Here is a 288,358-nt window from a genome sequence, read left to right as displayed (position 1 = left end):
GCTACTCCTCAGCCACTTATTTATTTCACATCCAGCGAGAATCTCCCACAAACCCTGTTTCCCTGTGTCTGCTGGGAGACTCAGGCACACTCTTGCTGTCGATCTTATAAGTCACAGCAATCTTATAAGTCTTATATGTCTCAAGCCTGCAACCATCACACAATCTCGCCTCCTAGCCTCACTGTCTGAACTTGGCCCCATTTTCTCACCTGTTTATTTGGTATCTGTTCTTCTGTAAGCTGCCTAATATGCTTCTTGGAACATGTCAGAAGAATGAGTGGGTTGATAAATGGACAGATGGACAGGTGAGAGATGGGCAGACAAACAGAGAGACTCCAAGAAAAGGGGAAAGAAAATTTCCTGTGCAAAACCCTCTTCTAGTCAGGGAAGAAAACCGCCACGTAGAAGTGTGGAGAGGCAGGTGGCTTAGGACTGTTTCCTGGATTCCATGAAAAGTCACACCAAGAGATGAGAGCGTAGAACTATAAATAATAAAAGAAAAAAGCACACATGCTTGAAAAATATATCTACAATATGTACTCTCTAAAGAATAGATTCAAATCAGCAAGGCCCAATAACACAATTTTTGGTTATTTAGAGAAGTGAGAATCCCATCTCCAAACCACAAGACATCCCTTTGGCGCACTGAGAGTCTACACGGGACGGTCATAAAGCTGTCTCCGCAAATCCATTCTATCCTGCACTTACGAGGAACAAACAGCTGTGCTCGGGCTGCCCACTTGCGTCGTTTACACCCCACAGCACCTTTACGGGGGAGGGACGCCTAGCGAGCCCCGTCTCTGCAGGACAGGAAACAAGTATGGGAGAGGCTAAGCCGACCTACCATTTCTCCATCTCACAGGACTGGTCACTCCAGAGCAGGACTCGATCTCAAACTCATGTTTGTAACCACAGTACTACCATGCTTTATGTGCTTTTTGTGTGTATAATACATTTGTTTCTGGCATGAAAGTATATTTAATAAATTTTCGGTTGTCTTGTCTATCTCATTAGCTCACAATCAATCTTTATACTGTTGAACTGTACTATTTCAAAAAGAGTACAACGGAAAGAACAGGGGTCAGAATAAGTGTGGCTGCATTTTTTATCTGGTACCTCATCTCATCCAAGTCCCCAACCAGGGAGAAGGAGCAAATGTTTTCATCTTTTAAAGAGAGGGCTCCACTGATGGTGACTTACTCAACTCCAAAACCAAGGCTGGGGGAAGGGCACAGGCAGCAACCAGAGCAGTATCACATGTAGGAAGGAGAAAAGAGCTCACAGGAGGGCTCAGGGGGTCAGCCTGATTTAATTTCAATCGATAAAAGAATACCACAGTCTGAAAATACTACCATGCAATGGATTTGCTATTTCTTGACATCTAGCAAGTTTCCACAGCCCACATGTAACATTACCATGTACCAGTGAAAGGAATAGTGTACAGACAGGGAAAATCAATGCCACAGGCCGGCTGAAAACCAGACTGGATGAAAGGAAGACAAAGGGCATAGTTAAGAGGAGGGGAAAGGCTGGGAAAAAGACATCATCAGAAGGACTCTCAAGCATCATCCAACAATCATATAATCATTCATTCAAGAGAGGGTTACTGAGGTCCTATTTTGTGCAAGATTTTACACAGGGCAAAGAAAGAGCACAGCGTACATGGTGGCAGCAAGTGGCGGGGCTCAAATACACTTCTGATCCCGGTAACTTGCACACTTTTACTCAGTATAAAGGCAAAGAAAAAAAGTAAAATAATACTCTGTAAACACAATGCATTGTTGAAAAAAATTAAAAAAGTCCTAAATACCTGGACAGACACACCACGCACATTCCTGGATCAGAAGACAGCGCTCTTGGAATGGCAGTGCTCCCCAGAGCGATCCATACATACAACGTGGTTTCGATTACAATCCCAGCAGTCTCCTCTGCAAAAACTGACTAGCTGCTACTACAATTTATATGGGATTTCGAGGGTCTCAGTAACCAAAACGTACTTGAAAAAGAAGAACAACATGAGAGGACTTGTAATTCTCAATTTCAAACCTTACAACTGTATCTCCAAGTGATATTAGAGGCCATTTTTAAGTTATTATTGTGTTTATCCTTATTTTCCAAATTCTCTAAAATGAATATATCTTTTACAATAAGAAAAATAAAAAGTAATGTATCTTTTAAAACATGCACACCGATTCATTCATTGGGAAAAAAATATTTTAACTGTAAAGAGGTAAACAAATATCTAGTGAAAAAGGACTACTTAAAAACAAGAGTGCATTTACATTTTTCATAAATTGAAATCTGAAAAGCACAAACACATCAAGATTCTAAGGAGACCGATGCAACATATTAATATTTATTTCCAAAATTCTAATTTAACAATGAAAACCCAAGAAAGGTAAAATTTAGGTATGAGACCTAAAATAAACCTACACTGACCTCTGCAAGGAAAATGAGGAGATGAGGTCCCCAAAGAGAAAACAAACTAACAAGAAATCAAAAAAGGAAACACTTTTTCATTAACGATTCCAGGAAGGAGTGGAGCATGTTTGGTGAAAAGCACAGATGTTGGAGACAAACATGAGGGTCTGAACTCCCACAGCACTGGGTAGCTGTGACACTGATATGTCAGTGAAATTTTCTGCATCTCAGTCTCCTGTCCATAGACTGGGGACAACAACAGCACCCGTCTCCTAGAACGGTCCTAAATTAAGTTATTTTATATATAAAAGTTTAAACAAAATACCTCAGATTTTAAATATTACCCCAAAAGCACAAGGAACAAAGAAAACAGAGATAAATTGGAGTTCATCAAAAGTGAAAACTTTGCTTTAAAGGACACAATCCAGAAAGTGATAAAACAACACACAGGAGAAAATTTTTTCAAATCATTTATCTGATTAGGAATTTGTATCTCAAAAAAAAAAAAAAAAAAAAAACCTCCTACAACTAAACAATACAAAGGCAACTCAATTAAAAATTGAATAATGGATCTGAAAAGGTATTTTTCAAGGAAAATATACAAATGGCCAATAAGCACAAAGAAACGATGTTCAATATCATTAGCTGTAATTGAAATCAAGTCAAAACCACTAGGAGAAACTGCTTCACACTCACTACAATAGGATATACTCAAAAAGAGAGTAACAAACAGTAATGAGGTCACAGAGGAAGTGGAGATCCCAGCCCTTGCTGGTGAGGACTTAACACAGTGAGGCCACTGTGGAAAACAGCCTGGCAGGTCCTCAGAGAGTTAAACATTTGGTTTATGAATGACCCAGCCTTTCTGCTCTCTGGGCACACACGTAAGAGAACTGAAAACAAGTGTCCACATAAAAACTCCTACAGGAATGTTCACGGCGCCATTATTCATCACAGACAAAAAGCAGAAACAAACAAAATGCCTATCACCTGATGAATGGGTAAACAGTGGGGCCCAGTCATACAGTGGAATATTATTCAGCAATTGCAAAGCATAGAGTACTGACCCAGGCCACAACTTTGACAAACATTGAAAACGTTACTCAGTGTGAAAGAAGTCAGTCATAATAGACGGTTTCATTTACATGAAATGACTCGATTTACATGAAAATGTCCAGCACAGGCAAATCCTCATAGAGAGAAGAGTGACTCCTTGGGGCTGGGGGAGGATGGGGAAGATGTGAATAACTGCTTATGTATACGGGGCTTCCTGTTGGGGGATGAAAATGTTCTAAGATTGACTGGAATGCACAATTCTGGGCATAGAGTAAAAACCGCTGTACATTTTAATGGGTGAATTGTATTAAAACTGTTAAGAACAAAAGCACCTCGGGCCAGTACCTTCCCATAGTAAATGCAAATTGCTAACTTTTATTACAGGAATAAGAAACTGCCCTCAGCATTAAAGCAGGAGATCATCAAATGTGGGTAAACTGAAATTGGACAAGAGCATTTCACTTGAAACAGTTGCTGCGTGTACAAGAAATATTCAGAAATAGGAAAATCAGTTTGACATCACGAAGAAGCATTCTGCTTCAAATGAAGATCAAGGATTCGGCAAGCCCAGCTGCTAAAATTGACCAGAGAAGAAACCTGGTTCTTAAAACAAGCACCAGAGCCAACAAGGAAATGGTGGTGAGGAAAGCAGGAGGCCGAAAATCTGGAAAAGTTAGCTACAAATAATTTCTCCACTGAAAATTCAAATATAAAATGAAAGTAATGCAATGCTGTATTGACCTCACTTGAATGGGCTTCCTCCGGTGCACGACAGTTCTGTAACCCCGAATGAGAGACTCAGGAGAATCAGCATGGGTCCTGGGAGCCCCAAGTGACTGCCCACCAGCACACCGACCACCATCACATCTGCCAGGGTTCAATTGCAGAGAAGAGACCAACTTCTGAAAGGCACAGGAAATGTTGACCAGGGAAGAAAAGGCTGCAGTCAGTCCTGGGACAGAGGCCCTGTGAGAAGAGGCCAGAAGACTGCAGGTGAACTGGAGTTGCCCTGGGGCAGGAAGGGACCACAAGGAAGCAGATCTCAATTCTCTACTCTCTCTCCCTCGGGTAGGAGAGATAAACCTGCATCCTTCTCACCTGGAACTGTGGGTTCTGGCTGGCAGAAATCTTACAGACACGGAATGATTATTCAAGACTGGAAAAAGTCCAGCAATCGATAGGGAGTAGGGAGCCAACTCCACAAGCCTATCAAATGCTCCCATATTTATTGTGTATAATCAAAGGAAATAGTCATTAACAGTTGTGTGATAGTAAGCAGGAACTTGGGGAAAGTGGATGAGACAGAGATTATAGAATCCACCATGAGTACAAAGTCTTAGTGTATCCTTAGGGAAGTCATGGGGTGAGGGGAACAAAATACATTCTTTAGATATGTGAATTACAAAGCAGACCACCAGATCTGCCAGGTCCTAGTTTTGGGGATAACAGACTATCTAACAGCACACAAGCCCAGCTTTTATAACTGAGGTCCTGGGTCCTTGCTTTGCAATGAGCAGAGTGCTATCTAAAACCTCAAATACGCAAGCAAAGCATTGTCTCTGCTTTTTAAGGCAAGGAGACAGGAGTGAGGATGCACAGGCGCTTGCTTGCAAAGCAGTTACTAAGCATAGTTTTTCTTCTTAAAGTTGACAGGCGGCCTGGGTCTGCTACAATTTGTTAACCCAATCAAGGGCTCCCACATGGAACCATTATGGAGAATACCCTGGGATGACAAATCCTGGTTTTGGGTCTTTTCCTGCCAGCTTCAGCCACTCTAGAAGGGTCCATGCACATTCCTGTATAACGATCCCACAGAACCACCCACACTCATAACTCCTGGTGCTTGAAACTTACTTTTAGCTCTACACAACTTAACTTAGAAAAGTTTCAGAAATAAAAGATATTATATACTTTTTACAGCTCATCATAGGACTGATTTTTCTGATTGCTCTAAGCTGCTTCTACTTGGTAAAGCACCTAACTCTGCCGGTGAATTCAATACTTTCCATTGGGCATAACTAGCCAGTTTGAGCTCGCTAACTTCAATTGGTCAAATACCGATACACTTAATTGATTTTATTGTTCATTAATTTCAGCCGGGAGGAGAGGGAGTGTCACTCTGTTCCTCAGTCCACCCTCAACTGTTTTCTCATCAGCAACTCAGGCCTCCTGAAAAAAAAAAAAAAAAGCATTTGTTTCCCTTCTTCTACACATTCCACAAACCCAACAGGAAACATCAACCTGAAGAAAGAATTCAACACAAATATTAAAACAAAAATCTATAAACCTGAAGTATCTCCATCTCCGAATCACGATACACAATGACATGAGAGTAAGTGTGTCAGGCACAAAGCATGAGTCAGCCTAACCACCTGATTTATATTCTTCAAAGGAAGGAATGTTTTCGTATTTTTTTTTATCACTCTTTGTCATTGTTTCTGATTAAGACAAAAAATAGTTTATGAAATTATTTAGCACTGCAATAACAGATTTTTGTTGTATCAATTACAGAAGGCATTCAGAGGGGATAGGAAAACCCACCTCTGTAAAAAATTCAAAATATCTTCCCCTGTTAAGAACACGTATACAAAATGCAACAGGGAGTTAAAATTCTTGTGGAGAGGAGCAAAAGCCACAGAAAAAAAGCAAAGTAATACTATGAGTCAATTCAAAATTCACTGGACAAACATGCTCAATGCATTCAATGAATTTTAAAGGCACACTGCAAGACATTCACTTAATTATATGCAGGCTAGAGGAAGAATTTCCCTCTTTAACACACAGCAGAAATCAATAGGGTGCTCCATCAAACAACGACCAAAGAACAATCAAGTTTTTAACAGTTCTGATAAGTCAGCATGTTCTAAAGATGAAAATCCAAAAATTTTAAACATTCATTCACACCACAATGAAACAAGCACTTAAAAAAACCAAAAAACCCCAAAGAAACTAAGCACATAGATCATGTACATAGATCAATGAGAATTTCTTGTGCCGCTGGAAGAAAGAACAGGCTGTAGCCTTTTCCTTGAAAAATAAAACTACTTTTAAAGATAAATGTTAAAACACATTTCATCATTCATGTTGCCTTGAAAAATCTGAGGCACTTGTATCTGATCAGAAAAGCAATTCTGAGTAATAGTAGGTTACAATTCAGCGCCAGTTTGCTTTAGAAGAAAAGAGAAAAGAAAAGCTACTGTTCCTCAAATCCTGCACAGAGTGTGAAGTGCCTCCCGGCCTCTTTCTCCTCCCGTTTTCTAAGCTCATGCTCCCCAACCCTTCTGAAACATGTATGAGAACGACTTATTCCCACCAATATGCCAAATGACAAAAGAATATCAATTTATTTGTGTAAATATATGCCTACAGCTTAAACTAGAGGAGAAATATATCAGAAGTCTATATGGAACTTCTTTCTACATTCCTGAAATCACACACACAATCGTTCACAGAGACAGACATATTCCCCCTGGATTACTGGGCACTTCACAAGCTTAGGACTTCCAACTTCTAGAAGATAAATTTGTAGTTAGTTTAACATACAAAACTGTCAGCTTTTGAAAGCCTTGATCATCTGCTAAACCATCCAATTATCAAAGAGACCCAATTAGACTTCTCTGTAAAATGTAATTTCCCACGATGACAAAACAGACCCTAAGAAGTACTGGATCCAAGTCTCGTGTTTATCACTAGCTATGATCATTTTTAAGCACATTAACAGATTCAGAAAGGTTTGTCCCAACAACATTTATTCTTCTTGATATAGTATACGTGTTCAAATGCCTATACAGAGACTATGTCCCATGATGGTGTTTAAGAGCTCTTTTGTGTATTACAATATTTATTTTTAAGTGCAGACAAGGAGGGTGGGTGTTACTCAGTTGTAGGCCACCTGCTTAGCATGCAAAATATCCTGGCTTCAGTCCCCAGTACCTCCAAAAAATAAATAAATAAAAACAAGTGCATATTTAAAAATGAGTAAAGATATAAAAAAATGCAGACTAAAAACCACTGCAATCTAGGAGCCACAATTGGAATAAAAAAACAAGTGTTTCTATCAAATATTGACTATATGCCAATCACAGAGACAACCACAAATCACACCTGATAACCATCACGTGTGATTCTCAGCAACCCTATTAAGTAGACACGGATGAGAAACCCAGCACCGCGGATGAGGAGACTGAGCTCAGAGGAGCCAGGGACGCTGACCATCCTGCTCCCCGTGACACCGCGTCTGCCCAGGGCAACCGCTGACGGAGCTGCACTGAGGGGACACCCAGCTGCATGGAACCTTGGGGCACTGGGGAGTCCCAGAAAACACAAAAATTGTTTAGTGAAAAACCAGCTCAAATATATTACACTGTGCCACATCCTTTAAACAGGGAACATGACTGAGACCTTTTTGATGCCTCTGTGTCCTTTCTGCCATCATCAATATTTGCCCTCTCAGCGTGACCAGTGATGAACTGGACCCCATATGAAGTGCACTCAGATGGAAGATCATTTGAAGCTGTTTTATGAAGTTTGTAGGACTCTGTCTATGCCTAACACAGGCGGTCATCCACCACTTCTCCCCGGTGTGGATGTACCACCTGAAATCACTCCTTTCTGCTTTTTAAAGTCCCTTCATCTACTCCAGACTTTTCAACACCAAAGAAGCAGCTCAACCACAGACAGTGGACAGCTTCTCACCAAAGGGACTTGAACAGCCCATCGGACTACCTGGAAGCCCTTTTCTTCTATTAAACCCACTTTGAGGTAGTTCATCATTTTCTGATTGGTGGACTTGGCCTCTGACTGGCCTTCTCAGAAAGCTTCCAGCCTCACATCCGGGGATGGGATAGGACCCTGATATTGGGGTAAAAAAGTGCGGAAGGTGGACATCATCCAGTCAGGTCTACACGGGTAGAAGTGCCACAACGTGCTCAAAAATTATGCAGTCAGCACCCCTGGGCTCCCATGGACTGATTTCACATTAACCAAATGCATGAGACACTGATGCAAGAAAACCAGAAACAACTTATTAATGTAACCGAAGACGTGAAACTATGAACCAGACTGAAATATCAGAGTTCAACCATGAGTACATTTTCTCCTCAATGGCCCAATCACGGGCAGGCAGTCACATGGCAAGCATGGACAGAAGTAGAGCAGGAAGGGTTTCTAGATTAACTCAATGGACTAAATTTCTGTTATACCAACAGATCTACTGCCTGGAAAACAACGCAAATCACGGTGCACTCTTCGTGGACAGTGGCCGAGACACGACTGTGTGCATCTGTGTGACTCTCCTTTCCCTGTCCTTTCTGGGCTAACGGATGCACAGACGTACAGAGATCAAGGCATGCAGATACATCTAAACACCCAAAGCCCATCTCTGGGAGCCTCAAAACCAGACAGCCAGGGTTTAAATACCAGCTCTGCCACTTACTATTTCTGTGACCTTGGCCAACTTACCCTCTGTGTGCCTCAACTTCCACAGTGTAAAGCTGGGATAAAAATCAAACCTTCCTTACTCGCTTGTTGAGAAGATTGAAGGATACATTTCTGTAAAACTCTCAGAAAAGAATGTAGCATATTTTTGGTGCTCAACAAATGTCAACTTAATATTACAGTGGTTTACAAGTCTCCCTTCTAATCATCTTCTGTGTTTCCTGGCTCGTCTAAGTCCCAAAGAAAATCCTTATTTCTCCTTTTATAAACTCTTGGGGTGCACCCTTCTGTTCCATCCCACCACGTCTTTAAACTGAGGGAGGGGATGCCTCCTCCCCACTCCTCTGGGCCATGGAGAGTGCATCTCCCTTCACACCCCTGACACCTTGCCCACAGCTAGCCCTCCTCACCCTAACAGAGTGAGGTGTGATTCCAGGGAGACAAGCAGGGCATGTGAAACCCTTCCTTTCCCTCCAGGGTTGGCGACCCTTAGGAAGCACCCGGGATGCTCAGCTCCATGGCAGGACATCCCTGTGCATGATGGGGCAGATCCTATCAAGGGAAGGCTTGCTGTGGCACAGAGATACCTGGGACAGGGTAAGTCTCTACTTCTGGGACACAGTATCACGACACTCATTTACCCACAGCCCTGAAGTTCATGGAGAACGTGGCTTCATCAGTAACAAAGAAGACATTTAAAGCCTGCCTACTCTTTTGTGCAATCTCTCAGTTGGCTGCTGGAGACAACATGTGTATAAGTATTGGATCCCTTTAAGCCCCAACATATATGAAGTAACAAAAAATTCTGAGGCTTAACATTGTTTCAGGGCCACTGTGTAACAGTTCTGACTCTGCTGATGCTAAGTTATGGGTATAGGAAATATGGAACCTCCTCAAATATCTTTCATCATAAAACCAGCTTTTCTTATTTTCCTGCTTCTTAGTAGTTGCCAAAGACCGTCAAATGATGGCTTCACACAAAACAGCAGCAAAAGTTTAAGAGCCCTCTTGACATACCAACTGTGGTAAACACTTTACATAACTTCTAATTCTCACAATTCTACAAAGCAGATACAAGCGTCCCCATCTCACAGATGAGGGAAAGACTCAGAATGAACTGACTCAGGCTCACGTGGCTCAGTGGCAGCACGTACAGACAAACCCAAGTCAAAACACTACACCCCTTCTTATATGTACCAAATCATCTACCACCAATAAGCACACAGCGGCGGGGTCAATACTCAGGGAACTCAATATACTTTTCACCTTTAAGGTGTTCCAGAGGCCGCTTAGAGCTGTTTTATAAAATTCATGCTCACTGGTTTCTAACACTGGAAGAAAAGTCCGATTTTGCCATTGTTTGCACAGCAAGTCTGAAAAGTTCACAGTGAGATGACAGAATAAAACTAAGATATAAGCAGAATAATTTTTCCAGGCAGACAGACACAATGGACATTGTGGTATTCTGAAGCACTAAGCAAAGAAATCAAAATAAAATCACGTTGTTTAAGCCTTCTTTTAAAAACAGGAAAATTAAGACTGTAAGAAGGTGCAACAGTGCCACCTATGGCTAAAAAGACCTTCCAGGTTGCCGGGAAACATGCAACACAAAAATTCCCTTTAGGATGAGAAACGAGAATCAGGTAACTAAAAGCTTGTGTACCACATACTGCACTTTGCTTCAGGGGAAGGGAGGGGTATTCAGTATTTAATCTGATATTGCTAATAGTCCTGAATATAAACAAAAGACATAGGCTCATGGAAACTCATCTTAGAGGAGGGAAGAATACAGTCCAGCCATTTCATTTTACAGGAGGGGAGACTGAGACCTGGGATCTGTCCTCCTGTCAATCCGGAGCAAAGTTCCCCTAGGCCTCATGTCTTGAACTGCAGCAAAAGCCAACGGATCTGTACTAGGGCTATATTCATAAAAGTCACGTCTGTATTTATCCAAAAGCAGATAATCTAAGTATCTTGCAAAATACTTCTCAAAGAGCCAGAAATCTTATGTTTGTTGAAATACAAAAACATTTATTTACCTAGTAAAACAGCATGAGCTTTATTCTCTCTATTAAAAGGTGACACGTCAAATCAATGTTTTGATATTTTAAACCTGTTAAGAGTGCAGGAAAAAAAATCAAAATTTTCTTTAATCACAAATGTGAGAAGCTTACTCCCTGAAAGTGATCAATGTGGATTTTTCTAAATTTAATGGATCTGTTCAGAATCAGATGAATTTAAATGTCTGAGGGGATGGTTACATGGCAACATGAATTCTGAGATGTAACAATACATATTCTGAGTAAATAATCTTCAAGGTCGTCTGCTTAAGGCAATTTAACTAGTCCCTGTCTCATTAGAATGATACAGATTTCATTAAAACTTCATACTGCACACACAAAAAAAGAATCCTTGTTACTTTAAACCATATTCATATATATCATATATAAACATATTGAATATGCATCAGAAATAAGCCACCTTCTTTAGTATTCAGAGTTGATCCTTCTAAACTATCTGGCGTTGTGACAGCATATTTTTATTAAGCACATCTTGGGTGCTTTGTATACAAGGCGTCTAACTCTCACAGTCAGACAACTTAAACCATATTACTCAAATTTCACAAGTGAGGAAATGTACTTAAGTCATGAAAACAAATTACATATTCATCATCAGGAAAGAAAAGAGTAAAGATTTTAGTTACAATATTCACTGACAATCTTTTCTTCAATACTAAGACTACATAAAACCAATTCAGTCTTTGTAAGTATATCTGTCAATAAGGGCCACTAGAGGAAAACATGTAACATCATAAGCAATGGTTGGACTTTCAAAGCCCACTTCTCTTTTGCACAATAATTATTTTAAATGTTTTGTTTTAATGCTTACAGAACACTAAAATACAAAAATACTAAATTTTTAAGTAATTACCTGAGAATAAAACATTTCTGAAAATGTGCAATTTTAATTTATGCCACTCTGTCTCACATTCTCACTGGTGTCTCTCCTTTCAAGGCCTCATCAGGCTGAGATCACTAAAATCGGCCATTTATGGACTTAGAGGTGTTCGGGAAACCACTCAATGGGAGGCTGATTAGAGGAGCAATTAAAAATGCATCCTGTGCAGCCAGGGTTCCAGAACAGAGGTAGCCACCACCAGCTGCGTATGATTTGGGACAAGCTGCTCCATCTGAAAATCCCTCAGCTGCAAAAAAGGAGACACTGATACCTACGCTCAATCACCTGCTATGAAATAAAACATGAGGAAAGCATTTTAGCCTTAGGTAGGTGTCGACTCACAGCGAGTTTGGTCATTATGATGATGAGGATGGCTGTTAATAAATTAAGCTAGACCAAAAAGTAGAAATCACCATAAAGGAGAAACATTTTAAGTCAATGAACATTTCCTTTTGGATGGATTGCAGAATATTCTATTGATTTTTTTAATACACCAAGTTTTGTCTATTAATTATAGATTTACAGGTTCATGGATAAGTCTCCAGAAAAAGAATTAGAGGCCTCTAAACTCTGAATATTAAGAAAGTAAAGTTTAAAAAAAACAGGGGGGAGATTGTACCTCATTTGGGAGACTATGTGCTTAGCATGCATGAGGCCCTCAGTTCAGTCCCCAGTAACTTCATTTAAAAATTTTTTTAAGAAATGAAGAATTAAAGCAAAATGATGGAGGAATACAGAATTTTTTTAGAAACACAACTCAGATTTAAGATGGGGAAAAAAACATCCATTTCTCAGAGGAAATGTTGAGAACTATGTAAACTGGATCTGAGATGTCTAGTCTTTTAACATTACTCAAGAATTCATATTACCAAGTCTTAAAACTACCTGAAAACCCACAGTGGTGATAGTGATCATAACAGCTGCCAACACGGATCGAGTTCCGGCTAGGACTGCTCTGTTCTGACATCTCTGCCCCTGAGGCCTCACCAGGCTGAGAGCACTAAATTCGGTCATTCATGAGCATCACGTGTAAGTCCTATATTTGTGCTTCTCACTCCCCCCTCCCCAGCCCCTCTGAGGGAAGCAATGTTATCATCTTCCCCACCCGCAGATAAGGCCACTGATGCACTTAGACTAAACCCCTTCCAGGTCACATCGGCATTAAAGGACGTCTGTATTTCTGCTATTTTCCTTTTGACAAAGTAATCTGAGATATCAATTCAAGAGAGACTGTTAAATAATCAAGTCTGTCTGGTCTTCACCTCAAAGAGCAGATACTATAAATTCCTGATGTAGGATGAGGCTGCCGCCACAAACTGACTCAGCTTGAAATTAATATCCAAGATGAAGCAGCGGATACACGTAAATATTCACGAGTGTCAACTCCGCTCACGGTTCTGGGCCCTTCACTGCCTGAACGGGGGTGAAATCCCCACCCGTGTCTGGGAGGGAAGCGCGGATCTTCCAGGTCTCACCCAGGCTTCACGGGTTATTTCCCCCCACAGACTGTCCTCAACGATTAAAAAGCTCTCAAGATTTTTACACCATGCAAAACTGAAAGACATTTCTGCAGATGGAGCAATTTCTCAGGCTTAAACCTTTTTTGCCTACACTTAGCAAAAGGGAAAAACGAAACATGACTCTGCAAAGTCTCTGAGCCTCACCACTCACAGGAGTAGAACGGCCACAGCAGAAGATGACTCTTCACATTGCAGGATGAGGCCAAAATAAAGCCGCCCCAACCACAGGCACTCCCAGAGACAGCGCTAAGCAGTCTTCTGCATACTCACGGCTGTGCAGCCCTCACCACCATCTATCTCCAGAACACTCCATCGTCCCAAAAGAAACCGCCTGTGCACTAGTAGTCACAACCCATCCCCCCTCCACCCAGCCCCTTGCAACCATCACCTGCTCTCTGCCTCTGCATGTGCCTATTCTGGGCATTTCAGATCACTGAAATCAACAATATGTGGCCGTTTGTGTCTGGTTCCTTTCACTTAACATGCTGTTATCAAGGCTCGTAGATGTTGAAGTGGTATCAGCATCTCTCTCTGTTTTTGTTTTTGTTTTTTTTTTTTTGAAAACGTTAAAGTTTATTAGAAGGTGGTAAGTACTATCAAAAAGAGTAGAGTGGAGCATAAGGTATTGTGTTTCAAAGGGAAAAGGGCAGGTTGAGCTGTCAGGGTGGACTTCCCAGAACAGGTGGACTTTTTCATCTTCCCCTTTATTTTTTTTTTTTTTATTCACTCTTAAGTCTGAATAATGTTCCACTACATGGAGATACTACATTCTGGTCATCCATTCAGCAGCTATGTATGGACGAGGTCCAGAAGAATGAGTGTAAGAGGTGACTAGCAGGGATGGCATTAAACAAAGGGCAAGATGTGCTTTAAAAAAAAAGCCAACCAATGGAGGCACAAGGAAATTCACTGCGTTTCTGAGCAAAGTGCATGCTTGGTTTGGCAGCATTACCGTGCAGGGCTGGGGCGGATATTGGCAGGAATCAAGGGGAGGGAGTCACATGAGAATACGCCCCACTGCAAGTAGCTCAGCCAGTTCTCCTCCCTCATCCTGTATTGTTAGAGCCATGTTTCTTGGTTTCTCTTATTTCAAGTAATGGCACTTTAACTACACATCTGATCATCTGCATCAGACTAACTTACCTCCAAGCCACAGAAAATCATTCACTGACCGGAGCAGCTCCAGGACATAATGGTGATGGATCAGGGAGTACTGCAGCATCCCTGCCTGCAGGCACAAACCCCACATGTGCCCTGGTGATGTCCAGAAAATAAAATGCATGGAAATATCTCACTGCTGGTACACGACATCTAACCCTAAATTTCCCCAAAATCATGCTGGCAAAGCATTACTCAACCGTCTCACTACAAAAAACAAACAAACAAACAAACAAACAAACAAAAAACGGCTAAGAAGGCAAATTTAGGCTCTTCCATTGAAAACCAGCAACCATCAATGTCAGTATCTGAGCTGGAATGCTCCTGACTTCAAAAACCTCTGCGCAGTTACTTTTGAATCGTGAAAGGCCCATATGTATTCCACGTAGATTATATTACAGTAGGATTTTTCATTTCAAAATTTCCAGTTGCAACATTAGCACAAGAAAGTTTATGTTTCAGATTTCAAAAAAATCAATTATCTTCCACATTCTTAATATTGATCCTATTATTAATTTATAAAGGGAGCTATGCTGCATATTATAAACCAAGTGTTTGGTTTCTGCAAACAAGACCTTTATGACCTCACTATTTCAGAGCAAACTTTAATGATGCTTTGAGAGTTGGGGCCTGGGACGCTCCCTAACAGCTCTTTAAATACTGACAAGGATGTGCTATTAAGTAATGCAAAGGCTATAAGTCCACATTAACTCAGAAACCAAAGAAACTACACCAAAGCCTTACTTTATCATTTTTATATATTCCTATTCTTTTGAATATTAATGTTCTTAAAAGATATGATTTTTTTAAGAAACATAACAGCTGTATTAAATTTCCTCTCACCAAGAATGCAATTTTTATCAAGAATAAAACCCCTATGGAAATCCAAAAGATGGGATATTTCTACCGAAGTGTACATGCAGATCTGAACACAAACCTAAATCCTATCAGATCTCATGCGAACGAGCTCAACAAAGTCCTGGGCTACCCTGGAACTTAACTCTTCTGTTCCAAATGTTGGCTGAGCTAAGATCATCAGGCAAGGCAGGGAAGGAGAGAAGAGGAAAGTACACCTGGCGGCCTCCATCTGTTTTCTTCCAGCCAAAAGGCGCCGCTAGGGCGGCCCCGCTAACAAGCCCTCCCCATAAGAAAATCCATCATCCACACTGCCCCTGCCGTCCCCAAGCAGCCCCGACGCCCCTCTCCCACGGGTCACCTCCCAGCCTGTGAATGGTCTTCTAATGACCCCCCCAGTAGGTGGCACCCTCCCCCTCTTCCCCGCTACAAACACACACACACACTCAGAGCAAGGGCAGCCTTCCCAAAGCACAAATTTGATTACATCACCCCCACTTCAAACCCTTCAGAGGCTCCCTGGTGGAGTTCTAGCCCCACCCCCGACACTGCTCACCCAGCCTCACCACAGTTCCCAGGTCCCCAGTGACCTCAGGGGCCCCCTGAACTGCTCCTACTTCCCACTTGCCTCCAGGCTCATTTTGACTGTTTCTCAAGGAAGCCTTCCCTCCCCCCAACCTCCGCACTTTGTTCCTCTGTTCCTAGAACATTCTAGGCTAAGTCAACTTCTGACACTGCTAAGCTCCCAAGAAGCAAATACATTTTGCTTACTAATGTGGGTCCACTCTCTCTCCCCTGGCCACTCAGAAGTGCTCGTGTTATGAATAAATGAATGACGGGGTGGGACTCAAACGGACAGACATACCTGCTCTCGCCCATCCTGACCCTTCTTTCTGTAGAATATCAGAAGCAAAACCAGAAGTACTTTATCTGAGGGTCACTTCCTGCTGACACCCTTCATTGCCTCCTGTGTCAGTTCTAGTAAAACCCAAACTCATCCAAAGCCCTCCACCCAAGGCCATCTCCAGTGTCCACCCCAGCAGGGCACCCTCCACCCAGGACCACACAAGGCACACTCCACGAGTTTCCACCCCACAAGCCTCCAGGCTTCTGCCGGGGCTGCTCCTGCCATGTGAGCCATCTTCTTGATGCCTTCTCCTGGCTGACACTTACTATGTCCTCACAACTGAATGTAGAGCCCATTTCTTCCAGGAAGTCCTCTCTGATAATGTCCTTTAGGTCTTGACTGGGCTCCCTCTACATCAGCACTGCATGGTGACCAACTGGGTGTTTGCCTGCTCCTTTGAGACCACGACCTCTTGGGGGCCACGTGTGAAGGAGTGAGAGATTACAAGAGGGGTGGGAGAAGCAAAAAGCAAAAGTCACAGCCCAAGTCCCAAATTCAAGGTTTCTTTCTCAGAAAAAAAGAATAAAATATTTCACACGTACGCAATATGGTTACTATTTTTGTGGCTTGTGGACAGCAAGAGCTTGGTGTTCTAGTCCAAAACCCAGGTTACATGCAATGAAATGTATATATTCATATCCAAAGGAAACCAGAGCTGCTCAACAAGTTTGCAGTTAGACTTGAAATGAACTTTGATAAAGGCAATCTCTCTCTCTCTCTTTTTTCTTTTCTAGCATCATATAATTTTAGAAGTATTTGAGTGACTAAGAGATGGCTACAGCCCGTGATTCTGCACTGGAGTGTTTGGGGCTGAGGAAGCCCAGATTACATGCACTGTGTAAATGCAATCACACCAACACAAAGACAGCGCCCTGGTGGTGGAGCTGATGTTACAAAGCAGGCAGCCTTATGCTGTAAGAGAACTCTAAATAGAAAGGAAGAAATGCAATGTTCTGTACTCAATTTCATTTGCTATAAGGGCCATGAACTGATAGTATATCTTGTCTAATGAATCCCAAATATAAATTGTCAACGTCGATTTTCTTCATCTGACCGTTTTATGCTAACTTTATATATGAAACCCTCACTCCATACAGAAAGCTCAGGCCTACGCTGCAGCACAGTCACATCCCGTGGAAGAAAGCCTATCAAGGGAGAACTAGAGAGTTTCCCTTCAGAAGCTGTTAAGTCTGGTTTTGCACCTGTACGTCATTTGCAACCACGTCATCGTCAAAGGAGTAAGACCTTACCTCTGTGGGGCGAAAAGCACTGCGGTGCTTCCGAACCATGAAAGAACACTGAGATTTGTGAAACAGTCCTGAGGCACATAAGTTGCACTTTTTCTGAAAGGCTCCAAAACTGACCCACTTCACCATTCCACGTACAACAGGGAGGTACCGGAATTAGTAGAGAAAACATGCCCTTGAAATCTGACAAGGCCCTGCTTGAATCTTGCTACAGCATTTACTAGCCGCAAAACAGACCAATTCCTTAACCCCTCTGAGAAGGCTTCCCAATCTGCAAAAGGGGGCTGCCACCACCCACCTGGGAGGCATGGATGTGAATGCAACACGCAAGTAGGGCGGCCGACTGGTACCTGACACGGGGCCTGGCTAGTTTCCCTCCGCTGCCCTCCTCCCCCTTCAAACTTGCTCTGTTCACACCGGTAAGGGTCAAGCCCCCGGAACAGACTGCCTGATTTTTCTGTGTGTCCCCGGATACATGAATTACCCTTAGGAGGCCAGAAAAACAACTGTCTCCTCCCCAGTCACCATCAATATTCTTAAGAGTCTGAGAATTTTTAACTCTATTTTGCAGGGAGACTATTCCAGAACTGTCCAAGCACCATTCTCCAGGTTGGCTCCTCACCCAGCGCCCATCCCTTCTCACCTCAGATCCTCTGTCTGATTGCCTTCTGTTCATAGGAAAGCAAGTCCAGTAGGGTGGGGACTTCCAAGGCCTCCCTCTCTCCCTCACAGATGGGTGTGATTACCTTCTCCCCACTCCAACTCTAGCTTCTGAGGAGACTCCAATCCCGGACCCTGGACACTGCAGCCTCTGCATTGTCCCAAGACGAGCACACGTAGCCACAACCTTCCCTTCAGATTTCTTCCTGGGTGGCCCTCCCCATCCCCCCGCCCCTTAAGGATAAATGGTATTGCTCTGAAAATCGCAAACGCTGCTGCTGACTGACACACCAAACCTGCATTGTCTGGGCTTTCCTCCAACCGAGGCACAGCCCTGCCCCCCCCTCAGCCTCAGTCTGCACCTCTCGAGATTAGCTCATCCACCTACACGGCTGTGAACACCAGCTAAGAATGACAACTCCCAATGTGTATCTCTAGTCCGGCTCCTTCACCTCAGACCCAGGCTCATAGACCAGAGTGCCTCTTTGAAGTCCTAACTTGGATGACAAATGGCATCTTAAAAATGCCTCATGTCCACCATTTACTCTGGAATTCGATTCCTGGCAGGTACCTCCCAGACTCCCCATTTTAGTAACAGCCCCAGCACCCACCTATGTGTTTGAGGTCACATTAAATTTCCCCTGTTCCCTCCCCCTAGCCCTGCCCTGGAATCTGTCTTGTCATTTCCATCGCTAAGCCCATCTCAAGTCTGGTTCTGCAGGGACCACGGCCGGAACCCCACAAGCTCATAGCATGGTGCAGTGAGTCACAATCTTCTGAAGGGTGCTCCCTGGATGGGGAGGCATCTCCTGGCATGGGTCACCTCAGTAGGCACTGGATTCTCACAAAGGAGGCCCAGGAGAAGGGACTCAAGGTTCTCCCATGGTCTGAACTTTGAAGGGCCCGAGGTCTGTGGAAGCTCCTAATTAGCAGACACACTTGCCAGTGAGCAGATGAGGATGGAGGAACCCAGGCAAGGCTGTTCTCACTCCGACCCCTGGGCTCTCAGAGCCACGGGAAAGGCCTGTGTCCAGGGCACAGCCCAGCCATCACAGATCCAAGCCTGCATTTGCCAACCCGGACAGCCTAGACTCCTTCTACTTGTGACACTTACATTTCTTCTCTTCCCCCCGAGAATGTGATGGACTCTTTCAGAAAGCCTGGCCTGTCTCAAGTGAGACCAAGTCAGTGAAGGGTGAAGTGTCGATATTTGGACCAGAGCATGAAAGGAGAAACAAGGCCTCATGGTCAGCATGATGGTGGTGGCCAAACACTTCCCCCAGCTGAGATGAACCAGAGTGGGAGTGAGAATCCAAGGTCCTAGGTCGGTCAAAGCTTCTTCCTACACGGCTGACTTAGGTGTTGGAGACGCACTCGGCAAACTAACGACACGGCCGTCAGTGGTGGACGTCAGCTGCAACAGACACAGAGTCAGCTACTTACTGACAACCTGTATTAAAAGTAAAGTCCTGTGCAGGGAGGACTGCATGGCTGCTGAGCCAAACCACAGACCTGGCTCTGCATGCCCACTGGCTGAAGCAGAGAGGAAGCCACGGTCCCCTTTAGCGGACCCTGTGTCCACCAGATCCAGGTGAGCCAGCTACTTAGGAGAAGGCCATGTTGTCCTGATACTCAGAAAAAACAGCCTTATAAAGGGAACAAAAGAGTGACATGGATTTTAGACCCGCTTCTGCCCCTTTATGAAGGCAAAGTAAAGTAAATGGCACTGGGAAGTTGAATGCAAAAAAAAAAAAAAAAATGGTGACTGCTTCCTCCAACAGCTGCTCACCCACGAGCCAGCCACTTCCTCACCAGTGACCTCCGGCCAGGCAGCACCATCACGCACGTCACAGAGATACAGCCAGGAACCGCATGCCAAGCACGTTTGTGGAAAAGCAGGAATTGGGCAAGATGCTGCAGACTTTGACTTTACAAGTTTAAATACTCCATGAAAATAATCCCTCAGCAACCGCCTAAATCAATTCGTATCTCACTTCTTCAAAACAATCAAACAAATTTAATAAGGGCGCATTTGTCACCAAATATAAGGAGGTCCAAACAGGTTCCTCAAAGCAAGGATTTTAACAGGTATCAAACAACAGTGGGTGATGTGATAACAAAGCAAACATTCCAAAAATTAGAAAATAAAAAGATGACTAGGATAATACATGGATCAAGGCAGCTGTTAAGTTTTTGCCTTTTAAAGCGATGGAGACAGCACGGAGGGTGATCCAGCTATTTCCAGTGCAGGGTGTGCACAGCCCACCTTTTCAGACGCAACAACATACTCAAAGGCCAGTACAAGAGAAAAAGGGAAAAAGAAAAAGGAAAAGAGGAACAAGCGAAAATTAGAAACACACAAGAACAAAAATAAATTTGACAGCCTGTACAAGAATTTACGTGAGCGTGTGAGGCCAGGGACGCAGGGACAGTGAGACCCATCCTCACCTCCTGCTCCAGGGAAGGCAGGGGCCTGTGTGGAGCGGCGCTGCCGGGGGACACCAATGTGGTCATAGCCCCAAACCAAAACTCCACCTACATGCGTCTAGATAGCTTTTGAGCTACAAATTATGGTCACACTTCAGGCTGGACAGTTTTACTCACTCCCACCAAGAGTAGCAGGAGAGGATTAGGCTCTGCTCCTGCACCAAAGCATTGTTTTATAAATTAATGACTGTAGAATAGTAAAAGGAACAATGGAGTGAATGTGACTGGAGAAGAACGTGCTTGACCCGAGCTCACTGGCTGCATTATCTCACTGACGTTCAGATGCTGGCTGGGTGCTTTTTGTACCAAAACAGACAGACCCACCAGGAGGGAGGTTTAATGTGCTGCTGTATTTTGATGCCGAGAACCATGCCTGGTATATGAGGTTCTGGGTAAACAATGGTGACAGTGTCAAACACTATGGGCTAAGCACACATCCAACTACTCTGCGAAATCCCAAGGACAGATTTGAAAAGGCAAAAACAAGCTGGCATTCTCTGGTGGGTCTACAGACTCAGAGCCAAGCAGTTGCTGAGCAAAAATGTCACCAGTGCCTCCTATGACAATAGAGGAGGCACTGGCCACGGGGCTGGGGCAGGGCTCCAGGCTTCCACTGCTCATGCAGCAGTCTGTCCAGGGGGAGAAGTTGGTCCCTGCTTACATTGCACTGATGAACCTACCTGGACTAACGCCTGGGGCTCAGCAGGTGGTGACAGGTGAAGTGAACGGAGCCAGTCTGGGAGAAGCCCGGTGCTGGCAGCTGTGCCTTCAGCAGTGCCCAGGCTCCTAAACCTGACACCTCATCTCCAAGGAGCAGAAGGGGAGTGCGGACATGTAGATCACAGGGCCCTGTGAGGACAAGTACAGATCATGGCCATGACATTACTTGCCCCTTCCTTAAGCCATAGAAGAATGTCTGGGGAGGAACTGAAAATTCATCCAGAGTTCGCCAGGCAACTCACGCAGGTGGGACTCGGGTCCCCTGTGCCTCTCACTCACAGGGCTGGTTTGGACTTTCTTTTTATCAATTCTCTGGCACCTTCTCCTCCAACTGACCAACAACCAGAAATTAGGATCTGATCTTAGGTAAGTTCAAGAATCACAGATCACCGCCTCCACAGCGGACCCAGCTGCACGTTCTAGGAGCTCCGACCTTCACCTGTGAGACCGCCATGAGCGCTCTCCAGACACAAGGCCCAAGGCCGTAGGCCGGGGAGACACAGATTCCCTCACTTTCCGCAGCAAAGGGGGACCACCTCTCTGCAAAGGCATCTCAACCTCTCCTGCCCAAGGGACAGCATGATGGACACACGGGGAAACAGAGCAGAAGGCGGGGAGTAGGAAGCCCAGAAGAGCTCATCTGCACTTTCGAGGCAAAGTGAGGCCTTTGACATAATCACAGGGACAAAGTGAATATGAACCTTTCCCTGCTCTGTCCCAAACTCCGTGACAAGCCTTTTCCTGCAAAAGGAGTTCTTTTGGAAGTCCCTGGCTGTGTTTCTGATGTCTTAACCTGGCATGGTGACTGTCAGGCATGAAAAGAGGGCCTGAGCCGTGCAGGTGCTGCACCTAGGGGTCAGGAGACACCGGCTCCACCCCCACCTCAACCGGAGCCTCATTCTGCATCTTGGTATTCAGCATCTCATCTATAAGCAAAGGGATAAGACTATCCCAGGACAGGCTGCCCATCAGTAATGAAATGAGATCCATGTAAAGAAAGTTTCCCAGTTGACACATTTAAAAAGTAAACAAAGAACTAAACAAACAAACAAAAACAAATACTAGAAACTGATTTTAAGAACAGATCTTACTTATTCTACTGTATGTAAAATACTATCATTTTGACATGTAATCAATATAGAAAGTAACAAGATAGTTTACATTCTTTTTCCTAGACAAGTCTCAGCATCTGATATGCATTTGACCTACAGCACCTCTTAGCTCAGACCAGCCTCCTCCCCAGAGCTCCTAGCATCAGTGGCTGTGGCTAATCTATTGGACAGCAGCTCCAAGGGTCCCACCAGGGTTCCTGTCTGAAAAGTGGGAGGCAGTGTCCACACTAACCCTAAAAGGATCTCTCTGAAACAAAGGCGGATTCACTTTTAAATGTCTGTAAACCGGCGGGCTGCACCTCCCTCCACCCTTGGCTACTAGACAGCCCTCTTCCTTGCTGATCCCTTTCTGGATGTAGGGAAGCAACCTGGCACAGAACCAGGGCGGACGGGCCGCCAGGTAAATTACCTTCAGTCTATGTCCAGTCCCATGAAGTCCTCCTTCTCAAACAGGATGCAGAGGAGCGGGATCTTGTCCCCAGAATTATCGGGGGCCCCATCCAGCCACTTGGACTTGAGCAAGATGAAGAGTAACTCAGTGAAGCCCTCGATCCTCTTCACCACACTGCAGTCCTTGTAGATTGAACGCCACGTCGGTGCGTGTCTGCTCGGCTACCTCCCCATGCAGCACAAAGAGAAAGAGCTGAGAGTCATTAAGCATGGTGGTGCCATACAGCTCCTCTGCACGTGGAGCTTATCAAAGGCCTTGGCCAAGAGGCAGTCCGCAATGGTGACAAGGCACACGACCTTGTGGTTGTTCTGGAGTACGCTCCACCCATTCTCGGGCGCATAGTGGTGCCTGTAGTAGATACAGAGTGCCCACTGGGAGCCGCAGGGGATGATCCAGCTCACCAAGGAGATTTGCTTATAAATGCAAAAGAAATTCTCCTCTGAGATGATCCCAACGGCTTGGACCACCATGGGGAGAGTCTTGTAGTCCTCAGCACTCTGAAAGTAGTCAGGGATGCTCATGTTGCAGGCCCTGCAGAGAGGGGAGAGGAGATCGAGGTACATACTGTGCTGCGGGCTGCAGGCCCCTCTGGGTTGCGGTGACCTGGTGTGTACCAGCCAGAAGGCAAGGGAAGTCCAAGCAAAGCCGGGGGTACAGTTTGTCCTCAGAGTCTGCACATGGCTACCGTAGCTTGGATCACATTACGCAGCTTTTGGTCTAGGCTTCTGGGCCCTGCAAAGAAGGATCATTTATTGTTTACTGTACCAAGCACATAGCCAGACCCTTATGCATAGTCAGTCCTCAAAACTGCTGAATAAAGAAATGAACAAAGGAACTGCTTTCCCGAACCCGCTTCAGCAGAATATAAACAAAAGAACCACAGTGGGATCAAAACATCTGGATTTCAACTCCAATTTATTTGAACTCCTAAGCTGCAGAATAATGGATAAGAAAACTTGCCTTGGGTAGGAGGGTACAGTTCAGTGGTAAGCACGTGCTTAGCAAGTACAAGGTCCTGGGTTCAATCCCCAGTACCTCATTTTAAAAAATGAAACAAATAAATAAATCTAATTACTCTCCTCAAAAAATATTTTTTAATTCAAAATTCAAAAAACACCTTGCAATTGACACAACATTGTAAACTTGAGTATACTTCAATTAAAAAAGAAATCCTTGCCTTACAAGAATATATCTGGATTATGGATATGTAAAATGTAAAATGCCTAGGGTACCACCTGCATAAAAAACGGGAACTGTACAAATTTACTATCCCTCCTTTATGAGCTATACTTCCTTTGGGGGGTTTATAACTTAGCAGAGCTAATTTTCTCAGATTAAAAAAGAAAATATTACCTGATTATCAGTACTGCTGAAGAATCAGATAACCCTATGAAAGCATCTGACCCACTGAGGTTAGTCAATAAAAGTTTGTTGAATGAATGAATAAACAAGCAAAGTGAATGCTGCTGCCTGCCACAGACCATCATAATGGTACTGCCTGGAAATTCCAAGCCCACATTCCACCCGACTCTACATTAACCATGTGGGTGACCTGGGCATGCCTGTGTGCTTCTCTAAGACCCAGGTTAATCATGAATAGAAATGAGGGCAATAACACAAACCTCAAAGGGTTAGTGAGTCAGTAATGAATTCTATCCCAACTTTGCAAGGTGGAACCATTAAGGAAAATTGGGCAAAAGACCATAGGCCCTCTCCATATAATCTCTTAGGACTACATGGGAATCTACATTACATCTTAAAATAAAAAGTAATTTTTTAAAGAGGCTACTGAGGTTAAATGAGCTCACTGTCTCAAATAAGGAACACACAGTACAAATAGAACAATGCCCAGCCCATGAGATACACTCAGTTAAATTTCCCACTGAACCCACTTGTCCCTCCAACTTAAGAGCACGAGGATGGGTCCTCGTGGCCAGAGGACACTGCACCTGAAACTAACAAAGCTAATGTTCCCCACTTCCAACAGCCCCTGTCACCACCCTAGGTCTAATTTTGTATTCGTAATTTTTTTTCTTTTTATTAAATAGAAACCCCCAATTGCATAGCCTTCAGGTCACCAAAAACTGACCACAGAGATCATGATGGCAGCCTTTCTTGGTGAAACAATAAAATGAAAAGCCATTTCCACAAGGCCTCTGTGTAAATATACTAGGGAATTTCATCCTGGACTGAGAGGAAGAGGACTGGTGAGGAGGGGGCAATCTTAGGCACACAGACCCATGGGCCACCTGTCCCATGATGGACTTTAGACTCAACCCTCACTTCCTAGAAACTTCAAAATACACACAGACAGATTGCTATGGACAAATTTTTTTTTTTTCCGAAGAAATCCCTGACTCCTTAGCAGGTCTTGTTTCTACCGAGACACAAATGGTTTATGTGAATAATGTTTAACAAAAGCCTTAAAATATTATCACCCCAACTTGACACATTAGGAAACTGAGGGAGAGAGGTTTATCACATTGTGCAAGATTAGAGAGAGGCCACGTCAGTCACCGTATTTAAACCCAAGCCCCTACTCCAGTTCTCACACTAGAAAGTGTGACATACTGTCCCTTTCCTGCTTTCTTCTTGCAAAAAATCACTGAAGAGTCTTTTCTATGACACCTGGAATCACAGTCACATCAATTTTCCACAAAGAGCTATGTCACTCCTTGGAGAACTTATCAAAATCTAAAGTGTTGGGATGGGAGGAGAGATTTGCATTTTCTGTTTCTCAAAGGAAACATGGCTTAAAAAGAAACTGAAAAGGACTTATCTAGTCTAAACCCTCATTGTGCAGAGAAGGAAATGGAGGCTCAGAAGAGACGAGGAAAGGGTCTTATTAACAGATATTGCCTCAGCATAGCACCAAACCTTCCCTCGGCACTTCTGGGGGAGGATCTGGGAGGCCCAGGAGAATATGTGTTAGAAAAAGGAAAGAGAAGAAGCATACAAGTCCCTGTATCTACAACACCATACCATGAAGTTCCACCAAATTACCCAGTATGGGTGCAACCAATATTAAGGTGGGCTAAACAGATTATAGAAACCTGGAATTCTCAACCATAGTGGAAATTCCAACATTTAATATGCTTTTTTTTCCCAGTTCAAGCATCAGCTCAGTGGGCGCTCCATACCAGGGACGACACTAGGCCTGGAGTTCTCCCAAATACAGATCTCTATTACCACATGTGCAAAACACATAGAGGCCCACCAGAAGAAATATGCCCACAGATAAGATGGAATTACTGAAACTGAAAGCAGCCAACCAGCATATATTACTAGGAAAAACGGTGCTGCCAGAAATGGATTCATGGACATAGAAAGCAAACTGTGTTTAGCAGGCAGGAAAGGGGGGATTAACAGATACACTTTAATAAATATAAAATAAATGACAAGAAGCTACTATATAGCACAGGGAACTATATTCAATTTCTTGTAATGAGTTGTGCTAAAAACAATCTAAAACATATTTATATACATATGAATATGTTTATAACTGAATCTCTGTTGTACACCTGAAACTAACATTGAAAATTGACTACACTTCAATGAAAATAATTTAAAAAATAAGTAAAAATAAAAGCAACGCCATTAAGAAAAAAATAGAAGAAAACTGTAATCCCCTTAGCTGTAGGTGGTGGAGAATTCTGGTTGCAAGCACCAAGTCCACTGGATCACTCCAGCACTGACTGAAATCTTTCTCACCATCAGAGAGTTACTTGGCTTCACTGAGGTTAATTTTCTCTCCTGTGAAAGGCAACAGTTGCAAGTAACTATGTATAGAATCTCATCATTCACAAGCCCAACAATTAGTGAGGACTTCCCATGGGCCAGGCTCTGGACAGATGAAAAGATAGGGTCCCAGATTTATTCATGCGTAGAAGTTTAAGCCATAAAGACATTAATTCTTCCTGTTTTGATAGACAGATTCAATGCAATTCTGATTAGAATACCAACCAGATATTTCATGGAATGTAACAAGTTAATTTAGGGTCAGGAACAGCCAAGAAACTTCTTTAGAACCACCACTGGGGAGGGGTAGTTAGGTCATTCATTTCCACTGTTCTTTCTGAAGTGATGAAAACGTTCTGGAATAATAATGGTTGCACCAATGTGAATATGATAAATGCTACTGAATTGTACCATTTAAATGGATGGACTTCACAGTGTGTGAAGAATATCACAATAAAGCTGTTATATGAAAAAATATTCCTTGACAATTATTTTTCAGTCTATACAACTAGTCTGCCCCACAATTTAAGAAAAAGGAAAAACCAAAACAAACCAAACTGTGCCAGGAGCTCTTTAGGACTGCAATGTCCCTAGGTCTTCAACGCCTCTGGTGGTGCTGTTCCTGTTAACACATACTAGCTGGGCTGGACTACTTAGGGACTGCAACTGTATTCCTAAAATCAGCGGTCACATGTTTCACTCTGGGAGAGGGAAGGAAGGAGGATGTCGCAGCCTCATGCCTTCAGTTCATTTCTAACTTAACAAAGCCCTGCTTTCAACACTGTAATCCCTCTCACTATAAAAACACGTGACATCAACAAGCACAGCCATCATAACAACTGAAAGTTTTCAAGGTACTTACCTGGGGCAGAAACACTGAGGGAGGAGAAGGAAGCTCGCTCAGCACTGGCGCTCCCTTTTCCTGACTCCACCAGGAGAAGCTGGACTTTAAAGCTGGAGACTCTCAGCACAGGGAGCAGCACCCACGCTGCTGAGCTTGTCCTCAGGGAGCGGGAAAGGGAAAATGGCAGTGTGTGGACGTGGGCTGCAGCCCTGCTCGGAGGCCAGACCCAGCCCCAGCTGCTCAGTCCCGTCCGGGTCCACAGACCCTGCCGGCCCGGGACACAGCCCTCCCAGGGGCAGGGACGGGCTGGCGGCCAAGGAGAGGAAGCCCGGGAGGAGAGGACTCGCGAGCGGGAGAGGGGAAGGGGACGCCAGCCGTGGACTGAGGGGATCCCGGCTGGGGCGAGAGGCGGTAGGTGCACACCTGGCCCTGGGCAGCTATGGCCAGGGCGCTGGGGCAGGTGGCGCGGTCAGAGGGGCCTGGTCCAAGGAATTCAGCTGAACACACGCTGACTCGTGCCCTCGCCTGCTGTGACACGCATACCGCCCTCCCGCTGCCGCCTGACCCATTTCCCTGGAGACCCCAACTTGCACTTCCACAGCCAGAGGCCCAGGCTTCTGGAAGGAGCCAAAGCCTACAGGGAGACAGAGTTGAGAAGCCTTTGGGGCTGATCCCCAGCTTGGAGCTGGGGCTTCCAACCCGGCGGTCCAGCGGGCACCGACTGCGCATGCGTAGGAGGGCCAGGGATCTTCTTGGTTCTGCGAGAAAAGCTGGGGCAACAATGGAGAGAGAAGATGGGAGAAGGAGGGGAGGAGGGGAAAAGTGGAGTGAGACAGATGGACAGGAGGTGCAGAGAGAAGGGAGGGATCTGGAGAGGGGAGGGGAGTAGCGGAGATGCGGAGAAAAAGCTTTACCTCTGGGGGCACCACAAAGGAGGAGGCAGTCCTGCCTCTGTACCCTTCTCTAACACTTCAAGTCCCGCAGCTCAAGTTTTATCTCCCTGGTCCAGCCCTCCAGCCAAGGCCTCTGCAGAACCCCTACGGGGATCACACCCATTGCCCCCACGCAGAGCTGGGTTTCCTGTTGCTCTGGGAACCAAGCACCCTAAGGTGTTGTCGCTCAGAACTACCTTAGGAAGAGTACATATTCAGCTTTTACACGCTGGGAAACAGGCAGGCACGATCTCTGCCTTGGCTCCACTGTCCCAGGTGTTGGGCTGGTGGGGAGCGGTAGGTAGATCAGAGCACCAGACAGAGCAGACTGCCTCAGTGTTGGTGCATAGTCCCTATCCCTCCTGGGTAAACCACACCCCACCCTGGTGGAACCATCAAGGGCTCACAGCAGTTCCCTGGGTGTGGGAAAGCTGTCTTCAGTTCCAGTGCCCAGCTTGCTAGGTAGATAGGAGTGTTACCGAGTCCAAATTCATTCTTCTCAGTTTAGGACAGGCCAATAAGTTCGGAGACCAGGTGTTGGGGCATGGAATAGCAAGTTTCTGTAGACCTAGATGGCAAACTAATGTCCTGGAAAACCATCTCCCCAAGTCAGAATTCAGGCTCCTTTCCTACGTGCTTGGTTGTAGCAAACTTCTTGGTGTAGGAATTCTTTGTTTTTAGAATCCTTTGTTCTTGCAGCTATCTGCCTGGGTCAAATCTCTGTAAACTTCCAGCAAAACAAACGTTATTTTCTATTCTGCAACTTGTAATCTTTTTATGAATGAAAAAGTGTTAAATATCCTTAAAGGGCAGAGCCTTCAGAATAGGCTCCCCTGTATAGTTTAGGCTCTAGGCAACATTTTTATAAAAGCAAGATAAAGCCTAGGAGGCAGAGCACAGGGTTAAAATCAAAGGAATAGATCTAATATGGAGACAGATTTGTTCTTTTCTATTACCGGGGAAGAAGCCACTTCAGTATTTACATCACTTTAAGTTAAATATAACTAAAACTTTAAAGGAATTTACATACATAGGTGGGAATGTGCATAGCATATCTGGAAAATCACACAAAGATTAGTAAACAGTAGCATCTCCAGGGAGGGCTGAAAGAACAGAGGATGAGGGAAAAATTCTTTCACTTGTGTATTTTTGTGCTCTGAATTTTTTTAACCACATGCATGAATTTCTTTTTCAGTAAAAAAAATTGTAATGGAGCAAAGGAGTAACTAGCACAGCAAATACAGCAGCCATGGAATCACTGAACCATCACTTTTGATTTAAGCCAGGAACCATTTATTGACTCTCTCCTATGTGCCCAGTGCTGTTTTAAGTATTCCTTTATTATTATTATTATTATTATTATTATTATTATTATTATTATTATTATTATTATTATTATTATTATTATTATTATTATTATTATTATTTTATAAAATTATAACATGATATCCCTCACCCCTGCCCTTGGTTGGTGGAAAACCCACTGAGTTTTTATTGAGTTGTTTTCCAAGGTGTAGGGATGAGTTATAAACAGAACACATTTTCAGGGCAAAAGAGTCGGAGTGATTTCCAGCAAGCCAGATATCTATGAAGAGTTTGTAATAGAGGCGCCCAGAGGCTGAGAGAGAAAGCCTCCAGGACCCTATAAAAAGCTGCCCAAAGTGCCTTCTCCATGGTACTACTGAAGTAGGAAAGAACAAATCTGACTCCATATTAGATCTGTTCCTTTGACTTTAACAAAACCAAGTTAATACGCTCCAGTCTTTTCATGGGTTATGATGTCACAGAGGAGAAGGACAGGTCAACAAGGAACCACTCTGCCGTGATCACGGAGCCAGGGAACGGGAAGGGCGGCAAGACGTATGATGCATCCTCAGCTGTGCCCGCGCTTCTAGGCAGGTACCCAAAGTCACCTCGACAAGGTGTCAAATGCTTGTGCCCACGACCTCATCACCTGACATGAATTAAAGAGAAATGGAAACCTATAAAAGTCCAATACACTTGGTGGTTACACCGTCCAAAGAAAAAAGTCACAGTTTGACAAATGGCCATCACAGTTCCCTGGGATTCTTTCTTGGAGAACCTTAAAAACCACTCCTCTGTCCTCAAGGAGTGCTTCATATTTGTCCTATTTTTGGCTCAGGGATGGAGCTCATTCAAGTGAACTTCAATGTCTGCACAGATTTGACTGTCTTTGTCCAGGTTCACTTGTCCATTCTGAAGAGGCCTGAGCTAAGTCCATCCTCTGTAAGATCTATTCCCTCCAGTGAAAACTCATCGAGCCTGCAATTAAAAGCCAACTGAACAAGACTCTCCTCAGCTAAAAAGTTCACCCACTCTTCACTGATTTCTTAATCTCCTTTCCTAGCTAATTGCAACAGACTAACAACTCCCTCCACCAAGCTCCCCAACTATGTCAGTTTGTCTCCCCAAACAGAAAGTGAGGTCCATAAAAAGGTGACTCCATTGTCACCTCTGAATTCCTAGCATATAGTAATGTCAATAAATAGAACTATGATTATGGCTTCTTTCCTTCAAAACCTTTCTGGTTATTTGAATGAGACCTTGGAAGATAGGTGTTTGCGGTCCAGTATCTTGATCCACAAGACTCTGGAGGCCTTTTTCGGAATGGCTGTTCACTGATCCATTCAAAACACAACTTCTCATTCCAGGAGTAGCTGTGTTTTTCTGCCAGGAGTTTGTGGTCACTCTCATGCCAGAACAGCTTTAAATTATATCCCTACTTTGGATTTGTTATTTTTCCCCTCTTCCAACAAAATTGACTTTCCTTACTTTCTTGCCTTGAGGAATTTTTTTCTCTTAGTTCACCCTTTAGTAAACCAGGCTTCTCGGGATCTGCTTGGCCTTACATAAGATCAGCCACTCAACTCCCATTGTGAGAGGCTTGGGGCTCAACTCCTGCCCTCCTGTCAGTGCATTTGAAACCCAGCTCAGGAGCCAAACGCCCCCCCAAGCTCTTCTAAGGCTCACTTACTTCCCAGAATCCCTTTCTTGTTTGTCTTGAATTCTGAGTATTTCCCCTCACTTTCTTGGCAATTAGCTGTGCAGCTTGAAAGATGAGGAAGGAAGGTTTTATTTCTAATCAGCATTTTAAGGAACTTATGTAATGAAGGTTTTAACGAGTTTCTATATCACTCCAATGCCGAGACAGGAAACAAACTAGATATTTTCTAAATTTAGGTATCATGTGCATTGTTTCTTTGCTTTTCTTTTCTTAACTAACAGATACTGTTTAATTAAAAAAAAATAAGGCCCCAAACAGGATAGAAACTTGAAATGGCATACAAAATTAAATGGCAAAGACAGAAAAATGAGAAATACTCTACAAAGTTAATAAAATACATACATTATGGATCAGAGCAGAAATTCTTAGTAACAGCTAATTGAAACATGATCATGAGGTAAAACTTCTCTCCTGTCAGGAGATGGCCAACAGAAAATAGAATTAAATCAACAAACTGAAATTCTACGTCTGGCGAGGTACAGAAGGCTACCAGCTAAATGTGTCTTCTTCTGGAAAAGAGGGAGGCTCACCAGCTCTTTAATGTGGAGCCAGAGCCCAGGGGAGGGCGGTGAAGAACCGCCCTGTAAGTACCCAATTAGGAAAGTGGGTGATGAATAAAGAGACGTGAGCTTTCATGACAGAGATGATACTACTATTCACTTGTCCTGTAAAGTATGCCTTCACGTTCAGTGATCAATACCTCGGCATCCTCAGGGATTGAGATTATAGGAAAATGCACAGCCTGAGCCCAGACCTCCTCTTTGAGCTCGTGACATTGCACTTAGATGTCTCATGGGCACCTCCAACTCCACCTGCAAAGAGCTGAATTCACGGATCTCCTCCAATAGCCGTCCTGCCCAGGGCCCCTGGTTGGGGGGCAAGGTCTCTCTGCCTCTCCCAGCTCGGGCTCATCACTCACAGATGTGACTGGACCCATCCTTCAGAGCCCAGATTTCCTCAGTCACCGAGCCCCACCACCCACACCTGTCCAACCAGGAACTCACTGGCACTCACTCAGCACTGACTTTGTGCTGGGGTCCATGCTGCACACTGTGAACACATTATATCACTGGATCTCCACAGCAGTCCTGGGAAGTCGGTACGTCACTGCTTTAATTGATTAGATAAATTGTTTCACTTCCTTGAGTGCGTCATCCAAAGTGACATGGCTACTGAGCCACAAACATGGGACTGAAAACCACTTGAAAATTGAACACTGCTACACCTCGCAGCCACCCTACTCTGACTCATCACATCACCTCCTGCCAAGCCTTCTAAATGTTTCCAAGCATTCTAAAATACAAAATGATCTATGAGAGCACCCTAGTCCCCTACTTAAAATCTGTCAATGACGGTCCACTGCCCTTAAGAGAAAGCCCAACCGGGCCTGAGAACAGCCCAATGGCCTGGCATCCTCATTCCCTGCGCAGACACGCCGCCTCACCCACAACGCAGCTCTACACTGGCCGTGTCCAGGACAAGGATGCTGACTCCTTACAACCTGGGGCTCACTCACTCGAACAATGAACACCTTCTTCAGTGGTCACCCTCTTCATTGCTGACTCTCAAAAAAATGTTTTTTCAGGATGAATCAATATCTTTTTCCTCACAACTTCCAGTCATTGATAATGTGCTCCCCCCAAAAGACAGAAGACCTAATTCTCAGTCTCCTTATCTGTAAAGTGAGAATAACAAGGAAATATGTGAGGTTTTAAGAGAAATAATATTCATGTGAGGCTGAGGGACAATTCCATCATACAGTAAGCGCTCAATATGTGCTTACTTAATATTAATAAGAATATATTCCATTCCAGCAAACTTAAATCAATGTTTTATGGCTTTGTCCAACAGACTACAGACAAACTGTTGGACGAAACCCTTTGAGCAGATCAGCACAAGCGTACAGGGAGAGGTAAGCGCTGACTCCATTTACAGCTGCAGCCAACCAGCACTATGGGGCGGGGGCAGTTTGCTCAAACTCTTACATGTTGCTTGAGCATTTAGTTGTCATTATTGAATAAAGACATGTGTTCTTTAGTCAAAGCTCCTGAAACATAAATCTTCAAAGATTGATCCAAATTGGGTTTCAAGTACTACACTCTCACTAGAAATTATTTGAAAATGATAATCTTAGTTCCTCTGCACATCAAAAGGGCATGTTCTTAATGTATCTGACTAAATACACTGAAAGGGTTGTTTAAAAGAAATTAAGATAAAGCCATCCTGAATAAGCTGTCAGTATCATCTACACAAAGCCCCACCCAAGGGTCTCATTTCTCACTTCCACATAGGTGTTCAGGTAGCCTAATTTGGGTCTTGGTTTCTTATAACATGGGGGTGGGAAGAGATGTGGATAGATTTATGTAGCAAATTTAAACCTAGAGTATTTGCTGTGTACGAATCCTAGAAATAAACAAATTGATATATAGTCCCAGCCTTAAGAAGCTTAGCCTTTCCATTTACAACAGCATTAAAAATAAAATGAGAGATACATTTAACAAAAATTTACAAGATTTGTACATTGAACATTTTGAAGTATCACCGAAGAAAACTTTAAAAGATTTACATATATGGAAGGCATCCCATGTTCATGGAATGGTAGACAATATTGTTAAAAATGTTAAGACTCCCCAAAGTGATCTACAAATTCAGTGGAATCGCTATCAAAATTCCAGCTGACTTCTTTTCAAAAATTGAAAAACTGATACCAAAATTCATATGGAAGTGCAAGGGGCCCAGGACAGACAAAACAATCTTGAAAAAGAAGAACAAAGTTGGAGGACTCACTTTAAAGTTTACTAAAAAGCTATAGTACTCAAGTCAGTATAGTGCTGGCATAAGTTTGGATAAATAAATCAATGAGACACAATAAAACCCAGAGGGGAAAAACTTACATTTACAGTCAGTTTTCCACAAGAGTGCCAACAACACTCCATTGAAAGAATAGTCTATTCAACAAATGGTGCTGGGACCGCTGGGTATCTGTAGGCAAAAGAATGAATCTGGAATCTGGACCCCCATATTGTATATAACAAATAAAAATTAATTCAAAATGGATCACAGACAGAAACATAATAACTAAACCTATAAACTTTCCAAAAGAAGACACAGTATAAATCTTTGAGTTCCTAGGATAGGTTTTGGTTTCCTAGATACAATACCAAGAGCAGAAGTGACAGAAGATAAAGGCAGATAAACTGGACTTCATCAAATTTAAAACCTTTTTCTTGCAAAGGACATCATCAAGAAAGTGAAATTACAGGGGAAGGTTGTTTCTAAGGGATAGAGTGCGTGCTTAGCAAGAAAAATAAAATAAATCAATACATCTAATTACCTCCCCTATAAAGAAATTGTTTTAATGTTTAAGAAAACTAAAGTGAAATGACAATCTGCAGAATAGGAGAAAAATTTTGCAAAGCATATATCTAATAAGAGACTAGTATCCAGGATATATAACAAATGCTTATAACTGAACAAGACAAAGAAAATCGACCCAATTTTTAAATTTGCCAAGGATTTAAATAGATACACAAACGTCCAATAAGCATATGAAAAGATGCTCAGCATCACTATCCAAATCAGTATCAAAATGCGATCTCATTTTACACCCAATAGGATGGTTTTAATCAAACATGGACAATAACAAGTGTCGTTCAGGAGGAAGAGATACCTTATATGTGGCCATTGGAAAGGGACAATGGTGCAGCTTCTTTCCAGAAGTCTGGTGTTTCCTCAAAAGGTTAGAGTTATATGGCTCAGCAATTCCCCTCCTACATATTGAGCCATCCCTCAGTATCCTCGGGGGGTTGATTTCTGGAACCCCCACCCTGGATACCATAATCCAAGGATGTTCGAGTCTCTTTACAATCAGCCATCTGGATCCATGAAGTGGAAACTACACATAAGGTGGGCCAACTCTACAGCCAAAAGAATGAAAAAATATTCTCACAAAAACTTGTACATCAATATTCAGAGTAGCCAAAAGTTACAAACAATATCCATCCATCAATGAATGTATAAACAAAATTACCAAGCATAGTCCCACAAAGTTTTGGTCTTTGAATCTTTGACAAAGGAGGTGAGAACATACAATAGAATAAAGATAGCCTCTTCAGCAAATGGTGTATGGAAAACTGGACAGCTGCATGTAAATCAATGAAGTTAGACTACTCCCTCACAGCATACACAAAAATAAATTCAAAATGGCTTAAAGACTTAAATATGTAGACAAGACGCTATAAACCTCTTAGACGAAAAGATAGGCAAGTCATCTGACATACATCTCAGCAATGTTCTCCTAGATCAGTCTACTCAAGCAATAGAAATACAAGCAAATATATATAAGTGGGATCTAATTAAACTTACAAGCTTTTGAACAGCAAAGGAAACAGTAAGCAAAACAAAAAGACAACCTATGGAATGGAAGAAAATATTTGCAATGAATGAAACGGACAAGGGCCTAATTCCCAGAATATGTAAACAGCTTTTACACTTGATAAGAAAGAAAAACAAACAATTCAATCCAGAAATGGGCAGAAGACCTAAACAAACATTTCTCCAATGAAAACATACAAATGGCCAATAGGCACATGAAAAAATGCTTAATATCATTATCAGAGAAATGCAAATCAAAACTGCAATCAAGTATCACCTCTCACCAGTCAGAATAGCCATCATTCAGAAGTTCACAAACAATAAATTCTGGAGAGGCTGTGGAGAATAGGGAACGCTCCTACAGTGTGGTGAGAATGCAGTTTGGTGGAGCCATTGTGGAAAACACTATAGATGTTCCTCAAAAGACAAAAAATTGACCTCCCATATGACCCAGAAATCCCACTCCTGGGCTTATATCCAGAAGTAACCCTAATTCAAAAAGACACCTGCACCCCAATATTCAGAGCAGCACTATTTACAATAGCAAGACATGGAAATAACCTAAATGTCCACTGACAGATGACTGGATAAAGAGGTTGTAGTATATTTGTACATTAGACTACTATTCATCCATAAAAAAATAATAAATTAATGCCATTTGCAGCAGCATGAATGGACTTGGAGAATGACATTCTAAGTGAAGTAAGCCAGAAAGAGAAAGAAAAATACCATATGAGATCGCTCACATGTGGAATCTAAAAAAAAATAAAACAACCAACAAACAAAAAGATAAACTTATCTACAGAACAGAAACAGACACAGAGACATAGAAACCAAACTATGGTTACCAGAGGGGAGAGGGTATGGGAAGGAATAAATTGGGAGTTCAAGATTTGCAGATACCGACTATTTATAGAATAAACAGCAAATTTATACTGTATAGCACAGGAAAATATATTTAGTATCTTATAGTAACTTATGTTTAAAAAGAATGTGAAAATGAATACAGGTATGTTCCTATATATCTGAAGTGTTGTGTTGTACACAAGAAACTGATGCAGCATTATAAACTGACTAGACTTCAATTAAAATATGTTTAAATAGACCAAAAATAAACAAAAAGAAAAAGGATATTATCAAACCAAAAGAATAAAGTACTGATTCAGGCTACAACATGGATGAACCTTCAAACTTTATGCTAAAATAAGCCAGACACAAAAGGGCTAATTGTGCCCTTTTAGGTGAACTGTATCTAAGCATTTATTGTACTATTCCTGTAAATTTTCCGGAGGTTTGAATTCTATCAAAATCAAAATAAAATGTATTATTCATTAAAAACATAAAACAATTCCTCACAGGAGGGCTTTAATTATTAAATGCAGGAATGCATGTAAAGCTCCTGGAACAACAATTTGCATGTCCACAGACAGTCACTGCTGTCACTCCCACTCAGGCGGTGGTGCCAGCGCTGATGAGACCTGCCTCCACTCGCTGCCCTGCAGGCAGGAGTGAGGGCCTGGGCTCTGACAGGCAGGGTGAGCGTGAACCTGGGTCAGATACAGCCACGACCCAGACTCTGCGATAACCAGCTTTCTTATACAAACTGCACCATGTAACATAAACACACTACAGTGATGTATCTTACAACACAGGGAATATAGCCAATGTTTTACAAAAACAATAAAAGGAGCATAACATTAAAAATTGTGCATCTATTTAACACCCTGAAACTTATATCATATTGTAAATCAGCTATACCTTTATAAAAAATTAAAAAAGTGATTTTAAAATGTTATCCCTTTAATATTCCATTCGGTTTTTAAGTAACTCCTAAACAGCTTAGAATGTATAAAAGCATTTAAGTGTGATAAATTTGTTTACATATATATTTACTTTCAGCCTCCTGCTAAAAGAGAATTTAAACAATTTTTTAAACACAGCTTAACAACCATAACAACAAAAAGACAAAAGTGAGAGTGAAGGGAAAATGGAGATTCAATACTTAAATGAAACCAGGGGGAGGTAAAGTCATAAAAATGGATGCCATGAAGTCAGGGTAAGTGTTAAAGGCCAACTAGAAATTCAGCTGTAAGATTCTTGGCAGCTAAAGCAAAAAGAAAAAGATGATGAGGTGGTGGTAGAGCTCAGTGGTAGAGCGAGTTCTTAGCATGCACGGGGTTCTGGGTTCAAGCCCCAGGGCCTCCACTAACAGATAAATACACCTAATTGCCTAACCCCCAAATAGAGCCCCAAAGAAAAGGAAAAGAGAAATTTCTTTATGAAAGAAATCTGATATTAAATTTCTATTAAATACTTAAAAAAAAATAGAAAAAGATGAGTGACACAAGCGATAATGAACGTGAGATAAATCTGCGGTGGCTGCTGGCAGGTCCCCATGTCCCACGTGGGAAAATCTGAAACATCCTTCTCACCACTCAGAGTCATCCTCAGCCCACACCACCCCTCCCCCTGTTAAATGCAGGAGCACAGGCAGGGCCTGGCCTTTGCTCTCTCTGTGTCATCACAGTGAGACAGGATGGAAGGGAGCAGAGCACAGCCATTCAAGGAAGGCCACAGTAATTAACATCAAAATGGTGAAGCATTCAACCCCCAATAGGCCTTGAGGCTCAGGATGAAGAGATTTAACTTCTAGCAGAACTTGAGCATCATTATACACCCACTGTAATAGTAACATGGTGAATAACACAACCCCAGGCATCATGGCAGTCCCAAGGCTAGCTAAAAAAGGTCAAATGGTGGGAAATGGCCAACTCCCTGGGAATTCCAACCCCTTGCCCTTAGGCAGGTCCTTCTACTTATTAGCATATGAAACCACCAAGCCCATGAAAACCAGCAACACAGCGCCACCTCGCGGGCACCCCTCCCTCTCCCTCTTTGGAGAAGGCCCACACTCTGTCTGTGGAGTGTGTATCTACTTTTTTTTTAGTTAGCATTAAAGATTTGTATTTCAAGTTACAGACGTTTTCTAAGCATTACAGCCAACAGATGACACTTAAAATTCAGCAACTCTTTGTTTACACTTTAGCCCTAGTTCTAACAGATTTCATGCTCAAAAAAAAAAAGAGAGAGAGAGAAAGAAGAAATTGAAAAAAATAAAAAACCCTGCCATATTTGAAAGAATTAAGATCAACTATAGTCAAATTTCAAGTAAAAATGCATTTCACACAAAATAGAGAAAATGCTCAGAAAGGGTTTTATATCTGGAACCATTCCTTGAAAACTTCCTCACATTCTTTTTTTTTTTTTTACATTTTTTATTGATTTATAATCATTTCACAATGTTTGTCAAATTCCAGTATTCAGCAAAATTTTTCAGTCATACATGCACATATTAACACTAATTGTCACACTTTTTTCTCTGTTAGTTACCATAATGCTTTGTGTAAATTTCCCTGTGCTCTACAGTATAATCTTGTTTATCTATTCTACAATTTTGATATCCCAGTACCTACTTTAAATCTGAGCATCAAACCCCAAAACCTCGTGGTGTTTCTCTTGCCTTTCAATGTATCCATCTGAATAAATCTACCTTTACTCAACAGTGGCTTGCTTTTGAATACTTTCCTGCATGAAACCAAGGACCCACATCTGGCGGGGCACATTCCAGGGGCTCAACCAAAGCCTGGGGCACAGCCCTTCTCATGCCCCATGTTTTTTTTGTATCAACAGGACTGGATTTTGAAGGGAGCTCTGAGACCCCAGCTAAGGGTAAGAAGCAGCCCCCTGGGCTTGAATTGATGGGCAGCCCCTCCCCCAGCAGGGGCCTGGGGTCTGCTCAGTTCTCTGTTGTTCTCTGTTGTGCTGACTCCCCAGCCAGAGAGAGTTCTCCCTAGGCCTGTCCCCACAAAACCCTTCTCTCCAAAATACAAGCACATCATGTCACAGTCCTCTGGTTCAACCAGGAAATGTTCAGCCCACATTTTCCTTCCCCAGTAAAAACCTAACTGTCCTCCCTCCGACCCCACCACTTCTTTCTTTGTGAGAACTCTGCACTCCCCACACACCATCGTGAACGCAGGTGCCTTTCTGGCTGGGACCGGGATGTTTCAGTCTCACACAGCCTGGGTCCTTTCACTTTACCCTTGCTACCTTAAAAAAGTCTTTCCTGAGTCTCCCACCCCTCTGATTCTGAACTTCACAAAGTGCTGAGTTTACAGTCACTATGTGCATAATCCCTGCTTTTGGCTAGGTTTCCTTCTCAAGATCTTCATTAAGGAGCTGCATCAAGACGTTTAAAGAGGCTAGTCTTACATCTCAGCAGATGAGCCTGCATAAAATTTAAATGGCTTTGAAGAGAGAGTTAAGCAGGGACAGAGAGGTCGCAGGTCTTAGTCAACAGTGTCATGAGGCAAAATGTTCTTCAAAGGCTCAGAGTGGCTTCTGAACATGGAGTCAGAAGGGAGGAGGTGCCAGGCAGTGAGTGGGGTGAGTGACACAGGGTACGCTCCACCAGCTGAGGAAGAATTGGGTTTTTTTCTATTTTTCCAAAAAATTTCTTACTATCTTTTTCTCTTATTGTCACATACCATTTCCTATGAATTAAGAAAATCAACGTCAGTCATTTGGGCCACTTGGGAGAAGCTACATGATGCCATTCACAGGGCTGGGGCATGACAGCCACACCAGTCTAAGTTGAAAGACAAGCGGGGTTATTTCCATGGTGATCACGGGCATGCAGCAAACTTCCCAGCTTCAAGTACCTAATCTCAAAGGTGGGGCCAATAAAACTACCTAGCAAAATGCATGATGATTATGGCCAACATCTGTTTACTAGGTAAGTGACCGTGACAGCTGCCACTTAATGGGGAAAGAGAATGATCAATGAGGCCCAGTCTACCTGGTCACACGCGCCCTGCCTTCCTGCCTTGGTGCAGCAGCAGAGCTTGTTTAGCTGAGATGAACGCCCCCAGAGCAGCCTCAACGAGAAAGATCCCAGCGCTGCACGGCGAGGCCTATTCCTTTCCTTCTCAGAGCTGATCACAATTTGCAGTCATCTGTTTTTACGTTTATCACTTGTAACTGCCTCCCCTCCGGAGTTTTGCTCAAGCAGCACAGGGCCAGGTGTGTCTTGCTGCCTGCTGGATATTCTGTGCCGGGTGACAGTCAACCCCACATCTGGCTCTGGTGCTTAACGAAGAGGGCAGAAGGCCCAGGGGCCCATGCCAAATCGAGGCCCCTGCACCCAAAATTATGGTCTGACTTTGGGTAAATTACACAGTCTTCTTTACCCTGAGATTCCTCATCTGTCCATGAAAATAACTGCCCATGGCACACAGAGTTACAAGGATTAATAGAAATCACCAAATTCACAACGTATTCAAGGGGCCACCAGTGCACCCTCAACAGACACATGCTGCCTTTACGGCTCTGACACACGCGAAGCGGGGCGGATGCGCACAGTGAACACTGCTAAGTGCCAGTGTGTTAAGTGCTTCATGTGTGCTCTAATACTCTTTACAACTTACAACAATCCCAGGAACAAACGAATATTATCATGCGCATTTCACAGAATCACCAACAGGTTAAGAGAGGTTACATTCTATTCCAAGGCCCTATGGTGAGGAAATGGCGATTTAAACCTGAATCTGGGCCCAGACTTGGGCTCCATCTCTCTCCCATCCACCTGACCACTTGCCTATGAAATCCACCTGTCCAATACACAATTTCCAGCTGGCCAGCTCTTAAATGCATTGTGTTCCAACTTTTGTCAATGTTGGTTAATTACCATAAATTGTTCTCAGAAACCACTACAGAAAAGAAAGGTGGAATCACGTCCCTGCCTACAAAGGAGAGGAATTCTGCCTTGCATTCTCCTGTAATGTGCAGAAAGCCTTCCCTACACCATCAAATCCTTTTGTATCCTTCCTCCATGTTTATGTTTGCACACTGCTTTTTAAAGTAGAAGGTACCTGCAGTAATTCCATCTCGGTTGCTTTCCAAGGTTGCAGATTATTCATAGTCAGTCTGTGAAAGAAATTATTACAATGTGAATGAAAATACTGCAACCATGTCAGTAAACAAAGAATGCTGAAACCAAGTCATCAGCGGCTGCCAACACACCCCAGCAAGGACAGGCCTGCAGCCCAGCCTCTGCAGCCACTCACAACGGTGACCTCTGAGCAGACTCAGAATAAGAAAGGACAGGATACTGGCCCTAGATAGCTAGGTGGTTGTCTAAAGAAGGAATTCAGTGAGTCAAAATGTTTGCTTCCTCCCATACATAGAAAAGCACTAAATTCTTGAACTTGACATACCTGGCTTTCTTTAGATAACAAGCAATCTTTTATTGTTCCAACTTCCCGGTCTTTGTTGTAAAGCTCCTATATATCCTAGCTCCTCCTCAACCTCTTCTGAGCAGTCCCTCAGAGCGATCTGAGAGGCTGTCATCCCAGCTCAAGTCCTCCTGCCAAATAAATCATAACTCTTAACTTTTAGGCTGCACATGTATTTCAGTCAACAGTTTTGGAAACCATGAAAGGACCCAGAGCAGACTTCTTTCCAGCTGAACTCTCCGAGGAACCGGAGCCTTGGTACCAGCAGTGGCCCTTAGTGCCCGTCTGCCTCCTCGGGGAGTCCAGATGAATTTGGGTGAGTCTCTCCTGGTTCTAGGATCTCCCATATTGATTGGTGATCCTGAGTTTTATTTGGCAGTGTATCCAGGTACCTGGCCCTCCAGTTGAAAGATACTGGGGGAGAATTACCCACCCAGTGGAGACATGCTGGGTGGGGTCTGGTTGAAAGATAACAGGAAACACCCACCTTGAAAGTGGGGCTGGTGGAAACATACCAGGAAAATACTCACCCAGTGGTGACGTCCCAAGTTAGTCCAAGTTGAAAGACACTGGGTTCAGGACTGAGTGGTTAGGTAAGAGTCTGGTAAAATGTTTTCCTCAATTTGGTTACCTCTACTGAATTTTTCGGGATAAAAGTAAAACTCTTATGAGGAACCTTTCAACTCCAAAAATGGGAACCTCCTCCTGGCTGGTAACAGCTTTCTCCAGTGACAAAGAAACTTGCAGGATTTGTAGAGGCAAATACTTCATGCCATATAGTTGTCCCTGTGGGAAAACTTACTAGCAATTTTATTTTGAGAACCTGACCTTAGAATGGGGAATAGAACTTTCAAAAAAAGAAAAAAAAGAAAAGAAAAGAAAAGAAAAAGAAATGACAGATTGCCAGCCTCCATCTAATACCACAGCCAGGTTTATATACGTACAAATTTTACAACATTAATTGCAAAAAAAAAAAAAAAAAAAAAAAACCTCACTCTGAAAGTAACTAACCAGGACTGTTAAAAAAATTTTTAGGAATTCTGAACTTATAAAACAAAATCCCCTTTAGGGGGAACTTGGATGTTTTTTCCTATGTCCTTGAAATGAAAACGTTTTATCTTTCTCTGGGTATTTTATTTTTGTGTACATATATATATATATATGTTTCCTTCTTTTTTTTAAAGGAAACCTTGGAATCTGCCATACAAAAGGTAGAAATATTGTGTACATACGGTGGCCACGCAAATAAATTGGGATTCTCAACAATCCTTTGATTGTACCAATTTTCAGATATTTTGCCATCTTAACCTTTGTTTCAACAGCATGTACCACAAAGGCCTTTAGCTTTTGGAGAGTAAACTTTTGAATTTTATTTAGGCAACACACCCACTCTCATGTGGAAAATCCTCTTCATCTTATTGGTTTAAAATATATATATATATATTTTATTTTATATAAATAAATATATATAAATTGATGGCCATACCTTGGATCCTTTAATTTGGAAAAACTTTTAAATTGGTGAAAGTTGAAAGAGCTCTCTTTATAAACATCTGTTTTATTGGTACCTATTAAAATCAAGTTTAAAGGTCGAAAAATATATCTAATGTTTAACCTAAGAACTTAGTTAAAAAAAAAAAAACTGGCTTGAAAAGCTACATTTGTGTTTTTCCTTTCCAATCAATGGTTTTAGACATGCTAATAAAAACTTAGAATAATTAATGTTAATTAGGTTGAATAACTGGAAAAAGATTGTAAAGATGTAGGAAAAAAAAGATAAGGGGCTTATCCCAAATGGATTAATATTTTTATATGGTTATTTTGAATGAGATAAATAAAATGGACATTTTTGCATTTACATACAAGGTTTTGATACTACACTACGTAAAGTTAAAAAAAAAGAGCCAAAGATATCACCTACTACCCCCAACATTAAAGTTCAAACAAGTCCGTTTTATTTACCACAGTTTAAAATATATATATTTATAGGGCTAAAAAAAATATATATATAAATATATATAGACTGAAATACTTGATCAATGATTGGGACAACAGACCAATTAATGAAATTAAAATTGAGAAGGGCCTAAGCTGTTTGGCTCAAACTTTGGGATCCCAGAGACTTTTCTATAAAATTAGATACAATGCAAGGAAAAAAAAAAGGCTTTTGGCACTCCTTCTAGAAATAAGAATTATTGATTAAACATAATAAATATAAAAATTAAAGGTATAAGATTTAATAAAATTGAGATAAAAGTTTGTAAAATTGGTATATTAAGTGGGCTTTGTATAAACATCTTGCTTAATTATGTTTTGGGATAGATATGTTTCAACGGAAAAACGCTTCCTCTTCTTGGTATTACAAGGCTGAGCACGTATTTGTCCCTCAGAAAATATTAATTGAACACAGTAAAGGAAACCAATAGAGTTACATGAGCTGTCCAATATAACGTAAAACTAAAAACTAATATTCAGTAGCTAATAAAAAATATAATAAGAGGTTTACCCTGGGTTTAACTTATAACTCAAGGAAAAGAGACCTTACTAAATGCCTTATGCAAGCTTTCAAAGGCAAGATAAAGTAAACCTTAAAGTTTTAAACATGGAATTCTTTGTTTACAGCTCTTCTCACTGATACAAAGAAGCAAATTAAGGAGATACAATTGAGCCTGCGTGACAGAGAAGTTCTCTGGGGAACTGGAAGCGTGTGTCTTTGTCTTGCAGGTCAGAAATGTAAATACAGCAAACAGTGACCTAGGACTGAGCCTAATTAGCTCAACGAGATAAAACTCAGGGCCAAAGAAATTTGTGGTATTTTACAACTCAGAACCCTGATGGGTCCTTAAGACTTTGTCAAGAAATCTTAAATGTCTGTTTCATAAATAGTAAGCCTTAGTGACTTGAGCAAGCAAATTCAGTTTACTCCAACTATTATTATACTTATCTCATAAGTAAGTTTTTAAGTGAAGCTATGAGATCTCTAGCTTTTGTCTGTATATAAGCCTGTGTACACATTGTAGATGTGAAATAATTCTACAGCTGAAAAAATAAAAATCAAAGTTAAAGAGCTCTGCTTAATTGGCGTAAAAAATAAAAGCTTACAAATTAAGTAGTTTTAAAATAAAAACTGACCAAATTGACCTTCAGCTTCACGTGAACTGGAAAATATTCAATATTAAGATAATATTTGATATTGTTTAGTTTAAGTATGTTCTAATTAATATAGACATCTTTAAAGTCACCAATATTAAGTACACTACTTTTACTGAACCTAGGTTTAATGAAAGTCAAATAAGATCCTGTTATATCTGGTGCAGATTTGTTATAAAAAATAATAGTAATGTGATGTGGTAAAATTTAAATAAATTAAATGCAAATGAGATGAGAGCTTTGGGTAAATTTTTAAAATATATTTTTAAAATGTATGTTTAAGATAATCTCTAAATGTTTGATATCTTTAAATTCTAGAGTTGTGCTACATTAAGTTAAATGATAGGATTTTATTAAATAGCTATGCCATTTTCAGATAAAATAAGATTGAAATATGAATTACTTAACATTTAACTTCCTCTTACAGAGAAAATAAAGGTGTTTAGAAATATTAATAAATGGTTGGTGCCACCCTGAAGTAGTCTCTATTATTAAGGGAATGATCTCAGTATCCTAGGAAAGTAAGATAAATGTGTAAAGGAAGATATAAGAATGGAATTATATTTTGTTAATGAAAAATAGTGACTTTCTCCTGAAGCTGGTTACTTCTGAATGGAATAGAAAATAAGGAACAAAGTAATATAAGTATAGAAAGATGTGGAAGGCTTGTGGAAGAGGAACCCTGAAGAAAGGGATTTGTACGTGGTCGGAATTGGCTAAGTTTAGAATCAACTTGGGCAAAGTAAATGAATCTTAGACATAAACTGGTACAAGAGTAGATTTGGTTTACTCTCTGTTAAGAGGACAAAATTGTCTTGAAATGTTAATCCACCTTCAGTAACAAATTGTAAATCTTCTTATACCACTTAAGTGATTTGTTCTGCCTTTACCTTTGACGTATTTTCTTAATGAATAAGTACTACTTTACAGTGATCTATATGTTTACGTGACCAAGTGTTTTGAAATCTTTTAACAAGCTCCCCAAATATCAATTTCTAATTAAAGTTCTTTTAATCTCCAGTTAAGTTTGGGATGCTACAGAGGGCCCCTGAAACATCCCAAAGAGAGATTTTAAACTAGTAAATTTATTTGGCATGTTAAATACATGGTATTTTCAAATGAATAATAAATCTTCTAAGGCTATATTGTATGAGAAAACATTATTAATATAGATACTCTAGAAATTATATGGACTCCCTAAAATTCTGGCATATCTAAAATGTTACCAGTCATATTTCTGGTTATAGTGACCAGGTTTCTTTATCGATTATAGTGTAACGGTGTTTAACCATGCTTTTAAATTTTTGTCATTTATAGACAGTTAATTGTTTTCTTCTGATGATTTTGCAAAATGCTTTCTCTTCAAGGAGATTTACTGGTTTCTAATAAATTTCAAACTATAGCACTGAACTAAACTCGGTAAGAAATTTTAAATGTCTAATGAAAACTGATTAAAAAATTAGTTACATAGGACTGAGTAAACTGATGAATATGGTTATAATTTTTTATTTTGTCTGAAATACTACTGGCTTTTAACCTGTTTCCCTGACATAAAGAAACTCTTCTCCTTAACTAGTTATGATTCACAGAAATTTGATAAATTATACCTATGTAAGCAGACTTGGAACAGTTATCTTTTCTCTCTATCTGATCCCTCAAGAGACTAAAATCTCTTAGGTCCCCAGTGGCTCTATCAGACAAATGAGGAAGATCATCTCCTAACAGATATAGGAATCTCAAGGTATTTTAAGGATTTTAAAGAGAAAAGAATTTACCTAAATGTGTAAGGCAGAAAACCATGACAAGAACTTGATGTGGCTTTCCTGGCCTTAGAAAACCTTATTAACATTCTACCCTGAGACTCTTTATTAAAAGTTCCAACACAGCCAATTTAAAAAAGCCTATATGATCAAATAATCAGACTTAACTTGTAAACAAATTAATCTTGATTTGACTATATTTGAGAAAAATGAGGGTAACTTTAGAGAGAAAAAAGATTATATTTTAGTGGATATTAAATTCTAGTTTTGTTAATTGAGGTCTATATTTAATAAGACATTTCCCAGATCATTCCTTGCTGTTATGCCACATTGCTGTAAAGGTTAATTGAATTATGAAAAGAATACTCTAGATTTGTTTCTGAAGTTCAGTAATCTATCCTTGGGTAAAGTTCCAGTGCCCCATGACCTGCAGCCAGGGGATTATACATACTGGAACAGGCATGAATTAAAGAACTGTCTCCAACCTGAATGGAAGGATCCTTTATCAGGTACTCTTAACTAGACCGTACATACCAAAGCTGAAGGAAATGGACATTTGGATTCATCTCCTATCGGAAACATCCCCTGCAGTGCACTGGCCTATAGAGCACTGCTCACCTTAAAACAATGCCCAAATGAAGAAAAATCTACCCAGGCCAGGATGAGAAGACAAAGACATCTGAGGTAAGACAGCTGACCCAAGACTCCGAACCAGGCCTGTATGCCAATTACTTTGATAATTTCTCCTACCTTTCATTATGAACTACTCCAACTGTTAAGTTAATGGTAAATTAACTATGTCTAGTACTTCTGTGTTACCTTGGTGGGTTTCACTACTCCAAGGCTCTAACTAGATAGCCCTCAGAAACGTTATTCTAAAAAGGAAATTATAGTTCTGTTTAGGCCACTGTTGATCTTACAAGGTGGGAGACTTCACCTGGCTAATTAATACCTGCTCTGACCCTGATCATAAATATGAAATTTCTCATAAGATCACTCAAACTCAATCGGAAACACAAGCAAAATTTTAACCCAAAAATATAACTTCTCGACTATTAAATTCTTATTCGTGACTTTATTAACGTTAATAGCTTTATTACTTATATCCTGTCTAAATAATAAAATTGTTGTCTGTTACATTTCCCAATGTGTAACTAGGCCTACAAGACTGATGATGGCTAAACATCTTGAAGAAATAGATAAAATTTATAACCCTGTATAAAATAATTGTAATAGTGTGATTCTAGGTATGGGAATGAGCAACGAGGGGTAAACATTTCCTGCATCATAATAGACTAGTAAGACAGGCGATCCAGAGAAATTTTAGTATCAACAGGTCCTGATAAAAAACCTAACACCTTGAATGGCAGCTCAGAATATTCTTCAACTTAACTAGGAATGAGCCATCCTAGCACCGTGGGACAAAATTGGTCATGAAATGTCTCTCAAAATATTGGTCGAATTTAGGACCAAGGGGGAGCACTGTGAATGAAAATACTACAATGTGAATTAAAATACTGCATCTATGTCAGTAAACAAAGAATGCTGAAACCAAGTCATCAGCAGCTGCTGCCACCCCCCAGCGAGTACAAGCCTGCAGCCTAGCCTCTCAGCCACTCACAGTGGTGCCCTCTGAACGGACTCACAGTAAGAAACAACAGGATACTGGCCCTAGATAGCCAGGTGCTTGTCAAAGAATTGAATTCAATGACCAAAATGTTTGCATCCTCCCATACATAGAAAAGCACTAAATTCTTGAACTTGAGATACCAGGCTTTCTTAGATAACAAACAATCTTTTATTGTTCCAACTACCTGATCTTTGTTGTAAAGCTCCTATATATCCCAGCTCCTTCCCTACCTCTTGGGAGCAGTCCCTCAGAGTGATCTGAGAGGCTGTCATCCCGGCTCGAGTCCTCCCGCTAAATAATACATAACTCTTAACTTTAAGGCTGAATGTTTATTTCAATCAAGTCCCAGAATAGACACAACTCATCAATTCTGTAATGGAACACACTGGATCAGGAACCAAAAGCGTGTTCTAGTCCCGAAAACCACGGGTTCCTCTTTCTTCCTGTCATTATACAATCCCTCCAGAACTCATTACTTTGCTGTCTGCTCAGACCAAACTTAGAGAAGAGTCAACTCAACAGAGTGCCTTGCTATGGAGAACCCCCTGCAGAAGCAAGGCGGTCAGCCTGCCCTCCCACACGCTCTGCTGACCCCTACTGTCATCCGTGGAGACCAGGCCAACTTAGCTGTTCCCGAGACCTGCAATGTTCCACACATTAAATAAAAGCATTTTATTTTATACCATATGTTACGTATATACCCATCTCTGAAAACGGCTTTGCCAGAAGCCCAAATCTTTAACATGAATCTGCAAAGGTAAATCCAGTCCCCAAAGGAAAACAAGTTTTATGATGATACTAAGGCCTCTAAAGTTCTCTCCACTAACTTCAACCAAACTGCCTGAAGGTCTGCAAATGCAGGCGGCTACATGTCTGCTTTTAAAGCAACCTCTTCCTGCCCTCAGGCGCTACAATGTCCCTCTCTGCCCTCCCAACTCAGGGTAAGAGCAGCCGCTGCAGAATCTTGCAGGGCAGCACTGACAGGACTGGACAAAGAGGATCAGAGCTAAACTAAGCCTTCTGATGACACGAGCCTGTCACTCTGTCACTTTACAGATCAAGAAATATGTAGAGAGAGGTGGAGTGATATTGCTCAAAGTCACACAGCTAATAAGTGGCAAAGTCTATAACTCTGCTCCTCCCTCCAGTGTGACGCCCCAGCTGGGATGGCCACAGGGTTCTCTCGTGCTTGCCTGACCAGTCCTTTCTTGTCACTCATAACCCACCACAGGGTCGGACACTTGCCTGACTTTTCAGCATCTTTTACCTCCAGTCTCTCAGGAACAAGGCTGCTCGGGCCACTGTATGACTTCCGGGTTCCCAAACCCTCCGTGCTCAGGCTGTTCTTGCCTGTATTTCCGGCCCCATGCTCAGAGGCACTTCCTCCCCTGCAGGAGGAAGTTTCCACTCTCCACAGGGACACCCCCTCAGAGAAGCCCTCTTCTCACCCTCAGAATGGCAGGTGTCCCAGGCTACATAATGAGCTGCCCCATTAGGACTGCGGGTTCCCAGGTCTGCTAGTCAGACCAGCAGCCTCAGAGCTAGGGATTATGCCCGGGTCACCCTGCAAACCTACTGCCTGCCTCAGAGCCCCCAGCAAGCAGGTCACCTGGAAGTCACAGCAAGTGCCCCACCCAATCCTGAAGTCTCTTCATTTGCCAGCATAGCTGATGACTGGTCTCCAACCTTTGGTCAGTTTCACACAAAACAGCAGCTTCCACTGTGAAGAGGGGGTTTTCACTCCTCTGCCCCATCCTTACTAGAAATGTCAAGGGAAACCAAAAGGCCTCTTCTCAACACTTTTCTGATGACATCCTCCCACCCACAATACTCACATGCTCAAGAGAATTGGGTCCACGTGATTTTGTTTCCCTTACGCTAAGTGGCTCAAAACACTGTGGGATTCTTACAATTTTGAGGGTATTTGTACTAAGTTTATAGGCTTTAATCTGTTTTTTTGTCTCTCTTCAGTATTTCTAGCAGTTGCCACTTCTAAATCCCTTCAGCAGCCTCCCTCCCAAAATCTAGTCTAGGAAATCAGCTGTGATGAGGGGTCCAGGGGCAGTCACAGAAGATGCAACTAAGGCACAGAGAGGCTACAAAATTTGCCGAAAGTGATCAGCCTCAACCCACAACATTGTGTGCCCCGTCCCTCTTTTTAACTCTTATGCTAAAGAAGTTTTGTAGATTATGCTTATAAAGTGATGAGGTATCAAAATACATACAAGGACACACATCAACTCTAAGATGTTGATTAACTCCACTATTTTGTTTCTATTTGTTTTATTTCTATTAAAAAAAATTAAGAACCTCTGCACTCAATATAACAAAATGTTACTGGGTTTTAAATCCAGAATTTAGAGGTTTTGTGTGTCATTACTCATGCTTATTTGTATGTTCACAAGACAAAATGATTTGAAAGTCTCTCTCCCCTCCCTCTACTCACTACTGGCTCTCACCTGAGTTCCCAGACCACACATCGAGCAGCCTTTCACTTTACCCACAACTGAACTCATCAGTTTTCCCCCCGAATTCCCTCTGTAAGTTTCCCTCCTAAAAGCACAGCAGGACTATCATTTACCTCATTAATCCACCCAGAAACCTGGGCCTTACTCCATCCTACCTTCACAGACAGCATTCATCCTTTCCTTTTTACCATCGAAACATGTCTTCAATCTGTTCTCTTTTACCCACTGACAGTCTCACCGCTCAAGTGGAAGCCACCAACACTGCCCACCTGGACTCACGAGTCTCCCAAGTGGCCCCACAACTGCTCTCCCCTACTTGAGTCAAATGGGATTCTGTTAGTCCCTCGCTTATAGGACTCTTTACAATCCCACTGTTCTTAGAAGAAACTCCCAGTTCTTCACCTGATGAAGGTCTTTGCCATCAAACTGTCAGCTCAGGGAGGGCAGAACACGCCCTCTCTCCTCGGCCCCGTCCTCTGGCAGAGCATCAGCATGGGAGGACCTGCTGAGCTACAACAGCTTGTATTCTAAACCTGGTCTTGTGTTCTTAGCAAACTGCTTCACTTATCCATATAAATCCAAGGTAGATTAGAAAGATTTTAGATGTTGAGCTAGAATATTGATTTGGGGATTTTGCACTAGCAACCTGCAAGTACATGTTCTAATGATTCTGTCTTCTAAAAACCACACCCAGATTTAGGTAGTACTTGTGCAATGTCTTCGGAGTAAAAGGGACTGTACTTTTACAGACTTTATGTTTTATACCATGAACAACCCGGACAGGGTCACAAATGGAACCGCCTCACAAGTGACAGAAGACAGGTGAGAGGCATATAGCAACAGGTCACAAAGATGGTAAGAGCAAAGTTGTTTCTCCAACCCCCCAAAAAAGTTTTGAAAGAACCGAAAACTCTGAATTTTGAAAGTAAAATTCTATCATATAAAGAAATAAAATAATCCTCTTCATCAGGGTTTCAAGATCTGACTCCAGAATTTTTAGCATGCCATGTTGAATCCTAGCACAGAAAAATCAGATGGACTAGTGGTGAGTAAGTTCCAGGAAAACTGCAGTAATTCCTCCACTTGTAAAAGGACATAAACTCACCTGTCGAAGATGAATGTAAACCGCATTCTGGAGAAATTCGGAAGTTCCCAGGCTCCGCTTCTGGATGGCAAGGACACAAACAGCTTCGAAGCATGCTTCTAACTCAGTCACCAGCATTCTTACACTGCAGGGGGAAACGGAGGCCCTCAGTCAAGAGCAGAGGTGTTCCTGTCATGTCTCGCAGGCCGTGCCTCGGGGACTCAGTGCCCTGCAGCAGCCCGGCCCCAGGCGAGGACCCGCAGCGTGGCCCACCCAAGCAGGAGGTGCACTGTGCTTGAGAAAGCCCATCCCCGATGGGGGCAAGAGTGGCTGGTGGTTTTGAGTGAACATATAAATGCCCATAGAAATATGCCTGCATTCATTCAAGTGATACAAGCAACAGTAGCAGGCTATTTAACAAAATTTCAACTCTTAGTGGAAATTTACCATTCCTTTCTGCTTGTCCCCTGCACTCTGAGACAGGCTTAGGCTCTCTCACACCGGCAGCTCTGATGCAAAAGTTGTGAAGTCGTTTTACTTTGCTGCAAGTGTCCTCGCTCCCCGTGTGGCTGTGACTCGTCTCTTAACACAGTCAGATGTCTTCCTGGATCTCTCCCTGCGTTCCTTGCTCCTGCTCCTCAGATCCTAAAATAAAGGACAAGTGAAGACACATGACCAGAAAAGGCACCGTGGACTTGAACGAAGTCCTCAGTGATCCCCTAGGTGAGTGCTGCCCACCCCTTACCTTCGATTCTCAAGGTTCTGCCCAGGGTGACATCCAGACAGGAGAGCGTCCTGGGCCAATTAAAAGCTGTGTGACTTGGGCCCTGGGACAGGTGCAGGAGCTGGTTCCAGAGCCGTGCCCCTCCCCACCTCTGCTCCCCTCTCTCCCAAGGACCCACTGCCAAGCCCCCAGGTTCCCTGATATTCTGTCCTTCTCTTCTAATCTAATCCAAGCCCTTTTCCTCTTCCTTTATTCCCTAATTATCACCAGCTGAAGTGGTTTTTCAGTCACAGTATCTGAAAAAATTTCCGGCAGCTGAAAAAGAGGTCTCCAGAGGTCAATGCCCATATGCTGGTTCCTGAAGAGAGCCCCTGGTTATGGGGTCCCTCACCAACACCCACGGGGCATCAGACATGTTGCAGAGTCGACCACCCCCAACAAGAGTTTGCTGTGACCCCAATGCCCGCACAGCATCCCTGCTCTCATAAATATATTTGGCCCACTTATCCATTACTAAGAAGCAAAAGTAAAAAAATTGCTCATGTTTCTTACTAAAATTATTTATGAGGTGGAAAACGAAATTGTAATAGAAAAGAATAAATTTGACTGCATGATAGGTCTATTCCTTTGGCTTTAAACCTTGCCGTTTTCTAGGCTCAGACTTGCTAGCTCTGTACCTTTTGTAAAAGAAATTTGCCCTTATCCTGAAATATCCAGGAGAGCCTATTCTCCGGACTCTGATCTTTCATGATGTTAACTCTTCTGCACTTATGTAGAGATGGCAAGTTGCAAAATACAGAATAAACTTTGTTTTTTTTGGGAGGTTTTAGAGGGGCACCATGATTTGACCCACGTGGACAGCTGCAAGAACAAAGAATTCCAAGGAGAAACAATTCGTACCACAAGAATTTTGCACCAAACAACCACATCCCCGCCCCTTTTTAGTATAAAAGCGGACTGATTTCTGACTTGGGGGAGACGGTCCTCCAGCATGTCATTCTGCCATCTTCTGGGTCTGCCAGCTTTTCAAATAAAGTCACTATTCCTTGCTCCAACACCTCAATCTCCCGATTTATTGGCCTGTCATGCAGCAAGCAGTACGAGTTTCGACTTGGTAACAAGATGACTGCATTGGAGGTAGTATGTCTCCACTCTTTCCTCGTTTCCAATATGTAACATGCATATCATTTATGATCTAGTGCAAATAATTCATCAGAGACAACCACAAAAAGAAACTACACTCACCTAGCTATCAACACTGAAGTCACAACCTATCAATTTTATATGCTGTTTAACAACACAACTAAAAAACCTAACATAGGGAATTGATTCCACAGAAATAAAATTATTTCTACTCCTTCAAAACCTTTTTTCTTTTCTATTTTATTTTGTTTTGCATATTGAAAAGAAAATAAAAGACAAATCATTTTATTTCACGTATTTTGTTATAGCTACATAATTTAAATACTCCAAAGAGATTTAAATTGCAATAAAAAATTGTTCATATATTGTACAAAGATATATACACAATCAATGTGGATAAGGAAAGGAATGGACATTTACTAAAAATCCACTGCACATCCAGTCTTTTACAAGCATATCCTGGAATATAAGCTCTATGATCCAGGGGTCCCCCACCTGCATTCTCACTGCTGAGTCCTTTAGTAATCTTCTACCAAGGCACCAGCATAGAACCACGTTATCAGTATTTTAGGTATAAATGAGGGAATTAGCTCATTCAATTCTAAAACAAAAACCCTAAAATAAATACTGAACTTATTTACAGATAAAGAAAATTGGACACAAACAAATACAATATCTTCCCCAAGTTCACAAAGCTAATAACTGGTAAAGGCAAGATTTGAACTCATCTGTCTGATTCTAAAAACTAAGGTGGAAATCCCTTTCGACTGGGGAGGGTCCAGCAGCACAGCCTATCACCCTATCTTTGTTCAGATCTAGCCTTAGACAACCTGAGACAGCACCCCATTCCTATGGAACTTGAGGGCAAATGATAACAATAAGGATTTTATATCCAGTAGTTTCTTAGGTATCATTTATATAAACTGTCAGCAGGACAGCAGAAAAACTCTGGGAAATATGAGTGGGTCCAGGGCTTTTTGCTGATTAGAAACTCAGTCTATCAGGACAGAGTGACCTTCCCATGAGAGGCCACATGGACCTAAACTAAAGGCAGCTGAGCAATGAAAACTAGCAAGACCCTGGAACTCAAGCAAGAAGGATCCCGGCCATCTCCCGCCCTGTTGCCTCTTCACCCACATGGACACGAAGACAGAAGACCTAGGTTCTTGTCCAGGTTACACTATGATGAATTCTCACCCATAAAAAGTTACGACTCTATGCTGTCCTAAGTCCTTTACAACTCAAATATGTTGACACCAATATCTCAGCAGAATATCTATGTCTCCACATCCTCTCTTTTATAAGGAGAATAGTTCTATGGCCACAAAGCAGAAATCCAATTAAAAACACCATGCACTAAGCAAGGTGAAAGTCTGCGTAAGAGACTTTGCTCTCACGCTCAGTGAATGAAAACTCAGAAAAAGTGGTCCTTCTCCCTCAGCAAGTGGGAGGTAGGCTGATTGTGTGTGTGGGTGTGCGTGCGTGTGTGTGTGTAAATCAAATACAATGAACTCTGGGATGTGTACAGATTTCTTTTAAGTTACTGTTATTTCATGAGGATGAGACACCCTTTAAAGTAATTTGAATCTAGTGTTCTGAGAGAGTCTCAGGATCTTTTGGTGGAGGAGGGGAAAAGGGAAAAGAAAGGAGGAAAGAAGTAAATGAAGCAAAGGAGTAAGAATACTGCAAGGGAAAGGCAAGACATTAATTTTGTTCCTACTTGCATCACAAACAAATTACGGACTGGCTTTGCCCCGATGTCCTGTCGAGCACTGAATTGCAGATGAAGAGGGGACAGCCCATTTCTCACTGAGCTAGTGACTGTACGTGGCATCTTATAGAAGCAAACCATTTATCCTGATCAAACACTCTAGCAGCAGGCAGTAATTCTCCTATTTTGAGAGACAAGAAAATAGGAGTTCAAAGAGGGTAGATAACTTGACAAAAGTCAGAGGACCAGTAAACAAGAGAGGATGAATTCAAACTCACATCTGAATGCAGAGTCTGATCTTCCCACTCCCAGGACTGGAAAATCCTTAACACACAGGCTCCCCAGCTCCCCTGCAGTTTTCCTGGCACCAAGGATTTCCCATGGCGATGGACTCCAGTTCTCACAGACACAGTGCTCTGTGCAGCCAATGACCTTGATCATCTACCTGCCACGCCCACCAGGCTTCACCATAAAGGTAGGAAAGCTGGCTTTCAAGTGCATACAAAGCCACCCCTGGTCTGACCTGGGCTCTTCTGGGGCTTCTCCAGCCTAAAGGCAGCCATGAAACTGCTCACAGTTTGTACATGAGCCACACTACCTCTCTCCATCTGTCTCCACACCTATACTTCTTAGCTATGACCATTTTGATAATATTGGAAACAAATTTTTAAAAACACAAAAGAAAGGATCCTGGAACAATTACTTAATACTTACAATTTTAAATGATTTGTTACAAAGTGAGTATTTACAAAGTGAGTATTTACAAACCGAATCTGCCTTCCTAGGTGTCAGTTTAAACAGCTAAAAATATAATAGCAAAAAATTCTCACTTACAAAATTAACAAAAACATCAACAATAATCTGGAATAAACTCAAAATTAATGCCCATGTTATACATGGAGAAAACTACAGGACTGTACTGAGGGGTAAATAAGAGGTGTGAATGTAGAGACATCAACATATTGCATGGAGGAAAGCAGTTTTGTAAATATGGAAGTTCTCCTAAAAATAATTCAAAACTTAATAAAAATCCCATGAATACTCTTATCCGATTTTATTTTTAACTTGAACAAAATATTTTAGAATTCTTCAGGAATAATAAAGTCATAATAATAGCCAAGAAAATTTGGGATGGAAGAAAAGAACAAAAAAAAAATCACACTGTCAGATAATAATTAATTTTTACAATATGTAAGATATAGCGCTGGAGTAAGGAAGATTGACAGAAATAAAGCATGAGCTCAAAAAGAGACTCAAGTGTACATAAGTATTTTGTACAGGTGGGATTTCAAATCAAAGAGCAAAGTATGAATTCAATAATTGTCCTGGGACAATCAGAGAATCACCTGGAAACAACAAATTCTATTCCTGTCATAATGACCACAAAAAAAAATTACAGATAGTGATGTAAATATTAAAATACTAATAACAGCAAATACAACTCTTTGCTCACATTAATTCAACTTCCCCTCACTATAACAAGTACTATTATCATCTCCATCTTAGACATTAAATAAACCTACATAAGAGATTTATACCATTATAAGAAAGTATTTCTAAGAATAATACCAAAGATAAAACCCAAAGGAAGACATTTACTATCTTAAGAATATTTTGAGCCACAACAAAATAAACCTACTGAACAAAATGAAACGAAAGAAATGACAAGGAAAAACTCTGTGATTGATGTTGATGAAGACAAGGGATTAATGTTCATAACATACAAAGAGCTGTCACAAAGCAAAAAGAAGCTTCCTCACTTAAATTTGTGCAAAGGACAAAATGGATCATTCACTTTTTAAAAGTCAGATGGCTAATCAGTGAAAATTGCTCAATACATCACTGGTCATCATATGCAAACTAAAACAATGAAAAAGCATTTTTGCTCATCTTATTGGTAAATATTTTTAAAAGATATTCTAGGTAGTGTCCATCTGTGAGAGAACAAACTGTGAGCAAAATTTTTGGAGGATGAAGTGTCAATGGATATGTAAACTCTGAAAAACTTGTGTACACACTGATTCAACCCCACTTCTAGGAATCGTTTCGTTTATAAAAAAAAATCAGTTCAAATAGATGTACTGTTTACACTGGTGGGAAGAAAAGCTGAAGTGAAATCATATCCAGCGATAGAGAATTGGTTACATAAGTAATTATACATTTTTCATTCCACACTGGAGAAGGAATTTCTAGTCACTTGAAAGTAGCCTGTGATGAACGTAAATGTCACATCCAGGGACTAAATTTCCAGAAGACTTAACTAAAGGCATGCTCATACAAGATCACAGGAATGTCTGTTAAAGAAAGATGCCAGTCAAACATCCTTTCTGACAGTGGAAAATGGAGAAAACTTAAGTGTCCACCATCAAGACAATGATGTGTTAAATCACAGCGAGCTGTGGGTACTGAGGGGGCGGCGTTTCCCCGTGGCCCAGGGCCTTGTCCACAGCACTCTCCCACCAAAGGTGTCCTTGCACAAGAGACCACACCTGCACATCAGGAGACCCCTCCACTCTATCTGAAATGACCGGGTGAGTCTGGAGTGGGAGGACGTCTATGATATACACCTCAGTGAATAAAGCGAGCTGCAGAAAACATATAGTATGGCCTTATTTTTCAAAAAAGCATATATACACACATATACATAGATTTCTCATATGTATGTATGTATGTATGGGTATATATATATGTCATAGGCATAAAGGTCATGAAATATATACACCACATTGGCAACAGCTTTTACACTCAGGAATTAAGGGGAAGGGAGGTAGGGCTCTTTCGGTACCACCACAGCTCTCTTTTCACTATTTCAGTTAAGTACACTTGCAATTTAAAAGTTTATTTAAGTCTGAAGTAAAATGGACGATGCCTCCACAAGACATAATGCTATACTGGTCATTAAAAATCATTCCAGGGGAGATAGAATATTGTAGAAAAACATGTAATAAGCTGAATGGAAAATGGAGGTCTCCACAGAGTAAACAGGCACGGAGTGCTCACTGGTTTTTATGACAGAGATGATACACACTGATGGAAAGAACAGAAAGTAGATGTTAAAGTGTTAGTTATTATTTTTGAGTAGTGGGACCTGGATAGCCTTTTTTGTCCCTTTTTTCAGATTTATTATATTAAATATACATTATTTTTCATCTGAAAAAAGCATTTTTAGATGTGTAGTACCACACATTGGAGAATAATACACGAGTACTTACAGAAACAAATAACTAGGAGACACCGCAGCAGCGCCACACAATGTAGAACGGGCGATCCTGATTAACACCGCGCAGTTACATAAGGACCCACAAAGTGCGAGCACCTGCTGTAACAGGGCGCGGCCCCCTTCTATTTGTCACTTGTGTCTTCAGGGCTGAGGCAGTTCTGAGCATGGCCAGTGTCAGTGTTGGTGTCTGGATGGATGTCACTGGATGTGAGGGCACCTGCAAGCCGAGAGGAATAACAGAAATCATCCTCTGCTTTTTCTGTCTTGTTTCTTTGTTACTTTAAAAGAGAGGCATAAATAAGATAAACTGTGTATCTTCCCTACTGAAATTTCAGTAATGAAACCGTTTTTAAACTCTTCACAGCTCATATTCTGCCTATAACCATCTTTTCATCAGAGCTTCACATTTATTAAATGTTAATTAACTCAGTTAATAAAATCACTGTTGAAACCTTCTACTAAAGAACATGAAATGCACTACGTGAAAGGACCACGCCTGCAGTGACTAGCTTGGCTGTCTTGACGGCAGTGCTGTCAGACCCCAACATCCCGTGGCTCTGAGCTCCTGATGCTGCTAAGAGAGCACGCTGCTGCCTCAGATGGAGAGAAAGTGTGAAAGCATTTCCTGAAATCTACAGCACTGACAAAACATAACTGACAAATCCCAGGCTCCTTTGAAGCTGTCATTTTCGGTTTCTGGCCAACCCCCATCAATGAGCAGAACCACCCCATTCCCGAGCAATGGCACTCACTTGGTAAGGAGTTTTGGAGAAATTTCCAGGTATAGAATGTAACCAACTATACGTAGAATTCTGCCGAAAGAAACAATGCTATACCCTGATTTTGGAAGACACTCAAAATATTCTCCAAAGCCTTTGTAGCTGGAAAGGTTGGGCTTCTCCTGAGCCACTTATTTATTTCACAGCCAGTGAGCATCTCCCACAAACCCTGTTACCTTGTGTCTCCTGGGAGCATCAGGTACACTCTTGCTGTCGATCTTATAAGTCACAGGGCTGAGGCGTGTGTCTCACGGCTGCAACCCTGACACAGGCTCGCCTCCTAGCCTCACAGTTTGAACTTGGCCCCATTTTCTAACCTGTTTATTTGGTACCTGTTCTTCTGTAAGCTGCCTGAAATGCTTTTTGGAACAAGTCAGAAGAATGAGTGGGTAGATAAATGGACAGATGGACAGGTGAGAGATGGGCAGACAGACAGAGAGACTCCAAGAAAAGGGGAACAAAGAAAATTTCCTATGCAGAACCCTCTTCTAGTCAGGGAAGAAAACCACCACGGAGAAGAGTGAAGAGGCAGGTAGCTTAGGACTGTTTCCTGGATTCCATGAAAAGTCACACCAAGATATGAGAGGGTAGAACTATAAATAATAAAAGAAATAAAGCACACATACTTGAAAAATATATCTACAATATGTACTTTCTAAAGAATAGATTCAAATCAGAAGGGCCCAATACCACAATTCTTGGGTATTTACAGAAATGAGAATCCCATCTCCAAACCACAAGGCATCCCTTTGGAGCACTGAGAGTCTACACGGGGTGGTCACAAAGCCGTCACCGCAAAATCTATGCTATCCTGCACTTACGAGGAACGAGCAGTTGTGCACGTGTGACAGTTACACCCCACAGCACCTCTATGGGGGAGGGACGCCTAGCGAGCCCCATCTCTGCAGTACAGAAAACCAGTCCTGGAGAGCCTAAGCCGACCTACCAGTTCTCCATCTCACAGGACTGGTCACTCCAGAGCAGGACTCGAACTTGGACCCACGTCTGTAAGCACGATATTATCATGATTTGTGTGATTTTTGTGTGTATAATACATTTGTTTCTGGCATGAAAGGATATTTAATAAATGATCGATTGTCTTGTCTATCTCATTAGCTCACAATCAATCTTTATACTGTTGAATTGTACTCTTTTCCTCTGGAGAACAGAATGGAAAGAGCAGGGGTCAGAATGAGGTGGGGCTCCATTCTTTATCTGGTATCTCATCTCATCCAAGTCCCCAGCCAGGGAGAAGGAGCAAATGTTCTCTTCATCTTTTAAAGAGAGGGCTCCACTGATGATGACTTACTCAACCCAAAAACCAAGGCTGGGGGAAGGGCACATGTAGCAACCAGAGCAGTATCAGATGTAGGAAAGTGAAAAGAGCTCACGGGAGGGCTCAGGGGGTCAGCCTGATTTAATTTCAATTGATAAAAAATACCACACTCTAAAAATACTAGCATGCAATGGATTTGCTCTTTTTGACATCTAGCAAGTTTCCACAGCCCACATGTAACATTATCGTGAACCAGTGAAAGGAAGAGTCTACAGACAGGGAAAATCAATGCCACAGGCAGTCTGAAACAAAGGCTGGAGTTTAAGAAGGGGAAGGGCATAGTTAAGAAGTGGGGAAAGGCTGGGAATAAAATGATCACAAGGACTCTCAAGCATCATCCAACAATCATATAATCATTCATTCAAGGGAGAGTTACTGAGGTCCTATTTGTGCAAGATTGTACAGAGGGTGAAGCAAGAGTGCAGAGACCATGGTGGCAGCAAGGGGCGGGGCTCAAATACACTTCTGATCCCGGTGCCTTACACACTTGTCCTCAGTATAAAGGCAAAGAAAAAAAGTAAAATAATATTCTGTAAACTCAAAACATTGCTGAAAAAAATTAAAGAAGACCTAAATACCTGGACAGACACGCCACATACATTCCTGGATCAGAAGACAGTGCTCTTGAAATGGCAGTGCTCCCCAGAGTGATCCGTATATTCTACGTGGTCTCAATCACAATCCCAGCGGGCTCCTCTGCAAAAACTGATTAGCTGCTGTTATAATTCATATGGGAATTCGAGGGTCTCAGTAACCAAAACGATCTTGAAAAAGAAGAACAACATGAGAGGACTTGTAATTCTCTATTTGAAACTTTACAACTGTATCTCCAGGTGATATTAGAGGCCATTTTTAAGTTATTACTGTGTTTATCCTTATTTTCTAAATTCTCTAGAATGAATATAATTGTTATAATAAGGAAAATAAAAAGTAAGGTATCTTTTAAAACATGCACACTAATTCATTCATTGGAAAAAAATTATTTTAACTATAAAGAGGTAAACAAATATCTAGTGAAAAAGGACTACTTAAAAACAAGAGTACATTTACATTTTTAAGAAATTGAAAACTGAAAATCACAAACACATCAAGTTTCTAGGGAGACAGATACAACATATTAACACTTATTTTCAAAAATTCTAATTGAACAATGAAAATTCAAGAAAGGGAAAACCGCGATTGACAGCCAAATGCAAACACATGGAGAGCAAAGGCCTAGAAATCACAGTTCCTTTAACTCTGCTACTACCTCAGTAGGGGAGGAAACTCCTCACTGAGGAGACAGTGGAATCCCATGCATAAGACAGGATACACAGTACAAACTGCGCTAGAATCGGGGGTGATTTTCTTAGAAGAATTCTAAAGTTAAAACATTACTGAAAAACTATAAGTACACTGACAGATTAAAACACAGAGTCATATATATTATATAGAAACAGATGAAGTCTGCTCCCATGTTACATAGAAATACAAACATATTTGTTCATTTATGAGCACTGATTACTTTTTCCCAGGTAGAATATTTCAACTAAAACAAATAATCAATAATACACCCCTCTTGTCAAATCTAGTTGATAAGTTACTCTGCTATGTAATCATAATGTGCCTAAGATAGATCTAAAATAAGTGAAAAAGATCTTTGTATGGTTTCTTGAACTCTTCTCAACATTCCAAACTTAATTTTAAAATAGATCTGAGCAGTATTTCTATATTATCTTTTCCCTCATGAAATGACCAATACAGTCTGTTGTCAAAATTCTGTCCTTACGATGATTCACGAGCACCGTATCCTCACAAAACTGCTGGACAGCAAGTCACTATCCAGACACTGTGACCAAACAAATGAAACACAAGGAAGACAGTGACCCTATTCTGGAGGGCTTACCCTCTGTGTCAACACTGGGGTTTTTATTTGATTGGTTTGATTGGGTAGCAAAATAAAATCAAATACTTTCTTCTTTGAGCATTCTGTAAGTCATGACTCTGTTTTTAGGGTCATGAGCAGGAAAGACTTAAGCATGACTTGATTAGGTCAACTAGCAACAATCACCACCGGAGAGTGAGTAATAAAGAAGTTAACTGATAACAATGCTTCTGCCTACATGAGACCTAAAATAAACCTACACTGATCTCTGCAAGGAAAATGAGGAGATGAGGTTCCCAATGAGAAAACAAACAAACAAGAAACCAAAAAAGGAAAGACTTTTTCATTAACGATTCCAGGCAGTAGTGGAGCATGGTGGTGAAGAGCACAGATGCTGGGGACAATCATGAGGCTCTGAACTCCCACAGCACTGGGTAGCTGTGACACTGATAAGTCAGTGAAATTTTCTGCATCTCAGCCTCCTATCCATAGACTGGGGACAACAACAGCACCCGTCTCCTAGTACGGTCCTAAGAATTAAGTTATTTTATATGTAAATTTTAAATAAAATACCTCAGATTTTAAATATTGCCCCAAAAGCACAAGGAACAAAGAAAACAGAGATAATTTTGAGTTCATCAAATTTAAAACTTTGCTTCAAAGGACACCATCCAGAAAGTGAAAAAACAACACTCAGGAGAAAATATTTTCAAATAATTTATCTGATTAGGAATTTGTATCTCCAAATAAAAAACAGCTCCTACAATTCAACAAAAAAGACAACTAAATTAAAAAATGAATAAAGGATCCGAAATGGTATTTTTCAAGGAAAATATACAAATGGCCAATAAGCACAATGAAACGATGTTCAAAATCATTAGCTGTAAGGGAAATCAAGTCAGAACCACTAGGAGAAACCGCTTCACACTCACTACAATAGGTTATAATTAAAAAAAGAATAACAAGAACTAATGAGGACACACAGGAATCAGAGATAGCAGCACTTGCTGGTGAGGATGTAACTCTGCATGGCTACTTTGGAAAACAGCCTGGCAGGACCTCAGAGAGTTGAACATTTGGTTTCTGAATGACCCAGCAATTCTGCTCTGTGGGCACACACGTAAGAGAACTGAAAACAAATGTCCACATAAAAACTCCTACAGGAATGTTCACGGCGCCATTATTCATCTCAGCCAAAAAGAAGAAACAACCAAAATGCCTATCACCTGATGAATGGGTAAACAGAGGGGCCCAGCCATACAGTGGAATATTATTCAGCAATAGCAAAGCATGGAGTACTGACCCAGGCAACAACGTGGACAAACATTGAAAACGTTACTCAGTGTGAAAGTAGTCAGTCACAATAGACGGTTCCACTTACATGAAGTGACTCGATTTACATGAAATATCCAGCACAGGCAAATCCACAGAGAGAGAAGAGTGGCTCCCTGGGGATGGGGGAGGATGGGGAAGATGGGAATGAGTGCTTATGCGTACGGGGTTTCCTGTTAGGGGGATGAAAATATTCTAAGATTGACTGGGATGCACAATTCTTGGCATAGAGTAAAAACCAGTGTAAATTTTAATGGGTGAATTGTATTAAAACTGCTAAGAACAAAAGCACCTCGGGCCAGTACCTTCCCATAGTAGATGCAAATTGCTAACTTTTATAACAGGAAGAAGAAACTGCCCTCAGCATGAAAGCAGGAGATCAGCAAATGTGAGTTAACCGAAACTGGACAAGAGCAGTTCACTTGAAACAGTTGCTGAGTGTATACGAAATATTCAGAATGAAGAAAATCAGTTTGACATCGAGATGAAGCATTCTTCTTCAAATGCAGATCAAGGATTCGGCAAGCCCAGCTGCTAGAAATAACCAGAGAAGAAACCTGATTCTTAAAACAAGCACCACATCCAACAAGGAAATGGTGGTGAGGAAAGCAGTCAACCAAAAAACTGGAACAGTTTGCTACAAATAATTTCTCCACTGAAATTTCAAAAATAAAATGAAAGTGATGCAATGCTGCACTGCCCTCACGTGAATGGGCTTCCTCCGGTGCTCGACAGTTCTGTAACCCCGAATGAGAGATTCAGGAGAATCAGCATGGCTCCTGGGAGTCCCCAGGTGACTGCCCACCAGCACGCTGACCACCATCACATCTGCCATGGTTGAATTGCAGAGAAGAGACCAATTTCTGAAATGTTGGCAAGGGAAAAAATGGCTGCAGTCAGTCCTGGGACAGAGGCCCTGACAGCAGAGGCCAGAAGGCTGCAGGTGAACTGGAGTTGCCCTGGGGAAGGAAGGGACCACGGGGGAGCAAATCTCAATTCTCTTCTCTCTCTCCATTGGGTAGTAGAGAGAAAGCCTGCATCATTCTCACCTGGAACTGTGGGTTATGGCTGGCAGAAGTCGTACCGACATGGAATGATTATTCAAGACTCTGTGGGAAAAGTCCAGAAAAAGAGAAGGAGTAGGGAGCCAACTCCACGAGCCTCTCAAATGCTCCTATATTTACTGTGTATAATGTAAGGAAAAAGTCATTAACAGTTGTGTTATAGTAAGTAGGAACTTGAGGAAAGACGGGAGGAGACAGAGAATGTAGTATCCAGAATGAGTACAAAGGCTTAGTGTATCTTTAGGGAAGTCATGGGGTGAGGGGAATAAGATACATTCTTTAGATATGTGAATTACAAAGCAGACCACCAGACCAGCCAGGTCCTTGTTTTGGGGATAATAGACTATCTGAAAGCACACAAGCCCAGCTTTTATAGCTGAGGGCCTGGGTCCTTGCTTTGCAATTAGCAGAGTGCTATCTAAAGCATCAACTATGCAAGCAAAGCATTGTCTCTGCTATTTAAGGCAAGGAGACAGGAGTGAGGATGCACAGGCGCCTGCTTGCAAAGCAGTTACTAAGCACACATTTTTCTTCTTAACATTGACAGGCGGCTGGGGTCTGTTACAATTTGTTAACCTAATCTTGGGCTCCCACATGTAACCATTATGGAACCATTATGGAGGAAAACCTAGGATAACAAATCCTAGCTCTGGGTCTTTTCCTGCCACCTTCAGACACTCTAGCAGGATCTAGACACATCCCTGAATAACGATCCCGCAGAACCACCCACACTCTTAACTCCTGGTGCTTGAAACTTAATTTTAGCTCTACACAACTTAACAAAGAAAAGTTTCAGAAATAGAAGGTATTACATTCTTTTATATCTCATCATATGAACTAATTTTTCTGATTGCTCTAAGCTGCTTCTAGTTGGTAAAGCACCTAATTCTGCAGGTGAATTCAGTACTTTCCATTGGGCATAACTTGCAGTTTGGGCTCGCTGAATTCTATTGGTCAAATACTGATACACTTAATTGATTTCATTGTTCATCAGTTTCAGCCGGGAGGAGAGGGAGTGTCACTCTGTTCCTCAGCCCACCCTCAACTCTTTTCTCATCAGCAACTCAGGCCTCCTGAAAATAAAACAAAGAATTTGTTTCCCTTCTACGCTTTCCACAAACCCAACAGGAAACATCAGCCTGGAGAAAGAATTCAACAAAAATGTTAAAACAAAAATCTATAAAACCTGAAGCAACTCCATCTCCGAATCATGATACACAATGACATGAAAGTAAGTGTGTCAAGCACAAAACATGCGTGAGCCTGACCACCTGATTTCTATTCTTCAAAGGAAGGAAGGTTTTCATATTTTTTATTATCACTCTCATTGTTTCTGATTAAGCCAAAAATTAGTTTATGAAATAATTAAGCACTGCAATAACAGATTTTTGTTGTATCAATTATAGAAGGCATTCAGAGGGGATAGGAAAACCCACCTTTGTAAAAAATGTAAAATTTCTTCCCCTGTTAAGAACACGTATACAAAATGCAACAGAGAATTCAAATTCTTGTGGAGAGGAGCAAAAGCCACAGAATCAAAGCAAAGTCATTACTATGAGTCAATTCAAAATTCATTAGACAAGCATGCTCAAAGTATTCAAAGAATTTTAAAGGCACACTGCAAACCATTCAGTTAATGATCTGCATGCTAGAGGAAGAATTTCCCTCTTTAACAGACAACAGAAATCAAAAGGGTGCCCCTCCAAACAAAGACGAAAGATCAATCAGGTTTTTAACAGTTCTGATAAATCAGCATGTTCTAAAGAACAAAATTCAGTAATTTTAAACATTCATTCAAACCACAATGAAACAAGCACTTAAAAAAAAAAGAAAAAACCCCAAAGAAACTAAGCACATTGATCATGCACTTGGATCAATGAGAACGTCTTTTACCCTTCAAAGAAAGAACAGGCTATAGCCTTTTACTTGAAAATTAACACTACTTTAAAGATTACTCCTAAAACGGATTTCATCATTCATGTTGCCTTGAAAACTCTGAGGCACTTGTATCTGATCAGAAAAGCAATTCTGAGTAATAGCAGGTTACAATTCAGTGCCAGTTTGCTTTAGAAGAAAAAAGAAAATCTACTGTTCCTCAAATCCTGCACAAAGTGTGAAGTGCCTCCCGGCCTCTTTCCCCTCCTGTTTTCAAACCCGATGCTCCCCAACCCCTCTGAAACAAGTGTGAGAACCTCGTATTCCCACCAATATGTCAAATGACTAAAGAATATCAATTTACTTGTGTAAATATATGCCTACATCTTGAACTGGAGGAGGAAGGTATCAGAGGGCTACATGGAACTTATTTCTACCTTCCTGAAATCACACACAAACACGTTCACACAGACACAAACACATACACACTGAATTACTGAGCACTTCACAAGCTTAGGAATTCCAACTTCTAGAAGATAACTTTGCAGTTTGTTTAAAATACAAAACTGTCAAGTTTTGAAAGACTTGATCATCTGCTAAATCATCCAAATATCAACGAGACCCAATTTGCCTTCTCTGTAGAATGTAATTTCCCATGATGTCAAAGCAGACCCTAAGAATTACTGGATCCAAGACTCGTGTTTATCACTACCTATGATCGTTTTTAAACAAGTAAACAGATTCAGAAAGGTATGTCCCAACATTTATTCTTATTGAAATAGCATATGTATTCAATTGTCTATACAGAAAATAGGTCCCATGATGGTGTTTAAGAGCTATTTTGTGTATTGCAATATTTATTTTTAAGTGCAGACAAGGAGGGTGGGTATTACTCAGTTGTAGAGCACCTGCTTAGCATGCACAATGTGCTGGCTTCAATCCCCAGTAATTCCCCCCCCCAAAAAAAAGTGCTTATTTAAAAATAAGAAAAAAGTTATAAAAAAATGCAGACTAAAAACCACTGCAATGTAGAAGCCAGAACTATAATAAAAAACATGAGTTTCTATCAAATACTGACTATATGTCAAACACAGGGACAACCACAGATCACCCCTGACAACCATCACGTGTGGTTCTCAGCAACCCTTCTAAGTAGACACAGATGAGAAGCCCAGCACTGCGGATGAGGAGACGGAGCTCAGAGGAGCCGGGGACGCTGACCGTCCTGCTCCCCATGACACAACGTCAGCCCAGGGCAAGTGCTGACAGAGCTGCAGTGAGGGGACATGCAGCTGCGTGGAAACTTCGGGAGCTGGGAGTCCCAGAAAACACGAAATATTGTTCAGTGAAAAACCAGCTCAAATATATTACACTGTGCCACATCCTTTAAACAGGGAACATGACTGAGACCTTTTTGATGCCTCCGTGTCCTTTATGCCATCATCAGTTATTTGCCCTCTCAGCGTGACCAGTGATCTGGACCCCTTATGAAGTGCACTCAGATGGCAGAGCTTTTAAAGCTGTTTTATGAAGTTTGTAAGACTCTGTCTATGCCTCACACAGGCGGTCATCCATCACTTCTCCCCAGTGTAGATGTACCACCTGAAGTCACTCCTTTCTGCTTTTTAAAATCCCTTCATCTAATCCGGACTTTTCAACAGCAAAGAATCAGCTCAACCACAGACAGTGAACAGCTTTTCACCAAATGGACTTGAACAGCCCATCGGACTACCTGGAAGCCCTTTTCTTCTATTAAACCCACTTCCAGGTACTTCATCATTTTCTGATTGGTGGACTTGGCTGCTGACTGGCCTACTCAGAGAGCTCCCAGCCTCACATCCGGGGGTGGGAGAGGACCCTGCTCTTGGGAGAAATCAGTGAGGAAGTCGGACATCCTCCAGTCAGGACTGCACGTGTAGAAGTGCCACAACATGCTCAGAAATTATACCGTCAGCACCCCTGGACTCCCATGGACTGGTTTCACATTAACCAAACTCACGAGACACTGATGCAAGAAAACCAGAAACTTAAAATATTAATGTAACAGAATATGTGAAACTATGAACCAGACTGAAATATCAGAGTTCAACTATGAGTACAGTTTCTCCTCCACGGCCTAATCACGGGCAGGCAGTCACATGGCAAACATGGACAGAAGCAGAGCAGGAATGGTTTCTAGATTAACTCAATGGACTAAATTTCTGTTATATGAACAGATCTACTGCCTGGAAAACAATTAACACTAATCACGTTGCAGTCTTCATGGACAGTGGCTGAGACACGACTGTGAGCACCTGTGTAACTCTCCTTTCCCTGTCCTTATTGGGCAAACTGATGCACAGAGGTACAGAGATCCAGGGATGCAGATACCTCTAAACACCCAAAGCCCATCCCTGGGAGTCTCAAAACCAGACAGCCAGGGTTTAAATACCAGCTCTGCCACTTGCTAGCTCTGTGACCTTGGCCAACTTACTTACCCTCTGTGTGCCTCAATTTCCACATTGTAAAACTGGGATAAAAATCAAACATTCCTTACTCGATTGTTGAGAAGATTGAAGGATTCATTTCTGTAAAACTCTCAGAAAAGAATGTAACACATTATTGGTGCTCAACAAATGTCAACTTAATATTAAAGTGATTTACAAGTCTCCTTTCTAATCATCTTCTGTGTTTCCTGGCTAGACTAAGTCCCAAAGAAAATCCTTATTTCTCCTTTTATAAACTCTTGGGGAGCACCCTTCTGTTCCATACCACCACCTGTTTAAACTGAGGGAGGGGATGCCTCCTCCACACTCCTCTTGGCCACGGAGAGTGCTTCTCCACACCACAGACCCATGGCCCACAGCTAGCCTTTATCACACTAACAGAGTGAGGTGTGAGTCTGGAGAGACAAGCAGGGTATGTGAAACCGTTCCTTTCCTTCCAGTGCTGGCCACACTTGGGAAGCACCTGGGATGCTCAGCTCCATGGCAGGACAGCCCTGTGAATGATGGGGCAGATCCTCTCAAGGGAAGGCTCGCTGTGGCCCAGAGCTACCTGGGACAGGGTGAGTCTCTACTTCTGGGACACAGTATAATGACACGCATTTTCCCACAGCCCTGAAGTTCATGGAGAACGTGGCTTCATCAGTAAAAAAGAAGACATATATCGCCTGCTTACTCTTTTCTGTCATCTCTCAGTTGGCTGCTGGAGACAACATGTGTATAAGTATTGGATCCCCTTAAGCCCCAACATATTTGAAGTAACAAAATATTCTGTGGCTTAACGTTGGTTCAGGGCGACTGTGTAACAGTTCTGACTTTGCTGATGCTAAATTATGGGTATAGGATCTATGGAACCTCCTCAAATATCTTTCATCATAAAACCAGCTTTCCTTATTTTCCTGTTTCATAGTAATTGCCAAAGACTATCAAATGATGGCTTCTCACAAAACAGTAGCTAAAGTTTATGAGCCCTCTTGACATACCCACTGTGGTAAACAGTTTACTTAATTTTTAATTCTCACAATTCTACAAAGCAGATATGAGCATCCCCATCTCACAGACGAGGGAAATCTCAGAACGAACTGACTCAGGCTCACGTGGCTCAGTGGCAGCACGTGCACGCAAACCCAAGTCAAAAAACGACACCCCTTCCTATATGTACCAAATCTCCTACCACCAATTAACACACAGCGGCGGGGTCAATACTCAGGGAACTCAGTACACTTTCAGCTTTAAGGTGCTCCAGAGGCCGCTTCTAGCTGTTTTATAAATTCCCGGTTCACTGGTTTCTAGCACTGGAAGAAAAGTCCGATTTTGCCATTGTTTGCACAGCAAGTCTGAAATGTTCACAGCGAGATGACAGAATAAAACTAAGATATAAGAAGAATAATTTTTCCAGGTAGACAGACATAATGGAGACTGTGCTATTCTGAAGCATTAAGCAAAGAAATCAAAATAAAATAACATTGTTTAAGCCTTCTTTAACAAACAGGAATGTTAAGACGAGAAGAAGGTGCAACATCGCCACCTATGGCTAAAAAGACCTTCCAGGTTGCCGGGAAACACGCAACACAAAATTGCCTGTAGGATCAGAAACGAGAATCAGATAACTAAAAGCTTCTGTAGCACATACTGCACTTTGTTTCGGGGTAAGGGAGGGGTATTCAGTATTTAATCTGATATTGCTAATACTCCTGAATATAAACAAAAGACATAGGCTTATGGAAACTCATCTTAGAGGAGGAAAGAAACCAGTCCAGCCTCTTCAGTTTACAGGAGGGGAGACTGAGACCTGGGATCTGCCCTCCTGGCAATCGGCAGCAAAGCTCTCCTAGGCCTCATGTCTTGAACTGTAGCAAAAACCAACAGATCTTTACTAGGCCTATATTCATAAAAGTAACGTCTGTATTTTTCCAACAGTAGGTAATCTAAGTATCTTGCAAAATACTTCTCAAAGAGCCAGGAAATCGTAAAAGTTTGTTGAAATACAAAAACATTTATTTACATATTAAAACAGCATGAGATTTATTCTATTAAAAAAGTTACATGTCAAATCAATGTTTTGATATTTTAAATCTGTTAAAAGTGCAGGAAAAAAAATCAAAATTTTCTTTAATCACAAAAGAGAGAAGATTATTCCCTGAAAATGATAAATGTGGGTTTTTCTAAACTTAATGGATCTGGTCAGAATCCACGAATTTAAATGTCTGAGTGGATGTTACACGGCAACATGAATTCTGAGTTGTAACAATACACATTCTGTGTAAATAATCTTCAAGGTCGTCTGCTTAAGGCAATTTAACTAGTCCCTGTCTCAATAGAATGATACAGATTTCATTAAAACTTCATAGTGCACTAAAAAAAATAAATGAATCCTTGTTACTTTAAGCCATATTCATATATATCATATATATACATATTGAATATGCATCAGAAATAAGCCACCCTCTTTAGTATTCAGAGTTGATCCTTCTAAAATACCTGTCATTGTGACAGCACATTTTTATTAAGCACCTCTTGGGTGCTTTGTATACAAGGCGTCTAACTCTCACAGACAAGGAAAACGATATTACTCAAATTTCACAAATGAGGAAATGTACTTAAGCCATAAAAACAACTTACCTATTCATCATCAGGAAAGAAAAGAGTAATGATTTTACTTACAATATTCACTGACAATCTTTCCTTCCATACTAAGAATACATAAAACCAATTCAGTCTTTCTAAGTATTTCTGTCAATAAGGGCCACTAGAGAAAAGCAAGTAACATCACTAGCAATGGTTGGACTTTCAAAGCCCACTTCTATTTGGCACTATAATTATTTTTAATGTTTTGTTTTCAGTGCTCACAGAGCACTAAAATTAAAAAAAAATTAACTTTTTAAGTCATTACCTGAGAATAAAACTTTTGTAAAAATGTAAAATTTTAATTTATGCCACTCTGTCTCACATTCTCACTGGTGTCTCTCCTTTGAAGGCCTCATCAGGCTGAGATCACTAAAATCGGCCATTTATGGAGTCACAGGAGTTCGGGAAACCACTCAACGGGAGGCTGATTAGAGGAGCAATTAAAAATGCATCCTGTGCAGCCAGGGTTCCAGCACCGAGCTAGCCACCGCCAGCTGCGTGTAATTTGGGACAAGCTGCTCCATCTCTCAATCCCTCAGCTGCAAAAAAGGAGACACTGATACCTACCGTCAAACATCTCCTATGAAGTAAAACATGAGGAAAGCATTTTAGCCTTAGGTAGGTGTCCTCTCAGAGTGAGTTTGGTCATTATGATGATGAGGATGGCTGTTAATAAATTAAGCTAGACCAGAAAGTAGAAATCACCATAAAGGAGAAACATTTAAATCAATGAGCATTTCCTCTTGGATGGATTGCAGAATATTCTATTGATTTTTTTAATAAACCAAGATTTGTCCATTAATAATAGATTTACAGGTTCATGGACAAGTCTCCAGAAAAACAATTAGAGGCCTCTAACCTCTGAATACTAAGAAAGTAAAGTTTAAAAAGAATTATGGGGGAGATTATACCTCATTTGGGAGAGTATGTGCTTAGCATGTATGCGGCCCTCAGTTCTGTCGCCAATAACTCCATTTAAAAACTTTTTTTTTTAAGAAATGGAGAATTAAAGCAAAAAGATGGAGGAATACAGAATTTTTTTAGAGACTCAACTCAGACTTCTGATGGGGAATAAAACATCTATTTCTCAGAGGAAATCTTGAAAACTATGTAAACTGTATCTGAGATGTCTAGTCTTTTAACATTATTCAAGAATTCATATTACCAAGTCTTAAAACTACCTGATAACCCACAGTGGTGATTGTGATCATAACAGCTGCCAACACGGATCGAGCTCCGGCTAGGAATGCTCTGTTCTGACATCTCTTTCCCTGAGGCCTCACCAGGCTGAGAGCACTAACTTCGGTCATTCATGAGCATCTCATGTAAGTCCTCAATTTGTGCTTCTCACTCCCCCCTCACCAGGCCCTCTGAGGGAAGCACTGTTATCATCTTCCCCACCCGCAGTTAAGGCCACTAAGGCACAGAGACTAAACCCGATCCAGGTCACACTGCCATTAAAGGACGTCTGTATTTCTGCTGTTTTATTTTTACAAAGGAATCTGAGATATCAATTCAAGGGAGACTGTTAAATAATAAAGTCTGTCTGGTCCCAACTTCAAAGAGCAGATACTATAAATTCCTGATGTAGGATGAGGCTGCCGCCACAAACTGACTCAGCTTGAAATTAATATCCAAGATGAACCAGCGAATACACGTAAATATTCACGATCGTCAACTCTGCTCACGGGTCTGGGCCCTTCACTGCCGGAACGGCGGTGAAATCCCCACCCATGTCAGGGAGGGAAGCGCAGCTCTTCCAGGTCGCACCCAGGCTTCACGGGCTGTTTCCCCCCACAGACTGTCGTCAACGATTAAAAAGCTCTCAAGATTTTTACACCATGCAAAACTGAAAGACATTTCTGCAGATGGAGCACTTTCTCAGGCTTAAACCTTTTTTGCCTACACTCAGCAAGAGGCAGAAAAGAAACATGACTCTGCAAAGTCTCTGAACCTCACCACTCACAGGAGTAGAACTGCCTCAGCACAAGGTGACTGTTCACATTCCAGGGTGAGAACAAAATAAAGCTGCCCCAACCACAGGCACTCCCAGAGACAGTGCTCAGCAGTCTTCTGCACACTCACGGTTGTGCAGCCCTCACCACCATCTATTTCCAGAACACTCCATCATCCCAGAAGAAACCCCCTGTCACTATCAGTCATTCCCTAATCCCCCTCCACCCAGCCCCTTGCAACCATCACCTGCTCTCTGCCTCTGCATGTGCCTATTCTGCGCATTTCAGATCACTGAAGTCAACAATATGTGCCGTTTATGTCTGGTTCCTTTCACTTAACGTGCTATTATCAAGGCTTTTCCATGTTGAAGTGGTATCAGCATCTCTCTCTTTTTTTTTTTTAAACGTTAAAATTTATTAGAGGGTGGTAAGTACTATCAAAAAGAGTAGAGAGGAGCATAAGGGGTGGGGATTCAAAGGGAAAAGGGCGGGTTGAGTAATCAGGGTGGACTTCCCAGAACAGGTGGCCTTTTTCATCTTCCCCTTTATTTTTTTTCCTTTTTATTCACCCTTACGTATGAATAATGTTCCACTACATGGAGATAATACATTCAGTTCATCCATTCAGCAGCTATGTATGGACGAGGTCCAGAAGAATGAGTGTAAGAGGTGACTAGCAGGGATGGCATTTAAGCAAAGGGCAAGATGTGCTTTAAAAAAGCCAAGAAACAGAGGCACAAGGAAATTCAGTCCGTTTCTGAGCAAAGTGCATGCTTGCTTCGGCAGGACTACCGTGCAGGGCTGGGGAGGATATTGGCAGGAATCACGGGGAGGGAGTCACCTAAGAAGACCCCCCACCGAAATCAGCTCAGCCAATTCTCCTCCCTCATGTTTCTAGGTTTCTCTTATTTCATGTAATAACACTTTAACTACACATCTGATCATCTGCATCAGACCACCTTACCTCGAAGCCACAGAAAATCATTCACTGACCGGAGCAGCTCCAGGACAAAACTGTGATGGACCAGAGAGTCCTGCAGCATCCCAGCCTGCAGGCACAAACCCCACATGTGCCTTGGTGATGTCCAGAAAATAAAATGCATGGAAATATCTCACTGCTGGTGCACGGCATCTGCCCCCAAATTGCCCCAAAATCATGCTGGCAAAGCACTACTCAACCCTCTCACTACAAAAAAAAAAAAAAAAAAAAAAAAAAAAAAAAGCTAAGAAGGCAAATTTAGGCTCTGCCATTGAAAACCAGCAAACATCAATGCCAGTATCTGAGCTGGAATGGTCCTGACTTCAAAAACCATTGCGCACTGATTTTTCAAACGGGAAAGCATATATGTATTCCACGTAGATGATATTACAGTAGGATTTTTATTTTCGAAATTTCCAGTTCAACTTTAGCACAAGAAAGATTATGTTTCAGCTTTTAAAAAAAACTCAATTATCTTCCACTTTCTTAATTTTGAACCTATTATTATTTTATAAAAGGAGCTATGCTTCATATTATAAACCAAGTGTTTGGATTCTGCAAACAAGACCTTTATGACCTCACTATTTCAGAGCAAACTTTAATGATGTTTTCAGAGGTGGGGCCTGGGGCGCTCATTAACAGCTCTTTAAATACTGACATGGATGTGCTATTAAGTAATGCAAAGGCTCTAAATCCACATTAACTAAAAAACCAAAGAAACTACACCAAAGCCTTACTTTATCATTTTTAAATATTCCTATTTTTTGAATATTAAAGTTCTTAAAAGATATGATTTTTTTGAGAAAGACAACAGCTGTATTAAATTTCCTCTCACCAAGAAAGCAATCTTTATCAAGAGTAAAAACCACTATGGAAATTCAAAAGACAGGATGTTTCTAGCTAAGTGAACATGCAGATCTGAACACAAACATAAATCCTATCAGATCTCACTCGAACGAGCTCAACAAAGTCCTGGGCTACCCTGGAACTTAGCTCTTCTCTTCCAAATGGTGGCTGAGCTAAGATCATCACACAAGGCAGGGAAGAAGAGAAGAGGAAAGTCCACCTGGCGGCCTCCATCTGTTTTCTTCAAGCCAAAAGGCGCCGCAAGGGCGGCCCAGCTAACAAGCCCTCCCCATAAGGAAATCCGGCATCCACACTGCCCCTGCCATCCCCAAGCAGCCCCTACGCCCCTTTCCCACTTGTGGCCTCCCAGCCTGTGAATGGTCTTCTAATGTCACTCCCCAGTTGGTGGCACCCTCCCACTCTTCCACGCTACACACACACACACACACACACACACACACACACACACACACACGCGCGGAGCAAAAGGAAGCCTTCCCAAAGCATAAATTTGATTACATCACCCCACTTCAAACCCTTCAGAGGCTCCCTGGTACAGTTCTAGCCCCACCCCCGACCCTGTTCGTCCATCCTCACCTCAGTACCCAGGTCCCCAGTGACCTCAGGGGCCCCCTGACCTGCTCCTACTTCCCACTTGCCTCCAGGCTCATTTTGAATGTTTCTCAAGGAAGCCTTCCCTCCCTCCAACCTCCGCAATTTGTTCCTCTGTTCCTAGAACATTCTAGACTAAGTCAAGTTCTGACAGTGCTAAGCTCCCAAGGAGCATTTTGCTTACTAATGTGGGTCCAACCTCTCTCACCTAGACACTCAGAAGTGTGCATGTTATGAATAAATGAATGATGGGGTGGGTCTCAAAGGGACAGCCAGACCTGCTCTCACCCATCCAGACCTTTCTTACTGTAGAATATCAGAAGCAAAACCAGAAGTACCTTTCCTGAGGGTCACTTCATGCTGACACCCTTCACTGCCTCCTGTGTCAGTTCTAGTAAAACCCAAGCTCTTCGAAAGCCCTCCACCCCAGGCCCTCTCCAGTGTCCTCCCCAGCTGGGACACCCACAACCCTGGACCACACATGGCACTCTCCCCGAGTCCCCACCGCACAAGTCTCCAGGCCTCTACCCGGGCTGCTGTGCCACATGAGCCACAGTCTTCACGCTTTCTACTGGCTGACCCTTACTCTGTCTTCACAAATGAATGTAGAGCCCATTTCTTCCAGGAAGTCCTCTCTGATAATATCCTTTAGGTCTTGGCAGGGCTCCCTCTATAGCAGCACTGCATGGTGACCAACTGGGTGTTTGCTTGCTCCTTTGGGACCACGACTTATTGGGGGCCACGTGGGAAGGAGTGAGAGATTACAAGAGGGGTGGGGGAAGCAAAAAGCAAAAATCACAGCCCAAGTCCCAAATTCAAGGATTCTTTCTCAGAAAAAAATAAAATATCTCACACGTGTGCAATTTGGCTACTATTTTTGTGGCTTGCGGAAAGCAAGGGCTTGGTGTTCTAGTCCAAAACCCAGGTTACATGCAAAGAAATGTATATATTCATATCCAAAGGAAACCAGAGCTGCTCAACAACAGTTTGCAGTCAGAATTGAAAGGAATTTTGATAAAGGCAATCTCTCTCTCTCTTCTTTCTTTTCTGGCATCATATAATTTTAGAAGTATTTGCGTGACTAAGAGATGGCTACAGCCCGTGATTCTGCACTGGAGTGTTTGGGGCTGAGGAAGCCCAGATTACATGCACTGTGTAAATGCAATCACACCAACACACTGACAAGCGCCCTTGTGGAGGAGCTGATGTCACAAAGCAGGCAAACTTGTGCAGTAAGAAAACTCTAAATAAAAAGTAAGAAATTCAATGTTCTGTACTCAATTTCATTAGCTATATGGGCCATTACCTGATAGTATATCTTGTCTAATGAAACCCAAAAATAAATTGTGAACGTTGATTTTCTTCATCTGACTGTTTTATGCTAAATTTGGATATCAAACCCACAATCCATACGGACAGCTCAGGCCTATGCTGAAGCAAAGCTACATCCCGTAGAAGAAAGTCTATCAAGGGAGAACTGGAGAGTTTCCCTTCAGAAGCTGCTAAGTCTAGTTTTGCACCTGTACGTCATTTGCAACCACGTCATCGTCAAAGGAGTAAGACCTTACCTCTGTGGGGCGTAAAGCACTGCGGTGCTTCACAACAATCAAAGAACACTGAGCTTTGTGAATCAGTCCTGAGGCACTTAAATCGTACTTTTTCTGAAAGGCTCCAAAACTGATCCACTTCACCATTCCACGTACAACAGGGAGGTACCGGAATCAGTAGAGAAAACACGCCCTTGAAGTCTGACAAGACCCTGCTTGAATCCTGTTACAGCATTTACTACCCTCTAAACGGGCCAATAACTTAACCCCTCTGAGAAGGCTTGCCAATCTGCAAAAGGGGGCTGCCACCGCCCCCCTGGGAGGCATGGGGGTGAATGCAACACGCAAGTAGGGCGGCCGACTGGTACCTGACACTGGGCCTGGCTAGTTTCCCTCTGCTGCCCTTGTCCCCCTTTAAACTTGTGCTGTTTCCCCGGTACCAAACGCCCGGAATAGACTGCCCGAATATTCTGTGTATCCCTGGATACATGCCTTACCCTTAGGAGGCCAGAAAAACAACTGCCTCCTCCCCAGTCACTATCAATATTCTTAAGAGTCTGGATTTTTTTAACCTCTACTTTGCAGGGAGACTATTCCAGAATTTTTCAAGCACCATTCTCCAGGTTGGCTCCTCTCCCAGCGCCCATCCCTTCTCACCTCAGATCCTCTGTCTGCCTTCTGTTCATTGGAAAGCAAGTCAGGAAGAGCGGGGACTCCCTAGGCCTCCTTCCCTCCCTGACATGTTAGTGTGACTACCTTCAACCCACGCCCCACTCCAACTCCAGCTTCTGAGGAGTCTACCCTCCCGGACCCTGCAGACTGTGCAACTTCCCAAGACACACACATGGCCATGACCCTCCCTTCAAATTTCTTCCTGCCTGGCCCTGCCCACCCCCCGGCCCCTTAAGGATAAATGACATTGCCCTGAAAATCCCAAACGCCGCTGACTGACACACCAAAGCTGCATGGTCTGGGCTTTCCTCCAACCCAGGCACAGCCCTGCCCCCCCTCAGCCTCAGTCTGCAGCTCTCAAGATGATCTAATTCACATGCGCGGCTGTGAACACCAGCTAAGAATGACGACTCCCAACGTGTATCTCTAGTCCGGCTCCTTCAACTCAGCCCCAGGCTCATAGACCCGAGTGCCTCTATGAAGTCCTAACTTGGTTGAAAAATGGCATCTTAAAAATGCCTCATGTCCACCATTTACTCTGGAATTCAACTTCTGGCAGGTACCTCCCATGCTCCCCATTTTAGTAACAGACCCAGCACTCACCTAGGTGTTTGAGGTCACATTCAATTTTCCCTGTTCCCTCCCTCCAGCCCTGGCCTGGAATATTAGTCCTGTCATTTCCGTCGCTAAGCCCATCTCAAGTCTGGTTCTGCAGGGACCACGGCTGGATCCCCACAAGCTCACAGCAAGGTGCACTGGGTCACAGTCCTCCGAAGGGTGCTCCCTGGATGGGGAGGCATCTCCTGCCGCCGGTCACCTCAGAAGGCACTGGATTCTCACAAAGGAGGCCCTGGAGAAGGGACTCAAGTTTCTCCCGTGATCTGAGATTTGAAGGTCCCAAGGTCTGGCGGAGCTCCTATTAGCAGACACACTTGCCACTGAGCAGATGAGGATGGAGGAGCCCAAGTAAGGCTGTCCTCACTCCGACCCCTGGGCCCTCGGGAGCCACGGGAAAGGCCTGTGTCCAGGGCACAGCCCACCAATCACAGATCCCAGCCTGCATTTGCCAACCCGGACAGCCTAGACTCCTTCTACTTGCGAGACTTACTTCTGTTCTGTTCCCCACCCAGAATGTGATGGACTCTTTCAGAATGTCTGGCCTGTCTCAAGCGAGACCAAGTCAGGGAAGGATGAAGTGTCCACATTTGGACTAGAGCATGAAAGGAGAAACAAGGCCTCATGATCAGCATGATGGTGGTGGCCAAACTCTTCCCCCGGGTGAGATGAACAAGGGTGGGGGTGAGAATCCAAGGTCTTAGATCGGCCAAAGCATCTTCCTTCATGGCTGACTGGGGGTTGGAGACTCACTATCGCAAACTAACGACATGGCCGTCAGTGGGGGACGTCAGCTGCAACAGACACAGAGTCAGCTACTTACTGCCAACATGGGTTAAAAGTAAAGGCCAGTGCAGGGAGGCCTGCATGGCTGCTAAGGCAAACCACAGACCCGGCTCTGAATGCCCACTGGCTGGAGCAGAGAGGAAGCTACGGTCCCTTTAACAGTCCCTGTGTCCACCAGATCCATGTGAGCCAGCTACTTAGGAGAAGGCCATGTTGTCCTGATACTCAGAAAAACCAGCCTCATAAAGGGAACAAAAGAGTGGCATGGATTTTAGACCCACTTCTGCCCCTTTATGAAGGCAAAGTAAAGTAAATGGCATGGGGATGTTGAATGCAAAAAAAAAAAAAAATTAAATAACCAAACGGTGACTGATTCCTCCAACAGTGTCCCCTGCAGCTGCTCACCCCCGAGCCTGCCACTTCCTCACCAGTGACCGCCGGTCAGGAAGCGCCGTCACGCACATCACACAGAGACAGCCAGGAACCGCGTGCTGAGCACGTTTGTGTAAAAGCAGGAATCGAGCAAGGTGCTACAGACTTTGAGTTGACAAGTTTAAATACTCCATGAAAAGAACCCCTCAACAGCCTCCTAAATCAATTCGCATCTCACTTCTTCAAAACAATCAAACTAATTGAATAAGGGTGCATTTGTCACCAAATATAAGGAGGACCAAACAGGTTCCTCAAAGCAAAGATTTTAACAGGTATCAAACACCAGTGGGTGATGTGTTAACAAATCAAATATTCCAAAAAATTAGAAAATAACAAGATGACTAGGATAATGCATGGATCAAGGCAGCTGAAAAGTTTCTGCTTTTTAAAGTGATGGAGACAGCACGGAGGGTGACCTAGCTATTTCCAATGCAGGATATGCACAGCCACCTTTTCAGATGCAACTGTGCGGTACAAGAGAAAAAGGAATCAAGAAAAAGGAAAAGAGGAACAAGAGAAAATTAGAAACACACAAGAACAAAAATGACTTTGACAGCATGTACAAGAATTTACGTGAGTGTGTGAGGCCAGGGACGCGGGGACGGTGAGACCCGCCCTCACCTCCTCCTCCAGGGAAGGCAGGGGCCTGAGGGGAGCGACGCTGCTTGGGGACCCCAACGTGGTCAGCGCCCCTAACCAAAACTCCACATACATGTGTCTAGGCAGCTTTTGAGCCACAAAATGTGGTCGCATTACAGGCTGGACAGTTTTACTCACTCCCAACGAGAGTAGCAGGAGAGTATTAGTCTCTGCTCCTGCACCAAAGCATTGCTTTAAAAATTAATGACTGTGGAATAGTAAAAGCAACAATGGAGTAAAAGTGACTGGAGGAGAACGTGCTTGACCCGAGCTCACTGGCTGTGTTATCTCACTGACGTTCAGATGCTGGCTGGGTGCTTTTTGTACCAAAACAGACAGATCCACCAGGAGGGAGTTTAATGCGCTGCTGTATTTTGATGCCGAGAGCCATGCCTGGTACACGAGGTTCTGGGTAAACAATGGTGACAGTGTCAACACTATGGGCTAAGCACACATCCAGCTACTCCGCAAAATCCCAAGGGCAGAATTCAAAAGGCAAAAACAAGCTGGCATTCTCTGGTGGGTCTGCAGACTCAGAACCAAGCAGTTGCTGAGCAAAAATGTCACCAGTGCCTCCTATGACAAAAGAGGAGGCACTGGCCATGGGGCTCGGGCAGGGCTCCAGGCTTCCACTGCTCACCCACCAGTCTGTCCAGGGAGAGGAGGTGGTCCCTGCTTACGTTGCACTGATGCACCTACCTTGACTAACACCTGGGGGCTCAGCAGGAGGTGACAGGTGAGGTGAACGGAGCCAGCCTCGGTGTAGCCCGGTGATGGCAGCTGTGCCCACAGCAGTGCCCAAGCACCTAAACCTGCCACCTCATCCCCAAGGAGAAGAAGGGGGTGCGGGCGTGTAGATCACAGGGCCTTGCGAGGACAAATACAGATCACGGCCACTAGATGTCTCGCCCCTTACTAAAGCCATAGAGGTATGTCCGGGAGGAACAGAAAATTCATCCAGAGCCAGCCAGGCACCACACGCAGGTGGGACTCGGGCCCCCTGTGCCTCTCACTCACAGAGCTGGTCTGGACTTTCTTTTTATCAATTCTCTGGCATCTTCTCCTCCAACTTACCAACAACCAGAAAGTAGGATTTGATCTTAGGTAAGTTCAACAATCACAGAGCACCGCCTCCACAGCGGGCCGGGCAGCACGTGCCAGGTCCTCCGACCGTCACCTGTGGTACCGCCATGAGCGCCCTCCAGACTCAAGGCCCAAGGCCGTAGGCCATGGGGGTACAGCTTCCCTCACTCTCCCCAGCAAAGGGGGACCACCTCTGGGCAAAGGCATCTCACCTCTTCTGCCCGAGGGAAAGCATGATAGATTCAAGGGGAAACAGAGCAGAAGGTGGGGGGGTAGTAAGCCCAGGAGAGCTCGTCTGCTCTTCCAAGGCAAAAGTGGGGCCGTTGACTTAATCACAGGGACAACGTGAGGATGAATCTTTCCCTGCTCTGTCTCATACACCGTGATACGCCTTTCCCTGCGTAAGGAGTTCATCCGGAATTCCCTGGAGGTGTTTCTGATGTCCTAACTTGGCATGCTGGCTGTCGGGGAGGAAGAGAGGGCCTGAACCCAGCAGGTGCTGGGCCTGGGAGGCAGGAGACACAGGCTCCATACCCAGCTCAACCAGCGACTCGTTCTGCCTCTCGGGATTCAGCATCTCATCTATAAGCAAAGGGATGAGACTGTCCCAGGACAGGCTGCCCAACAAAATTGAAATGAGAGCCATGTAAAGAAAGCTTCTCAGTTGCCACATTTAAAACGGTAAACAAAGAAACAATCAAACAAACAAAAAACAGATACTAGAAACTGATTTTAAGAACAGATCTTACTTAAACTGCTGTATGTAAAATACTATCATTTTGACATGTAATCAATATAGAAAGTAACAAGATAATTTACATACTTTTTACTAGACAAGTCTCAGCGTCTGATGTGCATTTGACCTACAGCACATCTCAGCTCAGAGCAGCCTCCTCCCCAGCTCTCCTAGCATCAGTGGCTGTGGCTACTCTATTGGACAGCAACTCCAGGGGTCCCAACAGGGGTCCTGGCTGAAAAGAGGGAGGAAGTCTCCACACTAACCCTAAAAGGATCTCTCTGAAACAAAGGCAGATTCACTTTTAAATGTCTGTAAACCGTCGGGCTGCACCTCCCTCCCCCCTTGGCTACAAGACAGCCCTCTTCCTTGCTGATCCCTTCCTGGATGTAGGGAAGGAACCCCGCACACAGCCAGGGTGGCCGGGCCTCCAGGTAGACTTACCTGCTGTCTGTGTCGAGTCACATGAAGTCCTCCTTCTCAAACAAGGTGCAGAGGAGGGGGATCCTTTCTCCAGACATGTCGGTGTCCCATCCATCCACTTGGACTTGAGCAAGATGAAGAGTGACTCAGTGAAGTCCTCGATCCTCTTCTTCACCACACTGCAGTCCTCATAGTTTGCAGGCCACGTCGGTGCGCGGCTGCTCGGTAACCTCCCCATGCAGCACAAAGACAAAAGCCGAGAGTCATAGAGGGTGGTGCCATACAGCTCCTCTACACGTAAAGCTTCTCGAAAGCCTTGGCCGAGAGGCAGTCGGTAATGGTGACAAGGCCCACGACCGTGTGGTGGGTCTGGAAGTCACTCCACCCATTCTCGAACGCATAGTGGTGCCTGTAGTGGATACAGAGTGCCCACTGGGAGCCGCACGGGCTGATGTGGCTCACCAAGGAGATTCGTTTATAGATGCAAAAGAAATTGTCCTCTGAAATGACCCCCACGGGTTGGACGACCACGGGGACAGTCTCGTATTCCTCAGCACACTGCACGTAGTCAGGGATGCTCATGTTGCAGGCCCTGCCAAGAGGGGAGAGGAGATCGAGGTAAATAATATGCTGTGGGCTGCGGGCCCATCTGGGTTGCGGTGACCTGGTGTGTTCCAGACAGAAGGCAAGGGAAGCACAATCAAAGCCAGGGGTACAGTTTGTCCTCAGAGTCTGTACATGGCTACCGTAGCTCGAATGACTTTACCCAGCTTTTGGTCTAGGCTTCCTGCCCCTGCACAGAAGGGTCATTTCTTGTTTTCTGTTTCCAAGCACCTAGCAAGACCCTGATGCAAAGTCAGTGCTCAACACTGCTGAATAAAGAAATGAACAAAGGAACTGCTTTCCCCACCCCCCTTCAGCAGATTATAAAGAAAAGAACCTCAGTAGGATCAAAAGATCTGGATTTCAACACCAATTTATTTGAACACCTAAACTGCAGAATAATGGATAAGAAAACTTGCCTTGGGGAAGAGGGTACAGTTCAGTGGTAGAGCACATACATAGCATGTACGAGGTCCTGGGTTCAATCCCCAGTACCTCATTTTAAAAAATGAAACAAATGAATAAACCTAATTACCCTTCTCAAAAAATATTTTTTAATTCAAAATTCAAAAAACACCTTGCAATTGACACAACATTGTAAACTTGTCTATACCTCAATTAAAAAAAAAAAACCTTGCCTTACAAAAATATATCTGGATTACAGAAGTTTGAAAATGTAAAATGCCTACGGTACCACCTGCATAAAGAGGGGGGACTGTACAAATTTACTATCCCTCCTTTATGAGCTATATTTCCTTTGGGGGTTGTTATAAACTCTCAGAGCTAATTTTCTCAGATTAAAAAAACAAAACAATACTTGATTCTCAGTACTGCTGAAGAATCAGATAAGCCTGTGAAAGCATCTGACCCACAGAGGTTACTCAATAAATGTTTGTTGAATGAATCAATAAACAAGCAAAGTGAATGCTGCTCCCTGCCACAGACCATCATAATGGTACTGCCTGGAAATCCCAAGCCCACGTTACACCCGACTACACACTAAACATGTGGGTGACCTGGGCAGGCCTGTGTGCTTCTCTAAGCCCCAGTTTAATCATAGATAGAAATGAGGGCAATAACACAAACCTCAAAGGGTTAGTGAGTCAGTAATGAATTGTACCCCAACTTTGCAAGATGGAACCATTAAGGAAAATTGGGCAAAAGGTCCATAGGCCCTCCGCATATTATCTCCTACAAGTACAGGGGAACCTACATTACATCTCAAAATAAAAAGTCTAATATTTTAAAGAGGCTTTTGAGGTTAAATGAGCTCATTGTCTCAAATAAGGGACACACAGTACAAGTATGACAATGCCTACCCCATGAGATACACTCAGTTAACATTCCCACTGAACCCACTAATCCCTCCAACTTCAGAGCACGAGGATGGGTCCTTGTGGCCAGAGGCCACTGCACCTGAAGCTAACAAAGCTAATGGTCCCCACTTCCAAGAGCCCCTGTCACCACCCTTGTTCTAATTTTGTATTTGTAATTTTTTTTATTTAATAGAAACCTCCAATTGCATAGCCTTCAGGTCACCAAAACCTGACCACAGAGATCATGATGGCAGCCCTCCTTGGTGAAACAATAAAATGAAAAGCCATTTCCACAAGACCTCTGTGTAAATCTACTAGGGAACTTCATCCTGGACTGAGGAAGAGGACTGGGGAGGAGGGGGCAATCTGGGACACAGAGAATTTTGGGCCACCTGTCCCAAGATGGACTTTAGACTCAACCCTCGCCCTCCAGGTAATTCAAAATACACACCGACAGAGTGCTATGGACAAGATTTTTTTTTAAAGAAATCCCTGACTCCCTAGCAGGTCTTGTTTCTACCGAGACACAGATGGCTTATGTGTATAATGTTTCATAAAAGCCTTAAAATATTATCACCCCAACTTGACACATTAAGAAACTGAGGTAGAGAAGTTTACCATATTGTACAAGATTAGAGAGAGGCCACGTCAGACACCGTATTTAAACCCAAGCTCCTGCTCCAGTGCTCACACTAGAAAGTGTGACATGCTGCCCCTTTCCTGCCCTCTCCCTGCAATAAATTTCTGAAGAGTCTTTTCTGTGCCACCTGGAATCACAATAACTTCAATTTTCCACAAAGAGCTATGTCACTCCCTGGAGGACATATCAAAATCTAAAGGGTAGGGATGGGAGGAGAGATTTGCATTTTCTATTTCTCAAAGGAAACATGGCTTTAAAAGAAACTGAAAAGCACTTATCAAGTCTAAGCCCTCATTGTGCAGAGAAAGAAATGGAAGTTCAGAAGAGATGAGGAAAGGGCCTTATTAACAAATATTGCTTCAGCGCAGCATCAAGCCAGCCCTGGGCACTGCTGGGGGAGGATCTGGGAGACCCAGGAGAATGAGTGTTAGAAAAAGGAAAGAGAGGAAGCATACAAGGTCCTGTCTCTACACCACCATAACATGAAGTTCCACCAAATTACCAGTATGGGTGCAGCCAATATTAAGGGGGGCTAAACAGGTTATAGAAACCTGGAAGTCTCAACCATAGTGGAAATTCCAACATTTACTCTGCTTTTTTCCCAGTTCAAGCATCAACTCAGTGGGCACTCTGTTCCAGGGACTACACGAGGCCTGGAGTTCTCCCAAGTACAAATCTCTATTATCACGTGTGCAAACCACATAAAGGCCCACCAGAAGAAAAGTGCCCACAGATAAGATGGAATTACTGAAGCTGAAAGCAGTCAACCAGCGTATGTTACTAGGAAAAACGATGCTGCTAGAAATGGACTCATGGACATAGAAAGCAAACTGTGTTTAGCAGGCAGGAAAGGGGGGATTAACAGATACACATTAATAAATATAAAATAAATGAAAGGACCTACTATATAGCACAGGGAACTATATTCAATTTCTTGTAATGAGTTGTGCTAAAAACAATCTAAAACATATGTATATACATATGCATATGTTTATAACTGAATCTCTGCTGTACACCTGAAACTAACATTGTAAATTGACTACACTTCAATAAAAATAATTTTAAAAAATAAGTATAAATAAAATCAACGCCATTAAGATAAAATAAAAGAACACTCTTATCCCCTTAGCTGTAGGTGGTGGAGAATTCTGGTTACAAGCACCAAGTCCCCTGGATCACTCCAGCAATGACTGTCACTCTTTCTGACCATCACACAGTCACTTGGCTTCACTGAGGTTACTTTTCTCTTCTGTGAAAGGCTACAGTGGCAACTAACGATGTATAGAATCTCATCATTCACAAGCCCAACAATTAGTGAGGACTTCCCATGGGCCAGGCTCTGGAGAGATGAAAAGATAGGGTCCCAGATATATTCACGGGTAGAAGAAGTTTATGCCATAAAGACATTTATTCTTCCTGTTTTGATAGACAGATTCAATGCAATTCTGATTAGAATTCCTACCAGACTTTTCATGGAATATAAGTTAATTTATGGTCAGGAACAGCCAAGAAACTTCTTTAGAACCACCACTGGGGAGGGGTTGATATGTCATTCATTTCCACTGTTCTTTCTGAAGTGATGAAAACGTTCTGGAATAATAATGGTTGCACCATTGTGAATATGCTAAAAGCTGCTGAATTGTACCATTTAAATGGATGGACTTCATGGTGTGTGAACAATATCACAATAAAGCTGTTATATGAAAAAATATTTCTTTATAATTATTTTTCCCTCTATACAACTAGTCTACCCCACAATTTAAGAAAAACAAAAAACCAAAACAAACCAAACTGTGCCAGGAGCTTTTTAGGACTACAATGTCCCTGGGTCTCCAACGCCTCTGGTGGTGCTGTTCCTGTTAACACACACTAGCTGGGCTGGGCTAGTTAGGGACTGTAACTATGTTTTTAAAATCGACGGTCACACGTTTCAGCCTGGGAGAGGGAAGGAAGGAGCATATCACACCCTCATGCCTTCAGCTCATTTTTAACTGAACCAAGGCCTGCTTTCAACACTGTAATCCCTCTCACTATAAAAACATGTGACATCAACAAGCACCGCCATCATAAAACCTGAAATTGTTCAAGGTACTTACCTGGGGCAGAAACACTGAGGGGGGAGACGGAAACTCGCTCAGCACTGGCGCTCACTTTTCCAGACTCCACCAGGAGAAACTGGGCTTTACAGCCGGAGGCTCTAAGCCCGGGGAGCAGCGCGCATGCCGCTGAGCTGGTCCTCAGGGAGCGGGAAAGGGAAAGGAGGGCAGACCCGGGGTCGCGGGGCAGGGAAAGGGGGGGGACGTGGGCTGCAGACCTGCTCGGAGTCCAGCCCCAGCCACAGCTGCCCGCCCCCGTTCGGGTCCACAGAACCCGCCCGCCCGGGACACAGCCCTCCCAGGGGCGGGGACGGGCCGGCGGCCAAGGAGAGGAAGCCCGGCAGGTGAGGACTCGAGGGCGGGAGAGGGGAAGGGGTCGCCAGCCGCCGACTGAGGGGAGCCCGGCTGGAGCGAGAGGCGGCAGGTGCACACCTGGCCCTGGACAGCTGTGGCCAGGGCGCCGGGGCAAGTGACGTGGGCTGAGGGGCCTGGCCCGAACAATTCAGCTGAACACACGCTGACTCGCGCCCTCACGGGCTTTGACATGCGGACCGCCCTCACGCAGCCGCCTGACCCCTTTCCCGGGAGCCCCCCACCTTGCAGTTCCACAGTCAGAGGCCCCGGCCTCGGGCAGGAGCCAAAGGCCTACTGAGCCACAGAGCTGAGAAGCCTTTGGGACTGATTCCCAGCTCGGAGCTGGAGCTTCCAACCCGCGGTCAAGCTGGCACCGACTGCGCATGCGCAGGAGGGCCAGAGCTCTTCTCTTGGTTCTGTGATAGAGGCTGGGGCATCCAGGGAGGGAGAAGATGGGGGAGGAGGAGAGGAGGGGAAAAGTGGAGGGAGACAGATGGACAGGAGGAGCAGAGAGTAGGTAGGGTTCTGGAGAGGGGAGGGGAGTAGCGGAGATGTAGAGAAAAAGCTTTACTTCTGGGGCACCCCGAAGGAGGTGGCAGTCCTGCCTCTGTACCATTCTGTAACCCTTCAAGGCCCGCAGCTCAAGTTTTACCTCCCTGGTCCAGCCCTCCAGCCGATGCCTCTGCAGAACCCCTACGGGGATCACACCCGTTGTCCCCACACGGAGCTGGGTTTCCTGTTGCTCTGGGAACCAAGCACCCGCAGGTGTTGTCTCTCAGAACTACCTTGGGAAGTGTACATATTCCCCTTTTACAGGCTGGGAAACAGGCAGGCACGATCTCTGCCTTAGCTCCACTGTCGCAGGTGTTGGCCTTGCGGGTAGCGGTAGGTACAAGATCAGAGCCCCAGACAGAGCAGACTGCCTGAGTGTTGGTGCATAGTCCTATCCCTCCTGGGTAAAACACACCTAACCCAAGTGGAACCATCAAGGGCTCACAGTAGGTTCCTGGGTGTGGGAGAGCTGTCCTCAGTTCCAGTGTCCGGCTTGCTAGGTAGATAGGAGTGTTACCGAGTCCAAATTCATTCTCCTCAGTGAAGGACAGGCCAATAAGTTGGGAGACCAGCTGCTGGGGCATGGAATAGCAAGTTTCTGTGGAGCTAGATGGCAAACTAATGTCCTGGAAAACCATCTCCCCAAGTCAGAATTCAGGATCGTTTCCTATGTGCTTGGTTGTTGCAAAATTCTTGGTGTAGGAATTCCTTGTTGTTAGAATCCTTTGTTCTTGCAGCTATCTGCCTGGGTCAAATCTCTGTAAACCTCCAATAAAACAAAAGTTATTTTCTATTCTGCAACTTGTTATCATTTTATGAATGGAAAAGTGTTAAATATCCTTAAAGGTCAGAGCCTTCAGAATAGGCTCTTCTGTATATTTCAGGCTCTAGGCAACATTGTTTTACAAGCAAGATGAAGCCTAGGAGACAGAGCAAAGGGTTAAAGTCAAAGGAACAGATCTAATATGGAGTCAGATTTGTTCTTTTCTATTACCGAGGCAGAAGCCACTTGAGGATTTAAATCCCTTTAAGTTAAAAATAACTAAAACTTTAAAGGAATTTACATACATAGGTGGGAATGTGCATAGCATATCTGGAAAAGCACAAAAAGGATAGTAAACAGTGGCATCTCCAGGGAGGGCTGGAAGAACAGAGGATGAGGGAAAACTTCTTTCACTTGTGTATTTTTGTGCTGTAAGAATTGTTTTTAACCATATGCATGTAGTTCTTTTTCAGTTTAAAAAAAGTGTAATGGACCAAAGGAGTAACAAGCTCAGCGAATACAGCAGTCATGGAATCACTGAGCCATCACTTTTGATTTCAGCCAGGAAGCATTTATTGACTCTCTCCCATGTGCCCAGTGCTGTTTTAAAACTTCTTTTATTATTATTATTATTATTATTATTATTATTATTATTATTATTATTATTATTATTATTATTATTATTATTATTAATATTATTATTATTATTAATTTTATAAAATAGTAACATGCTATCCCTCACCCCTGCCCATGGCTGGTGGAAAACCAACTGAGTTTTTATTGAGTTGTTTTCCAAGAAGTAGAGATGAGTTATAGACAGAACACATCTTCAGGGCAAAATAGGCGGAGTGGTTTTCCAGCAGGCCAGACAGCTATGAAGGGTTTTCAATAGAGGCGCCCAGACGTTGAGAGAGAAATCCTCCAGGACCCTACAAAAAGCTGCCCAAACTTCCTTCTCCATGGCACTACTGAAATAGGAAAGAACAAATCTGACTCCATATTAGATCTGTTCCTTTGACTTTAAGAAAGCCAAGTTAATACGCTCCGGTCTTTTCATGGGTTATGATGTCACAGAGGAGATGGACAGGTTAACAAGGGACGACTCTGCAGTGATCACGGAGCCGGGGAGCGGGATGGGCGGCAAGATGTATGACGCAGCCGCAGCTGTGCCCGTGCTTCTAGGCAGGAACCCAAAGTCACCTCGACAAGGTGTCATACACGTGTGTCCACATCCTCATCACCTGACATGTATTAACGAGAAATGGAAACCCATAAAATGCCAATAACCTTGGTGGATACACCGTCCAAAGAGCAAAGTCACAGTTTGACAACTGGCCATCTCGGTTCCCTGGGATTCATTCTTGGAGAACCTTAAAAACCACTCCTCTGTCCTCAAGAAGTGCTGCCTACTTGTCCGATCTTTGGCTCAGGTATACAGCACGTTCAAGTGAACTTCAATGTCTGCACAGATTTGACTGTCTTTCTCCAGTTTCACGTGTCCATTCTAAAGAGGCCTGAGCTAAGTCCATCCTCCGTAAGATCTATTCCCTCCAGTGACAACTCATTGAGCATGCAATTAAAAGCCAACTGAACAAGACGGTCTGTCCTCAGCTAAAAAGTTCACCCACCCTTCACTGCTTTCTTAATCTCCTCTCCTGGCTAATTGCAACAGACTAACACCTCCCTCTACCAAGCTCCCCGACTATGTCAGTTTGTCTCCCCAAAGAGAAAGTAAGGTCCATAAAATAGGAGACAACTCCATAGTTGTTGCCGACGAAATGAATCACAGAGCTGCTGTGGTGCAAAATGTCTCCCGAGATTAGGGTTCCTTTATTTTTTATACCATCTACACAAAGGAGTAACACTTGCCAAGCACAGAGAGTAAACATTTTTTAGGTTGACGCATGCGCACTACATCTAAGGCTTCCTTATCTTAATTACACTCAGACTCTCCTGTTCTCAGGCCTGTTCCTTTTGAGGAACTAATAAATATTCTTGCCTGCAAGCAATGTTTCCCCTGGGAACGGGCAGAGTCCCTTGGCAGGAATTTCTGTTTGCAGACAAGTCCGGCCACTTCTGTGAATTGTCCCGCGTGCAGGCACATCCACAGCTTCTATGATAAGTTTCCTTCACATAGTCACCTCTGAATTCCTAGCATATAGTAATGTCAATAAATAGAAATATGATTGTGGCTTCTTTCCTTTAAAACATTTCTGGTTATTTAAATGACCCTTGGAAGAGAGGTGTTTGCGGTCCAGTATCTTGATCCACAATACTCTGGAGGCCTTTTTCGGAATGGCTGTTCACTGATCCATTCCAAACACAACTTCTCATTCCAGGAATAGCTGTGCTTTTCTGCCAGGAGTTGGTGGTCACTCTCATGCCAGAACAGCTTTAAACTATATCCTTACTTTGGATTTGTTACTTTTCCCCTCTTCCAAAAATATTGACATTCCTTACTTTCTTGCCTTGAGGATTTTTTTTCCTAGTTCAACCTTTAGTAAACCAGGCTTCTCAGGATGGGCTTGGCCTTACATATGATCAGCCATCCAACTCCCAGTGTGAGAGGCCTCGGGCTCAATTCCTGCCCTCCTGTCAAGGCAACTGAAACCCAGTTCAGGAGCCAACAGGGACCCGAGGGCTTCTAAGGCTCGCGTATCTCCCAGAATCCCTGTTTTCTGGTTTGTCTTGGCTTCTGAGGATTTCCCCTCACTTTCTTGACAATTAGCTGTGTAGCTTGAAAGATGAGGAAGGAAAGTTTTATTTCTTAATCAGCATTTTAAGGAACTTGTGTAATGAAGGTTTTCACGAGATTCTAGAACACTCCATTGCCGAGACAGAAAACACACTAGATATTTCCTAAATTTAGGTATCATGTGCGTTTTTCTTTGTTTTTGTTTTCTTAACTGCTAACAGACATTTTTTAATTAAAAAAAATAACGCCCCAAATAGGATAGAACATTGAAGGGGCATACAAAATTAAAGGACAAAGACAGAAAAATGATAAATACTATACAAAATTAATATAATACATACACTATGGATCAGATCAGCAATTCTCAGTAACAGCTAATTGAAACATGATCATGAGGTAAAACGTCTCTCCTGTCAGGAGATGGCCAACAGAAAATAGAATTAATACAACAAACTAAAATTCTAAGTCTGGCGAGGTACAGAAGGCTACCAGCTAAATGTGTCTTCTTCTGGAAAAGAGGGAGGCTCACCAGCTCTTTACTATGGAGCCTGAACCCAAGTGAGGGCGGTAAAGTGAGCTCTGTAAGTACCCAATTAACAAAGTGAGTGATGAATAAAGAGACGTGAGCTTTGATGACAGAGATGATACTACTATTCACTTGTCCTGTAAAGTATGTCTCCACGTTCAGTGATCAAACCTCGGCATCCTCAGGGATTGAGATTATAGGAAAATGCACAGCCTGGGCCCAGACCTCCTCTGTGAGCTCGTGACATTGCACTTAGATGTCTCAAGGACACCTCCAACTCCACCTGCAAAGAGCTGACTTCACGGTGCTCCTCCCATAGCCGTCCTGCTCAGGGCCCCTGGTCGGGGGGCAAGGTCTCTCTGCCTCTCCCAGCTCAGGCCCATCACTCACAGATGTGACTGGACCCCTCCTTCAGATCCCAGATTTCCTCAGTCATGGAGTCCCACCACCCACACCTGTCCTACGAGGTACCCAGTGGAACTCACTCAGCACTGACTGTGCTGGGGACCACGCTGCACACTGCACACACGTAATCTCACTGGATCTCCACAGCAGTCCTGGGAAGTCGGTATATCACTGCTTCAATTAATAAGATAAATTGTTTCACTTCCTTGAGTGTGTCATCCAAAGTGACACGGCTACTGAGCCACAAACCTGGGACTGAAAACCACTTGAAAACTGAACACTGCTACACCTTGCAGCCACCCTACTCTGACTCATCACATCACCTCCTGCAGAGCCTTCTAAATGTTTCTAAGCATCCTACAAGACAAAAGTGATCTACGAGAGCACCCCACTCCCCTACTTAAAATCTGACAATGATGTTCCACATCCCTTAGGAGAAAGCCCCACCAGGCCTGAGCACAGCCCAACGGCCCGGCATCCGCGTTCCCAGCGCGGCCGCGCCGCCTCACCCAGCACGCAGCCCTACACGTGCCGTGTCCAGGACAGGGATGCTGACTCCGTACAACCCGGGGCTCGTGTCACTCAAACAATGATCACCCTCTTCAGTGCTGACTCTCAGAAAAATGTTTTCTCTGGATGAATCAATATCTTTTTCCTTACAACTTCCCATCATTGATAATGAGCTCCCCCCAAAAGAGAGAAGACCTAATCCTCAGACTCCTTATCTGTAAAGTGCGAATAACAAGGAAATATGAGAGGTTTTAAGCAAAATAATATTCATGTGAAACTGAGGGACAATTCCCAACATACAGTAAGCACTCAATATGTGCTTACTTAATATTAATAAAATAGATTCCATTTCAGCAACCTTAAATCAATGCTTTATGGCTTTGTCCAAAAGACTACTGACAAGCTGTTGGGCGAACTGCTTTGAGCAGATCAGCCCAAGCGTGCTGGGAGAGGTAAGCCTTGACTCCAGTTACAACTGCAGCCAACCAGCACTACGGGGCGGGGGCAGTTTGCTCAAACTCTTACATGTTGTTTGAGCATTTAGTTGTAGTTATTGAATAAAGACAGGTATTATATAGTCAAAGCTCCTGAAACATAAATCTTCAAAGATTGATGCAAATTAGGTTTCAAGTACAACACTCCCACTAGAAATTATTTGAAAAATATAGTCTTAGCTTCTCCACACATCAAAAGGGCATGTTCTTAATGTATCTGTCTATATACACTGAAAGGATTGTTTAAAAGAAATTAAGATGAAGCCATAATGAATAAGCTTTCAGTATAATCTGCACAAAGCCCCACCCAAGGGTCTCACTTCTCACTTCCACATAGGTGTTCAGGTAGCTTAACCTGGGTCTTGGTTTCTTATGACACGGGGGTGGGAAGAATTGTGGATAGATTTATGTAGCAAATATAAATCTAGGGTATTTGCTGTGTAGGAATCCTAGAAATAAATAAATTGATATATAGTCCCACCCTTAGGAAGCTCAGACTTTCCAATTACAACAGCATTAAAAATAAAATGAGTGATACATTTAACAAAATTTTACAAGATTTACACATTGAACATTTTGAAGTATCACCAAAAAAATTTAAAAGATCTACATATATGGAAGGCATCCCATGTTCATGGAATGGTAGGCAATATTGTTAAAAATGTTAAGACTCCCCAAAGTGATCTACAAATTTAATGGAATCCCTATCAAAATACCAGCTGACTTCTTTGCAAAAATTGAAAAACTGATGCCAAAATTCATATGGAAGTGCAAGGGACCCAGGTCAGCCAAAACAATCTTGAAAAAGAAGAGCAAAGTTGGAGGACTCACTCAAAGGTTACTACAAATCTATAGTACTCAAGTAATTATGGTACTGGCATAAGTTTGGATGCATAAATCTATGAGACACAATAAAAAATCCAGGTGGGAAACTTACATTTACAGACATTTTTCCAGAAATGTGCAAACAACACTCCATTGAAAGAATAGTCTATTCAACAAATGGTGCAGAAACACCTGGGTATATGAAGGCAAAAGAATGAATCTGGAATCTGGACCCCCATATTTTATATAACAAATAAAATATTAATTCAAAATGGATCATAGACAGAAACGTAAAAAATAAATGTATAAATTTTCTAAAAGAAGACATAGTTTAAATCTTTGTGGTCCTAGGATAGGCTATGGCTTCCTAGATACAATACCAAGAGCACAAGTGAAAAAAAAGAAAGATAAAATGGACTTCATCAAAATTAAAACCATTTGTTACAAAGGACATCATCAAGAAAGTGAAATGAAAGGGGAAGGGGGTAGCTCAAGTGATAGAGTGCGTGCTTAGCAATAAAAATAAAATGAATAAATCTAATTACCTCCCCTAGAAAGAAATTGTTTTAATGTTTAAAAAAAGTAAAGTGAAACGACAATCTGCAGAATAGGAGAAAAATTTTGCAAAGCAAATATCTAATAAGAGACTAGTATCCAGGATATAAAACAAATGCTTACAACTGACCAATACAAAGAAAATCGACCCAATTTTTAAATATGCCAAGTATTTAAATAGATACACAATTGGCCAATAAGCATATGAAAAGATGCTCATCATCACTAGCCAAATCAACATCAAAATGAGATCTGATTTTACACTCACTAGGATGGTTATAATCAAAACATGGACAATAACAAGTGTCGGTCAGGAGGCAAAGAAATGGGAACCCTCAATACGCAGCCGTTGGAAAGGGGCAATGGTGCAGCTTCTTTGGAAAAGCATGGTGTTTCCTCAAAAGGTTAGAGTTATATGGCAAAGCAGTTCCACTCCTACATATAGAGTCATCCCTCAGTATCCTCGGGGGGTTCATTTCAGGAAACACCCACCCTGGATACCATAATCCAAGGATGTTCGAGTCCCTTTACAATCAGCCATCTGGATCCATGAAGTGGAAACTACAGATATGGCGGGCCAACTGTACAGCCAACAGAATGAAAACATATTCTCACAAAATCTTGCACATCAATATTCATGGCAGTATCATTCAGAGTAGCCAAAGGTTACAAACAATATCCATCCATCAATGAACGGATAAACAAAATTACCAAGAATAGTCCCACAAACTTTTGGTCATTGAATCTTTGACAAAGGAGGTGAGAACATACAATGGAGTAAAGACAGCCTCTTCAGCAAGTGGTGTAGGGAAAACTGGACAGCTGCATGTAAATCAATGAAGTTAGACTACTCCCTCACAGCATACACAAAAATAAATTCAAAATGGCTTAAAGACTTAAACATGTAGACAAGACACTATAAACCACTTAGAAGAAAACATAGGCAAAACATCTGACATACATCTCAACAATGTTTTCCTAGAGCAGTCTACTCAAGCAATAGAAATACAAGCAAAATAATACAAGTGGGATCTAATTAAACTTACAAGCTTTTGCACAGAAAAGGAAACAAAAAGCAAAACAAAAAGACAATCTATGGAATGGGAGAAAATAGTTGCAATGAAACTGACAAGGGCTTAATTCCCAGAATATGTAAACAGCTTTTACACTTAATAAGAAAGAAAAACAAACAATTCAATTCAAAAATGGGCAGAAGTCCTAAAGAAACATTTCTCCAGTGAAGACATACAAATGGCCAATAGGCACATGAAAAAAATGCTCAATATCATTATCAGAGAAACGCAAATCAAAACTGCAATCAAGTCTCACCTCTCACCAGTCAGAATAGCCATCATTCAGAAGTTAACAGACAATATATGCTGGAGAGGCTGCGGAGAATTGGGAACCCTCCTACACTGTGGGGGGAATGCAGTTTGGTGGAGCCATTGTGGAAAACTGTATAGAGGTTCCTCAAAAGACAAAAAATTGACCTCCCATATGACCCAGCAATCCCACTCCTAGGCACATATCCAGAAGGAACCCTAATTCAAAAAGACACCTGCCCCCCAATGTTCACAGCAGCACTATTTACAATAGCAAGACATGGAAACAACCTAAATGTCCACTGAAAGATGACTGGATAAAGAGACTGTAGTATATTTCTCCAATAGACTACTATTCAGCCATAAAATAATGCCATTTGCAGCAACATGAATGGACCTGGAGAATATCATTCTAAGAGAAGTAAGCCAGAAAGAGAAAGAAAAATACCATATGAGATCGCTCACATGTGGAATCTAAAAAAAAAAAAAAAAATCAAGAAACAAAAACACAAAAAGATAAACTTATCTACAGAACAGAAACAGACACAGAGACATAGAAACCAAACTATGGTTACCAGAGGGGAGAGGGTGTGGGAAGGAATAAATTGGGAGTTCAAGATTTGCAGATACTGAGTATGTATAGAATAAGCCGCAAGTTTATACTGTATAGCACAGGAGAATATATTTAATATCTTATAGTAACTTATGTTTAAAAAGAATATGAAAATGAATACAGGTATGTTCCTATATAACTGAAGTGTTGTGCTGTACACAAGAAACTGACACAACATAATAAACTGACTAGACTTCAATGAAAATATTTTTAAATAGACCAATAACGAAAAAAAAAGAAAAAGGATATTATGAAACCAAAAGAATAAAGTACTGATTCAGGCTACAGTATGGATGAACCTTCAAACTTTATGCTAAAATAAGCCAAACACAAAAGGACAAATAGTGCCCTTTTAGGTGAACTGTATCTAAGCGTTTATTGTAATACTCCTGTAAATTTTCTGGAGGTTTGAAGTCTATCAATATCAAAATAAAATGTATTATTCATTAAAAACATAAAAGGATTCCTCACAGGAGGGCTTTAATTATTAAATGCAGAAGTGCAAGTAAAGCTCCTGGAACAACACTTTGCATGTCCACAGACAGTCACTGCTTTCACTTCCACTCAGAGGGTGGTGCCAGCGCTGATGAGGGCTGCCTCCACTCGCTGCCCTGCAGACAGGAGCGAGGGCCTGGGCTCTGACAGGCAGGGTGAGCGTGACCCTGGGTCAGACACAGCCATTCCTCAGACTCTGCGTTACCCAACTTTCTTATACAAACTGCAACATGTAATGTAAACACGCTACAGGGATGTGTCTTACAACACAGGGAATAGAGCCAATGTTTACAGTAACTATAAATGGAGCATCTATTGTACACCTGAAACATATCATATTTTAAATCAGCTATATCTTTGTAAAAAATTAAAAAATAATTTTAAAATGTTATCACTTTAATATTCAATTCGGTTTTTAAGTAACTACTAAACAGCTTAGAATGTATAAAAGCATTTAAGTGTGATATTTGTTTACATAGTTATTTACTTTCAGCCTCCTGCTTAAAAAGAAATTAAACAATTTTTTTAAACACACCTTAACAACAATTACAACAAAAAGGCAAAACTGAGAGTGAAGAGAAATTGGAGATTCAATACTTAAATGAAACCAGGGGGAGGTAAAGTCATAAAAATGGATTCCCTGGAGTCAGGGCAAGTGTTAAAGGCCGACTAGAAATTAAGCTGTCAGATTCTTGGCAGCTAAAGCAAAAAGAAAAGATCATGGGGGGGTGGTAGAGCGTGTGCTTAGCGTGCACGGGGTCCCGGGTTCAAGCCCCAGCGCCTCCAATAACAGATAAATACACCTAATTACCTACCCCCCCAAATAGAGCCCCAAAGAAAAGAAAAAGAGAAATTTCTTTCCAAAAAAAAACCCTGATATTAAATTTGGATTAAATACTTAAAAAAAAAAAAAGAAATATAGAAAAGATGAGTGACACTTTGAAGGAAAAGCCCAGCTGTGCTAAGGAGCTAAGTCACAAATCTAAGTGTGATAAATGTCGGTTTACTGATCTAAGTTTGCTGGGCTAACTCATAAATCTGAAGTTTAGTGTCAGTTTACTGGGCTAATAAGCTTACTCGTAAATCCAAGGTCAACAATTGTCAGTAACGTGATCTGTTCCAAATTGATAAGCTCCAGTGTACTGATTCCTTGCTTTTTGTTGTTTGAGCCTTATTGGCTAATAGCCCCATACTTGTAATTAACCCTATAGAACCTCAGGTGCAGGTCTTGGAGGTGCTCAGAGCTTTGGAACAGAAGCCCCTCTGAGCCCACCAGCTTAATAAATCTCAGTGCTTGTTTCTTGGCTGGCCTGTTGTTTCCGTAACAACGCAAGCAATAATGCCCGTGAGATAAATCTGTGATGGCTGCTGGCAGGTCCCCATGTCTCACGTGGGAAAATCTGAAACATCCTTCTCACCACTCAGAGTCATCATAATCCCAACCCACCCCTCCCCCTGTTAAATGCAGGAGCACAGGCAGGGCCCGGCCTTTGCTCTCTCTGTGTCATCACAGTGAGACAGGATGGAAGGGAGCAGGGCACAGCCATTCAAGGAAGGATACAGCAATTAACATCAAAATGGTGAAGGATTCAACCCCCAGTAGGCCTAGAGGCTCAGGATGAAGAGATTTAACTGCTAGCAGAGCTTGGGCTTCATTATACACCCATTGTAATAGTAACATGGTGAATAACATGCCCCAGGCACCATGGCAGTCCCAAGGCTAGCCACAAAAGGTCACAGGGTGGGAAATGGCCAACTCCCCGGGAATCCCAGCCCCTTGCTCTTAGGCAGGTCCTTCTGCATATTAGCATATGAAACCACCAAGCCCAAGAAAACCAGCAACACAGCGCCACCTCGCGGTCACCACTCTCTCTCCCTCTTCAGAGAAGGCCCACACTGTCTGTGGAGTGTGTACTTTCTTTTAATCTGAGCATCCAACCCCCGCACCTCGTGGCCTTTCTCTTGCCTTTCAATGTGTCTCTGTGAATAAATCTACCTTTACTCAACACTGGCTTCCTCTTGAATCCTTTACTGCACGAAGCCGTGGAACAACATCTAGCGGGGCACATCCCAGGGGCTCAACAAAAGCCTGGGACACAGCCTTTCTCATGCCTCACGTTTTTTTTTTCTTGTATCACCAGGACTGGGTTGTGAATGGAGCTCTGAGGCCCCAGTTAAGGGACAAAAGCAGCCCCCAGGGCTCGAATTGGCGGTCAGCCTCTCCCCCAGCAGGGGCCCTGGGGTCTGCCCGGTTCTCTGTGTTTCTCTGTTGTGCTGACTCCCCAGCCACAGAGCGTTCTCCCTAAGCCTGTCCCCACAAAACCCTTCTCTCCAAAATACAAGCACATCATGTCACAGTCCTCTTGTTCAACCAGGAAATGTTCAGCCCACTTTTTCCTTCCCCAGTAAAAACCTAACTGTTCTCCCTCCCATCCCACCTCTTCTTTCTTTGTGAGAACTCTGCTCTCCACACACACCAACCTGAACGCAGGTGCCTTGCTGGCTGGGACCGAGATGTTTCAGTCTCACACAGCCTGCGTCCTTTCACTTTCCCCTTTCTACCTTAAAAAGCCTTTCATGAGTCACCCACAAATCTGATTCTGAACTCCATAAAGTGCTGAGGTTGCAGTCACTGTGTGCATACCTCCCAGGTTTTGACTAAGTTTCCTTCGCAAGGTCTTCATTAAGGAGCTGCATCAAGAAGTTGAAAGAGGCTATTCTTACATCTGAGCGGAGGAGCCTGCAAAAAATTTAAATGGCTTTGAAGAGAGAGTTAACCAGGGACAGAGGTCGCATGTCCTAGTCAACAGTGTCATGAGGCAAAATGTTCTTCAAAGGCTCAGAGTGGCTTCTGAACGCGGAGTCAGCAGGGAGGAGGTGACACGCAGTGAGTGGGGTGAGTGACACAGGGTACGCTCCCCCAGCTGGGGAAGAATTGGATTTTTTTCTAGTTTTCCAAACAATTTCTTACAAACTTTTTCTCTTATTGTCACATACCATTTCCTACGAATTAAGAATATCAATGTCAGTCATTTGGGCCACTTGGGAGAAGCAACACGATGCCATTCACAGGGCTGGGACACGACAGCCACACCAGTCTAGGTTGAAAGACCAGTGGGGGTATTTCCAAGGTGATCACAGGCATGCAGCAAACTCCCCAGGTTCAATTACCTCATCTCAAAAGTGGGACAATAAAACTACCAAGAAAAGTGCATGATGATTATGGAAGACATCTGTTTACCAGGTAATTGCCCGTGACAGCTGCAGCTTAATGGGGAATGAGTATGACCCACGAGGCCCTGTCTACCTGGCCACACGCTCCCTGCCTTCCTGCCTTGGTGCAACAGCAGAGTTTGTTTAGCTGACATGAACGCCCCCAGAGCAGCCCCGACGGGAAAGCTCGCAGCTCTGCACGGCGAGATGTGTTCCTTTCCTTCTCAGAGCTGATCACAGTTTGCTGTCGTCTGTTTTTATGTTTATCCCTTTTGTAACTGCCTCTCCTCTGGAGTTTTTGCTCAAGCAGAGCAGGGCCAGGTGTGTCTTGCGGCCTGCCAGATATTCTGGGCTGGGAAACAGCTGACCACACATCTGGCTCTGGTGCTGAACGGAGAGGGCAGAAGGCCCTGGGGCCCATGCTGAACCGAGGCCCCTGCACCCAAAATTATGGTCTGACTTTGGGCAAATTACACAGTCTTCTTTACCCTGAGATTCCTCATCTGTCCATGAAAATAACTGCCCATGGCACACAGAGTTACCAAGATTTAAGGAAATCACCAAATTCACAACCTATTCAAGGGGCTACCAGTGCATCCTCAACAGACACATGTTGCCTTTACGGCTCTGACGCACGCCAAGCGGGACTGCCGCACACAGTGAACACTGCTAAGTGCCACTGTGTTAAGTGCTTCATGTGTGCTACAATACTCTTTAGAACTTACAACAATCCCAGGAAGAAACGAATATTATCATGCCCATTTCACAGATTCTCCAACAGGTTAAGAGAGGTTACATTCTAGTCCAAGGCCGTATGGTGAGGAAATGGCAATTAAAACCAGAATCTGGGCCCAGGCCTAGGCTCCATCTCTCTCCCATCCACCTGACCACTTGCCTATGAATTCCACCTGTCCAATACACAAGTTTGCAGGCGGCCAGCTCTTAAATGCAATGTGTGCCACCGTTTGTCAATGTTGGTTAATTACCATAAACTGTTCTCAGAAACCACTACAGAAAAGAAAGGTGGACTTAAGGAATTCTGCATTGCGTTCTCCTGTAATGTGCAGAAACCCTTCCCTACACCACCAAATCCAAATGTATGCTTCCTCCATGTTTATGTTTGCACACGGCTTATTAAAGTAGAAGGTACCTACAGTAATTCCATCTCGGCTGCTTTCCATGGTTGCAGATTATCCATAATCAGTCCGTGAATGAAAATACTGCAACCATGTCAGTAAACAAAGAATGCTGAAACCAAGTCATTAGCGGCTGCCGCCAACCCCCAGCGAGGACAGGCCTGCAGCCCAGCAGCTGCAGCAACTCACAATGGTGCCCTCTGAGTAGACTCAGAATAAGAAAGGACAGGATACTGGCCCTAGGTAGCTAGGTGCTTGTTTAAAGAATGAATTCAGAGAGTCCAAAATGTTTGCTTCCTCCCATACATAGAAAAGCACTAAATTCTTGAATTTGAGATACCTGGCTTTCTTTAGATAACAAGCAATCTTTTACTGTTCCAACAACCTGGTCTTTGTTGTAAAGCTCCTATATATCCTAGCTCCTCCTCAACCTCTTGGGAGCAGTCCCTCAGAGAGATCTGAGAGGCGGTCATCACCGCTCGAGTCATCCTGCCAAATAAAACATAACTCTTAACCTTTAGGCTGCACATGTATTTCAGTCAACAGTTTTGGACACCATGAAGGGACCCAGAGCAGACTTTCTCCACCTGAACTCTCCGAGTATCCGGAGCCTTCGTACCATAAGTGGCCCTTTGTGCCCATCCGCCTCCTCGGGGAGTCCAGATGAATTTGGGTTAGTCTCTCTTGGTTCTCGGAACTCACATATTGGTTGATGATCCCGAGTTTTATTTGGCGGTGTTTCCAGGTAACTGGCCCTCCAGTTGAAAGATACTGGGGTGAATTACCCACCCAGTGGAGACATACTGGGTGGGGCCTGGTTGAAAGATAACGGGAAATACCCACCTTGAGGAGACGTCCGAAGTGGGGCTGGTGGAAACATACCAGGAAAATACTCACCCAGTGGAGACGTCCCGAGTGTGTACAAGTTGAAAGACACTGGGTTCAGGGCTGAGTGGTTAGGTAAGAGGTTGGTCTAATGTTTTCCTCAATTTGGTTACCTCCATTGAATTTTTCAGGATAAAAGTAAAACTCTTATGAGGAACCTTTCAACTCCAAAAATGGGACCCTCCTCCTGGCTGGTAACAGCTTTCTCTGGTGACAGAGAATCTTGCAGGTGTGGTTGAGGCAAAGACTTCATGCCATAGAGTTGTCCCTGAGGGAAATCTTACTAGCAAATTTATTCTGAGAACTCGACCTTACAATGGGGAATAGAACTTTCAAAAAAAATAAAAAACAGAAAAGAAAAGAAAAAGAAATGACAGATTGCCAGCCTCCAACTATTACCCCAGCCAGGTTTATGTACGTACAAAACTTACAGCATTAATTGGGAAAAAAAAAAACCTCACTCTGAAAGTAACTAACCAGGCCTGATAAAAACATTTTTTGGAATTCTGAACTTATAAAAACAAAATCCCCGTTAGGGGGAACTTGGATTTCTCTTCCTGTGTCCTTGAAATGTAAACGTTTTATCTTTCTCTGGGTGTTTTAAGTGTGTGTATGTATGTATATATATGTTTACTTTTTTTTTTAAAGGAAATCTTGGACTCTGCCATACAAAGGTTCAAGTATAGTGTACATATGGTGGCCACGCAAATAAATTGGGATCCTCAGCAATTCTTTGATTGTACCAATTGTCAGATACTTTGCCATTTTAAACTTTGTTTCATCAGCCTGGACCACAAAGGCCTTTAGCTTTTGGAGAGTAAACCTTTGAATTTTATTTAGGCAACACCCCCACTCTCATGTGGAAGAGCCTCTTCATCTTATTGGCTTAAAATCACTATATATATATATAAATTGATGGCCATATGATGGATCCTTTAATTTGGAAAAACTTTTAAATTGGTGAAAGTTGAAAGAGATCTCATTATAAACAGCTGTTTTATTGGTACCTATTAAAATCAATTTTAAAGGTAGAAAAATATATCTAATGGTTAACCTAAGAACTTAGTGAAAAAAATAAAACTGGTTTGAAAAGCTACATTTGTGTTTTTCCTTTCTGATAAATGATTCTAGAGATGCTAATAAAAACTTAGAATAATTAATGTTAATTAGGTTGAATAACTGGAAAAAGGATTGTTAAAATGTTGAAAAAATAAAGATAAGGGGCTTATCCCAAGTGGATAAATATTTTTATATGGTTATTTTGAATGAGATAAATAAAATGGACATTTTTGGATTTAGGTACAAGGTTTTGATACTACACTACATAAAGTAAAAAAAAGGACCAAAGAAATCACCTACTGCCCCCCAACATTAAAGTTCAAACAAGTCTGTTTTATTTGCCACAGTTTAAAATATATGTAGATATAGACTGAAATACTTGATCAATGATTGGGACAACAGACCAATTAATCAAATTAAAAATTGAGAAGGGTCTAAGCTCTTTGGCTGAAACTTGGGCATCCTAGAGACTTTTCTATAAAATTAGATACAATGCACAAAAAAAAAAAAAAAAAGGCTTCTGGCACTCCTTCTAGAAATAAGAATTATTGATTAAAACATAAATATAAAAATTAAAGGTATAAGATTTAATAAAATTGAGATAAAAGTTTGTAAAATTGATATATTTAAATGGTCTTTATATACAACTTTTGCTTCATTATGTTGTGGGATAGATCTGTTTCAATGGAAAAACGCTTCCCCTTCTTGGTATTATAAGTCTGGGCACAAATCTGTCCCTCAGAAAATATTAATTGAACAAAGTAAAAGAAACCAACAGAGTTACATGAGCCGTCCAGTATTACGTAAAACTAAAAACTAATATTCAGTGGCTAATAAAAAAATATAATAAGAGGTTTACCCTGGGTTTAACTTATAACTCAAGGAAAAGAGACCTTACTAAATGCTTTATGCAAGCTTTGGAAAACATGATAAAGTAAACCTTAAAGTTTTAAAACACGGAATTCTTTGTTTACAGCTCTTCTCACTGATAAAAAAATGCCAATTAAGGAGATAAAATTGGGTCTGGGTGACAGAGCAGTTCTCTGGGGAATTGGAAGAGTGTGTCTTTGTCTTGCAGATCAGAAATGTATATACAGCAAACAGTGACCTAGGACTGAGCCTAATTAGCTCAATGAAATAAAACTTAAGGCCAAGAAATTTTTGGCATTTTAGAACTCAGAACTCTGACGGGTCCTTCAGACTTTGTCAAGAAATCTTAAATGTCTGTTTCATAAATAGTAAGCCTTAGTGATTTGAGCAAGCAAATTCACTTTACTCCAACTATTATTATACCTATCTTATAAGTAAGTTTTAAAGTGAAGCTATGAGATCTCTAGCTTTTGTCTGTTTATAAGACTGTGTACACATTATAGATGTGAGATATTTCTACAGCTAAAAAAAAATCAAAGTCAAAGAGATCTGCTTAATTGATGTAAAAAATAAGAGCTTAAAAATTAAGTATTTTTAAAATAAAAACTGAACAAATTGACTTTCAGCGTCATGTGAACTGGAAAATATTCAATATTAAGATAAAATTTGATATTGTTTAGTTTAAAAATGTTCTAATTAATATAGACATCTTTAAAGTCATCAATATTAAGTATAATACCTTTACTGTACCTAGGTTTAATGAAAGTCAAATAAGATCCTGTTATATCTGTTGCAGATTTGTCAAGAAAAAAAAAAACAGTAATGTGGTGTGGTAAAATTTTAAGTAAATTAAATGCAAATGAGATGAGAGCTTTGGGTAAATTTTTAAAATATATTTTTAAAATGTATGCTTAAGATAATCTCTAAATGTTTGGTATCTTTAAATTCTAGAGTTGTGCTAAATTAAGTCAAATGATAGGATTTTATTAAATAGCTATGCCATTTTCAGATAAAATAAGATTGAAATATGAATTACTTAACATGTAACTTCCTCTTACAGAGAAAATAAAGGTGTTTAGAAATACTAATAAATGAATGATGCCACCCTGAAATAGTCTCTATTATTAAGGGAATGATCTCAGTACCTTAGGAAAGTAAGATAAATGTGTAAAGGAAGATATAAGAATGGAATTATATTTTGTTAATGAAAAATAGTGAATTTCTCCTGAAGCTGGTTACTTCTGAATGGAAGAGAAAATAAGGGACACACTAATATGAGTATAGAAAGCTATGGAATGCTTGCGGAAGAGGAACCCTGAGGAAAGTGTTTCAGACGTGGTCGGAATTGGCTAAGTTTAGAATCAACTTGGGCAAAGTAAATGAATCTTAAAGTAAGCAAGTACAAGACTAGATTTGGTTTTCTCGCTGTTAAGAGGAAAAAATTTTCTTAAAATGTTAATCCACCTTCAGTAACAGATTGTAAAACTTCTTATACCACTTAACTGATCTGTTCTGCCATTACCTTTGACGCATTTTCTTGTTAATGAATTAGTACTACGTTACAGTGATCTATATGTTTATCTGACCAAGTGTTCTGAAATCTTTTAACAAGCTCCCCAAATATCAATTTCTAATTAAAGTTCTTTTAATCTCCAGTTAAGTTTGGGATGCTACAGAGGGCCCCTGAAACATCCCAAAGAGAGATTTTAATCTAGTAAATTTCATTTGGCATGTTAAATAACACGGTATTGTCAAATGAATAATAAATCTTCTAAGGTTATATTGTATGAGAAAATATTATTAATATAGATATTGTAGAAATTATATGGACTCCCTAAAATTCTGGTATATCTGAAATGTTACCCGTGATAATTCTGGGTATAATGACCAGGTTTCTTTATCGATTATAGTGTAACGGTGTTTAACCATGATTTTAAATCTTTTGTCATTTATAGACAGTTAATGGTTGTCTTCTGATGGTTTTGCAAAATGCTTGCTCTTCAAGGAAATTTACTGATTTCTAATAAATTTCAAACTATAACAGTGAACTAAACTGGGTAAGAAATTTTAAAGTTCCAATGAAAACTGTGATTAAAAGAATTAGTTACATGGGACTGAGTAAACTGGTGAATATGGTTATAATTTTTTATTTTGTTTAAAATACTACTGGCCTTTAACCTGTTTCCCAGACATAAAGAATCTCTTCTCTTTAAGCTAGTTATGATTCACAGCAATTTGATAAATTATACCTATGTAATCAGACTTGGAACAGTTATCTTTTCTCTCTATCTGATCCCTCAATTGACTAAAAACTCTTAGGTCCCCAGTGGCTCTATCAGACAAATGAGGAAGATCAACTCCTAACAGATATAGGAATCTGAAGGTATTTTAAGGATTTTAAAGAGAAAAGAATTTACCTAAATCTGTAAGGCAGAAATCCATGACAAGCCCTTGACGGGGCTTTCCTGGCCTTAGCAAACCTTATTAACATTCTACCCTGAGACTCCTAATTAAAAGTTCCAACACAGCCAATTTAAAAAAGCCTATATGATCAAATAATCAGACAACTTGTAAACAAATTAATCTTGACATGGCTTTATTTGAGAAAAATGAGGGTAACTTTAGAGAGAAAAAATATTATATTTTAGTGGATATTAAATTCTAGTTTTGTTAATTGATGTCCGTATTTACTAAGTCACTTCCCACATCATTCCTTGCTGTTATGACACATTGCTGTACAGTTTAACTGAATTATTAATAGGATACTCTAGCTTTGTTTCTGAAGCTCAGTAATGTATCCTTGGGTAAAGTTCCAATGCCCCATGACCTGCAGCCAGGGGATTATACAAACTGGAACAGGCATGACTTAAAGAACTGTCTCCAACCTGAATGGAAGGACCCTTTATCAGGTACTCTTAAATAGACCATACACACCAAAGCTGAAGGAAATGGACTTTCGTGTTCATTTCTTATCAGAAATAGCCCCTGCAGTGCACTGGCCTATAGAGCACTGCTCACCTTAAAACAATGCCCAAATGGAGAAAAAGCTACCAGGCCAGGATGAGAAGACGATATCTGAAGTAGACAGCTGACCCAAGACACCGGACCAGGCCTGCATAACAATTACTGTGATAATTTCTCCTACCTTTGATTATGAACTACTCCAATTGTTAAGTTTATGGTAAATTACCTATGTCTAGTACTTCTGTGTTACCTTGGTGGGTTTCCCTACTCCAAGGCTCTAACTAGATAGCCCTCAGAAACGTTATTCTAAAAAGAAATTATAGTTCTGTTTAGGCCACTGTTGATCTTACAAGGTGGGAGACCTCACCTGGCCAATTAATACCTGCTCTGACCCTGACCATAAATAAGAAATTTTTCATAAGATCACTCAAACTCAATCAGAAACACAAGCAAAATTTTAACCCCAAAATACAACTTCTCGACTATTAAATTCTTACTCGTGACTTTATTAACGTTACTAGCTGTATTACTTATATCCTGTCTATTTTATAAAATTGTCTGTGACATTTCCCAAAGTGTAACTAGGCCTACAAAATTGATGATGGCTAAACATCTTGAAGAAATAGATAAAATTTATAACCCTGAATAAAGTAATTGTAATAGTGTGATTCTAGGTATGGGAATGAGCAATGAAGGATAAACACTTCCTGGATCATAACAAACTAGTTAGACAGGTGATCCAGAGAATTTTTAGTATCAACAGGGACTGAAAAAAAAACTAACACCTTGAATGGCAACTCAGAAGATTCTTCACCTGAACTAGGATTGAGCCATCCTAGCACCATGGGACAAAATTGGTCATGAAATGTCTCTCAAAATATTGGCAGAATTTAGGACCAAGGGGGAGCACTGTGAATGAAAATACTGCAAACATGTCAGTAAACAAAGAATGCTGAAACCAAGTCATCAGCGGCTGCTGCCACTCCCCAGCGAGTGCATGCCTGCAGCCCAGCCTCTCAGCCACTCACGGAGGTGCCCTCTGAGCGGACTCAGAGTAAGAAAGGACAGGATGCTGGCCCTAGATAGCTAGGTACTTGCCAAAGGAATGAATTCAATGACACAAACGTTTTCTTCCTCCCATACATAGAAAAGCACTAAATACCTGATCTTGAGACATCTGGTTTTCTTTAGATAACAAGCAATATTTTATTGTTCCAACTACCTGGTTTTTCTTGTAAAACTTCTATATATCCTAGCTCCTCCCCTACCTCTTGGGAGCAGTCCCTCAGAGTGATCTGAGAGGTTACCATCCCATCTCGAGTCCTCCAGCCAAATAAAACATAACTCTTAACATTTAGGCTGAACGTTTATTTCAATGAAGTCCCAGAATAGACACAACTCATCAATTCTGTAATGGAACACACTGGATCAGTAAACAAAAGCCTGTTTTAGTCTGGAAAAACTACGGTTTCCTCTTTCTTCCTGTCATTATACAATCCCACCAGAACTCATTAATTTGCTGTCTGCTCATCTGGCAACCAAACTCAGAGAAGAGTCAACTCAGCAGAGTGCTGTACTCGGGAGAACACCCCGCAGCAGCACTGCAGGCTACCTGCCCTCCCACATGCTCTGCTGACCCTTGGTGTCCTCCGTGACGACCAGGACAACAGAGCTGTTCCCAACAGCTGCGAAGTCCCACACGTTAAATAAATCATTTTATTTTATATGATATTTTACGTATATACCCACCTCTGAAAACAGCTTTGCCAGAAGCCCAAATCTTCAGCATCAATCTGCAAAGGAAAATCCGGTCCGCAAGGGGAAACAAGACTTAAGACGAAGCTAAGGCGTCCAAAGTCCCCTGCAGGACCTTCAACCAAACTGCCTGCAGGCCTGCAGCTGCAGGCGGCAACATGTCTGCTTTTAAAGCAACCCCTTCCTGCCCTCGGGCGCTACACTGTCTCTCTACGCCCTCCCATCTCAGGGTAAGAGCACCCGCTGCAGAACCTCACAGGTCAGCACTGACAGGACTGGACAAAGAGGATCAGAGCTAAACTAAGCCTTCTGATGACACGAGCTTGTCACTCTGTCACTTTACAGACGAAGATATATATAGAGAGAGGCGGGGTGATCTTGCTCAAAGTCACAGAGCTAATAAGTGGCAAAGTTTATAACTCTGCTCCTCCCTCCGGCTTGACGCCCCAGCTGGGACGCCCACAGGGTTCTCTCGTGCCTGCCTGACCAGTCCTTTACTGGCACTCATAAAACACCACAGGGTCTGACCCTAGCCTACCTTTTCAGCATCTTTTCCCTGCAGTCTCACAGGAACAAGGCGGTTCGGGCCACTGTATGACTTCCAGCTCCCAGAAGCCTTCGTGCTCAGGCTGGTCTTGCCTCTGCATCCAGCCCCCTGCTCAGAGGCTCTTCCTCCCCTGCAAGAACACGTCCCCACTCTCCGCATGACACCCCCTCAGGGAAGCCCTCTTCTCGCCCTCAGCATGGCAGGTGTCCCAGGCCACATCCCGAGCTGCCCCATTAGGACTGCGGGTGCCCAGGTCTGCTAGTCAGACCAGGAGCCTCAGACCCAGGGATTATGCCCGGGTCACCCTGCAAACCTACTGCCCGCCTCGCAGCCCCCAGCCAGCAGGTCACCAGGAAGTCACAGCAAGTGCCCCACCCAATCCCGAAGTCTCTTCATTTGCCAGCACTGCTGATGACTGGTCTCCAACCTTTGGTCAGTTTCACACAAAACAGCAGCTTCCACTGTGAAGCAGGGGGTTTTCTCTTCTGCTCCCAATCCTTACTGGAAACGTCAAGGGAAATGAAAAGGCCGTTTCTCAACCCTTTTCTAAGGACACCCTCCCACCCACAATACTCACATGCTCAAGAGCTTGGGTCCACGTGGTTTTGTTTCCCTTACGCTAAGCGGCTCAAAACACGGCGGGATTCTTTCTCTTTTGAGGGTATTTGTACTCAGTTTATCGGCTTTAATCTGTTTTTGTCTCTCTCTTCAATATCCCTAGAAGTTGCCACTTCTTATTCCCTTCAGCAGCCTCCCTCCCAACATCTAGTCTAGGAAATCAGCTGTGATGAGGGGCCCGGGGGCAGTCACAGAAGATGCAACTAAGGCACAGAGAGGGGACATAATTTGCCCGAGAAGATCAGCTTCAAGCCCCAACACTGTGTGTCACGTCCCTCTGTTTAACTCTTATGCTAAGCAAGCTAACTTTTTGTAGATTATGGTTATAAACAGATGAGGTATCAAAATACATACAAGCACACACATCAACTATAAGATATTCATTATCTCCACTATTTTGTTTCTATTTATTTTATTTCTATTAAAAAATTAAGAACCTCTGCAGTCAATATAGCAAAAAGTTACAGGGCTTTAAATCCAGAATATAGAGGTGTTAAGTGTGTCATTGCTCACAATTATCATTGCTCACAATTATTTGTATGTTCACAAGACAAAATGATTTGAAGGTCTCTCTCCCCTCCCCCTACTCACTACTGGCTCTCACCTGAGCTCCCAGACAACACATCTAACAGCCTTTCACTTTACCCACAGCTGAACTCATCAGATTTTCCCCAGAACTCCCTCTACAGTTTTCCCTCCTCAGAGCACAGTAGGACCATCATTTACCTCATTAATCCACCCAGAAACCTGTTCCTTACTCCATCCTACCTTCAAAGACAGCATTCATCCTTTCATTTTTACCATCTAAACATGCCTTCACTCTGTTCGCTTTTAGCCACTGACCATCCCACCGCTCAAGTGGAAGCCACCAACATTGCCCACCTAGACTCACGAGTCTCCCAAGTGGCCCCAAAGCCACTCACCCCTACTTGAGACAAATGGGATTGTGTCACTCCCACTCTTTTAGGATTGTTTTCAAACGCACTGTTCTTAGAAGAAACTCCAAGTTCTTCACCTGATGAAGGTTTTTGCCATCTAAATGTCAGCTCAGGGAGGGCAGGACACGCCCTCTCCCCTAGGACCCGCCCTCTGGTAGAGCATCAGCTTGGAAGGACCTGCTGAGCTACACCAGCCTGTATTCTAACCATGGTCTTGAGTTCTTAGCAAACTGCTTCAATTATCCATACAAATCCAAGGTAGATTAGAAAGATTTTAGATGTTGAGCTAGACTATTGATTTGGGGATTTTGCACTAGCAACCTGCAAGTACATGTTCTAATGATTCTGTCTTCTAAAAACCACACCCAGGTTTAAGTAGTACTTGTGGAATATCTTCGGAGTAAAAGGGACTGTACTTTAACAGACCTTATGTTTTATAACATGAACAACCCGGACAGGGTCACAAGTGGAACTGCCTCACAAGTGACAGAAGACAGGTGACATGCATATAGCAACAGGCCACAAAGATGGTAAGAGCAAAGTTGTTTCTCCAACCCCCCAAAAATTTTTGAAAGAACCAAAAACTCTGAATTTTGAAAGTAAAATACTATCATATAAGGAAATAAAATAATCCTCTTCATCAGAGTTTCAAGATCTGACCAGAATTTTCAGCAGGCCATACTGAATCCTAGCACGGAAAAATCAGATGGACTAGTGGTGAGTAAGTTCCAGGAAAACTGCAGTAATTCCTCCACTTGTAAGAGGACATAAACTCACCTGTCGAAGGTGAATGTAAACCGCATTCTGGAGAAATTCGGAAGCTCCCAGGCTACGCTTCTGGATGTCAAGGACATGGACAGCTTCGAAGCATGCTTCTAACTCAGTCACCAGCATTCTTACACTGCAGGGGGAAACGGAGGCCCTCAGTCAAGAGCAGAGGTTTTCCTGTAGTGTCTCGCAGGCCGCGCCTCGGGGACTCAGTGCCCTGCAGCAGCCCGGCCCCAGGCGAGGACCCGCAGCGTGGCCCCCCAAAGCAGGAGTGGCACTGTGCTTGAGAAAGCCCATCCCCGATGGGGGCAAGAGTGGCTGGTGGGTTTGAGTGAACATATAAATGCCCATAGAAATATGCCTGCATTCATTCAAGTGATACAAGCAACAGTAGCAGGCTATTTAACAAAATTTCAACTGTCAGTGGAAATTTACCATTCCTTTCCACTTGTCCCCTGCACTCTGAGACAGGCTTAGGCTCTCTCACACCGGCAGCTCTGATGCAATAGTTGTGAAGTCGTTTTACTTTGCTGCAAGTGTCCTCGCTCCCCGTGTGGCTGTGACTGTCGTCTCTTAACACAGTCAGATGTCTTCCTGAATCTCTCCCTGTGTTCCTTGCTCCTGCTCCTCAGATCCTAAGATAAAGGGCAAGTGAACACACATGACCAGAAAAGGCACCGTGGACTTGAACGAAGTCCTCAGTGATCCCCTAGGTGAGTGCTGCCCACCCCTTACCTTCGATTCTCAAGGTTCTGCCCAGGGTGACATCCAGACAGGAGAGCGTCCTGGGCCAATTAAAAGCTGTGTGACTTGGGCCCTGGGACAGGTGCAGGAGCTGGTTCCAGAGCCGTGCCCCTCCCCACCTCTGCTCCCCTCTCTCCCAAGGACCCACTGCCAAGCCCCCAGGTTCCCTGATATTCCGTCCTTCTCTTCTAATCTAATCCAAGCCCTTTTCCTCTTCCTTTATTCCCTAATTATCACCAGCTGAAGTGGTTTTTCAGTCACAGTATCTGAAAAAATTTCCGGCAGCTGAAAAAGAGGTCTCCAGAGGTCAATGCCCATATGCTGGTTCCTGAAGAGAGCCCCTGGTTATGGGGTCCCTCACCAACACCCATGGGGCATCAGACATGTTGCAGAGTCGACCACCCCCAACAAGAGTTTGCTGTGACCCCAATGCCCGCACAGCATCCCTGCTCTCATAAATGTATTTGGCCCACTTATCTGTTACTAAGAAGCAAAAGTAAAAAAATTGCTCATGTTTCTTACTAAAATTATTTATGAGGTGGAAAAAGAAACTGTAATAGAAAAGAATAAATTTGACTGCATGTTAGATCTGTTCCTTTGGCTTTAAACCTTTGCTGCTTTCTAGGCTCAGACTTGGTAGCTCTGTACCTTTTGTAAAAGAAAGTTGCCTTTAGCCTGAAATATTCAGGAGAGCCTATTCTCCGGGCTCTGATCTTTCACGATGTTAACTCTTCTGCACTTATGTAGAGATGGCAAGTTGCAAAATAGAGAATCAACTTTGTTTTTTTTTTTTGAGGTTTTAGAGGGGCACCATGATTTGACCCACGTGGACAGCTGCAAGAACAAAGAATTCCAAGGAGAAACAATTCGTACCGCAAGAAGTTTGCAACAACCAACCACATCCCCGCCCCTTTTTAGTATAAAAGCGGACTGATTTCTGACTTGGGGGAGACGGTTCTCCAGCATGTCATTCTGCCATCTTCTGGGTCTGCCAGCTTTTCAAATAAAGTCACTATTCCTTGCTCCAACACCTCAATCTCCCGATTTATTGGCCTGTCATGCAGCAAGCAGTACGAGTTTCGACTTGGTAACAAGATGACTGCATTGGAGGTAGTAAGTCTCCAATCTTTCCTCGTTTCCAATATGTAACATGCACATCATTTATGATCTAGTGCAAATAATTCATCAAAGACAACCACAAAAAGAAACTACACTCACATAGCTATCAACACTAAAGTCACAACCTATCAATTTTATATGCTGTTTAACAACACAACTAAAAAACCTAACATAGGGAATTGATTCCACAGAAATAAAATTATTTCTACTTCAAAACCTTTTTTTCTTTTCTATTTTATTTTGTTTTGCATATTGAAAAGAAAATAAAAGACAAATCATTTTATTTCACGTATTTTGTTATAGCTACGTAATTTAAATACTACAAAGAGATTTAAATTTCAATAAAAAATTGTTCATATATTGTACAAAGATATATACACAATCAATGTGGATAAGGAAAGGAATGGACATTTACTAAAAATCCACTGCACATCCAGTCTTTTACAAGCATATCCTGGAATATAAGCTCTATGATCCCGGGGTCCCCCACCTGCATTCTCACTGCTGAGTCCTTTAGTAATCTTCTACCAAGGCACCAGCATAGAACCACGTGATCAGTATTTTAGGTATAAATGAGGGAATTAGCTCATTCAATTCTAAAACAAAAACCCTAAAGTAAATACTGAACTTATTTACAGATAAAGAAAATTGGACACAAACAAGTACAGTTTCTTCCCCAAGTTCACAAAGCTAATAACTGGTAAAGGCAAGATTTGAACTCACCTGTCTGATTCTAAAAACTAAGGTGGAAATCCTTTTCGACTGGGGAGGGTCCAGCAGCACAGCCTATCACCCTATCTTTGTTCAGATCTAGCCTTACACAGCCTGAGACAGCACCCCATTCCTATGGAACTTGAGGGCAAATGATAACAATAAGGATTTTATATCCAGTAGTTTCTTAGGTATCATTTATATAAACTGTCAGCAGGACAGCAGAAAAACTCTCGGAAATATGAGTGGGTCCAGGGCTTTTTGCTGATTAGAAACTCAGTCTATCAGGACAGAGTGACCTTCTCATGAGAGGCCACACGGACCTAAACTAAAGGCAGCTGAGCAATGAAAACTAGCAAGACCCTGGAACTCAAGCAAGAAGGATCCCTGCCATCTCCCGCCCTGTTGCTTCTTCATCCACGTGGACACGAAGACAGAAGACCTAGGTTCTTGTCCAAGTTACACTATCATGAATTCTCACCCATAAAATGTTACGACTCTATGCTGTCCTAAGTCCTTTCCAACTCAAATATGTTGACACCAATATCTCAGCAGAATGTCTATGTCTCCACATCCTCTCTTCTATAAGGAGAATAGTTCTATGGCCACAAAGCAGAAATCCAATTAAAAACACCATGCACTAAGCAAGGTGAAAGTCTGCGTAAGAGACTTTGCTCTCACGCTCAGTGAATGAAAACTCAGAAATATTGGTCCTTCTCCCTCAGCAAGTGGGAGGTAGGCTGATTGTGTGTGTGGGTGGGTGTGCGTGTGTGTGTGTAAATCAAATACAATGAACTCTGGGATGTGTACAGATTTCTTTTAAGTTACTGTTATTTCATGAGGATGAGACACCCTTTAAAGTAATTTGAATCTAGTGTTCTGAGAGAGTCTCAGGATCTTTTGGTGGAGGAGGGGAAAAGGGAAAAGAAAGGAGGAAAGAAGTAAATGAAGCAAAGGAGTAAGAATACTGCAAAGGAAAGGCAAGACATTAATTTTGTTCCTACTTGCATCACAAACAAATTACGGACTGGCTTTGCCCCGATGTCCTGTCGAGCACTGAGTTGCAGATGAAGAGGTGACAGCCCATTTCTCACTGAGCTAGTGACTGTACGTGGCATCATATAGAAACAAACCATTTATCCTGATCAAACACTCTAGCAGCAGGCAGTAATTCTCCTATTTTGAGAGACAAGAAAATAGGAGTTCAAAGAGGGTAGATAACTTGACAAAAGTCAGAGGACCACTAAACAAGAGAGGATGAATTCAAACTCAGATCTGAATGCAGAGTCTCAACTTCGCACTCCCAGGACTGGACAATCCTTAACACACAGGCTCCCCAGCTCCCCTGCAGTTTTCCTGGCACCAAGGATTTCCCATGGCGATGGACTCCAGTTCTCACAGACACAGTGCTCTGTGCAGCCAATGACCTTGATCATCTACCTGCCACGCCCACCAGGCTTCACCATAAAGGTAGGAAAGCTGGCTTTCAAGTGCATACAAAGCCACCCCTGGTCTGACCTGGGCTCTTCTGGGGCTTCTCCAGCCTAAAGGCAGCCATGAAACTGCTCACAGTTTGTACATGAGCCACACTACCTCTCTCCATCGGTCTCCACACCTATACTTCTTAGCTATGACCATTTTGATAATATTGGAAACAAATTTTTAAAAACACAAAAGAAAGGATCTTGGAACAATTACTTAATACTTACAATTTTAAATGATTTGTTACAAAGTGAGTATTTACAAAGTGAGTATTTACAAACCGAATCTGCCTTCCTAGGTGTCAGTTTAAACAGTTAAAAAATATAATAGCAAAAAATTCTCACTTACAAAATTAACAAAAACATCAACAATAATCTGGAATAAACTCAAAATTAATGCCCATGTTATACATGGAGAAAACTACAGGACTGTACTGAGGGGTAAATAAGAGGTGTGAATGTAGAGACATCAACATATTGCATGGAGGAAAGCAGTTTTGTAAATATGGAAGTTCTCCTAAAAATAATTCAAAACTTAATAAAAATCCCATGAATACTCTTATCCGATTTTTTTTTTAACTTGAACAAAATATTTTAGAATTCTTCAGGAATAATAAAGTCATAATAATAGCCAAGAAAATTTGGGATGGAAGAAAAGAACAAAAAAAATCGCACTGTCAGATAATAATTAATTTTTACAATATGTAAGATATAGCGCTGGAGTAAGGAAGATTGACAGAAATAAAGCATGAGCTCAAAAAGAGACTCAAGTGTACATAAGTACTTTGTACATGTGGGATTTCAAATCAAAGAGCAAAGTATGAATTCAATAATTGTCCTGGGACAATCAGAGAATCACCTGGAAACAACAAATTCTATTCCTGTCATAATGACCACAAAAAAAAAATTACAGATAGTGATGTAAATATTAAAATACTAATAACAGCAAATACAACTCTTTGCTCACATTAATTCAACTTCCCCTCACTATAACAAGTACTATTATCATCTCCATCTTAGACATTAAATAAACCTACATAAGAGATTTATACCATTATAAGAAAGTATTTCTAAGAATAATACCAAAGATAAAACCCAAAAGGAAGACATTTACTATCTTAAGAATATTTTGAGCCACAACAAAAATAAACCTACTGAACAAAATGAAACGAAAGAAATGACAAGGAAAAACTCTGTGATTGATGTTGATGAAGACAAGGGATTAATGTTCATAACATACAAAGAGCTGTCACAAAGCAAAAAGAAGCTTCCTCACTTAAATTTGTGCAAAGGACAAAATGGATCATTCACTTTTTAAAAGTCAGATGGCTAATCAGTGAAAAATGCTCAATACATCACTGGTCATCAAATGCAAACTAAAACAATGAAAAAGCATTTTTGCTCATCTTATTGGTAAATATTTTTAAAAGATATTCTAGGTAGTGTCCATCTGTGAGAGAACAAACTGTGAGCGAAATTTTTGGAGGATGAAGTGTCAATGGATATGTAAACTCTGAAAAACTTGTGTACACACTGATTCAACCCCACTTCTAGGAATCGTTTCGTTTATAAAAAAAATCAGTTCAAATAGATGTACTGTTTACACTGGTGGGAAGAAAAGCTGAAGTGAAATCATATCCAGCGATAGAGAATTGGTTACATAAGTAATTATACATTTTTCATTCCACACTGGAGAAGGAATTTCTAGTCACTTGAAAGTAGCCTGTGATGAACGTAAATGTCACATCCAGGGACTAAATTTCCAGAAGACTTAACTAAAGGCATGCTCATACAAGATCACAGGAATGTCTGTTAAAGAAAGACGCCAGTCAAACATCCTTTCTGACAGTGGAAAATGGAGAAAACTTAAGTGTCCACCATCAAGACAATGATGTGTTAAATCACAGCGAGCTGTGGGTACTGAGGGGGGCTGCGTTTCCCCGTGGCCCAGGGCCTTGTCCACAGCACTCTCCCACCAAAGGTGTCCTTGCACAAGAGACCACACCTGCACATCAGGAGACCCCTCCACTCTATCTGAAATGACCGGGTGAGTCTGGAGTGGGAGGACGTCTATGATATACACCTCAGTGAATAAAGCGAGCTGCAGAAAACATATAGTATGGCCTTATTTTTCAAAAAAGCATATATACACACATATACATAGATTTCTCATATGCATGTATGTATGTATGTATGTATGGGTATATATATATGTCATAGGCATAAAGGTCATGAAATATATACACCACATTGGCAACAGCTTTTACACTCAGGAAATAAGGGGAAAGGAGTTAGGGGCCTTTCGGTACCACCACAGTTCTCTTTTCACTATTTCAGTTAAGTACACTTGGAATTTAAAAGTTTATTTAAGTCCGAAGTAAAATGGACGATGCCTCCACAAGACAGAATGCTATACTGGTCATTAAAAATCATTCCAGGGGAGATAGAATATTGTAGAAAAACATGTAATAAGCTGAATGGAAAATGGATGTCTCCACACAGTAAACAGGCACGGAGTGCTCACTGGTTTTTATGACAGAGATGATACACACTGATGGAAAGAACAGAAAGTAGATGTTAAAGTGTTAGTTATTATTTCTGAGTAGTAGGACCTGGATTGCCTTTTTTGTCCCTTTTTTCAGACTTATTATATTAAATATACATTATTTTTCATCTGAAAAAAGCATTTTTAGATGTGTAGTACCACACATTGGAGAATAATACACGAGTACTTACAGAAACAAATAACTAGGAGACACCGCAGCAGCGCCACACAATGTAGAACGGGCGATCCTGATTAACACCGCGCAGTTACATAAGGATCCACAAAGTGAGAGCACCTGCTGTAACAGGGCACGGCCCCCTTCTATTTGTCACTTGTGTCTTCAGGGCTGAGGCAGTTCTGAGCATGGCCAGTGTCAGTGTTGGTGTCTGGATGGATGTCACTGGATGTGAGGGCACCTGCAAGCCGAGAGGAATAACAGAAATCATCCTCTGCCTTTTCTGTCTTGTTTCTTTGTTACTTTAAAAGAGAGGCATAAATAAGATAAACTGTGTATCTTCCCTACTGAAATTTCAGTAATGAAACCGTTTTTAAACTCTTCACAGCTCATACTCTGCCTATAACCATCTTTTCATCAAAGCTTCACATTTATTAAATGTTAATTAACTCAGTTAATAAAATCCCTGTTGAAACCTTCTACTAAAGAACATGAAATGCACTACGTGAAAGGACCACGCCTGCAGTGACTAGCTTGGCTGTCTTGACGGCAGTGCTGTCAGCCCCCAACATCCCATGGCTCTGAGCTCCTGATGCTGCTAAGAGAGCACGCTGCCGCCTCAGATGGAGAGAAAGTGTGAAAGCATTTCCTGAAATCTACAGCACTGACAAAACATAACTGACAAATCCCAGGCTCCTTTGAAGCTGTCATTTTCGGTTTCTGGCCAACCCCCATCAATGAGCAGAACCACCCCATTCCCGAGCAATGGCACTCACTTGGTAAGGAGTTTTGGAGAAATTTCCAGGTATAGAATGTAACCAACTATAGGTAGAACTCTGACAAAAGAAACAATGCAATACCCTGATTTTGGAAGACACTCAAAATATTCTCCTAAGCCTTTGTAGCTGGAAAGGTTGGGCTTCTCCTGAGCCACTTATTTATTTCACAGCCAGTGAGCATCTCCCACAAACCCTGTTACCTTGTGTCTGCTGGGAGCATCAGGTACACTCTTGCTGTCGATCTTATAAGTCACAGGGCTGAGGCGTGTGTCTCACGGCTGCAACCCTGACACAGGCTCGCCTCCTAGCCTCACAGTTTGAACTTGGCCCCATTTTCTAACCTGTTTATTTGGTATCTGTTCTTCTGTAAGCTGCCTGAATTGCTTTTTGGAACAAGTCAGAAGAATGAGTGGGTAGATAAATGGACAGATGGACAGGTGAGAGATGGGCAGACAGACAGAGAGACTCCAAGAAAAGGGGAACAAAGAAAATTTCCTATGAAGAACCCTCTTCTAGTCAGGGAAGAAAACCACCACGGAGAAGAGTGAAGAGGCAGGTAGCTTAGGACTCTTTCCTGGATTCCATGAAAAGTCACACCAAGATATGAGAGGGTAGAACTATAAATAATAAAAGAAATAAAGCACACATGCTTGAAAAATATATCTACAATATGTACTTTCTAAAGAATAGATTCAAATCAGAAGGGCAAAATACCACAATTCTTGGGTATTTACAGAAATGAGAATCCCATCTCCAAACCACAAGGCATCCCTTTGGAGCACTGAGAGTCTACACGGGGTGGTCACAAAGCCGTCACCGCAAAATCTATGCTATCCTGCACTTACGAGGAACGAGCAGTTGTGCATGTGTGACAGTTACACCCCACAGCACCTCTATGGTGGAGGGACGCCTAGCGAGCCCCATCTCTGCAGGACAGAAAACCAGTCCTGGAGAGCCTAAGCCGACCTGCCAGTTCTCCATCTCACAGGACTGGTCACTCCAGAGCAGGACTCGAATTCGGACCCATGTCTGTAAGCACGATATTATCATGATTTGTGTGATTTTTGTGTGTATAATACATTTGTTTCTGGCATGAAAGGATATTTAATAAATGATCGATTGTCTTGTCTATCTCAATAGCTCACAATCAATCTTTATACTGTTGAATTGTACTCTTTTCCTCTGGAGAACAGAATGGAAAGAGCAGGGGTCAGAATGAGGTGGGGCTCCATTCTTTATCTGGTATCTCATCTCATCCAAGTCCCCAGCCAGGGAGAAGGAGCAAATGTTCTCTTCATCTTTTAAAGAGAGGGCTCCACTGATGATGACTTACTCAACCCAAAAACCAAGGCTGGGGGAAGGGCACATGTAGCAACCAGAGCAGTATCAGATGTAGGAAAGTGAAAAGAGCTCACGGGAGGGCTCAGGGGGTCAGCCTGATTTAATTTCAATTGATAAAAAATACCACACTCTAAAAATACTAGCATGCAATGGATTTGCTCTCTCTTGACATCTAGCAAGTTTCCACAGCCCACATGTAACATTATCGTGAACCAGTGAAAGGAAGAGTCTACAGACAGGGAAAATCAATGCCACAGGCAGTCTGAAACAAAGGCTGGAGTTTAAGAAGGGGAAGGGCATAGTTAAGAAGTGGGGAAAGGCTGTGAAAAAAATCATCACAAGTACTCTAAAGCATCATCCAACAATCATATAATCATTAATTCAAGGGAGAGTTACTGAGGTCCTATTTGTGCAAGATTGTACAGAGGTTGAAGCAAGAGCACAGAGACCATGGTGGCAGCAAGGGGCGGGGCTCAAATACACTTCTGATCCCTGTGCCTTACACACTTGTCCTCAGTATAAAGGCAAAGAAAAAAAGTAAAATAATATTCTGTAAACTCAAAACATTGCTGAAAAAAATTAAAGAAGACCTAAATACCTGGACAGACACGCCACATAGATTCCTGGATCAGAAGACAGTGCTCTTGAAATGGCAGTGCTCCCCAGAGTGATCCGTATATTCTACGTGGTCTCGATCACAATCCCAGCGGGCTCCTCTGCAAAAACTGATTAGCTGCTGTTATAATTCATATGGGAATTCGAGGGTCTCAGTAACCAAAACGATCTTGAAAAAGAAGAACAACATGAGAGGACTTGTAATTCTCTATTTGAAACTTTACAACTGTATCTCCAGGTGATATTAGAGGCCATTTTTAAGTTATTACTGTGTTTATCCTTATTTTCTATATTCTCTAGAATGAATATAATTGTTATAATAAGGAAAATAAAAAGTAAGGTATCTTTTAAAACATGCACACTGATTCATTCATTGGAAAAAAAGTATTTTAACTATAAAGAGGTAAACAAATATCTATTGAAAAAGGACTACTTAAAAACAAGAGTACATTTACATTTTTAAGAAATTGAAAACTGAAAAGCACAAGCACATGAAGTTTCTAGGGAGACAGATACAACATATTAACACTTATTTTCAAAAATTCTAATTGAACAATGAAAATTCAAGAAAGGGAAAACCACGATTGACAGCCAAATGCAAACACATGGAGAGCAAAGGCCTAGAAATCACAGTTCCTTTAACTCTGCTACTACCTCAGTAGGGGAGGAAACTCCTCACTGAGGGGACAGTGGAATCCCATGCATAAGACAGGATACACAGTACAAACTGCGCTAGAATCGGGGGTGATTTTCTTAGAAGAATTCTAAAGTTAAAACATTACTGAAAAACTATAAATACACTGACAGATTAAAACACAGAGTCATATATATTATATAGAAACAGATGAAGTCTGCTCCCATGTTACATAGAAATACAAACATATTTGTTCATTTATGAGCACTGATTACTTTTTCCCAGGTAGAATATTTCAACTAAAACAAATAATCAATAATACACCCCTCTTGTCAAATCTAGTTGATAAGTTACTCTGCTATGTAATCATAATGTGCCTAAGATAGATCTAAAATAAGTGAAAAAGATCTTTGTATGGTTTCTTGAACTCTTCTCAACATTCCAAACTTAATTTTAAAATAGATCTGAGCAGTATTTCTATATTATCTTTTCCCTCATGAAATGACCAATACAGTCTGTTGTCAAAATTCTGTCCTTACGATGATTCACGAGCACCGTATCCTCACAAAACTGCTGGACAGCAAGTCACTATCCAGACACTGTGACCAAACAAATGAAACACAAGGAAGACAGTGACCCTATTCTGGAGGGCTTACCCTCTGTGTCAACACTGGGATTTTTATTTGATTGGTTTGATTGGGTAGCAAAATAAAATCAAATACTTTCTTCTTTGAGCATTCTGTAAGTCATGACTCTGTTTTTAGGGTCATGAGCAGGAAAGACTTAAGCATGACTTGATTAGGTCAACTAGCAACAATCACCACCGGAGAGTGAGTAATAAAGAAGTTAACTGATAACAATGCTTCTGCCTACATGAGACCTAAAATAAACCTACACTGATCTCTGCAAGGAAAATGAGGAGATGAGGTTCCCAATGAGAAAACAAACAAACAAGAAACCAAAAAAGGAAAGACTTTTTCATTAACGATTCCAGGCAGTAGTGGAGCATGGTGGTGAAGAGCACAGATGCTGGGGACAATCATGAGGCTCTGAACTCCCACAGCACTGGGTAGCTGTGACACTGATAAGTCAGTGAAATTTTCTGCATCTCAGCCTCCTATCCATAGACTGGGGACAACAACAGCACCCGTCTCCTAGGACGGTCCTAAGAATTAAGTTATTTTATATGTAAATTTTAAATAAAATACCTCAGATTTTAAATATTGCCCCAAAAGCACAAGGAACAAAGAAAACAGAGATAATTTTGAGTTCATCAAATTTAAAACTTTGCTTCAAAGGACACCATCCAGAAAGTGAAAAAACAACACTCAGGAGAAAATATTTTCAAATAATTTATCTGATTAGGAATTTGTATCTCCAAATAAAAAACAGCTCCTACAATTCAACAAAAAAGACAACTAAATTAAAAAATGAATAAAGGATCCGAAATGGTATTTTTCAAGGAAAATATACAAATGGCCAATAAGCACAATGAAACGATGTTCAAAATCATTAGCTGTAAGGGAAATCAAGTCAGAACCACTAGGAGAAACCGCTTCACACTCACTACAATAGGTTATAATTAAAAAAAGAATAACAAGAACTAATGAGGACAGACAGGATTCAGAGATAGCAGCACTTGCTGGTGAGGATGTAACTCTGCATGGCTACTTTGGAAAACAGCCTGGCAGGACCTCAGAGAGTTGAACATTTGGTTTCTGAATGACCCAGCAATTCTGCTCTGTGGGCACACACGTAAGAGAACTGAAAACAAATGTCCACATACAAACTCCTACAGGAATGTTCACGGCGCCATTATTCATCTCAGCCAAAAAGAAGAAACAACCAAAGTGCCTATCACCTGATGAATGGGTAAACAGAGGGGCCCAGCCATACAGTGGAATATTATTCAGCAATAGCAAAGCATGGAGTACTGACCCAGGCAACAACGTGGACAAACATTGAAAACGTTACTCAGTGTGAAAGAAGTCAGTCACAATAGACGGTTCCACTTACATGAAGTGACTCGATTTACATGAAATATCCAGCACAGGCAAATCCACAGAGAGAGAAGAGTGGCTCCCTGGGGATGGGGGAGGATGGGGAAGATGGGAATGAGTGCTTATGCGTATGGGGTTTCCTGTTAGGGGGATGAAAATATTCTAAGATTGACTGGGATGCACAATTCTTGGCATAGAGTAAAAACCAGTGTAAATTTTAATGGGTGAATTGTATTAAAACTGCTAAGAACAAAAGCACCTCGGGCCAGTACCTTCCCATAGTAGATGCAAATTGCTAACTTTTATAACAGGAAGAAGAAACTGCCCTCAGCATGAAAGCAGGAGATCAGCAAATGTGAGTTAACCGAAACTGGACAAGAGCAGTTCACTTGAAACAGTTGCTGAGTGTATACGAAATATTCAGAATGAAGAAAATCAGTTTGACATCGAGATGAAGCATTCTTCTTCAAATGCAGATCAAGGATTCGGCAAGCCCAGCTGCTAGAAATAACCAGAGAAGAAACCTGATTCTTAAAACAAGCACCACATCCAACAAGGAAATGGTGGTGAGGAAAGCAGTCAACCAAAAAACTGGAACAGTTTGCTACAAATAATTTCTCCACTGAAATTTCAAAAATAAAATGAAAGTGATGCAATGCTGCACTGCCCTCACGTGAATGGGCTTCCTCCGGTGCTCGACAGTTCTGTAACCCCGAATGAGAGATTCAGGAGAATCAGCATGGCTCCTGGGAGTCCCCAGGTGACTGCCCACCAGCACGCTGACCACCATCACATCTGCCATGGTTGAATTGCAGAGAAGAGACCAATTTCTGAAATGTTGGCAAGGGAAAAAATGGCTGCAGTCAGTCCTGGGACAGAGGCCCTGACAGCAGAGGCCAGAAGGCTGCAGGTGAACTGGAGTTGCCCTGGGGAAGGAAGGGACCACGGGGGAGCAGATCTCAATTATCTTCTCTCTCTCCATTGGGTAGTAGAGAGAAATCCTGAATCATTCTCACCTGGAACTGTGGGTTATGGCTGGCAGAAGTCGTACCGACATGGAATGATTATTAAAGACTCTGTGGGAAAAGTCCAGAAAAAGAGAAGGAGTAGGGAGCCAACTCCACGAGCCTCTCAAATGCTCCTATATTTACTGTGTATAATGTAAGGAAAAAGTCATTAACAGTTGTGTGATAGTAAGTAGGAACTTGAGGAAAGACGGGAGGAGACAGAGATTGTAGAATCCACATTGAGTACAAAGGCTTAGTGTATCTTTAGGGAAGTCATGGGGTGAGGGGAATAAGATACATTCTTTAGATATGTGAATTACAAAGCAGACCACCAGACCAGCCAGGTCCTTGTTTTGGGGATAATAGACTATCTGAAAGCACACAAGCCCAGCTTTTATAGCTGAGGACCTGGGTCCTTGCTTTGCAATTAGCAGAGTGCTATCTAAAGCATCAACTATGCAAGCAAAGCATTGTCTCTGCTTTTTAAGGCAAGGAGACAGGAGTGAGGATGCACAGGCCCCTGCTTGCAAAGCAGTTACTAAGCACACATTTTTCTTCTTAACATTGACAGGCGGCTGGGGTCTGTTACAATTTGTTAACCTAATCTTGGGCTCCCACATGTAACCATTATGGAACCATTATGGAGGAAAACCTAGGATAACAAATCCTAGCTCTGGGTCTTTTCCTGCCAACTTCAGACACCCTAGCAGGATCTAGACACATCCCTGAATAACGATCCCACAGAACCACCCACACTCTTAACTCCTGGTGCTTGAAACTTAATTTTAGCTCTACACAACTTAACAAAGAAAAGTTTCAGAAATAGAAGGTATTACATTCTTTTATATCTCATCATATGAACTAATTTTTCTGATTGCTCTAAGCTGCTTCTAATTGGTAAAGCACCTAATTCTGCAGGTGAATTCAGTACTTTCCATTGGGCATAACTTGCAGTTTGGGCTCGCTGAATTCTATTGGTCAAATACTGATACAATTAATTGATTTCATTGTTCATCAGTTTCAGCCGGGAGTAGAGGGAGTGTCACTCTGTTCCTCAGCCCACCCTCAACTCTTTTCTCATCAGCAACTCAGGCCTCCTGAAAATAAAACAAAGAATTTGTTTCCCTTCTACGCTTTCCACAAACCCAACAGGAAACATCAGCCTGGAGAAAGAATTCAACAAAAATGTTAAAACAAAAATCTATAAAACCTGAAGCAACTCCATCTCCGAATCATGATACACAATGACATGAAAGTAAGTGTGTCAAGCACAAAACATGCGTGAGCCTGACCACCTGATTTCTATTCTTCAAAGGAAGGAAGGTTTTCATATTTTTTATTATCACTCTCATTGTTTCTGATTAAGCCAAAAATTAGTTTATGAAATAATTAAGCACTGCAATAACAGATTTTTGTTGTATCAATTATAGAAGGCATTCAGAGGGGATAGGAAAACCCACCTTTGTAAAAAATGTAAAATTTCTTCCCCTGTTAAGAACACGTATACAAAATGCAACAGAGAATTCAAATTCTTGTGGAGAGGAGCAAAAGCCACAGAATCAAAGCAAAGTCATTACTATGAGTCAATTCAAAATTCATTAGACAAGCATGCTCAAAGCATTCAAAGAATTTTAAAGGCACACTGCAAACCATTCAGTTAATGATCTGCAGGCTAGAGGAAGAATTTCCCTCTTTAACAGACAACAGAAATCAAAAGGGTGCCCCTCCAAACAAAGACGAAAGATCAATCAGGTTTTTAACAGTTCTGATAAATCAGCATGTTCTAAAGAACAAAATTCAGTAATTTTAAACATTCATTCAAACCACAATGAAACAAGCACTTAAAAAAAAAAGAAAAAACCCCAAAGAAACTAAGCACATTGATCATGCACTTGGATCAATGAGAACGTCTTTTACCCTTCAAAGAAAGAACAGGCTATAGCCTTTTACTTGAAAATTAACACTATTTTAAAGATTACTCCTAAAACGGATTTCATCATTCATGTTGCCTTGAAAACTCTGAGGCACTTGTATCTGATCAGAAAAGCAATTCTGAGTAATAGCAGGTTACAATTCAGTGCCAGTTTGCTTTAGAAGAAAAAAGAAAAGCTACTGTTCCTCAAATCCTGCACAAAGTGTGAAGTGCCTCCCGGCCTCTTTCCCCTCCTGTTTTCAAACCCGATGCTCCCCAACCCCTCTGAAACAAGTGTGAGAACCTCGTATTCCCACCAATATGTCAAATGACTAAAGAATATCAATTTACTTGTGTAAATATATGCCTACATCTTGAACTGGAGGAGGAAGGTATCAGAGGGCTACATGGAACTTATTTCTACCTTCCTGAAATCACACACAAACACGTTCACACAGACACAAACACATACACACTGAATTACTGAGCACTTCACAAGCTTAGGAATTCCAACTTCTAGAAGATAACTATGCAGTTTGTTTAAAATACAAAACTGTCAAGTTTTGAAAGACTTGATCATCTGCTAAATCATCTAAATATCAACGAGACCCAATTTGCCTTCTCTGTAGAATGTAATTTCCCATGATGTCAAAGCAGACCCTAAGAATTACTGGATCCAAGACTCGTGTTTATCACTACCTATGATCGTTTTTAAACAAGTAAACAGATTCAGAAAGGTATGTCCCAACATTTATTCTTATTGAAATAGCATATGTATTCAATTGTCTATACAGAAAATAGGTCCTATGATGGTGTTTAAGAGCTATTTTGTGTATTGCAATATTTATTTTTAAGTGCAGACAAGGAGGGTGGGTATTACTCAGTTGTAGAGCACCTGCTTAGCATGCACAATGTGCTGGCTTCAATCCCCAGTAATTCCCCCCCCCAAAAAAGTGCTTATTTAAAAATAAGAAAAAAGTTATAAAAAAATGCAGACTAAAAACCACTGCAATGTAGAAGCCAGAACTATAATAAAAAACATGTGTTTCTATCAAATACTGACTATATGTCAAACACAGGGACAACCACAGATCACCCCTGACAACCATCACGTGTGGTTCTCAGCAACCCTTCTAAGTAGACACAGATGAGAAGCCCAGCACTGCGGATGAGGAGACGGAGCTCAGAGGAGCCGGGGACGCTGACTGTCCTGCTCCCCATGACACAACGTCAGCCCAGGGCAAGTGCTGACAGAGCTGCAGTGAGGGGACATGCAGCTGCGTGGAAACTTCGGGAGCTGGGAGTCCCAGAAAACACGAAATATTGTTCAGTGAAAAACCAGCTCAAATATATTACACTGTGCCACATCCTTTAAACAGGGAACATGACTGAGACCTTTTTGATGCCTCCGTGTCCTTTATGCCATCATCAGTTATTTGCCCTCTCAGCGTGACCAGTGATCTGGACCCCTTATGAAGTGCACTCAGATGGCAGAGCTTTTAAAGCTGTTTTATGAAATTTGTAAGACTCTGTCTATGCCTCACAAAGGCGGTCATCCATCACTTCTCCCCAGTGTAGACGTACCACCTGAAGTCACTCCTTTCTGCTTTTTAAAATCCCTTCATCTAATCCGGACTTTTCAACAGCAAAGAATCAGCTCAACCACAGACAGTGAACAGCTTTTCACCAAATGGACTTGAACAGCCCATCGGACTACCTGGAAGCCCTTTTCTTCTATTAAACCCACTTCCAGGTACTTCATCATTTTCTGATTGGTGGACTTGGTTGCTGACTGGCCTACTCAGAGAGCTCCCAGCCTCACATCCGGGGGTGGGAGAGGACCCTGCTCTTGGGAGAAATCAGTGAGGAAGTCGGACATCCTCCAGTCAGGACTGCACGTGTAGAAGTGCCACAACATGCTCAGAAATTATACCGTCAGCACCCCTGGACTCCCATGGACTGGTTTCACATTAACCAAACTCACGAGACACTGATGCAAGAAAACCAGAAACTTAACATATTAATGTAACAGAATATGTGAAACTATGAACCAGACTGAAATATCAGAGTTCAACTATGAGTACAGTTTCTCCTCCATGGCCTAATCACGGGCAGGCAGTCACATGGCATACATGGACAGAAGCAGAGCAGGAATGGTTTCTAGATTAACTCAATGGACTAAATTTCTGTTATACGAACAGATCTACTGCCTGGAAAACAATTAACGCTAATCACGTTGCAGTCTTCATGGACAGTGGCTGAGACACGACTGTGAGCACCTGTGTAACTCTCCTTTCCCTGTCCTTGTTGGGTAAACTGATGCACAGAGGTACAGAGATCCAGGGATGCAGATACCTCTAAACACCCAAAGCCCATCCCTGGGAGTCTCAAAACCAGACAGCCAGGGTTTAAATACCAGCTCTGCCACTTGCTAGCTCTGTGACCTTGGCCAACTTACTTACCCTCTGTGTGCCTCAATTTCCACATTGTAAAACTGGGATAAAAATCAAACATTCCTTACTCGATTGTTGAGAAGATTGAAGGATTCATTTCTGTAAAACTCTCAGAAAAGAATGTAGCACATTATTGGTGCTCAACAAATGTCAACTTAATATTAAAGTGATTTACAAGTCTCCTTTCTAATCATCTTCTGTGTTTCCTGGCTAGACTAAGTCCCAAAGAAAATCCTTATTTCTCCTTTTATAAACTCTTGGGGAGCACCCTTCTGTTCCATACCACCACCTGTTTAAACTGAGGGAGGGGATGCCTCCTCCACACTCCTCTTGGCCACGGAGAGTGCTTCTCCACACCACAGACCCATGGCCCACAGCTAGCCTTTATCACACTAACAGAGTGAGGTGTGAGTCTGGAGAGACAAGCAGGGTATGTGAAACCGTTCCTTTCCTTCCAGTGCTGGCCACACTTGGGAAGCACCTGGGATGCTCAGCTCCATGGCAGGACAGCCCTGTGAATGATGGGGCAGATCCTCTCAAGGGAAGGCTCGCTGTGGCCCAGAGCTACCTGGGACAGGGTGAGTCTCTACTTCTGGGACACAGTATAATGACACGCATTTTCCCACAGCCCTGAAGTTCATGGAGAACGTGGCTTCATCAGTAAAAAAGAAGACATATATCGCCTGCTTACTCTTTTCTGTCATCTCTCAGTTGGCTGCTGGAGACAACATGGGTATAAGTATTGGATCCCCTTAAGCCCCAACATATTTGAAGTAACAAAAAATTCTGTGGCTTAACGTTGGTTCAGGGCGACTGTGTAACAGTTCTGACTTTGCTGATGCTAAATTATGGGTATAGGAACTATGGAACCTCCTCAAATATCTTTCATCATAAAACCAGCTTTCCTTATTTTCCTGTTTCATAGTAATTGCCAAAGACTATCAAATGATGGCTTCTCACAAAACAGTAGCTAAAGTTTATGAGCCCTCTTGACATACCCACTGTGGTAAACAGTTAATTTTTAATTCTCACAATTCTACAAAGCAGATATGAGCATCCCCATCTCACAGACGAGGGAAATCTCAGAACGAACTGACTCAGGCTCACGTGGCTCAGTGGCAGCACGTGCACGCAAACCCAAGTCAAAAAACAACACCCCTTCCTATATGTACCAAATCTCCTACCACCAATTAACACACAGCGGCGGGGTCAATACTCAGGGAACTCAGTACACTTTTCAGCTTTAAGGTGCTCCAGAGGCCGCTTCTAGCTGTTTTATAAATTCCCGGCTCACTGGTTTCTAGCACTGGAAGAAAAGACCGATTTTGCCATTGTTTCCACAGCAAGTCTGAAATGTTCACAGCGAGATGACAGAATAAAACTAAGATATAAGAAGAATAATTTTTCCAGGTAGACAGACATAATGGAGACTGTGCTATTCTGAAGCATTAAGCAAAGTAATCAAAATAAAATAACGTTGTTTAAGCCTTCTTTAACAAACAGGAAAGTTAAGACGAGAAGAAGGTGCAACAGCGCCACCTATGGCTAAAAAGACCTTCCAGGTTGCCGGGAATCATGCAACACAAAATTGCCTGTAGGATCAGAAACGAGAATCAGATAACTAAAAGCTTCTGTAGCACATACTGCACTTTGTTTCGGGGTAAGGGAGGGGTATTCAGTATTTAATCTGATATTGCTAATACTCCTGAATATAAACAAAAGACATAGGCTTATGGAAACTCATCTTAGAGGAGGAAAGAAACCAGTCCAGCCTCTTCATTTTACAGGAGGGGAGACTGAGACCTGGGATCTGTCCTCCTGGCAATCGGCAGCAAAGCTCTCCTAGGCCTCATGTCTTGCACTGTAGCAAAAACCAACAGATCTTTACTAGGCCTATATTCATAAAAGTAATGTCTGTATTTTTCCAACAGTAGGTAATCTAAGTATCTTGCAAAATACTTCTCAAAGAGCCAGGAAATCGTAAAAGTTTGTTGAAATACAAAAACATTTATTTACATATTAAAACAGCATGAGATTTATTCTATTAAAAAAGTTACATGTCAAATCAATGTTTTGATATTTTAAACCTGTTAAAAGTGCAGGAAAAAAATCAAAATTTTCTTTAATCACAAAAGAGAGAAGATTATTCCCTGAAAATGATAAATGTGGATTTTTCTAAACTTAATGGATCTGGTCAGAATCCACGAATTTAAATGTCTGAGTGGATGTTACACGGCAACAGGAATTCTGAGTTGTAACAATACACATTCTGTGTAAATAATCTTCAAGGTCGTCTGCTTAAGGCAATTTAACTAATCCCTGTCTCAATAGAATGATACAGATTTCATTAAAACTTCATAGTGCACTAAAAAAAAATAAATGAATCCTTGTTACTTTAAGCCATATTCATATATATCATATATATACATATTGAATATGCATCAGAAATAAGCCACCCCCTTTAGTATTCAGAGTTGATCCTTCTAAAATACCTGTCATTGTGACAGCACATTTTTATTAAGCACCTCTTGGGTGCTTTGTATACAAGGAGTCTAACTCTCACAGTTAGACAAGGAAAACGATATTACTCAAATTTCACAAATGAGGAAATGTACTTAAGCCATAAAAACAACTTACCTATTCATCATCAGGAAAGAAAAGAGTAATGATTTTACTTACAATATTCACTGACAATCTTTCCTTCCATACTAAGAATACATAAAACCAATTCAGTCTTTCTAAGTATTTCTGTCAATAAGGGCCACTAGAGAAAAGCAAGTAACATCACTAGCAATGGTTGGACTTTCAAAGCCCACTTCTCTTTGGCACTATAATTATTTTTAATGTTTTGTTTTCAGTGCTCACAGAGCACTACAATTAAAAAAACAATTAAATTTTTACGTCATTACCTGAGAATAAAACTTTTGTAAAAATGTACAATTTTAATTTATGCCACTCTGTCTCACATTCTCACTGGTGTCTCTCCTTTGAAGGCCTCATCAGGCTGAGATCACTAAAATCGGCCATTTATGGAGTCACAGGATTTCGGGAAACCACTCAACGGGAGGCTGATTAGAGGAGCAATTAAAAATGCATCCTGTGCAGCCAGGGTTCCAGCACCGAGCTAGCCACCGCCAGCTGCGTGTAATTTGGGACAAGCTGCTCCATCTCTCAATCCCTCAGCTGCAAAAAAGGAGACACTGATACCTACCGTCAAACATCTCCTATGAAGTAAAACATGAGGAAAGCATTTTAGCCTTAGGTAGGTGTCCACTCAGAGTGAGTTTAGTCATTATGATGATGAGGATGGCTGTTAATAAATTAAGCTAGACCAGAAAGTAGAAATCAATATAAAGGAGAAACATTTAAATCAATGAGCATTTCCTCTTGGATAGATTGCAGAATATTCTATTGATTTTTTTAATAAACCAAGATTTGTCCATTAATAATAGATTTACAGGTTCATGGACAAGTCTCCAGAAAAACAATTAGAGGCCTCTAACCTCTGAATACTAAGAAAGTAAAGTTTAAAAAGAATTATGGGGGAGATTATACCTCATTTGGGAGAGTATGTGCTTAGCATGTATGCGGCCCTCAGTTCAGTCCCCAGTAACTCCATTTAAAAACTTTTTTTTTTAAGAAATGGAGAATTAAAGCAAAAAGATGGAGGAATACAGAATTTTTTTAGAGACTCAACTCAGACTTTTGATGGGGAATAAAACATCCATTTCTCAGAGGAAATCTTGAAAACTATGTAAACTGGATCTGAGATGTCTAGTCTTTTAACATTATTCAAGAATTCATATTACCAAGTCTTAAAACTACCTGATAACCCACAGTGGTGATAGTGATCATAACAGCTGCCAACACGGATCGAGCTCCGGCTAGGAATGCTCTGTTCTGACATCTCTTTCCCTGAGGCCTCACCAGGCTGAGAGCATTAACTTCGGTCATTCATGAGCATCTCATGTAAGTCCTCAATTTGTGCTTCTCACTCCCCCCTCACCAGGCCCTCTGAGGGAAGCACTGTTATCATCTTCCCCACCCGCAGTTAAGGCCACTAAGGCACAGAGACTAAACCCGATCCAGGTCAGACTGGCATTAAAGGACGTGTGTATTTCTGCTGTTTTACTTTTTACAAAGGAATCTGAGATATCAATTCAAAGGAGACTGTTAAATAATAAAGTCTGTCTGGTCCCCACTTCAAAGAGCAGATACTATAAATTCCTGATGTAGGATGAGGCTGCCGCCACAAACTGACTCAGCTTGAAATTAATATCCAAGATGAACCAGCGAATACACGTAAATATTCACGATTGTCAACTCTGCTCACGGGTCAGGGCCCTTCACTGCCTGAACGGCGGTGAAATCCCCACCCATGTCAGGGAGGGAAGCGCAGCTCTTCCAGGTCGCACCCAGGCTTCACGGGCTGTTTCCCCCCACAGACTGTCGTCAACGATTAAAAAGCTCTCAAGATTTTTACACCATGCAAAACTGAAAGACATTTCTGCAGATGGAGCACTTTCTCAGGCTTAAACCTTTTTTGCCTACACTCAGCAAGAGGGAGAAAAGAAACATGACTCTGCAAAGTCTCTGAACCTCACCACTCACAGGAGTAGAACTGCCTCAGCACAAGATGACAGTTCACATTCCAGGGTGAGAACAAAATAAAGCTGCCCCAACCACAGGCACTCCCAGAGACAGCGCTCAGCAGTCTTCTGCACACTCACGGTTGTGCAGCCCTCACCATCATCTATTTCCAGAACACTCCATCATCCCAGAAGAAACCCCCTGTCACTATCAGTCATTCCCTAATCCCCCTCCACCCAGCCCCTTGCAACCATCACCTGCTCTCTGCCTCTGCATGTGCCTATTCTGCGCATTTCAGATCACTGAAGTCAACAATATGTGCCGTTTATGTCTGGTTCCTTTCACTTAACGTGCTATTATCAAGGCTTTTCCATGTTGAAGTGGTATCAGCATCTCTCTCTTTTTTTTTTTTTAAACGTTAAAGTTTATTAGAAGGTGGTAAGTACTATCAAAAAGAGTAGAGTGGAGCATAAGGGGTGGGGATTCAAAGGGAAAAGGGCGGGTTGAGTAATCAGGGTGGACTTCCCAGAACAGGTGGCCTTTTTCATCTTCCCCTTTATTTTTTTTCCTTTTTATTCACCCTTACGTATGAATAATGTTCCACTACATGGAGATAATACATTCAGTTCATCCATTCAGCAGCTATGTATGGACGACGTCCATAAGAATGAGTGTAAGAGGTGACTAGCAGGGATGGCATTTAAGCAAAGGGCAAGATGTGCTTTAAAAAAAGCCAAGAAACAGAGGCACAAGGAAATTCAGTCCGTTTCTGAGCAAAGTGCATGCTTGCTTCGGCAGGACTACCGTGCAGGGCTGGGGAGGATATTGGCAGGAATCACGGGGAGGGAGTCACCTAAGAAGACCCCCCACCGAAATCAGCTCAGCCAATTCTCCTCCCTCATGTTTCTAGGTTTCTCTTATTTCATGTAATAACACTTTAACTACACATCTGATCATCTGCATCAGACCACCTTACCTCGAAGCCACAGAACATCATTCACTGACCGGAGCAGCTCCAGGACAAAACTGTGATGGACCAGGGAGTCCTGAAGCATCCCAGCCTGCAGGCACAAACCCCACATGTGCCTTGGTGATGTCCAGAAAATAAAATGCATGGAAATATCTCACTGCTGGTGCACGACATCTGCCCCCAAATTGCCCCAAAATCATGCTTGCAAAGCACTACTCAACCCTCTCACTAGAAAAAAAAAAAAAAGCTAAGAAGGCAAATTTAGGCTCTGCCATTGAAAACCAGCAACCATCAATGCCAGTATCTGAGCTGGAATGGTCCTGACTTCAAAAACCATTGCGCACTTATTTTTCAAACGGGAAAGCATATATGTATTCCACATAGATGATATTACAGTAGGATTTTTATTTTCGAAATTTCCAGTTCAACTTTAGCACAAGAAAGATTATGTTTCAGCTTTTAAAAAAACTCAATTATCTTCCACTTTCTTAATTTTGAACCTATTATTATTTTATAAATGGAGCTATGCTTCATATTATAAACCAAGTGTTTGGCTTCTGCAAACAAGACATTTATGACCTCACTATTTCAGAGCAAACTTTAATGATGTTTTCAGAGGTGGGGCCTGGGGTGCTCATTAACAGCTCTTTAAATACTGACAAGGATGTGCTATTAAGTAATGCAAAGGCACTAAGTCCACATTAACTAGGAAACCAAAGAAACTACACCAAAGCCTTACTTTATCATTTTTAAATATTCCTATTTTTTGAATATTAAAGTTCTTAAAAGATATGATTTTTTTGAGAAAGACAACAGCTGTATTAAATTTCCTCTCACCAAGAAAGCAATCTTTATCAAGAGTAAAAACCCCTATGGAAATTCAAAAAACAGGACGTTTCTAGCTAAGTGAACATGCAGATATGAACACAAACATAAATCCTATCAGATCTCACTCGAACGAGCTCAACAAAGTCCTGGGCTACCCTGGAACTTAGCTCTTCTCTTCCAAACGGTGGCTGAGCTAAGATCATCACACAAGGCAGGGAAGAAGAGAAGAGGAAAGTCCACCTGTTGGCCTCCATCTGTTTTCTTCAAGCCAAAAGGCGCCACAAAGGCGGCCCAGCTAACAAGCCCTCCCCATAAGGAAATCCGGCATCCACACTGCCCCTGCCATCCCCAAGCAGCCCCTACGCCCCTTTCCCACTTGTGGCCTCCCAGCCTGTGAATGGTCTTCTAATGTCACTCCCCAGTTGGTGGCACCCTCCCACTCTTCCACGCTACACACACACGGAGCCAAGGCAGCCTTCACAAAGCATAAATTTGATTACATCACCCCACTTCAAACCCTTCAGAGGCTCCCTGGTAGAGTTCTAGCCCCACACCCGACCCTGCTCGTCCATCCTCACCTCAGTACCCAGGTCCCCAGTGACCTCAGGGGCCCCCTGACCTGCTCCTACTTCCCACTTGCATCCAGGCTCATTTTGACTGTTTCTCAAGGAAGCCTTCCCTCCCTCCAACCTCCGCAATTTGTTCCTCTGTTCCTAGAACATTCTAGGCTAAGTCAACTTCTGACACTGCTAAGCTCCCAAGGAGCATTTTGCTTACTAATGTGGGTCCAACCTCTCTCACCTAGACACTCAGAAGTGTGCATGATATGAATAAATGAATGATGGGGTGGGTCTCAAAGGGACAGCCAGACCTGCTCTCACCCATCCAGACCTTTCTTACTGTAGAATATCAGAAGCAAAACCAGAAGTACCTTTCCTGAGGGTCATTTCATGCTGACACCCTTCACTGCCTCCTGTGTCAGTTCTAGTAAAACCCAAGCTCTTTGAAAGCCCTCCACCCCAGGCCCTCTCCAGTGTCCTCCCCAGCTGGGGCACCCACAACCCTGGACCACACATGGCACTCTCCCCGAGTCCCCACCGCACAAGTCTCCAGGCCTCTACCCGGGCTGCTCTGCCACATGAGCCACAGTCTTCACGCTTTCTACTGGCTGACCCTTACTCTGTCTTCACAACTGAATGTAGAGCCCATTTCTTCCAGGAAGTCCTCTCTGATAATATCCTTTAGGTCTTGGCAGGGCTCCCTCTATAGCAGCACTGCATGGTGACCAACTGGGTGTTTGCTTGCTCCTTTGGGACCACGACCTATTGGGGGCCACGTGGGAAGGAGTGAGAGATTACAAGAGGGGTGGGGGAAGCAAAAAGCAAAAATCACAGCCCAAGTCCCAAATTCAAGGATTCTTCCTCAGAAAAAGAATAAAATATCTCACACGTGTGCAATTTGGCTACTATTTTTGTGGCTTGCGGAAAGCAAGGGCTTGGTGTTCTAGTCCAAAACCCAGGTTACATGCAAAGAAATGTATATATTCATATCCAAAGGAAACCAGAGCTGCTCAACAACAGTTTGCAGTCAGAATTGAAAGGAATTTTGATAAAGGCAATCTCTCTCTCTCTTCTTTCTTTTCTGGCATCATATAATTTTAGAAGTATTTGCGTGACTAAGAGATGGCTACAGCCCGTGATTCTGCACTGGAGAGTTTGGGCTGAGGAAGCCCAGATTACATTCACTGTGTAAATGCAATCACACCAACACACTGACAAGCGCCCTTATGGAGGAGCTGATGTCCCAAAGCAGGCAAACTTGTGCAGTAAGAAAACTCTAAATAAAAAGTAAGAAATTCAATGTTCTGTACTCAATTTCATTAGCTATATGGGCCATTACCTGATAGTATATCTTGTCTAATGAAACCCAAAAATAAATTGTGAACGTTGATTTTCTTCATCTGACTGTTTTATGCTAAATTTGGATATCAAACCCACAATCCATACGGACAGCTCAGGCCTATGCTGAAGCAAAGCTACATCCCGTAGAAGAAAGTCTATCAAGGGAGAACTGGAGAGTTTCCCTTCAGAAGCTGCTAAGTCTAGTTTTGCACCTGTACGTCATTTGCAACCACGTCATCGTCAAAGGAGTAAGACCTTACCTCTGTGGGGCGTAAAGCACTGCGGTGCTTCAGAACAATCAAAGAACACTGAGCTTTGTGAATCAGTCCTGAGGCACTTAAATCGTACTTTTTCTGAAAGGCCCCAAAACTGACCCACTTCACCATTTCACGTACAACAGGGAGGTACCGGAATCAGTAGAGAAAACACGCCCTTGAAGTCTGACAAGACCCTGCTTGAATCCTGTTACAGCATTTACTACCCTCTAAAAGGACCAATAACTTAACCCCTCTGAGAAGGCTTGCCAATCCGCAAAAGGGGGCTGCCACCGCCCCCCTGGGAGGCATGGGGTGAATGCAACACGCAAGTAGGGCGGCCGACTGGTACCTGACACGGGGCCTGGCTAGTTTCCCTCCGCTGCCCTTGTCCCCCTTTAAACTTGTGCTGTTTCCCCGGTACCAAACGCCCGGAATAGACTGCCCGAATATTCTGTGTATCCCTGGATACATGCCTTACCCTTAGGAGGCCAGAAAAACAACTGCCTCCTCCCCAGTCACTATCAATATTCTTAAGAGTCTGGATTTTTTTAACCTCTACTTTGCAGGGAGACTATTCCAGAATTTTTCAAGCACCATTCTCCAGGTTGGCTCCTCTCCCAGGGCCCATCCCTTCTCACCTCAGATCCTCTGTCTGCCTTCTGTTCATTGGAAAGCAAGTCAGGAAGAGCGGGGACTCCCTAGGCCTCCTTCCCTCCCTGACATGTTAGTGTGACTACCTTCAACCGACGCCCCACTCCAACTCCAGCTTCTAAGGACTCTACCCTCCCAGACCCTGCAGACTGTGCAACTTCCCAAGACACACACATGGCCATGACCCTCCCTTCAAATTTCTTCCTGCCTGGCCCTGCCCACCCCCCGGCCCCTTAAGGATAAATGACATTGCCCTGAAAATCCCAAACGCCGCTGACTGACACACCAAAGCTGCATGGTCTGGGCTTTCCTCCAACCCAGGCACAGCCCTGCCTCCCCCAGCCTCAGTCTGCAGCTCTCAAGATGATCTAATTCACATGCGCGGCTGTGAACACCAGCTATGAATGACGACTCCCAACGTGTATCTCTAGTCCGGCTCCTTCAACTCAGCCCCAGGCTCATAGACCCGAGTGCCTCTATGAAGTCCTAACTTGGTTGCAAAATGGCATCTTAAAAATGCCTCATGTCCACCATTTACTCTGGAATTCGATTCCTGGCAGGTACCTCCCATGCTCCCCATTTTAGTAACAGACCCAGCACCCACCTAGGTGTTTGAGGTCACATTCAATTTTCCCTGTTCCCTCCCTCCAGCCCTGGCCTGGAATATTAGTCCTGTCATTTCCGTCGCTAAGCCCATCTCAAGTCTGGTTCTGCAGGGACCACGGCTGGATCCCCACAAGCTCACAGCAAGGTGCACTGAGTCACAGTCCTCCGAAGGGTGCTCCCTGGATGGGGAGGCATCTCCTGCCGCCGGTCACCTCAGAAGGCACTGGATTCTCACAAAGGAGGCCCTGGAGAAGGGACTCAAGTTTCTCCCGTGATCTGAGATTTGAAGGTCCCAAGGTCTGGCGGAGCTCCTATTAGCAGACACACTTGCCACTGAGCAGATGAGGATGGAGGAGCCCAAGCAAGGCTGTCCTCACTCCGACCCCTGGGCCCTCGGGAGCCACGGGAAAGGCCTGTGTCCAGGGCACAGCCCACCAATCACAGATCCCAGCCTGCATTTGCCAACCCGGACAGCCTAGACTCCTTCTACTTGCGAGACTTACTTCTGTTCTGTTCCCCACCCAGAATGTGATGGACTCTTTCAGAATGTCTGGCCTGTCTCAAGCTAGACCAAGTCAGGGAAGGATGAAGTGTCCACATTTGGACTAGAGCATGAAAGGAGAAACAAGGCCTCATGATCAGCATGATGGTGGTGGCCAAACTCTTCCCCCGGGTGAGATGAACAAGGGTGGGGGTGAGAATCCAAGGTCTTAGATCGGCCAAAGCATCTTCCTTCATGGCTGACTGGGGGTTGGAGACTCACTATCGCAAACTAACGACATGGCCGTCAGTGGGGGACGTCAGCTGCAACAGACACAGAGTCAGCTACTTACTGCCAACATGGGTTAAAAGTAAAGGCCAGTGCAGGGAGGCCTGCATGGCTGCTGAGGCAAACCACAGACCCGACTCTGAATGCCCACTGGCTGGAGCAGAGAGGAAGCTACGGTCCCTTTAACAGTCCCTGTGTCCACCAGATCCATGTGAGCCAGCTACTTAGGAGAAGGCCATGTTGTCCTGATACTCAGAAAAACCAGCCTCGTAAAGGGAACAAAAGAGTGGCATGGATTTTAGACCCACTTCTGCCCCTTTATGAAGGCAAAGTAAAGTAAATGGCATGGGGATGTTGAATGCAAAAAAAAAAAAAAAAATTAAATAACCAAACGGTGACTGATTCCTCCAACAGCGTCCCCTGCAGCTGCTCACCCCCGAGCCTGCCACTTCCTCACCAGTGACCGCCGGTCAGGAAGCGCCGTCACGCACGTCACACAGAGACAGCCAGGAACCGCGTGCTGAGCACGTTTGTGTAAAAGCAGGAATCGAGCAAGGTGCTACAGACTTTGAGTTGACAAGTTTAAATACTCCATGAAAAGAATCCCTCAACAGCCTCCTAAATCAATTCGCATCTCACTTCTTCAAAACAATCAAACTAATTGAATAAGGGTGCATTTGTCACCAAATATAAGGAGGACCAAACAGGTTCCTCAAAGCAAAGATTTTAACAGGTATCAAACACCAGTGAGTGATGTGCTAACAAATCAAATATTCCAAAAAATTAGAAAATAACAAGATGACTAGGATAATGCATGGATCAAGGCAGCTGAAAAGTTTCTGCTTTTTAAAGTGATGGAGACAGCACGAAGGGTGACCTAGCTATTTCCAATGCAGGATATGCACAGCCACCTTTTCAGATGCAACTGCGCGGTACAAGAGAAAAAGGAATCAAGAAAAAGGAAAAGAGGAACAAGAGAAAATTAGAAACACACAAGAACAAAAATGACTTTGACAGCATGTACAAGAATTTACGTGAGTGTGTGAGGCCAGGGACGCGGGGACGGTGAGACCCGCCCTCACCTCCTCCTCCAGGGAAGGCAGGGGCCTGAGGGGAGCGACGCTGCTTGGGGACCCCAACGTGGTCAGCGCCCCTAACCAAAACTCCACATACATGTGTCTAGGCAGCTTTTGAGCCACAAAATGTGGTCGCATTACAGGCTGGACAGTTTTACTCACTCCCAACGAGAGTAGCAGGAGAGAATTAGTCTCTGCTCCTGCACCAAAGCATTGTTTTAAAAATTAATGACTGTGGAATAGTAAAAGCAACAATGGAGTAAAAGTGACTGGAGGAGAACGTGCTTGACCCGAGCTCACTGGCTGTGTTATCTCACTGACGTTCAGATGCTGGCTGGGTGCTTTTTGTACCAAAACAGACAGATCCACCAGGAGGGAGTTTAATGCGCTGCTGTACTTTGATGCCGAGAGCCATGCCTGGTACACGAGGTTCTGGGTAAACAATGGTGACAGTGTCAACACTATGGGCTAAGCACACATCCAGCTACTCCGCAAAATCCCAAGGGCAGACTTCAAAAGGCAAAAACAAGCTGGCATTCTCTGGTGGGTCTGCAGACTCAGAACCAAGCAGTTGCTGAGCAAAAATGTCACCAGTGCCTCCTATGACAAAAGAGGAGGCACTGGCCATGGGGCTCGGGCAGGGCTCCAGGCTTCCACTGCTCACCCACCAGTCTGTCCAGGGGGAGAAGGTGGTCCCTGCTTACGTTGCACCGATGCACCTACCTTGACTAACACCTGGGGGCTCAGCAGGAGGTGACAGGTGAGGTGAACGGAGCCAGCCTCGGTGTAGTCCGGTGCTCGCAGCTGTGCCCACAGCAGTGCCCAAGCACCTAAACCTGCCACCTCATCCCCAAGGAGAAGAAGGGGGTGCGGGCGTGTAGATCACAGGGCCTTGCGAGGACAAATACAGATCATGGCCACTAGATGTCTCGCCCCTTACTAAAGCCATAGAGGTATGTCCGGGAGGAACAGAAAATTCATCCAGAGCCAGCCAGGCACCACACGCAGGTGGGACTCGGGCCCCCTGTGCCTCTCACACACAGGGCTGGTCTGGACTTTCTTTTTATCAATTCTCTGGCATCTTCTCCTCCAACTTACCAACAACCAGAAAGTAGGATTTGATCTTAGGTAAGTTCAAGAATCACAGAGCACCGCCTCCACAGCGGGCCGGGCAGCACGTGCCAGGTCCTCCGACCGTCACCTGTGGTACCGCCATGAGCGCCCTCCAGACTCAAGGCCCGAGGCCGTAGGCCATGGGGGTACAGCTTCCCTCACTCTCCCCAGCAAAGGGGGACCACCTCTGGGCAAAGGCATCTCACCTCTTCTGCCCGAGGGAAAGCATGATAGATTCAAGGGGAAACAGAGCAGAAGGTGGGGGGGTAGTAAGCCCAGGAGAGCTCGTCTGCTCTTCCAAGGCATAAGTGGGGCCGTTGACTTAATCACAGGGACAACGTGAGGATGAATCTTTCCCTGCTCTGTCTCATACACCGTGATACGCCTTTCCCTGCATAAGGAGTTCATCCGGAATTCCCTGGAGGTGTTTCTGATGTCCTAACTTGGCATGCTGGCTGTCGGGGAGGAAGAGAGGGCCTGAACCCAGCAGGTGCTGGGCCTGGGAGGCAGGAGACACCGGCTCCATACCCAGCTCAACCAGCGACTCGTTCTGCCTCTCGGGATTCAGCATCTCATCTATAAGCAAAGGGATGAGACTGTCCCAGGACAGGCTGCCCAACAAAATTGAAATGAGAGCCATGTAAAGAAAGCTTCTCAGTTGCCACATTTAAAATGGTAAACAAAGAAACAATCAAACAAACAAAAAACAGATACTAGAAACTGATTTTAAGAACAGATCTTACTTAATCTGCTGTATGTAAAATACTATCATTTTGACATGTAATCAATATAGAAAGTAACAAGATAATTTACATACATTTTACTAGACAAGTCTCAGCGTCTGATGTGCATTTGACCTACAGCACATCTCAGCTCAGAGCAGCCTCCTCCCCAGCTCTCCTAGCATCAGTGGCTGTGGCTACTCTATTGGACAGCAACTCCAGGGGTCCCACCAGGGGTCCTGGCTGAAAAGAGGGAGGAAGTCTCCACACTAACCCTAAAAGGATCTCTCTGAAACAAAGGCAGATTCACTTTTAAATGTCTGTAAACCGTCGGGCTGCACCTCCCTCCCCCCTTGGCTACAAGACAGCCCTCTTCCTTGCTGATCCCTTCCTGGATGTAGGGAAGGAACCCCGCACACAGCCAGGGTGGCCGGGCCTCCAGGTAGACTTACCTGCTGTCTGTGTCCAGTCCCATGAAGTCCTCCTTCTCAAACAAGGTGCAGAGGAGGGGGATCCTTTCTCCAGACTTCTCGGTGTCCCATCCATCCACTTGGACTTGAGCAAGATGAAGAGTGACTCAGTGAAGTCCTCGATCCTCTTCTCCACCACCCTGCAGTCCTCGTAGTTTGCAGGCCACGTCGGTGCACGGCTGCTCGGTAACCTCCCCATGCAGCACAAAGACAAAAGCCGAGGGTCATAGAGGGTGGTGCCATACAGCTCCTCTGCACATAAAGCGTCTCGAAGGCCTTGGGCGAGAGGCAGTCGGTAATGTTGACAAGGCCCACGACCGTGTGGTGGGTCTGGAAGTCACTCCACCCATTCTCGAACGCATAGTGGTGCCTGTAGTGGATACAGAGTGCCCACTGGGAGCCGCACGGGCTGATCTGGCTCACCAAGGAGATTCGTTTATAGATGCAAAAGAAATTGTCCTCTGAAATGACCCCCACGGGTTGGACGACCACGGGGACAGTCTCGTATTCCTCAGCACACTGCACGTAGTCAGGGATGCTCATGTTGCAGGCCCTGCCAAGAGGGGAGTAGAGATCGAGGTAAACACTGTGCTGTGGGCTGCGGGCCCATCTGGGTTGCGGTGACCTGGTGTGTACCAGCCAGAAGGCAAGGGAAGCACAAGCAAAGCCAGGGGTACAGTTTGTCCTCAGAGTCTGTACATGGCTACCGTAGCTCGGATCACTTTACCCAGCTTTTGGTCTAGGCTTCCTGCCCCTGCACAGAAGGGTCATTTCTTGTTTTCATTTTCCAAGCACCTAGCAAGACCCTGATGCAAAGTCAGTGCTCAACACTGCTGAATAAAGAAATGAACAAAGGAACTGCTTTCCCCACCCCCCTTCAGCAGATTATAAAGAAAAGAACCGCAGTAGGATCAAAAGATCTGGATTTCAACACCAATTTATTTGAACTCCTAAACTGCAGAATAATGGATAAGAAAACTTGCCTTGGGGAAGAGGGTACAGTTCAGTGGTAGAGCACATACATAGCATGTACGAGGTCCTGGGTTCAATCCCCAGTATCTCATTTTAAAAAATGAAACAAATGAATAAACCTAATTACCCTTCTCAAAAAATATTTTTTAATTCAAAATTCAAAAAACACCTTGCAATTGACACAACATTGTAAACTTGTCTATACTTCAATTAAAAAAAAAAACCTTGCCTTACAAAAATATATCTGGATTACGGAAGTTTGAAAATGTAAAATGCCTACGGTACCACCTGCATAAAGAGGGGGGACTGTACAAATTTACTATCCCTCCTTTATGAGCTATATTTCCTTTGGGGGTTGTTATAAACTCTCAGAGCTCATTTTCTCAGATTAAAAAAACAAAACAATACTTTATTCTCAGTACTGCTGAAGAATCAGATAAGCCTGTGAAAGCATCTGACCCACAGAGGTTACTCAATAAATGTTTGTTGAATGAATGAATAAACAAGCAAAGTGAATGCTGCTCCCTGCCACAGACCATCATAATGGTACTGCCTGGAAATCCCAAGCCCACGTTACACCCGACTACACACTAAACATGTGGGTGACCTGGGCAGGCCTGTGTGCTTCTCTAAGCCCCAGTTTAATCATAGATAGAAATGAGGGCAATAACACAAACCTCAAAGGGTTAGTGAGTCAGTAATGAATTGTACCCCAACTTTGCAAGATGGAACCATTAAGGAAAATTGGGCAAAAGGTCCATAGGCCCTCCGCATATTATCTCCTACAAGTACAGGGGAACCTACATTACATCTCAAAATAAAAAGTCTAATATTTTAAAGAGGCTATTGAGGTTAAATGAGCTCATTGTCTCAAATAAGTAACACACAGTACAAGTACGACAATGCCTACCCCATGAGATACACTCAGTTATCATTCCCACTGAACCCACTAATCCCTCCAACTTCAGAGCACGAGGATGGGTCCTTGTGGCCAGAGGCCACTGCACCTGAAGCTAACAAAGCTAATGGTCCCCACTTCCAAGAGCCCCTGTCACCACCCTTGTTCTAATTTTGTGTTTGTAATTTTTTTTTTATTTAATAGAAACCCCCAATTGCATAGCCTTCAGGTCACCAAAACCTGACCACAGAGATCATGATGGCAGCCCTCCTTGGTGAAACAATAAAATGAAAAGCCATTTCCACAAGACCTCTGTGTAAATCTACTAGGGAACTTCATCCTGGACTGAGGAAGAGGACTGGGGAGGAGGGGGCAATCTGGGACACAGAGAACTATGGGCCACCTGTCCCACGATGGACTTTAGACTCAATCCTCGCCCTCCAGGTAATTCAAAATACACACCAACAGAGTGCTATGGACAAGATTTTTTTTTAAAGAAATCCCTGACTCCCTAGCAGGTCTTGTTTCTACCGAGACACAGATGGCTTATGTGTATAATGTTTCATAAAAGCCTTAAAATATTATCACCCCAACTTGACACATTAAGAAACTGAGGTAGATAAGTTTATCATATTGTACAAGATTAGAGAGAGGCCACGTCAGACACCGTATTTAAACCCAAGCCCCTGCTCCAGTGCTCACACTAGAAAGTGTGACATGCTGCCCCTTTCCTGCCCTCTCCCTGCAATAAATTTCTGAAGAGTCTTTTCTGTGCCACCTGGAATCACAATAACTTCAATTTTCCACAAAGAGCTATGTCACTCCCTGGAGGACATATCAAAATCTAAAGGGTTGGGATGGGAGGAGAGATTTGCATTTTCTATTTCTCAAAGGAAACATGGCTTTAAAAGAAACTGAAAAGCACTTATCAAGTCTAAGCCCTCATTGTGCAGAGAAAGAAATGGAAGTTCAGAAGAGATGAGGAAAGGGACTTATTAACAAATATTGCTTCAGCGCAGCATCAAGCCAGCCCTGGGCACTGCTGGGGGAGGATCTGGGAGACCCAGGAGAATGAGTGTTAGAAAAAGGAAAGAGAGGAAGCATACAAGGTCCTGTCTCTACACCACCATAACATGAAGTTCCACCAAATTACCAGTATGGGTGCAGCCAATATTAAGGGGGGCTAAACAGGTTATAGAAACCTGGAAGTCTCAACCATAGTGGAAATTCCAACATTTACTCTGCTTTTTTTCCCAGTTCAAGCATCAACTCAGTGGGCACTCTGTTCCAAGGACTACACGAGGCCTGGAGTTCTCCCAAGTACAAATCTCTATTATCACGTGTGCAAACCACATAAAGGCCCACCAGAAGAAAAGTGCCCACAGATAAGATGGAATTACTGAAGCTGAAAGCAGTCAACCAGCGTATGTTACTAGGAAAAACGATGCTGCTAGAAATGGACTCATGGACATAGAATGCAAACTGTGTTTAGCAGGCAGGAAAGGGGGGATTAACAGATACACATTAATAAATATAAAATAAATGAAAGGACCTACTATATAGCACAGGGAACTATATTCAATTTCTTGTAATGAGTTGTGCTAAAAACAATCTAAAACATATGTATATACATATGCATATGTTTATAACTGAATCTCTGCTGTACACCTGAAACTAACATTGTAAATTGACTACACTTCAATAAAAATAATTTTAAAAAATAAGTATAAATAAAATCAACGCCATTAAGATAAAATAGAAGAACACTCTTATCCCCTTAGCTGTAGGTGGTGGAGAATTCTGGTTACAAGCACCAAGTCCCCTGGATCACTCCAGCACTGACTGTCACTCTTTCTGACCATCAGACAGTCACTTGGCTTCACTGAGGTTACTTTTCTCTTCTGTGAAAGGCTACAGTGGCAACTAACGATGTATAGAATCTCATCATTCACAAGCCCAACAATTAGTGAGGACTTCCCATGGGCCAGGCTCTGGAGAGATGAAAAGATAGGGTCCCAGATATATTCACGGGTAGAAGAAGTTTATGCCATAAAGACATTTATTCTTCCTGTTTTGATAGACAGATTCAATGCAATTCTGATTAGAATTCCTACCAGACTTTTCATGGAATATAAGTTAATTTATGGTCAGGAACAGCCAAGAAACTTCTTTAGAACCACCACTGGGGAGGGGTTGATAGGTCATTCATTTCCACTGTTCTTTCTGAAGTGATGAAAACGTTCTGGAATAATAATGGTTGCACCATTGTGAATATGCTAAAAGCTGCTGAATTGTACAATTTAAATGGATGGACTTCATGGTGTGTGAACAATATCACAATAAAGCTGTTATATGAAAAAATATTTCTTGATAATTATTTTTCCCTCTATACAACTAGTCTACCCCACAATTTAAGAAAAACAAAAAACCAAAACAAACCAAGCTGTGCCAGGAGCTTTTTAGGACTACAATGTCCCTGGGTCTCCAACGCCTCTGGTGGTGCTGTTCCTGTTAACACACACTAGCTGGGCTGGGCTAGTTAGGGACTGTAACTATGTTTTTAAAATCGACGGTCACACGTTTCACCCTGGGAGAGGGAAGGAAGGAGCATATCACACCCTCATGCCTTCAGCTCATTTTTAACTGAACCAAGCCCTGCTTTCAACACTGTAATCCCTCTCACTATAAAAACATGTGACATCAACAAGCACCGCCATCATAAAACCTGAAATTGTTCAAGGTACTTACCTGGGGCAGAAACACTGAGGGGGGAGACGGAAACTCGCTCAGCACTGGCGCTCACTTTTCCAGACTCCACCAGGAGAAACTGGGCTTTACAGCCGGAGGCTCTAAGCCCGGGGAGCAGCGCGCATGCCGCTGAGCTGGTCCTCAGGGAGCGGGAAAGGGAAAGGAGGGCAGACCCGGGGTCGCGGGGCAGGGAAAGGGGGGGTACGTGGGCTGCAGACCTGCTCGGAGTCCAGCCCCAGCCACAGCTGCCCGCCCCCGTTCGGGTCCGCAGAACCCGCCCGCCCGGGACACAGCCCTCCCAGGGTCGGGGACAGGCCGGCGGCCAAGGAGAGGAAGCCCGGCAGGTGAGGACTCGAGGGCGGGAGAGGGGAAGGGGTCGCCAGCCGCGGACTGAGGGAAGCCCGGCTGGAGCGAGAGGCGGCAGGTGCACACCTGGCCCTGGACAGCTGTGGCCAGGGCGCCGGGGCAAGTGACGTGGGCAGAGGGGCCTGGCCGGAACAATTCAGCTGAACACACGCTGACTCGCGCCCTCACGTGCTTTGACACGCGGACCGCCCTCCCGCAGCCGCCTGACCCCTTTCCCGGGAGCCCCCCACCTTGCAGTTCCACAGCCAGAGGCCCCGGCCTCGGGCAGGAGCCAAAGGCCTACCAAGCCACAGAGCTGAGAAGCCTTTGGGACTGATTCCCAGCTCGGAGCTGGAGCTTCCAACCCGCGGTCAAGCTGGCACCGACTGCACATGCGCAGGAGGGCCAGAGATCCTCTCTTGGTTCTGTGATAGAGGCTGGGGCATCCAGGGAGGGAGAAGATGGGGGAGGAGGAGAGGAGGGGAAAAGTGGAGGGAGACAGATGGACAGGAGGAGCAGAGAGTAGGTAGGGTTCTGGAGAGGGGAGGGGAGTAGCGGAGATGTAGAGAAAAAGCTTTACTTCTGGGGCACCCCGAAGGAGGTGGCAGTCCTGCCTCTGTACCATTCTGTAACCCTTCAAGGCCCGCAGCTCAAGTTTTACCTCCCTGGTCCAGCCCTCCAGCCGATGCCTCTGCAGAACCCCTACGGGGATCACACCCGTTGTCCCCACACGGAGCTGGGTTTCCTGTTGCTCTGGGAACCAAGCACCCGCAGGTGTTGTCTCTCAGAACTACCTTGGGAAGTGTACATATTCCCCTTTTACAGGCTGGGAAACAGGCAGGCACGATCTCTGCCTTAGCTCCACTGTCGCAGGTGTTGGCCTTGCGGGTAGCGGTAGGTACAAGATCAGAGCCCCAGACAGAGCAGACTGCCTGAGTGTTGGTGCATAGTCCCATCCCTCCTGGGTAAAACACACCTAACCCAAGTGGAACCATCAAGGGCTCACAGTAGGTTCCTGGGTGTGGGAGAGCTGTCCTCAGTTCCAGTGTCCGGCTTGCTAGGTAGATAGGAGTGTTACCGAGTCCAAATTCATTCTCCTCAGTGAAGGACAGGCCAATAAGTTGGGAGACCAGCTGCTGGGGCATGGAATAGCAAGTTTCTGTAGAGCTAGATGGCAAACTAATGTCCTGGAAAAGCATCTCCCCAAGTCAGAATTCAGGCTCGTTTCCTATGTGCTTGGTTGTTGCAAAATTCTTGGTGTAGGAATTCCTTGTTGTTAGAATCCTTTGTTCTTGCAGCTATCTGCCTGGGTCAAATCTCTGTAAACCTCCAATAAAACAAAAGTTATTTTCTATTCTGCAACTTGTTATCATTTTATGAATGGAAAAGTGTTAAATATCCTTAAAGGTCAGAGCCTTCAGAATAGGCTCTTCTGTATATTTCAGGCTCTAGGCAACATTGTTTTACAAGCAAGATGAAGCCTAGGAGACAGAGCAAAGGGTTAAAGTCAAAGGAACAGATCTAATATGGAGTCAGATTTGTTCTTTTCTATTACCGAGGCAGAAGCCACTTGAGGATTTAAATCCCTTTAAGTTAAAAATAACTAAAACTTTAAAGGAATTTACATACATAGGTGGGAATGTGCATAGCATATCTGGAAAAGCACACAAAGGATAGTAAACAGTGGCATCTCCAGGGAGGGCTGGAAGAACAGAGGATGAGGGAAAACTTCTTTCACTTGTGTATTTTTGTGCTGTTTGAATTGTTTTTAAACATATGCATGTATTTCTTTTTCAGTTTAAAAAAAGTGTAATGGACCAAAGGAGTAACAAGCTCAGCAAATACAGCAGTCATGGAATCACTGAGACATCACTTTTGATTTCAGCCAGGAAGCATTTATTGACTCTCTCCCATGTGCCCAGTGCTGTTTTAAAACTTCTTTTATTATTATTATTATTATTATTATTATTATTATTATTATTATTATTATTATTATTATTATTATTATTATTATTAATTTTATAAAATAGTAACATGCTATCCCTCACCCCTGCCCATGGCTGGTGGAAAACCAACTGAGTTTTTATTGAGTTGTTTTCCAAGAAGTAGAGATGAGTTATAGACAGAACACATCTTCAGGGCAAAATAGGCTGAGGCGTTTTCCAGCAGGCCAGACAGCTATGAAGGATTTTCAATAGAGGCGCCCAGACGTTGAGAGAGAAATCCTCCAGAACCCTACAAAAAGCTGCCCAAACTTCCTTCTCCATGGCACTACTGAAATAGGAAAGAACAAATCTGACTCCATATTAGATCTGTTCCTTTGACTTTAAGAAAGCCAAGTTAATACGCTCCGGTCTTTTCATGGGTTATGATGTCACAGAGGAGATGGACAGGTTAACAAGGGACGACTCTGCAGTGATCACGGAGCCGGGGAGCGGGATGGGCGGCAAGATGTATGACGCAGCCGCAGCTGTGCCCGTGCTTCTAGGCAGGAACCCAAAGTCACCTCGACAAGGTGTCATACACGTGTGTCCACATCCTCATCACCTGACATGTATTAACGAGAAATGGAAACCCATAAAATGCCAATAACCTTGGTGGATACACCGTCCAAAGAGCAAAGTCACAGTTTGACAACTGGCCATCTCGGTTCCCTGGGATTCATTCTCGGAGAACCTTAAAAACCACTCCTCTGTCCTCAAGAAGTGCTGCCTACTTGTCCGATCTTTGGCTCAGGTATGCAGCACGTTCAAGTGAACTTCAATGTCTGCACAGATTTGACTGTCTTTGTCCAGGTTCACTTGTCCATTCTAAAGAGGCCTGAGCTAAGTCCATCCTCCGTAAGATCTATTCCCTCCAGTGACAACTCATTGAGCCTGCAATTAAAAGCCAACTGAACAAGACTGTCCTCAGCTAAAAAGTTCACCCACCCTTCACTGCTTTCTTAATCTCCTCTGCTGGCTAATTGCAACAGACTAACACCTCCCTCTACCAAGCTCCCCTACTATGTCAGTTTGTCTCCCCAAAGAGAAAGTAAGGTCCATAAAATAGGAGACAACTCCATAGTTGTTGCCGACGAAATGAATCACAGAGCTGCTGTGGTGCAAATTGTCTCCCGAGATTAGGGTTCCTTTATTTTTTATACCATCTACACAAAGGATTAACTCTTGCCAAGCACAGAGAGTAAACATTTTTTAGGTTGACGCATGCGCACTACATCTAAGGCTTCCTTATCTTAATTACACTCAGACTCTCCTGTTCCCAGGCCTGTTCCTTTTGAGGAACTAATAAATATTCTTGCCTGCAAGCAATGTTTCCCCTGGGAACGGGCAGAGTCCCTTGGCAGGAATTTCTGTTTGCAGATAAGCCCGGCCACTTCTGTGAATTGTCCCGCGTGCAGGCACATCCACAGCTTCTATGATAAGTTTCCTTCACATAGTCACCTCTGAATTCCTAGCATATAGTAATGTCAATAAATAGAAATATGATTGTGGCTTCTTTCCTTTAAAACATTTCTGGTTATTTAAATGACCCTTGGAAGAGAGGTGTTTGCGGTCCAGTATTTTGATCCACAAGACTCTGGAGGCCTTTTTCGGAATGGCTGTTCACTGATCCATTCAAAACACAACTTCTCATTCCAGGAATAGCTGTGCTTTTCTGCCAGGAGTTGGTGGTCACTCTCATGCCAGAACAGCTTTAAACTATATCCTTACTTTGGATTTGTTACTTTTCCCCTCTTCCAAAAATATTGACATTCCTTACTTTCTTGCCTTGAGGATTTTTTTTCCTAGTTCAACCTTTAGTAAACCAGGCTTCTCAGGATGGGCTTGGCCTTACATATGATCAGCCATCCAACTCCCAGTGTGAGAGGCCTCGGGCTCAATTCCTGCCCTCCTGTCAAGGCAACTGAAACCCAGTTCAGGAGCCAACAGGGACCCGAGGGCTTCTAAGGCTCGCGTATCACCCAGAATCCCTGTTTTCTGGTTTGTCTTGGCTTCTGAGGATTTCCCCTCACTTTCTTGACAATTAGCTGTGTAGCTTGAAAGATGAGGAAGGAAAGTTTTATTTCTTAATCAGCATTTTAAGGAACTTGTGTAATGAAGGTTTTCACGAGATTCTAGAACACTCCATTGCCGAGACAGAAAACACACTAGATATTTCCTAAATTTAGGTATCATGTGCGTTTTTCTTTGTTTTTCTTTTCTTAACTGCTAACAGACATTTTTTAATTAAAAAAAATAACGCCCCAAATAGGATAGAACATTGAAGGGGCATACAAAATTAAAGGACAAAGACAGAAAAATGATAAATACTATACAAAATTAATATAATACATACACTATGGATCAGATCAGCAATTCTCAGTAACAGCTAAATGAAACATGATCATGAGGTAAAACGTCTCTCCTGTCAGGAGATGGCCAACAGAAAATAGAATTAAATCAACAAACTGAAATTCTAAGTCTGGCGAGGTACAGAAGGCTACCAGCTAAATGTGTCTTCTTCTGGAAAAGAGGGAGGCTCACCAGCTCTTTACTATGGAGCCTGAACCCAAGTGAGGGCGGTAAAGTGAGCTCTGTAAGTACCCAATTAACAAAGTGAGTGATGAATAAAGAGACGTGAGCTTTGATGACAGAGATGATACTACTATTCACTTGTCCTGTAAAGTATGTCTCCACGTTCAGTGATCAAACCTCGGCATCCTCAGGGATTGAGATTATAGGAAAATGCACAGCCTGGGCCCAGACCTCCTCTGTGAGCTCGTGACATTGCACTTAGATGTCTCAAGGGCACCTCCAACTCCACCTGCAAAGAGCTGACTTCACGGTTCTCCTCCCATAGCCATCCTGCCCAGGGCCCCTGGTCGGGGGGCAAGGTCTCTCTGCCTCTCCCAGCTCAGGCCCATCACTCACAGATGTGACTGGACCCCTCCTTCAGATCCCAGATTTCCTCAGTCATGGAGTCCCACCACCCACACCTGTCCTACGAGGTACCCAGTGGAACTCACTCAGCACTGACTGTGCTGGGGACCACGCTGCACACTGCGCACACGTAATCTCACTGGATCTCCACAGCAGTCCTGGGAAGTCGGTACATCACTGCTTTAATTGATTAGATAAATTGTTTAAATTCTTTGAGTGCATCATCCAAAGCGACACGGCTACTGAGCCACAAACCTGGGACTGAAAACCACTTGAAAACTGAACACTGCTACACCTCGCAGCCACCCTACTCTGACTCATCACATCACCTCCTGCAGAGCCTTCTAAATGTTTCTAAGCATCCTACAAGACAAAAGTGATCTACGAGAGCACCCCACTCCCCTACTTAAAATCTGACAATGATGTTCCACATCCCTTAGGAGAAAGCCCCACCAGGCCTGAGCACAGCCCAACGGCCCGGCATCCGCCTTCCCAGCGCGGCCGCGCCGCCTCACCCAGCACGCAGCCCTACACGTGCCGTGTCCAGGACAGGGATGCTGACTCCGTACAACCCGGGGCTCGTCTCACTCAAACAATGATCACCCTCTTCAGTGCTGACTCTCAGAAAATTGTTTTCTCTGGATGAATCAATATCTTTTTCCTTACAACTTCCCGTCATTTATAATGAGCTCCCCCCAAAAGAGAGACCTAATTCTCAGTCTCCTTATCTGTAAAGTGTGAATAACAAGGAAATATGAGAGGTTTTAAGCGAAATAATATTCATGTGAGGCTGAGGGACAATTCCCAACATACAGTAAGCACTCAATATGTGCTTACTTAATACTAATAAGAATATATTGCATTCCAGCAACCTTAAATCAATGTTTTATGGCTTTCTCCAACAGACTGACAAACTGTTGGACGAACCCCTTTGAGCAGATCAGCACAAGCGTACTGGGAGAGGTAAGTGCTGACTCCAGTTACAGCTGCAGCCAACCAGCACTACGGGGCGGGGGCAGTTTGCTCAAACTCTTACGTGTTGCTTGAGCATTTAGTTGTCATTATTGAATAAAGACAGTTGTTCTTTAGTCAAAGCTCCTGAAACATAAATCTTCAAAGACTGATGCAAATTAGGTTTCAAGAACAACACTCTCACTCGAAATTATTTGAAAATTATAGTCTTAGCTCCTCTGCACATCAAAAGGCCATGTTCTTAATGTATCTGACTAAATACACCAAAAGGGTTGTTTAAAAGAAATTAAGATGAAGCCATCCTGAATAAGCTCTCAGTATCAACTGCACAAAGCCTCAACCAAGGGTCTCATTTCTCACTTCCAGATAGGTGTTCAGGTAGCTTAATGTGACTCTTGGTTTCTTATAACATGGGGGTCAGAAGAGTTGTGGATAGATTTATGTAGCAAATATAAACCTAGAGTATTTGCTGTGTGGGAATCCTAGAAATAAACAAATTGATATATAGTCCCACCCTTAAGAAGCTCAGCCTTTCCATTTACAACAGCATTAAAAATAAAATGAGATATACATTTAACAAAAATTTACAAGATTTGTACATTGAACATTTTCAAGTATCACCGAAATAAAATTTAAAAGATCTACATATATGGAAGACATCTCATGTTCATGGAATGGTAGACAATATTGTTAAAAATGTTAAGACTCCCCAAAATGATCTACAAATTCTGTGGAATCTCTATGAAAATTCAGGCTGACTTCTTTGGAAAAATTGAAAAACTGATCCCAAAATTCATATGGAAGTGCAAGGGGCCCAGGACAGACAAAACAATCTTGAAAAAGTGGAGCAAAGATGGAGGACTCACTTTAAAGGGTACTAAAAAGCTATAGTACTCATGTCAGCATGGTACTGGCATAAGTTTGGATAAATAAATCAATGAGACACTATAAAAACCCAGGGGGAAAAAACTTACATTTACATTCAGTTTTCCACAAGGGTGCCAAGAACACTTCATTGAAAGTACAGTCTATTCAACAAACGGTGCAGGGACACCTGGGTATCTGCAGGGAAAAGAATGAATCTGGAATCTGGACCCCCATATTTTATATAACAAATAACTTTAATTCAAAATGGATCACAGACAGAAACGTAAAAACTAAATGTATAAACTTTTTAAAAGAAGACACAGTATAAATCTTTGTGGTCCTAGGATAGGCTTTGGTTTCCTAGATACAATACCAAGAGCACAAGTGATAGAAGAAAAAAGCAGATAAACTGGACTTCATCTAAATTAAACCTTTTTCTTACAAAGGACATCATCAAGAAAGTGAAAAGACAGTGGTAGGGTGTATCTCAAGTGATAGAGTGAGTGCTTAGCAAGAAAAATAAAATAAATCAATACATCTAATTACCTCCCCTATAAAGAATTTTTTTTTAATGTTTAAAAATCTAAAGTGAAAGGACAATCTGCAGAATAGGAGAAAAATTTTGCAAAGCGTGTATCTAATAAGAGAGTTGTATCCAGGATATATAACAAATGCTTACAACTGAACAATACAAGAAAATAGACCCAATTTTTAAATTTGCCAAGGATTTAAATAGATATACAAATGGCCAATAAGCATATGAAAAGATGCTCATCATCACTAGCCAAATCAAAATGAAAATGAGATCGATTTTTACACCCACTAGGATGGTTATAATCAAAACTTGGATAATAATAAGTGTCATTCAGGAGGCAGAGAAACATCATATGCAGCCAGTGGAAAGGGACAATGGTGTAGCTTCTTTGGAGAATTATGGTGTTTCCTCAAAAGGTTAGCGTTATATGGTTCAGCAATTCTACTCCTACATATAGATTTATCCCTCAGTATCCTCGGGGGGTTGGTTCAGGAACCCCCACCCTGGATAACATAATCCAAGGAAGTTCGAGTCCCTTTACAATCAGCCATCTGGATCCATGAAGTGGAAACTACAGATAAGGCGGGCCAACTGTACAGCCAACAGAATGAAAACATATTCTCACAAAACCTTGCACATCAATATTCATGGCAGTATCATTCAGAGTAGCCAAAGGTTACAAACAATATCCATCCATCAATGAACGGATAAACAAAATTACCAAGAATAGGCCTACAAACTTTTGGTCATTGAATCTTTGACAAAGGATGTGAGAACATACAATGGAGTAAAGACAGCCTCTTCAGCAAATGGTGTAGGGAAAACTGGACAGCTGCATGTAAATCAATGAAGTTAGACTACTCCCTCACAGCATACACAAAAATAAATTCAAAATGGCTTAAAGACTTAAACATGTCGACAAGATAGTATAAAACTCTTAGAAGAAAACATAGGCAAAACATCTGACATACATCTCAACAATGTTCTCCTAGAGCAGTCTACTCAAGCAATAGAAATACAAGCAAAAATATACAAGTGGGAAATAATTAAACTTACAAGCTTTTGCACAGCAAAAAAAAAAAAAAAACAGTAAGCAAAACAAAAAGACAACCTATGAAAAGGGAGAATATATTTGCAATAAATGAGACGGACAAGGGCTTAATTCCCAGAATATGTAAACAGATTTACACTTAATATGAAAGAAAAACAAACAATTCAATCCAAAAATGGGCAGAAGACCTAAAGAAACATTTCTCCAATGAAGACATACAATTGGCCAACAGGCACATGAAAAAGTGCTCATTATCATTATCAGAGAAACGCAAATCAAAACTGCAATCAAGTCTCATCTCTCACCAGTCAGAATAGCCATCATTCAGAAGTTCACAAACAATAAATGCTGGAGAGGCTGTGGAGAATAGGGAACCCTCCTACACTGTGGTGGGAATGCAGTTTGGTGGAGCCATTGTGGAAAACTGTATAGAGGTTCCTCAAAAGACAAAAAATTGAACTCCCATATGACCCAGCAATCCCTCTCCTAGGCACATATCCAGAAGGAACCCTAATTCAAAAAGACACCTGCCCCCAAATGTTCACAGCAACTCTATTTACAATAGCAAGACATGGAAACGACCTAAATGTCCACTGACAGATGACTGGATAAAGAGGTTGTAGTATAATTGTAAAATAGACTACTATTCACCCATAAAAATATAATAAAATAATGCCATTTGCAGCAACATGAATGGACCTGGAGAATTTCATTCTAAGTGAAGTAACCCAGAAAGAGAAAGAAAAATACCATATGAGTTCCCTCACATGTGGAATCTAAAAAAATACAAAAACCAAAAAACAAAAAAGAAAGAAACAAAAAGATAAACTTATCTACAGAACCGAAACAGACACAGAGACATAGAAAGCCAACTATGGTTACCAGAGGGGAGAGGGTGTGGGAAGGAATAATATGGGATTTCAAGATTTGCAGATACTGACTATGTATAGAATAAACCGCAAGTTTATACTGTATAGCACAGGAGAATATATTTAATATCTTATAGTAACTTATGTTTAAAAAGAATATGAAAATGAACACAGGTATGTTCCTATATAACTGAATTTTTGTGCTGTACACAAGAAACTGACACAACATTATAAACTGAATAGACTTCAATGAAAATATTTTTAAATAGACCAATAATGAAAAAAAAAAAGGATATTATGAAACCAAAAGAATAAAGTACTGATTCAGGCTACAATATGGATGAACCTTGAAACTTTATGCTAAAATAAGCCAAACACAAAAGGACAAATAGTGCCCTTTTAGGTGAACTGTATCTAAGCATTTACTGTACTACTCCTGTAAATTTTCCGGAGGTTTGAAGTCTATCAATATCAAAATAAAATGTATTATTCATTAAAAACATAAAAGGATTCCTCACAGGAGGGCTTTAATTGTTAAATGCAGAAGTGCAAGTAAAGCTCCTGGAACAACACTTTGCATGTCCACAGACAGTCACTGCTTTCACTGCCACTCAGAGGGTGGTGCCAGCGCTGATGAGGGCTGCCTCCACTCGCTGCCCTGCAGAGAGGTGTGAGAGCCTGGGCTCTGACAGGCAGGGTGACTGTGACCCTGGGTCAGACACAGCCATGCCCCAGACTCTGCAATAACCAACTTTCTTATACAAACTGCTCCATGTAACATAAACATGCTACAGGGATGTAACTTACAACACAGGGAATATAGCCAATGTTTTATAATAACTATAAATGGAGCATAACATTAAAACTTGTGCATCTATTGTACACCAGAAACATATCATATTGTAAATCAGCTTTACCTTTATAAAAAAATTTAAAAATGTTATCTCTTTAGTAGGCAATTTGGTTTTTAAGTAAATACTAAACAGCTTAGAATGTATAAAAGCATTAAAGTGTGATGTTTGTTTACATATTTATTTACTTTCAGCCTCCTGCTAAAAGAGAAATTAAACAATTTTTTAAACACACCTTAAAAACCATAACAACAAATAGACAAAGTGAGAGTGAAGAGGAAATGGAGATTCAATAATTAAATGAAACCAGGGGGAGGTAAAGTCATAAAAATGGATGCCATTAAGCCAGGGTAAGTGTTAAAGGCCTACTAGAAATTCAGCTGTAAGATTCTTGGCAGCTGATGTGAAGGAAAAGCCCAGCTGGGCTAATGAGCTAAGTCAAAAATCTAAGTGTGATAAGTGTCGGTTTAGTGATCTAAGTTCTGCCGGGCTAACTCGTAAATCTGAAGTTTAGTGTTAGTTTACTGGGCTAACAAGCTAACTCGTAAATCCAAGCTCAACAAGTGTCAGTAACGTGATCTGTTCCAAATTGATAAGCTCCAGTGTACTGATTCCTTGCTTTTTGTTGTTTGAGCCTTATTGGCTAATAGCCCCATACTTGTAATTAAAACTATAAAACCTAATGTGCACGTCTTGGAGGTGCTCAGTGCTTCGGAGCAGAAGCCCCTCTGAGCCCGCCGGCATAATACATCTGAGTACTCCAACCCTCCGAGTGGTGCTTGTTTCTTGGCTGGCCTGTGGTTTCTGTAACATTAAAGCAAAAAGAAAAAGATGATGGGGCGGGCGGGAGAGCTCAGTGGTAGAGTGTGTTCTTAGCATGCACGGGGTCCTGGGTTCAAGCCCCATGGCATCCACTAACAGATAAATATACCTAATTACCTACCCCCCCAAAAGAGCCCCAAAGAAAAGAAAAAGAGAAAATTCTTTCCTAAAAAATCCTGATATTAATTAGATTAAATACTTTAAAGAAAAATAGAAAAAGATGAGTGACACAAGCGATAATGCCCGAGAGATAAATCCGCGGTGGCTGCTGGAAGGTCCCCATATCCCACGTGCAAAAATCTGAAACAACCGTCTCACCACTCAGAGTCATCCTCAGCCCACCCCACCCCTCCCCCTGTTAAATGCAGGAGCACAGGCAGGGCCCGGCCTTTGCTCTCTCTGTGTCATCACAGCGAGACAGGATGGAAGGGAGCAGGGCACAGCCATTCAAGGAAGGCCACAGCAATTAACATCAAAATGGTGAAGGATTCAACCCCCAGTAGGCCTTGAGGCTCAGGATGAAGAGATTTAACTTCTAGCAGAGCTTGAGCTTCATTATGCACCCATTGTCATAGTAACATGGTGAATAACACGCCCCCAGGCACAATGGCAGTCCCAAGGCTAGCCACAAAAGGTCACAGGGTGGGAAATGGCCAACTCCCCGGGAATCCCAGCCCCTTCCCCTTAGGCAGGTCCTTCTACTTATTAGCATATGAAACCACCAAGCCCAAGAAAACAAGCAACACAGCGCTGCCTCTCCGTCAACCCTCTCTCTTCCTCTTCGGAGGAAGCCCACACTCTGTGGAGTGTGTACCTACTTTTAATCTGAGCACCCAACCCCCACACCTCGTGGCGATTCTCTTGCCTTTCAATGTATCTCTCTGAATAAATCTACCTTTACTCAACAGCTGTTTGCTCTTGAATCGTTTCCTACACGAAGCCAAGGACCAACATCTGGATGGACAAATCCCAGGGGCTCAACTAACGCGTGGGACACAGCCCTTCTCATGCCCCTCATCTGTTTTCTTGTATCAACAGGACTGGGATGTGAAGGGAGCTCTTAGGCCCCAGCTAAGGGACAGAAGCAGCCCTGGAGTCGGCCCGATTCTCTGTGGTTCTCTGTTGTGCTGACTCCCCAGCCAGACAGCGTTCTCCTAGGCCTGTCCCCACAAAACCCTTCTCTCCAAAATACAAGCACATCATGTCACAGTCCTCTTGTTCAACCAGGAAATGTTCAGCCCACTTTTTCCTTCCCCAGTAAAAACCTAAATGTTCTCCCTCCCATCCCACCTCTTCTTTCTTTGTGAGAACTCTGCTCTCCACACACACCACCCTGAACGCAGGTGCCTTGCTGGCTGGGACCGAGATGTTTCAGTCTCACACAGCCTGCGTCCTTTCACTTTCCCCTTTCTACCTTAAAAAGCCTTTCCTGAGTCTCCCACCCATCTGATTCTGAACTTCACAAAGTGCTGAAGTTGCAGTCACTGTGTGCATACCTCCCAGGTTTTGGCTAGTTTTCCTTCGCAAGATCTTCACTAAGGAGCTGCATCAAGAAGTTTAAAGAGGCTATTCTTACATCTGAGCTGAGGAGCCTGCATAAAATTTAAATGGCTTTGAAGAGAGAGTTAACCAGGGACAGAATTGTCGCAGGTCCTAGTCAACAGTGTCATGAGGCAAAATGTTCTTCAAAGGCTCAGAGTGGCTTCTGAACACGGAGTCAGCAGGGAGGAGATGTCAGGCAGTGAGTGGAGTGAGTGACACTGGGTACACTTCCCCAGCTGGGGAAGAATTGGATTTTTTTCTAATTTTCCAAACAATTTCTTACTACCATTTTCTCTTATTGTCACATACCATTTCCTACGAATTAAGAAAATCAATGTCAGTCATTTGGGTCACTTGGGAGAAGCTACAAGATGCCATTCACAGGGCTGGGACATGACAGCCACACCAGTCTAGGTTAAAAGACCAGTGGGGGTTATTTCCAAGGTATACAAGGGCATGCAGCAAACTCCCCAGCTTCAATGACCTCATCTCAAAGGTGAGGCCAATAAAACTACCAAGCAATGTGCGTGATGATTATGGCCGACATCTGTCTACAAGGTAAGTGCCCGTGACAGCTGCCGCTTAATGGTGAATGAGTACGATCAGCGAGGCTCAGTCAACCTGGTCACAAGCGCCCTGCCTTCCTGCCTTGGTGCAGCAGCAGAGCTTGTTTAGCTGACATGAACGCCCCCAGAGCAGCCCCGAAAGGAAAGCTCCCAGCTCTGCACAGCGAGGTGTGTTCCTATCCTTCTCAGAGCTGATCACAGTTTGCTGTCGTCTGTTTTTATGTTTATCCCTTTAGTACCTGCCTCCCCTCCTCGGTTTTGCTCAAGAAGCACAGGGCCAGGTATGTCTTGCTGCCTGCTGGATATTCTGGGCTGGGAGTCAGTCGAGCCCACACCTGCTGAATGGAGAGGCCAGAAGGCCCAGGGGCCTATGCTGAACCAAGGCCCCTGCACCCAAAATTATGGTCTGAGTTTGGGCAAATTACACAGTCTTATTTACCCTGAGATTCCACATCTGTCCAAGAAAATAACTGCCCATGGCACATACGGTTACAAGGATTAAAGGAAATCACCAAATTCACAACATATTCAAGGGGCCACCAGTGCGTCCTCAACAGACAAATGCTGCCTTTACGGCTCTGACACACACTAAGTGGGGCGGACGGACGCAGTGAACACTGCTAAGTGCCAGTCTGTTAAGTGCTTCATGTGTGTTATAATATTGTTTACAACTTGCAACAAACCCAGGAATAAATGAATATTATCATGCCCATTTCACAGATTCACCAACAGGTTAAGGGAAGTTACACTCTAGTCCAAGGCCCTTTGGTGAGAAAATGGCTATTTAAGCCTGAATCTGATCCCAGGCCTAGGCTACGTCTCTCTCCAATCCACCTGACCACTTGCCTATGAAAACCACCTGTCCAAAACACAAGTTTGCAAAGGCCAGCTCTTAAATGCAATGTGTGCCACTGTTTGTCAATGTTGGTTAATTACCATAAACTGCTCTCCGAAACCGCTACAGAAAAGGCAGGTAGACCCACATCCCTGCCCGCAAAGAAGAGGAGTTCTGCCTTGCCTTCTCCTGTAGTGTGCAGAACACCTTCCCTACACCACCAAATCCTTTTATATGCTTCATCCGTGTTTATGTTTGCACACGGCATATTAAACTAGAAGGTAACTGCAGTAATTCCATCTCAGTTGCTTTCCAAGTTTGCAGATTATCCATAATCAGTCCGTGAACGAAAATACTACAATCTGAATGAAAATACTGCGACCATGTCAGTAAACAAAGAATGCTGAAACCAAGTCAACAGCGGCTGCCGCCACCCCCCAGCAAGGACAGGCCTGCAGCCCAGCCTCTGCAGCCACTCACAATGGTGCCCTCTGAGGGGACTCAGAATAAGAGAGGACAGGATACTGGCCCTAGATAGCTAGGTGCTTGTCAAATGAATGAATTCAGTGAGCCAAAATGTTTGCTTCCTCCCATAAATATAAAAGCAGTAAATTCTTTAACTTGAGATATCTGGTTTTCTTTAGATAACAAGCAATCTTTTATTGTTCCAAATACCTGGTCTTTGTTGTAAAGCTCCTATATATCTTAGCTCCTCCCCTACGTCTTTGGAACAGTCCCTCAGAGCAATCTGAGAGGCTGTCATCCCCGCTGGAGTCCTCTCACCGAATAAAACTTAACTCTTAACTTTTATGCTGCACATTTATTTCAGTCGACACAACTTACAACAAACCCAGGAAGAAGTGAATATTATCATGCCCATTTTACTGATTCACCAACAGGTTAAGTGAGGTTACATTCTATTCCAAATTCCTATGGTGTGGAAATGGCGATTTAAACCTGAAGCTGGGGTGCCCATGCCTGTACTCCTTCTCTCTCCCATCTACCTCATCACTTCTCTGTGAAATCCACCTGTCCAATACACAAGTTTGCAGCCGGCCAGCTCTTAAATGTAATGTGTGCCACCATTTGTCAATGCTGGTTAATTACCATAAACTGCTCTCAGAAGCCGTTACAGAAAAAACAGGTGGACCCAATTCCCTGCCCACAAAGAAGAGGAATTCTGCCTTGCCTTCACCTGTAATGTGCAGAAACCCTTCCCTACACCACTAAATTCAAACGTATGCTTCATCCGTGTTTATGTTTGCACAGGACTCATTAAAGAACAAGGTGTCTGCAATAATTCCATCTCAGTTCCTTTCCAAATATACAGATTAGCCCAAATCAGATCCAGAACAGACACAACTCATCAAATCCGCAATGAAACACACTGGATCAAGAACAAAATGCGTGTCCTAGTCCAGAAAACTACGGGTCCCTCTTTCTTCCTGTCATTATACAATCCCACCAGAACTCATTACTTTGCTGTCTGCTCATCTGGAAACCAAACTCAGAGAAGAGTCAACTCAGCAGAGCACCCTACTGGGGAGAACACCCCACAACAGCACTGCGGGCTTCTTGCCCTCCCGCACACTCTGCTGACCCTTAGTGTCCTCCGTGACCAGGCCAACAGAGCTGTTCCCAACAGCTGCAAAGTCCCACACATTAAATAAAAGCATTTTATTTTAGACGATATGTTACATATATACCCATCTCTGAAAACAGCTTTTCCAGAAGCTCAAATCTTCAACATTAATCTGCAAAGGCAATCCGGGTCCCCAAGGGAAAGCAAGTCTTAAGACAATGCTAAGGCCTCCAAAGTCCTCTCCAGGACCATCAATCAAACTGCCTGCAGGTCTGCAGCTGCAGGAGGCTACATGTCTGTTTTTAAAGAACCCCCCTCCTGCCCTCGTGTGCTACAATGTCCCTCTATGCCCTCCCATCTCAGGGTAAGAGCAGCCGCTGCAGAACCTTGCAGGGCAGCACTGACAGGACTGGACAAAGAGGATCAGAGCTAAACTAAGCCTTCTGATGACACGAGCTTGTCACTCTGTCACTTTACAGATGAAGATATATATAGAGAGGTGGGGTGATCTTGCTCAAAGTCACACAGATAAGTGGTATAGTCTATAACTCTGCTCCTCCCTTCAGCGTTACGCCCCATCTGGGACGCTCACAGGGTTCTCTGGTGCCTGCCTGACCAGTCATTTCCGGTCACTGATAACCCACCACAGGGTCTGTCCACAGGCTGCCTTTTCAACATCTTTTCCCTCCAGTTTCTCAGGAAAAAGACTGCTCCGGCCACTGTATGACTTCTGGCTCACTGAACCCTCCGTGCTCAGTCCAGTCATGCCTGTGTATCCGGCCCCCTGCTCAGAGGCTCTTCCGTCCCTGCAGGTGGATTTTTCCACTCTCTGCAGGACACCCCCTCAGGGGAGCCCTCCTCTCGCCCTCAGCATGGCAGGTGTCCCAGGCCACATCCCGAGCTGCCCCATTAAGAATGTTTGCGCCCAGTTCTGCTAGTCAGATCAGCAGCTTCAGAGCCCAGGTTTATGCCCGGGTCACCAGGAAGAACTACTGCCCATCTCCCAGCCCCTACCCAGCAGGTCACCAGGAAGTCACAGTAGGTGCCCCACCCAATCCAGAAGGCTGTTCACTTGCCAGCACCGCTGATGACTGGTTTCCAACCTTTGGTCAGTTTCACACAAAATAGCAGATTTCACTTTGAAGCGGGGGGTTTTCCCTTCTGCTCTCCATCCTTACCGGAAACATCAAGGGAAACCAAATCGCCTTTTCTCAAATCTATTCTGATGACACATTTCCACCCACAATACTCACATACTCAAGAAGTTTGGGTCCACGTGGTTTTGTTTCCCTTACGCTAAGTGGCTCAAAAGACTTTGGGATTCTTTCTCTTTGGAGGGTATTTGTTTGTACTCAGTTTATCGGCTTTAATCTGTTTTTGTCTCTCTCGCCAGGGTCTGTGGCAGTTGCCTCTTCTCTCTCCCTACAGCAGCCTCCCTCCCAACTTCTAATCTAGGAAATCAGCTGTGATGAGGGGCCCGGGGGCAGTCACAGAAGATGGATCTAAGGCACAGAGAGGGGACATAATTTGCCCGAGAAGATCAGCTTCAACCCCCAACAGTGTGTGTCATGTCCCTCTGTTTAACTCTTATGCTAAACTAGTTAACTTTTAATAGATTATGGTTATAAACAGATGAGGTATCAAAATACATACAAGGACACACATCAACTCTAAGATTTTCATTAACTCCACTATTTTGCTTCTATTTATTTTATTTGTATTAAAAGAATTAAGAACCTCTGCAGTCAATATAGCAAAATGTTAATGGGTTTTAAATCCAGAATATAGAGGCATAAGTGTATTACTCACACATTTTTGTATATTCACAAGAGAAAATGATTTGAAGGTCTCTCTCCCCTGCCCCCTACTCACTACTGGCTCTCACCTGAACTCCCAGACCACACATCTAACAGCCTTTCATTTTACCCACAGCTGAACTCATCAGTTTTCCCCCAGAACTCCCTCTGCAGCTTCCCCTCCTCAGAGCACAGCAGGACCATCATTTACCGTATTAATCCACCCAAAAACCCTGGCCTTACTCCATCCTACCCTCACAGACATCATTCATCCTTTCATTTTACCATCTAACATGACTTCAGTCTGTTCGCTTTTTCCCACTGACCGTCCCACTTCTCAGGTTGAAGCCACCAATACTTCCCACATGGAATCATGAGTCTCCCAGTGGCCCCCCAGATGCTTTTCCCTACTTGACACAAATGGGATTCTGTCACTCCCATGCTTTTAAGACTCTTTTCAAACCCACTGTTCTTAGAAGAAACTCCAAGTTCTTCACCTGGTGAAGGTCTTTGCCATGAAACTATCAGCTCAGGGAGGAGAGGACCCGCCCTCTCCCCTCAGCCCCACCCTCTGGCAGAGCATCAGCTCCGGAGGACCTGCTGAGCTACACCAGCCTGTATTCTAACCCTGGTCTTGAGTTCTTAGCAAACTGCTTCACTTATCCATACAAATCCGAGGTAGATTAGAAAGATGTTAGATATTTAGCTAGACTTTTGATTTGGGGGTTTTGCACTAGCAACCTGCAAGTACATGTTCTAATACTTCTGTCTTCTTAAGACCACACCCAGATTTCAGTGGTATTTGTGGAATGCTTTCGGAATAAAAGGAACTGTACTTTCACAGACTTTATGTTTTATAATATGAACAACCTGGACAGGGTCACGAATAGAACCGCCAAAAAAGTGACAGAAGACGGGTTAGAGGCATAAAACAACAGGTCGCAAGGACAGTAAGAGCAAAGTTGTTTCTCCAAATCCACCCTAAAAAGTGAAAGAACAGAAAATTCTGAATTTTGAAAGTAAAAGACTATCATATAAAAAATAAAATAATCCTCTTCATCAGGGTTTCAAGATCTGACTGCAGAATTTTTAGCAGGCCATACTGAATCCTAGCACAGAAAAATCAGATGGACTAGTGGTAAGTTCCAGGAAAACGGCAGTAAAATCTCCACTTGTAAGAGGACACACAACCACTTGTCGAAGGTGATTGTAAACCACATTCTGGAGAAATTCAGAAGATTCAGGTTCCGCTTCCAGATGGTGATGACAAGGAAGAACGGCTTGGATGCACGCTTCTAACCGAGTCACCAGCATTCTAACACTGCAGGGGGAAAAGGAGGCCCTCAGTCAAGAGCAGAGGTGTTCCTGTCGTGTCTCTCAGGCCGCGCCTCGGGGACTCAGTGGCCTGTAGCAGTCCGGCCCCAGGCGAGGACATGCAGCGTGGCCCCCCAAAGCAGGAGTGGCACTGTGCTTGAGAAAACCCACCCCTGATGGGGGCAAGAGGGGCTGGTGGGGTTGAGTGAACCTATAAATGCCCACAGAAACACACCTGCATTCATTCAAGTGATACAACCAAAAGTAGCAGGCTATTTTGCAAAATTTCAATTGTCAGTGGAAATTTTACCATTCCTTTCTGCTTGTCCCCTGCACTCTGAGACAGGCTTAGGCTCTCTCACACCTGCAGGTCTGATGCAATAGTTGTGAAGTCGTTTTACTTTGCTGCGATAGTCCTCGCTTCCCGTATCACTCTGTCTGTCCTCTCTTAACACAGTCAGATGTCTCTCCCTGAGTTCCTTGCTCCTGCTCCTCAGATCCTGAGATAAAGGGCAAGTGAAGACACATGACCAGAAAAGGCACTGTGGACTTGAACAAAGTCCTCAGTGACCTCCTAGGTGAGTGCTGCCTACCCGTCAACTTCAGTTCTCAAGGTTCTGCCCAGGGTGACATCCAGCCAGGAGAGTGGCCCAGGCCAATTAAAAGCTGTGTGGCTTGGGTGCGGGGACAGGTGCAGGAGCTGTTTCCGGAGCCGGGCCCCTCCACACCTCTGCTCCCCTCTCTCCCTAGGCCCAGCTGCCAAGCCCCCAGTCTCCCTGATCTTCTGCATTTCTCTTCTACTCTACTCCAAACACTTTTCCTCTTCCTTTTTTCCCAAATTATCCCCAGCTGGAGTGATTTTTCAATCACAGTATCTGAAAAAATTTCCTGCAGCCGAAAAAGAGGTCTCCAGAGGTCAATGCCCATACGCTGTTTCCTGAATAGAGCCCCAGGCTGGGGGGACCCTCACCAACACTCCTGGGGGCATTAGACATGTTGCGGGGTCAACCACCGTCAACAATAGTTTGCTGAGGCCCCAAGGCCCGCACAGCATCCCTGCTCACAAAAATGTAGTCAGCCCACTTATCGGTTATTAAGAAGCAAAAATACAAAATTGCTTATGTTTCTTACTAAAATTATTTATGAGATGAAAAAAGAAATTGTAATAGGAAAGAAGAAATCTGATTCCGTGTTGGATCTGTTCCTTTGGCTTTAATCCTTTGCCCTGTTTTCTAGGCTCAGACTAGTTAGCTCTACACCTTTTGTGAAAGAAAGTTGACTTTAGCCTGAAATATACAGGAGGGCCTATTCTCCGGGCTCTGATCTTTAAGGATGTTAGCTCTTTTGCACTTATGTAGAGAGTTTCAAGTTGCAAAATAAAGAATAACCTTATTTTTGTTGAAGGTTTTACAGGGGCACCATGATTTGACCCACATGGACAGCTGCAAGGACAAAGGACACCAAGGACAAACAATTCGTACAGCAAGAAGTTTGCAACAACCAACCACACCCCCTTCCCTTTGCAGTATAAAAGGAGCCTGAATTCTGACTTGGGGAAGAGGGTTCTCCAGGAAATCAGTCTGACATCTTCTGGGTCTGCCAGCTTTTCAGATAAAGTCACTATTCCTTGCCCCAACACCTCATCTCCCAGTTTATTGGCCTGTCATGCGGCAAGCAGAATGAGTTTGGACTCAGTAACAAAATACATTGGAGTTAGTATGTCTCCACTTCTTCCTCATGTCCAATATGTAGCATGCACATCATTTATGATCTAGTGAAAATAATTCATCAATGACAACAATAACAAGAAACTCACCTAGCTATCAAAACTAAAGTCACAACCTATTAATTTTACATGCCGTTTAAAAACAAAACCAAAAAACTTAATATAGAGGCTTGATTCCATTGAAATAAAATTATTTCTAGTCCTACAAAATATTCTTTCTTTTCTATTTTCTTTTGTTTTCATTATTGAAAGGAAAATAAAAATCAAATCATTTTATTTCACGTATTTTTGTTATAGCTACATATTTTAAATACTACAAAGAGATTTAAATTGCAACAAAAAAGTTCATATATTAGTATAAATATATATATACAATCAATGGGGATTAGGAAAAGAATAGACATTTACTAAAAACCCACTGCACATCCAGTCTTTTACAAGCATATCCTGGAATATAAGCTCTATGATCCAGGGGTCCCCCACCCCCATTCTCATTGCCAACTCCCTTAGTAATCAACTACCTAGGCACCAGCATAGAACCACGCAATCAGTATTTTAGGTATAAATGAGGCAATTAGCTCATTCAATTCTAAAACAAAAACCCTAAAATAAATACTGAACTTATTTACAGATAAAGAAAATTGGACACAAAAAAGTAAACTTTCTTCCTCAATGTCACAAAGCTATTAACTGGTAAAGGCAAGATTTGAACTCGTCTGCCTGATTCTAAAAACTAAGGTGGAAATCCCATTCCACTTGTGATGGTCCAGCAGCACAACCTATCACCCTATCTTTGTTCAGATCAAGCCTTAGACAGCCTGAGACAGCACCCCATTCCTATGGAATTCGAGGGCAAATGATAAAAATAAGGGTTTTATATCCAGCAGTTTTCTTAGGTCTCATTTACATAAAGTGTCAGCAGGTCAGCAGAAAAACTCTGGGCAATGTGAGTGGGTACAGAGCTTTTTGCTGATAAGAAACTCAATCTATCAGGATAGAGTGACCTTCCCATGAGAGGCCACATGGACCTAAACTAAAGGCAGCTGAGCAATGAAAACTAGCAAGACCCTGGAACTCAAGCAAGAAGGATCCCTGCCATCCCACACCCATTTGCCTCTTCATCCACGTGGACACAATGGCAGGAGACCCAGGTTCTTGTCCAAGTTACACCATCATGGATTCTCACCCATAAAAAGTTACGACTCTATGCTGTCTTAAGTCCTTTCCATCTCAAATATGATGACACCAATATCTAAGCAGAATCTCTATGTCTCCACTTCCTCTCTTCTAGTAGGAGAATAATTCTATGGCCACAGAGAAATCCAATAAAAAACCATGCATGAAGCCAGGAGAAAGTCTGCTTAAGAGACTTTGCTCTCACGCTCAGTGAATGAAAACTCAGAAAAAGTGGTCCTTCTCCCTCAGGAATTGAGAGGTAGCCAGATGTGTGTGTGTGTGTGTGTGTGTGTGTGTGTGTGTGTGTGTGTGTAAATCAAATACAGTCAAGTCTGGGATGTGAACAGATTTTTTTATGTCACTGTCATTTCTAGGGGATGAGCCAACTTTTAAAGTAATTTGAATCTAGTGTTCTGAGAGAGTCTCAGGATCTTTTGGTGGAGGAAGGGAAAGGAAAGGAGGAAAGAGGTAAATGAAGCAAAGGAGTAAGTATACTGCTAGGGAAAGGCAAAACATTAATTTTGTTCCTACTGGCATAACATACAAATTAGGAACTGTCTTTCTCCCGATGTCTTGTTGAGCACTGAGTTGCAGAAGAAGCGACAGACTATTTCTCACTGAGCTTGTGACTATACGAGGCATCTTATAGACACAGATAATTTACCCTGAACAAACTCTAGCAGCAGGCTGTAATTCTCCTGTTTTGAGAGACAAGAAAACAGGAGTTCAAAGAGGGTAGATAACTTGACAGAAGTCAGAGGACCAGTAAACAAGAGAGGATGAATTCAAACTCAGATCTGAATGCAGAGTCTCATCTTCCCACTCCCAGGACTGGACAATCCTTAACACACAGGCTCCCCAGCTCCCCTGCATTGTTCCTGGCACCAAGCATTTCCCATGGCAGAGGTCTCCAGTTCTCACAGACACAGCACTCTGTGCGGCCAATGAGCTTCATCGGACCTTGATCACCTACCTGCCACGCCCACCAGGCTTCACCATAAAGGAAGGAAAGCTGGCTTTCAAGTGCATACAAAGCCACCCTGGTCTGACCTGGGCTCTTCTGGGGCTTCTCCAGCCTAAAGGCAGCCATGAAACTGCTCACAGTTTGTACATGAGCCACACTACCACTCTCTGTGTGTCTCCCCACCTATACTACTTAGCTATGACCATTTTGATAATATTGGAAACAAATTTTGAAAAACAGAATAGAAAGGATTCTGGAACAAGTACTTAATACTTACAATTTTAAATGACAAGTTACAAAGTGAGTATTTACAAACCGAATCTGCCTCCCTAGGTGTCAGTTTTAAGCAGTGAGAAAATACAATAGCAAACAATTCTCACTTACAAAATTAACAAAAACATCAAGAATAATCTGGAATAAACTCAAAAATTATGCCCATGTTCTAAATGAAGAAAACTACAGGACTGTACTGAAGGGTAAAAGAAGAGGTGTAAATGTAGAGACATCAACATATTGCATGGAGGAAAGCAGTTTTGTAAAGATATAAGTTCTCCTAAAAATAATTGAAGACTTACTAAAAAATCCCATGAAAACACTTATCTGATTTTTTTAACTTCAGCAAAATATTTTTGGATTCTTCAGGAATAATAAAGTGATAATACTGGCCAAGAAAATTTGGGATGCAAGAAAAGAATAAAAAACAAATCTCATTGTAAAATATTAAATAAATTTTTACAATATGTAAGATATGTTGCTGGAATAAGAGAGGAAAATTGATAGAAAGGAACCATGAGCTCAAAAAGAGACTCTAGTGTACATAAGTGTTTTGTACAGGTAGGATTTCAAATCAAAGAGAAAAATATGAATTCAATAATTGTCCTGGGAAGATCAGACAATCACCTGGAAAGAATAAATTATATTCCTGTCATAATGACCACAAGAAAAATTACAGATAGTGATGTAAATATTAAAAAGTAATAATAACAGTAAATACAACAATTTGCTCATATTAACTCAACTTACCCTCACTATAACAAGTACTATTATCATCTCCATCTTAGAGATTTAAAAACCTACAGAAGAGATTTATTCCATTATAAGAACTTATTTCTAAGAATAATGCTGAAGATAAAACCCATAAGGAAGACATTTACTATCTTAAGAATATTTTGGGCCACAATGAAGATAAAAAACCTACTGAACAAAATGAAAGACAAGAAATGACAAGAAAAACCTCTGTGACACGTGTTGATGAAGACAAGAAGTTAATGTTCATAACATACAAAGAGCTGTCACAAAGCAACAAGAAGCTCCCTCACTTAACTGTGTGCAAAGAACAAAAGGGACCATTCATTTTTAAAAAGCCAAATGGCTAATGAGTGAAAAATGCTCAGTACCTCACTGGTCATCAAATGCAAACTAAAACATTGAAAAAGAACTTTTGCTCATCATATTTGCAAATATTTGTAAAAGGTATTCTAGCTAGTGTCCATCTGTACGAGAAAAAACTGAGCAAACTCTTTGGAGGACGACATGTCAATGAATATGTAAACTCTAAAAAATGTGCATACACACTGACTCAACTCCACTTCTAGGAATCATTTCGTTTAGAAAAAAATAAATCAGCTCAAAAAAATGTATTCATCAGGGCATTTACACAGCACTATTTACAATGGTGGGAAGAAAAGCTGAAGTGAAATCATATCCAGTGATAGAGAATTGGTTACATAAGTAATTTTACATCTTTCATTCCCCACTGGAGAAGGAATTTCTAGAGTCACTTGAAAGGAGCCTGTGATGAATGTAAATGTCACATCCAGGGACTAAATTTCCAGAAGACTTAACTAAAGGAATACTCATACAAGATCACAGGAATGTTTGTACAAGAAGGATGCCAGTCAAACATCCTTTCTGAGAGTGGAAATTGGAGAAAACTTAAGTGTCCGCCATCAAGACAATGATGCGGTAAATCACGGCGAGATGTGGACTCTTAAGGGGCCGGCGATTCGGCATGGTCCAGGGCCTTGTCCACAGCACTCTCCCACCAAAGGTGTCCTTGCACAAGTGACCACACCTTCAAATCAGGAGACCCCTCCAGTCTATCTGAAAGGGCCAGGTGAGTCTGGAGTGGGAGGATGTCTATGATATACCCGTGAGTGAATAAAGCGAGCTGCAGAAAACATATATTATGGCCTTATTTTTCAAAAAAGCATATATACACACATATACATAGATTTCTCATATGTATGTATGTATGGGTATATATATATGTCATAGGCATAAAGGTCATGAAATATATACACCACATTGGCAACAGCTTTTACACTCAGGAAATAAGGGGAAAGGAGTTAGGGGCCTTTCGGTACCACCACAGTTCTCTTTTCACTATTTCAGTTAAGTACACTTGGAATTTAAAAGTTTATTTAAGTCCGAAGTAAAATGGACGATGCCTCCACAAGACAGAATGCTATACTGGTCATTAAAAATCATGCCAGGGGAGGTAGAATATTGTAGAAAAACATGTAATAAGCTGAATGGAAAATGGAGGTCTCCACACAGTAAACAGGCACAGAGTGCTCGCTGGTTTTTATGACAGAGGTGATACACACTGACGAAAAGAACAGAAAATAGATGTTAAAATGTTAATTATTATCTCTGAGTAGTGGGACAAGGATGGCTTCTTTTGCCCCTTTTTTCAGACTTATTATATTAAATACACATTATTTTTCATCTGAAAAAAGCATTTTTAGATGTCTAGTACCACGCATTGGAGAAAATACACGAGTACTTACAGAAACAAGTAACTAGGATACACGGCAGCAGCGCCACACAATGTAGAACGGGCGATCCTGAATAACACCGCGCAGTTACATAAGGACCCACAAATTGAGAGCACCTGCTGGAACAGGGCATGGCCACCTTCTATTTCTCACTTGTGTCTTCAAGGCTGAGGCAGTTCTGAGCACGGCCAGTGTCAGTGCTGGTGTCTGGATTAATGTCGCTGGAGGTGAGGGCACCTACAAACAGACAGGAAGAACAGAAAGCATCTTTTGCCTTTTCTGTCTTGTTTCCTTTTTACTGTAAAGAGAGGCACAAATAAGATAAACTTTGTATCTTCCCTACTGAAATTTCAGTAATGAAACCATTTTTAAATCCTTCACAACTTATAATGTGCCAATAACGGTTTTTTCAACTAAAGCATCATATTTATAAAATGTTAATTAACTCAGTTACTTAACTTCCTGTTGAAACCTTCTATTAAAGAACATAAAATGCACTACGTGAAAGCACCACACCTGCAGTGACCAGCTCATCTGTCTTGACGGCAATGCAGTCACCCCCACCATCCCGTGGCCCTGAGCTCCTGATGCTGCTAAGAGAGCACGCTGCCGCCTCAAATGGAGAGAAACAGTGAAAGCATTTTGTGAAGTCAACAGCACTGACAAAACATGACTGAATAGTCCCACTATCCTTAGAGGATGTCATTTTCGGTTTCTGGCCAATACCTGTCAATGAGCAGAACCACCCCAGTCCCGAGCCATGGGACTCATGTGGGAAGGAGTTTTGGAGAAATTTCCAGGTATAGAATGTAACCAACTACACGTAGATCTGTGACAAAAGAAACGATGCAATACTCTGATTTTGGAACACACTCAAAATATTCTCCTAAGCCTTAGTAGCTGGAAAGGCTGGGCTACTCCTCAGCCACTTATTTATTTCACAGCCAGTGAGCATCTCCCACAAACCCTGTTTCCCTGTGTCTGCTGGGAGCCTCAGGCATACACTTGCTGTTGATCTTATAAGTCACAGGGTAGAGGCGTGTGTCTCACCCTGCAACCCTCACACAGGCTCGCCTCCTAGCCTCAAGGTCTGAACTTGGCTCCATTTTCTCACCTGCTTATTTCGTATCTGCTTTTCTGTAAGCTGCCTGAAATGCTTTTTGGAACAAGTCAGAAGAAAGAGTGGGAAGATAAATGGACAGATGGACAGGTGAGAGATGAGCAGACAGACAGAGAGACTCCAAGAAAAGGGAAACAAAGTTGATTTCCTATGCAGAACCCTCTTCCAGTCAGGGAGGAAATCCACCACGGAGAAGAGTGAAGGGGCAGGTGGCTTAGGATTGTTTCCTACTTTCCATGAAAATTCACACAAGAGATGAGAGAGTAGAACTATAAATATTAAAAGAAAAAATCATGCATGCTTGAAAAAAAATCTGCAATATGTACTTTCTAAAGAATAGTTTCAAATCAGCAAGGCCCAATAACACAATCCTTGGGTATTTACAGAAATGAGAATCCCACCTCCAAACCACAATGCACCCTTTGGAGCACTGAGAGTCTACACGGGGCAGTCATAAAGCCGTCACCGCAAAAGCTATGCTATCCTGCACTTACGAGGAATGAGCAGCTGAGCTCGGGCTGCCCACGCACGTCATTTACACCCCACAGCACCTCTACGGGGGGGACGCAGAGCGAGCCCCATCTCTGCAGGAGAGGAAACAAGTTCGGGAGAGGCTAAGCCGACCTACCAGTTATCCATCTCACAGGACTTGTCACTCCAGAGCAGGACTCAAACTCGGACTCAATTGTAACCACAGTACTACCACGCTTTATGTGCTTTTTGTGTGTGTATAATACATTTGTTTCTGGCATGAAAGGATATTTAATAAATGATCGAATGTTTTGTCTGTCTCATTAGCTCACAATCAATCTTTATACTGTTGAATTGTACTCTTTTCCCCTGGAGAGAGGAATGGAAGCAGCAGGGGTCAGAATGAGGTGGGGCTCCATTTTTATCTGGTACCTCATCTCATCCAAGTCCCCAACCAGGGAGAAGGAGCAAATGTTCTCTTCATCTTTTAAAGAGAGGGCTCCACTGATGGTGACTTACTCAACCCAATAACCAAGGCTGGGGGAAGGGCACATGTAACAACCAGAACATTATCACCTGTAGGAAGGCAAAAAGAGCTCACGGGAGGGCTCAGGGGGTCAGCCTGATTTAATTTCAATCGATAAAAGATTACCACACTCTAAAAATACTAGCATGCAATGGATTTGCTCTCTCTTGACATCTAGCAAGTTTCCACAGCCCACATGTAACATTATCGTGAACCAGTGAAAGGAAGAGTCTACAGACAAGAAAAATCAATGCCACAGGCAGGCTGAAACAAAGGCTGGAGTTTAAGAAGGGGAAGGGCATAGTTAAGAAGTGGGGAAAGGCTGGGAAAAAATCATCACAAGGACTCTCAAGCATCATCCAACAATCATATAATCATTCATTCAAGGGAGAGTTACTGAGGTCCTATTTGTTCTAGATTGTACAGAGGGTGAAGCAAGAGCGCAGAGACCATGGTGGCAGCAAGGGGCGGGGCTCAAATACACTTCTGATCCCGGTGCCTTACACACTTGTCCTCAGTATAAAGGCAAAAAAAAAGTAAAATAATACTCTGTAAACTCAAAGCATTGTTGAAGAAATTAAAGTAGACCTAAATACATGGACAGACGCACCACGCATATTTCTGGGTCAGAAGACAAAGCTCTTGGGATGGCAGTTCTCCCCAGAGTGATCCGTGCATTCAATGTGGTCTCAATCACAATCCCAGCGGGCTCCTCTGCAGAAACTGACTAGCTGCTGCTACAAATCATATGGGAATTCGAGGGTCTCAGTAACCAAAATGATCTTGAAAAAGTAGAACAACGTGAGAGGACTTGTAAGTCTCAATTTCAAAACTTACAACTGTATCTCCAGGTGAGATTACAGGCCTTTTTTAACTTATTTACTGTGTTTTTCCTTATTTTGTAAATTCTCTACAGTGAATATAACTGTTACAATAAGAAAATAAAAAGTAATGTCTCTTTTAAAACATGCACACTGATTCATTCATTGGGGAAAAAAATTAACTATAAAGAGGTAAATAAATACCTAGTGAAAAAGGACTACTTAAAAACAAGAGTGCATTTACATTTTTCATAAATTGAAAACTGGAAAGCACAAACACATCAAGTATCTAGGGAGACTGCCGCAACATATTAATAATTATTTTCAAAAATTCTAATTGAACAATGAAAACCCAAGGAAGGAAAAATCGTGATTGACACACAACTTCCAACACATGGAGAGCAAAGGCCTAGAAATCCCAGTCTCTGTAGCTCTGCTACTAACTCAGTAGGAGAGGAAATTCCTCACTGAGGGGACAGTGGGATTCCATGCATGACAGGATACACAGTACAAACTGCACTATATATGGGACTGATTTTCTTAGAAGAATTCTAAAGGTAGAACATTGCTGAAAAACTATAAAAACACTGAAAGACAGTTTAAAACACACACCCATATATATTATATATAAATGTAAGAAGTCTGCTCCCATGTTGCATAGAAATACAAAGTTACATTTGTTCATTTATGGGCACTGATTACTTTATCCCAGGTAGAATATTTCAACTGAAACAAATAATCAATAATACACCCCTCTTGTCAAATCTAGTTGATAAGTGAGTCTGCTATGTAACCATAATGTGTCAAAGATAGATCTATAATTAGTGAAAAATATCTTTGTATGGTTCCTCGAACACTTCTCAAATTTCCAAGCTTAATTTTAAAATAGATCTGAGCAGTATTTTATGTTATCCTTTCCCTTGTCAAATGAACAACACAGTCTGTTGTCAATAATTAGGAAAACAACACAGTCTGTCCTTACAATAATTCACGAGCACCATATCCTAACAATACTGCTGGACAGCAAGGCACTAACCAGACACTGTGACCAAACAAATGAAACACAAGGAAGACAATTGACCCTATTCTGGAGGGCTTATAATCTATGGCAACTCTGGGGTTTTTATTTGATTGGTTAGCAAAATAAAATCAATCAAGTACTTTCTTCTTTGAGCATTCTCTAAGTCATGACTCTGCTGTTAGTGTCATGAGCAGGAAAGACTTAAGCATGACTTGATTAGGTCAATTAGCAACAGCCATCACTGCAGAGTGAGTAATAAAAATGTTACCTGATAGCAATGCTTCTGCCTACATGAGACCTAAAATAAACCTACACTGAGCTCTGCAAGGAAAATGAGAAGATGAGGTCCCCAATGAGAAAAAAACTAACAACAAATCAAAGAAGGAAATACTTTCATTAACGATTCCAGGAAGGAGTAGAGCATGGTGGTGATGAGCACAGATGCTGGGGACAAACAAGAGGGTCTGAAATCCCACAGCACCACTGGGTAGCTGTGACACTGATATTCAGGGAAATTTTCTGCATCTCAGTCTCCTCATCCATAGACTCGGGACAACAGCACCCATCCCTAGAATGGTCCTAAGAATTCAGTTATTTTATATATAAAAGTTTAAATAAAATACCTCATATCTTAAATATGACCCAAAGCACAAGGAACAAAGAAAACAGAGATAAACTGGAGTTCATCAAAATTTAAAACTTTGCTTCAAAGGACACCATCCAGAAAGTGAAAAAACAACACACAGGAGAAAATTTTGTGAAATCATTTATCTGATAAGGAATTTGTAATTCCAAGATAAAAAAAGCTCCAACAACTCAACAATAAAAATGCAACTCAATTAAAAAATGAATAAAGGATCTGAAAAGATATTTTTAAAGGAAAATGTAAAAATGGCCAATAAGCACAAAGAAAAGATGTTCAATATCATTAGCTGTAAAGGAAACCAAGTCAAAACCACTAGTAGAAACCGCTTCACACTCACTACAATAGGTTATAATCAAAAAAAGATTATGACACAGAGGAAGCGGAGCACACAGCAGTTGCTGGTGAGGATGTAACATAGAGTGGCCACTTTGGAAAACAGCCTGGCAGGTCTTCAGAGAGTTGAATATTTGGTTTCTGAATGACCCAGCAATTCTGCTTCCTGGGGACACACGTAAGAGAACTGAAAGCAAATATCCCCATAAAAACTCCTACAGGAATGTATATGACACGATTATTCATCACAGGCAAAAAGCAGAAACAACCCAAATGACTATCACGTGATGAATGGGTAAACAGAGGGACCCAGCCATACAGTGGAATATTATTCAGCAATAGCAAAGCAAGGAGTACTGAGACAGGCCAAAACGTGGACAAACGTGGACAAACATTGAAAATGTTACTCAGTGTGAAAGAAGTCAGTCACAATAGACGGTTCCACTTACATGAAGTGACTTGATTTACATGAAATGTCCAGCAAAGGCAAATCCACAGAGAGAGAAGAGTGGCTCCCTGGGGATGGGGGAGGATGGGGAAGATGGGAATGACTGCTTATGGGTACAGGGCTTCCTAATGGGGGGATGAAAATGTTCTAAGATTGACTGGGTTGCACAATTCTCGGCATAGAGTAAAAACCGCAGTACATTTTAATCGGTGAGTTGTATTAAAACTGTTAAGGACAAAAGCACCTCGGGCCAGTACCTTCCCATAGTAAATGCAAATTGCTAACTTTTATTACAGGAAGAAGAAACTGCCCTCAGCATGAAAGCAGCAGATCAGCAAATGTGAGTTAACCGAAATTGGACAAGAGCAGTTCACTTGAAACAGTTGCTGAGTGTACACGAAATATTCAGAAATGACAAGGGAAATCAGTTTGACATCACGAAGAAGAATTCTGCTTCAAACGCAGATCAAGGATTCGGCAAGCCCAGCTGCTACAAATGACTAGAGAAGAAACCTGGTTCTTAAAACGAGCACCAGAGCCAACAAGGAGACAGTGGTGAGGAAAGCAGGCTGCCAAAAATCTGGAACAGTTTGCTACAAATAATTTCTCCACTGAAATTTCAAAAATAAAATGAAAGTGATGCAATGCTGTGCTGGCCTCACGTGAATGGGCTTCCTCTGGTGCTCGACAGTTCTGTAACCCCGAATGAGAGACTCAGGAGAATCAGCATGGCTCCTGGCTGTCCCCAGGTGACTGCCCACCAGCACGCTGGCCACCATCACATCTGCCATGGTTGAATTGCAGAGAAGAGACCAACTTCTGAAAGGCACAGGAAATGTTGACAAGGGAAGAACGGGCTGCAGTCAGTCCTGGGACAGAGGCCCTGTGAGCAGAGGCCAGAAGGCTGCAGGTGAACTGGAGTGGCCCTGGGGCAGGAAGGGACCACGGGGGAGCAAATCTCAATTCTCTCCTCTCTCTCCCTCGGGTAGGAGAGATAAAGCCTGCATCCTTCTCACTTGGAACTGTGGCTACTGGCTGGCAGAAGTCTTACCGACACGGAATGAATTACTCAAGACAATGGGGAAAAAGTTAACAGAGCAAGAGGGAGTAGGGAGCCAACTCCATGAGCCTCTCAAGTGCTCTCATATTTATTGAGTATAATCAAAGGAAAAAGTCATTAAGAGTTGTGTGATAGTAAGCAGGAACTTGGGGAAAGGCAGAATGAGATAGAGATTGTAGAATCCAAACTGAGTACAAAGACTTAGTTTATCTTTAAGAAAGTCATGGGGTGAAGGGGACAAGATACATTCTTTAAATATGTTCATTAGAAAGCAGACCACCAGACCAGCCAGGTCCTTGCTTTGGGGAAAATTAAATATCTAACAGCACACAAGCGCAACGTTTATAGCTGAGGGCCTGGGTCCTTGCTTTGCAACGAGCAGCGTGTTATCTAAAACCTCAACTATGCAAGCAAATAACTGTCTCTTCTTTTAAAGGCAAGGAGACAGGAATGAGGATGCACAGGCGCCTGCTTGCAAAGCAGTTATTAAGCACAATTTTTTCTTCTTAAAGTTGACAGGCGGCTGGGGTCTGTTATAATTTGTTAACCCAATCATGGGTTCCCATATGGAACCATTATGGAGAACACCCTGGGATGACAAATCCTGGGTCTGGGTCTTTTCCTGCCAGCTTCGGCCATTCAAGCAGGGTCTAGGCACATCCCTGAATAACGATTCCACAGAACCACTCACACTCTTAACTCCTGGTGCTTGAAACTTAATTTTATCTCTACACAACTTAACATAGAAAAGTTTCAGAAATAAAAGATATTATATTCTTTTTATATCTCATCATAGGACTGATTTTTCTGATTCCTCTAAGCTGCTTCTACTTGGTAAAGCACCTAATTCTGCAGGTGAATTCAGTACTTTTCATTGGGCATAACTAGCCAGTTTGGGCTCGCTGAAATCTATTGGTCAAATACCGATACACCTAATTGATTTCATTGTTCATCGATTTCAGCCGGGAGGAGAGGGAGTGTCTGTTCCTCAGCCCACCCTCAACTCTTTTCTCATCAGAAACTCAGGCTTCCTGAAAACAAAACAAAGCATTTGTTTCCCTTCTTCTACACTTTCCACAAACCCAACAGGAAACATTAGCCTGGAGAAAGAATTCAACAAAAATGTTCAAACAAAAATCTACAAACCTGAAGCAGCTCCATCTCCGAATCATGATACACAACGACATGAGAGTGTGTCAGGCACAGAGCATGCATGAGCCTGACCACCTGATTTCTATTCTTCAAAGGAAGGAAGGTTTTCATATTTTTTATTATCACTCTTTGTCATTGTTTCTGATTAAGACAAAAAACAGTTTATGAATTAATTAAGCACTGCAATAACAGATTTTTTGCTGTATTAATTACAGAAGGCATTCAGAGGGGATAGGAAAATTCACCTCTGTAAAAAAAAGCAAAATTTCTTCCCCTGTGAAAAACACGTATACAAAATGCAACAGAGAATTCAAATTCTTGTGGAGAGGGGGAAAAGCCAAAGAATCAATGCAAAGTCATTACTATGAGTCAATTCAAAATTCACTGGACAAACATGCTCAATGCATTCAAAGAGTTTTAAAGGCACACTGCAAACCATTCACTTAATGATCTGCAGGCTAGAGGAAGAGATTCCCTCTTTAACAGACAACAGAAGTCAACAGGGAGCCCCACCAAACAAGGACCAAAGACCAATCAGGTTTTTAACAGTTCTGATAAATCAGCATGTTCTAAAGATAAAAATTCAGAAATTTTAAACATTCATTCAAACCACAATGAAACAAGCACTTAAAAAAAAAAAACCCCAAAGAAACTAAGCACATAGATTATGTACATACATCAATGAGAACTTCCTGTACCTCTGGAAGAAGGAACAGGATGTAGCCTTTTACATGAAAAGTAAAACTACTTTTAAAGATAACTGCTAAAACACATTTCATCATTCATGTTGCCTTGAAAACTCTGAGGCACTTGTATCTGATCAGAAAAGCAATTCCGAGTAATAGTATGTTACAATTCAGTGCCAGTTTGCTTTAGAAGAAAAAAGAAAAGCTACAGTTTCTCATCCTGCACAAAGAGTAAAGAACCTCCCTGCCTCTATCTCCTCCCATTTCCTAAGCTCATGCTCCCCAACCCTTCTGAAACAAGTATGAGAACCTCGTATTCCCACCAATATGCCAAATAAAAATAGAATATCACTTTATTTGTATAAATATATGCCTACACCTTAAACTGGAGGAGAAATGTATCAGAAGGCTATATGGAACTTATTTCTACCTTCCTGAAATCACACACACACATTCTCTCAGACACTGACACAGACACATACACACTGAATTACTGGGCACTTCACAAGCTTAGGACTTCCAACTTCTTGAAGATAACTTTGCAGTTAGTTTAAAATACAAAACTGTCAGGTTTTGAAAGCCTTGATCATCTGCTAAATCATCCAATTATCAATGAGACTCAATTTGCCTTCTCTGTAGAATGTAACTTCCCATGATGGCAAAGCAGACCCTAAGAAGTACTGGATCCAAGACTCGTGTTTATCACTAGCTATGATCGTTTTTAAGCCCATTAACAGATTCAGAAAGGTATGCCCCAACATTTATCCTTATTGAAATAGAATACGTGTTCAATTGTCTATACAGAGACTAGGTCCCATGATGGAGTTTAAGAGCTATTTTGTGTATTGCAATGTTTATTTTTAAGTGCAGACAAGGAGGGTGGGCATTACTCAGTTGTAGAGCACCTGCTTAGCATGCACAATGTGCTGGCTTCAATCCCCAGTACATACATAAAAATAAATAAAAATAAGTGCTTATTTATATATAAGAATAAAGTTATAAAAAAATGCAGATTAAAAACCACTGCAATCTAGGAGCCACAAGTATAATAAAAACAAAAAAACAAAAACAAGTGTTTCTATCAAATACTGACTATATGCCGAACACAGGGACAACCACAAATCACACCTGACAACCATCACATGTGATTCTCAGCAACCCCCTAAGTAGACATGGATGAGCAACCCGGCACTGCGGATGAGGAGACGGAGCTCGGAGGAGCCGGGGACACTGACCGTCCTGCTCCCCGTGACACCACTTCAGCCCAGGGCAAGCACTGACAGAGCTGCACTGAGGGGACACCGAGCTGCATGGAACCTTGGGGGACTGGGGAGTCCCAGAAAACACTCAAAACTGTTCAGTGAATAACCAGCTGAAATATATTACACTGTGCCACATCCTTTAAACAGGGAACACGACTGAGACCTTTCTGATGCCTCCATGTCCTTTCTGCCATCATCAATTCTTTGCTCTCTCAGCGCGACCAGTGATGAACTAGACCCAAAATGAAATGCATTCAGATGGCAGAGCTTTTAAAGCTGTTTTATGAAGCTTGTAAGACTCTGTTAATGCCTCACACAGGCGGTCAACCATCACTTCTCACCAGTGTGGATGGACCACCTGAAATCACTCCTTTCTGCTTTTTATAATCCTTTCATCTAATCCAGACTTTTCAACAGCAAAGAGGTAGCTTAACCACAAACAGTGGACAGCTTTTCAACAAACGGCCTCGAAGAGTCCATCGGACGACCTGGAAGCCCTTTTCATCTATTAAACCCACTTCCAGGTACTTCATCATTTTCTGATTTGTAGAGTTTGCCTCTGACTGGCCTACTCAGAGAGCTCCCAGCCTCACGTGCAGGGCTGGGAGAGGGCGCTGCTGTCGGGAGAAATCAGTGAGGAAGGGGGACATTCTCCAGCCAGGTCTGCATGGGTAGAAGTGCCACTACGTGCTCAGAAATTATACCATCAGCATCCCTGGGCTCCAATGGACTGGTCTCACATTAACCAAACTGATGCAAGAAAACCAGACGATTAACTTATTAATGTAACAGGAGACATGAAACTATGAACCAGACTGAAATATCAGAGTTCAACCATCAGTACATTTTCTCCTCAACAGCTCAATCACGGGCAGTTGGTCATATGGCAAGCATGGACAGAAGCAAAGAAGGGAGGGCTTGTAGGTTAACTCAATGTTATACAAACAGACATGCTGCCTGGAAAACAATGTTAATCACGGTGCACTCTCCTGGACAGTGGCTGAGACACAACTGTGAGCCCCTGTGTAACTCTACTTCCCCTGTTTTTTCTGGGGTAACTGATGTACAGAGTTACAGAGACCCAGGCATGCAGATACTTCTAAACACTCACAGCCCATCTCTGGGAGCCTGGAAACCAGACAGCCAGGGTTTAAATGCCAGCTCTGCCACTTACTAGCTCTGTGACCTTGGCCAAATTACTTACCCTCTGTGGGACTCAATTTCCACACTGTAAAACTGGGATAACAATCAAACCTTTTTTACTCGCTTGTTTTGAAGATTGAAGGATTCATTTCTATAAAATGCTCAGAAAAGAATGTAGCGTATTTTTGGTGCTCAACAAATGTTAACTTAATATTAAAGTGATTTACAAGTCTTCCTTCCAATCATTGTCAGTGTTTCCCGGCTCGACTAAGTCCCAAAGGAAATCCTTATTTCTCCTTTTATAAACTGTTGGGGAGCACCCTTCTGTTCCATACCACCACCTGTTTAAACTGAGGGAGGGGATGCCTCCTCCCCATTCCACTGGGCCATGGAGAGTGCTTTTCCCTTCATACCCCTGACCCCTGGCCCACAGCTAGGCTTTGTCACACTAAAAGAGTGAGCTGTGAATCCGGGAGACAAGCAGGGCATGTGAAAACCTTCTTTTCTCTCCTTTGTTGGCCACCCTAGGGAAGCACCCGGGATGCTAAGCTCCAAGGCAGGACAGCCCTGTGCATGATGGGGCAGATCCTCTCAAGGGAAGGCTCGCTGTGGCCCAGAGTTACCAGGGACAGGGTGAGTCTCTACTTCTGGGACACAGTACCATGACACCCATTTTCCCACAGCCCTGAAGTTCATGGAGAACATGGCTTCCTCAGTAATAGAGGAGATTTTAATCGCCTGCCTGCTTTTCTGTGTCATCTCTCAGTTGGCTGCTGGAGAAAACATGTGTATAAGTATTGGGTTCCCTTAAGCCCCAATGTATACTAATTAACAAAAAAATCTGTGGCTTAACGTTGGTTCAGGGTGACCGTGTAATGGTCCTGACTCTGCTGATGCTAAATTATGAGTATAGGAACTATGGAACCTCTTCAAATATCTTTCATCATAAAACCAGCTTTCTTATTTTCCTATTTCTTAGAAATTGCCAAAGACTATAAAATGATGGCTTCATACAAAACAGGAGCTAAAGTTTATGAGCCCTCTTGAGATACCCACTGTGCTAAACTCTTTACATAATTTCTAATTCTCACAATTCTACAAAGCAGATATGAGCGTCCCCATAACACGGACGAGGGAAAAACAGAACGAACTGACTCGGATTCACGTGGCTCAGTGGCAGCGCGTGCATGCAAACAAAGCTACACCCCTTCCTATATATACCAAATCACCTCCCAATTAACACACAGCGGCGGGGTCAATACTCAGGGAACTCAGCACACTTTTCAGCTTTAAGGTGCCCCAGAGGCCGCTTCTAGCTGTTTAATAAAATCCTGGCTCACTGGTTTCTAACACTGGAAAAAAAGTCCGATTTTGCCATTCTTTGCACAGCAAGTCTGAAATGTTCACAGTGAGATGACAGAATAAAAGTAAGATCTAAGTAGAATAATTTTTCCAGGTAGACAGACACAATGGATATTGTGCTATCCTGAAGCATTAAGCAAAGAAATCAAAATAAAATAACGTTGTTTAAGCCTTCTTTTACAAACAGGAAAATTAAGACTGTAAGAAGGTGCAACAGCGCCACCTATGGCTAAAAAGCCTTGCCAGGTTGCCGGGAAAGATGCAACACAAAAATTGCCTGTAGGATCAGAAACGAAAATCAAACTCAAAATGGATTAAAGACTTCAACATAAGAGAAGATACAATAAACCTCATAGAAGAAAACAGGCAAAACATTATCTCACATACATCTCAAAAATGTTCTCCTAGGGCAGTCTACCCAAGCAATAGAAATAAAAGCAAGAATAAACAAATGGGACCTAATTAATTGTACAGGCTTTGCACAGCAAAGAATACCTAAGTAAAACAAAATGACAACCTACATAATGGGAAAAAAATTTTTGCAAAAGATGAAATTGACAAAGGCTTGATCTCCAGAATATACAAGCAGCTCATATGACTTAGTAAGAAAAAAACAACAACCCAATCGAAAAATGGGCAGAAGACCTAAACAAGCAATTCTCCAATGAAGGCATATGAATGATCCATAAGCATAGGAAAAAAATGCTCAGTATAAGTAATTATCAGAGAAATGCAAATCAAAACTACAATGAGGTATCATCTCATACCTGTCAGAATGGGCATCATTCAAAAGTCCACAAATGGCAAATGCTGGAGACGCTGTGGAGAAAAGGGTACCTCCCACACTGGGGTGGGAATGCAGTTTGATGCAGCCACTGTGGAAAACAGTATTGAGACTCCTGAAAAGACTAGGAATAGACTTCCTATGACCCAGGAATCCCAGTCCTGGGCATATATCCAGAGGGAATTGCACTTAAAAATGACACCTGTACCCCAATATTCATAGCAGCACTATTTACAATAACCAAGACATGGAAACAGTCTAAATATCCATTGACAGATGACTGGATAAAGAAGAGGTGGAATACAATGGAATACTATTCAGCCATAAAAATGACAACATAATGTCATTTGCAGCAACATGGATGTCCCTGGAGTATGTCATTCTAAGTGAAGTAAGCCAGAAAAAGAAAGAAAAATATCATATGAGATCACTCATATGTGGAATCTAAAAAAGAAAAGAAAGGGACAAATGAACATAAATACAAAACAGAAACAGTCATAGACATAGAATACAAACTTGTGGTTGCCAGGGAGGAAGAGGGTGGGAAGGGACTGATGGGGAGTTTGAAATTTGTAGATACTGACAGGTATATATAGAATAGATAAACAAGATTATATTGTATAGCATAGGAAAATATATACAAGATCTTGTGGTAGCTCACAGTGAAGAACAATGTGACAACGAATTTATGCATGCTCATGTATAACTGAAAAATTGTACTCTACACTGGAAATTGATACAACATTGTAAACTGACTATAACTCAATAAAATAAAATTTAAAAAAAGAAATAAAAAATAATCACATAACTGAAAGCTTATCTAGCACTTACTGAATTGTGCTTCGGGGAAGAGAGTGGTATTCAGCATTTAATCTGAAATTGATAATGCTCCTGAATATAAACAAAAGACATAGGTATATGGAAACTCATCTTAAAAGAGGAAAGAATCCAGTCCAGCCTCTTCATTTTACAGGAGGGGAGACTGAGACCTGGGATCTGTCCTCCTGGCAATCAGCAGCAAAGCTCTCCTAGTCCTCATGTCTTGCACTATGTCAAATGCCAACATATCTGTACTAGGCCTATATTCATAAAAGTCACTTCTGCATTTTTCCAAAAGTAGGTAATCTAAGTGTCTTGCAAAATAGTCTTCCCAAAGAGTCAGGAAATCATATCATTTTGTTGAAATGCAAAAAGATTAATTTATGTATTAAAACAGCTTGAGCTTTATTCCCTCCATTTAAAAAGTGACATGTCAAATCAATGTTTTGATATTTTAAAACCTATTAAGAGTACAGAAAAAAATCAAAATTTTCTTCAATCACAACAGAGATAAGCTTATTTCCTGAAAATATTTAATGTTGATTTTTCTAAATTAATGGTTCTGGTCATATTCCTACAAATTTAAAAGTTCTAGTGGACGCTTACACGGCAATATGAATTCTGATTTGTAAAAATACACATTCAGTGTAAATAATCTTCAAGGTTGTCTGTTTAAGGCAATGTAACTAGTCACAATCTTACAAGAATGACATTCATTTCATCAAAACTTCATACTGCACTAAAAAACAACTGAATATTTCTTACTGTAAATAATATTCATATATATCATATATATACATATCAAATATGTATCAGAAATAAGCCACCCTCTTTAGTATTCAGAGCTGATTCTCCTAAACTGTCATTTTGACAGCACATTTTTTTATTGAGCACCTCTTGGGTGCTTTGTATACAAGGCGTCTAACTCTCACAGTCAAGACAAGTTAAACAGCATTACTCAAATTTTACAAATGAGGAAATGTACTTAAGCCATGAAAAACAACTTACATATACATCATCAGGAAAGAAAAGAGTCAAGATTTTACTTTCAATATTCACTGACAATTTTTTCTTCCATACTAAAACTACATAAAACCAATTCAGACTTTGTAAATTTTTCTCTCAATAAGCACCACTAGAGAAAAACAATCAATGAGTCATTAGCAGTGGTTGGACTTTCAGAGCTCACTTTTCTTTTGCATTATAATCATTTTTAATATTTTGTTTTTAGTGCTTGCAGAACTTTAGAATAAATAACACAAACTTTTTAAGTCATTAGCCGAGAATAAAACATTTGTGAAAATGTATAATTTTAATTTATGCCACTCTGTCTCACATTCTCACTGATGTCTCTCCTTTGAAGGCCTCATCAGGCTGAGATCACTAAAATTGGTCATTTATGGACTCACAGGTGTTTGGGGTTTGGGAAACCACTCATCAGGAGGCTGATTACAGGAGCAATTGAGAAGGCATCCTGTGCAGCCTGGGTTCCAGCCCTGAGCCTGCCACCACCAGCTTCGTGTGATTTGGGACAAGCTGCCCCATATCTCAATCCCTCAGCTGCGAAAAAGGAGACACAGATACCTACCCTCAAACACCTGCTATGAAGTAAAACATGAGGAAAGCATTTTAGTCTTTGGTCGGTGCCCATTCAGGGTGAATTTGGTCATTATGATGATGAGGATGGCTGTTAACCAATTAAGCTAGATCAAAAAGTAGAAATCACCATAAAGGAGAAACATTTTAAGTCAATGAGCTTTTCCTTTTGGATGGATTGCAGAATGTTCTATTGATTTTTTTAATAAGCCAAGTATTGCCCATTATTTATAGACTTCCAGGTTCATGAACAAGTCTCAAGGAAAAGAATTAGAGGCCTCTAAACTCTGAATACTAAGAAAGTAAAGTTAAAAAAAATAGGGGGGAGATTATACCTCAGTTGGGAGAGCACGTGTTTAACATGCATGAGGTCCTCAGTTAAGTCCCCAGTAACTCCATTTAAAAACGTTTTTTGAAGAAATGGAGAATTAAAGCACAAAGATGGAGGACTACAGAATTCTTTTGCAGACTCAACTCAGATTTAAGTTGGGGAAAAAAGACACCCTTTTCTCAGAGGAAATCTTGAAAACTATGTAAACCAGATCTGAGATGTCTAGTCTTTTAACATTATTCATGAATTCATATTACCAAGTCTTAAAACTACCTGATAACCCACAGTGGTGATACGGATCATAATCACAGCTGCCAACATGGATCGAGCTCTGGCTGGGACTGCTCTGTTCTGACATCTCTGCCCCTGAGGCCTCACCAGGCTGAGATCATTAAATCCAGTCATTCATGAGCATCTTGTGTAAGTCCTCCATTTGTGCTTCTCACTCCCCCCTCACCAGGCCCTCTGAGGGAAGCACTGTTATAATCTTCCCCACCCGCAGATAAGGCCACTAAGGCACAGAGACTAAACCTACTTCAGGTCACATCAGCATTAAAGGACATCTGTATTTCTGCTGTTTTGCTTTTGACAAAGTAATCTGAGATACAATTCAAGAGAGACTTAAATAATCAAGTCTGTCCGGTCTTCGCCTCAAAGAGCAGATACTATAAATTCCTGATGTAGGATGAGGCTGCCGCCACAAACTGACTCAGCTTGTAATTAATATCCAAGATGAAGCAGCAGATACACATAAATATTCACGATTGTCAACTCCGCTCATGGGTCAGGGCCCTTCAATGCCTGAACGGGGGTGAAATCCCCACCCGTGTCAGGGAGGGAAGCGTGGCTCTTCCGGGACTCACCCAGGCTTCACTGGCTGTTTCCCTCCACAGACTGTCTTCAATGATTAAAAAGCTCTCAAGTCTTTTACGCCATACAAACTGAAAGACATTTCTGCAGATGGAGCAATTTCTTAGGCTTAAACCTATTTTGCCTACTCTTAGCAAGGGGGAAAAAGAAACATGACTCTGCAAAGTCTCTGAGTCTCACCACTCACACGAGTAGAACGGCCTCAGCACAAGAAGACTCTTCACATTGCAAGGTGAGAACAAAATAAAGCCGCCCCAACAACAGGCACTCCCAGAGACAGCGCTAAGTAGTCTGCTGCACCCTCATGGTTGTGCAGTCCTCACCACCATCTATTTCCAGAACACTCCATCGTCCCAAATGAAACCCCCTGTCCACTAGTAGTCATTCCCCACCCCCCCTCCGCCCAGCCCTTTGCAACCAACACCTGCTCTCTGCCTCTGCATGTGCCTATTCTGGGCATTTCAGATCACTGGAATCAACAATATGTGTCAGTTTGTGTCTGGTTCTTTTCACTTAACATGCTGTTATCAAGGCTTGTCCATGTTGAAGTGGTATCTGCATCTTCTTTTGTTTTTTTTTTTTAAATATTAAAGTTTATCAGAAGGTGGTAAGTACTATCAAAAAGAGTAGAGTGGAGCATAAGTGGTGGGGATTCAAAGGGAAAAGGGCGGGTTGAGCAGTCAGGGTGGAGTTCCAAGAGCAGGTGGCTGTTTTCATCTTCCCCTTTTTTTTCTTTTTCATTTTTTTCATTCTTATGTCTGAATAATATTCCACTACATGGAGATACTACATTCTGTTCATCAATTTAGCAGCTATATATGGATGAGGTCCGGAACAATATGTGTCAGAGGTGACTAGCAGGGATGGCATTTAAGCAAAGGGCAAGATGTGCTTTTAAAAAAGGCCAACAAACAGAGGCACAAAGAAATTCAGCACGTTTCTTAGAAAGTGCATGCTTGCTTCAGAAGGACTGCTGTGCAGGGCTGTGAGGGAGTGTGACAGGATACACAGTGAGGGAGTCACCTGAGAAGTTTCCCCACTGCAGGCAGCTCAGACAATTCTCCTCCCTCATCCTGTATTTTAGAGCCATTTTTCTAGGCTTCCTCTTATTTCAAGAAACAGCACTTTAACTACACATCTGATCATCTGCATCAGATCACCTTACCTCCAAGCCACAGAAAGTCATTCACTGTCTCTGACAGCTCCAGGACAAATGGTGATGGACCAGGGAGTCCTAAAGCATCCCAGCCAGGTGATGTCCAGAAAGTAAAATGCACAGAAATGTCTCACTGCTGGTGCACGACATCGGCCCCAAAATAGCCCTGAAAGCATGCTGGCAAAGCACTACTCAACCCTCTCACTACAAAAAAAAAAAAAAAAAAAAAAAGCAAAGAAGGCAAATTTAGACTCTGCCATTGAAAACCAGCAACCATCACTGCCAGTATCTGAGCTGGAATGGTCCTGAATTCGAAAAATACTGCGTACTTATTTTTCAAACATGAAAGGCATATATGTATTTCACATACATAATATTACTGTAGGAGTTTTCTTTCCAAAATTTCCAGTCGCAACATTAGCACAAAAATGTTTATGTTTCAGCTTTAAAAAAAAATCAAGTATGTTCCAATTTCTTAATTTTGAGCCTTTTGTTATTTTCTAAAGAGAGCTATGCTGCATATTATAAACCAACTTTTTGGATTCTGCAAAAAAGACCTTTATGACCTCACTATTTCAGAGCAAGCTTTAGTGATGCTTTGAGAGGTGGGGCCTCGGGCGCTCACTAACAGCTCTTTAAATACTGACATGGATGTGCTATAAAGTAATGCAAAGGCTCTAACACCACATTAACTCAGAAACCAAAGAAATTACACCAAAACCTTTCTTTACCATTTTTAAATATTCCTATTATTTGAATACAAAATTTCTTTAAAGATAAGATTTTGTTTTTGAGAAAAACAGTAGCTGTATTCAATTTCCTCTCACCAAGAAAGCAATTTATATCAAGAATAAAAACCCCTATGGAAATGCAAAAGACGGGGCATTTCTAGCTAACTGAACGTGCAGATCTCAACACACACATAAATCCTATCAGATCTCACTCGAACGAGCTCAACAAACTCCTGGGCTACCCTGGAACTTAGCTCTTCTGTTCCAAATGTTGGCTAAGCTAAGATCATCACAGAAGACAGGGAAGGAGAGAAGAGAAAAGTCCACCTGGAGGCCTCCATCTGTTTTCTTCCAGCCACAAGGTGCCGCTAGGGCGGCCCCGCTAACAAGCCTTCCCCATAAGGAGATACTGCATCTGCACGGCCCCTGCCGTCCCCAGGCAACCCCGAAGCCCCTCTCCCACTGTTCATCTCCCAGCCTGTGAAATGTTTTCTAATGACCCTCTCACTTGGTGGCACCCTCCCCTTGTTCCCAACTGCACACACACACAGACACAGCCAGAGCAGCCTTCCCAAAACACAAATTTGATTACATCACTCCCCTGCCTCAAGCCCTTCAGGGGTTCCCTAGTAGAGTTCTAGCCCCCCTGCCCCTAATTGCCCAGCATCACTGCAGTACCCAGGTCCCCAGTGACCTCAGGGTCCCCCTGACCACCTGCTTCTTCCCATTTACCTCCAGGCTCATTTTCACTGTATGTAAAGGAAGCCTTCCCTGCCTCCAACCCCCGCACTTTTAGTTAGGTGTCCCTGCTGTGTTCCTAGAACATTTTACGCTGGGTCAACTTCTGAAACAGCTAAGCTCGCAAGAGGCAAGTACGATTTGCTTACTACAGTGGGTCCATCCCTCTCCCCTACACACTCAGAAGGACACATGTTATGAATAAATTAATGAAGGGGTGGGTCTCAAAGGGACAGACAGAGCTGCTATCTCCCGTCCCGAACCCTTCATTCTGTAGAGCATCAGAAGCAAAACCAGGAGTACCAGTCCTGAGGGTCAATTCCTGCTGACACACTTCACTGTCTCCTGTGTCAGTTCTAGTAAAACCCAAGCTCTTCGAAAGCCCTCCACCCCAGGCCCTCCCCAGTGTCCTCCCCAGCAGGGCACCCTCCACCCTGGACCACACAGGGCACTCTCCCCGAATCCCTACCCACAAGCCTCCAGGCCTCTGCCTGGCTGCTCCTGCCACCTGAGCCATCCTCTTGATTCCTTCTCCTGGCTGACCCTTACTCTGTCTTCACAACTGAATGTAGAGCCCATTTCTTCCAGGAAGTCCTCTCTGATAATATCCTTTAGGTCTTGGCAGGACTCTCTCTACAGCACCACTGCATGGTGACCAACTGGGTGTTTGCTTGCTCCTTTGGGACCACGACCTCTTGGAGGCCACGTGGGAAGGAGTGAGAGATTACAAGAGGGGTGGGAGAAGCAAAAAGCAAAAATCACAGCTGAAGTCCCAAATTCAAGGATTCTTTCTCAGAAAAATAAAAAAATATTTCACACGTGTGCAATTTGGCTACTATTTTTGTGGCCTGTGGACAGCAAGAGCTTGATGTTCTAGTCCAAAACCCAGGTTACACGCAAAGAAATATATATATTCATATCCAAAGGAAACCAGAGCTGCTCAACAACACTTTGCAGTTAGAATTGAAAGGAATTTTGATAAAGGCAATCTCTCTCTCTCTTCTTTCTTTTCTGGCATCATATAATTTTAGAAGTATTTGCATGACTAAGAGATGGCTACAGCCCGTGATTCTGCACTGGAGTGTTTGGGGCTGAGGAAGCCAAGATTACATTCACTGTGTAAATGCAATCACACCAACACAAAGAAGGTGCCCTGGTGGTGGAGCTGATGTTCCAAAGCAGGCAGCCTTATGCTGTAAGAGAACTCTAAATAGAAACGAAGAAATACAATGTTCTGTATTCAATTTCATTCGCTATATGGGCCATTAACTGATAGTATATCTTGTCTAATGAAACCCAAAAATAAATTGTCAACTTCGATTTTCTTCATCTGACCGTTTTATGCTAACTTTGGATATGAAACCCTCACTCCATATGGAAAGCTCAGGCCTACGCTGCAGCACAGTTACATCCCGTGGAAGAAAGGGAGAACTGGAGAGTTTCCCTTCAGAAGATGCTAAGTCTGGTTTTGCACCTGTATGTCATTTGCAACCACGTCATCGTCAAAGGAGTAAGACCTTACCTCTGTGGGGCGTAAAGCACTGTGGTGCTTCCGAACAGTCAAAGAACACTGAGCTTTGTGAAACAGTCCTGAGGCACTTATATCGCACTTTTTCTGAAAGGCCCCAAAACTGACCCACTTCACCATTCCAGGTACAACATGGAGGTACAGAATTAGTAGAGAAAACATGCCCTTGAAGTCTGAAAAGGCCCTGCTTGAATCCTGTTACACCATTTACTAGCCACTAAATGGACCAATTCCTTAACCCCTCTGAGGCTTCCCAATCTGCAAAAGGGGGCAGCCACCTCCCACCTGGGAGGCATGGGGGTGAATGCAACACGCAAGTAGGGCTGCCAACTGGTACCTGACACAGGGCCTGGCTAGTTTCCCTCCGCTGCCCTTCTCCCCCTTTAAACTAGCACTGTTCCCCCTGGTAAGGATCAAGCCCCCAGAATAGACTGCCCTAATCTTCTGTATGTCCCCGGATACATGCCTTACCCTTAGGAGGCCAGAAAAAGAACTGTCTCCTCCCCAGTCACTATCACTGTTCTTAAGAGTCTGACTTTTTTTAACTCTATTTGCAGGGAGATTATTCCAGAACTGTCCAAGCACTATTCTCCAGGTTGGCTCCTCTCCCAGCGCCCATAACTTCTCACATCAGATCCTCTGTCTGATTGCCTTCTGTTCATGGGAAAGCGAGTCTGGTAGGGTGTGGACTCCCTAGGCCTCCCTCCCTCCCTCACAAGTGAGTGTGACTACCTTCTCCCCACTCCCCACTCCAACTCTAGCTTCTGATGAGTCTCCCCTCCCAGACCCTGCAGCCTCTACATCGTCCCAAGATGCGAACACGTGGCCACAACCCTCCCTTCAGATTTCTTCCTGGCTGGCCCTGCCCACCCACCGGCCCCTTAAGGATAAATGGCATTGCTCTGAAAATCGCAAACGCCGCTGACTGACACACCAAAGTTGCATGGTCTGGGCTTTCCTCCAACCGAGGCACAGCCCTGTCTCCCCTCAGCCTTAGCCTGCATCTCTCAAGATGAGGCAATCCACGTGCACGGCTGTGAACACCAGCTAAGAATGACAACTCCCAACGTGTATCTCTAGTCCGGCTCCTTCAACTCAGACCCAGGCTCATAGAACCGAGTGCCTCTTTGAAGTCCTAATTTCGATGAAAAATGGCATCTTAAAAATGCCTCATGTCCACCATTTACTCTGGAATTCGATTCCTGGCAGGTACCTCGCAGGCTCCCCATTTTAGTAACAGACCCAGCACCCACCTAGGTGTTTGAAGTCACATTCAATTTCACCTGTTCCCTCCCTCCAGGCCTGGCCTGGAATATTAGTCTTGTCATTTCCGTCGCTAAGCCCATCTCAAGTGTCGTTCTACAGAGACTGCGGCCGGAACCCCACAAGCTCACAGCAAGGTGCACTGAGTCACAGACCTCCGAAGGGTGCTCCCTGAAGGGGGAGGCATCTCCTGCCGCCGGTCACCTCAAAAGGCACTGGATTCTCACACAGGAGGCCCAGGAGAAGGGACGCAAGGTTCTCCCATGGTCTGAGCTTTGAAGGCCCCGAGGTCTGGGGGAGCTCCTAATAAGCAGACACACTTGCCAGTGAACAGATGAGGATGGAGGAACCCAGGCAAGGCTGTCCTCACTCCGACCCCTGGGCTCTTGGGAGCCACGGGAAAGGCCTGTGTCCAGGGCACAGCCCGGCCATCACAGATCCCAGCCTGCATTTGCCAACCCGGACAGCCTAGACTCCTTCTACTTGCGACTCTTACTTCTGTTCTGTTCCCCCCGAGAATGTGATGGACTCTTTCAGAAAGTCTGGCCTGTCTCAAGTGAGACCAAGTCAGTGAAGGGTGAGGTGTCCACATTTGGACCAGAGCGTGAAAGGAGATACAAAGTCTCATGGCCAGCATGACGGTGGTGGCCAAACCCAACCCTTCCCCCGGGTGAGATGAACCAGCTTGGGGGGTGAAAATGCAAGGTCCTAGGTCGGTCAAAGCATCTCCCTTCACGGCTGACTTGGGTGTTGGGGTCTCACTACAGCAAACTACCAAGGCCCTCAGTGGGGGACGTCAACTGCAACAGACACAGAGTCAGCTATTTACTGCCAACATGGGTTAAAAGTAAAGGCTGGTGCAGGGAGGCCTGCACAGCTGCTTAAGCAAACCACAGACCCGGCTCTGAATGCCCGCTGGCTGAAGCAGAGAGGAAGCTACGGTCCCTTTAACAGTCCCTGTGTCCACCAGATCCAGGTGAGCCAGCTAATTAACAGAAGGCCACATTTTCCTGATTCTCAGAGAAACCAGTGTCATAAAGGGAACAAAAGAGTGACATGGATTTTAGACCCACTTCTGCTCCTTTATGAAGGCAAAGTAAAATAAATGGGATGGGGAAGGCAAAAGCAAAAGAAAACTGCTTCATCCAACAGCGCCCCTTGTGGGCTGTTCACCCCTCCAGCCGGCCACGTCCTCCCCACTGACCGCCGGCCCAGAAGCCCAGTCAGATTCATTACACAGCAACGGCCAGGAACCGTGTGCGAGTAAAAGACAGAATCAAGCAAGGTACTGCAGACTTTGACTTTCCAAGTGAAAATACCCATGAAAAACTTCCCTCAGAAGCCACCTAAATCAATTCGCATCTCACTTCCTCAAAACACACAAACAAGCAAAATTAATAATGGCTCATTTGTCACCAATATAAGGAGGACCAAACAGGCTCCTCCAAGCAAGGGTTTTAACAGGTATCAAACACCAGTGCGTGATGGGTTAACAAAGCAAAAATTCCAAAATTTTAGAAAATAATAGGATGACTAGGATAATAAATGGATCAAGGCAGCTGTTAAGTTTTTGCTTTTTAAAGTGATGGAGGCAGCACGAAGTGAAATGTAGGTATTTCCGATGCAGGGTGTGCACAACCCACCTTTTCAGACCCAACAGCACGCTCACAGGGTGGTACGAGAGTAAAAGGAAAAGAGGAACAAGCAAAAGTTAGAAATACACAACAACCAAAATAATTTTGACAGCATGAATATAAGAATTTACGTGAGTTTGATGAGGCTAGAGACGGGGGAGAGTGAGACCCACCCTCACCTCCTGCTCCGGGGAAGGCAGAGGCCTGAGGGGAGCGTCACTGCCATGGGGACCCCAACGTCGTCAGCGCCCCAAACCAAAACTCCACCTACATGCACCTCGACAGCTTTTGATCTACAATACTTGGTCGCATTTCAGTCTTGACAGTTTTGCTCACTCCCACCAAGAGTAGCAGGAGAGAATTAGGCTCTGCTCCTGCAACAAAGCATTGTTTTAAAAGTTGGGTGACTATGGAATAAAAGCAACAATGGAGTAAAAGTGATGGGAGGAGAACGTGTTTGACTGGAGCTCACTGGCTGCATTATCTCACTGACGTTCAGATGCTGGCCGAGTGCTTCTGGTACCAGAACAGACAGATCCAACAGGAGGGAGGTTTAATGTGCTGCTGTATTTTGATGCCCAGAGCTGTGCCTGGTAGACGAGGTTCTGGGTAAACAATGGTGACAATGTCAATCACTATGCACTAAGAACACTGTCCTGAAAATAGCTCCTCTGCCAAATCCCGAAGACAGACTTCCAAAGGCAAAAACAAGCTGGCAATTTCCAGTGGGTCCGCAGACTCATAGCCAAGCAGTTGCTGAGCAAAAATGTCACCAGTGCCTCCTATGACAAAAGAGGAGGCACTGGCCAGGGGGCTGGAGCAGGGTTCCAGGCTTCCACCGCTCACCAACCAGTCTGTCTAGGGGGAGAATATGGTCCCTGCTGAAGCTGCAGCGCTGTGCGAACGAGCAGCCCCACCTTAGTGCATCACCGATGTACCTCTCTCACCTAACGCCTGGGGGCTCAGCAGGAGGTGACAGGTGAGTTGGACAGAGCCAGCCTGGTAGTGGCCTGGTGCTGGCAGCTGTGCCCTCAGCAGTGCCCAGGACCCTAAATGTGACACCTCATCCCCAAGGAGCAGAAGGGAGTTAGGTGTGTAGATCACAGAGCCCTGCGAGGACAAGTACACATCATGGCCACAACATGTCTCACCATTTCCTTAAGCCATAGAGGCATGTCCGGGGAGGAACTGAAAATTCATCCAGAGCCCGCCAGGCACCACACGCAGGTGGGACTCTGGTCCCCTGTGCCTTTCACTCGCAGGGCTGGCTGGGACATTCTTTTTGTCAGTTCTCTGGTGTCTTCTCTTCTAACTTACCAAAACCCAGAAAGTATGGTCTGACCTTAGATAAGTCCAAGAATTACGGAGCCTCGACTCTACAGCGGGCCCGGTAGGATGTGCAAGGACCACCAACTGTCACCTATGAGACCGCTTTGCATGCTCTCCAGCACGGGGAGAGCAGACTCAGGGCCCGAGGCCCGAGGCCCGAGGCCGGAAGACACAGCTTCCCTCGCTCTCCACAGCAAAGGGGGACCACCTCTCAGCAAAGGCATCTCGCCCTCTTCTGCCCGAGGGATGGCACGATGGCCACACAGGGAAGCAGAGCAGAGGGTGGCGGAGGGGGTAGATGGCCCAGAAGAGCTCGTCTGCAATTCCGGGGCAAAGTGGGGCCACTGACCTAATCACAGGGACAAAGTAAGAATGAACTTTTCCATACTCTGTCCCATACTCCGTGACATGCCTTCCCCTGCGTAAGGAGCTCCTTCGGAAATCCCTGGAGGTGTTTCTGATGTCCTACCTGGCATGCTGGCTGTTGGGCAGGAAGAACAGCCTGGGAGGCAGGAGACATGGGCTCCAGCCCCAGCTCAGCTAGTGCCTCGATCTGCTGCGTCTAGGGATTCAGCCCCTAACCTATACATCAAATGGACGAGACTATCCCAGGACAACGGGAATGCAATGAGAGTCACACAAAGAAAGTTTTCCAGTTGCCACATTTAAAAAAGTAGAAAAACAAACACTTTAAAGTGATTCTAAGAACAGATCTAATTTAATGTAATATGAATTATAGTATCATTTTGACATGTAGTAAATATAGAAATTATCAAGATAGTTTACATTCTTTTTTCTAGACAAGCCTCAGTGTCTGATGTCCATTTGACTTTTTGCACATCTCAGCTTAGACCAGCCTCCTCCCCAGCACTCCCAGCCTCTTTGGCTGTGGCTACCCTATTGGACAGCAACTCCAGGGGTCCCACCAGGGGCCTTGGTTGGAAAGGGGGAGTAAGTATCCAAACTAACCCTAAATGGATCTCTCTGAACTAAAGATGAATTCATTTTTAAAACTATGAAAACCGTCAGGCTGCATCTCCCTCCCCCCTTGGCTGCAAGACAGCTTCCCTTCTTGCTGATCCCTTTCTGGACGTAGGAAAACAACCCAGGCACACAGCCAGGGCGGCCGGGACTCCACGTAGGCTTACCTGCTGTCTGTGTCCAGTCCCACCAAGTCCTTATTCGCAAATGGGATGCAGAGGAGGGGGATCTTGTCCCCAAAATTGTTGGCGGCCCTGTCTAGGTGTTCGGACTCGAGCACGATGAAGAGCGACGCGATGAACTCCTTGATCCTCTTCTCCACCGTCCCACAGTCCTCGTAGCTGGGGTACAAGGCCACATCAGTGCGCAGCTGCTCTGTGAGCTTGCCCTTCAGCACAAAGACGAAGAGCCACGAATCGTCCTGCATGTTGCCACACAGCTCCTCTGCACAGGGAGCTCCTCGATCTGCAGCCAGTCCTTGGCCAAGAGGTTAGTGATGGTGACGAGGCCCATGACCCTTCGGTGGGTATTGAAGTCTACCCACTCGTTCTTGTGTGGGTAGTGGTACCTGTAGCAGATACAGAATGACTGCTGGAAGCCGCACAGCCTGACCTGGCTCACTGAGGATATCTGTTTATAGATGCATAAGAGATTCTTCTCCAAGATAATCCCCACGTGCTGGACCACCATGGGGAGAGTCTGGTGGTCCTCAGCACACTGCACATAGTCAGCAATGCTCATGTTGCAGGCTCGCCAAGTGGGGAGAGGACACTGAGGTACATGCTATGCTGTGGGCTGCAGACCCCTCTGGGATACGGTGACCTGTGTGTACCAGCCAGAAGGCAAGGGAAGCCCAAGCAAACCTGGGGGTACAGTCTGTCCTCAGAGTCTGCACATGGCTACCGTAGCCAGGATCACATTATCCTGCTCTTGGTCTAAGTTCCAGCCCCTGCAGAAAAGGGTCATTTCTTGTTTTCTGTTTCCAACATCTAGCCAGGCCATGATGCTCAAAAATGCTGAATAAATGAATGAACAAAGGAACTGCTTCCAAACCCCTCAGCAGAATATAATGAAAAGAACCACAGTGGGATCGAAAGATCTGGATTTCAACTCCAATTTACTTGAACTCCTATGCTGCAAAATAATGGATAAGAAAACTCGCCCTGGGGAGGAGGGTACAGTTCAGGGGTAGAGCACATACGTAGCATGCACGAGGTCCTGGGTTCAATCCCAAGTATCTCCAATAAAAAAATGAAACAAAAAATAAACTTAATTACCCCATAAAAATTAATTAAAAATTAAAAAGAAAAAACATTGCAATTAACACAACATTCTAAACTTGACTATACTTCAATTAAAAACAAAACAAAACAAAACAAAACAAAAAACAAACCTTGCCTTACAAGAATATATCTAGATCAAGGCAGATTGCAAATGCAAAACGCCTAGGTTACCACCTGCATAAAAAGGGGGGATGTACAAATTCACTAATCCCTCCTTTATGAGCTGTATTTCCTTTGGGAGGTTTTATGACCTCTGAGAGTTAATTTTCACACATGAAAAAAGAAAACGTTAGCTGATTCTCAGTACTGCTGAAGAATTAGATAACCGTATGAAAGCATCTGACCCACAGAGTGTACTCAATAAATGTTTGTTGAATGAATGAATAAACACGCAAGTGAATGCTGCTCCCTGCCACAATCATAATGGTACTGTCTGGAAATCCCAAGCCGTTTCCCTCCCGACTCTACACTAACCATGTGGGTGACCTGGGAAGGCCTGTGTGCTTCTCTAAACCCCACTTTAATCACGAATAGAAATGGGAGTAATAACACAAACCTCAAAGGATTAGTGAGTCAATAATGAATTGTACCCCAACCTTGCAAGATGGAAACATTAAGGAAAATTGGGCAAAGAGTACATAGGCTGTCTCCGTATCAGCTCTTACAACTGCATGGGAATCTTCATTACATCTCAAGATAAAAAGTCTAATTTTTTAAAGAGGCTATTGAGATTAAATGAGCTCACTCTCTTAAATAAGGAACACACAGTACAAATAGGACAATGCGCAGCCTATGATATACAATCAGTAAACATTCCCACCAAGCCCACTGGTCCCTCCAACTCCAGAGCACAAGGATGGGTCCTCATGGCCAGAGGCCACTGCACCTGAAGCTAACAGAGCTAATGGTCCCCACTTCCAAGAGTCCCTGCCTCCACCCTAGGTCTAATTTTGTATTTGTAACTTTGTTTTCTTATACTTAAATACTAACCCCCAATTGCATAGCCTTCAGGTCACCAAAACCTGACCACGGAAATCATGACAGCAGCCCTCCATAGTGAAACAATAAAATTAAAAACCATATCCACAAGAACTCTGTGTAATTTTAATCGCAGGAACTTCATCCTGGACTGAGAAGAAGAGGACTGGGGAGGAGGGGGCAATTTGGGGCACACAGACCCAGGCGCTACCTGTCCCATGATGGACTTTAGACTCAACCCTCACCCTCCAGGAACTTCAAAATACACATCGACAGCATGCTATGGACAAGGCTTTTTTTTTTTTTAAGAAATCCCTGACTCCCTAACAGGTCATGTTTCTACTGAGAAACTAATGACTTCTGTGTATATTGTTTCATGAAAACCCTAAAATAATAACATTCCAACTTGACACATGAAGAAACGGATGAAAAGAGAGGTTTATCACATTGTGCAAGATTAGAGAGTGGCCACATCAGAGGCTGTATTTAAACCAAAGCCCCTGCTCCAGCGCTTATACTAAAAAGTTTGACATATTGTCCCTCTCCTGCCCCCTCCCTGAAATAAATCTCTGAAGTCTTTTCTGCACCACTTGGAAAGAAACAAAATCATATCAACATTCCACAAATAGCTGTTTCACCCCTTGGAGGACGTATCAAAATCTGAAGAGTTAGGGTAGGGGAGGGATTTGAGTTCTTGGTTTCTCAAAAGGAGACATGGGTTTAAAAGAAACCAAAAAGCACTTATCTAGTCCAAGCTCTCACTGTGCAGAGAAGGAACTGGAGTCTCAGAAGAGATGAGGAAAGGGACTTATTAACAAATATTGCCTCAGTGCAGCACCAAGCCAGCCCTGAGCGCTGCTGGGGGAGGATCTGGGAGGCCCAGGAGAGTGAGTGTTAGAAAAAAGGAAGCCCTGTCTCTACACCGCCATACCATGAAGTTCCATCAAATGATACACTATAGGTGCAGCCAACATTAAGGTGGGCTAAGCGTAGGTTACAGAAACCCAGAAGTCTAAATTGTACTGGAAATTCCAAACTTTACTATGTTTTTTCCCAATTGAAGCATGAGCTCAGCGGGAGCTCCATGCCAGGCACTACAGGAGGCCTGGAGTTCTTCCAAATACAGATCTCTATGAACACGTGTGCAAACCACATGCAGGCCCACCAGAAGAAAAACACTTACAGATAAGTTGGAATAACAAAAGTGATGGCAGCCAACCAGCATATATTACTAGCAAAAAGAATGCTGCTAGAAATACTCATGGGCATAGCAAACTGTGGTCAGCAGGTGGGAAAGGGGGGAGGGACAGATTAGGAGTTTAGGATTAACAGGTACACATAACTATATATAAAATAAATAAATGGCAAAGACCTACTGTATAAAACAGGGAACTATATTCAATTTCTTGTAATGAGTTGTACTAAAAACCCTCTGAAAATTATATGCGCACATATGCATAAATATAACTGAATCACTGCTGTACTCCTGAAACAAACATTGTAAATTGACTGCACTTCAATAAAACATAAGAATTTAAGAAACAAATAAATAAATAAAAATAAAAGCAACACCATTAAAAAAATTAAAAGAACTCTGTAATCTCCTTAGCTGTAGGAGGGAGAGAACAATGGTTGCAAGCACCAAGTCCACTGGATCACTCCAGCAATGGCTGTCACTCTTTCTGACCATCAGGGAGGCACTTGGCTTCACTGAGGTTAGTTTTCTCTTCTGTGAAAGGCTACAGTCACAACTAATGATGTATATAATCTCATCATTCACAGACCCAAGAATTAGTAAGGACTTCCCATGAGCCACTCTCTACAGAGATAAAAAGATAGGGTCCCAGATATACTCATGGATAGAAAAAGTTTATGTCATAAAGACATTAATCTCCCCATTCTAATATATAGATTCAATGCAATTCTGATTAGAATTCCCCCCAGATTTTTCATGGAATGTAACAAGTTAATATATGCTCAGGAACAGCCAAGAAACTTCTTTAGAACTCGGGAGGGTTGGATGGCTCATTCATTTCCACAGCTCTTTTTGAAGCAATGAAAACATTCTGGAATAATGATGGTTGCACCACTTTGAATATGCTAAAAGCCGCCAAATTGTACCATTCAAATGGGTGGACTTCATGGTGTGTGAACAAAATTGCAATGAAACTGTTATATGAAAAAAACATTTCCTGACAACTATTTTTCCCTCTATACTAGTAGTATGCCCCACATTTTAAGAAAAACAAAAAACCAAAACCGAACAAAAATTTTAAGAGATCTTTAAGACTGCAATATTCTTGGGTCTCCAATGCCTCTGGTGGTGCTGCTCCTGTTAACATACACTAGTTGAGATGGGCTAGTTAGGGACTGTGACTATCTTTCCAAAACTGACAGTCATATGTTTCACCCTAGGAGGGGAGAGGATGGAGGATGTCTCATCCCTCATGCCCTCAGCTCATTTTTAACTGAACCAAGCCCTGCTTTCAACACTGTAATACCTCTCGCTATAAAAACACATGATATTGGAGTTTAGAAGCAAGATGGAGGAGTGGAAGAATGCTCGTAGCTCACTCTCTCCAACAAATACACCAAAACTCACATCTACGGACCCACTCAGCCAACCAAAGCACCTGCTTAATGCAGACAGAACATCACCTTCTTCGAAAGACAAAGAAGTGAAGTAATCTGTTTTATTCCTGCCTAGGCTTTAGGTAGATAAATAAATAACCTCCTTATGGACCACAATAGATAACTGATACTCCTTAAGTCACAGTGCCAGAGAGGTATGAGCAATATGAAGAAGCAGAGGAACCACTCCCAATTAAAAGAGCAAGAGAAATTCCCTGAAAGCACAATCAAGGAAATAGACATTGATGGCCTACTAGATCAAGATTTCAAAGAAAGAAGTGATCAAAGTACTGAAGGAACTAAAAGAGATAATGTTTAGAGATATAAAATATGTCAAAAACGTAATAGAAACTATAAAGAGAACCAAGTATATTTGGTAAACTCATTAGCTGAAATGAGAAGTGATCTAAAAGCTGTACATAGCAGGCTAGATAATGCAGAGGAATGAATAAGTGACCTAGAAGACAGGACAACAGAAACCACCCAATCAGAACAGCTGAGAGAAAAACAAATAAAAAAAAAATGGAAACAATAAAGGGACATATGGGATAATAAAAAGCACACTAATCTATGCATAATAGATTTTCCAGAAGGGGAAGAAAGAACAAACGGATTGAAAAGGTATTTGAAGAAATCATGACTGAAAACTTCCCAAACCTAAAGAAGGAATCAGATATCTAAGTACAGGAGGCTCAGAGGGTCCCAAACAGGAAGAACCCAAACAGACTCACACCAAGACACATCCTAATCAAGATGGCCAGAGTCAAGGATAAAGAAATGATCCTAAAGGCAGCAAGAGAAAAAACAAATATGAGTTATAAGGAAACCTCCATAAAGCTCTCAGTTGATTTCTCTACACAAACACTACAGGCCAGAAGGGAGTGGCAAGATATATTCAAATTCCTGAATGAAAAAATATGCAGCCTAGGATACTCTATCCAGCAAGGCTATCCTTTAGAATAGAAGGAGAGATAAAGAACTTCACAGATGAGCAAAAACTAATAGTTTAACAACACTAAACCCATGCTAAAAGAAATATTGACAGGTCTACTCTAAATAGAAAAGAAGCAGGATGCTACAAAAATGAGAAACGCAGAACTGGAAAGGAGATGACTGCCATGAATTACAAATAGAATAAATATAAAATTGTAAATGAAGACATCTAAATCATTAAGAGTGGGAGAGGGAAGCAAGAAAACATACAGTATTTTGTTTTTCTTTTTTCTTTAAAAAAATATGTGTTCTCGGTAGGATGGGTTTGAGCTAATATTGCTATCTGTTTAGTACAAACATTTACAGTAATAGGTTAATAGACTTACAAAAAAGGGTAACCACAAGCCAAAAGCTTACAAGTGAGTCAAACAAACTAAATGAAATCCAAGATAATACACAGGAAACTTACCAAATCACAAAAGGAAGAAGAAAGTAACAAAGAGAAAATGCTAAATCAAATGCAAAAATAAGTTAAAAATGGCAATAAATACTCATCTATCATTAATTACTGTAAATGTTAATGGACTAAATGCTCCAGTCAAACGACGTAGAATGGCAGACTGGATAATAAAGCAAGAATCTTCAATATGCTGCGTATAAGAGACACACATTTGGGAGAAGGACACATATAGATTGAGAGTGAAAGGATGGAAAGGATATTCCATGCAAATGGAAAAGCCAAAAAAAGCAGGTGTTGCAGTACTGATTTCAGACAAAATAGACTTTAAAACAAAGGCCATAAAGAAAGATAAAAAGGACATATTATAATGATTAAAGGAGTAATACAAGATGAGGACATTACAATCATTAATATATATGCACCCAACATAGGAGTACCTAAGTACATAAAACAACTACTAACAGAGATAAAGGAGGAAATTGATGGGAAAACAATCATTGTTGGAATATTTTAACACCACATTAACATCACTAGACAGATCTTCCAGACAGAAAATAAAGAAGGCAACAGAGAAACTAAATGATACAATAGAAAAATTAGATTTGTTGGGTATTTTCAGAGTATTGCACTCCCCAAAAATAGGATATACATTCTTTTCAAGTTCACATGGAACATTTTCTAGGATTCATCATGTACTTGGGCACAAAAGAAGCCTCAACGACTTTAAGAAATTATCTCAAGCATCTTTACTGACCACAATGTCATTGAAACTATAAATCAGCTACAGAGAAACAAAGAAGAAAAAGAGGAACGCATGGAAATTAAACAACATGCTATTAAAAAACCAATGGATCACTGAGGAAATCAAAGTTGAAATTAAAAAATACCTTGAGACAAATGAAAATGAAAACACAACCACACAAAACTTATGGGACGCAGCAATGTCAATGCTGAGGGAAATTTACAGCAATATAGGCCTTCCTTAAAAAAAAAGAACAATCTTAAATAAGCAATATAATCCACCAGCTAAAAGGACTAGAAAAAGAAGACCAAAAACACCCAAAAGTCAGCAGAAGGAAGGAAATAATAAAACTCAGGGAGAAAATAAATAAAATAGAGATAAAAAATAGAAAAAAATCAATCAAACCAAAGGCTGGTTTTTTGAAAGAGTAAATAAAATTGACAAACCTCTGGCCAAACTTACTAAGAAGAAAAAAGAGAGAGCACAAATAAGCAAAATAAGAAAGGAAAATGGAGAAATTACAACCAATAAACATGGAAATACAGAGTATCATATGAGAATATTATGAAAAACTGTATGGAACCAAAATGGATAACCTACAGGAGATGGACAAGTTTCTGGAAACATACAGTCCACCAAGATTGAATCTAAAGAGACTAACCACTTGAACAAACTGATCACTAGAAATGAAATTGAATTAACAATAAAAAACATCCCTACAAATAAATGTCCAGGACCAGACAGCTTCACAATGGAATTCTAACAAACATACAAAGAGGAACCAATACCAGTCCTCCTCAAATTCTTTCAGAAGACTGAACAAGAGGGAGTATTCCCAAACTCATTCTATAAAGCCACCATCACCCTGATACCAAAACCAGCAATGCCACCACCAAAAATAAAATAGAATTACAGACCATTATCACTGATTAACATAGATGCAAAAATCCATACCAAAATACTAGCAAATAGAATCCAACAGCACATTAAAAACAGTACACATCATGATCAAGTGGGGTTCATCCCAGGGACACAAGGATGGTTCAGCATACGCAAATCAATCAATGTAATACTCACATCAACAAAAGGAAGGAACAAAAATGATCTTCTCAATAGATGCAGAAAAAGCTTTTGATAAAATTCAAGACCTATTTATGATAAAAACTCTCACCATTGTGGGTATAGAGGGAACATATCTCAACATAGTAAAAGCTACAGCCAGCATAGTACTCAATGGTGAATAGCCCAAAATCTTCCAACTAAAATCTGGGACAAGACAAGGCTGGCCACTATCACCACTCCTATTCAATATAGTCTTGGAAGTCCTAGCCACAGCAATCAGGCAAGAGAGAGAAATAAAAGGGACCCAGATTGGAAAACAATAGGTAAAAGTGTCACTATATGCATATGACATGATACCACATATACAAATCCCTAAAAGGTCCACACAAAAACTACTCGAAATAATCAAAGAATTCAGCAAGGTAGCAGGTTACAAGATTAACATTCAAAAATCAGTTGCATTTCTTTACACTAATGGTGAATCAACAGAAAAAGAAAGTAAAGAAACAATTCCCTTTAAAATGGCAACCAAATTAATAAACTATCAAGAGTAAATCTAACTAAGGAGGTGAAAGACTTATACATGGAAAACTATACAAACACTGATTAAGGAAATTAAAGAAGACTTAAAAAAATGGAAAAAATATCCCATGCTCGTGGAGTAGAAGAATCAATATTGTTAAAATGGTCACCCTGCTCAAAGCAATCTACAGATTTAATGCAATCCCTATTAAATTACCCAGGACATATTTCACAGAACTACAACAAATCATAATAAAATTTATATGGAAGCACAAAAGACCTAGAATTGAGAAAGCATTACTGAAGGAAAAGAAAGAAGCTGGAGAAATAACCCTCCCAGATTTCAGACAATACTTTACAGTTACAGTAATCAAAATAGCATGATATTGATACAAAAACAGACATACGAACCAATGGAACAGAACAGAAAGCCCAGAAATGAACCCACAAACTTTTCATTAACTAATCTTTGACAATGGAGGCAAGAACGTATAATGGAACAATGACAACCACTTCAGCAAATGGTGTTGGGAAAACTGGACAGCAGCATGTAAATCACTGAAGCTAGAACACTCCCTTACACCATACACAAAAATAAACTCAAAAAGGATCAAAGACTTAAACATAAGACAAGATACAGTAAACCTCCTAGAAGAAAACCTAGGCAAAGCATTATCTCTCATACATCTCAAAATGTTCTCCTAGGGCAGTCTACCCAAGCAACAGAAATAAAACAAGAATAAACAAATGGGACCTAAGTAAACTTACAAGCTCTTGCACAGCAAGGGAAACCATAAGCAAAACAAAACAACAACCTACAGAATGGGAGAAAAGTTTTGCAAAAGATGAAACTGACAAAGGCTTGATCTCCAGAATATATAAGCAGCTCATACGACTTAATATGAAAAAAAAAAAAAAACAATTCCATCCAAAAATGGGCAGAAGACCTAAACAAGCAATTCTCCAAAGAAGAAATACAAATGATCAATAGACACATGAAAAAATGCTCAATATCATTAATTATCAGAGATTTGCAAATCAAAACTGCAGTGAGGTATCACCTCACATCAGTCAGTATGGCTATTATTCAAAAGTTCACAAATGACAAATGCTAGAGAGGCTGTGGAGAAAAAGGAACCCTCTTACACTGCTGGTGGAATACAGCTTGGTGCAGCCACTGTGGAAAAGAGTATGGAGATTTCTCAAAAGACTAGGAACTGACTTAACATATGACCCAGGAATCCCATTCTTGGGTATATATCCAGAAGGAACCTGACATCAAAAAGACACCTGCACCCCAATGTTCACAGCAGCACTCTTTACAATAGCCAAGACATGGAAACAGCATAAATGTCCATAGAAAGATGACCGGACAAAGAAGATATGATATACCTATTCGATGGTGTACTATTCAGACATGAAAATGACAATATAATGCCATTGGCAGCAACATGGATGTCCCTGGATAATGTCATTCTAAATGAATTAAGCCAGAAAGAGAAAGAAAAATACCATATGTTGCTCATATGTGGAATCTTAAAAAAACAAAAAACAAATAAACTTAAATGTAAAACAGAAATAGACTCACAGCCATAGATTACAAACTTGTCATTGCCAGGGGAGAGGAGGGTGGGAAGGGACAGATTGGAAGTTTAAATTTTGTACATACTGACAGGTATAAATAGAATAGATAAACAAGTTTATACTGCATACCACATGGAAATATATACAAGTTCTTGTGGTAGCTCATGGTGGAAAAGGATGTGACAATGAATAAGCGTATGACTGAAAAATTGTGCTCTAAGCTTGAAATTGACACAACATTGTAAACTGAGTGTAACTCAATAAAAAAATAAAATAAAAAGAATTTTTTTAAAAAAGAAACAGTTGTCCTGGGGTCCCCTACTCCTCCCAATGCTAGAACCCTAGGCTGGGGAACCTGATGCTGGGCTTATAATTCCCACTCCTGTTGGAGGTTCGTTGTGACTTATTCTTCACCTTGTGAGTTGCCCACAGTGAGGGATATGGGGTCCGCCTATATCATGAGAATGCCCCTCCTACCATACTGCTGTGGTTCCATCTCTGTGTATCCACTGAAGATCTTCTTTTGCTAGGATCCAGTCTTTTTTTTTTTTTGATGCTTGTTTAGCAGTCAGTTGTGGTTTCACTGTAGTCATGAGGAGAGGCAAATGGTGGAAGCCTATCAGCTGGCTTTCAGCAGAGTCACTGAAGGCCAGAAGGAACAGCCATGATATATTTAAAGTACTCAAAGGAAAAAACCTGGAATCTAGGCCACCTACTCAGCAAAGTTATTAATCAGAATTGAAAGAGAATTAAAAATCATCTCAGATGAGCAAAAACTAAGTGTTCATCATTCCTAAACTGACGTTACAAGAAGTATTAAAAAGTTTTCATTATGTGAAAAAGAACAAGAAGTAAGAACTTATGTGAAGGGGGAAATCCCACTTTAAAGGCAAAAATGGAGCGATGGCTGTGAATCAAACACTTAAACAAGCAACTACAAAGGCTAAAAGACAAAATTTGTAAAAACTACACTTACAATAAACACTTATAGGATGCATATGAAGATGGAAAAAATACAATCAAAAAAGGAGTGGAGAGGGAGTAAAAGAGCAGATCTTTTTTGAACTTATATAAATTTAAATGACAATCACTTTAAAACAATCAGATATTGTAACAAAGCAACTTATATGAACCTCATGGTGTCCATAAATCAAAAACCTACATTAGATATGCAAAAACAAATGAGAAGCACAAATGTAACAATAAAGAAAATCAACTACCCATAAGGGAAGAGTATGAAAGAAGGACAAAGAACTACAAACACATGTAGCAAGGTGGCAGGATACAACATTAGCATGAACAAATCAGTTGCATTTTTTACACTAACAAAGAAATAATAAGAAAAGAAAGTAAAGAAACAATCCCCTTTAAAATCACAACCAATAAATGATAAAATACTTACGAATAAATCTGACCAAGCAGGTGAAAGACTTATAAATGGAGAATTACAAAATACTGATTAAAGAAATTAAAGATGACTTAAAGAAATGGAAAGAAATACTATGCTCTTGGATTGGAAGAATCAATATTGTTAAAATGGCCATACTGTTCAAGGCAATCGATGGATTTAATGGAATCCCTATCGAGTTACCCAGGACATTTTTCACAGAACTAGAACAAATAATCCTAAAATTCCTATGGACTCATAAAGACCCAAAATTGCCAAATCAATATTGAAGAAAAGGAATAAAGCTGGAGGAATGACCTTCCACAACTTCAGATGAATCTACAGAGATACAATAATCAAAACAGTGTGGTACTGGCATGAAACCAGACATATAGATCAATGGAACAGAACACGGAGCCCAGAAGTAAACACAGACATACAGTAAATTAGTCTTCAGCACAGGAGGCAAGCACACACACTGCAGTAAATACAGGCTCTTCTGCAAATGGTGCAGGGAAAACTGGACAGCTGCATGCAAATCAATGATGTTAGGACACTCCCCCACACCACACACAAAAACAAATCCAAAATGGCTTAAAGACTTAAATATAAGACAAGATAGTACAAGCCTCTTAGAAGAAAACATAAGCATACCATTCTCTCACATACTTCTCAGCAATGTTCTCCTAGGGCAGTCTACTCAAGCAATGCAGATAAAAGCAAAAAATACACAAACGGGACCCAATTGAACTTACAGGCTTTTGCACAGCAAATGAATCCTTAAGCAAACAAAATGGCAACCTACGGGATGGGAGAAAATATCTGCCCATGATGCGACTGACAAAGGCCTAATTTCCTGAGTATATACACAGCTCACACAAGTTCATAACACAAAACAAGCAACCCAATCCAAAAGTGCGCAGAAGATATAAACAAGCATTTCTCCAATGAAGACATAAGGCCAATGGGCACATGAAAAATGCTCAATACTTCTCATTATCAGAGAAATGCAAATCAACACTACAATGAGGTATAACCTCACACCAGTCAAAATGGCCATCATGAATGAGAAATGCTGAGGAGGTTGTGGAGAAAAAGAAAGCCTCCTACACTGTCACTGGGAAATGCAGTTTGGTATAGCCATTATCGAAAACAGTATGGAAATGCCTCAAAAAACTAAAAATAGACTTACCCTATGAATCAGCAATCCCACTTCTGGGTATATATCCAGAGGGAACTCCAATTCGAAAAGGGACCTGTACCACCCTAATATTCACAGCACCACTATATACAACAGGCAAGACATAGAAGCATCCTATAATGTAGCAACAGATGACAGGATAAAGAAATTGTGGTATATTTATGCATTGGAATACTACTCTGCCATTAAATAAAGGATGAAATAATGCTATTTGCAGCAAGATGGATGGACCCAGAGAATATCATTCTAAGTGAAGCAAAACCAAAAGGGGAAAGAAAAATACCACATGATATCACTCCACATGATATCACTCCACATGATATCATGTGGAATCTTAAAGAAAAAGAAGAAAGAAACAAGGTCACTATGAATTCATCTACAACACAGAAACAGACTCGTACACATAGTTAACAATCCCATGGTTACCAGGGAAAGGGGGTGGGAAGGGATAAATTTAGGAGTTTGAGACTTACAAATATTAGCCTCTATATATGAAAAGAGATTTTAAAAAAATGTTTCTTCTCTATAGCACAGAAACTTACATTCAATATCTGGCAATAACCTATACTGGAAAAGCCGCTACTGCCACCACCTGAGGAAGCAAGAGAAGAAAGGAGAGTGAGTTACGCTGGGCTAGAATCCGGTCCTCCACAAGTCCTTGCCCGCTGTTGACGCTGCCCTAGACAGCACTGCACCCTCCTCCCAGGAGCGGGCTTGCATGAATATGTGTCTCCTAACCCGGGGCAGCAGAGGCCGCCCCGAGAACAGGCCCTGGAGGAGATGGGAGCAAGTCCACCTACTCCCCCTGAGGACAGGCACCCCTCCTCTCAGCCGCCGCCCACTGACTGCACCGCACCAGCCTCCAGGGAGCAGGCCACGGTCTGAGGGCCAGTTGGAGATGTTCCGGGGCCACATCCGCTTTCCCAAACCTGGGAAAAAGAGTCAGGGCAGACGCGGGGTTCAGGGACTACTAAGGAGAGGGGACAGCACCACGAACCAGGCGGCGGCCTCAGACCCTCCTCAGGGTCCTAATGGGCCTCGTGGCCCGGGACTCAACTAAGCACCCCTACCCATCCGCCTCCCCAGCTGCGAAGCTCAGGCCGCACTCGCCTGCTCCGTGCACCATCCAGCGCCCATTCACCTCCCAGGCGGCGGCAGCAGAGGAGATTGTAAGAGTCGGCCCAGACTCCAGGCCGCGCTCCTTTTCAGGGATCTGCTCCAGGAACACCAGGCTCCCACCTGGCTGCCACACGCTCTGCGCGGGTTCCGCTATCCCCGCGTCTGTAGGTTTGCGCATGCGTGCCCCCCAACCCCGCCCCGCCGTCATCGGGGACTTTCGGCTGGAGCTCCTGCTGTACCGGAAGTGGCGCCTAGGGCCAGAAGGACCTTGGTGGGGCCCTGCGGTGGGGCGGTGGGCTGGGACCCCACCCTTCTGCAAGCCCACTCTCCTGCGGGCCTACCCTCCTGCCCGCCACACCGCTGCCAACCATTACCCAGATCTCCATCCCCAGTGCCCCCATACCGCCACCAATGGGGTCCTGCCGCTCAAAACCACAACCGCCCTGGGCCGGGCCACAGCCCCAGCCCCACTCCCCTTGCTAGCCTCTCACTTCCCGATACTATCCTCCCATCCTGCACAGGCCCAGTCTCCCACCAGACCCCGAAGATGGGGCTCCTTCTCCTCACACCGAGGTCCCTGCCACATACTCCATCCTGCTAGGTCCTAACTTATGGCCCCTACACCCCAACTTCAAACCTCATGCCTCACCACAGGACCTCCAACATCCCGAAGTGGTCCCCCTCAGCCCTCAATTGGGTCAGTTCCTTCTGAGCAGCCCGTCACCTCACAGCCTGTATCCCCTTCACCGCGGGTTCCCCCCTCACTCCTAGTGCATCCCTACCTGGAGATGAATCTCTCACCACTCACCCCGTGGTTGGGGTTTGGTAGTCCGGATTCCAGTCCCCATGGTGACTGCCACCAGCGAGGGTTCTGGCCTAGTGTGCACCTGCATAGCTAGTGTCTGAGGCTACAGGGCAAGGCGGGCCGAGCTGGAGGCAGATACAATTCCCGCCCTGGTGTCCTGAACCCTGAACACTGTGCCTCATCTGAGTCTGAGTGTCAGGGTGATCTCTGGCTGCCAGCAACTCGCCTGTGGACCTGGGGTGGTTGATGGTCCTGATGGTGATCCAGACCCCTAGGGCAGAAACACTGGGAATGTGGACCTGCAGGGATTGGGGAGGTTGGAGGGTGCAGCTAAGCCCAGAGATGGAGAGCAGGCAGTTGGCTGTGTGCACAGGGCTGTGTGCATGGCGTGGGCTCAGCCCATGTGGGTGCAGAGACTTTGTTCATTCACACTGGGCCAAAGGGAAGAGGGATGGGAGCTTTTAAAGTGTTCATGTTAGGAAGCCAAGGCTGGAGAACAAAGCAGGCAGCTTCGATGGCCAGGCCACCATGGAACCAGCCATGTTGCTGGTCCCTTGCATGAGGGGAGACTGACAGTTGACTGCCCTATGAGATGTCTCTTGCCATGGTATGGTTTACAGGCAATTGAAGGGACTTTCACTGCAATTTTAATCACCAATAATTGTTACTTTCTCTGCAGGAGATCAAGTCCACATACATGGTGAACCTGGAAGGACTCCTGCCTGAACCCCAGCCTGGGGCAGAGGAGGACCCACCTGAAAACATCCTCTTACCTCTCAACAAAAGGCACTGTAATAGAAAAGAACAGATCTGAATCCGTATTAGGTCTGTTCCTTTTCCTTTAAACCTGTCTTCTGTTATCTAGGCTTATTCTTGCCTGCTCTGCACCTTTTGAAAAATGTTGCCTTTAGCCTGAAATATGCATGAGAGCCTAGTCTCAAGGCTCTGACCTTTAAGGATATTAACACTTTTGCCCTCCTGTAAAGATAACAAGTTGCAGGATAGAACATAACCTTTGCTTTCTTCGAGGTTTTACAGGGATACCATGATCCGACCCACGTGGACAGCTGCAAAGGATTCCAAGAACAAAGAAATCCTACGCCAAGAAGTTTGCAGTAACGAACCACAGCCCCTCCCCTTTTCAATACAAAAGGAACCTGAAGTCTGACATGGGGAAGATGGTTCTCCAGGAAGTAGTCTACCATTCTCTTGGTCTATAGCTGTCCACGTGGGTCAGGTCATGCCACCCCTGCAAAACATCTAAGAAAACAAGTTATTTTCTATTTGGCAACTTATTGTCTTTATATCAGTGCAAAAGTGTTAATATGCTTAAAGGTCAGAGCCTTGAGAACAATCTCTTTCATTTACCAGAGAGGCTAAAGGCAACAATGTTTTACAAAAGGTGCAGAGCCAGCAAGACTGAGCCTAGAAGACAGGGTACAGGGTTAAAGACAAAAGAACAGATCTAATATGGAGTCAGGTTTGTTCTTTTCTATTAGAGTAACATCTAGTTATATGTTTTAAGTTTACAAGAATAAAGTTTAGCCTTTTCCCATTTAAAATTCTGCAATTCAGGAGCATTAAGTTCACCCATGATGCTGTGAGACCAACACCACTGTTTGGTTTCAGACTATTTCCTTCCTTAAAGTAAAAACTTGTATTCAAAGCACAGCCCACATCCTCCCTCCCCCAGCCCATGAAAAACCCCAATCCCCTTTCTCTTTCTGTGTCTTTACCTATCCTAGAGGTTCCCTGTTAATGAAGTCATATAAAAGGTGGCTTTTTGTGTGTGCCCACATACCTTAAGAGGGGACTGGTGATTTTTTTGTGTGTGTTTACATGAATTAGCATGTTTGTATTTTGAAAGGAGAAACCCACATGAATTAAAGATGGTATGTACAAAATAAAGCCATTTTAACAACTCTGTGCATCATCTGGGGGTAGGCACTGCTGTTCTAATTATGAAACCAGAGCCAAAAGGGAGATGCTTAGGTCTTCCTGTGGCAAAACAAATCAAACAAAACCAAAAAACAAACAAAGGCCAAGAAAGACAGCTGGAAAGCCAAACCACAACGTGGAAAAAGCTTTCCTCATGACCCAAGATCAGAGAAAGATTTCATATCCCTGTGGACTAAAAACCTCATGAAACCCAGTGTTCTAAAAAGAAACAGAACACACACAGGCAGTTCCAATAAAAGGCAGTGAAGGTGGCCAGTGTGCTCGAGATGCTTAACATCTCAGGTGAGGACACAGGCAGACGGACACACTGTGGAGGCAGCACTGGTCACCATCGCACTGGCAGGCCTTTAGCCTGGTGACAACGTGAGGAGGCAGAGGCCCCAGCAGGTCCCCTGGAGGGAAGAGGGAACAGACGCTCCTCTTTGGGGGAACAGTGTGCAGGACGCATCAAAGGGCCACAGGTGCATCCTTTCCCCAGCGGTACTGATCCTTAGAGCTGATACCACCAAAGTGTTTATACAACTTTCAAAGATTTTTTTTTCTTCAATAACATGAATACCACATAATATGTCTTCAAGGCATTTTCAGAAGTGATCTGCCCTGGGTCCTAACAATACACACACATGAATACACACATATACACGTAAACATATGCACACATACATGCAGGAAAGAGACAGACAGGCTGAAACACAGAGAGGTAGAGGGAGAGAGAGAAACAGAGAGAGAGAGAGACAAAACAGACAGAGAAGAACTGAGAGACAGAGAAAGAATGAACACTGGAGCTGGGAATGTGTGGAAGTCATGCACGTTTTCACAAGTCAGTCTACATGTCAGAACCTGGTCCCAATGTCCATCCACCCTGCAGGGGAAGGTTTGGGGATCACACAAGGACGTGTGACCAGAAGGCAAACAAGCAGGAAGACACTGAGGGGCAGCTCACCCTAGAGGCCCAGATGAGACTCTGAACCTGAATCTGAACATGACAGAATGACTTAGGAGGTTGTATGCCAGAGTGGACAATTTCAGAATTGTATTTAATTTCAACGTGGGGACAGGAAGCTGGGAAGCAGGCGGCAAGAAGGGTGACTTTCCCCATTCCCCAGGGCAGACCCCAGCCAGTGTAGGGTGTGCTCTGTTCTCTGCCAGCCCTGTGTGGTGTCCTTCCTTTGCTAGGTCTGTGAAGGAGCTCCCTGTGATGCCAGCCCATTGGGATGACATATGCAGTGGACATTTAAGGGTCTATAGACTGGATGGCTTCCCTAGGAAGCAGGGGCCAGAATGATGCCCTCTATGCTGACGAGGGATTGGGGAGACACTGAAAGGCACGTGGCTTGTCCAGGGTGACAGCACTGCTGAAGGGGGAGCCGGGTCTGACCCCAGCTGTGTTCTCAGAGGTATGTCCAGAGCTGGTACCCTGGCTGCATCCAGGCCTCCCCAGGGCTATGGGCTGAGCTGAGTTGGTGTCACTGTGTGTGGACATGGCATGGGGTGGGAAGTGAGCCATCGGCAGCCCGGAAATGCCCTTGGGGAGCTTTGTGTCAGGAGGAAGCTTGGGGAAGGGGACCCCAGGAAGTGACCTCACAATAGAGCTCAACAGAACTTGGAACCTAGTTCCAAGTTCCAGACACCAACTTTGTAGAGGAGCCTCCTACTCAGCTCACTTGGGTGGTCAACTCAGCGCAACTCAGAGATGTTCTGCTGCATCACAACACCCCAAGGCCGCGGCCAGTGGAAAGCCCGCAGCGAGGGACTGTATCATCGGTGCTGACACTGGGTGAATCCTCACCCCGGGCGCCCCTGGCCTTTTGGCCAGATGGACCCAAAGGTAACACAGGGAGGCCCAGGGCAGGCTTACCCAGGCCGTTGGACCACTCAGATCCCACCTGGGTAGCCCCACAGCCCTTTCCTGGCTGGTGCAGATGGGGCCGTCATGTTGGGGTGGGAGGGTCCTGCCTCAAGCGAGAGCAGGCTGAGGATGAGTCAGAGGCCTGTGAGGCCAGTCAGGTCCACAACCCTTGTCCAAGATGGCTGGCTGGGATGTGGAGAGCCAGGGCAGGGCCCTGATGCCCGCAGTGGAGCCCATGCCCTCTGGGTGTGTCTCTTCCCTCCCGGGTGACTGTCTGAGCTGACAACGGTCCCAGTCTGATGTGGCAGCAGAGGGTCGAGTGGGCAGAAGCAGGGGTGGTCCTGGCCGGGCAAGGCTCTGATAGCTCCGGGCCAGGGTGGCTGCTGGTCACTGTCATTGCAGAGCCAGACACCACAGGAGCTGGTGGACAAGGACACCCATTCCACATCCCCGAGTGAAGGGCTGGTGCGCCACACTTCTGAGAGCCAGCACAGGCTCCGGGTGGATCTGGACATGGAGGTGTCCCCACTACCACGGCCCATAGGTGAACAGGGCAGGCCTCCTGCCCAGACACCACCCGGGCCTCTCAGCAGGGTCCTGCCCTGGGCTGACGGGCAGCTCAGCACACCCGGCTCCGACCTGGAGCACCGTACCCTCCTCCCTATGGGGCAGGTGGAGGACCAGGAACCCACTGAGGCCAAACCCAAAAGTGAGAAGGTCAGGGCTGGGTGTATGTGTGTAGGTGAAGGAGGGCCGAGGGGTGGGCCACACAGGGAGGCATCCCCAGAGGCTGCTGTTGGGACCAGAGCAAACACTGGCCTCAGACCACCTGTCTGGAAGAATTCAGTCACAGAAGACATCCTGTGGGCACTTCCTGTTTGGGACGTGTCTTAAAAGCTCTGGGAAGATTTTTGTTCCTGAAAAAGCACATGGAAAGGGTTTTACGTGGGTAAATTTTTCCTCTCTCACAGCATGAGCACTCCCACAAGACTCAAAGCTCTCTCCAAGTCCAACAGTTACAGATCGAGAGCAGGAGGGGCAGGGGAAGATGCCAGAGACCAAAATAAGGACTATCTGGACCCAACAGGAGACCCCAAGCTCCGTCTTGCAGCTCCTTCTGCTCCTCCCGAACCTACATCTGGACCGCTGGGCAATGGAGAACCAGTTCAGGCATCACCACCCCCTGGGGCTGAGCCCCCTCTGCGCCCACCCACACCTTCTCCAAATTCCCACTGTCAATCCCCTCCCCACCTGAAATTGATTTCCCTTCCCCTGGAGTTGTTTTCATTTGGTTTCTCTTTAGTTTCCTTTGTTTCTCTCACATCCTCTATGATATCCTTTATTTTTATGTTTTTAGTTCCTTGCAATAAAATATAGACTTTTTCCCGTTTGAATTGTGCAGTTCAGGAACATTAGGTGAATTCACAATGCTGTGCGACCATCACTACTATCTAGTTTCTCACTATTTCTTTCCTCAAAGTAAAATTCTGGATCCAAATCACACACTCCACTTCCTCCCTCCCCCAGACCCTGACAACAACGAGTCCTCTTCCTCTCTGGGTGTCTTTACGTCTCCTGGATGTTCCCTATGAATGAAACCATATAAAAAGTGGATTTTTTCTGCCTGCCCACATGGTTTAAGTGGGGGCTGGTGAATTTATTTGTCTTCACTTGAAATAGCATTTTCCACTTTTCACTTTGCCTCCCCCAGTGAGCTTCCTAAGAACATACCCCAAACAGGCTCGCACACAAATTTTTGTCTGAGGGTCTGCTTCCTGGGGAGCTCAGCCTGAGACAATCCCTACAGATCTTATCACAGCACTCAAGTATTAACGCTGGCGTTTTGCTTCCTTCTTTATATATGATCTCATCAATGAAGTCACAAGTTATTTTAGGGAAGGAACTACACTTATTGCATCATCAGTTTTCCTCATCGTGTCCTGAGAAGCACAGAGTTTTATGTAGGACAGGGAGTGTGAGTCAACTTTTCAGTGCCAAAGTTTTCCATTATGTTGCAAGTTTTCATTTCTACCACCTGGAGTTTAGGAAACTCACCAGTTTACTGAAATGCATGTAAAATATGTAAATACTATTCATATAAGTTATGTCATTATTGGAGCACAAGCTCCTGGTTTTGGATGTGCATCATTTTTGTACATATCCACCAAAGGGGGGGGCAGCTGGGAGAAGACAGCCTATACTTTCAGGGGTCAATGACTGAACATAACGTGCAGGCTTATCCTCTTGAAGTGGAAGATTGAAGGGTATCTGGCTGTTATTTATAGCAGTTCACAATGTCACTGAGTCAGAGGGACCATGGGACCATCTGGTATCTGACCTTCTATCCAGTTGGTAGTTTGCAAGGAGGTCAAGATAGTCTTAACATTTCAAGTAAGAACTTGAAAACACCTTGGTAAACCAGATGAAGAAATAACCAACTGGAAAAGGGTCTCCCAGCAGATTCTATGCCCATTTTCCTGGATCCTCTGTGTGTTAAAGTCTTTGTGCTTTGGAGATGGATGACCTGGGCCCCACCTCCATCATCGGTAATTAGTATTAGAAAAGTCACTCCTCTTCCAACCTCAGCTTCCTCATTTGTCCAATAGGGAAACAGTAAAGGCACCAACTTCATAAAGGGCTTGTGAGGGTTAAAGTAAATGAAGTAATTACTGAGTATTGTGTCAGTTGGTCTTGGGCAGCTCCAACCCCCACTGTCATCATTATCACAGCAGGGACTCTCAGTATGTGCATAAGAAGTGGGGTGTGAGCTCCTGGGTTGGTTTCCATCTCCCATGAGGCCTGGCTTGGGGTCAACATCTGCTTCCCCAGGTCCAAGGGATGGAAGTCTCCTGGTTAGCTTGCTCCCAGGAGGGTTTCCTGGTGAGGTCAGGGATCTGGGGGTGGGGCAGTGTCAGAGACAGGTGTATGGGACCTGCCCAGGATGCTCTGCTTTAGTCATCTTGTTCCCATCTCCCTGGCAGACTAGCCTGGAGGCTGCTAACAAAACTTTTCAACTTCTTGCTTATGAAAATGCTAAGGAGGACTGCAAAAAGGCTATCGGTCCCTTTAAAGGGAAGGCTTCATTGACTGAATATATAAAATTGTGCCAGAGAGTGGGAACAGAAATTTTAAGGCCAGTATGATGTTGCAAGCCATGGCAGGATTGAAATAAGGAAAAAATTTTCAAGGCAAATGTTTTAATCATGGAAAAATTGGTCATACAAAAAAGGAATGAAGAAATACAAAACAAAAGGCTGCACCAGAAAATCTTATGAGAAATAAAAAGGAAAAATCTCCTGGAGTCTGTCCAAGATATGAAAAAGGAAATCACTGGGCAAATCAATGTAGGTCTCTGTTGCATAAGGATGGGACAATGCTTCAGGAAAGCTTCAAAAGGGGCTTGCTCTCAGCCCCGTGACAAAAGAGAGCGTTCCCTGTACATGCCAGCATGAACAAAGATTACAGCCCAATGTCATGGAATTATCCCCAGCAACCACAGGGAGTGCCTCAGTCGATACCCCCTGTTTAAATTCACTGATTCTTATGCCAGGAGAGGAACCATCATTAATAGAAACAGAAATGTATGGACCTCTTCCTCACAGAAGAGTGGGCCTGTTATTAGGAAAATCGAGTTCAACTTCTCAAGGTGTCCGGGTTCATACTGGGGTGACAGATAGTGACTATACAGGAGAAATTAAGGTTCTGATGTCATCTACAAAGCCATGAAAAGCAGAAAAAGGAAATAAAGCCGCTCAGCTGCCTCTGCTGCCACACTACCCTGCAGGTCTCGGCAACAATGTGCGAGGAAACGAAGGGTTTGGAAGGACAGGAAAGGTGGGGGTGTTTTTAACCAAAAAGATTCTGGATTCACATCTTGTCCATAAGGTGAAAATACAAGAAAAATCTTTCAGAGGCTTAATTGATTCTGGAGTGGACATTTCTATCATTAATTCTACTCACTGCCGAGTCGATGGCCAACGCAGCCAGCAAATATTGATGTTGTGGGTCTAGGGAGAACCCAGGGACTAAAATGTAGCAGTCTGATCCTTGATTGTCGAGGCCCTGATGGTCAGACAGCTAAGATACAACTTTATATTGCTGACTTGCTGATAAATCTATGGGGCAAAGACTTATTAAAACAATGGAAAGCTAAAATTTACATTCCTCTCCCAATCTAGTCAAATAAGCCAAGCAGTGATGGCACATCAATGCTACCTGCCTGCTATAGTATTGGGGAAAAACAATCAAGGAATGTTAAGCCCAGTAGGGCCTGAAATAAATAAAAACAAAAGATATCCAATGTTCCTGGATTGGAAGAATCAATATTAAAATGGTCACACTGCCCAAGGCAATTTACAGATTTAATGCAATCCCTATCAAATTACCCAGGCCATATTTCACAGAACTAGAGCAAATCATAATAAAATTTATAAGGAACCACAAAAGACCTAGAATTGCCAAAGCATCACTGAAGAAAAAGAAAGAAGCGGGAGGAAAAACCCTCCCAGACTTCCACAACACTATAGAGCTACAGTAATCAAAACAGCATGGTATTGGTACAAAAACAGACATATGGACCAATGGAACAGAATAGAGAGCCCAGAAATGAACCCAGAAACTTTTCATTAACTAATCTTTGACAATGGATGCAAGAACGTATAATGGAACAATGACAGCTACTTCGGCAAATGGTGTTGGGAAAACTGGACAACAGCATGTAAAGCAATGAAGCTAGAACACTCCCTTACACCATACACAAAAATAATCTCAAAATGGATCAAAGACTTAAACATAAGGCAAGATACAATAAACCTCCCAGAAGAAAACCTAGGCAAAGCATTGTTTGACATACATCTCAAAAATGTTCTCCTAGACCAGTCTACCCAAGTAATAGAATAAAAGCAAGAATAAACAAATGGGACTTAATTAAACGTACAAGTTTCTGCACAGCAAAGGAAAGCATAAGGAAAACAAAATGAAAACCTACAGAATGGGAGAAACTTTTTGCAATGATGAAACTGACAAAGGCTTAATCTCCAGAATATATAAGCAGCTCATACAGCTTAATATAAAAAAAATCAAACAAACAAAGGAACAATCCAAAAATGCTCAGAAGACATAAACAACTAATTCTCCAAGGAAAAAATACAAATGATCAATAGACACATGAAAATAATTCTCAATATCACTAATTAGAGAAAAGGAAATCAAAACTTCAGTAAGGTATCACCTCACACCAGCCAGAATGGCCATCATTCAAAAGTCCACAAATGACAAATGCTGGAGAGGCTGTGGAGAAAAGGGAATCCTCCCACACTCCTGGTGGGAATGCAGATTTGTGCAGCCACTGTGGAAAACAGTATGAAGATTCCTCAAAAGACTAGGAATTGACTTACCATATGACCCAGGAATCTCACTCCTGGGCATTTCTCCAGAATGAACCCTACTTCAAAAAGAGACTTGCACCCCAATATTCATAGCAGCACTATTTACAATAACCAAATCATGGAAACAGCCTAAATGTCCATCAACATATGACTGGATAAAGAATATGTGGTATATTTATATAATGGAATACTATTCAGCCATAAATATGACAACATAATGCCATTTGTAGCAATATGGATGTTCCTGGAGAATGCCATTCTAAGTGAAGTCAGCCAGAAAGAGTAAGAAAAATACCATATGAGATCATTCATATGTGGAATCTAAAAAGAAAAGAAAAGGACAAATGAATGTAAATACAAAACAGAAACAGACTCATAGACATAGAATGCAAACTTGTGGTTGCCAGGGAGGAGGGGTGTGGGAAGGGACAGACGGAGAGTTTGAAATTTGTAGATACTGACAGGTATATATAGAATAGGTAAACAAGAACATTCCGTATCGCACAGGGAATTATATACAAGATTTTGCGGTAGCTCACAGTGAAAGAGAATGTGACAACGAATATATGAATGTTCATGTATAACTGAAAAATTGTGTTCTACCCTGGAAATTGGTACACCATTATAAACGACTATAACTCAGGAAAATAAATTAAAAAAAAAAAAGAAAGAAGAATCAGATAACTAAAAGCTTATCTAGCACATATTGATTTCTGCTTCGGGGAAGGGAGTGGTATTCAGCATTTAATCTGAAATTGTAAATACTCCTGAATATAAACAAAAGGCATAAGTTCATGGAAACTCATTTTAGAAGAGGAAAGAATCCAGTATTGCCTCTTCAGTTTACAGGAGGGGAGACTGAGACCTGGGATCTGTCCTCCTGGCAATCAGCAACAAAGCTCTCCTAGTCCTCATGTCTTGCAGTATATCAAAGACCAACAGAACTGTACTAGGCCTATATTCATAAAAGTCACTTCTGCATTTTTCCAACAGTAGGTAATCTAAGTGTCTTGCAAAATACTTCCCAAAGAGTCAGGAAATCACACCAGTTTGCCGAAATACAAAAATATTTAGTTACATATTAAAACAGCTTGAACTTTATTCTCTCCATTTAAAAAGTGACATGTCAAATCAATGTTTTGATATTTTAAAACCTATTAAGAGTACAGAAAAAAATCAAAATTTTCTTCAATCACAAAAGAGATAAGGTTATTCCCTGAAAATATTTAATGTTGATTTTTCTAAATTAGTGGTTCTGGTCAGATTCCTTCAAGTTTAAAAGTTCTAGTGGATGGTTACATGGCAATACGAATTCTGAGTGTAAAAATACACATTCTATGTAAATAATCTTCAAGGTTGTCTGCTTAAGACACTTTAACAAGTCCCTATCTTACTAGAATGACATTGATTTCATGAAAACTTCATACTGCACTAATCAAGCCTGTCTGGTCTTCCTTATAAATTCCTGATGTAGGATGAGGCTGCCGACACAAACTGCCTCAGCTTGAAATGAACACCCAAGGTGAAGCAGCGGATACACATATGTATTCATGATCTCACCTCCGTTCAAAGGTCTGGGCCCTTTACTGCCTGAAGAGGGGTGAAGACACCACCCGTGGCAGTGAGGGAAGTGCGGCTTTTCCAGGTCTCACCTGGGCTTCACCGACTGTTCCCCAACAGACTGTCTTCAATGATTAAAAGCTCTCAAGTTTTTACAACATGCAAAACTAAATAAAGACATTTCTGCAGACAGAGCCCTTTCTCTAGCTTAAACCTTTTTCACCTACACTCAGCTGGGGGAGAAAGAAACATGACTCTGCAAAATCTCTGAGCCTCACTGCTCACATGAGTAGAACGGCCTCAGCACATGAGGACGCTTCACATTGCAGGGTGACAACACAGCAAAGCCACCACAGCAACAGGCACTCCCAGAGAGAGGTAGCAGAGGACCCGGGGCTTAGAAAGCTGGAACATCCTCCCACAGACAGCAGAGACGACGGCAAGGGATAAACACAGAGGGGGGAACACTGACGGGAGGGACCTCAGGTCAGAATCAAGCCCAGGAAAGGGGGAGCAGAGACATCTAGACCTGATCTCCTCTGTCACATCTCAGGCTGCCTCTTCCCTCTCCAGTAGCTGAGACCCCACTGAGACCACTAGAACGGCCTGAGGAAGAATGATGAACTATCTTCAAGAACCATCAGATTCATCTAAGCAGGTCTACAAAGAGTGCACCCAGGTTCACACCGTGCAGCTTCAGTGGTGGTTTATAAGTGTTCTCTGCACCACTTGTTGGTGGTGGGGGGTGGAATAAATCAGGGAAAAGGAAATTTAAAGCATTTCTTCATCTAATACACACCTACTACCAGAGGCTTTCTTCTTGGAGGGAATCATCTATAAAAAATAAATAAATAAAAACTCATGGATTAAAAAACACCTGGCAGCTCTGTGTCCCACCTGGATCTCCACATTCTGTTATTAACTTTGCAACCTATGCAATATGACAGCTACGTCCTGAACCTTTGAAGGCAATTTCATTCATTAGGGGCCCAAAGAGTCAAAGTCATTCAGCGATCATTTGCAGGTCAGTTCCTCCAAAAAAAATTCTTTACTGTCTGTAGGTTCTAATGAATATAATCAAATCTGACTTCACTCAATTAGAGAAATTCGTCAACCAGGAAACAAAGAAACAGCCTGCTAAATCAGCTGTTAAAACTGACATCTGGGATTAACTTCACCAAATACACAGGATGAAAAGGACCCAGAAGTTCAAGGTCGATCTACCAGGAAATGTTATGTACCTGTTCCAGAAATCAACCAATGACTGTAATCCATTATTATCATTCAATTAGACTCAATAAGATCGATGCATATTCAGTAAAATCAGAAGAAAACGTCTCATGTGTAAGATTCATGACCCAACGGATTTTATAATTTATTTAAACATTAGTCAAGCTTAACTCAGAGGGGACAGTAACAAATTACTCCTGCTTGCTGAAGGACTGCCAGCGAGCCCAGGACAGAGGCACGGGCAGAGTTTACCTGGGCGGTGTCTGTTGGCTGCCTCGGCAGGAGGTGAGCTGCCCTGGAACCTCTGAGCCCCAGCTTGGCAACCAGTCTCAGCAGGATAGTGACAGATGACAGAGGCCGAACACAGCCCCTCAGGCTCAGCTGGGCGTTAAAATGAAAGCACAATGAACAAAATTACGGCCTATCCTCATCTCAGACTGCAGTGACTAAGAATGATTTGGACAGTCTGATTACGTGGAAATGCCAATTTTCCCCCCAAAGATCAAACCCACAGATCTCTGGTTTTGTTACAAACAGGAATTGCCACCTTTTCTGCTCTGCACGCCCGTGTCAAGGCTGGCAACACGGAAGAATCTCACGATGCTCAGGGTTCCACTGAGGGACTGAGCCCACACGTGAAACAGGCCGTCCAGTCCTTCATTTAACCAAGAGTTTAATGTGCGTTCTGTGCGGCAGGCTCTAGGCCAGATGCTGCCACTGCAGAGAGATGAGGGATGGAGCAGGAAGGGCCCCGAAATGAAAGTGATTTAAAATAATACCACCTGAAGCAGGACCAGAATACCTTTCCACCTCCTTCACCCTAAATTCATCTGCCCCACCTGGAATAAATATCTAACTGGCCTGCCTCCTTCTCAAAGGCAGCCACAGTTAGTAGCTACAACCGTTTGCTCTCCTCTCACTGTCAGTTCCACCCTGAGAACATTACGCAGCCACACGCCTGACAAGCTGGGCTACAGTCTTAATCTGTATTCTTTAGCTCTGCGGGTCTCCAACTTTTTGGTCTTAGATCTCCCTGACACTCTGGAAAATCACTGAGGATCTCAAAGAGTGCTTCTGTGTGTGTGTGCAGGTTACATTTACAGATACTTACCATATTCAAAAGTAAAACTAGGGGAGAGGGATATGGCTCAGGGATAGAGCACATGCTTAGCATGCAAGAGGTCCTGGGTTCATTCCCCATTACCTCCATTTAAAAAATGAAGAAAAATAGAGAAGGATTTAAAACTTTATGTATTCATTCCTATCAAAATAATAAGCACATTAAATGTTAAATTTTTATGAAGGATAACTATTTTCCAAAACAAATTCCAGAAGAGTGGCCTCGTTTTATGGTTCTACAAATTTCCTTACCGTCTGGCTCAACACAAGTGAGCCGGGTCCCCACAAGCTCTTCTGCCCTCCGTCTGCTGTGGTGTCACACGTCCTGGAGCCCCCGGGAAGCTCCACTGTACCTTTCCAATGGACTGAAGGTGAGAGGCCAAGAACCCAGGACCCCGTTCTCTGCAGGAAGCTGACAGCCCGTCACCACCATGTGGGTCAGGGTCCCGGGTGGGTTCTCATCCTGGAGAAGTGCCCAATCTCACAGCTACCCTCCAGCCATCAGTCACAAGGATTTACAGACTTCTCCTTCAATACAACGTACTCAAGCTCCCATCATTTCCTTTTCTCATTCAGCTTAATTATTTTTACATGTTTTCTCTTTTCTTTTGCATTGATTTCTTCTTTCTCACTTTTATTTCTCTCTACTCTTTAAGAAGCCATATTAGGAAATGTAAGTCCATTCAAGAATCTCTTCTACTTAGTGTGTACTACAGCTGGTTGTTAAAATTCTATCAGAGAATTTTGTTACTTCACTCTGAGCGGTACTTATCCTAAGTGGCTGGCAGGCCCTCTGAGCTGACAGCTTCTTCCAGGAAAGAACCCCATTTTAGTCCTTACTCCCAGGGCATTTATTAACAAGCATTTAGGGAACATCTACAACACGCTAGATGATGGAGACACATGGAACTTGCCTCCAGCTCCCACCTCCAGGAGACAGTCCCTGCAGGAGAAAACCATGTCACAAGCATCTCAAGCACAGAGGGAGACTGACAGACCTCACTGCGGGGCAGGCCCAGGAGAGGCTGTCCTTTGACTGAGTTTTTTTTTCCAGTGTTTTATAATTGAGATATAATTCACATATAATAAAACTCACCCACTTAAAGGGGTACGATTCAGCAGCTTTCTGTATATTCACGGTTGTGCAGCCCTTACCATCATCTATTTCCAGAACACTCCACTCCAAAAGAAATCCCCTGTCCATTAGCAGTCACTCCCCATCCCCCTGTCCAGCCAGCACCTCGCTAGCATCATCTGCCCTCTGCCTCTGCATGTGCCTATTCTGGACTTTTCAGATCACTGAAATCAACAATATGTGGCCTTTTGTGTCTGGCTCCTTTTACTTAACATGCTGTTATTAATGGTTGTCCATTTCAAAGTGGTATTAGCATCTTATTTTTTTTTAAAGGCTATAGTTTATTAGAAGGTGGTAAGTACTATCAAATAGAGAGGAGTATAAGGGGTGGAGTTTCAAAGGGAAAAGGGCGGGTTGAGCCATCAGGGTGGACTTCCCAGAGCAGGTGGCCTTTTTCATCCTCCCCCCCCTTTTTTTCTTTTTTATTCATTCTTATGTCTGAATAATATTCCACTACATGGAGATATTGTATTCTGTTCATCCACTCAGCCGCTACATATGGACAAGGTTTGGAAGAATGAGTGTAAGAGGTTCCTAACAAGAATTCCATTTGAAGCAAAGGGCAAGATGTGCTTTAAAAAAGCCAACACACAGAGGCGCAAGGAAATTCAGCGCGTTTCTGAGCAAAGGGCATGCTTGCTTCGGCAAGACTACCGTGCAGGGCTGGGGCGGATATTGGCAGGAATCACGGTGAGGGAGTCACCTGAGAAGACTCCCCACTGCAAGCAGCTCAGACAATTCTCCTCCCTCATCCTGTATTTTTAAAGCGTGTTTCAAGGTTTTCTCTTATTTCAAGTAAGAGCACTTTAACTACACATCTGATCATCTGCATTCAGATCACCTTACCTCCAAGCCACAGAAAGTCATTCACTGACCGGAGCAGCTCCAGAACAAATGGTGATGGACCAGGGAGCCCTGAAGCATCCCGGCCTGCAGGCACAAACCCCCTCGTGTTTCTGCATGCGCCCTGGTGATGTCCAGAAAGTAAAATGCACAGAAATGTCTCACTGCTGGCGCACGACGTCTGCCTCAAAATTGCCCCGAAAGCATGCTGGCAAAGCACTACTCAACCCTCTCACTACAAAAAAAAAAAAAAAAAAAAAACCAAAAAGCAAAGAAGGCAAATTTAGACTCTACAGTTGAAAACCAGTAACCATCACTGCCAGTATCTGAGCTGGAATGGCCCTGACTTTGATAAACACTGCGTAGTTATTTTTCAAATGTCATAGACATATAAGTATCTCATGTAGATGACATTACAGAAGGATTTTTTCTTTTCAAAATTTCCAATCACAAAATTAGCACAAGAATGTTTATGTTTCAGCTTTAATATCTATCTTCTACTTTCTTAACTTTTAACCTATTATTTTATAAAAAAAAGCTATGCTGCATATTATAAATCAACTGTTTGGATTCTGCAAACAAGATCTTTACAAATTCACAATTTCAGAGCAAGCTTTAATGATGCTTTGAGACCTGGGGCCTGGGGAGCTCACTAACAGCTCTTTAAATACTGACAAGGATGTGCTATTAAGTAATACAAAGGCTCTAATTCCGTGTCAACTCTGAAACCAAAGAAACTACAACGAAACCTTACTTTATCATTTCAGAATATTCCTATTCTTTTGAATATTAAATTTCTTTAAAGATAAGATATTTTTGAGAAAAACAGCAGCTATATTCAATTTCCTTTCACCAAGAAAGCAATCTTTATCAAGAATAAATACCTTTATGGAAATGCAAAAGACGGTGAATTTCTAGCTAAATGAACGTGCAGATCTCAACACAAACATAAATCCTATCAGATCTCACTTGAACAAGCTCAACAAAGTCCTGGGCTACCCTGTAATTTAGCTCTTCTCTTCCAAATATTGCCTGAGCTAAGACCATCACACAAGGCAAGGAAGGACAGAAGAGGAAAGTCAGGCTGGCTGCCACCGTCTGCTTTCTTCCCGCCACAAGGCGCCACGAGGGCAGCCCCGCTAACAACCTCTCCCCATAAGGATATACTACATCCACCCTGTCCCTGTTGTCCCCACGCAGCCCTGACGCCGCTCTCCCACTGGTCGCCTCCCAGCCTGCGAGTGGTCTTCTAATGACCCTCCCACTCAGTGGCACCCACCCCCTTCTCCCTGCTACACATACACATACACACACACACACACACACACACACACACGAAAGAGAGCAAGAACCAGAGCGAGAGAGCGAGAGAGCGAGAGAGAGCAGGGGCAGCTTTCCCAAAGCACAAATTTGATTACATCACTCCTCCACTGAAACACTTCGGAGGTTCACTGGTACAGTTCTAGCCCCACCCCCGCCCCTGCCTCTCATCACCCAGCCTCACCGCAGTACCCAGGTCCCCAGTGACCTCAGGGGGCCCCTGACCTGATGCCTAGCTACTTGCCACCTGCCTCTGGGCTCATTCTGATTCTGTTTCTCAAGGAAACCTTCCCTGCCTCCAATCCCCGCACTTTGGCTTAGGTTTCCCTGCTGTGTTCCTAGAACATTCCAAGCTAAATCAACTTCTGACACTGCTAAGCTCGCAAGAAGCAAGTACATTTTGCTTACTACTGTCGGTTCACCCCTCTCCCCTAGACACTTAGAAGTGAGCATGTTATAAATAAATGAATGAAGGGGTGGGTCTCAAACGGACAGACAGTCTTGCTCTCACCCGTCCCAACACCTTTCTGTAGAACATCAGAAGCAAAACCAGGAGTACCTCTCCTGAGAGTCACTTCCTTCTGACAAATTCACTGCCTCCTCTGTCAATTCTAGTAAAAAGCAAGCTCCCCCAAAGCCCTCCACCCCAGGCCTTCTCCAGTGTCCGCCCCAGCAGGGGCACCCTCCACCCTGGACTGCACAGGGCACTTTCCCCGAGTCCCCACCCACAAGCCTCCAGGCGTCTGCCCGGGCTGCTCCTGCCACCTGAGCCACCCTCTTGACCCCTTCTCCTGGCTGATTCTTACTCTGTCCTCACAACTGAATGTAGAGTCCATTTCCGCTAGGAAGTCCTCTCTGATAATGTCCTTTAGCTCTTGGCTGGGCTCCCTCTACTGCAGCACTGCATAATGACCAACTGGGTGTTTGTCCACCTGCTCCTTGGAGAACACGAACTCTTGAAGCCCACGTGGGAAGAAGGAGTGAGGGATGATAAGAGGGGTGGGAGAATCAAAAAGCAAAAATCACAGCCCAAGTCCCAAATTCAAGGAGACTTTCTCAGAAAAAAGAATAAAATATTTCATACATGTGCAATTTGGCTACTATTTTTGTGGCTTGTAGAAAGCCAGAGCTTGGTGTTCTAGTCCAAAAACCAAGTTACATGCAAAGAAATGTATGCACTCATATCCAAAGGAAACCAGAGCTGCTCAACAAAAGTTTACAGTTAGAATCCAAAGGAATTTTGATAAAGGTAATTTCTCTCTGTCTCTTTTTGTTTTTTTTTTTTTTTTTGGCATCATATAGTTTTAGAAGTATTTGCATGACTAAGTGATGACTACAGCCCTTGATTCTGCACTGGAGTATCTGAGACCAAGGAAGCCCAGATTACATGCACTGTATAGATGCAAACACACCAACACAAATACAGGCGCCCTGGTGGTGGAGCTGATGTTCCAAAGCAGGCAACATTATGCTGTAAGAGAACTCTAAATAGTAAGAAATGCAATGTTCTCTACTCAATTTCATATACTATTTGGGCCATTAACTGATATTGCATCTTGTCTAATGAAACCCAAAAATAAATTGTCAACGTCGACTTTCTCCATCTGATCATTTTATGCTAACATTGGATACCAAATCCTCACTCCATAGAGAAATCTCAGGCCTACGCTGCAGCACAGTTACATCCCGCGGAAGAAAGCCGATCAAGGGAGAACTGGAGAGTTTCCCTTCAGAAGCTGCTAAGTCTGGTTTTGCACCTGTACGTCATTTGCAACCACGTCATAGTCAAAGGAGTAAGACCTTACCTCTGTGGGGCATAAAGCACTGCGGTGCTTCTGAACCATCGAAGATCACTGAGCTTTGTGAAACAGTTCTGAGACACTTAAATCACACTTTTTCTGAAAGGCTCCAAAACTGATCCACTTCACCATTCCATGTACAACAGGGAGGTACCGGAATTAGTAGAGAAAACATGCCCTTGAAGTCTGACAAGGCCCTGCTTGAATCCTGCTACTGCATTTACTGGCCGCTAAATGGACCAATAACTTAACCCCTCTGAGAAGGCTTCCCAATCTGCAAAAGGGGGCAGCCACCTCCCACCTGGGAGGCATGGGTGTGAATGCAACACGCAAGTAGGGCGGCCGACTGGTACCTGACACGGGGCCTGGCTAGTTTCCCTCTGTGCCCTTCTCCCCATTTAAACTTGCACTGTTACCCCGGTAAGGGTCAAGTCCCTGGGACAGAATGCCCGATTCTTTTGTGTATCCCCGGGTACATGCCTTACCCTTAGGAGGCCAGAAAAAGGACTGCCTCTTCCCTAGTCACTATCCCTGTTCTTAAGAGTTTCTTTTTTTTTTTTTAAGTCTACTTGGCAGGGAGAATATTCGAGAACTGTCCAGCCACCATTCTCAAGGTTAGGTCCCCTCCCAACCCCCATCCTCTCTCACCTCAGACCCTCTGTATGTTTGCGTTTTGTACGTGGAAATCACAAAGCGAGTCCGCTGGGGTGGGGGCTCCCCACGCCTCCCTCCCTCCCTCACAGATGAGTGTGACTAACTTCTCCCCACTCCCCGCTGCAATTCCAGCTTCTGAGGAGGTGTCCCGCCCAGATCTTGCGGCTTCCGCATCTTCCTGAGATGCACATGTGGTCACGACCCTCCCTTCTGATTCCTTCCTGGGCGGCACCGCCCCCCTCCCCGGCCCTTTGAGGATAAATGGCATTGCTCTGAAAATCCCAAACACTGTTGACTGACACACCAAAGCAGCATGCTCTGGGCTTTCCTCCAGCCCAGGCACAGCCCTGCCCTCCCTCAGCCTCAGACTGTACATCACGAGATGAGCTCATCCATATGCAAGGCTGTGAACACCAGCTAAGAATGACGACTCCCAACGAGTAACTCTAGTCTGGCTCCTTCACCTGAGCCCCAGTCTCATAGACCGGAGTGCCTGTTTGAATTCATAACTCGGATGACAAATGGCATCTTAAATTGCCTCATGTCCACCGTTTACTATGGAATTCAAACCCTTGCAGGTAACTCCCGGGTTGCCATTTTAGTAACAGCCCCAGCACCCACCTAGGTGTTTGAGGTCACATTCAATTTCCACTGTTCCCTCACCCCAGCCCTGCCCTGAAATCGGTCCTGTCATTTCCGTCGCTAAGCCCATCTCAAGTCTGGTTCTGCAAAGGCCACGACCAGAACCCCACAAGCTCACAGCAAGGTGCACTGAGTCACAGTCCTCTGAAGGGAGCTCCCTGGAGGGGGAGGCATCTCCTGGCACAGGTCACTTCAGAAGGCACTGGATTCTCACAAAGGAGGCCCAGGAGATGGGACTCAAGGTTCTCTTGTGGTCTGAACTTTGAAGGGCATGAGGTCTGGGGGAGCTTCTTGTTAGCAGAAACACCTGCCAGTGAGCAGGTGAGGATGGAGGAACCCAGGCAAGACTGTTCTCACTCCGACTCCTGGGCTCTAAGGAGCCACGGAAAAGGCCTGTGTCCAGGGCACAGCCCAGCCATCACAGATCCCAGCCTGCATTTGCCAACCCGGACAGCCTAGGCTCCTTCTACTTGTGACACTTACTTCTGTTCTGTTCCCCCCGAGACTGTGATGGACTCTTTCAGAAAGTTTGGCCTGTCTCAAGCGAGACCAAGTCAGTGAAGGATGAGGTGTCCACATTTGGACCAGAGCATGAAAGGAGAAACAAGGCCTCATGGCCAGCATGACGGTGGTGGCCCAACCCTTTCCCCGGGTGAGATGAACCAGCTTGGGGGGTGAAAATGCAAGGTCCTAGGTCGGTCAAAGCATCTACCTTCACGGTTGACTTGGGTGTTGGAGTCTCACTACTGCAAACTAATGACACGGCCATCAGTGATGGACGTCAGCTGCAACAGACAGAGTCAGCTATTTACTGCCAAAATGAGTTAAAAGTAAGGGCTGGTGCAGGGAGGCATGCACGGCTGCTGAGGCAAAGCACAGACCCGACTCTGAATGCCCACTGGCTGAAGCAGATAGGAAGCTACCATCCCTTTTAGCGGTCCCTGTGTCCACCAGATCCAGGTGAGCCAGCTACTTAGGAGAAGGTCATATTGTCCTGATACTCAGAAAATCCAGCCTTGTAAAGGGAGTAAAAGAGTGACATGGATTTTAGATACTCTTCTGCCCTTTTATGAGGACAAAGTAAAGTAAATGGCATGGGGAAGGCAAAAGCAAAAGCAAACCCGCTGACTGCTTCCTCCAACAGCGTCCCCTGCAGCTGCTCACCCCCGAGCCGGCCTCCTCCTCACCAGTGACCGCCAGCATGGAAGCGCCATCATGCACGTCACACAGCGACAGCCAGGAACCACGTGCCAAGCACGTTTGTGTAAAAGCCAGAATCAAGCAAGGTGCTGCAGACTTTGACTTCCCAAGTGAAAATACCCATGAAAAACATCCCTTAGAATCCGCCTAATTCAATTCGCAACTCACCTCCTCAAAACAAACAAACAAAATTAATAAGGGCTCATTTGTCACCAAATGTAAGGAGGACCACACATGTTTCTCAAAGCAAGGATTCTACCAGGTATCAAACACCAGCAGGTGACATGCTAACAAACAAAAATTCCAAAAAATTAGAAAATAAAAACATAAGTGAGATAATACATGAATCAAAGCAACCATTAAGTTTTTGCTTTTTAGGGGGGTGGAGGGTGGGAAGGGATAGACTGGGATTTCAAAATTGTAGAATAGATAAACAAGATTACACTGCATAGCACAGGGAAATATACAAAAAATGTTATGATAACTCACAGAGAAAAAATGTGACAATGAGTGTGTATATGTCCATGAATGACTGAAAAATTGTGCTGAACACTGGAATTTGACACAACATTGTAAAATGATTATAAATCAATAAAAAATGTTATTAAACAAAAGTTTTTGGTTCTTAAAGAGATGGAGGCAGCATGGAGGGCAATCTCGCTATTTCCAACGCAGGGTGTGCACAGCCCACATTTTCAGACCCAACAACACGCTCACAGGGAGGTCCGAGAGAAAACGGAAAAAGGAGAAAGAAAAAGAGGAACAAGCAAAAATTAGAAACCCACAGCGCTCCTAGCCTCAGGGGCTGTGGCTACTCTATTGGACAGCGACTCCAGGGGTCCCACCAGGGGTCCTGGCTGAAAAAGGAGAGTAAGTGTCCACACTAACCCTAAAAGGATCTCTCTGAAACAAAGGCGGATTCACTTTTAAATGTCTGAAAGCCGGCGGGCTGCACCTCCCTCCCCCCTTGGCTACAAGACAGCCCTCCTCCTTGCCAATCCCTTTCTGGATGTAGGGAAGCAACGCGGCACACAGCCAGGGTGGCCGGGCCTCCAGGTAGGCTTACCTGCTGTCTGTGTCCAGTCCCACCAAGTCCTCCTTCTCAAACGGGATGCAGGGGAGGGGGATCTTGTCCCTAGAATTATCGGGGGCCCCGTGCTGGCTTTGGACACGAGCACGATGAAGAGTGACTCGATGATGTCCTCGACCCTCTTCTCCACCACTCTGCAGGCCTTGTAGGTTGAAGGCCACATCAGTAGGTGGCTGCTTGACCACCTCTCCATGCAGACCCAAAGGCAAAGAGCTGAGGGTCGTAGAGCGTGGTGCCATACAGCTCCTCTGCACTTGGAGCTTCTAGAAGGTCTTGACCAAGAGGCAGTCGGTAATGGTGACAAGGCCCACGACCTTGTGGTGGGTCTGGAATTCGCTCCACCCATTCTTGGGCCCGTAGTGTTGCCTGTAGTGGATACAGAGTGTGCACTGGGAGCCACACGGGCTGATCTGGCACACCGAGGAGATTCATTTATAGATGCAAAAGAAATTCTCCTCTGAGACGATCCCCAACAGGTTGGACCACCAAGGGGAGATTCTGGTTGTCCTCAGCACACTGCACATAGTAGGGATGCTCATGTTGCAGGCCCTGCTGAGAGGGGAGAGGAGACTGAGATACACACTCTGCTGTGGGCTGCAGACCCTTCTGGGATGCAGTGACCTGGTGTGTAGCAGCCGTAAGGCAGGGAAGCCCAAGCAAAGCCAGGGGTACAGTTTGTCCTCAGTGTCAGCACATAGTTACCATAGCTCGGATCACATTACCCATCTTTTGGTCTAGGCTTTCAGCCCCTGCAGTAAAGGGTCATTTCTTGTTTTCAGTTTCCAACACCTAGCCAGGCCCTGATGCAAAGTCAGTGCTCAAAAATGCTGAATACAAGAATGAACAAAGGAACTGCTTTCCTCACCCCCTTGAGCAGAATATAAAGAAAAGAAACACAGTGGGATCAAAAGATCTGGATTTCAACTCCAATTTACTTGAATTCCTAAGCTGCAGAAAAATGGATAAGAAAACTTTCCTTGGGGAGGAGGGTACAGTTCAGTGGCAGAGCCCATGCTTAACATGTATGAGGTCCTGGGTTCAATCTCCAGTACCTCCATTAAAAAATGAAACAGATAAACCTAATTACCCCACATCAAATATTAATTTTTTAATTCAAAATTCAATAAAAGACCTTGCAATTGACACAACATTGTAAACGACTATACTTCAATTAAAAAATAAATCCTTGCTTTCCAAGAGTATATCCGGACTATGGAAGTTTGCAAATGTAAAATGCCTAGGGTACAATCTGCATAAATATTGGAGGACTGTACACATGTACTATCCCTCCTTTATGAGCTATATTTCCTTTGCGGGGGGTTATAACCTCTCAGAGCTAAATTTCTCAGATTAAAAAAAAAGAAAACTTTACCTGATTCTCAGTACTGCTGAAGAATCAGATAACCCTATGATAGCATCTTACCCACAGAGGTTACTCAATAAGTGTTTGTTGAATGAATGAATAAACTCGCAAGTGAATGCTGCCCCTGCCACAGACCATCACAATGGTACTGCCTGGAAATCCTTAGCCCACGTTACACCCGACCCTTCACTAACCATATGGTTGACATGGGCAGGCCTGTGTGCTACTCTAAACCCCAGTTTATTCACGAATAGAAATGGGAGTAATAACACAAACCTCAAAGGGTTAGTGAGTCAATAATGAATTGTACCCCAACCTTGCAAGATGGAAACATTAAGGAAAATTGGGCAAAGAGTACATAGGCTGTCTCCGTATCGGCTCTTACAACTGCATGGGAATCTTCATTACATCTCAAGATAAAAAGTCTAATTTTTTAAAGAGGTTATTGAGATTAAATGAGCTCACTGTCTTAAATAAGGAACACAGAGTACAAATAGGACAATGCACAGCCTATGATATACACTCAGTAAACATTCCCACTGATCCTACTGGTCCCTCCAACTCCAGAGCACAAGGATGGGTCCTCATGGCCAGAGGCCACTGCACCTGAAGCTAACAAAGCTAATAGTCCCCACTTCCAAGAGCCCCTGCCTCCACCCTAGGTCTAATTTTGTATTTGTAACTTTGTTTTCTTATACTTAAATAGGAATACCCAATTGCATAGCCTTCAGGTCACCGAAACCTGACCACGGAAATCATGACAGCAGCCCTCCCCAGTGAAACAATAAAATTAAAAGCCATATCCACAGGAAGTCTGTGTAATTCTAATGGCAGGAACTGCATCCTGGACTGAGGAAGAGGACTGGGGAGGAGGAGGAACCTGGGGTTCCCAGACCCAGGGGCCACCTGTCCCATGATGGAATTTAGTCTTAACCCACACACTCCAGGAAATTCAAATTACACATAGACAGATTGCTATGGACAAGATTTTTTTTTTTTTTTGAAGAAACCCCTGATTCTCTAGCAGGTCAGATTTCTACTGAGACACAAATGGCTTATGTCTATATTGTTTCACGAAAACCTAAAATAATATCACTCCAACTTGACACATGAAGAAACAGAGGAAAAGAGAGGTTTATCACATTGTGCAAGATTAGAGAGAAGCCACGTCAGAGGCTGTATTTAAATCCAAGCCCCTGCTGCAGTTCTCACACTAGAAAGTGTGAAATACTGCCCCCCACCTGCCCCCTCCCTGCAATAAGTCTTTTAAGACTTTTCTGTGCTGCCTGGAAAGAACCTAAGTCACATTAACTTTCCACAAAGTGCTGTGTCACCCATTGGAGGACGTATGAAAATCTGAAGAATTAGGGTTGGAGCAGAGATTTGAGTTCTCTGTTTCTCAAAAGGAGACTTGGGTTTAAAAGAAACCAAAAAGCAATTATCTAGTCTAAGCCCTCATTGTGCAGAGAAGGAAACGAAGGCTCAGAAGAGATGAGGAAAGGGCCTTATTTACAAATCTTGCCTCAGCGCAGCACCAAGCCAGCCCTGGGCACTGCTGGGGAAGGATGTGGGAGGCCCAGGAGAATGAGTGTTAGAAAAGGAAAGAAAAGAAACATACAAGTCCTCTCTCTACACCGTCGTACCATTCAGTTCCACCAAATTATCCAATATGGAGCCACCAACATTAAGGTGGGCTAAATAGGTTATAGAAACCTGGAAGTCTCAACCACAGTGGAAATTCCAAATTTCATATGGTTTTTCCCAGTTGAAGCATGAGCTCAGTGGGAGCTCCGTGCCAGGGACTACACGAGGCCTGGAGTTCTCCCAAATACAGATCTCTATGAACACGTGTGCAAACCACATGCAGGCCCACCAGAAGAAAAACGCCCACAGATAAGATGGAATTACTGAAAATGAAGGCAGCTATCCAGCATATATTACTAGCAAAAAGGATGCTGCTAGAAATACTCATGGACATAGCCAACTGTGGTCAGCAGGTGGAAAAGGGGGAGGGACAGTTTAGGAGTTTAGTATGATCAGATACACATTACTGTATATAAAATAAATAAATGACAAGGACCTACTGTATAGCACAGGGAACTATATTCAATTTCTTGTAAAGAGTTGTACAGAAAACAACCTGAAAAATATACATGTACATATGCATATATATAACTGAATCTCTGCTGTACACCTGTAACTAATATTGTAAACTGATTACACTTTACTAAAAAATAAGAATTTTAAAAATAAGTAAATAAATAAATAAATAAATAAAAGAAAACTGTAATCCCCTAGCTGTAGGTGGTGGAGAACACTGGTTGCAAGCACCAAGTCCACTCGATCACTCCAGCAATGGCTGTCACTCTTTCTGACCATCAGGGAGTCAATTGGCTTCACTGAGGTTATTTTCTCTTTCGTGAAAAGCTACAGTTGCAACCAACGATATATATAATCTCATTATTCACAGACCCAAAAAATTAGTGAAGACTTTCCATAGGCCAGCCTCTGGACAGACGAAAAGACAGGGTCCCAGATACATTTATGGGTAGAAAAAGTTTATGCCATAAAGACATTAATTCTTCCTGTTCTGATATGTAGATTCAACGTAATTCTGATTAGATTTCCTACCAGATTTTTTATGGAATGTAACAAGTTAATTTAGGGTCAGGAAGAGCCAGGAAACTTCTTTAGAACCACCACTGGGGAGGCTTGGATGGATCATTCATTTCCACTGTTCTTTCTGAAGTGATGAAAACGTTCTGGAATAATAATGGTTGCACCACTGTGAATATACTAAAAGCCGCTGAATTGTACCATTTAAATGGGTGGACTTCACAGTGTGTGAACAATATCGCAATAAAGCTTTTCTACGAAAAAATATTTCTGGACCACTATTTTTCCCTCTATATTACTAGTCTTCCCCACAGTTTAAGAAAAACAAAAAAACAAAACAAAACAAAAATTTGCCAGATCTTTAGGACTGCAATGTTCCTGGGTCTCCAAAATGCCTCTGATGGTGCTGCTTTTGTTAACACACACTAGTAGGGCTGTACCAATTAAGGACTATATCTTTTTAAAATCGAAGGTCACATGTTTCACTCTGGGAGAGGGGAGGATGGAGAATGTCACAGCCTCGTGCCCTCATCCCTTTATTTTGAGAAGAGAAAGTTTTTTACTGCAGGGCCAAACAAGAACAGTGGCTCATGCTCAAAAACCCTGAATTCTCTGATGGTTTTTGAGGTGAATTTTTTTTTTTAGGGTAAAGCTTTTAATAGGCAAAATGAGGCTTGAGGGCTTCCAGGTGTGTGACTTTCTTCTGACTAGTTGGTGGTAGGTAATAGGGCCGTGTTCCAGGAATCTCGTGCTCAGCCTGAAGTTACCATCCTCCACCTGGGTGGGGGCCTTAGCTCCTGCAGAACAACTCAAACATATTAAGTATAGCCCTGCCCCTACTCCTCAGCTGATTTTTTAGTGAATCAAGCCCTGCTTTCAACACTGTGATCACGCTCACTAAAAACACATGACATCAACAAGCACCCCCCCATCCTAACACCAGAAAAAGTATTAAGGCTATTTACCTGGGGCAGAAACACTGAGGGAGGAGACAGAAGCATGCTCAGCGCTCTCTTTTCCCAAGTCTCTGCCAGGAGAAGCTGGGCCTTACAGCCAGAGGATCTCAGCCCCAGGGAACAGCGTCCATGCCACTGAGCTGGACCTCAGGGACAGGGAAAGGGAGAGGAGTGCAGTCTAGTGGAGGCAGGGCAGGGAAAGAGGCTGGGGGCGCGGGCTGCAGCCCCGCTCGGAGGCCAGTCCCAGCCACTGCTCCGCCCCCGCCTGGTTCCGCAGACCCCGCAGGCCCGGGACAAAGCCCGCCCAGGGTCGGGGGAGGGCCTGCGGCCGAGGAGAGGAAGCCCGGGAGGAGGGGACTCGCGGGTGGGAGAGCGGAAGGGGGCGCCGGCCGCGGACTCAGGGGAGCCCGGCTGGGGCGAGAGGTGGCAGGTGCGGGCCGCGGTATGGACGGGGGTGGCCATGTCCCCGGCAGGTGCGTTCCCGGCCCTGGACAGGTGTGGCCTGGGCGCCGGGGCAGGTGGCGCAGGCAGAAGGGGCTGGCACGAGCCAGTCAGCTGGACACGCGCTGACTCGAGCCCTCGCAGGCTGTGACACGGGGACCCCCTTTCCCAGAGCCCCCAACCTTCCACTTACACAGCTGGAGGCCCCGACCCGGGGCAGGAGCCAAAGGCCTACCAGGCGACAGAGCCGAGCAGCCACAGGGGCTGATCCCTGGCTCGGAGCTGGAGCTTCGGTCCCGCGGTCCAGCTGGCATCCAACCGTGGGCATGTGCGGGAGGGCCAGCGATCTGCTCTGGGCTCTGCGTCCTGCGAGATACACTGGGGAATCGAGGGAGGGAGAAGATGGGAGGGGGAGAAAATGGGAGGAGTAGGAGAGGAAGCGAAAATTGGAGGGAGAGAGATGGACGGAGGAGGAGCAAGGAGAAGCGAGAGATCTAGAGGGAGAAGGGGGAAGGGAGTAGCCGAGATGAAGAGAAAAACTTTACCTTCAAGGGCACCCCAAATGAGGCGCCAGTCCTGCCTCCATGCCCTTCTCTAGCCCCTCAAGGCCAGAAGCTCAAATTTCACCTCCCTGGTCAAGCCCTCCAGCCAAGGCCCTGCAGAACCCCTACAGGAATCACACCTGTTGCCCCCAAGAGGAGCTGGTCTTCCTGTTGCTCCCGGAACCAAACACCCACAGGCGTTGTCGCTTAGAACTACCTTGGGAAGAGTATAAATTCCCCTTTTACAGGCTGGGAAACTGAGGCAGGCATGATTTTTGCCTTAGCTGCACTGTCCCAGGTTTTGGGCTGGCAGGGAGTGGGAGGTACAAGTTCAGAGACCCAGACAGAGCAGACTGCCCGAGTGACGGTGCATAGTCCCCATCTCTCCTAGGTAAACCATTTTCCACCCTAGTGGAACAATGAAGGGCTCACACTAGGTCCCTGGGTGTGGGAGAGCTGTCCTCAGTTCCAGTGCCCAGCTTGCTATGTAGATAGGAGTGTTCTCGAGTCCAAACTCATTCTCCTCAATGCAGGACAGGCCAATAAATCAGGAGACAAGGTGTTGGGGCATGGAATAGCAAGTTTCTGTAGACCTAGATGGCAAACTAATGTCCTGGAAAACCATCTCCCCAAGTCAGAATTCAGGATCCTTTCCTACTTGCTTGGTTGTTGCAAACATCTTGGTGTAGGAATTTTTTGTTGTTAGAATTCTTTGTTCTTGCAGCTATCCACCTGGGTTAGATCCCTGTAAACCTCCAACAAAACAAATGTTACTTTCTATTTTGTAACTTGTTATCTTTATATGAATGGAAAAATGTTAATGTCCTTAAAGGTCAGAGCCTTCAGATTAGGCTCTCCTGTCTATTTCAGGCTCTAGGCAACATTGTTTTACAGAAGGTGCAGAACCAGCAAGACTAAGCCTAGGAAACAGGGCACAGGGTTAAAGTCAAAGGAACAGATCTACTACAGAGTCTGATTTGTTCTTTGCTATTATCGAGGCAGAAGCCACTTGAGGATTTTAATCCTTTTAGGTTAAAAATAAGTAAAACTTTAAAGGAATTTCCATACATAGGTTGAAATATGCATAAAATATTTGGAAAAGCTCACAAAAGATTGTAAACAGTGGCATCTCCAGGGAGGGCAGAGAGAACAAAGGATGAGTGAAACCTTTCCCTTGTGTATTTTTGTGCTGTTTGAATTTTTTTTTTACCATATGCATGGGTTTCTTTTTCAGTTAAAAAAAAAAAGTGTAATGGTGGGAATGAGAAACTAGCTCAGCAAGTACAGCAGCCACGGAAACTGAGCCGTCACTTTTGCTTTAAGCCAGGAAGCATTTATTGACTCTCTCCTATGTGCCCAGTGCTGTTTTATGACTTCATTTATTATGCATATTTTTTATAAAATAATAACATGCTATCACTGACCCCTGCCCAGGGGAGCTGGTGGAAAACCAATTGAGATTTAATTGAGTTGTTTTCCAAGGAGTATAAATGAGTTATAAACAGAACACATCTTCCGGGCAAACCAGGTGGAATGGTTTCCAGCAGGCCAGACAGCTAGGAAGGGTTTTCAACAGAGATGCCCAGAGGCAGAGAGAGAAAGCCTCCATGGCCCCACAAAAAGCTGCCCAAAGTGGTTTCTCCATGGCACTATTGAAATAGGAAAGAACAAATCTGACTCCATATTACATCTTTTTCTTTGACTTTAACCCTGTGCTCTGTTTCCGAGGCTTAGTCTTGTTGGTTCTGCACCTTTTATAAAACAATGTTGCCTAGAGCCTGAAATACACAGGAGAGCCTAATCTGAAGGCTTTGACCTTTAGGGATATTAACGCTTTTCCATTCTTATAAAGATAACATGTTGCAGAACAGAAAATAACATTTGTTTTGTTGGAGGTTTACAGGTATCTGACCCAGGTGGACAGCTGCAACAACAAAGGATTCTAACAACAAAGGATTCCTACACCAAGATGTTTGCAACAACCAAGAACACCCCCTTCCCATTTTTAATATAAAAGGAGCCTGATTTGTGACTAGGGGAACATGGTTCTCCAGGACAATTACTCTGCCATCTCCTCAGTCAGATGGCTTTCCAATTAAAGACGCTATTTCTTGCCACAGAACGTGGTCTTCCAATTTATTGGCCTGTCCTGCAGTGAGCAGAATGAGTTTGGACTCAGTAACACAACCAAACATTGAAAGTATTCATTTGGTATATTAAATGACTTGCTTCTGCTGGTCTTTCTTCCTGACTTTTTCTTTTCTTGACCACTCCTGCTATGTTTATGAAAAATCTGTCAGCCTGCTCTTGTGGACACATTTACACCTCTAGCCACTACCCTTCCAGATAAGAACTAATGTCACCAAAATTTCTAAGAGATATTACATGGTCAGAAAAGAGCAGAAGTGTGTACCGGCTGATGTTCAGGAGCAGGCTGGGACACCTGACAAGATGTCATAAGCATGGATAGACAGCTGGGCACCAAAGGAGAAGCTTCTAAGCCTCCATGAAGGACTTGCTGGATAAGAAGGAAAAGTCCCAGATTGTAGAACTGATTCCACCATGAGCTTCCTGGGTGAGGCTCGGCAAGTCATTTAAGTTCTCTAGGCCCATGCTGTCCAACATGTGAGCCACAAGCCACATGCAGAAATATGAAGTTATTCCGTAGCCAGGCAGAATTATAAATAAACATTTTACAGCAAAGGTTCAGCACGTATGATGTTTAGAAACATTAGTGGTTTTCTTGCCCTAACAGGTTATTTTTGTATGTCTAGCTTTCTGTGGTTTGTAATGCCCGTGACTAATGATTCCCTTATAGTGAGGTATTTTGAAGTTATAAGTTACTGGACATAGTACCGTCATATCACAGTTGAAAAAAAAAGATCCACATAAGCCAGGCCATTTGATTTAGTAGTTATGAGCAGGGTCTCCGGGGCCAGCCTGCCTGAGTATAAATTCTCACTCTCCCTCTGGGGGATTCTGTGTGAATCTTGGAGAAATTTTTATTATTGTTGTTGTTGTTGTTGTTGTTGTTGTTATTTTACTCATTTGTACCTCTTTTTCCTAACCTTTAAATGGTGAGGAATATGTAGACTCTGTCTCCTACTGTGCTGGCAGGATTAAGTGATTTAACGTCTGTGCTGCCCACTTCCCTGGGTTTCAGCATTCTCCAGGCAATCAGTTTCACACCCGGAGGCATTCTCCACTGTCTTAGTCAGTCTGGGATGCTGTAAAAAATTACCATGGGTCAGGTGGCTTAAACAACCAGCATATTCCTCAAGTTTTGGAGGCTGAGACATTCAAGATCAAGGTATCTGGGAGAGGATTGCCTTCATGGCTTGAAGATGGCTGTCTTCCCACTATCTTCATGGGGTGGAGAGCAGAGAGAAGCAAGCACTCTGGGGGCCCTTATAAGTGCCCTAATCCCATTCATGAGGGCTCTATTCTCTTGACCTCATTTTATCCTACTAATCACCTCCCAAAGGCCCTGCCTCCCAATACCATAACCCTGGGAGATGGGGTTTCGACATATGGATTTTGAGGGGATGCAAACATTCAGTCCACACATCGCCTAAATCTCCCCAACATGCAGTTATCAAACCTGTAACTAATTTCGAAGTAATGTTTATATCTCTCTGCCCATTTCCATTACTACATCCACTAACACTGAAGCCCTGTTACATTTTATTCTTTATTTTTCTGGTAGAGATTTAATTGATTCCTCTACTCCAATGCTCTCCTCACTCCAAACAGTCTGCTCAACAGCCCTGCCAGTTAGGTCTTCCTTAAAACACCTTCCCACTTCACCTGGTTGTTTTTTAGGTGTAAATGTCAGAATCCTCTCCACACCCCATCCTAGACCTTTAATCCCTTACAATACCGCTCACTATGTTATTATTCTATTACCACTGTAACAAATTTCCATAAGCTTAATAGCTTAAACCAGCACAGATTTATCAGCTTATGGCTGTGGAGGTCAGAGATCCAACACAGTTCTCATTGGGCTAAATTCAAGGTACGAGCAGGGTGCCTTCCTTCTAGAGGGTCTAGAAGAAAATGTTTCCTTGTTTGTTTTTTTCCAGTTTCCAGTGGTCACCCACCTTCCTTAGCTTGTGCCCCACGACTTCCTTCATCTTCATGGCCAGCAGCCTTTCTGAACATCGCTCCATGGCTGCACCTCCCTCTGATCCTAAACTCAGATGGGAAATGTCCTATGCTTGTAAAGACCCCTGTGATTACACTGGGCCCACCTGGAAAATCCAGGCTACTCTCCCCATCACCTCATCTCAGGATCCCCTTGTCCCACCCCACTCAGGCATTATGTATTTGGCTGTGACACTCACCGTGGGTAACATTTCTTCTCGTGAGCAATTAAAGGTTCAAGACACTTGTGAACGGCTTTTGGATTTTCTTCCTTAGTCTTTCCACATTCAGTACGTCTGGTGAGGTTATACAAATCCTGTTTATTTGTAACCTGGCACTAATCTTTAACAACGTATTATGGGTTTAAAAGGCTAATAGCCAACTTAGAAGGAAAATCCTCTAAGATTTTTTAAGATTTTTGTCCTAAAATGCCTGTCATCACTTTACTGTCTACAGTAACATGTCACAGGTGACTTCCCTGTAGGGGTGGGGGACACATTGTTCTGCCACCACAGTCCCTTCATTCACACCAATGTGCTGGTCTCTAACAGAGAATCTATGCTCCCAGCTTTGCTCACTTCCTTCTCCCTTCCATTGACCATCCGGTTCCCACCGCTTCCTTCATTCACCACATCAGGATTTCATGGCCACATTCTTCTCTAAATGGAATGGATATTGTGCATCTAACGTCTAATAATTCTTCTCAGTGTATACACACACACCCACCAACGTGTCTCCCCATCCATCTCTTTATTTTCCTAGAATCTTCCAGAGGAATCCGTTCCATGATGATAATGATGATGATGATACTGACAGTGATGACAGGGGCCTCTCAAGGACTCTGACAAAGAGAGAATCAATGAAGAGAGGGAATCATTGCAAAATTGCCCCAGAAACAGGTTAAAGGTAAATAAATGTTATAGTGTTTAATGAAATTGACTAAAATTTAACTATTTTTAAAACTTTATATCACTGTATTTTAAATTTTAAGGGGAATTTTCATTCACCACTAACCAAGATTTGAATTTAGGACCAAAATCTAACAGGACTTCTATCTTCTAACAAATTGTCCACTAGTCTTTTAAACACGCGATTCTTAAAAAAAAAAAAAAAAAAAAAAACGTTAGTGCTGGGCTGCAAATAACTAGGATTCATATAATTTCACCAGACATACTGAATGTGGAAAGACTAAGGAAGGAAAAAAAAGCCATTCATAATGTCTTCAAACTTACTTTGCGCACAGGAGGACACGTTAGCCAAGGTGAGCGTCACATCAACCTGACGCCTGAGTGGGACGGGGAAGCTGATCTTCCTCATCAGACATTTATGCTGATTCGTTAGATGCCAACACAGTTTCCTCTTTGGATTTGCTTCTAATAATTATGGAACAGTTTAGGCTCTACCAAAAGCAGACTAAACATTTTCCCCTGCCACCAAATCTCTGGACTGAACGTCCCCACAAGAGGGACATGATTATATTTCACAGGAAACTCTTCCTGAGAAACAACAGGCTTTTTGAGGGCAGAACTACTGGTCCCCCAGGGAGGGCTGGAGGAGGGATCGAGGGGACACTAGAAATACAGGAGTAGTCAGTTCAGATAGTGCTGTTCAAGTACTCAAAGACATCCTACCAAAAGTTTCGTGAGTGAAGGAGCCTATGAACACTGAGCAGGTTGTTAAGACACAGCAGTACATAACTAGCATCACAAGTCAATTGTAGCAAGTTTTGATATTTGGAAAATAATTAGCCCATTGCTCTTTGAAAATGCAGCAGTAGCAATAGAAGTAATAAACACTGAGCTGTTTTGGAGATAACAAATAATAAACAATTCTAAATCTGCAGGATTCCTTGACAATATGCAAGCGATGGGCTAGATGTGTGCTGCAGATGCCTCTGACTGCAGGGCTCACTCCTGCAAAGCACAGAACTAGTTTTCTCAGCAGACAGAGGGAACAAAGTCAAGATTTCTAATCTTGAGAGCTTTACTATATGGCAGGAAAGATCAGACAAATAAATACAGCTAAATATGAATAAATGCAATCAAATATTATGAAGTGTGTATGGAGCACAGAAGAAGGAAAATTCCTTTCACCTGGGATCCAGAGAAACTTCTTCAGAAAATGTAGCTTTGAAGACGGCCAAATACATGGGTGGAAATTTGACAGAACAGGACGTAAGGAATTTAAAAATAATTCTAAAATTCATATAAAAATGCAAAACATCACAAATATCCAAAACAACTTTGAACAAGAAAAATTTTGAAGACTTACACTATCTGATTTTCAGACTTTTTAAAATAAAGCTACAGTAATCAGAAAGTACGGTATTGTTGTAAAACAGGAAAATAGAATAATGGAACAGAATAGAATGTTCTGAACTAAATCAACACTTAGATGGACAATTGAATCTCAGTAAGGATGCAGTGGAGAAAGGATCTTTTCAGCAAGTCGTGCTGGAACAATTAGGTATCCATATGCAAAAAGAGAAAAATGAACTTTGACCCATACCTCACAAAATACAGAAAAATTAATTCAAAATGGGTCATAGATCTTAATAGGAAATCCAAAACTATAAAACAGCTAGGAGGAAAAGCTTAGGCTTAAGCAATATGACCTTGGGTTTGGCAAACATTTCTTTGCTATGACACCAAAAGTGTAATCTATTTTAAAAAGGAACTGATAGAGTGAACTTTATCAAAATGAAGACTCTTCAAAGCTCTTCAAAACACTGCTAAGCAAATGAAAAGACAAGCCACAGAAAGAAACTATTTGCGCCAGCTGACCCGCCCCCTGACCGCACTGCGCCCGCCCCCCAGCAGCAAGCTCACCTGGAGACGGGCGTCCGGCTTCTCGGGCAGCAGAGGCCGCCCCCAGGCCACGCCGCGGGGAGGAGGGGAGCAAACTGCCCGCTCCCGGGCGGCGGGCCCCCTACCCACGTCGCCCCGCACCCTAATTGCACTGCTCCGCTCCCCTCCTCAGCAAGCTGAGTGGGACAGGTGTGTCAGGCGACCTGGGGCAGCAGAGGCCGCTCCCAGGCCCGGCCTCCGGGTAGACGGGAGCTAATCCACCAGCTCGCCAGGGGCAGTGCTGCTCCCCTCCGCTGCCGCCGCCTCTGCCGCCGCGGCCGCCCCTGACCGAACCGCCCCGCCTCCCAGGAGCAAGCTCACCTGGAGTCCGACTTCCATGGAATATCCTGCGGCCAAGGCCGCCTCCAGGCCAGGCTGTGGGGAAGAGAAGTAAACAACCTGCTTGCCTGGGCAGCCCCCTCCCGCCGCCGCCACCCCAAACGCACCACACCTGCCTCCAGGGGTCAGGCTGACTGCGAGCATGTGCACCTGCCTTCTGATTCTGGCCAGGAGCCTAAGTACCTCCCTGCACCCCTACACCCCTGCAACCCCTGCAGCCCCTGCACTGCATGCACTCTTGAACCTCTGCAATCCCTGCATTCCTGCACCCCTGCACTCCCTGTGCCCCTGAACTGCCTGCACCCTCCACAGCCCGTGCACCCCTGGCACAAATTTCACCTTGCACCACCTACATCCCTGCACCCCTGCATGTCCCACACACCACCTCTTGGGCCTGTGGCAGAGCCTCTGCTGTTGCACCAGCGTGCAGGGACTCATATCCTTGCCAGCACATGATGCATCAGTGGACCTCTGGGGTTCCCTGCCAGAAAGTATATGTTCTCTGCCACTAGGCTGGGCCACTAGGGTGATCTCTCTGACGTCACCCAGGATGGGCTCAGAGATACTGTTCTCTGGGAAGAGAGGAGTTGAAACCGCTCTTGAGGGCAGAGCTGTGCTCATAAGGCCGTCCACGCTTCATGTTTTACACAGGGCTTCACGGAAGTGAAATGGACCCGGCCAAGTAAGACCTGCTGTGCGCTCACCTCAGTCCTGGGCTCTGAGGCTGACAGACTGGCTCCCAACCTCAGGGCCCAGTTTGGACAACTGAATGGTCCCTTGGAGGCATCCCATCAGTTCTCAGGAAGAAGTCTGGCTGCTTCCACCCCATGGCCCTCCTTCCCACTGTGCTGGCTTCAGGAACTTTCCTTATTTGGGGAAGAAGGCAGCCCACCCCCAACCGCACCCCTCACCGTGCTCGCACCCAGGCTGGTGCTCTCTCTGCCCGTCAGAGTCTGGAAAGCCATCCCTCTTCAGTTATGTCCCTTCTGAGATGGACTTGCTTCCATTAAATACTAGACGAGTATGCAACGTGGGATGCCCTGGGTAAGAGAACCAAAATAAATAGTTCCTTCTGTGAGATTTTCTATTTATCTGCTGGGAATGGGTTGTGTGTAATTTGCTACAGCTATTGGTGTGAGAGGCTAAAACAGCCTGTATGTCCTTGTTTTCATCTCCCCGCTGTCTTTGGGTTTTCCCTAGGCACTCCTGAGACATTTACTTCTTTCAGTTTTATTCCTGTTATTACACAGGGGCCCTACTGACATGGAGGTAAGGTGATGGGGTGGTGGGACAGAGGGGAGCATCTGTAGTCCTGTGATTATTTCTCATTGAGCCTGTGCCCTGAGCTGTGACCTCCACAAGTGTGTCTCTTTCCCCCCACCCAAATTTGGGCGACACAGAAGGTATTTCCCTTCCCCCAGGTTGGTTAGGCTCTGGTAAAATAATTTCTCATTAAAAAAACAAACAAAAAACAACTTCCCCCAATGAAACAGAATGTTCTGGGTATATTTCAATAGAGTTATTTTCTCCTTTCCAGGCAGGAAGCATGAGGGGTTTTTCTCTGACCTTCATTCTGAGAACAGGGCATGGTCCTGGAAGTGAAATGCATGAAAAAGAGCATGGGGCCCGTCTGACTGGCCCCCTGGAGTTGTCACACTCAGACTTCCCCATGCTGAGCCTCCCGCTGGCCTCAGGGACCTGTTAAATCTGCCTGCCCCCGGGGTTCTAACAAAAGCGGGTTCTGCCCTAGGAGCTGTGACTCTCCAAGCCTGCCCGGCTGCCTCTCTGTGTTGGGAGCAGATTTTCCCCTCAGTTTTCTGGGATCTAAGAAGAGCAGTGGGTTTGCAGCTCCCTCAGCCCTGGTGTTGTTTTCAGGACAGAAGGAGCAACTTCTGAGCTCCACACGAGCTGGACCAGAGGCTGGAAGCCTCCCCTCCTCTGCCTCCATGCAGACAATCAGTGGCTGTGGTTCTAGCCGAGTTTCTGAAGATGTGGATTTAAACACACACATCCCAGCCCCTACAGGAGCACAGAGTCCCATAAATCCCCCCAGTTTCCGCTGGTAAGTACGGAGCCGATGGGGACACGTGTTTCGGGACCACAGAGGCCTGACTGCACGACTTGCTTTGTGGCCTACTAACGTGGTTGCTCTGGGCCTTGTCTGAAGTGGCTTGCTTACCGAACCTGGTACGTGGGAAACACAAAATAAGTACTAGAACCTTCACTTATTCTCCCTCCAGGGCCTTCAAACATAGAAAGTAATAAGTGAACTCAGACGGCCTACTCACCACAGTGAGGTCTGACCAGCCCGGCTTGCCTGAGGGATGGGCACTGACTTACACCTTAACTCGGGACAGTAGGAAAACCACCTTCCTCTAACTGGGCCTCTCCCCACACCGGGCATGCCCTCAGCTGAGACGGGGAAAGCTCCCCCACTGAGGTGTGTGCTGGTGGATTCAATGTGACCTGGCCCTGCCGGGACGTGAACCTGCAGTGAGTGAGGTGGAGGGTCAGGTGGAGAGGGGTCCCTTCTGGGGTGGCAGGGGGCCCAGCAGCACCCCGCCCAGCCTGGTGCCTGGGGCTAACACCCCCTACAGCTCCTGGGTTGGCTCCAGTCCTGGCCACTCCACATACCCTCCCAGTATCTTCTCATTAAGTCCCTTTTTTGCTTTTATCAGCGAGAAGTGGCTTCTATTGCTTGTTCAGTGAAACAGTGCATCAGGAAACCAGACTATTTCTAACATCAGTAAAATACCAACCTCGGTCAGCTCGCTGGGCAGACCGCGCAGCACAAAGGCCTGCAAAGGGCTGTGCGAACGGCTTAAGTGAAGGGTCTCCATCATCTGTCTTCAGAGATACAGAAGCTGGTGGTTCAGGTAAATCCACAGGGAGGGATTGAGGAATCCAAAGCTGGTTGATTTCAAAGGCTAACTGGTCAGACCAGACCCCCGAGCTGTGGTCAGAAGCCTAGCACAACATCACGCAGACTCAGCGCCCTAAGTGCCGGGTGGGGCCGGTGGTGTTCCCTTTGCAGGCTCTCGTTGGGGATTCACAGTAGCCCCTTACATACAGCAGAGATTCCAGCCCCCTTAGCCCCCACCCTGAGTGTTCCATGACACAAATCCCGGGAGTGTTTAATTTTCATCTTTGTTTAGGAGGATGAAGGTGGGGCAAGAGGAGACATAAATTCATACTGACTGAATCAAGGTCACAGCCAGTACCTCCTCCTCGGAGAGCTATGTGCTCCCACAGTGGTGGCTGGGGGCTGGGCAGAGACCCTCCGCTGGTCCCAGAGGGACTCGATCCTCTGGCCACAACTGATGGGTTGGACAACAGATCCAGAGGGGGACACAGCATCTTTCCTAAGAATTTGGAACTGACACACAGAAATCAAGTTCACTCATCTAGCTGGCGAGGGGGAGGGGAGGTGGTTGGAAATCAAATGAAACCAGAGCATGAGAGAAAGTTAGAAGTGAAAGAGAGAGAGACAGAGAGACTGAGCTTGTGAGAGCAAACAGTCAGAAAGAAGGAAAACAATCAGGGGACAGAGGAATTCCAGCTCCTGACTGTCTAGTCTTTCCCAGCCCATCAATGACCCCGCGGGATGGTTAATATCATTCCAGTTTTCCAGATTAGGAAACAGTATGAAAGAGGTGGGGGCTGGGTTTGAGTGCACAGTTAATTTAAGTGCCGCTGGACCCCTCAATTCCGTTGACTGAAGGCACCTTAATCCTCACAGGGACCCCTGTGGTCCACTGAAAGCCCAGCTCCCTGATCAAAGGGCCCTTGCCGGAGTGGGAACCCCTCTGAGTGTGGAGAGTTCCCTGCACCGAGAAGCCATGCATCAGCAGGCTCCCGCTCACCCCAGGTTAACATCTCCCCAGCTGTGCAGTCTCCCGACCCGCTTCCCTCCCTGCCAGGCACCCCCGTCCTTACCACCGAGTGTACTGCAGGAATTCAGGCATAGAGATGTCCAAAGCAACATGAGCCCACTGGCTATACAAACAGCAGACTCCCAGCCTCACCTGGGTTCGGAGGGGACAGTAGGCGTCCTCAACTTTCATGTGTCTAAGACAATCTTCTTCTTCAGCTGGAGGTTATAGAGGAAAATAAAATGTCCAAAACATAGTTCGGTGAGGAATTCCTCCAAGGACCTGACTCCAGAGTCTACAACCAGGTGTACCTACCCCCCGGACTTGGGGTGAAGGTGGATTATTGATCAGCACAACCCCCGGTGGCCCAGCTCCTCGGTTTGGCTGCCCAGAGTGGGCTGGGGGAATGGGTAAAGCCAGGGCACTCAGGAAGAGCACAGAGGACCTGATCTCCCCTCTCCGCACTTGTAAACACTTCCCCAAAACTCAAGGCATCGGACAGAAAGCAGCCACCACAATAAGGATATGCTCACATCTCTTCACTCAATCCTGTCGATTCACTTACGTGCTGAGCATCCACTGGGTCCCAGGACATGACATACAGGATGGCCGATGAGACAGGCTTGGTACTTCCCCCTGGACCCTGTTGAATCTGATGGAAGAATGATCACTCATAAAGAGTTTCTAAAAATTACACAGAGACTAAAGACAAACTGCAGAGTGAACCAAATTTATAAATATATATGAAGATCCCCCAGGCTCCCCGCCTAAGGTTAACAGCATAAAGCAAAAAGATCTTGCCTTTGATCAGCAAGGAAGTTGTCACAACCTCTCAGGTGGAAAGGAAAGTTATTGTTTGAGCAGGACACAGAAGTGCTCCATCGGATTGGACCAGGGCATCTACATTCATTCAGCAAATGTGTATAAGCTCCTACTACGTATGGGAATCTCCTAACTAGACCCGTTCCCAAGGCTCTCGGGCTTTATCAGTCAACAAAATAGACATGACTCCCCATCACTGGGGGCTCAGAGTTTTAGCAGAGGAAACAGGCAGCATGTTGGGGGTAGCAAGAGCTTGGAAAATTTTAAAAAACATAAGAGTGATATGAGCAAATTCGGGTGATGGCGGTGGGGTGGGAGGCAAGCAGGAGGGAATAAGGCAATCCTGGCAGATCTCACAGAGTAATGAAATTGAAGCAGAATAGATCCAGAGGAAGAAGGAAGAGCCGGAGCCAGAGGCCCCCAGAGTGAGGGGGAGAGTGTGGGCAGAGAGGCAGAGCACGCCGGGTCCTGAGGCCTTTGTGACAGCTTTGGCTCCTAATGGAATGGTGAGCCGTTTAGTGAATTTTGAGGGGAGGGGTGATGTAGTCCAACTTATGCTTTTGTGTTTGTGTTTTTAGTGGGAGGTAATTTATTTATTTTAATGAAGGTGCTGGGGATTGAACCCAGGATCTCATGCATGCTAAGCATGCGCCCTACCACTGAGCTACACCCACCCCCTCAATGTATGCTTTTACAGGCTCCCTCTGACTCTGTGTGGATGAGAGATTGTAGGAAAGCAAAGATGGAAACAGGAGGCTATTGGTGTCCAGGAAGGGCTGAAGGAGGCACTTAGGAGGGCGGGGAGCAGGGAGCAGGTGGTTAATGAAGACAGAGTATCGAGAATTTTCTAACAAGCTGTATTTCCAGTCTGTGTGTGTAAGAGAAAGAGAGAGAAAGGACATGGTTCCAACATCTGGACCTGGACAATGGGAGGGATGTCCTCTCCATCCACAGGGTATGGGACAAGGTGGGGCTGAGCAGGCGGAAAAGGCTGGAATCAGCTCAGTTCTTCAATGTCATGGTTAAGGGGTGTATTACATATTGCCACAGAAATGCTTAATAGGTAGTGGTGTCTGTTTTCTTTTTATTTTTAATATTTAAAAAATATAAATTAAATGTACTAATTGCATTATGTGAATGATTTAGGAATTTTGTTTCATGCCAAGGTATATGTTATAATAGCCAAATGGAAAATATATCAGAAAAGGGGAGAAATGAGGGCCTTCACATAAACTGACTGTGTATAACATAGGTAAAATTTCAATAAAACCAGTCTTCAGTGCAAAAACCTCATCTCGGTGTTACATAAAAATAAATGAAAAAGTACTATGTTGATGTATTATTATTTCATGTTACATAACAGCCCCAAACAAACACACTGTTTAACTATGAGGCTTGTAGAAATACTATTCGCTTTATTCACATAAATACAGAAATGCAGAAGGGTTCTAAGGTAGAATAAGCATCTTAGTGGAAATAATACAGATTTGAGTATTTTACATGATATATATGTACTGATTCAAAATTTGTCAAAGTAATTACATAGTAGAACATTTGTATGAATGTGAAAGCAAGATGAATGAAACAAAAAGTATGTGAGTCTCAGGGATAAAGGTCCAGATGGAAAGGGCAAATCAGGGAGTTTTGGAGAAATCGAGAAATTGATGGCATGCCAATTTCCAAGGCTGGGTTGTTTCCGCCAAAGGAATAGCAGAGAGAGAGAGGAGAGGCCCAGGAACCAACCCTGGGGCACACCCACAGTACATGTTTGGAAAAAAGAGGAGACATTGACAAAGGACCAGCCAGTAGACCAAAAGCAGAAAGCAGACAGAGCGATGGATGGAGGTTGAGTGAAGCAGGAACACGCGGGAGAAGGGATGGAAGAGCTGGGTCAAATGGGGCCGAGGGGCTACGCATGATGAGGACTGAAAATTGACCAATATATTTAGCATCGTGGGGTCACTGATGGCCTTCACAGGGCAGTTTCCATAGAGCGAGGGATCAGGGGAAAAGCCAGACTGGGTGTAAAAGGGGAAGGCTCAAGGGAAGATGCAGACAGTGAGTTTAAACATCTCCTTAAAGATTTGCTGCAAAGACACAGGGTGGCAGTTGCTGGGGGTGAATTAGGTTCAAGGAGTGCTGTTTGTTCCTTTTAAGAGGATGGACGTTTATATACTGATAGGAGCCAACTAGCAGGAGAACAAAATAGATGAGGTTGTGAGAGATAGGATGGTTTGGGGAGTGACAGCCCGGAGAAGATGGGAGGGATGGGGCCCCGGGGACTTTTGGAGTATCTGGCTTTCGATGTCACTTGTAATAAGAGGTGGGGCACCGAGAGTGAGGTCACAGACATCAGAAGGCGAGCGGATGTGCTGGGAGTTGCTTGTGAATTTTCTTTTCTGTTGGCTTGTTTGCTTGTTCAAAGTAGAAAAGTAACCTTACCAGCTGAGGGACGAGGAGGAAGAAAGAGTTGCTGGAGCCATGAGCAGAAGATAAGAAAGAGCCTTCCAGGGAGAATGGGACAGTGAACAGAGCAGGGGGAGTCGGGGGAGTGCGTGCCAAGAAAGTTACATTTTCTCTTTGAGGTCCCCAAATGTGTGATGTGTGATTACCCTTACTGCTGTCTATGAAATAATAATGAAGTATGGTTCAGAGGAAATGCTATTTCATTCTAAGAGGCTGCCTGTTTCCCAGGAATGATCATCTTAAACTGCAAACATTACAAAAAATGTTGAAAAGATGAACCTGTGTACCTAAAATCTACTATTTTCTATTAATCTGGTTACTACTTAGTTCCCCTATTAATAACAGATAAACAATACTGCCATGATGGAGGTACATCGATGCTTAAAAGTAAATGAGATCTGCATCATTTTCCTAAATTCCATGGCTTCCTTAATATGCAGTTCCCTTGGAATTTAGGCATGTCTGGTATAAGTAATGAGAAACAGTTTGAGAAAATCCCGGCTCAGAATTACACAGCACAACCGCATCTCAGAAGTATATAGAGCCGTAAAAAATTTTAGAAGCAAAACTCCGTAACTACTCTTAAAGACTTTTGCAAACCTGGGCCTGCCCAGATGTTTCCAAACTGAAAAGGAACTCCAATCACTTGCCTGGTACTGGGGCCAGAGGCTGGTCAGCCTTTTCTGTAAAAGTGAGAGAGTAAATATTTTCAGTTTTGCAGATCATTTTGTTGTAACCATGCAGGTCTGCAATAAGAAAGCTAAGAGCACTGGGAGACAGGAAATAAATGGGCGTGCCCACACCTACCCTTCCACTCAGGGCAGCTTCTCTGTGGTGGGGAGATTTGCCACAGTCACTTGCTTCTTTGTTTCCATTGGTTTCTTTGTTTCCACCTTACTGCTCAAGCTCAGAACTTCAGGTGGGCCTGGTCCTTCAGCATCCATGCAGAGAGAAGGATGAGCGGGGGTGGGGATCCCACCTGACAGAGAAGAGAGATTGCTGGGAGGGACACTGCGGTGGCCACCATGACACGAGACAATCACACCTTCCGAGGTGAAAGGGAATGAAGACAAGGGAGGGACATAGCAGTGGAACCCCTAGGTCACCTGCCAGGTATGCTCTCCCTCCACGGCCACCCTGGAGGCCTGGGGGGTGTTGGGCTTCAGCTAAGGTGATTAGGCTGGAGGGACTCAAGATAAAGGACCCTCCACCTCCTCACTAGATTCCAAACGCAGACCCTCTAAGTCCACCCTCAGTTTCTGGAACTCAGCTGGAAGAATACATGATCAGGCGAGACCCAGACCCAAGCCAAATACGACAGGGGTCACGTGGGGTTGTAACCCTGTGCTCAGTGGTCGGGGTCTCCTTGCAAATCTGCAGAAATCCCTGTTCCGCCTCATTCCTGGGAGAAACCCCAGATCTCCTCCTGCTCTGTCTGTTCTTCTCTTGAGGCTGTTGTCCTGGAGGGATGCAGAGTCCTTGAACCTGGCCCTCCAAACTTACACAAGCAGCCTGTTCAATAAAACAAATTATGCACTTTTTCACATTTGCCAGTTTTTTGATTCCAGAAAGGCTGCGGGACTCATTCTCACAGTCTCCTGTGCCCCCACCACTTGGTGGCCCTCTCCTCATGGAAACACGATTTCCCACAACTGCACCCTGCCTCCCAGCTGGTCAGAGGGGAGTGACCCACAAAGACACACTTGTTTGTGAGGATCCTGTCCCCCAGCAGAAAGCCTACTCCTGGAGCGACGGACAGGGATCTGGTCTCCTGAGCCACTTAGCTCTAATCCAAAGCCTAAAGTGGGGACCCCAAACATTGCTGAATGACTTTCTGAGTCACCTGGACTGGAGGGGCCTGATTTTTCTTTCCAGGAATGGAGGTAGCGCAGCCTCCGTTTTCAGGGCTGACATTGACGATGGATCTAGTTCCCCCACTGCACCAAAGGAAGGAGAGGCCCTACCATCCCACAGAATAGAAACCCAGCCCAGGGGACTTCTGAAGCAGTGTATCGCTGCCAGGTCCAGCATCCCTGCAGAGTGGCCTCTGTCCCTGAATGAGCCCCCTCTCTGGGCCTTTCCTGCCCCGACACGACCACACCCCTGTCGGAGCCAGAGCTCGGGGCTCTGCGTGTCCAGGGCACACAGGTGGGACCTGAGCCACGTGTCCCCTGGGCCTCAAGGGGAGAGGTCTGCTTCTGCATCAGGGGAAGGTGACCCCACATGGCTGGCAGGACACTCTCACTGTGGACCTCCAGGAGCCCTGGGAGCAGTTTCCCTACAGGTGTTAGAAGCCATCATCAGGAGGGCAGGCCCCTCTTTGTGCAGACCATCCTGCAGTGCTGGGCCCACGTGCTGACCACAGAAATCTACATGCCACCAGAGTACCCCAGGCAACCTCACAACTTGGTCACTTGGTCACCTGGGTACCACGGGCTCCTTGGCCATCCCATGAGGGTGGTCCTTGCAGGCATGGTCTCCAGGTGCTCCCGTTAAGAAATCCCCCTGGGTTTCTGTGGTCACAGAGCCCACACCAGAAGATTATAGTCCTGCAGTGACCCCCACAGCAGTCAGCTCCCGTGTGCATGTCCAGGGACAAATGATAGCAATTTATTGCCAGGAACCTTGATGAAAAAGGGGGTGGGATTCCATACTAAGTTCAGGATCCTGGTAACTCACTCTGCACCCCAAAAAGCATCCATGAGAAATGTGTGTATTGGGATGTCTGTGCCCCTAGAAGAGCTGTTCCTGAGGGCTCCTGGGACCCTCCAACCCCTCTCAAGGTTCTCAGAGCCTGGGTCTAAATTTCTGTCTCCCTCCTTTGGTGTACGGCCACCTGTGTCTCATGGTCACGGGTCATTTATTGCACGACTTGGCATGTTCTTAGTGCTCGTCCTCCACCCCTGCAGTGGACCCCCAAGATGTCCCCACTGACCCTTGGCTCCGTGTGTGGGTCAGGGGGCTCTAAGTCTGCACCCTTCAGTCTCCTCCCCTTCCCCCACCCCTGGGGCCACCCCTAGGTAGACAGGGAGGTGTTTGTAAATGAGTCTTACATGAGGATATGACTGGACAAAGCAGGACCCCACCCCCGGAAAGCACACCTGCTCCCTTCTCTGAAGAGGACCCCACAGCCCCACATTGCCTCCAGGGCTCTACTCAGGACACAGTCCCCCAGTTCTGGGCAAGGCGTCTCCCTGGAATCCTTGCTTCCAGGAAGAGTCTCTCTGTCCTTTTTCAGAGTTTAGAGTTTTTCCCATGTCCCTGACCACCAAGGTGCCCAGCACAGACCCTTCAGTGACCTGGAGAGACAAGGAAGGTATGTGGCCACAGATCTCACAGGACACATCTGATGGGACCCCAGGCCAAAGGGCCGTCCTTCTGCCTTCTCAGGTGTGGATCCCGTGGTACCTTTTTGCAGGGGGCCCAAATGGGGTGTGGGGCCCAAAGCAATTCATGGGGCTCTCTGGGCAGGGAAGACTTGGGCCAGTCGGCTTTGCCTGGTTTCCCTGCTGGGCCACTCTGAAAACCCCCGCTCCTCTGGCTGTGCTGCAGGCCCCCCAAACCTCAGGGTGGGGCCCTTTCTTTCAGCCTCCACTGCTTCCCAAGCCACGCTGGCGAGGGCGAGGGGAAAGAGCTTTCTTGCCCTCTCATGGCCAAGTTGCCACAGGTGGCTGCTGCGGGGAGCTGGAGAGTTAGCAGTTGCTCAGCTGTGAGTGGTTAGGCAACTTGGCACCCTGTCAACTAGCCTTAAACATTGGAAAGAGGGCTTTCCCGGGAAAGCTGGAAGTTACTTTCAGTAATTTGTCTAAAGATTTGTTTGGTTTTTTTTTCCCTTAAAGACTCATAAAACCTCTCCCAGGTCATTCCTGGCTTGGAGACAGACCTGCAGTGGAGACCGCAGGTCTTCTGAGAAGCCAGTTTCGAAATAAAGGCAGCATGCGCTGGAATACCCAGTTCGAGCGAGTGCTTCATCGTAGACATGTAATTTACACAGTCCTTCTCACCACGAAACTCTGTTCCCAACACGTTACGTGAATGACGGCTTCCACACACATTCATTTCTGAGATGTGAACAGGTGTAGAGCCGCTCTTTCATCCAGCGTAATGGGCATGGTCACACCTAGGAACGCTTACCAAGATTTCTCACAAGACCCAATTTCAAAATAAAGGCAGTTTTCGCAGGAAAAGCTTGTTGGAGTGAGGGCTTCCCCATACACATGTAAGTTATATAGTTCCCCTCACCATGAAACGCTGTTCCCAACACGCTACATGCATGAAGGCTTCGACACACATTCAGTTCTAAGATGTTAGCATGTGGAGAGCCGCTCTTTCATTCAGCATAAACGGCCTGGTTACACCCAGGAAGATTTACCCAGGTTTCTCAGCTGGTTCCTTCACCCAGATTCAAAATAAAGGCAGTTTGTGATGGAAAAGCCTGTTGGAGCGTGTTCAGAGCTGTTTCGGGCTCTGTCACAGCTGGAGGGTGCAAGCCCCAACCTTCAGAGAGATGCACCAGGCCCCCCACCCGCCAGGTGATGTTGCCTTTGTTGGGGAACAACGATCTTTGGGTTAGATATTTTGCGGCTCTCTAAAAACTGCTTTGACTTAAGTTTGCATCTAAGTCACCAGTTCCAGAGCAACAGAAAAAGCATACCCTACATACCTTTGCACTCAAATCTTCCCAAAAGAGCAAATATTTCCCCATGAAAATACCAGCTGCTCTTCTAAGGCCCCCTAAATACTCAGGAGTGTGGGTGGTGTACTCTTGATCAGGGACAGGAGGAGAGGGACCAGCAGTCTTCTGGCAGGCTTTGCCCGGTGTGGCAGCTGCGCTGTGGGTGCGTGGTGGGGAGGGCCATGCAGGGAATCCTGCTTGAGGGGCCTCTGTGCACGCCTGCATTATGGTCTGAGGTTTCATACAAAGTCTCCAGGCATAATAACTGGTCACATACAGCCACCACCCTCGGGCTAGAACCACCAGGAGCTCAGTACCTGTAACAGGGACAGTGCCCGGTGTGGGGAGAGGTCATGGGACACTCCGGGGGCAGGGCCGGTGGTGCTGGGGAAGGCAGGGGATGCAGTGAAGGCTGGGAGGAGAAGTGTCCCATGCTTGGGGGTGAGAGTTCTTGGGGAGACCACAGAGCATGGCACACACCATCCCCACCCCATACCCCAAATTCCTAGCCCCGCCAACACAGGGGCTGCTCTGCACCCTCTCACCGTGGCTCTCCTGTAAGACCACACCTCACCCGGCCTCTGGCACCCCTGCCCTACCTCCCCAATTGGGACAGATCCCGTCTTCTTGGAAACTTCCCAGCAGCGCGAACTCAAGGCCGGCAGCAGGCCTGGCGGATCTTCACTTCAGGTGCCCTATCTGGCCAGCCGTGCGTGCCTGGGCTCAGTCCTCTATCTTGCCCACCGGCAGCCTGGGTCCACGTCCGGTGCAAGCGGAGGCAGCGGAGTCCAGGCTGAGCCCTGCACACGGAAAGGTGAGGGTGCCCCGCCCCCCGCCCCGCTGCCCCGCTGCCCCGCCGCCCCGCCGCCCCGCCCACAGGTGGCAGCACCGCCCCAGCCTCCGGCCGGCGCCACCTGCAGGTGAGGACGTCCGCGTGGCCCCTCCCGCCGCGGCCCCACCCAGCTGCCACATAAGCCTCCCCCCACCCCCGTCCTGGCCGCGCCCTGGCTCCCATTGGCTCCGCAAGTTCTGCCCTCGCACGTCTAGCCTCGGGAGGACGCAGACGCAAGCGCTAGGGGAGGGCCCCGCGGCGTTGCCATGGCTTCATGCGCCGCGCTCCGCGCGGGCCGGCCTGCGATTCTGGGGCGGGCAGCGGGCTCCGGAAGTGTGCAGCTGCCAGGGACCATGACGATGCTTGCTGCGGGGGATGGCGGCTTGCTCGGCCGGGCGACTAGTTCTGGCCTGGTCAGTCGGCGGCCGACATCCTGTCTGGGGCGGCGTCCCACAGACGGTAAACTTACCGCCGCGCCTTTGGCGGGGCTGGTGTACACGGACCGGGGTTGGATCCGGGTTGGTGTGGCTGCCGGGGATGAGCTGTGGTGCCGGGGAGCGGGTTGGGGCGGGGGGGGGACAGGGCTGGGGCACAGCCTCGGGCTTTCCTCCACCTCGAGCGCTGGGGATGGGACCGCGAGTCCGGGTCGCCCTGCGTGGCCGCGGCCTCCCAGAACCCCCGGGAAGGGCAGGCGGTGGATCCGTCTTTTATGAAGCGGGGCCTTACCGGGGTTTTGTAGAGCCCCAGAATCAGATGTTGGAACGGTGGGGTTTATCAGCCTTGTTTATCTGCAGGGAAATTCAGTTCCATCCAGATGTTGGCTCCTTCGATAAACCTCAGGAATAAGACAAGGGTCAGTGCCGATTAGCAGTTATCTAGGGCTTAACTCAAAATAGACTGTGCAGGCGGTAGGGATGGAAGATGGGCCCTCCCTCTCAAGGTTGGCAGTCTTGTGGGATTAGAGGACCCATTTGAGGATTACATCCTTATCTGCAGTAATGGAGGTTGTGGGAAACATTAACACATAGAAGGGAGGGGTGTTACTGCGGTAACTCATTAAAGAAGCCAGGACCCTTGCCTGGCTCTTGTGTAGGAGAGTCTCGCCTAGGGTAAGGCAGCAGTTATCAAAGTGTGTCCAAGGCCCCTGAGATGCAAGACTATTTTCGTAGAAACGCCGGTATGTCACCTTCCTTTTGCACACTCTTGCACTCTCGAGTTTCCTGTGGGCTTTTCCACGGAAAACCTGGTCTGTGATATCACAAAACAGGGAATGTAGAAGCAGAAAGAATTCAGCTCTCACCAGTCCAAAAGAGATTTGCAGAAATTAAAATCACTGCTATTCTTCTCATTAATGATATTTGTTTAGAAAAATATACTTATTTTTTGCTTAAGAGTATTAATGGTAACAGGTAGTAGGTTGTTATTATTTTTAAATGAACTCATAAGCACTTTTTAAAGTTCTTATTTAACTTCTAACACAGGAACTATTGATAGATTTAACCCACATAAACAGCAGCCTTTTGGAGTCCTCAGTAATTAAGAGTGTACAGGGGTCTGTAGGCCAAGAAGCTTGAGAGCCCCTGGAGAACGGGTGCTCAGGTGCTAGTCAGGTGCTTGGTGTTGTTAGACAGATGCCAAGATGTCTTCTGCATGTGCTCCCGGACTCGAAGTAATTGGCCACATGGAGACGGGTGGGCAGTGCCTCCACTATACAAACCAGAAGCTGCTGAACGTGTCTTGAGTCTAGGCCATGTGCTGTGCAGGGATTCTGGTTGTATCTGTTCTATCTAAGCCGGGATTCCTGTGCAGAGGCCTGGCCCTGAAGACCCGCTCTCCTTTGCTTCCTGCCATGTACCTTCTGTGTGACGTCAACCCTCTAGAGGGCTTCAGCCTCCGTAGGGGCGTCTGTATCCACATCGCCTTCCTCCAGAAGACCCTGCTGGAAATGGAGGAGTCGGTGCTGGTGATACCCCCTTGGGGCCGCCTCTACCATTGGCAGAGCCTGGACATCCACCAGGTCCGGATTCCCTGGTCTGACTTTTGATCTCTCAAGTCTCAACAGAAACATCCCTGACACTGAATACGAACAGTTCATTGCAGGTGAGATTGTGATCGTGTAACTGGGGCCAGACGGTTGTTGTTCTGTTTCCGATGTGAACGTCGGGCCGTCTTGCTTTGGGCTTGTTGGTCTTCTTAGGGGTCTTGCTCATGTTTCCCGCACTGCAGGTGAATTTGGTCTTTCCATAGTTTTTCTCAGGAAATAGATCTGAAGTGTATGAGCTCTGTGTTCCCTCCCCTCTGAAAACCCTGGCCTCCTGGTGAGATGGAGCGGTGACAAGGAGGCCACTGCCAGAGAGGACTTGTCCCAGCAGGAATCTTTCCCTGGGCAGTAAGGGCCATTCTTAGCTGAAGGAAAACACGATGTGTGTGTAGCATGGGCCACGTGCTGGAGAAGGTATGTAACCTCTCATTCAGTATAATTTGGTCCTGCTCAAGCTTCCCATTTTACTTTTTGTAAGAGGTAAGAGTTGAAGATTTTCTTTGAATAAAGGTATTTAGAGCTTATCTTTTTTTTTAATTGAAATGTGGTTGATTTACCATGTTTTGTTAGTTTCAGATATACAGCTGTTTTGTTGGCTTCAGATATACAGCATAGTGATTCAGTTGTACATATACATAGTCTATTATTTTTCAGCTTCTTTTCCATAATAGGTTGCAAGATACTGAACAATTTCCCGTGTTCTACAGTGAATCCTTTTTGTTTGTCTGTTTTAAATATAGTAGTTTATAATTGTTAATCCCAAACTCCTAAGCTTGTTTTCTAAGGCTGTGAGCCTGTTTTTGTTTTGTAAGTAAGTTCATTTTTATCATTTTTAAAAATTCCACATATAAGTGATATCATATGATACTTGTCTTTCTCTGAGTTATTTCACTTTAGTGTGATAATCTCCAGGTCCATCCATGTTGCTGTAAATGGCATAAATTCCTTCTTTGTTATGACTGAGTAATATTCTTTTATATCCAAATACTACATCTTTATCCAATCATCTGTCAGTGGGCCTTTAGGTTGCTTCTATGTCTTGGTCATTGTAAACAATGCTGCTGTGAACATTGGAGTGCAGGTATATTTTGGAATTAAGGTTCCCTCTGGATATATGCCCAGGAGTGGGATTGCTGGATCAAATGATAAGTCTTTTTTTAGGCTTTTGAGGTATCTCCATACTGTTTTCCACAGTGGCTGCACCAAATTACATTCCCACCAAAAATGTAGGAGTGTTTCCGTTTCTCCACAGCCTCTCCAGCATTTATGGTTTGTGGATTTTTGAATGGTGGCCATTCTGATTGGAGTGAGATGATAAGTTATTGTAGTTTTGATTTGCATTTCTCTGATAATGAGCGATATTGAGCCTTTTTTCATATGTCTATTGGCCATTTGTATATCTTCATAGGAGAATTGCTTGTTTAGTTGTTCTGCCCATTTTTGGATTAGGTTGTTTATTTTTTTTCTTATTAAGTTGTATGAACTATTTATATAGTCTAGAAGTTAAGCCATGTTCAGTCTCATCTTTTGCAAATATTTTCTCCCATTCCATAGGTTGTCTTTTTGTTTTGCTTATTGTTTCTATTGCTGTGAAAAAATTGATAGGTTTAATTAGGTCCCATTTGTTTATTTTGGCTTTTATTTCTGTTTCTTGGGTGGATTGCCCTAGCAAAACGTTGCTGAGATGTATGTCAAATGTTTTGCCTATGTTTTCTTCTGAGAGGTTTATAGCATCTTGTCTAATGTTTAAGTCTTTAAGCCATTTTGAGTTTGTTTCTTTTTGGGGTTTTTTTTTTTTTTGCGACTCTATTGTATGCTTTCGATTTGGGGTTACTTAATTTTTCAAGTATATCAACCCATTACTATATCTATTTCCTATAGACTGGTAATCACGTAGGCTCCAACACATCCTAAGAATAATGAGAAAAAAGAAGAAAGAGAAAAAAATCTATCTTTTCTTGCTACTGTCTCCCAATCCCACCTTTTTGTATTTTGATGTACTTTTTTCTTTTTTACATATTCATGTTTATTCTCTTGTAACTCGTTATTGCATTTTCAACTATGGATTTCCCATTTCTATAGCATCCTGCTTCCTTTCTGTTTAGAGTAGAACCTTTTAATGTCTCTGTTTGGTTCAATTATGCTGAATTATCTCCCCACCCACTCCCCACTGTGCCTCTGTATCCTCAGTCCAGGGAAGCCAAACCATCCTAGCCTTCATCGGTTCTGGGAAAGCAATCTTCAGAGTGGGGAAAAAAATGAAAAATAATATTCTGTGTGTTGCTTTCTACCCTTGCCCGGACAGTGAGAATCACCTCTGTAGGCGGAGGAAGAAAGTTGGAGGTGCGGGGCACAAAGTCTTTTCTCCTTTTGCTACTGAAAAAATGATTGCCTTTGTAATTAGTGATGATGCCCTTTAAATTGGTGAGATCGAGATTCCACAGCTTCAGAGCCTGTGAATAACCAGCCGGGAGAAAGCTCTCCAGGGCCCCTGCAGTGGGAAAGGCAGCCCCTCTGAGCACCTGTTGTTCTGTATACTTCCTGCCTCCACACGGGTTCGCTAGGCACCGTGCAGGACGATGCTGTTCCCCGAAGTGGAGGCCGGTGAGACCCCTGCTGGGTGGCGAGCCACAGGAGCCCACACTTGAAGGACAAATTGAAGAGTAGTGGGGAGGGCGTAGGAACAGAGGATGGTTGAGACCCAGGATGGTGTCCTGGAGTCTAGCAGGCGAGGCTGGCGGGGCAGATGGGGCCCTGGGGCATGGGCAGTCCTTGAGGGATCTGAAGCAAAGATAAGAACCAAAAGACTGGGCTCATGTGGGGGAACAGTGTGCCCTGGAGGCCACGGGGCAGCGCAGTGAGCCCAGGGGGAGCGGGAACTTCCCCTAAGTTGGGTTGACAGGTAACAACCAACTCACTGGGGACCGAGAGGGACCAAGATATTGTTAACATTTTGTCCCTCTTCCTGGAAAAGAAACTGCTTCCTGTTGAATAGCCTGTGTCGTTAGTGAGAATTAAAGACATGAAGCAACATTTCCTCAAAAGTCATCCATTCTGTAGTTGTTAGTAAGGGTCAAATGCAAACTTGAATAGACTAAATCAAACATTCATCATCGGATTTTAAAATCCTTTAAAATAAAAATACTTGCTGTCTTTGTTCTTCATTTCAGGGTTCACTTGGCGATAATAATAGTAACCAAAGCAACAGCAAACCCTTACAGAACTCTGTCCTGCTGTTCCAGGAACACTGTTTTCACGACAACCCAATGAGGTGGCACTTTACAGGAAGGACAGTCACTAATCACACAGCTAGTAAATGGCAGAGCTGGGACTTGAACCCAAGCTGTCTGGCCCCAGAGCCCCCCTCAGCTCCTTCACTGCAGCTCATCACTTGGCATGCCCGACACAGGCCAGCATTAAGGAGCAGCGTGACCTTGGCCAAGGCTGCTTCACCGCTTGGTGTCTGATTCCTCATCTGTAGAATGGGGGTGTGGGCAGTGAACTCTGTGAGCTCAGTGGTCACTTCCTCCAGCTCTGCTATTCTACTGCTTTTAGTTAGTTTAGTAAGTATCCAAGCCCCTGCGAGGCCCACGCATGGGCTGGCGCTTAGCTAGGCCCTGGGTTACAGAAAGATCAGCCTGCTTCTCCGAGGAGCCTGTGTCCCTCCACGGGAAGCAGCTGCGAGGCCCAGGCTCCCTCGCTGGCGGTCGGGGGCTGGGCAGGAAAGTCTGATAAAAGATGGAGGCAGAGCCCCTCCGGAAGCAGTGGTGGCCACACAGGTCTCTGAAGAGGGAGCGTCTGTCCAGGCTGCTGAGAGGGGGATCATCATGAGGCCAGTAGCCCCCCAACTTAAGCCCTCAGGACAAAGATCCAGCCATCCCTGCAGTGTCACCATAGAGCCAGGCCATCCTCATCACTGTGCCACTGTGCTCCTTTGTCCTGGGGACTCTCTTCCCCCTACACCCAGAAGACTCTTCTCCCTCTCTTCTCTGAGTGTCCCCTCACTTCACCCGTGGTCCATGCTTCCTGGGTCACCATCTCTGGAGTTGACGCTTTGCCCCCTCACACCCCCCATTTGATCAGGAGCCTGGGTTGTCCTCCTTGTGCTCACTTTCCCCCTTCAGATGATTGCTCCTCCCCTCGTGGGAGCACATGGAAAACCCAGATCCTTTCCTAGAAGTGCCTGCCACCCTGGCCTCCCTGCTCATCTGCCTCAGCCAGGAGCACCTGGACCACCAGCTCTGTATTGCCTCGCCTCCTACCATCAACACGTCAAAGTTGATTCTCCCTCCTACACCCAGTATGTTCATTTTAGGGTCTTCTTCTCCGTCAGCCTGAGCCAGCCACCCCCCATTCACCCTAACCCCGGGCTCATACCCGGGCGTGTCTCCACCCCAGGTCCAGGTTCTCTCCTTTAAGTGCCCACCTCTAGCCGTCCAGCTGCTTCTCCACCAGCCTCCCTGGCCCCCCTACACCCTCACTGGGGCATCATGCGCTGACTCCTCTGCTTTCCTGCCTGTCCACATTCCTCTTACTTCCACTACCCCACCTTCCAGCTCTGCATCCACAGTCAGCACTCTGTGACAGACAAAACCCCCTTGAGCCTTGACCTTTTCAGTTCCTCACCAGGCCGACTTCCATCTCGGTTCACCCAGCTCTACTTGTTCTGAGCCTGCAGGCAGCAGGCTCTCCCGGCACAGGTTTCTAAGACTGCAAATCAATGCCCACCGTGTTGCCGCTGCCAGGCAATCCTCCAGGATTTCTCTAGTGAGCACATTTCCCCACTTACCACTCAGTGGTGTCAACATTCTCTGCTCTCTGCGCACCTCTAACCTTCCCTCTGTCTCTTCCCTGACTCCCAGCAGATGGCCTTGCCTCCTGCTTCAGAGAGAATGGCATGTCACTGGAAAGGAACTCGCTCACCTGCAGCAAATCTACTCATCTCACCTATTCTCTGTCCCTCTCCCACCTGGAAGCTAGCTGTAGTTGTTCTTAATTCAGTGAGTTTAGTTGACATATATATACACAGTTAAAAGCATAGCGCACTATCGGCTACCTTCTAGGGCTTACTTTTTCAATTTAGCATAGAGTGTGTGATTCATCCACTTCGTTGCATGTACCTGCAGTTCACTTGTTTTAACTGATCTTAAATGTTGTGTGTGTGAAAGTAACACAAGGCAAGGGTAAGCCAGGACTCAGGATGCTGGTTACTTCCTGTGAGAAGAGGCCAAGAGCAGGATAGGACACAGTATGTCACTGTCAATAGTCCTGTTCTGATGCTGGGTGAAAGGTTCACAACTGTTTCTTAAAATATAGATTTTACTACATAAATAATTCTGACAGGCACCTAAGGTAAGAATGTGTCATGAACCAAGACGTACAATGGGTAATATTACATCATTATTGTTATGTAATCTTGTTATAAAATATATTAATCATAATCCTACATTGTTATGTGTTATATATTATATAGATGCATGAATTATATATTATGTATATAAATACCTACATATGTATTATATACTATCTAATAATAAATAAACAGCATAATATGCTAGTATATCTATTATTATGTATTATTTAATAAATAATAACATACTATAACCTGTTATTTGACATGGCACCTAATCTTTAATCAAATAAATATATGTCACTATATGTAATGGTAATTAATAAAATTAAGTGAGAAAGCCTGCATCTTTTAACGCCGACACCGCTCCAGTTGTCACTGTCTTTTCTCTTCCCTTTCATTGCCGAGGTCCTCACAGTGCTGTCCATTCCCCCTTTCATCTCCTTATCCTGAACCTTCCTCCTCCTCCGATCCCATGCTGCCTTCCGCCCCGTGGCCCCTCTAGTCACCAGCGTCCTCTGGGGCACTGGTTTCCGGGGATGGTCTCAGGCCCCAGCTCACCTGCCTGTCCGCCACCTCTGTCACAGCTGGAGTGGCCATGGCGGGGGTCAGGGTGCACCCCTTGTCCTGGAAGAGAACACAGCACAGACCCCGTGACCAGCAGCAGGTGTGGCCGGGACCTGCAGGACTCGGGGGAGAGCCAGGCTGTCTGCATCCAGACCGGGGGCACTTGGAGTGTGAAGAAACCCAGTCCTCACTGCCCCTGAAGTGAGGAAAACACCCTCAGGTGAGTTAAAGTGCTGATGACCTAGGTCTGTTGGCTGGAAAGGACAAACGGGACCCTAAGGGGAGGGTAGTGGATGTTCCAGGCCCCACCAAGGCCCTAAGGGCTGGCGGGGAACCAGGCTGGACGCTCCACTGGACCCAGTGCCCCCTCGGGGGTGGGGCCTTCGGGAACAAGCAGAAAGCCCTGTCTCTGGGGGGGAACGGGGCAGTGTGGGAGCATCCCTGCAGCGAGTCAAGTGACGTCAGGGCCTGTGGGATCCATTTGTATGACCACATCGAGCCTCAGCAGAAGCCACAGCAGGAGTGGATTCCTGTCTCTCCAGCTGTCATTGTATCTGAGTGCCAGGATTCAGACCCGATCCCCTGGGGCGCTAGGACAGTTATAGACAGAGGCGGCTCGGGGATGCCTCAAGAGGGCGGTACTGGCCTTCCTGGCAACACGATTACATGAAGATCGAACAATCCATCGATGGGAAGAAAATAAGAACCATGGTCACATCTGGACCCCAAGCTTAGACGTGGTGAATGGGTGACATTTATCAACAATCCAGCGAGGTTCTGGCCAGAGCTAGAGGCCAGGGCAGCAAGACGGGATTGGCACTAAGGAGCATCGTGGTGCAGAGGCTGGGCTGGGGTTCTGCAGGCTCCTCCCAGGAGGAGCCTCAGTGTTTGGGAGGTGGCTAACGTGCCTCCTTTGTGTCACCAGCAAGTGATGCCACCTGTGGAAAATCAGCTATAATCCTGAGCCGGGTCAGCCCTGGGTGATGGGATAAAGACTCCTAAAAGAGGGGGCGCCAGATGGACAGTGAAGCAACCAACAGGCTGATGTGTTTCTGGCCTGTGTTTATCGTGCTTTCGTAGCCAAGAATGAGGAGAGAGTTGAATGGCTCACCATGAATATTTTAACAACTTAAGAGGGTTCCGTGTCTCACTGCATTTCAGTGTCACCCGGAGGAATTCAGGAGGTGTTTAGACCCAGTGGAGACTAACGGCCTCTTGGTTCCTCATCAACCTGGCAAACCCACCAGCCCTCTATGGCCAGAACTTGGCAAGTGCCTTCCCTTGTTCTAACATAACCCTTTCCACCCACGCCTGTGGTAAGCTTTTGTTTTTTTTAATTAGTGGGAATGAAGATACATTACAGCCTCCTCAGAACTTTCCTTAGGGCTTCTGCCCTTAGATCCCAGCAAGGGGGCCCACTGCCCTGGGTCCTGCACTCCAGAGGGTCCCTCTGGCCCTGACTTCCTCTGGCCACGCCCTCCATGGTGTGGAGTCAGCAGGGCCAAGGGGACACGGTCATTGGCTCCATCCCGTGCTCTAGAAAACCAGGACCCCACATGCCCTGCCTCAGCAGCCCCTGACCCATTTCTAGTGCCTGCACCGGCTCTCCCCGGAGTTCAGATTCCCAGGACTCACAGAGAGGCCAAAGGGCAGCTGTTTGCATAGAGGGTATGAGCAGAGCCCGGATGTGAGGTCTGAGTGTCCCCCTGTGCACATCCAAGGCCCCTTGTGGCAAGGGATGGACCCAGCATTGGGAAGAAAATGCTCAGGCTAGTGGTCAGACACTAGGAATCAGCTCTCCCCACACACTCACTTTCTTTGCAGGACTCCCCTGAGTCTGGAAATTCTAAATTTGAACCTGGCCTTCCCCATTATAATGAATGTATATTTGTAAAGGCAGGAGTTTAGAACCTACTGCATTTCACATGTTTACATGTATAGGATGTGAGCTCCCAGGTATGCTCTGGCCCCACACTTCCAAAGGTCCAGAGCAGTTATGTTGGCTCTACTGACACTGTAATTGGTAAAGACCATCTCCAGAGAGGAGGGGCTCCTGCTTCACGCTCCAAAGTCAGGATCTTCTGAGTGGATAAAACAATGGACACTGAGACCCTCAATTGTAAATTGATTTAGAATAACGCCAAAGGTGTCTATGACGTGTGTGTGCACACGCGCGCACCTGGGGATGTGTGTGGTACATGACTGAGAGTGTGTGTGTGGCTGTGCGCGTGCACGCCTGGGGATGTATGTGGTTGTGTGTATGGTACGTGTGTGTGTGGTACATGAGTCCATGTACGTGTGAGTGTAGGGATGTATGTGGAGCAGAGCCAGTGTGTCTGCACGTTTGCTTGTGTGTACATGCATGCATTAGTTTTAACAGTAGAAGCTGTCCTTTAGAATTCTGAAGTAGTAAAATTTGTATGATATCCTTTGCTGTATAATTCAAAATTAAAATAATGTTCAATCACCAAATTTAGTCCCCCTCAGATTCTGATTTTTTTCCATATTGATTATGTCTTCATTTTACTGATGAGGAAACTGTAGCTTAGAGATGTTAACTGACTCAACCAAGGGCATGGAGCTTGCGCGCCCAGGGCCAGGACGCAGTCCAAGCCGCGCTGCTCCAGAGGCCTGGAGCCCTGCTCACGGTCACGCGTGGCCTCACGGCGGGGGAACAGATTCTGATGGGCTGTGGCCAGCTTGCAGGCTGCCCAAGCCGGGGACTCGGGAAGCCGGGCGGGAGAGTACCAGACAGCAGACAAGAGTGAAGGGCTGCTCAGAAGTCAGATAGGTTCCTAGGTCTTGGATGAGGAAGGAGGCTCACTGCTCATCCTTGATCCCTTTGCTGGTGTCTAAAAGGGACAAAGGCCGATGAGAGCACTTCTGGGAGCTGCCTGCCAAAACCTGGAAAAGGACTGCTCAGGACTGGCTCTGCAGTAGGAGCAGACGAAGGGAATGTCGCCTCCTGGTGGACATCCTTGGTGATGGCAGTAGGAGACCTAGCAGCCTTGGCATAGAGGTGGCAGGACAAGGTCCTAGTGGATGATCGTTTTCACGTGTCTTAAAAATCATTGCTTCATATATTTTATCCATTTTGTGGTTTATTTTACGGTGGTAAATATGGTCTCTGTTACTCCATATTACCTAGATTGATTAATTTTTTTATTGTTAATTTTCTCTTCAGTGATTTGGAAGCTATATTGCCTCTTAATGAAAATTCTCTCTAAATTTTTATAAATCATCTCTAAGTTCATAACTTTATATGCAATTGGACCAGTATTCCTATAAGAGTCTCAAAAATGAAATAATCTTATTAGCTCCTGTTCCTCAATAATGATAAATTTAGCATATTTTACCTCTCTGCTGTTCCAAATTATGTGTGTGTGTGTGTGTGTTTGTGTGCTCCAGATACTACTTTTTAGACAGTTGCTTTAAGTTTGTTACATTAACAGAGAAAACATAGGTAAAAACATCTTGGTTTTCATTGCTCACTACCACTATTTAATCCCATGTCTTTCCCACTTTTGAGTTATTTACTTATCGGGATTTCCCAATCAACTGGACACATGATTGACTAATTTTTTTCGAGCGGTGTACTTGGAACCCTTACATATCTATTTGCATATTTATGTTCTCCTCATCAACAACTCTCAGCGTGTTGTTGATAGCCTAAGCCTTGTTTTAAAATAAGGCATTGTTTTTCATCACCAAAAAACAAAAAAAAGTTTTCTTGATTTAAAGTGCTGTCTTTTTATGACTGGCTAGTCTTGTCTGCTGGATAGAGATTTCCTTAACCTTCCTCCTTCTTTTCGCCATAACTCGGATTCATTGAGATGCATGTTTTTACCATTTCTCAGATGGGCTTCCGCTTTGACTTCCACTTTAAACCATCACCCCACTCTTTTTCTCCATGCTTACTCCTGAAAAAGTGAGCTCTCTCAGATTAAAGGTGGTTCCCGTCAGAGATGTGTGACTCCCTGTCCAAAGGTCCAAAGGAAGAGAAAAGGAAAGATTCCTGTTTCTGGTGGTTACATTTTGTCAGGTTAGAGATCTAGTTTTACGAGTGGCTGCGGTGGAATGTGCAATATCTTGGCTCAGAGTTTCCCTTTTTTGGCTTACTAGGGGAGCCGCATTAGCTGGGGTCACGGCGCTGTGGCCGTTGTCAGGATCCCGGGGCTGAGGCAGCCCCTCTCCCCCCTTGTTATTTTGATCTTGCAAACTTGGTCCCAGCTATGTGAACCCTGCACCTGGCGGCCAGGATCGCCCCCCACGTGACGTGTCCCCAGTTCCTCGGCGTCCCTCACTGCTATCAGCTAGCTCCAGTAAGGGTGCGAGCTGGCTTCCACTGCGGTCCTTCCTCTTTCCTCTCCAGGCAGGCCCCCCTTTTCCACTAGTTGGCCCTAAGCCTTTTTTCCTGCGCTACATATGCTGAAGGAATTCCTCAGCGTTTCCAGCAGGTAGATGGTGCTCTTCTATGTTTGGACCCCTTCAGTGCTTGCAGTGGAAATTTAGGAGGTGGGAAGGAAGAGCTTGGGGGTTCTCCGTATCTAGGGGCTCCCTATCCAGCAGATTCAACTAACTGTGGATTGAAAATATTCGGGAAAAACAGAAAGTTTCAAAAAGCAACACTTGAATTTGCCACACACCGGCAACTGCTTACATAGCATTCATGTTGTATTAGATACCGTGAGTAATCTGGAGATGATTTAAAGTGCACAGGAGGACACAGTGAAAGAGAATGTGACATCGAATGTATGTGTATATTCATGTATAACTGAAAAATTGTGCTCTATGTTGGAATAGGATGCAACATTGTAAAATGACTACAACTCAATAAAAAAAGTTTGTATATATATAAATAAAAAGTACATGGGAGGGTACACATAAGTTCCATGCAAGTCCTATGCCATTTTATACAAGAGGCGTCAGCATCCATGTATGTTGACGTCAGGGGGGAGTCCTGGAACCAGTGTCCCATGGTTACCAAGGGATGACTGGAGGTCCAGGCTCCTTATCCCAGCCTGTCAGGTCCCCACGTGGTCTGAATCCTACCTGTACCACACTCTCACGGTCACTCTCCTCCAGCCCTGCCAGACTGGCCTCTGATTCTTGAACAGTCCACACTCACTACTCTTCATGTCTGGCCCCTAGAAATACCGGTTACTTTCTGAGCATGGCTCTGCTTTAGTAAAACAGGCTGCATTGTCACTAGAGAAGATAAGGTGGAGGCTCCTTTAAAACTGAAAATGGACTTAACTTATGATCCAGCTTTTCCACTCCCAGGCTTATGTCAGGAGAAAACTCTCATTCATAAAGTCACATGCACCTCAATGCTCACAGCAGTACTATTTATAATAGCCAGGACATGGCAACATCCCAAGTGCCCATCGACAGCTGACTGGATAAAGAAGTAGTAGTATATTTAGACAAAGGAATACTACTCAGCCATTAAAAAGAACAAAATAATGCCATTTGCAGCAACATGGATGGACGTAGAGATAGTCATTCTAAGTGAAGTAAGCCAGAAAAAGAGAAAAATGCCATATGATATCATTTATCTGTGGAATCTAAAAAAAGACACAAATGAACTAAACTACAAAAGAGGAACAGACCCACAGACATAGAGAAACAAACTTACGGTTACCAGGGAGAGAAGGGGATGGGAAGGGATAAATATGGGAATTCGAAAAGTGCCCCTGTTGGGGAGTGATGGAAAAGTTAGCTATATAGATCGTGGTGATGGTTTTCTGGGCGTAGACATCTATCAAATTCATCAAATAGTACATGTGAAATATGTGTATTTTACTGTACAGGAATCATACAACAATAAAGGTGTCTATATATAAAAAAAAAAAGAACATTGGAGGTATTGTGTCCTACGTTTTTATGTGTCTTCAGTGAGTGGGTCTTCATGTTTCCGGTCTGCCATATTTTCTGAACCAGAATTGCCCTCCTTCCCTTTTCTTTGGTAAACTGTCAGTGGGTGGCATTTATTCCCGTGGCTTCAACTGCTCTCTGTCCACTGATTAACTGTCAAATCTTTTCCAGCATGGACATCTCCTTTCAGTCCCAGAAATATACTTCTAACTGACAAGTAGACATTCCCACTTGATTAGCCCATAAAAATCTCAAGCTCTGTGTGTTTGGATTTACACTCGCTCAGAACTAGGTTTACTTCTTCAAACAATGGCATCACTATACCATTTGTTTTCCGTGCCATATATCTGGGGGTTTTCATTTACTTTTCCACTCCCTCACCCCCGTCAGTACTACAATTCTATTCCTTAATAACCCCCAACTAAGTCCCCGCCCCTCGATCCCCACTGCATTAATTCCCACCCCTTGCTAGTCTCCCCAGTGCTGTTCTTTAGAGTGAACAATCCACTTTGCTCACTTTTAATGGCTAATCTGTGTCACTCTCCTCCTTAAAACCCCAAAGAATTCCCCGCGGCGTATGTGAGGAAGTCCACGCTCCCTGATTTAACGTCACACTTTCTCATCACCTGGTTGCTGCTTTTTTTCAGCCTCAGCTTCCGTTAGTTCCCCACAGCCTCTCGCCTCACTGACCTCCCTTCCCTAAGTGCCAAGTGCTCTTAGACACGACCAGGCGTCTGCACGAGACACGCAAGCTGCTGAGAATCCCGTCCCCACCACGGACTCTCCTGGTCTAGAGATTTGCTGGAATCCTTCAAATGTCAGTGCAGAAAGCATTTCCTCTCTGACACTTTCCCTACCTTCTAGAACCCTGCCCCAGGCGGTGCAAGGGCCCCTCTGAACATACAGTATACATGATGCCAAGTGACTCTTACCACATTGTTTTGAAAACCTATTTAAATTTGTCTCTTCCACAACACACTGTGATCTCCTTGAGGGATGAGGGCTGTGTGGTATTTGTCTAGACAGCTAATGTCTGGCACAGACCCCGGGCCATGAGAAAAAGCCTGCTGACTCATCAAGAAGAATTGTCGTCTTTGCGACGTAAGAAAGAATACATGATCTCTGATCTTACACCATCCGGCAAGAGTCAAAATAATTTCACATAAAACTACACAGGCAAAATATGTGTATTCTTTTCCTCTTTGTGAGCCCGAGATCATAGGCATTCTGGAAAGGAGGTGTCACTCTGAGCTGTCTGTCCCCTAGGCTGTCACGTCCGGCTTCAACATATTTTGTAGAAGTTGTAGGGATACGTGTACAGCACCCTGTCTTAGAGCAAATGGGGCTTCAGCCTGACCCAGTTTAATGTTCATATAAAAATCAGAAATCTTCCAAACTGAAGCCTGAAGAAACATTTCCCGTCTATCCTTCCAGTCTGTCTTCCATCTGCACCCCACATACCCACTGCTCACATGCGTCAGGCCACCTTCCATCTAGAAAGATTGTCAGTGGGACACTTGGATGAGAACTAATTACAGCAGTCATGAAAATGGTCCCATGAACGTAGGCTCTGCACAACAAGGATGCTTTGACCGGAGGCCTCAGCCGTGGCCTGCAGGGTCTGTTCACGTGTTCTGCCTGGCTTCCCTGCAGACGTTGTGCAGAAAATCAAGCCTGCAGTTAAAGTCATAGAAGGCCCAAGAAATCCAGAAAAATAGTGAGATTCCTCTCCTTGGGAATATTTTTGAACACCATCCACTAATAGGAAGAGATGTAACAGGTTCGTTTCAGAGCAGATGATGTCCAACTGCAGGTGTGTCAGTTTTGTCATTGTTGCCCGCTAGTTGGCTTTCTGCTGCTTCTAACACGCCTCTGTTTAGAGAAGTGGCCTGAGTCGGCCCTCAGAGCAGAAAGGTGAGCTGGGCCTGGCTACAGCCTAGCTCCTGTGCTGTGTAGTAAACCGCTGAGAAGGAAGGGATGGCCCAGGGCTTCCTCTGACTCTCTCCCTCAGTTATAAACTCTATGAAGGGAAAATGGAACAAAAAATCTTAATTCAGTATGGTATTGTCAAAGTATAAAAATAATTGTCTTTGAAGGGGAGGGTATAGTTCAAGGGGTAGAGTATGTGCTGTGATCAATTCGCAGTAGCTCAATGTAAAAAAATAATAAGAAAAATTCTTTTATTAAAAAAGAAAAAGAACTAATAAGAAAAGAGATCTCAAACAACCCAACTTTAAAAAGAAAAATGTTTTTTAAAAATAGTAATCAGTTCGGTCTTTTGCTAGATTAGGAAATTTGGATTAACAGATACACACTACTATGAATAAAATAAATAAACAACTCCCAGGTCCTGAATAACCTAGTTCAACCTGAATCCTTTCTCTTTTTCCCCCTAAGCAACCCGAGGAAGTCTCTGAAATTCTCATCTTATGAAAGAATTCATTTAAAGGCTGTTTGAAAGTTACTGGTTAAAACAGTTATTTGAGGTTCCATGAATATAGGTCTAGTAGAAAGACAGACAATAAACCAGTAAGCAAATAAATATATGACGTACTGCCAGGTACTAATAATTGCCACAAGGAAACATAAAGCATATTAGGAGAGAAAATGATTGAACAGGAAATATGTGCATGCTATTTTAAGTAAGGTGGTCAGATAAGTCCTCTCTGAGGGTAAAATAATTTCAACAAAGTCCTGAATGAAGCAGAAGAGTAAGCCACATAGGTAACAGACAAGAAAAGCCTCCCAGGCCGGGAGAAGTGTAAGTACGAGACTTGGAGTTACAAACACCGCTGTCCCGGTGGGGACCATCTGGGCGGGGAAGATGGGCTGGAGCAGAACGGTGAGAACTGAGGCTGCAGAGGCAGGTGAGGGACCGGATCACACTGGGCCTTGGTAGGGACTCTGGATATCCTTCTGAATACAATGGAAAATCATGAGAGTATTTTGCAAATGGGAACAACTTGATCTGATTCATACTTTAATAAGACCGCTGTGGGTAACTTATGGGGAATAAGCAATGGAAGCAGGGCAAGGTAAGCTGATGGGAAGGCACTGGGAAGAGTGCTGCTGACCTGGAGAGAGACACCGAGGTCGGGGTGGGATGATGGCGGGAGACGGGCTGAAAAGGGGACACGATTTGACAGTAACGGTCACAGGCATTAATGCTCGAGTTGGACACAGACACAGAGTGGTTCAGGGTGATGGTATGTGATATTTGGGGCTAAGCCACAGTTTTTGTGCAGAGACCTGACAGGAGAAAAATGTGGGGACGTTGACGTCGGTAAGAAGGGTTGGTGGGCGTTGAATTCCCCCTAGAGCCGCGTCTCTGTTTCTCTGTAGATGAAGTCAGCAGAGCAGGGATGGGTGTTCCTACTTCTGCAGAGAATTGCGTGTCCTCCTCATCGACAAATTCAAGAGGCCGACCTGCCCATCCAATTGCAACATCTTGAATCTGCTTCTTTCTTTCCAGGATGAGATTTCCAACTAAGATTCCTATCAAAAATTCCCGTGTCCAGAGTTAGAGCTGTGTGCCTTTGGGATGATCTCAGAGATGCCTCCACAGAGGCTCGGTGTGCTCCCTCTCCCTCAGAGCACACAGTTCCCTTCAGTCCGGTGGGTCTCAGCAGAGGAGATTTCGCAAATAGCCCCTCTCAGGCCCTGGGGACCAACCTCCCGCTTGGCCGAGCTCTGAAAATGAGCACGAGTTCCGGGCAAAGGGCCTTCTCCAGGGCGCCATCTGGCAGATTACATGAGGACAGTGGACAAAAGAGTGGGAGGGTTGAAGGTATAAATCGATTTTAATTTTTGCTCTGAATCTGATCCTGTCCTTCCGTTTTGTTAAGGAAGAGTTCTTAGGCCAGACATGATTTTCCTTTTTTCTTTCTATTTGATCATCCAAGAAGTTTAGATAGGGTATTTGTTTTAGGGTAAGAATCTTAAAAAAAAAAAAAAAAAAAAAAAAAAAAAAACCTTGTAAATAGCGTCTTGTTAGGCATTTGGACAAGACAACCAGTAAATTCTCCCAGCAGTATTGAACCCCCTTTTTCCTCCAGGGGGTCTCCAATGGTATACATGTTCCAAATCTGACCCAAAACCAATGAGCCTTTTCTTTTTTTTTTTTAAATCACTTCACCATGGACAAAAGATGTCACTACAGAAGGTGAGAAAAGAGCAGGTCCCCATCATCCAGAGTCCCTCCCAAAGAGCCCACAGAAGTAAAGAGAAGATGAACGAGAGAAACGGTTTATTTATACACACACAGGAGCCAACTAGAAAAGTAACTATCATGTTAAATGGTGAAAGTTGAAGGCTTTTTTATCAACCTAACTTAATAGGGCAAAGGGAGAGGAGAGAATTGGCTTCCATGACAGGTTTTCTTCTACATGTATTGAATCTCAGGTATCTTCAGCTTAAAGTGCTTTTGTATTAACCGTGGGTTCCATCTGACTTTCCATTCCTCGAACTTTGTATTCTTTTTCAAGATTCACTCATGTATTCTGAGCCCTTGTATTTTCCACGTGAATTTTAAATTGATTGTCAATTCCTGCAAAACACCACGTGGGATTTGGGTAGGCATTTTTGAATCCTAGATCTATTCGTGGACTATTGTCATCTTAGTAGAATGAAGCCTTCTGCTCCATGAATATGGGATTATTCTCTGTGAATGAAGGTCTTAATTTCTCTCAACAGAATCTCTAATCTATTATAGTCTTCAGTGTCCAAGTCTGGGACTTCTTCCTCACCTCTTTTGGATGCTGATTCAGAAGAGACACGACCTCCTGGAGAACCTCTGCTGCCATGGAGCTGACATGGAACTGATTCCTAAGAAGGCTTTAAATTCTTTTAAAAATAAGATTAATGTACTTTAATTACTCCATAGATGAGTAAAGAATGGGTCACATTAACATAAGATTTTAATCCTTTTAGAATTAGTAGAGTAATACAGACACATTACAAAAAATTGAAATATTGCCTAAAAGAGAAGAGATTTGTAATTCCCACCCACAGAGGTGACTGTCATGAATGATTTGGTGCTTATGTCTCAGTCTCTGTGTCTCTCAGTCTGTCTCTCTCCATCTCTGTCTCTCACACACTCTCAATCAGATCAATTTACATGTATATTGATTTCACACATATGTGGTCGTGCAGATGGGACCCTGGATGCAGACAGTGGGTCTGCATACTTCCACCCTGAGGCCTCCCTTGACATTGGGTTGAGACCAGGCACCCACTTTTCCAACTGCACAGCATTCATTCATTCACATGAACCAGAATGAGTGGACCCCATCCCCTCTCCATCAACGTTAGTGTTGCTTTTATTCCGACTGTTTCAACCAGTGCTGTGACGATCACCCTTGAAAAGGCATCTTTGAATAGGTGTGTAATGATTTTAGTGGGATGAACTCTAAGGATCAGAACTACTGGGGAAGAGATGCGTCTGTGGCCCTTTGATGCGTCCTGCACCATGTTCTCCTGAAGAGGAGCGTCCCTTCACTCTTCCCTCCAGGGGATCTGCTGGAGACTCTGCCTGCTTACATTGTCACCAGGGCTGGTTGTCACCTGACTAAAGACCTGCCAGTGTGATGGTGACCGGTGCTGTCTCTGCAGTGTTTCCTTCTGCCTGTGTTCTCACCTGAGAAGTCAAGCATCTCTAACACACACTGGCCACCTGCATTGCCTCTCATTGGAACTGCCCATGTCTGTTCTGTTTCTGTTTAGAACACTGGGTTTCAAAAGGATTTTGGACTACAGGGATGGGAAACCTTTCTCCAACCTTGGGTTATGAGGAATGAATTTTCCAGGTTGTGGTGTGTCTTTCAATCAGTTTTTCTGGGCTTTTGCTAATTTTTTGTATTTGTTTGGTTTTGTGTTTGCCACAGGAAGAGCTAAGCATCTCCCTTCTGTCTTCTGGCTGTGGTGCCACAGGGGGAACAGCAGTGTCTACCCTGAGATTATGCACAGAGTTACTAAAAGGGCTTCATTTTGTACATCACATCTTTAATTCCCCTGGATAGCCCCTTAAAATAATAAAAATGCTGTTTCAAGTGAAAGCAAAACAAAAAAAATCACCAGCCCCAGCTTAAAACTTGTGGGAAGGGACAAAAAAAAAAAACCCACCTTTTTAAAGTTTCATTGACAAGGAACACCCAGGAGAGGTAAAGACACACAGAGAGAAAGAGGACTTGGGGTTGTCAGGAGCTGGCTGAGGAGGGAGGGGAGTGCACGCTCTGGATCCAGGGTTTCACTTTCAGGAAAGAAATAGTGTGAAACTAGATGGTAGTGATGGTCGCACAACATTGTGAATGCCCCTAATGCTCCTGAATTGCACAATTTAAAAGGGGAAAAGTCTATATTTTATTAAAGAAACTCTAAAAAGAAAAATAAAATATGCCATAAATGACGTGAAACAAACAAAGGAAACTAAAGAAAACCAAACAAAAATATCTCCAGCAGAAGGGACGTCGTTTGGGAGGGGGAGGGGGAGGGGACTGACGGTGGGATTTTGGAGAAGATTTTGGAGAAGAAGGTGTGGGTGGGCGCAGAGGGGGCTCTTCCCCAGTGGGCGGTGATGCGTGAACTGGTTCTCCGTTGCCCAGCAGTCCAGGTGCAGATGCAGGTTCAGGAGGAGCTGCAGGAGAGGCAGGAGGGAGCTCGGGGTCTCCTGCTGGATCCTGATCGTCCTTTTTTTGGTCTCTGACATCTTCTCCTGCTCCTGCCTCCTCTGTAACTACTGGATGTGGGGAGAGTTTTAAGTCTTGTGGAAGAGCTCATGCTGTGGGAGAGGAAAAATTGACCCACCTGCCTCCCTTTCCATGTGCCTCTTCAAGGACAGAAACCTTCCCAGAGCTTTCCAGACAGCTCCCACCCAGAAAGTGCACACAGGATGTGTTCTGTGACTGAATTCTTCCAGACAGGTGGTCTGAGGCCATTCTTTGCTCTGGTCCCAACAGTAGCCTCTGGGGACACCTCCCTGTGTGGCCCAGCCCTCGCCCCTCCCTCACCTACACACATGCATCAGACCTGCCTTTCTGACCTTCGGGCTCTGCTTTGGGGGCTCCTGGTCCTCCACCTGACTTGCAGCGAGGTGGGCACGGTGCTCCAGGTCAGAGCCGGGTGTGCTGAGCTACCCGTCAGCCCTGGGCAGGTCCCTGGGGAGAGCCCTGGGTGATGTCAGGGTCAGAGGCCTGCCCCACTGATTTGTGGGCCATGGTGGTGGGGACCCCTCCATATCCAGACCCATATGGATCCTGCGATGGCCCTCAGAAGTGTGGCACAACAGCCCTTCACTTGGGGAGGGGGCGTGGGTGTTCTTATTCATCAGCTTCTGTTCAATATGTAGTATCTGGCTCTGCAAAGACAGTGACCAGCAGCTGACCCGGCCTGGAATTTTCAGAGCCCTGCCCGGCCAGGAAAACTGATTCTGTCCACTCGACCCTCTGCTGCCACATCAGACTGGGACCTTGTTCAGCTCAGACACCTGGGAGGGAAAAGACATACCCAGAGAGCATGGGCTCCACCTCTGGCAGCAGGACATTTCCCCGGCTCTCAACATCCCAGCCAGCCGGCTTTGACCTGGGCTGTGTGTGTGACCGTGTCCCCAGGCCTCTGACCTGCTCTTGCTTGAGTCAGAAACCCATCCCCAACGTGACTGCTCTACTTCCACAAGCCAGGAAAGGGCCGTGGGGCTACCTGGGTGGGATCTGTGTGGTGGCCTGGCCTGGGCAGGCCTGCCCTGGGCCTCCCTGTGTTACCTTTGGGTCTCTCAGGCCAAAAGGCCAGAGGCGCCTTGGGTGAGACCTGACCCAGTGCCGGCAGCATTGGTACAGCCCCTCGCGGCGGGCTTTCTGGGGGCAGCGGCCTCGGGATATTGGGATGCAGCAGAACATGCCTCTGTCTCCAACCAGGTGAGCTGAGTAGGGACTCCTCTACAGAGTGGGTGCCTGGTGACTTCGGTTCCAAATTCTGTTGGGCTCTATTGCCAGGGAAGTCACGTCACTTCCTGGGGTCCACTTACCCAAGCTTCCTCCTGACACAAAGCTCCCCAAGGGCCTTTCTGGGCTGCCAATCTCTCATTTCTCACTCCATGCCATGTCCACACACAGTGACACCAACTCAGCCCCCCCATAGCCCTGAGGAGGACTGGATGCAGCCAGGACCACAGCTCTGAAGACACAGCTGGGTTCAGACCTGGATGTCCCCACTTAGCAGTGCTGTCACCCTGGACAAGCCACATGCCTCTCAGGGTCCCCCCAATCCCCCATCAGCACAGTGGGGTTCACCCTGGCCCCTGCTTCCTAGAGAAGCCATCCTGTCTCTAGACCTAGAAACACATACTGCATCTGTCACCCCCACGGGCTGGCATCACAGGGAACTCGTGCACGGACTCAGCAAAGGAAGGACCCCACAGAGGGCTGGCGGAGCGCAGAGCACATGCCACACCGGCCGGGGTCTTCCCTGAGGTCTGGAGACGGTCACTTTCCTTGCTCATTGCTTCCCAGCTCCCAGTCATGGGACTGAAATTAAATACAACTCTGACATCGTCCGCTCTGGCATACAACCTCCTAGGTCATTCTGACATGTTGACATACAGGCCCAGTGTCCCATCTCGGCCTCTGGGATGGGCTGCGCCACAATGGCTTCCTAGTTTTTGCCTTCTGTTCCCACAACCTTGTGTGATCCCCACACCCTCCCCTGGAGGGTGGATGGACTTTGGGACCAGGATCTGACATGTAGACTGACTTGTGAAAATGTGCGTGAGTTCCACTCCTTCCCAGCTCCAGTGTTCCTTCTTTCTGTCTCTGTCTCTCAGTGCCTCTCTCTCTGTCTTGTCTCTCTCTCTGTTTCTCTGTCTCTCCCTGCTTCTCTGTGTTTCAGTCTGTCTGTCTCTTTTCCTGTATGTATGTGTATATATATTTATGTATATATGTGTGTACTTATGTGTGTGTATTGTTCGGGCCCAGGGCAGGTCACTTCTGAAAATCCCTTGATGACATATTGTTTATTTTGAATTCATGTTACTGAAGAAAAATTATCTTCGAAAATTGTGCAAGCACTTTGGTGGGATCTGCTCTAAGGACCAGCACTGCTAGGGAAGGGATGCACCTGTGGCACTTTGATGTGTCCTGCACCTTGTTCTGCTGGAGAGGAGCGTCCATTTGCTCTTCCTTCCAGGGGACCTCCTGGGACCTCTGTCTGCTCACGTTGTCACCAGGGATGGCTGTCACCGGGCTAAAGACCTGCCAGTGTGATGGTGGCCAATGCTGTCTCTGCAGTCTGTCCGTCTGCCTGTGTCCTCACCTGAGAGGTCGAGCATCTCTAGCAGACACCGGCCACCTGCACTGCCTCTCGTTGGAACTGCCTGTGTGTGTTTTGTTTCTTTTCAGACCACTGGGCTTCAAGAAGTTTTTGGATCACAGGGATGTGAAGTTTTCTCTGACCTTGGGTCATGAGGAAATGTTTCTCCAGGCTGTGGTTTGTGTTTCCAGCTGTCTTTCTTGGCCTTTGTTTTCTGCTTTTGTTTGGTTTTATTTTGCCACAAGAAGAGCAAAGCATCTCTCTTCTGGCTCTGGTTTCACACTTAGAACAGCAGTGCCTACCCCGAGATTATGCACAGAGTTACTAAAAGGGCCTCACTTGGTACGTCTCATCTTTAATCCATCTGGCTTTCCCTCTCAAAATAAAAAAAATGCTAATTCACGTGAAAACAAACAAACAAAAAATTCACCCGTCCCTACTTAAGATATGTGGGCAGACAAAAAAAAAAGCCACCTTTTATATGATTTCATTGATAGGGAGCCTCCAGGATAGGTAAAGACATAGAGAGAGAAAGGGCATTAGGGCTTGTCATGGGCTGGGGGAGGTAGGATTTGGGGTGCACTTTGTATACAAGCTTTTACTTTGAGGAAGGAAATAGTCTGAAACCAGTGGTTTTGGTCTCACAGCACTGTGAACGCACTTAATGCTCCTTAAAGTAGCATAATTTAAAATGAGAAAAGGCTAAACTTTATTCTTATAAACTTAAAACAAAAATAGAATATACTATAATAGAAAAGAAAAAATCTGACTCCATAGAAGATCTGTTCTTTTGGCTTTAACCCTGTGCCCTCTTTTCTAGGCTTAGTCTTATTAGCTCTGCACCTTTTATAAAACAATGTTGCCTTTAGCCTGAAATATACAGGAGAGCCTATTTTCAAGGCTCTGACCTTTAATGATATTAACACTTTTGCACTTATATAAAGACAACAAGTTGCAGAATAGAGAATAACTTTTGTTTTGTTAGAGGTTTTACAGAGGCACTATGACCTGGTCTACGTAGACAATTGCAGACCAAGATAATGACAGACTAATATCTTGGAGAACCATTCTTCCCCAAGTCAGACTTCAGGCTCCTTTTCTACTAAAAAGAGGAGGGGCTGTGGTTGGTTGTTGCAAACTTCTTGGTGTAGGATTTCTTTGTTCTTGGAAACCTTTGCAGCTCTCCACGTGGGTCAGATCATGGTGTTCCTGTAAAACCTGCAACAAAACAAACTTTTTCTATTCTGCAACTTGTTATCTTTATAGGAGTGCAAAAGTGTTAATATCCTTAAAGGTCAGAGCTTTGAGAATAGGCTCTCCTGTTTATTTCAGGCTGAAGGCAACATTGTTGTACAAAAGGTGCAGAGCTAGCAGGACTAAGCCTAGAAATCAGGGCAGAGGGTCAAAGGAAAAGGAGCAGATCCAATATGGAGTCAGATTTGTTCTTCTCTGTTACAGTGACTTTTGGTGAGGGCTAAGAGGATGATTCCTGGGTGGGTCCTCCACTGTCCCAGGCTGGAGTTCAGGCAGGATCATAGCCAGATTCACCATGACTTTGGACCTGATCTCCCGCAGAGAAAGTGACAATTATTGGATTAAAATTACCTGTCAAAATCTCTTCAATTGCCTGTAAACTATACCACAGCAGGGGATGTCTCATTGGCCAGTCACCTGCCAGTCTCCCCTGATGCAAGGGACCAGCGTCGCTGTGGGCTGCATGGTGGCCTGGCCAGTGCACCTGCCTACTTTGCTCTCCAGCCTTGGCTTCCTAACTTTGACGCTTTAAAAGCTCCCGTCCCTCTTCCCTCTGGCCTGGTGTGAATGAACAAGGTCCCTGCACCCACCTGGGCTGAGGCCAGGCCGCGCACACAGCCCCATGCACACAGCCCACCATCTGCTGTCTACCCCTGGGCTCAAGTGCACCCTCTGAAATCCCCCACCCCCAAAGGTCGGCGTGCCCAGTGCCTCCGCCCTAGGGGTCCAGATCACCATCAGGACCATCAACCACCCAAGGCCCAAAGGCCAGTGGCTGGCAGCCTGGGATCACCCTGACCCATCGGGTCAGTTGAGGCAGAGGGTGCGGGGGTCAGGGTGCCAGGGCGGGAATTGGAACAGCCTT

At 43.8% G+C, this 288,358-nt stretch overlaps 1 protein-coding gene, 3 long non-coding RNA genes and 1 pseudogene across 6 annotated transcripts; 1 reads left to right on the top strand and 4 right to left on the bottom strand.

The window, feature by feature from the left end:
• Positions 1-22,948: 22,948 nt before the first annotated feature.
• On the bottom strand, positions 22,949-23,733 carry LOC141576078 (trafficking protein particle complex subunit 9-like; annotated as a pseudogene).
• Positions 23,734-59,085: 35,352 nt separating this feature from the next.
• On the bottom strand, positions 59,086-83,994 carry LOC141576123 (uncharacterized). Its single transcript, XR_012504360.1, has 3 exons — positions 83,792-83,994; positions 61,778-61,963; positions 59,086-59,301 (listed from the first exon to the last, which is right to left on the bottom strand). It is a non-coding gene; the product is annotated as an uncharacterized LOC141576123 (long non-coding RNA).
• Positions 83,995-113,302: 29,308 nt separating this feature from the next.
• Positions 113,303-243,728, bottom strand: LOC141576140 (trafficking protein particle complex subunit 9-like). 2 transcript variants are annotated; one of them, XM_074358622.1, is made up of 10 exons: positions 242,139-243,728; positions 237,171-237,746; positions 227,645-227,773; positions 200,868-201,268; positions 174,902-175,126; positions 144,739-145,309; positions 122,781-122,966; positions 120,079-120,303; positions 113,723-113,922; positions 113,303-113,420 (listed from the first exon to the last, which is right to left on the bottom strand). In XM_074358622.1, exons 4-5 carry the CDS (start codon positions 201,125-201,127, stop codon positions 175,102-175,104), a joined length of 285 nt encoding a protein of 94 aa, XP_074214723.1. In that variant the 5' UTR covers positions 201,128-201,268; positions 227,645-227,773; positions 237,171-237,746; positions 242,139-243,728; the 3' UTR covers positions 113,303-113,420; positions 113,723-113,922; positions 120,079-120,303; positions 122,781-122,966; positions 144,739-145,309; positions 174,902-175,101. The 2 variants fall into 2 exon arrangements, 1 of the variants encoding a protein (XP_074214723.1); XR_012504369.1 differs by lacking the exon at positions 237,171-237,746.
• Positions 243,729-247,686: 3,958 nt separating this feature from the next.
• Positions 247,687-250,637, bottom strand: LOC141576150 (uncharacterized). Of its 2 annotated transcripts, none has more exons than XR_012504381.1 (3): positions 250,423-250,637; positions 248,488-248,628; positions 247,687-248,096 (listed from the first exon to the last, which is right to left on the bottom strand). It is a non-coding gene; the product is annotated as an uncharacterized LOC141576150 (long non-coding RNA). The 2 variants fall into 2 exon arrangements; XR_012504382.1 differs by lacking the exon at positions 250,423-250,637 and adding an exon at positions 250,084-250,383.
• A 12,736-nt stretch (positions 250,638-263,373) lies between these two features.
• LOC141576138 (uncharacterized) lies at positions 263,374-270,806 on the top strand. The gene is made up of 3 exons (XR_012504368.1): positions 263,374-263,566; positions 264,917-265,207; positions 268,319-270,806. It is a non-coding gene; the product is annotated as an uncharacterized LOC141576138 (long non-coding RNA).
• The last annotated feature ends 17,552 nt before the right edge of the window (positions 270,807-288,358 follow it).

The sequence above is a fragment of the Camelus bactrianus genome, chromosome 36, assembly GCF_048773025.1.
Source record: "Camelus bactrianus isolate YW-2024 breed Bactrian camel chromosome 36, ASM4877302v1, whole genome shotgun sequence".
In the NCBI taxonomy this organism is placed as follows: domain Eukaryota; kingdom Metazoa; phylum Chordata; class Mammalia; order Artiodactyla; family Camelidae; genus Camelus; species Camelus bactrianus.
Note: the sequence above shows the minus strand (reverse complement) of the source record. Positions and strands in the feature narration are given on the sequence as shown.

Bases quoted from the DNA above. Each gene is read 5' to 3' on its own strand.
- LOC141576140 (XM_074358622.1), bottom strand. From the start codon at position 201,127: ATGCAGGACGATTCGTGGCTCTTCGTCTTTGTGCTGAAGGGCAAGCTC. The intron at 175,127-200,867 runs GTAAGCCTACGT...GTCTGTTTGTAG, and splicing joins GGACTGGACACAGACAGCAG to GTGCCCTCACCTCCAGCGAC.